This window comes from Megascapheus bottae, chromosome 4 (genome assembly GCF_031878675.1).
Source record: "Megascapheus bottae isolate mThoBot1 chromosome 4, mThoBot2.hap1, whole genome shotgun sequence".
In the NCBI taxonomy this organism is placed as follows: domain Eukaryota; kingdom Metazoa; phylum Chordata; class Mammalia; order Rodentia; family Geomyidae; genus Megascapheus; species Megascapheus bottae.
Window position 1 is genome coordinate 76,365,383 of NC_143512.1, and position 288,358 is coordinate 76,653,740.

At 42.8% G+C, this 288,358-nt stretch overlaps 3 protein-coding genes across 6 annotated transcripts in view; all 3 read left to right on the plus strand.

Moving 5' to 3' along the window:
* The window catches only part of Myo10 (myosin X), an 87,994-nt gene extending 32,137 nt beyond the window's left edge, over window positions 1-55,857 (plus strand). The window contains exons 13-34 of the mRNA XM_090332105.1: window positions 26,510-26,634; window positions 26,729-26,843; window positions 29,107-29,213; window positions 30,049-30,282; window positions 31,657-31,696; window positions 32,262-33,125; window positions 34,363-34,486; window positions 35,467-35,710; window positions 35,982-36,077; window positions 39,766-39,859; window positions 40,606-40,661; window positions 42,145-42,287; window positions 43,176-43,370; window positions 44,285-44,442; window positions 45,754-45,877; window positions 46,915-47,212; window positions 48,235-48,442; window positions 48,791-48,927; window positions 49,914-50,034; window positions 50,439-50,891; window positions 53,372-53,563; window positions 54,443-55,857. Of these exons, the coding sequence (XP_090188231.1) occupies window positions 26,510-26,634; window positions 26,729-26,843; window positions 29,107-29,213; window positions 30,049-30,282; window positions 31,657-31,696; window positions 32,262-33,125; window positions 34,363-34,486; window positions 35,467-35,710; window positions 35,982-36,077; window positions 39,766-39,859; window positions 40,606-40,661; window positions 42,145-42,287; window positions 43,176-43,370; window positions 44,285-44,442; window positions 45,754-45,877; window positions 46,915-47,212; window positions 48,235-48,442; window positions 48,791-48,927; window positions 49,914-50,034; window positions 50,439-50,891; window positions 53,372-53,563; window positions 54,443-54,544 (4,230 nt within the window). The 3' untranslated portion in view covers window positions 54,545-55,857. The remainder of the gene's footprint in view (window positions 1-26,509; window positions 26,635-26,728; window positions 26,844-29,106; window positions 29,214-30,048; window positions 30,283-31,656; window positions 31,697-32,261; window positions 33,126-34,362; window positions 34,487-35,466; window positions 35,711-35,981; window positions 36,078-39,765; window positions 39,860-40,605; window positions 40,662-42,144; window positions 42,288-43,175; window positions 43,371-44,284; window positions 44,443-45,753; window positions 45,878-46,914; window positions 47,213-48,234; window positions 48,443-48,790; window positions 48,928-49,913; window positions 50,035-50,438; window positions 50,892-53,371; window positions 53,564-54,442) is intronic.
* Window positions 55,858-69,104: 13,247 nt separating this feature from the next.
* On the plus strand, window positions 69,105-169,273 carry Retreg1 (reticulophagy regulator 1). Of its 3 annotated transcripts, XM_090332107.1 has the most exons (9): window positions 69,105-69,385; window positions 103,628-103,734; window positions 106,362-106,392; window positions 159,958-160,084; window positions 162,505-162,589; window positions 165,218-165,355; window positions 166,283-166,347; window positions 166,572-166,698; window positions 167,709-169,273. In XM_090332107.1, the coding sequence occupies exons 1-9, from the start codon at window positions 69,132-69,134 to the stop codon at window positions 168,200-168,202; spliced, it is 1,428 nt and encodes a 475-aa protein (XP_090188233.1). In that variant the 5' UTR covers window positions 69,105-69,131; the 3' UTR covers window positions 168,203-169,273. The 3 variants fall into 3 exon arrangements, with proteins under 3 accessions (XP_090188233.1, XP_090188235.1, XP_090188234.1); XM_090332109.1 differs by lacking the exons at window positions 69,105-69,385; window positions 103,628-103,734; window positions 106,362-106,392 and adding an exon at window positions 139,181-139,584; XM_090332108.1 differs by lacking the exons at window positions 69,105-69,385; window positions 103,628-103,734; window positions 106,362-106,392 and adding an exon at window positions 153,439-153,536.
* A 6,220-nt stretch (window positions 169,274-175,493) lies between these two features.
* Window positions 175,494-191,300, plus strand: Znf622 (zinc finger protein 622). 2 transcript variants are annotated; one of them, XM_090332111.1, is made up of 7 exons: window positions 175,494-176,208; window positions 176,242-176,287; window positions 178,055-178,315; window positions 178,951-179,113; window positions 182,480-182,592; window positions 189,781-189,924; window positions 191,044-191,300. In XM_090332111.1, exons 1-7 carry the CDS (start codon window positions 175,630-175,632, stop codon window positions 191,169-191,171), a joined length of 1,434 nt encoding a protein of 477 aa, XP_090188237.1. In that variant the 5' UTR covers window positions 175,494-175,629; the 3' UTR covers window positions 191,172-191,300. The 2 variants fall into 2 exon arrangements, with proteins under 2 accessions (XP_090188237.1, XP_090188236.1); XM_090332110.1 differs by having other exon boundaries at window positions 175,494-176,287.
* Window positions 191,301-288,358: the final 97,058 nt, after the last annotated feature.

The following is a 288,358-nucleotide window of genomic DNA, read 5'->3' on the forward strand; positions in this document are numbered from 1 at the left end:
TTTCAACAAATGCATACTGTTCTCAAAATACCAGATGTTCATAATCTGTTGATAATGTGATGAACATTTTCTCAAGTAATGTTTCACTTATTTCCGGACCCAAGGAGAAGCCTTGGGAATGAAGTTCCTGTTGTATTGATAAAAACATGCATAATATAGTTTGTAGGCGGAACTAAATGAAAAATAGGGTGGGTAGGGCAGGAACTTGATCGTTCCCTTAGCTTTGCTTGCTTACTAAGAAGTGAAGTGTTTGTAACTTCCAGTAATTCCTCCTGTTTTTTTCTGATTGCCTCCAGTGGTTAGCTTTGACCATCTCTTACAACTAGAGTATCCGTTGCTAAAGACTTCTTTTGACATTTAAAAAAAAATTTTTTTTAGAAGATCCTTAAAAAGGCAGCTTTACCTTTTCAGAAACTCTTGGTAAAGGCAGCACTGAAGCAACCATTCTTCTCCCCCCAAACAAAACAATCCCAGTAAACCCCTCTGTTGGCCCTTCAGTCCTGCTTGCCCAGTTGTCATGGTAACCAGCAGCACTCTGTAAAGACCAGAATAAATAGCCATAAATGAAGCTCAGCTCAAGTGAAAAGGGTTGGGTTCTCAGGATAGATTTTTCCCCAGTCAATGTTGAATTTTCTTGATTTTATCCTGAAACATTAAAAAAAAAAAACAACCCACCTAGAACATCTTTCAAAAATCAGGTATCTTTGAGCCCTTCTATGTATTTGCGTATTTGTTGCTTTGTGTTCAGGTGATTGGCTGCTTTTGTCACTATTGTCTCAACGATTACTCGCAGGCCAGCTCCTCCGGGCTGGACTTCCTCTGAGTAGAATCAGGAATGAATTAAGCAAGCACAGCCCTAGTCGCCACATAAAAGGCTGGGAACACAAGCTAGCGGAAGACAGCCGGGGGTTGTGTCTGTCAGTTTAGATGCTCTAGTCCAGACTGCCAAAGATGTAGCCGTTTCCAGTGGATAAAAGCTGAAGGGAAAAAAGAAAATCCAAGGTAGGGTGGGGATTTCCCCCCTCTTGTGTTGCTTAAAAGTTTCATGTACTTTGCTGGTGGTTGAGGTAGGGTAAAAAATCTCTAAGCACTGAAATGTTTAATAATGAGTAAGTGCCTCTTTTACTTGTCTACCCAAAGTTTGAATTGACTAATCCTTTGGTTTTGTTTTGTTTTGCTTTGTTTTTTAAAGGAAGGCATAACCTATTTATCAGATCAAGCGTTGATAACTGATTGTTTTTTTTTATGTCATCTATTGTAGGAAAAATCATTTTGAGTAGGTTGAAGAGAGGAAATTACTGGTGGTAATTTCTTTTGTTCCAGGTTACTTGAAAGCATTTGTCTCAAAATCATTTTTTAATAGCTTTCCTTAGAGCCTTGTTGCTTTTCCTAACCTTATGTTTTGTAGAAATGTTTGAAAACATCCTCATATGAGGGTCATGGTCTCTTTTTTAACTTTCATTCATAACACGCTTTATACATGTGGAAATGTGAAAATTTCCAAGCATTGAACACCCATTTGTTGAATGTTAGTGTGTTTGATAGTTTGGTACGGGAACACACCGGTGAGAATTGTGCAATATACTGGAGAAACAGAGAAGGCTAGTTTTTCTTGGCTGTGGCTTTTATTCTTCAAGCAACACCACATCCCCAGCGTCTGAAAGGCTGATTTTTGCCTGCTTGGGAGACTGCTTGGGTGGACATCCATTCAGTTGCTAAATAGGCTGAGAGGGAGGAAATGTTTGCGAATGTGAGGGCAGTTTTTAGGCTTGAAAAGGGGCTGGGGGGGGGGGGAGACTAGAATAGCAATGCTTCTGACTACTACTGGGCTGTAAACCTACTTTAGTGTAGATAAGATATACAGAAATGGAAGAAGATCTGGTGGAATGGAATTGCTAGCCTGTGAACTTAATTATACTCCTAAGGGAAAGGTGGCATGTAAGTCCTTTAGGGAAAAGTTCTACTCTGTTGTGTCTCACAGCACTGAAGTCTGCTTCTCCTGCCCCCACTTCCTGTGTAGTGTAAATACCTGCAGGCCTAGTTCACTTTCTGGTGAATGCCTGGCAGCTAGAAGGAGACACACAGGAAGATGGTGGACATTAGAACTCCACCTCCGACTAGGGAATTGCCAGCTGCCAACATGGGGCATATCAGGGTAGCCACAGCCCTCCAGCCCTTGACTTTGGACTCATCCCAGTGAACTTCCGGAATACTGTCCAGTGGGGATGGGAAATGCACCGGTACCTTCTGGTCACCTCCCACCCTATCCATTCCTCCAACTGAGGCAGATATTTTTTATTGTTCCCTGGGATCAGAAGCCTGGCCAGGAGTATTTTCCTGGGCAATTACCCTTGCACGGCCCAGGCCCACCCCAGACCCACCCCCACCACATTGTATGTCTTCTCCTAGTGACCTTGTTCAGGAATTCCCACTGTTCATCTAGCAGCTCTTCAAGGGACTGCGGTATCCAAATCCCCCACAGCCAAACTACCAGCACCCTGTGACTTTGGAGCAAGCACAGGCTGGATTTGAAGCGAGACTGAAAGGATGTGGGTATGGAGTCCCAGGACACGGACCCAGGCTCTAAAGTTCCCAGGTTTAGTCTGGCCATGTGCTTCTCTGTGTTTCCACTCTCTTACTAATGTTCCTCTTGCTGGTCTTCCATCCAGGGTGTGTGTGTATGGGGTGGGCTCCTTTTTCCCCTCCACAAGCCACCACCTCCCTGACACTCAGAAATATATAGGCCAAGTGCTGGCGTATGCCTATAATTTTAACTACTCAGGAGGCTGAGATCTGAGGATCACACTTCTAAACCAGACTGGGCAGGGAAGTCCATAAGAATCCAGTTAACCATCAAAAAGCCAGAAGTGGAGCTGTGGTTCACATGGCAGAGTTTTGGCCTAAAGTGGAAAAAGCTAAGAGAGACTTCATAGGATCTGAGTTGACGCCCCAGTATTGTCACAAAAAGAGAGGGGGGTGCGGGGGAGAAGGAAAAGATAGGAAGGGAAGAAGAAGGGAGGGGGAAAAAAGAAAGAAATATACTAGAAAGAATAGAAATAAAGATAAAAAATATCACAGAGCAGTAGTTTCTGGCTTTCATTTCTACTTATTCCCGTATGAAGGCAATTCTTACTGACTTAAAATATTTGGAAAAATGTATTTAAATTGGGGCCGAGAGTTTGGCCTAGTGGTTAAAGTGCTTGCCTAGCATGCATGAAGACCCGGGTTCGATTCCTCGGTACCACATACATAGAAAAAAGCCGGAAGTGGTGCTGAGGCTCAAGTGGTAGAGCTCTAGCCTTGAGAAAGTCCAAGGACAGTGCTCAAGCCCAGGACTGGCAAAAAAAAAAAATGTATTTAAATTACAATTGTAATGCTTTTTCTCATAACTGTAGATTCTATTGGAGGCTAAACTTTAAGGTCAAATGCTATGAATAGATTATTTCCTTTATTTGTTACGATAAACAATGCTTCTACAGTATCCATATGCACAAATACTATTTCCCTAAATTCATGGAAGTCTGTTTGCTTAATCAGAGAATGTGTGTTGGTTATGACATTGATGTATGCCTAATAGCCAAGTTGCCTTCATGAAAACCAATAACAAGATTTTTTACACTGGATGTGAAGAGACTTTAAGAAGGCTCTGGTGATTCATGCCCATAATTTTAGCTACCCAGGAGGCTGGGACTTGTAGGATTTAAAAGTCTGAGAGGTTCCTCTTTAATTAACCAGCAGAAAAGCCAAACTGGAGGCTTAGCTTAAGTGGTAGAACAACAGCCGTCAGCAGAAAAAGTCAAAAGCTAAGGGAATATGTGAGATACTGAATTCAAGTCTTGGTTTCAATGTGTGTACCTGCATGCTCACATGGGCACCCAATAAGAAAATAATAGATCTTTTAGTAGAAAAACACACACACACACACAAAAAAAAGAAATTACTGCAAAGGGGACTGCAAATGTAAAATATTCTTAGAAGTATAATTAAAGAAACACAAGTTAAAATCATGAGATGGAGCGGGGAACGTGGCCTAGTGGTAGAGTGCTTGTCTAGCATGCACTAAGTCCTGGGTTCAATTCCTCAGTACCACATACACAGAAAAAGCTGGAAGTGGTGCTGTGGCTCAAGTGGTAGAGTGCTAGCCTTGAGCCAAAGTGCCCAAAGTCAGTGCCTAGGCCCTGAGTTCAAGCCCCAGGACCAACAGAGAGACAGAGACAGAGAGAGAGGGGGGGGGGGGGGAGAGAGAGAGAGAGAGAGAGAGAGAGAGTCAGAGAGACAGAGAGAGAGAGAGAGACAGAGAGACAGAGAGAGAGAGAGAGACAGAGAGAGAGAGAGACAGAGAGAGAGAGAGAGAAATTTTGCCATCATGGGGACTAAACTGTCCAAACAGGAGACAAGCTCCTGTTATATAAGGCCGGGCTTGCCTTAATTCCATGCTGGCCCCAAACTGCTGGTCCTCCTGACGCATAAGAGTTCACCACCACACCCAGCTTGGGCTGTTCTGTAAGAACACAGGCCAGGGGCTCTGATGATTGGAGAAACTGCCAGTAATGTGTGCTCTGCGATCTCACGTTGCAGCCATTTCTCAGGATAGGATATTCACTCTGTGGGGTTGTTTTGTTTGTTTGTTTTGGTAGTGGGGCTTGAACTAGACACTGTCCCTGAGCTTTTCCATTTGAGGCTAGTTCTCTACCTCTTTGAGCCACAGCACCACTTCTGGTTTTCTGATGATTTATCTGAGATAAGAGTCCTAGCCTGGGTTGACTTCTAAGAATGATCCTCAGATCTCAGCTTCTGGGTAGCTAGGATTATAGGCATGAGCCACCAGTACTTGTCTCCTGTGGGTTTTTACACACACACACACACACACACACACACACACACACACACACACACACACACGTATCAAGATTCTCTTCACTGTTTGGTAGTTTCTGAAAACAATCCAGGTCTATGGGATCAAGGCTTCCATAAGTATTTTTCTGGAAGCTACATGTTGCAGTTTTTCTCTAGCCTTCCCCTTCTAATCTTAACTCCACCCGGAGGCCCTGGCACCGCTAAGCGCCCCTCCTTCCTGGCACCTCTGACCAACCCTGCCTCCCCACCCCCACGCCATGCTTCTGACTGGTTCCCCTCAGTGGAGGCCTGGCCTCAGGCTCTGCCCAGCCTGCTCCCCTGCCAGTCCTGAGAGACGCCCCTTGGCTTCTTCAGCTCTGGCTGGGTGAGTACCTGCCCTTCCCGCCCGGAACTCTCCTCCAAGCTCTGGCCTCAAGGTCCCTCTTGATTCTCTAACCTACTTTTGCTGCTTCCGTTCCCTGGGTTTCTCCTGTGCTGGACTGTGGAGCGCTTTGAATTGAGACGTGTCTATAATAGTCAGATCCCGCTCCCATCCTCTGAGGTGACCCTTGCTGAGAGCTTATCAGCCTTGGTGCTCCTGGCACTGTGGGCTGACATTTTCATTGCTGGGGAGTCTAGTCTATGCTAGCCACAGGCCAGGAGCTTGTGCTAGCCTCTCTTTGGAGTGTTTCCAGACAAAATCCAGGGTCTGGGAAAATACTTATTTGAGTACCAGTGACACTCACTTCTTATATTGTCATTCTTTATGTTGATTTGTCCTTTGGAATGTATACACAAGTGAAGAATTTATTACAACATTTGCTATTGCCTTTAACCTTGATTTTTTTTTTATTTTTACTATATTTCTGGTGCGAATATTTTCCACATTTTCTAGATCAATTTGAGTCATTACATTGGACATATATTGTTTTCTTTCCTAATAAGTCTTGATAGAAATTCAGAAACACAAGGAACAGAAGGCGTGAGGGCAAAGGGAAGGGCATTTACGCCTGCTGTGGCCCCATGCTCCCCTTTGTCAGATGAATGTCTGCCCCAGTTTCAGCTCATCTGAAAGAATGAAGCAGTTCATTAAAGCACGCCAGATGCTTCATGTGTCAGTACTGTACTTCAAAAGTACAGTGACAATGTGTAAGGTCTGCTGTTAGAAATGGAAGCAAAGCAACCCTGTGGAAGATGTTAGGAGGATGAGAAATTTACCTGAAAACATGTTTTTTAGGGCTTCTTTCCTGAGTGTTTTTTTATGTTTTTTATTTTATTATTATATTTTTTAATGTGCCAAACTGGAGCTTGAACTCAGGGACTGGGTACTGCCCTTAGATTTTTTTTCCACCCAGGGCTCTATCACTTGAACTATATTTTGACTTCTGGATTTTATTGTATTTTATTTTTGGTGGTTAAGAGACTTTGTATCCTAGCTAGTTTATAACTATCCTCGTCAGATCTCAGCCTCCTGAGTAATTAAGATTACAGGCATGAGCTACCTTCCCCTGGCTTCTAGGGTCTCCAAGTAAGAGCTCTTAGATGAACAAGAAAATATATGTGAATGTATACAAGTAGCTTTGGATAACTGAGATTTCACCTCTCAATTGAATATTCAAAGGACCAGGATTTGAACATGAAATCTTTTAGGCATGTGTTGATCTTCTAAGTGAACAGAAGTTTACATTGGGTTCTTTAGTGTGTAAGTAGAAGACTTAGATTTTGCTGAGCCTCAAAGGATGTCTATGGGATTATTGAAGCTAAGTATAAAGCATCACCAGTACGGTGTTCATTGTGGTCTGGGGAACTGAAGAAGGGAAGTTGAGCCTTTAATGCTGGCCTGGGCTGGAGCCTGGGCCAGTTTCCAATGGAGTGCAGGTGCTCCTAGCCTCCCAAGGCTTTTTCAGAGAGACACCTTGCAAATTAGGGAAATGAGGTCCTCTGTAAGTGGAAGGACTGGTTGGACCTGGTGGTGACATCATTCGACTCCAATGTTCAGGGTTCTAACGCAGCCCATCAGAGCTAAGGGCCAGGCAAGAATCAAACATAGACAAAGAATACAAAAGCTGCACAGTTTTTTGGGCCAGCCTTGTGGCAGGAGCAGGTGGCCCACTTTGGTTCAGTCCCTCCTGCTATGTAGGCCAGGCCAGCCGGCACATTCCCTGGTGGACACAACCACAGCTTTCCACCATGGGCCACGGGGTGAAAGTCTTTCCCTTCCCATGCCCAATTAAAAAAATTAACGACCACACAATTGCTATTTGTTCTCCATTACTCACCTAGCCTGCTAGAGCAAATCCACTCTACTTGTTACAGCATGTTGCGATAAAGTGTGTAAATGATTGAGAAGGCGGTCGGGGAATATTTAAAGAGCCTTTAGCAGCTCTCCTGGCTGCACAGTCTTTTTTGTGTCTGTTTGTTCAGTTCATTTTGTAGCCTTATCCTTACAACTCGGCTTTCTCTGAAGGCTTCTCACTGTCTGAGCTCACAGGCCCTGAGGAGTGGCCATCCCATCTCCAGGGTAGACGCAGGGAGACAGGCTACCTGCGTAGCCCAGAAGAATTTTGTTCCATCCCCCAGAGCTTGGTGGCAGAGGCCTTCACAGTTTTCCAAGAACAAATTGGTTTTGTTGCGATGTATGCAGTGAATCAAGCCATCGAATCTGCATTTAGACGAAATAGTTATCTTGGTGAACACACAGGCTACTCAAAATGTTTCTAAGGTCACGTGCTTGGATCCCAGTGAACAGTGAGAGATCTACAGGAGGCGGTGGCCTGGCTTTCATTAGTCATGTCATTGAGTGAGTGTGTTACCATCACACTCAGCTTAGGTGGATGATATGAAGACAAAATTCACATGTTTTAGGGAGGATGTAGGGATTTACTATGAATGTCTGCAAAGAGCCTCCGTTCTGACTCGGTGCCGTCACAGGGATGGTCCCAGCGGCTGATAAGCAACCTTCCTTATGATAGAAGGAAGCATTACTGGTGTCTAGAACTCTGATATTAATTGTGGGCCAACCCAGCTCAAGAGGGGTTCCTTTTTTTTGTTTCCAAAATTGGTAATTTGAATGTATTCACCAATGAATTCAGCAGCACACTTGCAATTAGAATTTGCAAAGAACATACATTCATTGTAGGCTAGACACTTGGAAGGACCAATCCTGGAAAAACTATTATGGTACTGCCAGCTCTTTTTTTTTTTTTCCCAGTCCTGGGCTTGAGCTCAGGGTCTGAGCACTGTCCTTGGACTTTCTCAAGGCATAGCACTCTACCACTTGAGCCTCAGCACCACTTCTGGGTTTCTTTTTATGTATGTGGTACCAAGGAATCGAACCCAGGTCCTTGTGCATGCGAGGCAAGCACTCTACTACTAAGCCAAACTCCCGGCCTTGCCAGCTCTTTAAATCTGAGCTGGGGATTGGCCAATGGTTACATCAAGTCAGTAGGGCTGTTAACAGAAGTGGGTGGAAGGTGGCATTCCAAGGACAGGTGAGGGAAAGAATGTAATTTGTACAAGCTTCCTTTTCTGTGCACTTTTTTAGAAAACCTTTATCCTGTTATTTATTGATTTTATAGTGATGAAGATCAAGCCCAGCACCCAGTCCCTGACACACAGGACTCTCTACCACTGATCCTACCTTCCCAATCCTCCTTTAGTTTAGTGCAGTTTTCACTTTTTTGCAGAGACTGTCAGTTGTAGATGAGGCCAGTGTGGTACTGCCTACGTGGGACACTTTCCTAAAGTCGGGCTCTAGAAGGGGGCGCTCAGATTTAAGCAGTTTCAATTGCACAACTCAAGGCAAGATGGGCTGACTGGATTCTTTGAGGCCGTCCTTTCCAGACCCCTGAATGGAGTCCTGGGGCGTGCCCCAGGACACAAATAGCCTGGCCTTTGAGTGTTGCCTGACCTCTTGTTTCCTAGCAACTCCTAGCTGCTCCTCTTAATATTTTGTGGTATTTCTAATTTATACTTAGCAAATATTGGCTGTGATGGCAGGCTGGCTGACTTCCCATTATAACTAGCAAACAACCACTTTAATACATGAATTAAGCCAGGGAAAGGACTCCTAGGACCTGAGCTCACCAGTGTCCTCTCCCTAGATCTTCCTGTATTCTGGCAGCAGAATTCACAAAGGATTTGTCAGGGAAAAGTGCTAAGCTTGGCACAATGCATGGAGCAGTTACCAAGTAAAAGTCTCATGATTTTCTTTTTCTTAGTATGGCTTCATGAAGTTATCTATATTCATTATTGAAAACTTTTTTTTTCTGTAACATATATATGGTGCCTGTCCTGAGACTTGAACTCAGAGCTTGAGCACAGTCCCTAAACTTTTGTGTTCTTTGTGCCACTTGAGTCATAGCTCCACTCTCACTTTATGGTGGTTAACTGTAGGTAAGAGTCTCACAGATTTTCCTGCCGAGGCTATTTTTGAAATACAGTCTTTAGATTTTAGCCACCCAAGTGCGTGCGTGCGTGTGTGCGTGTGTGTGTGTGTGTGTGTGTGTGTGTGTGTGTGTGTGTGTGTGTGTGTGTGTGTGTGTGTGTTTGTGTGTGTATTTTTTCCCCCCAGTCTTGGGCTTGAGCTCAGGGCCTGAGCACTGTCCTTGGACTTTCTCAAGACTAGAGCTCTACCACTTGAGCCACAGCACCACTTCCAGCTTTTTTCTACTTACGTGGTACCGAGGAGTTGAACCTAAGTCTTTGTGTATGCTTAGGCAAGCACTCAACCACGAGGCCAAACTTCCGGCCCCTACACTATATATTTTTAGGCAGATGAAGTCCCTTTACTCCAGGTTCTTTACAAATGGGGTGAAATCTCACAATCCTTCCAGTTCTGAAGTGAATCTGTCCACTCCATACCCTTTCATATACATACCTCTCTGTTTTGTGGCTGAGTTTTATCTCTGTTGTTGTCTTTATCCTTCCTTATGACAAGTTTGACTCCTCAGTCCTAGTTTTCACTTTTTGCTTCTTTTATCCTTGCCTCTGAGAGTCATTGTTTTCCTCTGTGTACTAACTTTTAAGATTTCTTTTTAAAAGTAAGGATGATCTTTATCTTGCTTTCCCTGTTGGCCGCTTTGCCTGTCCTTTGAAAGTTCAGATATGTGGATGTCAGCACCCACATGTGTGTCTTCTCCTGATGGCTGCTAGTTGATGTGTACACTCATGTGGTAGCCTGTTTCATAATGCTGTACCTGTAGCACTATAGAAACAGTCGCCCTGGTGAAGCATTCCAGCTCTGTTTGACATTATTCCTGGCTTTGGACATTGAAGACTGATTTTTGCTTACAGGTCCACAGACCCCCTCATTTGAACTTCTGTCCTTTTCTAGCTCGAGTCTTGATTATGTGGTCATCACCTGGGGCCTTGACAAGTGACTCAGTGAGCCGTGCTGCCTTTTCAGCATTTTAATGACTGATGTGAGCCTGCTTGCCAGCACACACAAAGAGACAGCTGCCCTCCTAATTTGTATTTCTCAGCATGATTTTTTTTCAGAGCAAGTCTGAATACAGGATCTGACCTGTTCAGTATGGAGGACGAAGTGTGGGACAATGAAGAGAGAGAGATGGAGGCTTTAGTTTCCCAAGATGAAAAGACTGCTTTGGGTTCATTAGATAAGACAGCAACAGATTATACTCAGGACAGAAGGCCCAACCTTCTGTTGTTTTACCAGGGCTTTTGCTCTGGTATGGAATAAATCTTCTCTCTTCGTTTCTCTGGGTTTTTCTGTAAGTCTCTGGCAGCATTTTGTGTTAGGATTCCCTCTCCCTCCCACCCCCTTAGGCACTAGAGAAGAAACAGAAGGTCTTGAGCATGCTAAGCACACATGTTCCCACTGAACTACCCTGCAACATTTTGTCTATTGCCCAGAACCCTTTTTGCTGGTCTCTGGGTTTGAATGCAGTTTTCACTCTTGTTTGGCTAGCTTCCTTTGCTAGTCACACCTAGTTCAGCTTTTTGCTAGTTATTTTGGAGATGGAGTCTAGTGAAATATTCTGCCCATCTTGGCTTCAAATTAGGATCCTCCACATCTCAGCCTCTCGAGTGACTATGATTATTGGTGTGAAGCGCTGGTGCCTAATTCTCTGACTTTCAATTTGTATGACCCACTCACAACTTCAAATTTGCCCCTTTGTCCTGTTCTTTCCTTCTTACAGGATGAGAAGGAGCTTGCTCTTTTTGTTACACAGACCTCTCAGAACCTGGCTCTGCTTGTTTGTTTCTTTGTGTGGGTACTGGGGCTTAAACTCAGAGCCTGGGCACTGTCCCTTTTTTTTTTTTCACAGTGTTACCACTTGAGCCATAGCTCTGCTTCTGGCTTTTGTGTGTGTGTGGTTATTGAAGTTAACCATCTTACAGACTTCCCTTTGGGAGGCTAGCTTCGAATCACAATCCTCAGGTAATTCCTGAGTCATGAAGATTAGCAGCGCCCAGTTCATAGGATATCATTGTCTCCTTCCTTTGTCAGTTTATTAATCATTTTTAATATTTTTTTCACCCAATGCTAGTGAAGGACATCCGTAATCCAAGCATCTTGGGAAGCGAGATTGTTGGACTCAGGGTTCAAGGCCAGTCTGGGCAGGAAAAAAAAAAGAGAAACCCCTTCACAACCAAATGTTAGATACAGTGGCAGGTTCCCATTCCCTCTCCTCCTACCCCCCACTCTCTGGTGGCACTAGTCTTTTTTTTTATTTTATTTTTTTATTTTTTATTTTTTATTTTTTTGTTGTTTTTATTTTTTTATTGTAATTAGTAAAAGGGTTACATGATATTTGCCAGATAGAAGGTGCATTAATTCACATACATTGATACCCTTTCACATGTCTTGGTACCCATTTCCCTCCCCCCCCCCCCACACCCCTCAGGTACTAGTCTTTACTAGTCTTTGAGCTCAGGGCCTTGTACTTGCTAAAAATATTCCTAACTACAGCATAGCATATGTATAAAAGAGTGAGCATTCCAAGCTAAGTGTTCAGTCCTGGCTACCCTGGAAGAGGACAGTGGGAAAGCTCATGAACTTGCCCACAATCCCTAGCCTCTCCTCTCCTCTGTGTTGTTGCCTCAGCTTGTCCTCAGATTCCCCCACCAGCTCTGGAACATACTCAAGCACTTCTCACTTCTCAGTAACCATAGCCTGAGCCTGCTGTCTGCCACCACCAGCAACTCACCAGCACCTGAGCACCTGCCCTCAGCCCTTGCCCAGCTTCTTCCCTCCATCAAACCCTCCCTGGATTTTGAGTATTTTGTTTGTAAAACTCTCTTGTTCCAGGTTGCCTGGGCATTTGGCCACTTCAAATAAAGCCAGCCACTGGTGGTTCTCAACACTACTAGGGAACCAAGGTCCCTGTGTTCTGATTCTGACCTCTCTGACCTGAATTTGAACTTGACTCCTGCCTGGTCCATCTGGCTTTGCATCACTTAACTCTCTCTTGCCACTACTCACCCTGTTCCTGACCTGTGGGATATTTTCAAGATTCATAGTGCCAGTCACCATAATTATAAATTGTGCATCAGCCTTGCCACCTGTTTGTGTGTGTGTGTGTGTGTGTGTGTGTGTGTGTGTGTGTGTGTGTGTGAGAGAGAGAGAGAGAGAGAGAGAGAGAGAGAGAGAGAGAGAGAGAGAGAGAGAGAGAGAGAGAGAGAGAGAGAGAGAGAGAGGGCACTGAGTCTTGAACTCAGAGCCTAGTCACTGCCCCTGAGTTACCACTTCAAGCCACAGCTCTACTTCCAGTTTTCTAGTGATTGGTTTGGAGATAATAATCTCATGAACTTTCCTGCCTGGGTTAGCTTCAAACTATGATTTTCAGATCTCAGCAGCCTGAGTAGCTAAGATAACTGCTATGAACCACCAGTGCTAGGCTCATGTAGCTTTTTCACTCAAAGTTGGCAGTCTGTCACTTGAGTCATACCTCCATTTCTTGCTTTCTGTTAATTACTTGGCCAGAAGTCTCATGGACTTTTCTGAGTAGCTGGTTTTAAGCACCAATCTTCAGATCTCATCTTCTTGAGAAGCTAGGATTACAGGCATGAGCCGTAGGCTAACTGACTTCCTTGCATCTTTGTATTACCAGATTAATCCCCATCCCTGTGTAGTTCCTTCCTTCCTGGTGTGATCTTTCCTACAGGAGTTCTTCCTACCATCAAACTATAAAAGAATGTCAGGCTCCTACTGAGCAGACTCCGACCTTCAGGTGTATGACAGAATAACTTGGACAGCAGTGACCTGTGTGATTAACAGGTATAAGTGGCACAAGTAACGAGCAGCATTTGTTGAGAGACTCCATGGTATCGGAGCTTTGCATCAGTGCATCCATAATTCGCTTGGTCTGTCCTCACATTTGCAAAATGGTTGCCAAAACTGAACTAGCATGTCTCAGAGATCATCCTCATTCAGTTTTGCATATTTATAAAACTTAGAGATATGTTCTTGCTAAACTAAGGCTGACTTCGAACTTGGAATCCATAAGTGCTATACTTCACACTTCTGAGCTTTCTAGGTGTTGGGATTAGAGGTATGTGCCACCATATACACCTATTTCAAGGTACACTTTTTTGCAGTATTTATTACCCTATTAGGATACAACCTCAAGTAAAGCAAACAAAGATCTTGCCTCTCAGCACAAGTAATCCTGGAAAGAAAAGCCAACTTTTCTGGAAAGAAAGCTCTTTCCAGGCCTTCTTTTGAAAGGAAGCAACCTCTCAGCATGTCCCCCCAGGTTTGCTCACGTCTAGGCCTGGCTCCTCTGCTGGCTTCCAGGGCCAGGGCTGGCATGGCAGCCAGGCCTCTCGCCACAGGAAGCTGGGAAATGAATATCTGGCTAAGGTGAATCACTTTGAGTGGTTGGCATAGAATGATCTCATGGTTAGGACAATAGGCCTGGATATGGGGTAGAGGGTGTCCCCTTAGCAGAAATGGCCTGATTGGCTCCCTAGGAAGTCAGAGTATAGGTGGAGAGTAGACTTCTAGAGTTACAGGTCTTGAACTCCCAGCCTAGAAGCTGTCCCTGAACTCTTCTGCTCAAGGCTAGTACTCTTCCACTTTACACCATAGCACTACTTCAGTTTTCAGTAGTTAATTGAAAATAAAAGTCTCAAGGAGGCGTGGAGTATGGCCTAGTGGTAGAGTACTTGCCTAGCATACACAAAGCCCTGGGTTCGATTCCTCAGTACCTTATAAATAGAAAAGACCGGAAGTGTTGCTATGATTCAACTCTAACCTTGAGAAAGCTGAAGCCTTGAGAAAACTCTAGCCTTGAGAAAGCTGAAGAACAGTGCTCAGGCCCTGAGTTCAGCCCCAAGACTGTCAAAAATAAAAGTCTCAAGGATTTTTCTACCTGGGCTGTCTTCAAACTGTGATCCTCAGATCTCAGCCTCCTGAGTAGCTAGGATTACAGGTGTGAGCCACCAGTACCCAGCTAGGTCAGCTTCTAGAGCAGCTGAAAATTTTGCATTGCCACTTTGTCCATGGATTAATGTGTTTGTCAAACAAAGTAAAACTGAGACAGCAGTGTCAGCGCAGTGCAGGTTCATAACTGCTTCTTCCATGGACCTGCGTCACATGGCACTAGTGCCATGTGGAGTTTTCCTCCAGAGAGAAGCACAGGCCCAAGAGCTCATCTGGCACAGGACTCCGCTTCTCCATGCTTCCATGGGCGCAGTGAGGGAAGCATTCTGTCCTGCCCACTGGATTTCATAGAGTTCTTTGAGCTTCAAATTGAGATAATGAAAATTCCTGGTCCATTGCCATCCACTCTTGAATGTTAGTACCATTATTTACTGTTGTCCTTTAGTTCAGGAAGGAAAGAGTAGCTTTCAATGTTAAAGCTTTACTCCTGCATTGAAGCGAAAACTTATATTGGAAGGAGATGGTTTGAACTCACGACTTTGTGCCTTCTAGATATAAACTCAACCTCTTGGGTCATACATAGTTATATTCTTTGAATAGTATCTCACATTTATGCCTTGACCAGCCTAGAGTGCAATCCTACTTAACAATTCCCTTCAAGCTGGGATGACAGGAGCATACCACCACCAGCTTGGATTGGCAGAGACTGGAATCTTGCAAACTCTTTTCCCTGGGCTAGCCTTGAACCCTGATCCTCCTAATCTCAGCAAGCATTACAGGAATGGGCCGCTGTGTTCATTTTAGGGGTCCCTTGTTCTGGTCTTCCTATGGAGGTGTCAACATATCCCATAGCACATCCCACAGATGTGAAGATAGATTCCCCTGGGGATATAGCATCCACAGCTGGGTGTGGTCTACATACAAGGTGGGAGTGGGAGAGCCAGGATCTCTGCACCTGCTGTCCTCTGTATGCACGGGTCTGGCGTAGGGGAGAAAGAAAACTGAGTAGATGTAGACTGTTGCCAGCTTCCTGTAATAGAGGATTGAGAATAGAGGAAAGGTGGGAGGGTGGCAGGCCTGTATTCTTACACCTTAGCAAAGCATTAAACCATATGCTCCGTACGTGCGATTTTTAGGCTTTTTGTGGGTTTCAGAAACAAACACAGCCAGGGCACAATTGAAGTAAGGATTCAAGTGAGTGAATATCCACACACAATGGAAGGAAAAGTGCTTGTTCAGGACTAGGGGTCACTGTAAAGCATTCACTTGTCAGTTTGGGGGAGCAGAAGGACCAGAGTGTGCATGCCCCTCATTTTGTCTTGTTGAGGCTTTCTTTTAAATCATGCCTCCTGTGTGGCTTCCATTCTGCCTTAGGTTCTGCCAAGGGACGTGATCAAGTGGCCTGGTTCTTGCCTAGCAGGTGCAAAACCCAATTCAGTCCTCAATACGCAAATCAAAACAAAAACAGTTAATGTCTAGGAATTCCTAGGGATCCAAGTATAGATGACTAAAATTAACATACATTGTTTAAGATTGGTTTCCTATCTTGAAAAATATTTTACATACATAATCTGGAGTTAATGGAAATTTGCTAGCTCTATTTATAAAGTGTCTTCTCTTTCTCACTTTTCCCCCCTCTGAGGAATAAAAGTTGTTGATCATAAGTGATATGTTTTAGTCTCTAAAAATGTCAGCCTTGTATTAAACTTTTTTGAAAGTTCATATATAGTTCATGCTCCAGGGAGCAGCAAATGCAAATAGATATATAATTTGGCCAGGTGCCAGTGGCTCTCATCTATAATCCTAGTTCCTAGGAAGGTTGAGATATAGAGACTCATAGTACAAGGCCAACCTCAGGCAGAAAAGTGCAGTGGTTTCCATATCCAGAACTAACTAGCAAAAAGCAAGATTGAAGGCTTGGCTCAAAAAGTAGAGAGCCAGCCTAGCAAATGGTGAAGCCATGAGTTCAACCCCTAGATTTATAATTTGGAGCCTTGTTCTTGAATTCTCCAACTCTTTATGGCTCTTAATATCTTAGAACACCACTTTTCACCAGGACTGTTATGAGTTAGATCAGTAATTTAGGCACTTCTGGTTCATGACTACAATCCAAGCTATCTTAATCCAGTCAGGAGGCTGAGATCTAAGAATTGCTCTTCAAATCTAGGCCATTCCGACGACTTTTATCTTTAAATAACCAGCAAAAAGCTGGTACTAGAGATGTGGTTCAAGTGATAGAGTGCCAGCCTTAGGTGAAAAAAAAACAAGCTGTAGCATGAAGCCCTGTGTTCATGCCGCAAAACTAGTGAGTGCGGGCCGGGAGTTTGGCCTAGTGGTTAAGGTGCTTGCCTAGCATGCATGAAGACCTGGATTCGATTCCTCGGTACCACAGACATAGAAAAAAGATGGAAGTGGTGCTCAAGTGGTAGAGCTCTAGCCTTGAGAAAGTCCAAGGACAGTGCTCAGGCCCTGAGCTCAAGCCCAGGACTGGCAAAAACAAAAAACAAAAAAAAACTAGTGAGTGCGGCATAGGCGTGCACATGTGCACACACACACACACACACACACACACACACACACACACACACACACACACACACACACACACACACACACACACACCCTCAAATCCCATAGCTATACTTGAAAGTATAAAAACAACTTTTCGGATGGGAGTTTGGCCTAGTGGTAGAGTGCTTGCCTAGCATGCATGAAGACCCGGGTTCAATTCCTCAGTACTATATACATAGGGGGAAAAAAAAAAAGCTAGAAGTGATGCTGAGGCTCAAGTGGTGGAGCGCTAGCTTTGAAGAAGTCCAAGGACAGTGCTCAGGCCCTGAGCTCAAGCCCAGGACAGGCAATCAATCAATCAATAAATAACTTTTTTTTAAAGAAAAAGAGTGATTAAATAATTTATATGGCTTCATATATCCTGAGTATGATCTTTTCACTGAGCTACACCCCCATGGTGACGTTTGTTCTTTGACCCCGGAGATCAGCATATTTTTCTCTGATGGCAAGATGATAAATATGTAAGGCTTTGTCCATGCGTCCATGAAAGCAACCGTACCCAGGCCTGGCTATGAGCCAGTAAAAGTTTATTTACAAAAACACTTGGCAAGCTGGATGTGGCTCCCAGACTATTCTTTGCCAACGCCCCATGCTTAATTCAATGCATCCTCTCCTTAGGGTTTTAACCCTCAGAAGCTGGTTTCTATTTTTGGTCTGTCATGAAGATAGCTATTGTGATAGGTTTCATTCAGGAATATTCAGGAAATGCGCACCAGGAAATAAGCCCCATTGTTAACCAGTGAATACTTTGGCGCTGCAGGAACTACCCCCACTCCTGACCATGCACCTTTGAGGAAGAGCAATGTAGCCAGGACGATGATGGTAATGCACGTGTCATAGACCTGCTTCATCAAAAGCTAGCGTGGTGCCTGGCAAGGCATCTAGTATATGTCATGGGAGCCTTTATTATCACTACTGTGGCTAATGCTGGTAGTATACTGCTTGTACACTTACTACTAGAAGTATCCGGCGTGCTGTTGCTACCATGGCCACTAAGGTACACAAGTAGAGTCCAACCCATCTACCAGAGCAAAGCAGGTCAACTTGGTGGTCAGGCAATCAAGGCAGACACTCACCTGCTATCACTGTGTACTTATATTTGTCCGTTGAACTCCGACAAAGCTTTGGCATGAAAGAATTTGTAGTATTAGAAAGACTAAGGAACCTGGTACTGGTGGCAGATGCTTATAATCCTGGCCACTCAGGAGGCTGAGTCCTAAAAGAACTTTAGGGCTAGCCTAGGCAGAAAAGGTTACAAAACTCCATCTCCAGTTAACCAACAAAAAGCAATGTTGGAGACTTGACTCAGATGGTAAAGCATCTAAAAATCCCTGTGCTTTAATTACTCATCCCTCTCCTGAGCTTCTCTTTTATATTTACCTTTTGTTGGTGATGATGGGGTTGTGGGACTTGAACTCAGGGCCAGAGTTCCTGAGCTTTTTCACTCAAGACTATATTGCTCTATCACTTTGAGCCACACAGCGCCACTTCCTTTTTTCTGGTGTTTACTTGGAGATAAGAGTCTCACAGGCTTTGAACTTTGATCCTCAGATCTCAACCTCCTGCGGAGCTAGGATTATAGGTATGAACCACCAGCACCCAGCTTCTTCTACAGTTCCCACAGTTTGGTATTTTATGTTGTCTGATCCATTCGGAGTTAAATTTTATCCAAATTATATTTGCTTCTAGAATTGTTTTTGCATGTTGATACCCAGCACCATTTACTGTAAAACCCATCTTTTATTCAAAAAATATTTTGTAGACTAATAAGCTTCCAAAGTTCTTTGCAGAACCTTTCATTTCTCTTCTCCCTCCTTTTAGTATCAGTCCTGGGGCCTGAACTTGGGCCTTAGACTCTGTTCTTGACCTTCCTTTGTTCTACCACTTAAACCGCAGCTCTACTTTCAGCTTTTCTTTTTTCTTTCTTTTGTTAGTTTTGTAGAGATAAGATTCTAAGACTCTCTTGCCCAGGCTGGCTTTAAATTACAATCCTCAGATTGTAGCCTCCTGAGTAGCTAGGATTTTAAGCGTGAGATACCAGCTACCACTTTCATTTTCTTGAAATACGGTTTCTGGTCCCCTGGCTAAGGTGCTAACTGTCCCCTGGCTCTGGAAGGGTGTGGCTCCTGACTGTCCTCTGTGAGAAATTTCCATACTCTGTAATCTGACCTCTGGAGCTCACTCACAGCTCTACTTTTGCAAGTCATGTAAGCTCTTAGCTTCCTACTCTGTCTGGTCTCACCTGACTGGGTCCCAGGATAGAAGGGGTATGGGTTGGGGGTACACCTTTTCTATAGGGACAATTCTTTCCTGCCTTCTTTTTTTTTTCTTCAAAATGTGAAGATTAAACCAGTGGCAACAATTTGTGTAAAATGTTTAACAATCCAGGAGTGAAATGGCTGAAGTAAGTACAAAGAATCTTTGTCTACTGTTTAATTGACTTTTGCTTGCTGCTTGGTCAAGGTCAAGAAAATGATATTTCTGCTTTAGCACCCATGCTTTTGATAAACTTCTTTTTTGATAATATTTATTCATTCACTGCTCCTGACTTGTTGATGTAGCAAAGAAAGACTGAAGGGTGGCAGAGGAGTGTTTGGCAAAACGCCTCAATGGGGGACAGGAAGCTTGTTTGTGTTTAAATAGACTAGAGATAGATCTCATGTTGGCAAGTGTAATACAGATATATGTAGTATGTATAGGTGTTCTTTGATTTTTTTAAAATCTAAACAGAGAATCATGGTTCTTTCTGTTATTTTGAATTTGCCTATAAAGTTTCTGGTTCAGTAATTATTCCTCCATGCTGATATTTGTAAACATACTATGTGGCAGATCAGTTTCTTATATTTCTAGAGCATTTAAAGTTATGGATTAGGTTGTTTAGAGATGGATTCCTGACAAGTTTGCTACATAATCGTCATGTGAGGGAATCCTTGGGATATTGGATGCCAATCTACAGTCATCAGTTTGCAGCCCCGATGTTCACCAAAATAAAATGGAAAGCATTTCCCATCAGGATTTGTTCTGAAGTAGAATGAAAAAGAGTAGAGCTGCTCTTTTGAGGATGCTGTGCCATTCACTTGGAAAAAATCAGTGCTGCTGTTAGCGGGGTTAAATCTTGCAAGACAGAAGGTTAAAGACAACTGTGGATGTAATGTGGGCTCCTGTCTCCCCACTCCCTCCCAGCCTCTGCTGAGGGGGCCCTGGCTCACCATCCTAGGCTAAGCTGCTGTCTTGCATACTAAGCAGATTGGCTCCCAGAAGCCTGTATCTGTCAGGTCAGGCCTGGGCACAGTAGGGTTGGATTTGTTCTAGTCCATCCCATCAGTCTATGCAATACTATATGTAGTGAATACCTCTAATTGGCTAAGTAACTGGTGCTTAACTCCATGTCCAAGATGCGGTGATCACATCTACTTTCTAGACATAGAATGTATTATCTCCAGGGAAAGGAGGCAAAGATGCCTTCTAGAAATCTGACCTGTTAGAAGCACTCTTGACAGTCTGTCAGCTGGTATTTAAAGCAGACTAGTTATTAAATACTTTCTCACCGACGAGAGCTTTCTGTGGGATGTAGTTTGACACCATTCAAGTTTACAGCTCAGTCCACTCGGTGAACCTGATCCACCTGGATGCCTGATCTTCCTGTCTGTGGACGAGGGAGGGGGGATGAGGGGCATGAGGAGCTTCAGCAGTTGTCCAAAGTTGAGGTGAGAAGTGATACTGTTGGGCTTTGCCCTGGTTTACAAACCTACTGGAGTTGGATGTGTTCGGAGTTGACTGTTTGGATCAGTGGTTGTTCCTCTGTACTGATCGTGGTGAACACTCGCTGCAGAATCACTTTCTTATTCTCCTTGCCAGGGCTCTTAAAGTTGTAGATGGGTTGTATGTTTGGTGAATCCCTGACATGTTTTGCATATTGACCCCCCAGCTCCTGCCTCAGTCTCCCAAGCAGCAGGACTATGGGCCCCTGTCCCTGTGCTGAGCTAAAACTGGGATTTTTAAAATCAGTTGGGTTGGACCAGCCCCTGACAGATGGGTCCCTAAGACCCGCCCTCCTCTCAGTGCTGAGCACCGCACAAAGCCTGTGCTCCCAGTGCAGATCCGTCCTCTTCCCTCCTCTGCTAGAGAGCTTTGTGCTGGCAGCTTACCCGGCTTCTATAACATGAGTAGGAAAATGTGGTTTCATGTGGTTGACTCGAGTACTAGACTGATTTTCAGGAATGCGCGATTCCTTGAGGTTTATTTTCCTGTAAGCACACACTGAGCTACACCTCCTTCTAATGGTTCGATTTGAACAACCCCTCCTCTTTCTCTTCAGTGTGAAATCAGGGCCTGACACTTGCTCATGGGTGCTTTACCACTTGAGCAGTGCCTCCATTCTGGTCTTTTGCTGTTTTCTTTTTTCTTTCTTCTTTGTGGAGGTAAAGTTGTCAGGCCTTTTCTGTCTAGGCTGCCAGTGTCTCCCATCAATGGCAGTCCTGTGTGTGTCTTTTCTTGGTCAGGACTTGAACTCTGGGCCTGGATGCTGTCCATAAGCTCTTCCGCTCAAGGCTCCTCCTCCTCTACCACTTGAGCCACAGCGCCACTTCTGGTTTTCTGGTGGTTAATTGGAGATAAGAGTCTCACAGAGTTTAGTGTCCAGGCTGGCTTTGAACCACAGTCCTCAGATCTCAGCCTCCCGAATAACTAGGATTACAGGTGTGAGCCACCAGCACCCAGCTGCCTTTATTTGTTTGTTTGTTTGTTTGTTTGTGGTACTGGTGTATGAAATCAGTGCCTTACATTTGTCCAGCTGGCCCTCTACCGCTCAGAGAGGGAGTTTCCTGGCCTCGTCTGTCTATGCTGGCTTAGTGTTGTCATTGGATGGAGGCTTAGTGAAGTTTAGTGAAGCTTCCCTTTAAATGTAGGAACTCCTCACTTAGAGTCCTTGACTTTGATCACAGAATAAGAATTTCTGGACAAGTCTTGATAGAAAGAAAACTTGGTAGAGCTTTATTGAGTCAATAAACAAGCAGGTAATCAGACAAATAGACAAAAAGCAGACAAACAGAAGGGCAGGAGCACACTCTTACAATGTGTGGGTGTTTTTCATAGGGATAGAGAGAGAAGCCTGCAGTTCCTTAGGCTAGTGGATATTTATAAGGTGAAGTAAGGGGGTCTGGCTTCAATGTTATGCAAAAACAGGTGCTTTGTCTTTGCTCTAATTACACCTGGTGTTACATTCAATTTCCAAGTAAGAATGCATAAAACAGAAGCTTGAGACTAGGAGGTGCTCTGTTATCTGTATTTTGAGAGGTAGGTTGAATTTTCTTAGGAAGCCATGCATTCTGTCAGCTAGCTGTTAAGTTGGGTGAGATGCATTCCTCAGAAAGAAATGCATACTGTTGTCTGTCCATGAAGCAAAGATAGCACTTCTAAATACTGTGTTTGTTTGTTTGTTTGCTTGTTTATTTATTTATTTTTTGCCAGTCCTGGGCTTGAGCTCAGGGCCTGAGCACTGTCCTTGGATTTTCTCAAGGCTAGAGCTCTACCACTTGAGCCTCAGCACCACTTCCAGCTTTTTTCTGTGTCTGTGGTACTGAGGAATCGAACCCAGGTCTTCATGCATGCTAGGCAAGCACTTTAACCACTAGGCCAAACTCCTGGCCCTGTATTTATTTTTTTAAATACTGTATTTTTGAGTTGCCTTCACAGGCCTCAGTTTCCTTAAGTTATCCTGCTTCCGGACTACTATCCCACAGATCTCAATCTCCTGAGTAGCTGGGATTATATGTTATGAGTCACTGGTGCCCAGCTGTTTCCATGGTTAAATGCCTTCCACATCCTCTGGCTTCCCTGCTTCTCTGACCTTCGGTCACCCTTTTCCATGTAGGACCTCCACAATGCAGTCTATTTTGAAATGTCTTCCATGATACACAGTCTTGAAAGTTTTCATCGTGTCTGTGGGTATTTCCTTGTGTTGGTCTACCTTCTGTCTTCCTTTGAGCCTTCCCTTTCTTTACCCACCACCATAGCAGTGGCATCCCCTCCCCAGTTAGCAATCACATACTTCTTCCAATGCTGTGCCCCCTACTGTCCGTGCGCTCGTGTTCATGCACATTAGTGGTAGAGCAGGGTTGGGGGCACGTGGTCCCTTGTGGAGGAAGACCGCAACACCTGCTTTTCTGTGGCTTCCTTGCCTCAGTAAGACCAGCCAACTGTTGGTACTTCCTGATGTGGCTTGAAAAGGTGCCAGAAAAGACCCTGATGGCCTTGCTTCTAGGATTATCCCTGTCTGTGAGTGGGTCCTCACACAGCAGGTAGGGCTCTGTCCACATCCAGTGGCTCTTGTCCAGCTTGAACCCAAGTCCCTCTTTCTCCCCACCTCTCATTCTTTGCCTGTGCCAGACTAGAGAGGCCTGCACAGCAGGCTCGTTCTCCACCTCCTCTCTTTTCTTCATGGTTTTTCTGTGCACAGTAGCCCCATCCCCAGCAGTATTATGAAAACCTAAGCTGTGGTGTGAATCCTGACCCGGGCCCACCCTTCACAGCATTTTCTGTCCTGTGTTCCCAAGGAACTTAACATCCTTAGCTTGGTGCATTATTAGACATCCCCATTAGAAAAGTGGCAATGCTTGGCATAACTGGCACTCTCCATAACGTCAGGGTCTTTGGAAACGAAATGCACACACCCCTCTCCACACTGCATGTGCTCCCCAGGCCTGAATCACCAAAACTTGAACATGGTAGGTGTTTAATAACTATTCACTAGACTGACTGGTCAAGCTGCGGCTCCTGAGACTCTAATTGCCTAGAGTTAGAGCTATTCCTTCCAACATGAAACCTATTTGTTCTGCCAGAACATAGCTGTTAGTACCCCGCGGACCTTCTTTGTTGGGGTGAACTCCAGTTCTGCAAACCTAGTTGCCAGTCAAGTTCTGAGTGCTCTGGGGAAGTTTTGAAAGGCAAAATGCCTTTAAGTTGCTCCTCAGCCAGCCTCCAGCTGTGACAGCTTTGAAAGTTAAATGCATCAGGACAGGAAGTTGCCAGGGGGAGAGAGAACCACCAATGGAAAGCCAGGATCACCACCCTCGTGACCACCCAATGGGTTGCCCAGGGCGACCCCAGGCCTATAGACACCCCGCCTCCCTGTTAAATTACTGAGATGGGGCTGCTAGACAATGGGAGTAGGAGTTTGGAAACAGCTGTTCCCAGCCGTGCCATTCCTCCCTCCGCAGCTAGCCAGGCTGTATCAAATCCTACAGCCACACCACCCTAATTAGCCCAAGAGTGGAAGGGGTTGCCATGGAGACAGGGCACTTTTTTAAAGCCCAGGAATGGTGTTCATTATTGTTCCCAGTCCTGAGTTAGCTGTGGGGGAAAGGTCAGTGTGGCCGCTGGTTTCCATATGAAGTTTGGTCGGAGAGCCTAGGAAGTTCGGTGGCATGTGGCTCAGGGGGACGAGACCATGGTGAGTAGTATGGAGGGAACTGGGGCGAGGGGCGATCCTCTGACTGTCACATCTTTCAGAATGTTTTAATAACTGCAGGGTCAGACTGAGGGATTGTACAGATGCTATTCATTGGATGAAGGGGAAAACTGACAAACCAGAATATGGGTCAGAGGAGCAGCAAATGTGGGAGAGATGTAGCCAACAGTACCATCTCGGCTCCTCAGAGTTTACCACGGAGAAGGGTTCTCGGGTTTTAGGATATGGTGGTCATATACATCTTGTATGTGCGCTGTACATTGCTCCAGGTTAGATTCCATTTCCAGATCACTATGACAGAAACCCGGGAGCCAAGCGCTGCCCAAACAGTTCCTCGTGTCTGAAAGCAGAGATTCTGCCAAGGGCAGTTTGGATCCTGATCATTTAATGCTTTTTTTTTTTTTTTTTAACTTTTCAAAGGTGAGTGTAAATACTTCAGACTGAAAAATGGGAGCCACAGGCATCAGACAATGTTGGCTCCCATCTGCTGGCAACCCTCCCTTGGATTGAGTACTGTACAGTTTTGTACAGAAGAACAGTGATGTACTCTTGAGAGCCATTGCTCAGCTAGAGATGAGGGAACTCTTGCTTCCAAGGCTGTTCTGAACATTTGCAGAGCATTTTTTTTAAGAATTTCAGTTATTTATGTATTTATTTGCAAGTTTAGAAAAACACCACTTTAAACCTAATTTTGTATTTTTGACTTTTTGTTAAAGGTCACTGACTAAGCCACTTTGCATTTTTGTACTTTTTAACAGTTACAGTTTGTGGCTCAATTTTTCAGTCTTTTTATTCATGGTTGTGTAGAAAAACAAAAGACAAGTTAATTAAAGGGGATGAGTGTGTTTGGATTATAAAACCAGTCACCAGCCAAAGAGCTTGTGAGTGGGAAATGACCCACTTTTTTGCTTTACCTCAGTAAACTGTTGTCCTAGCCAGAATTCTAACTTGTTTGCCAATTAAGCAGATAACGACCCCATTTTTGAGGCTGAAATCTAGTTTGATTTTCTTTCTTTCATCCTTTTGTCCTTAGGCTTATTAGCGAATGGAATTCTCAGTGAGGGAAGTATTTGACTAAAAGTTGACAAATTTCAATTCCCCTTTTTTGGTTGCTTTTATCTAGTGACTACATTTTTGTGCCTTTCTCCACCTGCAAGCTTGTGTGTGTGTGTGTGTGTGTGTGTGTGTGTGTGTGTGTGTGTGTGTGTTTCCTGCTGGATACTGCTTTCTTCAGAGAAGAAAAATGCTTTTCAGTGCCTTAAATTTGATGTGTAAAAAGCAAAGCGATATTTGTTTGACAATACTTCAGAATCTTTTGAGAAAGATGAATTTTAAAGTGGTGGTACATTTATATTTGTAAAATAGGCAACTTTCCACCTTTATTTTTTTTTTTTTTAAGGAAGGTACGATATACAACTTTTGACTTTGTTTTATAATAAGGAAGATCCGGGGGCTGCAAGTGTGGCTTAGTGGTTAAGTGCTTGCCTGGCATGCACAAAACCTTGGGTTTGATTTATTGGTACCATATACACAGAGAAAGCTGAAAGTGGTGCTGTGGCTCAAGTGGTAGAGTACTAGCCATGATAAAGCAGAAGGACAGGGCCCAGGCAGGCCCTGAGTTCAAGCCCCAGGACTGGCAATAAATAAAAAATAAATAAATAAATAAGATATGATAATGGTATTAGTTATAGTAAACTATGACATATACTAAAATGTTACAAATGAGATGAAGTGGGGCTTTCTTTAAGAAGTATATGGATGGGAAAAAATAACCAGTTCATGGATGAAAGGGGATGGCTGGGGGTGATAGATGGTGAAGCAACGTGACAGACCTATGAGAACCCGTTTTCTAGTATTCATCTTGAGGCAGGTTCAGAATTCTTACTACTTTTTAAAACTTTTATTCCTTACGGGCCAGTACTGGGGCTGGAATTCAGTGCCTTGGCACTGTCCTGGAGCTTTCTCACTCTGCCACTTGAGCTACAGTTCTACTTCTGGCTCTTTTGTGGTTCATTGGAGATGAGTCTCATGGATTTTAACTGTCCATATTGCCTTTGAACCTGGATCCTCAGTTCCTGTATTCTTGAGCAGCTATTACAGTCATGAGCCACCAGTAGACTCCCATCTCATCTTTTTGTGCTGTTCCTGAGCCTGAACTCAGGAGTTCATACTTGGGTGCTAAATTCTTGTGCTTGTATGTGTACGTGCTCACGAAAGCACTATTGAGGGTGATCTTACTCACGCCATCCTGTGTCTAACTTCATCCCACTTTCCAAATGTTCTAGATGCCAGACCAGTTTGACCAGGCTGTTGTGCTAAACCAGCTGAGGTACTCGGGGATGCTGGAGACAGTGAGGATCCGCAAAGCCGGCTATGCAGTGCGAAGGCCCTTTCAGGATTTTTACAAAAGGCAAGCAGAGCTGGATGGCTCCCCTTTCCTGTCGGAGCAGTGGAAGCAGGCGGAGCCGTGGCAGAGCGTGGTGCCATGTGCCTCTGTGTTGCAGGTATAAAGTACTCATGAGGAACGTAGCCCTGCCCGAGGATGTCCGGGGAAAGTGCACCGCACTCCTGCAGCTCTATGACGCCTCCAGCAGCGAGTGGCAGCTGGGGAAGACCAAGGTACCTTTGTGAGACCCCGTCCCTCTAAGCCTCCTGAGGTCGTAGGAGCCCCCCCACCCTGGGCCTGGTATGCCAACACACTGAGAAACATTGTTTGGTTTGGGGGCCTGGGGCTTGAACTCAGGGCCTTGTTCTCATTGCTTGCCTTTTTCAAGGCTGGTACTCTACCGCTTGATCCACAGCTCCACTTCTGGCTTTTGCTAGGTGACTGGAGATAAAGAGTCTCACATATGGAAGCAGCTCATCAGAATTGTGCCTACCTGGTACCCGTGGTTGTAGCTATGACATCTTAGAAATGAGGCCACCATAAGAAGCTGGCAGTCTGAAATCCTGTAGGGGCCAAAAACTTAGTCCAGAAATGGGAGGGGAGAAACAAAAGGCATTGTGTGCTTTCAAATGTGCCACTGTGGTCCTCACCCCTCACTCCAGACAGGTGCTCAGGACACAAGAGTCCAGCATAGCTCCCTACATCAGACAGACAAGGTCCAGGCTGACCTCTTCCTCCTGTGTGAGCAAACCACCAAAAATCTCAGTTGGCCTTGTAGTCTTCTCCCTCATCCAATGCTACTTCAGGGGAAGACACCAATGGGATTCTCAACTCAAACACCAGCATCCGGGTGGTTTGGGGATGTGGTGTCTTTCCTGCCCCTTTCCTTGGCACTGAACTGTCAGAGGAGCATTTCTATGTTTCAAGCCAGTACCATGTGCTTAGGGTTGTTTTACGCTGGTCTCAAACTCAATTGATAGTCCCACTTCAGCCTTCTAAGAAGCTAGGATTATAAAAGGTTTATTTAAGGAGGAAAATAAAGCAGTGTTTAATTAACGAATGGGAAATCTGTGGCAAAACTGGAGCAGGAATTCATGGCCACTCAGCACAGGAAAGTCAGATGGACAGACATTGGGGTTAGCTGAGGAAGATTTCAGATTTGAGCATTCCAAGAGCTGTTGCAATGGCCAGATGTGGCTTGAACAGCAGACATGGTCAGAGGTGAAGCCTGCCCTCTGACTCTGTCTCAGGTTGCTCTAATGTACTTACATGACTTTTGACAGCATTCCATTCCTGCCTTTAGTAGGACTGAGGGCCCCACTTTCTCTCTGGCTCTCCACCAGAGCCCTCTGGGAAGCTCCTAAAGGTTCCTGAATTGGTTTGCTAGGTAGCCTGAGGCAGCACACTGCGAGGTCTATGAACTGATGTCAGGGCCCAAGATGAGATCAACTTTAGAAATTAAGATAGTCATTTAAGCCAGGTACCAGTGGCTCCTGCCTGTAATCCTAGCTTCTTAGGAGGCTGAGATCTGAGGATCATGGTTCACAGCCAGCCAAAGCCGGAATGTCTGTGAGATTCTTACCTCAAATTTACCACCAGGAGGCTCAGAAGTGGTAAAGTACTAGCCTTGAGTGAAAACAGCTCTGGGACAGTGCCAAGGACCTCAGTTCAAGCACCAGGGCTGAGTGGGCGGGGGGGGGGGGGGGGAGTTATTTAAGAACCAGGTCTATACATATGGTGGGTTCAAGGGAGAAGAATGTAACTGCAAATGCTAAATTAAAATTCAACAAAATAAACACCAGGAAACAGATACTTCAAAAAGGTGGGGTGGGTCTGGGGGAAAGAAATAGACTATGAAGAGGAGAAGAATGGGGGAATGTAGTCAAGAATTCAATCTAACAAAATTAAGGAAGAAGTTGAGTGAAGGAGAGAAGGGGCCTGGGTTGGAGAGGGATAGGTAAGAATTTTGAAAGGGGTAGCATTGATCAAGACAATAAAAAATAAATTTAAAAAATTTTAAGCAAAATCAATCATGCTTATAGAATGTAGTAATTAATAATAACTAGAGCATGAGTCGCGTTCTTTTGATTTTATTTTCCTAACTTTTTTGTTGTTGTTATTAGTCCTGGGACTTAGAACTCAGGGCCTGGGCAGTGTCCCTGAGCTTCTTTGTGTTGAAGGCTCGCACTCTACCACTTAAGCGATGGCAACTTCTTCCAGCTTCGTCTGAGTAGTTTATGGGGCGTATGAGTTGTACTGACTTTCCTGTCTGAACTGGCTTTGAACCACTATCCCCTGATCTCAGCCTCCTGAGTAAGTAGGATTACAGGCGTGAGATACCAGCTCTGGGCTCATTGAAACATTTAACAGGATTTGTTCTAAGCATGGCTGTGTGAGTTTCAACCCTAAGAGAATGGGAAACGGGTTACGCTTAAGTTCACCCCGAGAGAGACCTTCGCTGTGCTTCTTGGCTGAGACCCGTGGCTCTCCTGGCAGGTCTTCCTTCGGGAATCCTTGGAGCAAAAGCTGGAGAAACGGCGGGAAGAGGAAGTATATCGGGCAGCCATGGTGATCCAGGCGCACATGTTGGGTTACTTGGCACGGTAGGAACCCCACCTTGGTGAAGCCACACAACGGGCTTCGTGTGTCCCCGGTGGGGTGGCCTGAGAGCTTGGGGGCCAGGCCAGTTGGCCTGACCAGGGTAGCAAGCTGACTGAAGCTATTCCTAGCTTTTACTGTCTCAGTTATAATCACATTGGGGGATGTACTGAGCTATTTAAATTGTCTACCATCTATTCTTGGGCATCCTGCTCTGAAGACTACTGCTTTTGTGGTCACAAACTGCATGTCCTTTATCCAAATGCTGAAGGGGTACTAAGAGGTATTAGGCCAACCTACAAGCAGGAGGCTTTCAGTTCAAATCCCAGTGCTGTCAACAAAAAAGAACCAACTTGGGATTTTCAGATGAGCAGGGCTCAATGCATATCTTCTTATTATAAGTAGGAAATGAGACAGCTTCTTGCCTGGCATTTCAGTTGTGTCTACTACATGGCTAACATGGCACCAGAGAGCCCAGGCATTGTATTTTCTACAATAGAAGGCCACCCTGTGGTGGCTGATCGGCTCTTTCCATATGAACAGAAGGCCATATGGAATCTCCCCTTGGTCCTACAGGCTATTCAAGGTTGACATTAGGCCTTACATGTCTCCTAAGCCAATGTAGCCAAAGCATTCTTGTTTATGTGTGCGTGCATGTGTGTGTTGTGGGGGTGGGGAGAGTGTTTTTTTAGCCAAAGGGCCTCTTTGTCCTTTCCAGTCCTCACAGTGAGAGAATCTTTCCAAAACTAGGTCCCTTTTGTCCTGTGGCCAGAATGTAAGCTCATTTGAATAACTCACCATCTCATTACCTCAATGGCTATTCTCCTGTTTCCCTTTTAGAAAGCAATACAGAAGGGTCCTTTATTGTGTGGTGACCATCCAGAAGAATTATAGAGCCTTCCTTATGAGGAAGAGATTTTTACACCTGAAAAAAGCAGCCATCGTGTTCCAGAAGCAACTCCGAGGCCAGCTTGCGCGTAGAATTTACAGACAACTCCTGGCAGAGAAACTGGAGCAAGAGGAAAGGAAGAAGCAGGAGGAAGAAGAGAAGAGAAAGCGGGAGCAAGAAGAGAGGTATAGTTTTCTTTTTCAACTAGATGAAACTAAACTTTTATGCTCATGATCAGAACCTGCCACTTGAAACAAACAGTAAATCTTCATAGAGGGGTAGCACTGAAACCCAATTCTATGCATTTTTCTGATTCTCGCTCAGAATGAGGCTATGTCCTCCCAGTCTTTCCATTGGTGTTTAGCAATGCTCAGGTGTCACCGCTCAGGCCTGTCATCCTAGCTATTCTGCAGATAGTGATGGTGGGAAAGACTAAGGTGTGAGGCTGACCAGAGACAGAAAGTTAGCCAGTTACCACTCATCTCAATAAAAATAGCTGGGTTTGGTAGTTATTATCAGTCATCTCTTCTATAAAAGAAGCATAAGTAGGAAGATCAAGGTCCCACAAAAAAAAGAAAAAGAAAAAACTGGGGCCAGGAGTTTGGCCTAGTGGTAGAGTGCTTGCCTAGCATGCACGAAGACCCGGGTTCAATTCCTTGGTGCCACATACACAGAAAAAAGCCAGAAGTAGTGCTGAGGCTCAAGTAGTAGAGCTCTAGCCTTGAGAAAGTCCAAGGACAGTGCTCAGGCCCTGAGATCAAGCCCAGGATTGGCAAAAAAATAAAAATAAAAAAACATCCTTATCTGCACAGTAATTCAAGAAAGTGTGTGCTGGTGCTCATGTCTATTATCCTAGCTTCTAAGGAGTCTGAGATCTGAGGATTGAGTTTTGAAGCCAGCCCAGGCAGGAAAAAGCATGACATTTATACATTGATATCTTCAATAAAACTTTATCTTCAATAAAACTACCAAAAGGCTGGAAGTAGAGTTGTGGCTCAGGTGGTAGAGTACTGACCCTGAGCTCAGTGACAGTGCCCAGGCACTGAGTTCAAGCCCTAGAACCAGCACAATACAAAACTCAAGAAGACTGGGGTGAGGGAGCTTGCTTGGCTCAAGTGAAAGAGCACCTGCATAGCAAGTAGGGGAGGCCCTGAGTTCCAAACTTCAGTATAACTAAAAATAATGGGATAATAATAATTAATAATAATGGGAGCAGAGTTCCAGTAGCTTTTGCCTGTAATCCTAGCTACCCAGGAAGCTGAAATCTGAGAATCTTTGAAACCAGCCTGGGCAGAAAAGTCTATTAGACTCTTCTCTCCAATGAACCAACAAAATGCCCAAAGTGGGAGTGTGGCTCAAGTGGTAGAGCACCAGACTTGAGTGAAAAAGCTAAGAGACAGTGAGGGCCCCAGGCTGGGTGTTCAAGACCCAGTACCAGCACAAAAATAGATCAAATTTATATCTTGTGTGGGTAATGATGGAGCACTTGCTCGTGGGTTAGATCTAGCTGACATTATTTACAAGATGATTGCTGATTTCGTTTTATTTTTTTTCTTTAGAGAAAGAGCACAAAGAGAAGCAGAGCTTCTGGCACAACAGGTAGTGAATACTGGGACAAACTAGCCACCCCCTTACTTCCCTTTGACTTTAGGATTCACACACACACACACACACACACACACACACACACGGATACAAGGCAGTTTGGTTTTGAACCTCTACCATTTGGGCAACAGTTAATGAATGTCTTCAGATTTAAATGCAAATGCGGGTTATTTGGGCCCCCAGACCAAGTGGATTATAAAACAATAGAAATTGAATTTCTCACCCATCCAGGAGACGGTGGGTTTGGGTCTCCAGACGCCTCCAAAGACCCCCTCCTTTAGCCTCCCACCCCACCCCCAAGCACACATTCTCATTCTTCCTACCAGGATGCCCTGGCAGATTGCATCTGGACCCAACTTAATCACCTCTTTAAAAGTAAAAGCCCTGTCTGCAAACACATTTGCATTGTGAGGCTTTGGGGATTAAGCGCTTTAACATAAGAATGCCCTGGAGACTCAGTTCTGCCCCCTCCCCCCCATCCTCCTGGTGATTGTCCCGGGATGGGGATGGCTCCGGAGTTTTCCATTCTAACGCCCACCTCCTCCTCGGCTGCGCGCAGGAGGCGGAGGCCCGGAAGCAGCGCGAGGAGCGGGAGGCCCTGCGGAAGAGCGAGCGGGAGCTGGAGAGGCAGCAGGAGAACCGGCAGGTGGAGGAGATCCTGCGCCTGGAGAAGGAGATCGAGGACCTGCAGCGCATGAAGGAGCGGCAGGAGCTGTCGCTGACCCAGGCCTCGCTGCAGAAACTGCAGCGGCTGCGGGACGAGGAGCTGCGGCGACTGGAGGACGAGGCGTGCCGGGCGGCGCAGGAGTTCCTGGAGTCCCTGAACTTCCACGAGATCGACGAGTGCGTGCGGCACATCGAGCGCTCGCTGTCCGAGGGCGGCGGCGGCGAGGCGGGCGAGGCCGGCGGCCGCGGCTCCCCCGGGAAGCCACGCTTCAACTTCAGCCAGCCCTACCCGGAGGAAGGCCCGGGCCCGGACGAGGAGGTGGACGAGGGCTTCGAGGCGGACGACGACGCCTTCAAGGACTCGCCCAACCCCAGCGAGCACGGCCACTCGGACCAGCGCACCAGCGGCATCCGCACGAGCGATGACTCCTCGGAGGAGGACCCCTACATGAACGAGCCGCGCGCCGCCGCCGCGCCCTGCGCCCCCGGCCCGCCAACCGAGCCCGGGCCCGCGCCCCCTGCCAGCCCGCAAGGCTCCTCCGGCGGGGAGTCCGCCTACTGCCTGCCCCAGAGTCCCGGGGACGCGCCCTCCCCGGACGACGAGGACGACTACGAGGACGGGGCCGCCACCTCCGCCAGCAGCGTCACCTTCTCCCACTCCTACGGCAGCCAGTGGTCCCCGGACTACCGGGGTTCCGTGGGCACCTACAACAGCTCCGGGGCCTACCGGTTCAGCTCGGAAGGGGCGCAGTCGTCGGTGAGTGCTAGCCCGGGCTTGCCCCCGGCCCCAGAGGCTGGAGGGAGTGCCTGGAGCCTCAATCCTAGCCACCCCGAGGGGTGGGTGGGGTGGGATCAGAGGGCAGCCTGGGGCGAAGGTTCTGGAGGTCCTTTGCTTACCCAGTACACAGCTGGGCACCTTGGTGTGGGCCCGGCATCCCAGTGGAAAAAGGAGGATTGCAGTCCACACTGGTCCTGGTTTAAATGCAAGATCTTGTTCAGAAACCAGCCATGCCGGACCCGCTGCAGGTGGCTCACGCCTGTAATGCTAGCAGGAAAGTCCACGAGACTCTCCTCTCCAATTAATCACTGAAAAAGCAGGAAGTGGCATTGTGGCCGAAGGGATAGAGCCCTAGCCTTGAGCGGAAGGAGTCTAGGGCACTGGGTCCTGGCCTAGATTTCAAGGGGCCAAAACAACAACAACAACAAAAAACCCAGCTAAAGTGAAAATGACTAGGGGTGTGTGGCTCAAGTGGTGGAATCCCGGCCCCTAAAATAGCCCTGGAACCAAGGATTTCAGAGTAGAGTTCTTAAACATCATCTTTCATCCCTTTCACTTACGTTGTCAGTGGAACTTGGGGATGACTCTCGCAGGTGGGGCACAAAGCCCAGGCCTGAGTGTTGCCCAAGGCCTTTTCAGTGGAGCCTTGGATCTACCCTGCGGCACCCAGACTCCCTGCCCTGGAATTGCATACGTCTGCAAGGGCTTCTAGAGAAATTGCCCTGCAGAACCTTCACACCCCTATTCTGCCCGGTGATTTCCTGTGCTGGTTTTAGGAAAGACTCCCTAGGGTTTAAATACATTCCCAGTTTCTGGATTTCTTTTCAAAGTTTTCTTTTTCCCTTTGGTCATGCTACTAAAGGCTGTCTTTACTTTCTAAGACTTGGTAATATTTTTAGCCTAGCCATTTAAAGGAGATTAACTGTGGTGTGGTTTGGTTCAAAATTATACCTTTAAACAGCATGGTTATTTTTAGACTAGAACCTTTGGATTTAAAGCACATCTTGTCTTTTAGCTATCCAGCCAAGTGACCATTTGACCCTAACCCTGAGTATGTGGTAATGCAGGGTTCCTTTCATTTCTCTGCTCATTGGAGCACATGCATTGAGGGCCGTGAATGACTGCCTTGTTGGTTTTGCTGCTAATATGAACTGCGAATCTCCTTGGCCTACACAGCATCATGTCTGTCTGTCCCTCCATCCTTCTCCTTGAGCAGTTTGAAGACAGCGAAGAGGACCTGGACTCCAGGTTTGACACGGATGATGAGCTGTGTTACAGGCGAGACTCTGTGTACAGCTGCGTCACTCTGCCATACTTCCACAGCTTCCTGTACATGAAAGGTAGGACTTGCACACCGAGCCCTGGCCACCACACTGCAAAACCTGGTTCTCCTTTTCCCGTGCTACTATTGGTCCACAACCTGAGGAATTCAGTCTTATCTCCCCTTCCCACACATCACACAGTGCTGTGCCAGCTGTGTGTGACTGTTGGTGCCAAGCCAGTGTCATGGGGCAATGTGGCTCTATTGTGATGAACGTCAACTTCATTCCCCCACATTGGTGTACGATCATTGTCATTCTCCTTTCTGTAGACTTTCTTACTCTCTCTGACACACACACACTTAGGCATGTACACACAGAGATGGGAGATTAGACAAGGAAGAGAAAGAAAATAAAAGCCCAAAAGACTGGACACATGGTTCAAGTGGTACAGCGCCTGATAAGCAAGTACAACTATAAGCCTCATTGCGTGTGTGTGTGTGTGTGTGTGTGTGTGTGTGTGTGTGTGTGTGGCAGTTTAAGTGATAGAATGCCAGTCTTGAGTGGAAAAAGCATAAGAAACAGTGCCCAGGTCCTGCGTTCAAGCCCTAATACCAGCATACAAAAGATTTCGAACCAGGCACTGGTGTCTAGTTCCTAGCTCCATGGAAGGCTGAGATCTGAGAAATAGAGTTAGAAACCAGCTGGGCAGGAAAGTCTATGAGACTCTATCTCCAGCAAATTATCAAAAAGACAAAATCAAGAAGTAGAGCATGGATGGCTCTACTCATGGTGGACTCGAATTTTGAGCAAAAGAAGCTCAAGGACAGTGCCCAGGTTGTGAGTTGAAGCCCCAGAACTGGCCAAAAAGAAAAAGATAGAAGTCTCAGTTGAGTGAGTTGTTATGCATGAGGAAGAGCAACACTGATGTGTCCAGCTCCCTCCGCTTCCTTCTCCCCCACGGTTTCCCAGTGTGTGTCACCTGGGGCAGTATCTTCCACACTTGCAGACTGTTGATGGGCTGTTCTCTCCTCTTTCTCTGCCCCATCTTGGGGGAACAGGTGGCTTAATGAACTCGTGGAAACGCCGCTGGTGCGTCCTCAAGGACGAGACCTTTCTGTGGTTCCGCTCCAAGCAGGAGGCCCTCAAGCAAGGCTGGCTGCACAAGAAAGGAGGCGGCTCCTCCACCCTGTCCAGGAGAAACTGGAAGAGGCGCTGGTTTGTCCTCCGCCAGTCCAAGCTGATGTACTTTGAAAACGACAGCGAGGAGAAGCTTAAGGGCACTCTAGAAGTCCGAACAGCCAAGTAGGTTGAGCCATAGCTGGGGTGCTCTGGGTAGAGGGCTGGTTGGTGTCTGGGGATGGAGCTGCGCGGAGCTCTAGACATTGGGCTGAGGAAGTGCTCACTGAGTCTTCAGGGATTGAACTATCTGGACACTGGAAGTGAGACTTCATCTGTGGGTCCATTGGTATTCGTGGTTATACTTGGATGAATGGCTTCCATTTAGAACTCCAGCACATTTCCAGGTCAGTCAGTCCAGCGTTCTCACTGCCCCTGGTGGCTTTGCTTTCTGCAGGGAGATCATTGACAACACCAGCAAGGAGAACGGAATTGATATCATCATGGCCGACAGGACTTTCCACCTGATCGCCGAGTCCCCGGAGGATGCCAGGTAAGGTGTGCCAGGTTGGCATGGGTCACTCACCTCAGCTACACCCAGCTGGTCCTGGGTGAACACTGTGACCCAGAACTCAGCTCATCTTGATGCCTGGTGAAGGGTGTGAGTTGATTTTGTGGTGGGGTTTCTCTGTCCAGAGGGTTAACAAATGGGAGCCCTGGAGAGGCTTGTACTGTCTCCTGTCCCCTGGGAGTCTTCTCAAAGCAGATGAGGTCGAGTGCTGCTCAGGCTTTGCAGCCTCAAATGCTGCTGCTGGATGCACAGAGCCCTGTGTATCTCGCTGTGGTACATAGGTGTGGTCCTAGGCCTTGAACTCAGGGCCTTGGCAATGTACCTGAGCTTTTTTATGCTCAAAGGTAGTGCTCTACCACTTGAGTCATAGTGTGTTGAGTCATAGTGTGTGTGTGTGTGTGTGTGATTAATTGGAGATAAGGGTCTCCTAGGCTTTCCTGTCTTGACTGGCTTTGAACCACAGTCCTCAGGTCTTAGCCTCGTGAGTAGCTAGGATTATAGGCATGAGCCACTGGCACTCAACTCCACTCCTACTGTCTCTAGACATGTGGACAAGTGAAGCTAAAAGCCCAGCTTCAGAAAGTTTATGAGCTTTAGAAGTGAGCAGCTGGTGTTTGTATCAGGATATAGAAACAAGGAGCTTTGTAAGCCCTGTCTGTGAGAACCATGCATTGGTATGCACGTTGACACATTCGGTAGGTGATATTACTATAGCAGGCTGTATTCTGTGAGGGTTGCGGGGGGGGGGGGGGGGGGCAGGGGGAGTTGTTGTTTTTTCTTTCCTTTTCTTTTCTTTTTTTTTTGAACTCAGTCTGTGAGCTGTCCCTGAGCTCTTCAGCAACTCAAGGCTACCACCCTATCCTTAAGCCAAACCCCACTTCCTATTTTCTAGAGATTAATTGGAAATAAAGAGTCCCAGGTCCTTTTGTGCTCAAGCTGGCTTTGAACCTTGATTCTCACATCTCAGCCCCTTGAGTAGCTAAGATTACAGGTATGAGCCATGCACCCTGCTGTATTCTGTGAGTTTTACTATTTGTCAGCTCCTTCAGTCTTTATGCCAGTTCTGTGGGGGTAGATGTTATTAGTATGATCCTGGGCCCTTGGCAGAGGAAAAGGAAGATGGGAGCACAGAGAGTGGACTGCATGGATTGTAAGTTCAATTCTGACAATGCATTCAGCTTTCCTTCCCTCCCTCCCTCCCTCTTTCCTTCCTTTCTTTCTTTCTCTTTCTTTCTTTCTTTCTTTCTTTCTTTCTTTCTTTCTTTCTTTCTTTCTTTCTTTCCCCTTAATTATCTTGTGCTAGTCCTAGGGATTGCTTGAAGTCAGTGCCGGGGTGCTGTGCTTAGCTTTTTGGTGGTGAACTGGAGATAAAAGTCTCGTAGACTTTTGTGGCTGGGATTAATTTTGAGTCCTGACCCTCAGCCTCCTGAGTAGCTAGGATTCTGAGTGTGAGCTACCCGTGTTTAATAGCGTCCTATGTTTCTGTCTGGTGTCCCGAGCTGGTTCCGGCATATTCTCTGACTTTCTGGACCTCAGGCTTCCATGTTGGAGTGTTGGTTACGTTTAAGGTGAACTGGTGCTTGCTTTTCAATGAGCTACACCACAGGACGATCTGGGACACAGCGGGCATCTGTCTCTCCTCTTCCTGCAGACCCATGGGGGCTGGCTGCAGGATCTGGTGGAGGTAACTATTCTGTGTTCTGAGCCTTACTAGGGTGTGATTTAGGAAAGTAACATCCAGTGAGTGACCCGTGTTCTTCAGGTCTCAGCTCAGAAGTCATTAGACCCTTCTGGAGGGATATCAGGACCTCTCACTTATCCTCGCCTTTTGAATGTTTTGAAGTTGATACAACACCCTGGTAGTAGCCCAGAGGTAGCCCAGCGCCTGAAGACAGCAGACAGTAATTCTTCCCATGGGAAAAACTGAGACCTTGGTTGGACTTATAAATTATAACACAAACTGGAAAAATAAGCAAGCCTGAAATGACAGCCCCAGCGGTCTGTCTGGGACTCACAGCAGCCACGTGTTGGGTTCTGTGGTCTAGGGCATGGCCACAGCTCTCCAGCTGAATTACAGTCCTGGCATCTGGCAGCTGCTTCTGTCTGTTTTGTGCCATAATGAACCTGCTAAATTTAACCTTCGGAATAGTTGAGCGAAGGACTTTTTCCCCTGACTAGTCAAAGGCATTTCTTTAAAAATTCCTCTTCAGATTTCAAGTTATGCTTGGTTAGAAGTAGCTAGCTAGTTAGCTAGATAGATAGATTCACTTTAGGTTTTATTTATTGTTTGTTTGTTTGTTTGTGTAGTACCAAAAAATCAAACCTAGAGCATCATGCATGCTAGGCAAGTACTATACCAGTAAGCCATATTCCCAGCCTAAAGATTATAAATTTAAGCATATTTGCGGATATTGAAGGCATAGCAAATTGTGTGTGTGTGTGTGTGTGTGTGTGTGTGTGTGTGTGTGTGTGTGTTGCCTTATGTGTTCAGTGCTCTTTGATTGGGAAGATATTTGAGCTTAATAATGACCTCCAGCTTGCATTCTAGTGGGCAAATTCATATGAAAGTATTTCCCTTGATTACTCTTAAAAGTCAGAAGTGGTGCTGAGGCTCAAGTGGCAGAGCTCTATCCTTGAGAAAGTTCAAGGACCGTGCTCAGGCCCTGAGCTCAAGCCCAAGACTGGCTAAATAAATAAATAAGAAAAGTTCTCTGGTTCAAACAACTTTTTTTTTTTCCGGTTGGTCATGGGGCTTCAACTCTGTGAACTCTTCAGCTCACCCCACCTCTTGAGCCACAGCACTACTTCCTGTTTTCTAGTGGTTAATTGGAGATGCTGGGGCAGGCTTTGAACCGAGATCCTCAGATCTCAGCCTCCTGAGTAGCTAGGATTATAGGCATCAGCCACCACACCCGTCTTTCAAAAATTTTCTAACTCAATTGCTTTTGATAGCTTATCTCTCCCATGGCTTTATTCTTTCTCTCAAGTCAATTCTGTCATTGTAAAAGAAAGACAAAAATGAACATTAGGTGGCTGTTCCTGGGGCAGGAGATGTGGCTCAAATGGTAGAGCACCTGCAGACCAAGTGCAAAACCCTGAGCTCAAACCTCAGTGTGTCTCTCCTCCCCAAAATGTGACTATTCTGAGAGCTTTATGTGACTGATTTTCTTGCCTTGAAATTTCAGAGAGAGTGAGGGATGGAGTGATAATTGTCCAAAAAAAAATACACTCTTTACCAGACTTCTATAATTTACCCCTCTCTATCACCTTTATAGTAACAATACAGAAATAAAAATAAGAAAAATGTGTTTCAAACAAGAAAGGGCATCTGTACGTCCTATAGGGCATCAAGTAAAATAGTCCAAGAAGATATTTCACATAAATATTTTGTTTAAAAGTAAGGACATCATAACTGTCACATATTAGTCAAGGAACTCATCTGATGCTTTTTAGGTCTATGGGGATGGAAAGAGGGACTTCTAAATCCATGGTTCTTAGGCTCCATTTTTAACCAGGTTCCTTGCTGTGCATTGCACCATAAGAAGTATGCCAAGTCAGATGGCAAAGGCTCTTCAATATCTTGCTGGGGCTAGATATGGCAGAAGGCGCTATTGCTTAGCCAGGGTAGGGCCTGGCAACTCTTGACGGTGGTTGCCCTCTCTTTCTACAGCCAGTGGTTCAGCGTTCTGAGTCAGGTCCACGCATCCACCGACCAGGAGATCCGAGAGATGCACGATGAGCAGGCAAACCCACAAAACGCCGTGGTGTGTAACTGGTGGCAGAGAGTTGATGGGAGTGGGGAAGAAAATTGGGATGGGAAATGGGGCAGCACTGGGCAATAATAGATTGATTATCTTTTGCTTTGTAGTAAAGTATAAAAATCAAAGAGAAAAAGACCAGGGCTATTTGGGATTAAAAGTTTAATTACAAATAAATTATAGAAAAGAAGAAATTATATTTCGCTTTTAACCAGAAGAACAAAAAAAATCACAATTTTCCTGCCATTCTAGAAGCAGGTGATAGGTGTTCTTCAAAAGACTGTGTGGATTCTAACTTGTTCTATGATTTATCTCCAGACATACAGCAAAATGTATAAAATTCCATGTTAAGTAATTTCAATGACGTATAATAGGTTAGACCAGAAAATGGTATACTATTGCAAAAGCTCATGGATACTTGTTGAACCATGCTATCAGCCCAGCTTTTGCTAGTTATTTTGAGGATGGAGTCTGATAGACTTTTCTTCAAATGCTGGCTTAGAACCAAGATCCTTAGATCTCGGCCTCCTGAGTAACTAGGATTACAAGCGTGAGCAGCTCCCTAATGTTAACAGAATGGCCTGCCAGTCTGCCCTGTCTTGAGGCTGAATATATTTACTGAAGGAATGGGAGTATTCCGGAAATGTTATTTGATAGCTCAATAGTGCCTCTTGGGTTGTGTAGTTGTAGTCCAGGTGCTGCAGTGTCCCTCTGCTAGCTTCTCTCACTGTCCATTTTTTGCTCCTTTCCAGGGCACACTGGATGTGGGACTGATCGATTCCGTGTGTGCCTCTGACAGCCCTGACAGGTAAGTTCCAAGGTGTCTCCTAGCACAGGGCCCGAGCCCCTTCCTGTGCCCAGAGGCCACTCTGTGCGGGGCTCTGGCCTGCTTTACCGGCTGTGTGAAGTGTTCACTGAATATAGGAATAAACTTGGGAAATACACAGAAAGAAAACTTGACTGTTTAGAAAAATAGTATTCTGGCCCAAGGAGAATTTGAAGTTCCTTTCTCCAGACTTCATAATGAACTGGAATGGCTTGGAGGTGTGACACAAGAGATAGATGCCTGCTACCATGCAACAGGTCTGAGTTTAACCACAACAAAGTGATGGTGATGATGATGATGATGATGATGATGATGATGATGATGATGATGATGAAGAAAAAGAAGAAGAGGAGGAAGAAGCCGGAAAGATGGAAGTGGTGCTATGGCTCAAGTGGTAAAGAGCTAGCCGTGAGCTCAAGGACAGTGCTCAGACCCAGAGTGCAAGCCCTACGACTGACAAAAACAAACAAAAAACCTAGAAAGGGTTTTGATGATATATATTCGGAGTAGTAAGCCATCAAATTACTAACATTTCTCTAGTGTGTGGTGTTGGTAATGAGAGCCCAGATTATTTTTATTCTGATGCTTAAGTTCCAGGTTCTTGCCATTTTCCCAAAGCATCACTGCAATGGCCAGGCATGTCAGTGATCCTTGCTCAGAATTTACCTGGATTATTAGACTTTCAGTACCCTCCTTTCTTCCCAAGTGTAGAAAACTAAGCTTCCACAGTCGTTTCCTCCCTGACTAAGAAATGTGTCCTTGTCAAAGTGCGTTTGTTTAAATGCTGGTACTGGAATTTGAACTCAAGGCCCAGGTGTTGTATCTTTATTTTTTTACTCAAGGCTAGTGCTCTACTAGTAGATCCGCAGCTCTCCTTGCAGCACGTTGCTGGTCAGTTGGAGAGAAGTCTCTCATGGACCTCCCTATTCTGGCTTTTAGTTGTGATCCTCAGATCTAAGCCTCCTGAGTAGCTAGGATTATAAGTGTGCGCCACAGGTGTCCCGCAAGTATGTAAGACATCTCACGTGAAGACCTGTTTCCCCATCCTCTTCTGTTCCTGGTGTCTGATGGTTCATTCTCTGTGGATGGGAATATTATCCATGGCGTGTCCAGAAATAAGGAGAAATTGACTTTGGAGGAACTTCAAAAAAAAATTTTCCCTCAGGTCACCTTATTTAGCCTTCCCGGAACTGAGTTTCTTCTGGAAAGTTTTTGCATGAAGAAATGTTTTCCCTCCCAGGACCTTCCAAATGAATGTGTTGCTCCAAGTTTAAAGGTTAATGATGCATAAAATAAATCCTGCAGAAATGAGTAAGGCTTCCCTTGATATAAAGTACAAATCGAAGAGTTGTGAGTCTCCTGTGACCCAAAAGCCAAGACGAGGGGCAGCATCTGGCCTGGGTGCAGACAGGACTATGGGTCATGGTGCTGAGAGGCCTTGATCTCTTCTGTCTCTGCCCCGCAGACCCAATTCATTTGTGATCATCACGGCCAACCGGGTTCTGCACTGCAACGCCGACACCCCGGAGGAGATGCACCACTGGATCACGCTGCTGCAGAGATGCAAGGGCGACACCAGGGTGGAGGGCCAGGAGTTCATCGTGAGAGGTGAGGTGACCCCCATCTGCCTCAGCCCGTGCACACCTCTCTACTGCAGCTCTGTGCCACAAGGCTCCTGAAGAGTCCCTCTCACTCGGGCCGGGAGTTTGGCCTAGTGGTAGAGTGCTTGCCTAGCATGCATGAAGATGTGGGTTTGATTCCTCGGTTCCACATACATAGAAAAAAGCCAGAAGTGGTGCTGTGGCTCGTGGTAGAGCTCTAGCCTTGAGAAAGCTCAAGGACACTGCTCAGTCCCTGAGTTCAAGCCCGGGACTGGCAAACAAAAGAAGTCCCTCTCTTAAAAGGGTTGCTGGGGGATTTCTGTTGTTTTGTTGTTGGCTCAAGGCTAGTATAGCCTTGAACTCTTGATCTACCAGCCTCTGCCTCCCCGGGGCTGAGATTCAGGCAGGTTGTCACTCTACCTGGCATGACTCTTAGAAAGTTATTTTTTGAAAGATGAAAGCAGTGATTAAAATTATTATTAAAATAGTGCCCTTTCCTAATACAAAGGTAGAAATGCAGCCCCTGTGGTTGTAAATGCAAATGGTGTCATGACAGTACTAGGGGTTTCTCTTCATAGGGCTTTTTTCCCCCCTTGGGTACGAGGGTTTGATTTCATGGCCTTGAGCTTGCCTGGCTGGTGCTTTACCACTTGAGTCACATCTCCAGCTGGTTTCAAAACACGGCCCTCCCGATTTCAGTCTCTGGAATAACTGAAGTGACAGGTAGTGCAACTGGTGCCATGGCTTGTTCTTTACATTTGCCGTTGTTGTTGTTGGGTGTTGATCAGAGCTAGAGCTGGAGCACTGGGTGCTGTGCATTGTCCGCCAGCACTCAGTCCACCGCTGAGCTACACGTCCCCCAAACTCTCTCATTTTTTTGCCTGTTTCCTTCCAGGATGGTTACACAAAGAAGCAAAGAACAGTTCAAAGATGTCTTCACTGAAACTGAAGAAGCGGTGGTTTGTCCTGACGCACAACTCTCTGGATTACTACAAGAGCTCGGAGAAGAACGCGCTGAAGTTGGGGACCCTGGTCCTGAACAGCCTGTGCTCGGTCGTGCCTCCAGACGAGAAGATATTCAAGGAGACAGGTACCAGCCCGGCTGGGGGCTCTGGCTGCTCTTGCTGTGCGCAAAGCAATGAAGCCTTACTAGTATGTGTACTTTATCTCTCCCCTTCACCTCCTGGGCGTCTGTGTTTGCTGAAGGGACAGTTGGCATTTAAGCCACAGTAAAGAGGGTTGATGTCAGGAGGCACAGAAGGATGCTAATAAGGAGAAGAAAATATAGACATGGCGCGTCCTCCTGGGGGCTTCACGTTGTAGGGCCTTGGGCTGTGTCTTTCACCTCACTCCCTGAAGGAAGTATGGATGGCTTAGCATGAGTGAGTCCTGACTGTTGTGAACTTGACTGAGAACAGGAGAAAGAAGAGGAGGACTGCGTAGCAGTGTTGGCTCCCTCGTGATACTGGGTTTCTGGGAGAGAGCTTTCTTTGGTTTTCATTTCTGGTTGTAATTTTGTGCATTTTTGAAAATAGCCACTCCGTTTGTGTTTGGTTTGGTGACGTCCCCATGTACTGCCTGTGATTACGCAGGCTGTTGTCAGCATTACAAGGAAGGGAAGTCAGACTGTCAGGAGGCTTTCAACCTTATGCCGAAGCCTAGAAAGAGACATTACCCTGTACCTGCTGTTTCTTGGAGTGACAGTATTACAGTTTATGTATTTAGTAATTCTGAGTGTCTTGTCTGGATATTTATTCTTTTTCTTTCCAGTGCAGGGATCAGACCCCAGCACCCTACCACTTAGCTACATTTTCAATGCATGGCTCTTTAAGATGGGGTCTTGCTCTATAACCCAGGCTGACCTTGAACTGTAGCCCATGTTGCTCTCTGGATTCTCTTACTTCTGTCTCCCCGGTGCTGGGATCACAGGCCGGTCCTGCCCTGTGTTTCTCGTTAGTGACTGGATACCTATTAAGTGGTTGTACCCTTTCCCTGCCGGCACAGGCTACTGGAACATCACTGTGTATGGGCGCAAGCACTGCTACCGGCTCTACACCAAGCTGCTTAATGAAGCCACCAGGTGGTCCAGTGCCATTCAGAACGTGACCGACACCAAGGCCCCCATTGACACCCCTACCCAGCAGCTGATCCAGGATATCAAGGTAGGACAGAGTCTTCCCGGGGCCACCAGGACCCTCAGCTCTCGGCGGCCTTGACTTTTACTCTATAGTCAGAATCCTCACATGATAAACCTTGAGTTCTGAATCTAAAGCCAGAGCCAGGCTGTGTGCCCAGTGGGAGTTAGAGATTGTTCTAGAATACTTGGAATCCCTGTTCTGTGAAGAAGTCCCAAGTCTGTGGATTAACAAATGATTTCCTCTTTAAAAGTTGAGCTGCTTGTCCATGCATGCACCTTAAAGGAGCAGCATGCTCTCTCCGGGAGCAGAAAAGGGGACCACAATCCTGTGGTTGGGTCACTCACAGATCTGCCAGTCCCTGGGGCCATGGCCAGCAGAAAGGATTGTAAGCCTTGTCTCCCTCCACACAGAGAGAAGAGCTGGGGCGTGTCTTACTGATACGTCCAATGGGAAGGAGGGGCAAACCCTGCTGGGGCGGAGGTGGGGCATGCTACTCCATGCTGGTAGTGTGGAACCTCCCTCCACTTCCAAGTCCCCTCCTCACTCCACAGTGTTTCCTGGGAATTTGGAGCCAAATTGTAGCCACTCACACATTCTAGCCTTCTAAAAGCTTCCTGGGGAGCCCAGTGTACTAAGTTCAGATCCTCTCATTTCTAGCTTTAAATAGATCTAGATAGCTAGACCTAGTCACTTAGGAGGCTGAAATCTGAGGAACTTAGTTCAAAGCCAGCCTGGACAAAAGTCTGAGAGATACTCTCATCTTCAGTTAACTATCAAAAACACCAGAAGTAGAGATGTGACCCAAGCAATGAGCAAAAAAAGCTTAGGGAGGGCCTGGAGCGTGGTCTAGTGGTAGAGTGCTTGATGAGCATGCAAGAAGCTCTGGGTTTAATTCCTCAGTACCACATACACAGAAAAAGCCGGAAGTGGCTCTGTGGCTCAGGGCACTAGCCCTGAGAAAGCCCAAGGACAGTGTCTAGGCCCTGCGTTCAAGCCCCAGGACTGGCAAGGGACAGTGCCGTAAGTTCAAGGCCTTGGACCAGCACTAAATACATTTTTTTTTAATAGACCTGTAAGTGGTAGTCATGTGATTTGGTTGTATGATTGATGGCAAAGTCACTAGGATAGGCCTTGTTTTAGTAACACAGGAAAAAAATATATATGCACACGGAACAAAGAGAAGGATCGTGTATTTGTGATGTCTTCAAATGGGGATTGTGGTTCCCTCTTTCACTGCATTGCCCCATTAGACTGAAGATTACCGTTTGTGTTAAGATGTTCACATGTCGGGAGGGATGGTTGGTTTTTGTCTTCTGATGCGGCTTTGCTTTCAAGGAGAACTGCCTGAACTCGGACGTGGTTGAGCAGATCTACAAGCGGAACCCCATCCTCCGATACACACACCACCCCCTGCACTCCCCGCTCCTGCCCCTGCCCTACGGAGACATCAATCTCAACCGTAAGCTTGCCATTGCGCCAGGCTCCTCGAGCTGCTTTTGTTTTTCTTTATGAACTCGTGAGCACCAGCTTCCTAGGATTGGTTTAATTACTGGGTAGAAGGCAGAGGTAACATTATACTCAGATTCATACCTGAAGTACGGATTTGGGCTTGGTTTTAGTGGTGTTTTTGTTTAGAACAAACCAGCTTTTAAAGAGAAGGAGGACGCCAACAGTTCTCATAAACTGGACTCCCCTTGAATGTGATCTAACAGTGTCTGAACCAGGGTGGTGGGACAGGGGACATGCGCTTTGTGATGTTACCGTTTTCCATGTTCACTACAGCATTCAAGAAATCAGTCAGACCCAGTGGCTCGTGCCTGTAATCCTAGCTACTCAGGAGGCTGAGATCTGAGACTCTTTATCTCCAATTAACCTCTAGAAAATGGGAAGTGGAGCTTGCCTCAAGGGTAGGGTGGCAGCCTTAAGCTGAAGAGCTCGGGGACAGCGCCCAGCTCAAGTTCAAGCCCCATGACTTTAAAAAAAAAGAAAAGAAGGAAAGAAAGGAAAAAGAAATCACGAGCTCTTGACTGCTTCATTATAGAGCAGGCTTTGTGCTGGATGACCTTGCCTGCGCTGGGGTCATGTGAGTTTCAGAGCGCTCGGCCTGGCTTTGTACAGTGTTCGATCATTAGGTATCTGAACACATTTGCCTTCAGTATTTTCTAGTTGTGATGGCTGTGAACCTCGTCTTAGAGCAAGGCCCATCCGTCTACCACACGGATGGGTCCTTGCATTCCAGGTGCAGGAGCTGTTCGCCCTCAGAGCAGCTTTCCAGTGAAGCCTTGATTTGTACTAAAAAGCGAGCAGTGTGATAACAGTGCAGCTCATCCCTGGATGTGCTCGTGCCCCTGAACTTAGCAGACTCACATCCAGGGTGTAGCATGGGCGCTACAGGAAATGACTGTTGGTCACCACACCGTCTCTCCTCTTGCCTCCTGCGTGGACAGTGCTGCCCTGAGAGCCCCTTGTGTGACGTCTCTTGGTTTCTCTCCCTAGTGCTCAAAGACAAAGGCTACACCACCCTGCAGGATGAAGCCATCAAGATATTCAATTCCCTGCAGCAGCTGGAGTCCATGTCAGACCCCATCCCCATCATCCAGGGCATCCTGCAGACGGGACATGACCTCCGGCCTCTGCGGGACGAGCTCTACTGCCAGCTCATTAAGCAGACCAACAAGGTGCCTCATCCTGGCAGCGTGGGCAACCTATACAGCTGGCAGATCCTGACGTGCCTGAGCTGCACCTTCCTGCCCAGCCGAGGGATCCTCAAGTACCTCAAGTTCCACCTGAAGAGGTAAAGTGCACTGGGGTCAGGAACTGGATAGAGGGGCAGTGGGCCGCCTGGTCTCTGGCTAGCTTGCAGGACACAGGCTACCCTCTGCCCCTGCGGCTGAACAAAGCTGTATCGGGAGCATGGGACTTTTGGTGCAGTGTCCTAATAGGATGTTAAATGTGTTGATCGGTGGATTGATTGATTGACCAAAATTAATTGATTGTTCCAGTAGTAGAGCTTGAGCTCAGGGCCTGGGCAACTTCCTTTAGCTTTTTTACTCAAGGCTGGTGCTCTACCATTTGAGCTACAGGCTTCATTTCTGGCATTTTGATGCTTAGTTGGAGATAGGTCTTCCGAGTTTGCCTGTTTCTGCAGTCTTTAAACTGTGCTCCTCAGATCTCAGCCTCTTGAGAAGCTAGGATTACAGACATGAGCCACCAGCACCCTGCAAATGTTGGATATATTTTAATTGCCACTATCCTATATAAATAGAGGAAGGCTTCACTTCCTAGTTCTGAGGTTTGAACCCAAGGCCTCACAAATTGTATTACTTACTTGTGCCACACCTCTAGCTCAGCATTCTGCTGATTATCTTGAACATGCAGTCTCAAGGTCTTTTCTCCAGCTGCAGCCCTCAGCCTCCTGAAGAGCCTCCAGGCCTGGGCTGTCAGCAACCAGCCTAACTTAGATATTTCCTGCAGATCAAAGAGATGGGGCCCGGTGCGGTGGCTTACACCAGTAAACCTAGCTACTTCAGGAGACTGAGATGGGAATATTTCTGATTAAGATTTGAGTTTAATTTAAATTTATTTACTTTTAATAAATTACATTGTGTGTCTGAGGTACACAATGAGATGTGATAAGATGCAGGTACAGTGTCATCTCACAGAGGTTTGTGTGTGTGTGCATTTTAAAGGATGATCCCTGGACAGGAAGCTGCTGCTGTTTGCCTCTTTCACCCCTAGGGGGTATTCTCCACATTGGGCAGAGCCCTGTGGCCGGCTGGCTTCCATCCGATTTGACAGCTCAACTTTGTCTCCTAGGATTCGGGAACAGTTTCCAGGAACCGAGATGGAAAAATACGCCCTGTTCATCTACGAGTCTCTTAAGAAAACCAAATGCAGAGAGTTTGTGCCTTCTCGGGATGAGATTGAAGCCCTGATCCACAGGCAGGAAATGACATCCATGGTGTATTGCCACGGCGGGGGCTCCTGCAAAATCACCATCAACTCCCACACCACTGCCGGAGAGGTGAGAGAGAGGCCGCCCCTCTGATAACGTTTGCTGCACACATTCCCACACAGCTAAGTCAAGGTCATGTATGATTAGATAGCTCGTATGCAGGGTGTAGCTGCTCAATGACCAACCAAGGGAAGTTGTGTGGCAACAGCCCACGGCCTTGTGTGGATACAGCATGCTTGAGATTTAGTGTGCCCACCCTTGTGACAGTCCCAGGAGACCACTTGGACCCATTCTCACATCCACAGAAATGTTTGGGTCCAGATGAAGGCTCATTCTAGGACATTGTGCAGTCACATTCTACAATTGCGGGGGCCACAGCCTCCGAGATGAATGATGGCTTGCCAATGTGTCTTCCAGGTTGTGGAGAAGCTGATCCGGGGCCTCGCCATGGAAGACAGCAGGAACATGTTTGCCTTGTTTGAGTACAACGGCCACGTGGACAAGGCCATCGAAAGCCGAACCATTGTAGCTGATGTTTTAGCAAAGTTTGAAAAGTAAGTTCCTCTTTCCTGCACGGCAGGAAGAGCAAATTTTTTTTTAAAAAAGAGCCAAGTGTAGGCATTTGAATTTCCACTCCCTATTTGGCGTCACTATGAGTGAGTTACTTTTATTGCCCGTGTAGAAGTCTGTTTAACTTTCTATCACTGCTTGCTGTGTTTCCTGGTTGATAAAAGCCATGGTCTTAGGTGGTTTACCTCATCGATGATCCTTTTCCCACTTTGTGCTTTTGGCTTGTTGCTACATTTGCTGTCTTGGAATTTCCTTATAGTTAAGGTTTTTGCTTATCGTGAGCTTTGAGATGCTAGATTTGAACTAACCAGAAATTTCTTCACTGCCCTCTGCAATGCAGTAGGCGCTCCTCTTCTTGCAACCCCCATAAGAATAAAGGAATGTTCGGGGGCCACTAGGAGTTTGGCCTAGTGGTTAAAGTGCTTGCCTAGCATGCACAAAGACCCGGGTTCGATTCCTCGGTACCACATACATACAAAAAATAGCCGGAAGTGGTGCTGAGGCTCAAGTGGTAGAGCTCTAGCCTTGAGAAAGTCCAAGGACAGTGCTCAGGCCCTGAGCTCAAGCCCAGGACTGGCAAAAAAAAAAAAAAAAAAAAAGAATAAAGGAATGTTCTTACTAGTTTTTAATCAGTTGTTTAACAATTTATTTTAATCAATGTTGCTATCATTTATTTAAAGGCTGATAAAGGAAATAAGTTGTGTGTTCAGTTTAAAACTTATCTCATACCGGTTAGACTGGCTGGTGTCATAGGGAAATTTCTGATGGATATTTTAGTGGGACCGGGTTGCCTCAGCTCTCATTAGAGGATCTCTCAGCCTCCTCTTGCTCTTCTGTTTGCTCCCTCATCTTCGTTGGCCCGCCTCGTGCTGTGTCACCTCCTGAAAGACAGAGTGAGCTCCCCCTGCTCCCCTGTGACCCAGGCCCACCACTCCCCTTTGCTCTGAGTCTCTCACGCCTTTGTGTCTAGGTTGGCTGCCACATCAGAAGCAGGAGACTTGCCGTGGAAATTCTTCTTCAAACTCTACTGTTTCCTGGACACCGACAATGTGCCGAAAGACAGCGTGGAGTTTGCGTTCATGTTTGAGCAGGTGAAAGGCTCTCTTCCATTGTTGGCTAGTGAGCAGCCATGACCCTGTGGCTGCGCCTGAGCTGACTGCTGGTCCTTAGAAATCATGCACGGGGGTCTGTCGATTGCCCGAGAAAGGCCCACGGCTTTTTCAGTCAGTGTGGCATTTGCCTATGCTCCCTTGCCTAGAATGTTCCAGCTGGGGGGAGAGGGACCGTAGGAATGAGAGATCCAATGTTTGCTAGATGATTGTTGGAAGGCGAGGGCACAGGGTATGTGGCTGGTGAGGACTAGGGTGTAAACCAGGGTGGCCAGGGAAGTGACATTGCAGGGCATTGGTGACAGAGCTGAAAAGGGGGAGCGAGCCAGGAGGCAGCGTGGAAACCCCAATACCGCGAGCACAGACCTGTCACTGTCTCCTTCCAGGCCCACGAAGCTGTCGTCCACGGTCACCATCCAGCCCCCGAAGAAAACCTCCAGGTCCTCGCCGCCTTGAGGCTCCAGTACTTGCAGGGCGATTACACGCCACAGGCTGCCATCCCACCTCTCGAAGAGATTTATTCCCTGCAGAGGATCAAGTCCCGGATCAGCCAGTCCACCAAAAGCTGCACCCCAAGTGAGCGGCTGGAGAAGAGGCGCACGAGCTTCCTGGAGGGGACGCTGAGGCGGAGCTTCCGCACCGGCACTGTGCTAAGGCAGAAGATGGAGGAGGAGCAGATGCTGGACATGTGGATTAAGGAAGAGGTCTGCTCGGCCCGAGCCAGTATCATTGACAAGTGGAAGAAGTTTCAGGGAATGAACCAGGAGCAGGCCATGGCTAAGTACATGGCCTTGATCAAAGAGTGGCCTGGCTACGGGTCCGCGCTCTTTGACGTAGAGGTGAGAACCAGCTGCTGTGGGGCGAGGGTCTGGCAGCTGCAGCTGCGTCTGAACCCAAGCCAGCTTTGGGGGGAGGAAGCAAACCCTTTGCTTCTTTACCACCTACATGAGAGCCCCTCAGGTGTCACCACGGACACTCACGTCCTGAGAAAGTTTCTCTCCCTAGCAAAGTTTTTAGACAATTAGGAATTAGTGCACAGGTAAGATGGCCTCTGTTCTTAAACAACTTACATACTGTTCTGTGGAAGCTATAGGTCTAGTTTTTTAAATGTAGGTTTAAAAAAAAAATCTACACTTCTATTTTATTTTTTAGAATTACATACATGCTTTTTAGAATTACACACCAATTAGAAACCTGGATATACAGGTTGAATATTTGCCATCCCCAAAACACTGAGATCAGAAGTGTTTCAGATCTTGGAGATTACCCAGATTGCAGGGTGCTTGTATGGTCTTTACCAATTTAGCAGCCCTGATTAGAAAATTGAAAATTGAATTGCACCAAAATCCATGTCTTTATGGGCTTTATTCATGTTGATTATCAAATGGTTTCAGATTTCAGATTATGTTGATTTAAGATTTTTGGATTGGGGTTGCTAAATCTGTCTGTCTCTCCCTCCCTCCACCGCCCCCCTTTCTGCTTTGGACTAATGATTTGCGAGAAGGGAATAGTATCTAACGATATCGAATTTTATTTCACAATTGGAATCTGGCTACCAGCATCAGTCTGGTACTGATTGAGATCTTTTCCTTGGTGACCATTGATTGAAAGGAAATCTTAGGTCTGCACATCAAGTGATGCCTAGGTGGCATATACATCCAATTGTTTTTTTGTTTGTGTTGTGCTGATGTTGGAGCTTGGACCCAGAGCCTTTGATCTGCTCAGGTTTTTATTCCAAGCTGGTAATCTATCACTTGAGCTACAACCCCAGTTGCAGCTTTTTGGTAGTTACAGAGTCTTGTTGGTATTCCTGGGCTGGCTTTGACCTGCAATCTGCAGACTCAACCTCCTGGGTAGCTAGGATTACAGGAATGAGCCACCAGTGCCTGGCTTCACCTCCTTTGTATAAATAGTTTTCTTGGAATGGTCACTTTCCTTCCTTGTATGTATTCTTCCTTTTTTTATGCAGAACCAACAGGGATAAGTCATTTGCATGCCTACAAAGCCTAAAACATTCCTTGAACGGGCAAATTTACCAGTCCTAGGTCAAGATAAGCTAGTTTTCTCATGTTCATAGTCATTCAGTGTGTTGTCTAAGACTTATGAATTGAGACTCTTTAGAAATTCAAACATCAGGGCCGGGAGTTTGGCCTAGTGGTAGAGTGCTTGCCTAGCATGCACGAAGATCCGGGTTCGATTCCTTGGTACCACATACATAGAAAAAAAGCTGGAAGTGGTGCTGTGGCTCAAGTGGTAGAGCTCTAGCCTTGAGAAATGTCCAAGGACAGTGCTCAGGCCCTGAGTTCAAGCCCCATAACTGGCCAAAAAAAAAAGAAATTCAAACATCAATGATGTGCTCCTTTTTTTGGGGGTGGGGAGGGAGAGTCCTATAGGGCTTGAACTCAGGGCCTGGGTCCTGTCCTTGGACACGTTTGCTTGAGGCTAGTGCTCTGCCATTTGAGCCACAGCACACTTCTGGCTTTTTCTGTATATGTTGTACCAGGGAATTGAACCCAGGGCTCTGTGTGTAGTAGGCCAGCACTCTACCATTAGGCTATGCTCTTGGCTCAATAACATGTTCTTAATATCTTTTAATTGCTTGTTTGGGGTCTGGTTGGTTGGCTTATTGCTTATATTTTTCTAGAAATGTAAATTGGACTCTTCTATCTTATCTCCTCTTTAACTCACACCCTTGTGTGTGTTCTGATTCTGATGAGCTCTGTGTTTCAGCCCTACATGTAGGCCCCTATTTTTTTGTTCTTTGGGTTTTTTTTGGGGCCAGTCCTAGCTTGAGCTCAGGGCCTGAGCACTGTCCTTGGGCTTTCTCAAGGCTAGAGCTCTACCACTTGAGCCATAGCACCACTTTTGTCTTTTTTCTATGCATGTGGTACTAAGGAATTGAACCCGGGTCTTCGTGCATGCTAGGCAAGCACTCTTCTATTAGGCCAAACTCCTGGATCGGGCTCCTATTTTTTCCATCAGTCTGGTGGCACCAGAGCATTCACTGCCCCGTACAGGAACACACTAGGCCTCGTCTGCTCCTTGTGAGCTGAAGTCTCCATAGGCCAGCACAGTGTGGCTGGGAGGCCCATCCTGTGTGGCCAAGCATTACCAGTTACATTTCCTCAAGTAAGTGAGGCTGGTTACACAAGCAGACATCCATCCAGGGGCCAGAGCAGCAGCGTTTGCCTCATCTTGGCACCCCAGGCTCTGCACGCAGTAAATGCAGTCAGTCCCTGCCTCAGGGTCTGCCTAATGGCTTCCAAGCCTTTTCACCACTTGACTAATTAAACCTCCCCCTGATTATCTTGCCCACCAGTGCAAAGAAGGCGGCTTTCCCCAGGAGCTCTGGCTGGGCGTCAGCGCAGACGCGGTCTCTGTCTACAAGCGCGGGGAAGGACGGCCCTTGGAAGTCTTCCAGTATGAGCACATCCTCTCCTTCGGGGCACCCCTGGCCAACACGTACAAGATCGTGGTGGATGAGCGGGAGCTGCTGTTTGAAACCAGTGAGGTAAGAGGCAGAACCGGCCAGAGAAGAGTGGGAAGTACCCCACTGCCACGCACCTGACCCAGTCGCCTCAGTTTACAGACCATGGCCTGGGGCGGGATTGGGGGACAGGTGGTCAGAGGATCCCACAGCCCGGGCTGCTGTGGAGAGACTGACCATGGAGGCAGGTAGGGGCAAGTGACCAAGAGGCACTCAAGCAGAGGTCCTAACTCTGGGAGGTGGCACAGAAGTGGGCTGGGCATCCGGGGAGCTGGCCCTATTCCTCCCAGCCCCCGAACCTCAGCTCCATTTCTTCAGCAGTATCCCAGCAGCTGGACCAGAACAAGATGCCCCAGCCCTAGGGGCTGATCTGGACTCAGGCTGCGCTTTCACTTCCAGCGAGGATGGCAAGTCCAGCCATCGGGGGCACGCAGTGACTTGAGTGTGGCAGCAATGCTTCCTCATGTGCCACTGACAGTGTACAGCACGCCCAGGCATCTTTTGTGTGCAAGAATCACCCAGTGGAATCTGGCACTTGCAGCCCACACCTGTCATGCTAACTACGCAGGAGGCTGAGCTCTGAGGATCACGGTCAGACCCAGCCTGGTCAGTTAGGTCTGTGAGACGCTTGTCTCCATTTAGCTAGCAGAAAGCCAGATGTGAAGGCGTGACTCAAGTGGTAGAGCACCAACGCTGAGTAAAAAAGTCAAATGAGGTGAGGGTTCCTGAGTTCAAGCCCCCCTGCCCCCAGAACTGGCACACACACAAAAGTACTACTAGGTAGTGCCTGACTACAGCCTCTGGCTTTGGTATGGAGGGTGGACGAAGGATGTCTGGGTCTTGGTTGGCCTCTGGGGCCCGAGGGACCCAGTCCATATGTTCCTCTGCATCCCCATCCCTTAGGTGGTGGACGTGGCCAAGCTCATGAAAGCCTACATCAGCACGATCGTGAAGAAGCGCTACAGCACCACCCGCTCCGTTAGCAGCCAGGGCAGCTCCAGGTGAACGCTGCCAGCCCGAGTCATTCCCGTCAGACGCTGCCCAGGTGTCCTGAAGCCCTGTGTTGGGGGGAAGGAGCCTCGGGGAGAGGATCCTTCACCCCGTCAACGATGATGTATTAAGCTGTCAACAGTCTGCACAATTTCCAAAGCTTTACTACTCTTAGATGATACATGCCTTAATAAAGAAAGTGGGGGAGAAAACCACGCGGCCACCAAAGCAGCCGCAAGTGCCTTAACCGGTAGAAAAAGCAACCTGCGTGGATGGACCTCACTGTGCTACTGACCCCAGGGGCTTCCCCTTCCGGGGAGATCTGCAGAGCTTGAAAGTGGGCATCTATCCATGGATCATGCACTAGCCTCACCACCTGGCTTCCCCATGGAGGAGGGTGGGGAGAGGGAGAGGGGAGGGCAGACGAGGATGGAGAGGAACAGGTTTAGATGGAGTGCTGCTGGCAGCCTTCCTCGTGAACGCGCATTAACAATTTGCTTAGTTTCATCTTTTAAGTGTCTGCTTGCCCATGCATGCATGCGTTCACCACACTTTAATCATTATTTCACGAGCACTAAACACAAAGGGAAAAGGATGTGCAATGGTGTAAACAGTGCGTGTGTATATTTTCAGAGCTAGAGTCTTTGGTGTTCCCTTTGTTTGCTTCATAAGCCAGGTTTCATTAACAAGCTGAACCCTGGATTTTCCTGTCTTTGCTGTATTGTGGAGCAACATGTTTTGACTCAGTTTTGTTGTCCAAGTAGCAAAGTCTGCAATCTGTATCTGCTGAAACTCCAACAGATGTGCAGCTTCCAAGAAAACTGTATTTATAAACCACTCTTAAACTGCTGGCTCCAGTGCTATTTTTTAGAACAATACAAAGTCATTTTGGAGTCTTTTGTTTGTAAACGTGTTAAGTTAAAAAGTTTTTTTTTTTTTTCTTTTAAAATTAGCTCCTATCAGTCTGGATAGATTTCAGATATAACTATGTTGAATAAAGGGAAGCCGTTGCATTCCTAAAAATGTGACAATTAAGCCCATCTGTCACTACCCTGCCATTGAACGCTGAGGCTTCAGGCAACTACACAGGGCTTTGTCCCAAGTTTATATTATAATGGTGGCTGAAATAAAGCACCAGGGAGTAGTATATCAGCATTTTTCACCAAAAGAAAAATAATCTGGGCTTTTATTTTTATATGGAAAAATTATAAAGACTTAGGCTAAGTCTCCTCATGAAGAAAAATGCAATCTGCCTTATCCCTTGTGGACAACTGCGTCGAAAGTACTGTTGGTTGGCTCACTGAAGGTCAATAAAAGATACTAGCTAATGTGCTGTGTTTCCTTCATCAGGGTATCTGTAAATAACCTGGGGGGGGGGGTGTTGATAGTGTTCATTTAGTTTTAGTGTTAAGCCTGGTTTCCTGAATAGACACCTTGATATCTACAGTCTGCAGGTAGCCAAGTCACACATACATGCAAGATGCACAATTAACTTGGGAGCTTTTAGGTTTTGTGGTATTGAGGTTTGGATAAGGTCTCACTTTTTTTCCCAGGCACTGTGATTTGCCTATTTGAAGCTTCCTATCAGTGCTGAGAATACGGGGCATACCACTGAATCCAGCTTCTTTGCTATGTGGAGACCGAATCCAGCACACACCTTTTGCCTAGGTTGGTCATTCTTCTCAGTCTCGGCCTCTCACAGAGCTCGGAATGACAGGTATACTCCTGCCATTGTTGGGTTGGCTAGGGGATCTCATGGTGTAGGCTGGCCTACACCTGTAATTCTCCTGTGTTCTCAGCTTCTCAAGTAGCTGAGACAGGCATTCAGCAAATGCAGGGTGTTTGTGGGGATGGTGCTGGGAATTGAACTCATGGCCACAGCACTTGCTTGGCTTGGCTTTAGCCATGCCTCAAGCTCCCTTTGCATTTGTAATATTAGATAAGGTCTATTGCACCAATTACTGCGCTTCCTTCAGAGCCCACATAACAGGTCTACCATAGCCTGCCTTTAAAGTTGAGACGGAGTCTCAAACGTAGTTTGCTTATCCTGACCTGGCTCTTCTCCCAAACATCAACTAGCTTGAGGGGCTCTACCCAGAAGATGTATTTCTGTTGATTGGTTAATGGTTAGTATCATGGCTATAAAAATCTTAGGCCGGGAGTTTGGCCTAGTGGTAGAGTCCTTGCCTAGCATGCACAAAGACCTGGGTTCGATTCCTTGGTACCACATGCATTGAAAAAAGCTGGAAGTGGTGCTGAGGCTCAAGTGGTAGAGCTCTAGCCTTGAGAAAGTCCAAAGACAAGCTCAGGCCCTGAGCTCAAGCCCAGGACTGGCACGCACACACACACACACACACACAAATCTCAGGGCTGGGGCGCTTTCCTTAGCTTTTTCACTCAAGGTTGGTGCTCTACTACTATAGCTATACATCCACTCCAGTTTTCTGAGGTTAATTAGAAATAAGTCTCATGGACTCTGCTGGCTGGCTGGCTGGCTGGCTGGCTTTGAACCATGATCTCAGATCTCAGCTTCTTGGGTAGCTAGGGTTACAGGCAAGAGCCACCAGCACCCACATAGTGGCTACTTTGATCGTCCACGCCCTTAGCTTACATTACTCCAGGAAAGCAGAGAAGGTAGAGCATTCATCTGTGAAATGACAAAGCTGAAGGACTGAGATACATTCATACCTGACAGGGTCCTCTTGCTTCTCTACAAAATGGGCCTGACTTGGAAACCCTTGATTCTAGAACCCACCCACAGTTTGCTGTGCACTAAAGAACACAGGTAACAGTTGGTGCCCGAATATCTCAGAAGTTGCCTGAATCCTGGAACTGCTGTTGAGAACGTTGGCCTTCAGGGACAAGGAAGGTATCTTGTTGCTTTTAGTGGTATTGGGTCATGGATTAAGGGCCTTGCACTCCTGCTTTTTCTGCTCACAGCTGGTGCTATACTGCCAAGCCACATTTCACTTGTGGCTTTTTGCTAATTATTTGGAGATAAGACATTCATGAATATGCTTTTCTCAGGCTAGATCAAAACTCTGGTCCTTACATCTCAGTCTCCTGAATAGCTAGAATTATATAGACGTAGGCCATTTGATTTTTGTTTTGTGGCCAGTCCTGGGGCTTGAATTCAAGGCCTGAGCACTGTCCCTGAGCCTCTCTGTGCTCAAGGCTAGTGCTCTACCATTTGTGCCACAGCAACCCTTCTGGCTTTTTCTGTGTGTATGGTACTGAGGAATCAAACCAAGGGCTTCATGCATGCTAGACGAGCACTCTACCACTAGGCCGAAGAGTGTTTCACATACTGTTCCTCTTTAGGATTCCCGCTGGGTGCCAACCTGAATAACTTCTCTTCAGGCTTGGACCATCTAGTTGTGTCGTCCTATGCTGTGTCTGTGTGTGTGTGTCTGTGTGTGTGTGTGTGTGTCTGTCTGTCTGTCTGTCTCTCTGTGTCGATCAGTCGGTTTGAATTCTACTACTTGAGCCACACTTCCATTTCTGGCTGTTTGCTTGGTAATTGGAGGAGTCTCACATGTTCTTTTTATGCCCAGACTGACTTGCAACTACAATCTTCAGATTCAGCCTTTGGGTAGATAGGGGTACAGGCATGAGCCACAGGTGCCCGGCTGCTTTAAGTTTTTATAAAAGCATAAATTCTCTCCCCCGCCACCTTTCTCTTTTTCAATACTGTTTTAGCTTCTCCCTCAGGAACTATTCATTCTAACCACTGTGGAGTTTCCCAGACAGCTTGGTGGGGGAAAAGTTTTTAAGTAGGCCACCTAATTTCCAGACTAAAAATAGTCTATAGATCTAAAAGGGCAAACTGCTTTGGGTTATACTCACCACCCCCACCCACGCCCACTACAAAGGGTGTGTGCTGTAAATGCTGTGCTGCCTGGCACGCTTCGGCAGCTTGACAAAGCCTTAAGTAATGAGTAAGTGGCAGCTCCAACTCTCCAGACAAACGCAGGTAAACTTGTGAAATCACCACCTAGGTAGCAGGAAGCAGGGATGGGCAGTTGGGGGGGTGGGGGACTGGTTGTCGCTGACTGGTCCCGAGGTGGAAAGGAAGGATTTCTTGCTTGGGGGAGTTGGAGGAGGGGTCACGAAGGGGCTCAAGAATCTCAGTGGAATGGAGTTGGGGAGTGGAGCAGGGATGGGGCCGAGAGCAGAGCTGGCTCTGATCCAGTCACACAGTGTGGCCCCTTGGGCCTCCAGCCTTGCCCTGTCCCCACTCTTCTCCAGAGACCAGACCTCAGGGGCCTTCACAAGACACAAAAGTCTCCTCAAAAGTCTCAGAACTTTTTGGTCTGCCAAATAAAATATGCTTGTGTTGAGGCCCTGCCTGCCTTTTCACCCTGTCCCAAACCCTTCCTCACCTACACTTGGCTCAGCAGCACTTAGAGATGTCCCCTAGCTGCCCAGCGGTGATAAAGATGGCGGACATTCCTGTGACAACCAGTGTCCACGTCCCTGAAGAAGACAGGGAGATGCTCAGAGGCTGCCAGCTCTGGCAGCCAGGATTCACATTCACCAGCTCTCCAGGGAAGATGGCCAGCCCTGGCCAGCTCTGCGGCATCCGTCCATTCCCCACTGTGGCTGACCTTGAGGTCCAAGGTGACAGCATGGAACAGAGTTGGAGTGAGAAGCTGACTGAAATGCAAAGAAGCCCAGAAGGGCCACTGAAAAGATGGACAGGAAAGGGGATGTCATTCTTTCCATATTTTTTTTTTTGAACGGCACTTGCTTATTCAGGAGAAAATATCCAAATAGAAAGATGTTTACAAAGCTTTCTGTGCTTCACATGGGTGGGGATTCATGGGAACATCAAAGATGTCTTCAAAGTCTACAATCTGTTCCTGCCTTTCATTTTCTCAGAGACTTCTCTTTCAAGTAATAACAGCCTGCGGTTGATAAGCAGTTTAGACATAAACAGGATCTCTTCCACCAGAGGCCCCCAGAGAGTTGTGTTGGTGGGAACCGTTTGCTAGAGGAGAGTCCTAATTCTCTCCTGATACACTACGAAAGAAAACCAATCATATCTATAGATCTGATCTCTTGGGGCATGCTTCTCTTTATGTTCACTGACTTGCAAGGGCCTCTTGATTAGGGAGAAGAGAACCCCCAGGGCCAACACCACACACAGTATAATTAACTTTAATAAGTGCTTGGTAATATGTTGCTGTCTGGATTTAAGGGAACAGCAATACTAGAGTTGGAATCATTACTAGAAAAGGAATCGTATTAGGGTGTTTGGAGCCTAATTAGAAGGATACCTGAGTTCAAGCCTCAGTACTAGCCAAAAATAATAATAATAAATAACAAAAAGGACAACTGCACAGGAGTACCAACTATCAAACTATTACTTAAAAAATTGGATCTATAACAGAAAAATCTAAAAGAAGTATTTTGGGTGTTCCCTGTTTATCAAAGCCTAGGACTTCTTTTTGCTACATCTGAAACAAGATGTAACTTGATCCACCATGACATATTAAACTAGAGGGGAAATACTATGATTCTAATGTTAGCTAATCAGAACAGCAAATATATGTCTCAGATGAGAGGAAATTGGTGCACAAACCCAATTTATCTCCATGCAGATGGCATGCTGAAGGCTTATGTCTTCTACTCTGTTGGCATTTTAATTATGGTGCTTGGAAAACAATAGAATTTAACTTCTGAAATCAAACGAACTGCAAGCCTCAGTGATGCCAAAGAACATTCTCATTGATTGGTTAAGTAGAGAGCTCTGCCTTGAAATGTTTATTTGACACTTTAAACCAGCTGGACTTCTGTCCCACTGGCAGAACCATGACTTTTTAAAAAGTAAATTTCAGCTACTATTTAACTTGGGCCTAGAACTAGTCAGGTTGATTGCAAATCGGTACCTGCCACTAAGTGGACCCCTCCTTAAATGGCTCTTTGTCTTCTGGGCAGCAGCTTCAATGTCTTCTCCACAGGGTCCTTGCCCACCACAGAATACAGACTAGTTCCACCTTCAGTGCATCGCTGTGTTTGGTGTAGCACTGGGCACTGTGTGATGGGTTGGGTTGGTTTTTTTTTTCCTTTTTTCTTGTTTATTGTATGTCTTCCCCAAGAGGACTGTTGGTTCTGTGAGCACAAACCTTCCTCTTATCATCGCTGCTTCTGTGTTATCTAGAACTGTGTGTGAAGTCGTTCCCAGCAGGATTTCTTAATAAATGAAGGAACTGGTTGTGGCTTTCTCTTTGAAGTCATGCCAGCTAAGATGCCCCAGAGAACAAAATACCAGGCAGAGATGAACAGCTCATGCACCCAGAAATCCAGTTCAAGGGCAGCAGGGACCAGAGTGAAGCGGAGAAGGAGGGACACCATGGGACAGAGGCCCTGCCGACTATGCCAGCCCTTCTTCACAGTGGGTCTACTTGGGCAATCACGACCATATATGTGGTGTGCCTCTGCCCTGGCTGTCTTGGGAGAATTCCAGCTTAGAGCAGACAGCCAGAGGAAGGTAAGAAAAGAAGGGTCTCTTCCTGACTAGTCCCAGTATCTTATTTCCTTGACTACAGACTACACGTTGCCACAGTGGCAGTGAGCTCCCACACCTTTCCATAGCATCTGGTGTCTTTAAAAGCTACTTACGATTCCAAAACCCACACTGTGGGGAGCTAAAATGCCCCCCACCCATGATGCCCATATCCAAGTCCTTAGAACCTGTGTGTTACTTTATGGCAAGAGAGAATTTGCAGGTGTGACAAAGAGACTCAGTGATTGAGATCTCCTGCCTACCAAGTGCAGAGCCCTGAGTTCAAACCTTAGTATCACCATCTTAAAAAAAGAAAAAGAAATTTACTTGAGTGACTGAACTTTGAGAGATACCTCCCCCCACCCAATGTTTTGAACTATTGGACAGTGCCTGGCGGATGGAATACATAGAAAGACCCATCATTGTCCTGATTCCTGTTGGAGTGGGGAAATGTTGGGAGGCTGGATAAAAGCCAGACCAGCTTAAATGCAGCTTACAGTTGGTTCACTGTGCCCGCGGCCATTTGTGCCTGTTTACTGGACACACACGAAGAACTGTGTCATCGCACAACTCCACCTTGACTCCTTGGCTGAGGAGAAGACAGTGATGGGGCCGGAAGAGATTATGGTGAGGGAGACAACATGGCACCACTAGAGGGTGCTGGCCGATGTACCCCATCCTGTCACCATTGAATTCACATGTCTGGGTCCTGCACACATTAGAAGGATGATGGCAAACTCCACTGCCTTTCCAATGGCACGTGCTGTGGTGGATGTGGAATCACTGCTAGCAGAGACTGAGGGCATGGTTGAATGGCGTCACTTGCTTTCTTCCCCCCAGTCATGTGTTGCAAATTCATTTCAAGTTAACTTATATCAACATATATATAGGATAGATAGATAGGTGGGATGTAGGATTATTTCTTCAAACAGACATATTAAAGCTTAATAAATGTCATTATCCATTAAAATAAATTACTTGGCAAACTCAATAATGCAGAACATGGCCAAGAATCTGAAGGAGGAGGCAAAGCTTGACACCTTATGAAAACCCAAATGGTCTATGTGAGATTTGCTGAATCTCTTTCAGCCTCTATAAAGTCAAAATATCTTCTCTTTCATAACACAAAGCAAATGTCCTCTCTTTCCATAAAGTAATAACAGTACAAGTTATTTAAGTTCCTTCCCCTCCAAGCTCTCACTGAAAGCTGGGGTGCTCCTCTAAATCTTCTTAAGGGGGAGCTCATGGGGCCAGCCCCGTTTCCTGGGGCTTAGAAGGGGATATGATCTTCCCTTGTGGACAATTTTCCTTTTTCATTGACAGTCATCAAGATCATTGGGGCAATGTGATTAGACTGTACCACCCTAATTCATATCTCAGTAACAACACCAAAAATGTAACCACTGTTACACAAGTTTATATATATCAACTTGAATGTGGCGCTTCCTTGTTTGGTCAAAGATTGGGCAGGAAACAAGATTGTATCTCAAAATATAACCAGAACAAAGCCAGATGCCAGTGGCTCATGCCTGTTATTCTAGCTACTCGGGAGACTGAGTTGAAATCAATTTGGGTGGAAAAGGACAGAGAATTACAGCCCCACATAATCAGTGAAAAGCTGAGCTGGAGGCGTGCATCAGGTGATAGAGCACCAGCTGTGAGCAAAGAACTCAGGGCAAGGCCCTGAGTTCAAGCTCTGATGCCATACAGACAGACAGATAGACAGATACTGCTATTCATACTGCTAGGTCCATTTTTCTTGGCTAGAATTTACACTGGTTGATGGCAGAGAGCATATTGATATCTTTGTCTTTATATCCTCCTCTCCCAGGATTTTATGCATAGTTCAAGCATAATGTAACAAGTATGAATTGAAGAGAGGTTTCTGTTCCTAGAGAAAATAGAAATCTCTCATTCTTGTCATTAGCAGGTGGTCAGCCATCGTTCCTAGCTCAGGGGCCAGATGTCCACTCAGGCAGGAGATATGACAAACTTCTGTCCCTGGCAGGGCTTAGGGAAGAGGAAATAGAAGGAAATGGTCTTTAAAAATGTTATAAAGAGGGCCAGGAGTCTGGCCTAGTGTTAAGGGTGCTTGCCTAGCATGCAGGAAGACGTGGGTTCAATTCCTTGGTACACAGAAAAAGCCAGAAGTGGTGCTGTGTCTCAAGCAGTAGAGTACTAGGCCTTGAGAAAGCCCAAGGACAGTGCTCAGGCCCTGAGTTCAAGCCCTAGGACTGGCAATGGTTTCCTCTTCGCTCAGTCTTCTGAAAAACATTTTTTGTTGTTTGGAAAAAGTTTCAAACCCACAGAAAAGTAAAAAGACTATTACTATGAAAACCCAGATACTCTTCAAATAGATTCAACAACATTGTGCCACACCTATTTCCTCTCTCTCTCTCTCTTACACACACACACACACACACACACACACACACACACACACATTTCCTGTGCATCTTGCCTTATTCAAAACAAGGACATAATATGGTTGACCACACCTAAGAAAAAAAAACTAAAATTATCAACATCGTAAGTCTGGACTCAAATTTCCCTATTACCCTCCTAACACTCTTGATAGCAGAGCTTTTCCTGAGAGAAGCTCTACCACTTTAGCCACAGTACCACATCTAATTATCTTTGTCCTTTTTTTTTTTTTTGGTGGGGGGGGGAAAGGGGTCATGGGGCTTGAACTCTGGGCCTGGGCTCTGTTGCCGAGCTCTTCAGCTCACATCTACTGCCTTACCCCTGGAGCAACAGCTCTACTTCTCCTTTTCTAGAAGTTAATTGGAGATAAGAGTCTCAGGGTCTTTAGTTACTGGGCTGACTTTGAACTGCAATCCTCACGCATGAACCACCACACCTGGACACATCTGATTTTCTGGTGGTTAATTGGAAATAAGGATTTCACAGACTTTTTGTGTATGGGTTGGCTTTGAACTCCTGAGTAGCTGCGATTATAGGCGTGAGCCACTGGCACCTGGTTAAATGGTATTTAAAAAATCTAAAGTTTACACATTAATTAACCTATAATTTCATTAAAATTTCTCTCTCAGGGCCGGGAACGTGACCTAGTGGTAGAGTGCTTGCCTAGCATGCACAAAGACCTGGGTTTGATTCCTTGGTACCACATGCATAGAAAAAAGCTGGAAGTGGTGCTGAGGCTCAAGTGGTAGAGCTCTATCCTTGAGAAAGCCCAAGGACTCAGACCCTGAGTTCAAGCCCCAGGATTTGCTAAAAAAATAAATCTCTCAGTGCTGTGGCTCAAGTGATAGAGTGTTAGCCTTGAGCTGAAGAGCTCAGGAAAAGCACCCAGGCCCAGAGTTCAAACCCCATGACCTACCAAAAAATAAATAAATAAATAAAAATAAAAATAAAAACATTACCTTTGAGCTGGGAATAGACTGGCAAAAAAAAAATCTCTCTTTCTTGCTTTCTGATTCTGATCCTTATGGAGGCATGAACTTGAACTCAGTCCTGGAGCTTGCACTCAGGGCCTAAACACTGTCCTTGGCCTTTTTCCTCAAAGCTAGCATTCTGCCATTTGAGCCATAGCACCACTTCTGGCTTTTTCTATGTATGTGGTACTGAGGAATCGAACCCAGATCTCTACTACTAGGCCAAACTCATGGCCCGATATTTTTTTTAAACCAGTGTTTTCTAGTAAGTAATCAGGTCCTCCAATTTCCTCTGCTAGGTCAGCAGGAGCCTTTCAACTTGGGTTTTTCATCCTCTCCACACGCAGCCTGAACATGCCTTAGCAAAGGCACACCAAGCTATTTCTAATTCAGACCTGGCACCAGCAATTTCTCTACGTAGCCCTGGTTCTTCCTGGCAGACAGAAATAGTCCCAAGTCAGCCCTGGCTCCTAAGCAAGCTTACTGTACAAGTTCATTGCTCATGGTGGGCTTTTCCCTGTGTCCAGAGCTGCAGTCTTACAGCATAGAGATCGTACATTCAAATCCCAGATTGCTCTGCCGCCCTCCTCCCATGCTTCCTGAAACCCTTCATTAGCTGCGACCACAAGAGGTAAACAAGCCTCTGGGACCTGAGTCTGGGGCTTCTTTATGGAAGCCCAGCTTCTCAGCAGACACAGTAGCAGACAACAGACAGCGAGACTACACCTAAGGCCTTCTTCAGAGCATTCATGGCATGCATGGGTCATGTGAGGAGAAGACCCCACGTGGTGGGGGGAAACTGTCCAGTGATCAAACCATACACCTGAGATCAGATTTGGAAGAAACCTAAATTCCATGCTTAGACAAGCTTTTCGATACCTGTTGTAGAATTTTTTTCCATACAGTATCCGTTTCCACCGTGGAAGCCATTGTGACATGACCAGGCATAGAATTCAGATTCATACGGCATTATTCCATCCCGGAATCTTCAACGTGATGTCTCAGTCATTCCCACAGAAGTCTCCTGTTACAAAGACAAAACCAAAAACAGAGACTCCAAGAGTCTTGGTGAAATGCTAAGTAACAGAACAACCATTCTCCATTAATCTCTAAGATGCTTAAGTTTTTAAGCTATATTTTGTTTCCAGGTATGTTCAAAAGAAAAACATATTTCTTGAGCACCAAAGGAATGCAGTAATTAGTGAGGGGTTTACAATCATATCCTCATCTCCCTAAGAGATTGGGGCTCCAAAGAGTTCTGAAAGAAGTGTGAGTTGCACCTCAAGCTAGGATGCAAGGGTGTGAGGAGGCAGAGAAAAGGGAGTTTTTATATCAGCAGCAACAGCATGGGTAAGAGGATGGGTTTAGCGTGTGGGCTTGAAGACCAAATCTGCAGATTATAATCTTCATCAATTTAGATTGAGAATGTGGCTTTAAGAAAGATGCTGGGTGCCTTTGGTTCACGCTAGTAATTTAACTACTCAGGACACTGAGATCTGAGGATCATGCTTCCAAAACAGCTCAGGCAGGAAAGTCCATGAGACTTTTTTTTGGGGGGGCCAGTCCTGTGCTTGAGCTCAGGGCCTGAGCACTGTCCTTGGATTTTCTCAAGGCTAGAACTCTACCACTTGAGCCTCAGCACCACTTCCAGCTTTTTTCTATGTATGTGGTATGTGGTACTGAGGAATCGAACCTGGGTCTCCGTGCATGCTAGGCAAGCACTCTACCACTAGGCCAAACTCCTGGCCGCCATGAGACTCATCTCATGAGCTACTTAGAGTCTCTTGTTCAGTGACATAAAAATGAGGGACAACTCACACTAAAGAGTCTAGCCTATAATCTGGGTTATTCTGGAGACAGAAATCAGAGAACTATGGTTCAAGACCACCCCTGAAATGAGATGGAGACTTCTTTTCAACCAATAGGTAGGCACAGTGGCATGCACCTATGAAGCCAGCTACAGAGGAAGCCAGCTGGCACAATGGTGTGTACCTGTCACCCTCATGCACACAAGGAAGCACAAAGAGGAGGATCACAGTCCATGCCTGCCTGAGGTAGTGTGGTGGTGGAATGAGACCTACGTAAAACCAAAAAAATAGAAGAAAGGGCTGGGGAGTCCTTAAGTACAATCCCAGCTATAAAAATTAATTAATTAATTAATTATAACCATGGGCTATATATGCATAGACTTGCTGCAATACAATTAAGAACACACAAAACTTCCATAAGCATGGTGCTGAAAAACGAATGACACACATAACCTCTACTCAATTCTTTGGGTTCAAGGAATGTGAATGTGGTGGGATTTTTACATCACATGAAATATTATTGAAGACAAACAGTACTACTGGAACAGTTTTTTTCTTCCCTCTGAAGCTGGGCTTGACTTTTTCCTGTGATGCCTTCTACGGTGAGAATTAATGATTCATTATTTCCCTCTCTGGTTACCAGCTTCCTGTCTACTTTTCTTTTTTAAGAGAAGAGTGGCTTCTTCTGTGGTGTTACTCCCCTATGAGGACTTCTGTTGCTGAAGCTGTTTCCTTGAGTCACTGGCTAGAATTATTTTTCTGTCTTATTTTGTTTTCCTTAGGTATATTCCTAACTTTCTTGCTTTTTTTCCCATCCCCCCCAAATATGCAGAAAAGGTTCAATAGCAATGTTTTACATGTTTGTTTGTTTGTTTTGTCAGTCCTGGGCTTGAGCTCAGGGCCTGAGCACTGTCCTTGGGCTTTCTCAAGGCTAGAGCTCTACCACTTGAGCCTCAGCACCACTTCTGCCTTTTTTCTGTGTATGTGGTACCAAGGAATCGAATCTGGGTCTTTGTGCATGCTAGGCAAGCACTCTACCACTAGGCTAAACTCATAGATTTTCTTTTTCTTTCTGGTGCCAGTACTGGGGCTTGGACTCATGGCTTAGGCCCTGTCCCTTAGCCTTTTGCTCTATCACTTGAGTCCTATCTCCACTACCAACTTTTTGCTGGTTAATTGCTGGTAAGAGTCTCATGGATTTTTCTGCCTGGGCTAACTTTGAACTCCCGTCTTACAGATTTCAGTCTTCTAAGTAATTTATATTACAGGTGTGTGAATCACTGGAGCCCAATTATACTGCCGTTTCCCAAAATTAGGGTACAAGATTTATTGCGGCCACCAATAGCCTTCGGTTGTCTTTACATTGAATAAACTACTCAAGCACTCCGCAGATAGATTAAACAACAAGCTCAGTAAGCTCCATTTATGTATCTATGCCTGTGTTTCCTCCGTCACATCAGTTGTTAGTAATTATTAGCGATGAGAGGTGACAAAGACAGATTAGTGCAATGAACCCAGCCTTTGCAGCATGGCATTTCCTCCCCAGTAATTTGATGAGAAAGAAAACACTTGACAATGCAGGACTGTTTACAGGGACATTTATCATCGCAGGGTGATACTAACTGTTGCAATGCACGCATAGCAACTGAAGCTTAGATCCTCATCTCAGTTGCCAATGGCTTTTTACCATGTCAACAGATCCGACGGCAATAAATTAGAATTCAGGGAGGGCAGGAGGAGGGTGGAGAACCTTGCCACCGTTTCCGGCGCTCACCGAGGCTGGGTGGGCAGGGTGGTGGGCTGTCTGGTTCTCCGTCCCCTCCGCCCTGTGTATTCCGCACAGGCACCAGCCTGGTGTGCGCAGGGCTAACTAACCCTCCATGGCTTGAGCCACACATCTGGGTTTCTGGGGGTTTCTTGGAGTTGGAGGTCTGGGTGGGCTTTTCTACCCCGGCTTGCTTCTTCTATTCGTGATCCTCAGACGTGGGCCTGGGGGGAATCTAGGACTCCAGTGGTGCTGGGCTGTCCTTTCTGGACTCTCGGTCTGGCCATGGTGGGGGCGCTCAACCTTTCCCGTATTCTGGGAATGTTCTTCTAGTACGAGGGACCGCAGGTGCAGGACGCACTTCATTCTAGAACACGCACTTACACGCCCACGCGGGGAGAACCTCAACCATGCGAACCGTGAACACCCAGCCTTAAAACCACGATCCTAACACAGGCAGCCGCGTCCTCTTCCCGAGCCCCGAGGCCGACGTCCCCGGAGCTTCCACGATCGCCTACCGCGGCTCGGGGGCCCACTTGGGATCTGGAGACCAGAGCTTGATGGGTGCCAAGGGCCCGGGGCCAGGCGTCGGGGACCCGGCGTCCGCTGGGCAGGGCCCAGGGCTCACCTGCGCTACCCAGGGCCACCCGCCGAGTCCGGGGCGCTGGAGGAGCCGCAGGCCCCAGGAGGGCCCCAAAGGGCCCGGCGACCCGGCTGCGCAGGACCCTCCCTCACGGACCTCCACCAGCATTTGTATCATATCTGGACACGCATGGCCACGCTAAGGCGCTGGGTGAGGGGGGGGCGCACCGAGGGCTGCCGGGGTGGGGCACCCCGGGGCTCTCCCTCCCGGCATTGGAAATGGAGGGGTGCGTTGCCTCTAGCCCTGGGGGAGTTACCGGTGTGTGCGTGGGGCGGCGCGGGGTGGTGGTGGGGGACCCGGGCGCCCCACCCCGCCGGCCCCGCCCCGCCCGCCGGCCCCGCCCACTTCCCGCGGGCGGCGCCCCGCGGCGGGCCGGTGACGTCACAAGGCTCCCGGTCACCCGCGCCCCGCCGTGCGCACCCCGCGCCGGGACCCGTCGCGCCCGCCGCGCGTCCCCGTCCCCGCCTGCGAGCCGCGCGCAAGATGGCGAGCCCGGCGCCCGGGGAGCGCGCCCGGGAAGGATGCCCGGCTCCGGGGCCCGGGGCGGAGGCGCAGGCGGAGGAGGGGGCGCGCGGGGCGCCGCAGGTGGACGAGGCCGCGGGCCGCGCGGCCGCCGCACTGACCTGGCTGCTCGGGGAGCCGGTGCTGTGGCTGGGCGGCCGCGCCGAGGAGCTCCTGAGCTGGAAGAGGCCGCTGCGCAGCCTGCTCGCCTTCCTCGGGGCCAACTTGCTGTTCTGGTGAGAGCTGGGGCGGGGCGCGGGGGTCCCGGGCGCCCGGGCCGCGGTGGCGGGAGGGCGCAGAGCGGGCCCCGGCGCGGCTCTGGAAGGGCCAGCTCCGTCCTGCTTTTCCAGGCCACCTGTCTCACACGGCTGGAGACCCCGGGCCAACTTTCCCGTCCGCGCACTTCCCTGCGGCCGCGGGGTCGCCCCCCCGCGCGCCCCTGTGCGCCCGCGGACACCGGCGCCCCAGAGCGCGCGCCAGCTGCGGCGCTGGGGTTCCCGGCCGTGGCCCTGCCCACCCACACGGGCCGCGCCACGGTGCCCCCACTGGTGTCCCCTCCGGCACCCCGCCACCCGCGCGCCCCGAGCCAGCTCCTCGCCCCGGCATCCTAGCCGCGCCCGGAGGCTGAGCTGGGAGGACGGCGGTTCAAAGGCAGCCCGGGCAGGAAAGTCCTCGAGACTCTTACGTCCAACGAACCGCCAGGAAAGCGGTGGTAGCGCTGTAGCTCCAAGTGATAGAGCCCTGCCCTTGAGCGAGAAGGGCCCCGGGAAGGGAAGGGAAGGAGGGCATGCCAGGCGAGGCCGCGAGGCCAGCCCGGGGGAGTCGGTTTACTGCCTCCGTCCCCGGAGAGAAAACGGGAGGTAAACAGGTGGATCCGGCACACGGCTCTGCCTCCTGGGTGTGCGCGCGTGTGTGCGTAAAACGGGCTTATTTCCCCGCAGAGACCACGGAGAATACCCCGGGATGGTCTCTTAACTCCTGTCCCACAGGTTCGGCTCCCCAAACAGATGCCCTTCCCGGGTGCGGACGGGGAAGTGCTCGCTGCTCGCTGGAGGAGGCGGTGCCCGAGTGATTTAGGGCCCAGAGCCCCATCCCAGCTCCTCATTACCGCAGGGTCTCCCCGGGCAGAACAAGCCCTTTCCCTAACAGGCGCCTTGTCACTGGACACACGTGCCTTCCCCTTAAACTTGGGAAACACATTCCCCCCCCCCCCCCGAACCCTGTCATTTTTCTAGATTAACTTTGGTCAGCGTGAAGGTTTCCTGCCCATTCGTACTAGTTTGGGCTTTCAAACAAGTGGTGTCTTGTTGGATTCCCGTGCTGTCGGTTTAACTTCGCATGGCAGAGCTATTCCGTGTCTCTAGAATTTATTCTGCAGGTCTCTTTCTCTTCCCGGTTGTGAAGTCACTGGAGTTCTCTCAAGAAATATGTGTTGTGTTTGTGTAATGTTAGACCAGAAGGCTAACTTCTCAACCACTTTAGAGTGTCTCATTGCCAACGTGCAGCAGGCTTTATTTTTTTCTTTTAACATTTTATTTATTTAGAAAAAGTAGCTAATACATTCCCATAGTTCAGAAGTTTGGAGGCTCAAAAAATGTGAATGTTTTGCTTTGAAAGATCTCTTTACCATACCAGTTTCAGGCCTATACCTTTCCTCCCACAGTCTGCCAATGTAACTAGTTTCCTGTGTATTTTTCCACATAGGTGTTTCACCAAATGCAAAATACTTTATGCAACTGGTAGAGTATTGACTGTATCAGCTATTTTTATTTTAAGTATACCAGGGTAGTCATTTGTTTTTTTTCTCCTGATGTGTAGAATTCCTTTGTAAGACTATCTCAGGTTATTTAAAGCTGAAATCTCTGGAGATCTTAAGTGGTTTCCAAGCTTGAATAATTTCAATGTTATAGCAATGTACATGTCTCATTTTATATATAGTCAAGGTTCCCTTCCACCCCCACCCTCAACTCAGGGCCAGGATGCCATCCTTGAGCTTTTGTACTCAAGGCTAACACTCTGCCATTTGAGCCCTACTTCCACTTCTGGCTTTTTGGTGGTTAATTGAAGATGAGTCTTACAGGTTTTCTTGCTTGGGCTGGCTTTGAACTCTGCTCCTCAGATCTCAGCTTCTTGAGTAGCTAGAATGACAGGTATGAGTCACTGATGTTTGGCGAGGCAAGCGTTTCTGCAGGATTTAATTCCTAGAAGTGAAATTGCTAGATCACAGGGCATGTGTACTTATCATCTTAATGGCTAGCACCAGATTACAGTTCGTTTGAGGTTCTACCAGTTTACACTGGCATCAGTAATGTATGTGACTGCCTGTGTCTCTTTGTGCTCGCAAGAGTATTTTGTGAAACTTTCCGCTCTTACAAATCCAGTAGCAGAAAATAAAGTGAGATCTTAATATGGGGTTTAACTTGGATTTCTCCAAGATTTGAACATTGTTCTTAATGTTCAAAAGCCATGGGGTTGGGGAGTTAGCTCAGTAGGAAAGTGCTTGCCTAGCAAGTGCAAATCTTTGAATTTAGTACTCAACAATGCACACAAAAAGTTAAAAAGACCCAAAGCCACTGTAATTCACTTTTATCTTTTCTTGTCTGTTGCTAAATAACATTTGCCTATTTTTTATGAGGTCATTGATTTTTTTAACTCATTGTTGATCTTTTCCTATTAAGAACTTTAGCTTAATCTTTGTAATACAAGTTGCAGACTTTTTCTGAGTTGTATTTTTAAAAACTTTTTTTCATATATTTTTTATTGTAATTAATAGAAGGGTTACATTGTATTCACCAGATAGAACATACATTGCTTCACAAACATTGATACCCTTTCTCATGTCTTGGTCCCCATTTCCCTTCCCTCACCCCCTTTCCTATCCTATTTCAAATAACCAAATAAGCATATATACAATATATCAGATAACAAGGTAAAATACTGTAACAATATGAGATAACCAAGGGACAGCAAAAGAGATGAGAAATAACATAGTACATTAAGACAACAATCACTCATTATATGGCTTTTGTTTCTATATCCTGGAAGTCCTTTCATTTAGCGTCATTCTTATGGCCTTATGTCTCTAGGTTTTGTTCTATTGTAAATCTCTGCTAGGAGAGCCCAAGATTTCTACTGATTATGACAAATGAGGGAAACCATTGAGCCTATGTTCCTTTGAGTCTGGCTTACTTCACTTAATATGATTTTTTTTCTAAATCTTTCCATTTCCTTACAAATGGGGTGACGTCATTCTTTCTGACAGCAGCATAGAATTCCATTATATATAAATACCACAACTTGTGATCCACTCATCAACTGAGGGTCATCTGGGTTGGTTCCATTTCTTTGCTATGGTAAACAGTGCTGCAATGAAAATCATTGTGCTAGTGGATTTAGTATGTCCTTATAAAAACAACTTTTATTGAAACTTTTCACATAAAATGAAAAGGAATATCTTCTGTTACTCAGGGCATTGTCACCCCAACTTCATGTATGCTTGTAAAGAAGAGGTAAACTGATGGGGCTATAATTGTGTTAGGGTTTTATTTGCTATTTTCTCTGCTTGCATATCTGCCTTCCATGCATGCATTTGCTTTTGCAGAAAGATAACAGTTCTGCACTTTAAATTCTGAAATTCTTGTTTTTGTATTGTAATGCATGGGAATTTATGAATCATTTATTACTGTCATAAAATTTGGAAATTTTCCCCCCTTCAGTTGTCTTTATGGTGTTAAAATGATTTTTCAGGGTTTTTGAGGTATGTTTTGTTTTGTTTGCACGCAGAGTGTATTTGTTTTCAATGAATCATCAGTGATATGACACTTTAATTTTCTATTTGCCAAGAACTCTAAAGCTGGTATTTTCTTTGAGGAGAAACCAAAAGATTTATGTTAGAAATATAAGATATCTCAATCTTAAGCAATAATGATGCTTCTACTTTAACTGTTATTTCTTCTTTGTGGAAATTAACTTCTTTTTTGGTGGGACTGAGTTTGACCTTAGGGCCAAAAATTTACTAGGCAGGTGCTCTACCCCTTGAACTATCATGCACCCACCCCCCTCCTTTTTTGCTTTTTTTTTTTTTTTTTTGCTTAGTTTCAAGATAGGGTTTCTTGTTTTTGTCTGGAGTTATGACTATGATCTTCTACTAACACCTTCTATGTAGCTGGAATTACAGATATGTACTACCACACCTCGCCTGAAATTAGCATTTTAAACCTATAATTTGTGAATTTAATGCCTGGTACTAACAATCTCTTGCAGGATTTTGACCTCTCAAATATTTGGACATGTATCACCTGCTTGTAATTTGTAACATTTTAGTGCTGTGTGCTAGGATAACAAAAATTGAGGCATACTCATAACAAAAGGCTGCAACTCTAGTCAGCATTCAGCAAGGGTGGTGGAAGATTCTGGAAAGGAGAGTTTATTTTGGTGTGTTAAGGAGGGGACAGTGGCTTGTGGGTCCTGGTAAGGATCTAGACCTTGATGGACAGGAATGCTTTGGGTAGCTCTCTGGCATATGATCAACTTCTGTCCAGCTATAGTAATGAACTAAACAAATAAATTGTGTTTAGAAGGCACACTTAGTATATAACCACAACATAAGTAAACAACCTGTTTGGTGACAAAATGGAAATGGAGGTTGGCTGTGGGGTGTGAGGACACATTTTGGGGTCAGTGTTTGTCCAAAATGCTCTGCTTACTCAGTTTATGGGAACAGTTCAAGGGACCTGTAAAAATGTGCATCTGTTCTTTACTAGGTAAGTATACAGTGGAATACTACAAGAGCTTCAGACAGGTCCTCATGTTGCGTAATGGCTCATTTAAACCCAAGTTTTAAATATTTATAAGTAATCAGAATTGGTTAGAGATATACACATAAAGAGGTAAAATTGGCAGGAAAATATCACAGTCTTGAATCAGATGCACATATACAGATATATTCCCATCCTGTGATTGATAAATACAAAACTGTGAAAAATGGCCGGGAGTTTGGCCTAGTGGTAGAATGCTTGTCTACCATGCACAAAGACCTGGGTTCGATTCCTCGGTACCACATACATAGAAAAAAGCCGGAAGTGGTGCTGAGGCTCAAGTGGTAGAGCTTTAGCTTTGAGAAAGTTCAAGGACAGTGCTCAGCCCTGAGCTCAAGTCCAAGACTGGCCCAAAAAATGTGAAAAATGCAAAAACAAGAAAAAAGCCAAGTGATAAGCATTCAGAGCTTGTCATATAGACTGTATGTAGTTCTGGTCTCAGAAATCAGATTTTCCACATGAGAGATCAGTTCAAGGCTGGGCAGGGCATCACCTCATACTGTTTCATTGAGTAATCTCAGTTTACCCAAGCAAACTCTGCCTGCCTGCCTGCCTGCCTGCTCCCTCCCTCCTTTCCTCCTTTCCCCCCTTCCTTGTCTCCTCCTTTCTTTCAGCATTACTAGAAGTTTGAACTCAGGACCTTCCTTGCATTTGCTAGCCTGATGCTCTCCTACTTGAGCTATACTTCCAGCCTTGTTTTGCTTTTGGTATATTTTGAATACTCTGGTTTTTTTGCCCCACATTAGTTTCCAACTATGATCCCCTTAACCTCTGCTTCCCATGTGGCTGGGATTGCAGAAGTGAACCCCTGTGCCTGGCCAGTTTTCATTTATTAAAAAAAGAAAAATTAACATGGTCTCAGAGTTCAAATATTTAAACATTTTTAAAGGGTAAATATTTTGAAAAAGTATGCGTGTTCCTGGCCACCTAGTTTCCTTCCATGAACAACCAGTGTTACAATTTCAAGCCCAACATGAAAGGAACTCAATGAAATAGAAAAATAATAGTTTTTTTTCATTTTCTTTCTTTCTTTTTTTTTTTTTTTACAGAATAAGCCTTTTGTGGTTTATTCTCACTGAAATATGTACATTCTTTGTGGAGCCAAGTGTGCACATGAATATAATCACAAGGGCAAGCAAGGTCTGAAGAATTCCAGTATGATCCCAGAAGGGAGTTTTGGATCCATTTCTTTTCTCTTTCTCTTTTTTTTTTTTTTGCCAGCCCTGGGTGTGGGCTCAGGGCCTGAGCACTGTCCTTGGACTTTCTCAAGGCTAGAGCTCTACCACTTGAGCCTCAGCACCACTTCTGGCTTTTTTCTATGTATGTGGTACCAAGGAATCGAACCCGGGTCTTCGTGCATGCTAGGCAAGCACTCTACCACTAGGCCAAACTCCCAGCCCTTGGATCCATTTCTTATCAATGTCCACTCCTGGAGTCTGGTCTGTACTGTGTCTCTATGGATTCCATTTGCCTTTTTCAATTTTGCATAAATGATATCATAAGATCGAATGCCTTTTGTATCTGGCTTTATTTACCAGCTCCATGTTTAGAGACTCTTCCCTGCCAGTTGTTGCTTTTCGTTGTTGAGTGGTATGTCACTTGGTAGTATGTGGCCTGACCCACTTGCAAGCTAAGGTTTATTTGAATAGTTTCCATGCTTGCCTGTTATTACCACTTATGATTATTAAGGCTAATGGAAACAACCTGGACACATGTCTTGGCATGAAGTGTTGCCTGGGGTGACTGCAGGGCATGCCTGGTGGGAAGTGCCCGGTCTTCTCATCCTCCAGGGACCCCAGGCTGGACCCAGCAGTCAGATGTCAGCATGACCCACTGGGAATCCTTGCAATACTGCCTGTACCTGTACCTGTACCTGTGCCTTGCCTGTGCCTGTGCCTGTACCTGTACCTGTACTCCATCGCAAGCCACTCTTCTTTTCCCCAGCCAAACCCAGGCAGCCTCCTGCAGCCCTGTCCCCAAGACAGGATTTCTCCAGATGACAGCTCCTTCTGCCAGCCTGCTGTCACTGCTTGACCAAACTCACCACACTGTGGCCCCATGTAGGAAACCAAATCTTTAGTAGTCAAACAGTACTTATGATAGTCACTATAAGAGATGTTCTAATGTTTAGAACTTCATTCAAACCGGATAGCAACTCTGTAATGCAGTATCCTTGTCTTATACAAAGAGAAACTGAGGCCCGTAGAAGTTAACTATGAAGGGTGACTCCGACCTGTATCGTTCAACAGAACATCTGTCATGGTGGAACACTTCCTACATTTTCCCTATTTATTGAGTAAGCAGTGGGTTCTTGTGGTGAACATGTAACATGTGGCAGACCAGGCTCACGAGTGTGTTTTGATTTTTATTTAATTGAAATATAAATTTCAGTATCAGTCAGTGTGAATTTCATGTGGTCAGTGGCCACTGTCGTAGACAGCCTGGTCCTAGCTAATAGGCATGGGTTAAGACATGAATTCATATCATTCCCCTAAAGAGTACCAGGAGACAGTTCAACGCTTCTCTTTTTCACCCTTAGAGAATTATACTTAATGATTGCAGCATCGAATGAAAAGAATGGTGTGGGGAGAGGGCGGCTTCTGCATCTAGTCTGTTAGTCTGAGTCCTTAGTCTTCTCTCTGGTCCATCTGGGTAGTCACCGACTGGGCGGCACTGTGTCTGGTAAGTGTGATGCATGCGGGAGCAGGGAGCAGCAGAAGTCCCAGGTGCAAGCTCGCTCTGGAGCGCTCACCCACTCTGGGCGGCCTCGTGGCTGACTCAGTGAATGATGGGATGCTGCATCTCTTACTTGCATGCCATAATCTCTCAGGACAAAGCTGAGGGTGGGCTGCTGCTTTTACATCAATGAAAGCTTCGGGCTTTGGAAGGGACATTTTTTGTAAATGTGAGTTAATAGGCTTTTGGACAAGTTCAAGAACAAATGGAGGATACGATCTCAATGACTACCTAGCTCACAAAGAGGATCGATTTGGGAAATAGAGAATTACTCTGGGGTTCCTGGAGTGGCAGAGATCTGAAAGGATGTTATTGAGAAAGATCAGATGAACTGAGGGGAAGGAGACAGTATTCCTCTAGCGCAGTCAGGGTGGGGCTGGCTTGAAGGGTTTGCAAAGTAGAGAGGACTCAGTGCATTGAATAGAGCCTGGACCGTTTTGTATGCGGCTCTCAGCAAGCTCGTCTGCAGCAGTGACCTCACGGTGGCTGTCTGTGTAGTAGCTTTGTGAGCCTTCATGTGAGGCTTGCTGTCAGATCCTGGTTTTCCTCTTAAGATCTGGATTGTCAGCACCAGCGAATGCTGGTTGGCCACGTCAGGAGCAAGGTTCTCTTGCCCAGAGTGATGCTCAAGGTTGAAGCCCCCAGGGTTGTCCCGTGCTGTGGTAGCTGCGAACCACAGAGCCAGCGCACACAACACGATTGGTTATGCCATGTGATGGTTGTGCTGTTGGAGTAAAAACTACCTCATCTTTTATTGCCATTCTGCTCTTTACATTTTGTCCTGTCACTGTGTATGAATGTTCTGAAGCTGTCTGATTAATCCAAATAAGTGTAAATAAATGAAGTATGTTGAAATTCCTAGCTGTTGGGAAAATAATGATAACTAAGACACAGTCTGATCCCTGCAGAGACAAGTTTATAAGTGAGTAATTTTAGTATAGGTTATTGTTGGAGTGCCAAATTTTCACACAGAGGACACAGAGAGCCAGTGGGATTTCCTTAGTCAGTGAGTGAGGGGGTACAGTGGTTTGAAAAATTCATCCTCACATTCAAGCTAATGGGATTTGGAAGTAGGGCCTGTGGAAGGTATAATTAAGATAAGCCAAAGTCATTAAGTGCTTCACTAAGAGAAAGAGACCAGCACCTGTACACTTGCTCCGTCTCATTGTGAGATGCCGTGTGCCATGTGTGACAGAGTGGAAGCCTTGTCAGACGCTGGCATGATTGTGGATTTCCAGCCTTCAGAGCTATATGCTAAAACACCTTCATTCTTCGTAAATCAACAAATCTGTGGAATTCAGTTATAGCAACAGGAAATGGGCCAAAATGAGGGAGAAGAATAAGAGTATTGAGGAGGAGACAAGATGGTCAGTACATAAAAAGAAGAGACTGTATACCCAGAGAAGCCACTAGTATATCCTAGACACTCGATTCATTTATGGAAACATGGATTGGGTACATTTTATCATTTACCAATTTCTTTATATGGAGAGAGAGAGATAAAGACAGAGACAGAGACAGGAAGAGGAGAAGGAAGGTGGTTTATGAGCTAGGAGAATATTCCAGAGGTGAGATTAGAAAGGAACAGGTTGAGACTGGTTTATGAAGATGTTTCAAATATTGGACCATGCTAAGGAATTTGGGAGCAGTAGCTTCAGAAAAGCAACCTAGGGACCCTGATGACCCTGGTCTAGAAGGCGGAGATGTGACGGGAAGGAGCCTGCTCTCCAGTGAACCAGGAAACCAGTGCACTCCAGGCACTAGATCTGCAGCTCTTGGATTTCCAAGCTCTTAGAATGGCAAACAATTAGCTTCTGCTATTGATAAGCTACTCAGTTTATGTTTTTCTTCTCCTTTTGTAGTGCCAGAGATGGAACCCAGGTCTTGTGTATGCTGGGCAAGCATTTCACACTGAGCTACACGCCAGCCCGGTATTTTTTGTTATATACAATCCATTCTCGATGATGGAATACCCTCGTTTGGATGTTAGGAGCTGCATGTGGGCTGCAGAGGGGATAAGTCAAGGTGCCTGCAGAGATTAGAGATGATTTTTTTTGGCAAGACCCATCAGCAAAGCATAAATAACTTGGGGGAAGTAGAGGACACTCTTTTCTTGGCTCTATTTATACTTGCCCCCCTTTTTTTGGTGCCAGTACTGGGGTTTGAACTCAAGGTTTGGTCTTAGCTTTTTTACACACTCAAAGTTAGCACTTTACCATTTGAGCAACAGCTCTACTTCTGGCTTTTGGGTGGTTATTTGGAGATGAGAGTCTTTTGAACTTTCCTGCCTAGGCTGTCTGGATTCTGATCCCCAAATCTCAGACTCCTGAGTAACTAGGATTGCTAGTGGTGTGCCTGTCTTGGCATTTTTTTTTAATGGGTCCATGGGGCTTGAACTCGGCCTGGGCGCTGTCCCTGAGCGCTTCAGCTCAAGGCTACCACCCTACCCTTGAGCCAAGCCCCATTTTTTTCTAGAGGTTAATTGGAGATAAGAGTCTCAGGTCCTTTTGTGCCTGGGCTGGCTTTGAACCTTCATCCTCAGATGTCAGCCTGCTGACTAGCTAGGATTACAGATGTGAGCCATCACGCCCGGCTTTGGCATTTTTTTTTTATCAGTGAATATATTTTGGATCAGATTCCTGTGTCTTCCTTTTGTCCTTAGAAACATTTTTCAAGAATTCTTCTTCCTTCCTTCCTTCCTTCCTTCTTTGCTCCCTCCCTCCCTCCTTTTCTCTCTCTTTCTTTCTCTCTTTCTTCCTTTCCCATGGCCTTCAGCTTGCTAAGTAGCCATTCTACTGCAGTCACATCTGCAGCCTTTCTCGTGCTCTGCACCCAGATCAGTACCTGGATTACACTTCTTTTTTGTGCTCCTCACTGTAGCTGGGAGGATGGTTGTGTGCCACAATGCCCAGCTTTTGCCATGAAGTTCATGAGCTTTTCTGCCCCTGCTGGCCTTAGATTGTGATACTCTCAATTGCAGCCTCCCAAATAGAAGTGTGGATCTGAGCCCACCATCTCCTGATTCAAGATATATATATATATATATATATATATATATATATATATATATATATATATACCATGCTAGGCAAGCACTCTACCACTAGGCCAAACTCTTGGCCCTTAAGGTATATTTTTTTAGTGGAATAGTGCTAAATTTAGTCTTTTGACTAAATTTCTCATTGCTGAAATTAAAATGAGCCCATGAAAGCCATTTGTTGTTCCAGGTTTGCTTGTAAAAGCTTGTGGTTTCTAGGATTTGCAAGCATTCTGCCAGATCATGTGATGCAGCGCTCCTTATCCTGTGGCGCTCAAGGTTGCTCACAGAGGTTTTTCTCCCTGGGTTTCCTTAGCCATGCCTAAGTGGAAACATTCTGGGTCAGGTGGGGCTACTTCTAAGCCCTTTGTGGTAGCCTTAGAATGGGGGAGAGAGAGCTTGAGTGTGCTACAGCCTCTTCTCAGAAGAGCCTTTCGTGTGGAAGATGAACTCAGAAAAGGCACAGGGCTGGTGTTCTGTGCTCTTGCAGTTCTCTTTCCTGATTCCTCTTGCGGCCATTGGCAGCTGCTAGAAGAAGCATTTATGGAGCTCCTCTTAGCGGACACAGGGTATGTCTCAGCAGCATGGTGTCTGTGCTGCTTGAGAAAAGGTATTTTGAGGCCTAGGCTTAAGTAACTTGCTACCCAAATAACAGTAAGAAGCCAGGCCTGGTAGCTCATGCCTATAACACTAGTTTACTTGGGAAGCCGTAGGTAGGAGAATTAAAAATTAATATTTGAAATAATTTCAAATAATATTTGAAGAATAACGAAAGCAAAAAGGGCTAGAGGTGGGGCTTAAAGGATAGAGGCACCCGCCTAATTGGTGTACAAGCCAGAGTTCAAATCCCTGCTGAGAAGGTTGGGGGGCAAGAAAGGAGGATAAAGAAGAGGAGGAGGAAGAAAAGAAGGAGAGGGAGGAGGAGAAAAAGGAGAAAGGAAGAAGGGAGGGAATGGAGGGAGGGAGGTCCAGTAACTGTAAAGGGTGGTCGCAGTATACAGTTAGAGCTCAGTTCTCTGACTTTTCCCCCTCGGTCTCTCAGAGGACAGAGTTCACTTTTCACATGAAAACATCTGCCATCTCCCACGTACAGTAGTTTTCTTTCTCCATCTGCCTGTAGAGAAGGAAGTTCATAGGTTTTTCTGAGTAAAATTTCCACAGCAATCCCAGCAGCTTCATCCCTACCTCAGCTTAGGCCTGGCAACCTTTGTTTTCCATTTTAAGCATTAATTATCCAGACTGGGCGTGCATTTTCCTACGTTGTCAAGTGACCCGGTTTCATCATATTTCACTTCCTTTTTACATTTGTCCTTTTGACCCAGGGCTGGCCTTTTCAGACCAGGTAAGATGCCACAGCAACCACTCTCCGAGTCTCCATGGCAGGTGGTGTGGAGCAGGCGTGAAGGAGGGAGGTACTGTGGATGAATCTTGTATTTGGGGATGTGATATGTTGTCCTCAAGGGTGGCATTTGCCACGCTGTGGGCGGGGCAGGGCTGCTTGCTGGCAGGCAGTGGGTTTTTACTGGAGAAACACCAAGCACCAGCAGGAAGAGGAGTCACTTGCTTGCCTCTTCTTTGCTCATGCAGCTAGGGCAGCTATTTTCAGCTGCGATGCCTCCTGAACCCCCTCCCTCTGGCTTCCTGGGCCCTGCCATCTTCCCGACCTTGTCTCTCAACAGGCTCACCATCAGCCCCTCGGCCAGGTGGGTCTTGACCACCCTGTGTAGGTCTTACCTGTTCTCTTAGTCCCCTTGATGCTGCTATAACAAACTACTTGAGTCTAGGTCTATGGACAGAGATGTATTGGCTTGTGATCTGGAGGCCGAGAAGTCTGTGGACATTGTGTTCTATCTAACAGCAGCCTTTCTGCTCTGTCAGAACATGGTCAGAAGGTACATGGGCAAGAGAGGGATGAGAATGAGCCAGAGAGGAGAGACCCACTCAGTGACACATCCAGTCTCCTGGTAACTAATTCAACTTTCCAGAAAACATCACTTTCTGCTGCCTGAAAATTTTAATCACAGTTTGGTTAAATCATCATGGCTGTACACATCTGAACTGAGTAGAATACCATGCTTACATTTCCCTTCTTGTACCATTTTATTTTGCTGTGACTTTCAGCAGTTTTTTTTCTTCTTCCTAGGTGATCTTTTTGACTCTCCAGGATGCCTTGACATGCTGTAACAAATGTCTGTCAGACACATCAGTCCAATTTCTAGGACTTCTCAGTGTCCCCCCCAGAGTCAGTTCTGCAGGCCCTCATGCTCCTATTTGAGTCATGTGTGATGGTTCCTGGACTTAACATCCATTTCGTTATGCTTGCTTCTTTCCCGAATCCAGGATGAAATGTGGGTCAGGAGAAAGTCAGTTTTATGATGGGGAGGGGTGTGTTTGGTCAGATTGAGTGAAAGGTGTATGATCTCTGTGTGGTAGTCCCCCCCCCCCCCCCCGCCAAGGGTGACATGGCATGGGCCCACCATCTTGTATACAGTAGGTGCTCAGCAGCTAAATGGTTGGAACTGAAGGGACATTTCTCAGCCTTTGAGTCTGTTTCCTCTCGAGTTCCATGCATGTGGGGAGGAAGGCATGTCTCCCTCTGTTCCCCTTCCTAGACATGGTAATTTCTACAACCTTCCATCTTCTTTCCCAGGTGCTGGCTTGACTATTCTGAGAAATCTTGTCCAATCCTAGAATAAGGCTTTGCAGATTTTAACTTTTAAAAAACAAAAATTGGTCTGCCAGATGGCAGTGGCTCATGCCATAATCCTAGCTACTCAGGAGGCCAAGATCTGAGAATCACAATTCAAAGCCATTGTAGACAGGAAAGTTTTCTTTATTGTAATTAATAGAAGGGTTACATTATAGAAGGCTCATTACTTCACAAATATTGGTACCCCTTCTCATGTTTTTGTCCCCATTTCCCTCCCCCCACTCCCTCCCCTTATCTTCTTTTCCCTGCTTCCCTATCCTATTTCAAATAAACAAATAAAGATATATACAATATACCATATACCATATAACAAAGTCAGATACAGTAACAGTATGAGATTAACCACAAGAAGCCCTAGGACTTAATTTTTTTTTTTTTAAAGTACATTTCTGGGCCGGGAGTTTGGCTTAGTGGTTAAAGTGCTTGCCTAGCATGCATGAAGACCTGGGTTCGATTCCTCGGTACCACATACATAGAAAAAAGCCGGAAGTGGTGCTGAGGCTCAAGTGGTAGAGCTCTAGCCTTGAGAAAGTCCAAGGACAGTGCTCAGGCCCTGAGCTCAAGCCCAGGACTGGCAAAAAAAAAAAAAGTACATTTCTGCTTGGTGCCTGTGGCTCCAGCCTGTAATCCTGGCTACTCTGGAAGGAGGCTGAGATCTGAGGTTCACTATTTGAAGCCAGTCTGGGTAGAAAAGTCTATAAGACTATCTCCCATTAATCACAGAGAAAGCTAGAAGTAGCCATGAACAAAAAGAAGCTCAGGGACAGCACCCACGCCCAGAGCTCAAGCCCTAAGTCCAGCCAAAAAGAAAAAGAAATAGGAAATGAGTACATTTATTTTTGGACAGTGTCACCATTTCCCTCGCTCTCTCCCAGTTTTTCCCCTCTGTCTACAAGTTGTACAGTTCATCTTCCATATAGTGTCTAGTGAGTCACTGCTGCACGATGCTGGATGTTTTAAATGGCCCTGTATATAGTATAACTGCTGGATGAGGAGGCAGGCCTCAATAATCACATTGCCATTTTACAGAGGACAGTAGGCCCAGAGCAGTTCAGTGACTCCTGACAATAGATGACTCTTGTGGCCAGGCTGGTTAGGTGGTCCCTGCTTGCTCTTGACTGGCTGATTCACTAATTGAACTTTGTACCCAACTACTTGTTCAGTGTTCTTTGCATGTTGCTCAGTGCAGATGTATTTCCCTGTAGCTGATCTCTCTTTCTCTCTCTCTTTTTTTAAAGTTATTATAAAAGTTAGATTCTACTCAATTCCTCACCCCCATTACTTGGTGGTCTGTTTACTTATGGTCTCTAGTATGGAGGTAAGCAGAGGATCACAGTAACTCTTGTGTTATTTCTCATGCTAAACATCTCTTTTTGCCTTTGAGATTCCAAAGACCCCACATAAAAGCAATATAATTTTATTTTGTTATTAGGATGTTATTAGGCTAGGATTTCATAAGTCAGGTAACGAGTACATTTCTTTTTTGAACACTATCAAGCCTTCCTTTGCTTTCCCATCTCCCCCTCCTATTCCTGCCCACAGATTTCATAGTTCATTTTCCACATAGTGTCTACTAAACAGCTTGATTGTGTTTGTTTACATTTCCTTCCCTCCTTTATGCATTGACCCTCTGCCTTCCAAAAAAGAAAAAACAAAACAAAACAACAGCAAAGCTAAAGCAAACACAAACACGACTACTACTACCATCAAAATCTATATTTCCATTTTTTGGATTTTTTTTTTCCAGTCCTGGAGCTTGAACTCAGGGCCTCTGCATTGTTCCTGAGCTGCTTTTGTTCAAGGCTAGCACACTACCACTTGAGCCACAGTGCCACTTCTTGCTTTTTCTGCTTATGTGGTACTGAGGAATCGAACCCAGGGCTTCATATATGCTAGGCAAGAACTCTACCACTAAGTCACATTTCTAGACCCTTTTTTCTTTTTTTTAAAAAAAAGATTGTAAAGATTACAGTTACATAAGATAATGAGTACATTTCTTTTTCAACACTGTTACCCCCCTCCCTCATTTTCTCCTCTTTCCAGTCCCTCCTCCACAACTTTCCCAAGTTGTAAAGTTCATTCCCAGCATACTGTCTAGTGTGTATCTGGAATTCATTTTAGTAAATAGTATTTTCAGTGTTCAGAAGAGTTACGTTTTGGGCTCCTCCCTTGAAGGTATCCTCCTTTAGTCTGACGGTGTGAGGTTGCCTGGAGTCCTGTATCACATCCACTGGTATTTCAGATGTAGCTTCTACATCCAGGAGAAAATGTGCACCATTGTCTTTCTGAGCTTGGCCTTCCTCATATAGCGTGTTTGTTCTAGGGAAGACCCCACTCTTCTTTTCAGTATGCTTCCTGTGTGGCTTTTGTGGTCTCTTCTCTAAGTGGATCTCAGGATTTTTGTGTGCACGCTTCCATGGAACACTGACAGAAAACAGCCTGAGCACTGACTCCTGGAGGAGGCAGGAAGGTCCTGTCACTGGGGTTTATAGGCTTTGTTTCATTGTACCCTGAGGAGTCAGCATTGAGCTGGACGACTGACCTACCTGTCCCGGGACAGTGTGTGGCTCTAGAATGAACTACACCTAAATGAACTGAAAGGTGGAAAGTCACATGGGTTCTCAGTGGCTCAAACAGCCTAACCTGACATTGTCTGGGATGCACCCAGTTGGGGGAGTGTCACTGCTGCTTGCATTTTAGCCTTGGTTTGGAATTGGAACTTAATACTGTAGAGATGCCAGTTTTCCCTAGTCAGCTTCCAGCAACCACTCTGGCAGTTTTGGTTATGTCTTATCAAATTGTGTAACATTGAAAGAAGCGTGGCTGAAATAGGCAGATTTCCACCAGAATGGCAGAACAAATCTGTTAAAATCACCTGACCAGAGCTGCTCAGCTGTCTGAAGGCACAGGCCTGTGCCTGGTGTTTTAGACATGCACTGGGGTATGCTGGTTCAAATTCCCATCAGGTCTTCCAGCTCTGACCTGGTAAACCAGGTTGTTGGTTTGGCTGGCAGTTAAGGCCTTTGAAAGGCAGTCATCTTGTGATGAAATAAAAGGAGAGGAATTTCTGTTCCAGTTTAACCAACTCATTTTTTAGATGAAGAAACTATACCCCATAGCCCCCTGGGAAGCTAAAGGCAGTGTAACCAAATCAGAGTCCCTTGATCTCTTTTTTAAACTGCGCCTCTCAGTGTCAAAACAGAAGATGTGACGAGATGAGAAAGTTAAGCACAGGTGCCATGGTTCTCTGCCCTGTTTAAAAGGTGGGGAGGGGGTGTGACTGCTGGTCAGCTGTGTCTTTTTGGCTTTCTGTAGGGTACACAGATGCCTAGTGCTCTGCCAGAACCTCTAGCTGTGGCATCGAGCCTTTGCCTTAGATGTCACTTTCCTGCTTCCTGTGACAAATGAGTGAGTTTGTCTATCGTCACTTTGATAAAAGCAGACAACCTAGGACTTTCTCTCAAAGTGGTGATGACTGGTGTCTGACCCCAGCTACTTGAAGCATGTATTCAGTGAATGGTAATATAACGTTGAAGGTGACTCCATCCTGGAGAACCTTCTGTACAGACAAAGTATGTTCCCTGTTCAAGGGAAGTATTTTTATATTGTCCCAACTAGACATTGACTTCGGTGTTTACCAAAACAACACCAAGGCCTGTTAAAAGGCCTGTGACCATTTTAATGGCTATATTTGCTGCCACACCACAATTTAATGAAATCATTTATATTATATTGGTCTCTTTTCATTCATTTTTTTTTTTTTTTGCTAGTCCTGGCACTTAAACTCAGAGCCTGGCCACTGTTCCTGAACACTTTAGTTCAAGGTGCTAGCACTCTACCACTTGAGCCACAGCACCACTTCTGGCTTTTTCTGTGTATGTGGGACTGAGGAATGGAACCCAGGGCTTCATGAATGCTAGGCAAGCACTCTACCCCTAGGCTACGCTCTCCACCCTTGGCCTCTTTTCATTAAGGTCTTCTCTAGCTGTTGCACATAATACAGGGTGTCTGCAAACCAAAAATAAATGCCTTTGTGTTCAAAAATACAACTCTGTGTGTGTGTGTGTGTGTGTGTGTGTGTGTGTATGCATATGCGTATGCGCAGTAAAGTCAGAATATAGAGATAAAAACCAAGAGTGAGTCCATTGAGATAGTAACTGACCAGGGATGGGGCACATCTAGGCTTGAGGCCATATAAGGCCCAAGAAATAATTTGGTATGTGACAGAACAGACACGAATGCTTCTTTTATACTCCTCATCTGCTGTCTGTGGCCATCTGCCTGCATCGATAATTTCTATAGCCTGAGAATGATGTTATAAATATTCAAATGGTCCATGGCAAAATAAAGACACCCCGGCCCAGGCTCTGAGGCTGGTGTATAAGATGGAACTCTCTCATCCTGCACCTGGCCAGGCTCCTGTCAGGGAATTTCACCATGAGTCACAGATGGCTTCATGTAGGGCTTAGCTGCTCATAAGTTGCATAAAAATGCAGATCTTTCTAGTGGTTAATTGGAAATAAGAATCTCATGGACTTTAATGCCTGGGCTTGCTTTGAACCATAATCCTCAGATCTCAGCCTCCTGAGTAGCTAGGATTACAGGTGTGAGCCATCACACCCCCATCTTGGCTCCTGAGTTCTCATGATTCATGAGGCCATCTCTGGAATATTGGCTATAGTATGAAAATCTTAACTCATTCAATTCTTCTTAAGAACAAACCTGTATCTTCTTAGCATATTGCTGAGTTTAAGTTCTCAGTACCTTCTGGTTAAATTAAAACTAGCTTGTATTATATCAGCAAGTGTAACAGGAGATTTTAGTAAGATATTATATGTGTGTGTGTGTGTGTGTGTGTGTCTGTGTGTGTGTGCGTGTGTGCATGTGTGCATGCGTCCATGTAAGGTGTCCGTCTTGACCAAGTATCACTCTTGGCCATAATCTTCAGAAGGCCAATGACCATAATTAGACTTTCACTTAGAAAAATTTTCAGATCTTTATAAAGTAAAAGTTTCTATTCTGTATTGTATAACCTTTAGGGTAAACTCAAATCTAAAGCTTAGGCTGGGTGCTGAGAGCTCATGCCTGTAATTCTAGCTACTCAGAAAGCTGAGATCTGAGGGTCAAGACTCAAAGCCAGTCCAGGCAGGAAGGTCCATGAGACTCCTATCTCCAGTTCATCACCAGAAAACCAGGAGTGGTACTGTGGCTCAAAGTGGTAGAGCACTAGTCCTGAACACAAAAGGTCAGGGACAGTGCCCAGGCTCAGAGTTCAAGCCCTATGACCACCACCACCAACAACAACAACAGCACAACAAATTAAAAATGAAATCTAAAACTTAGATTTGAGTGAGGTATGTCAGCTAAGCCTCCCCTGGTGATGGGGATGCTTGGTGGGTGAGGTACCACCTGCTTTGATCTAGATTAGGAAAATGACTGACTTCTATTGCTGCTGTGATTTCAGTATAGCTTGTCTCCTCTGAAACTCATGTTGACATTTGATCTCCTTTCTAATGTATTAAGAGGTGGAACCTTTAATATTAGGGCTTTATGCTTATGACTAGATTAGTCTGCTTATGCAATTAGTGGATTAATGGATTAATGGGTTAATGAACTATCTGGAGATCTACTATAAAAGCCAATTTGGCCACAGGGGGACAAGCTCACATTCCCTGCTCTGTCATGTGATACCTGCCCTCCAAGGAATGCCAGCAAGAGGGCCATCGCCAGAGGTGGCCCCTTGACCTTGTGTTTTAACGATGAGCAAAAGAAACTTCTATTTTTTAAGAAAAAAATAACTGAGTCATTAGTGGCAAAAATGAGCTAAGATGGAGGGATTATCAGAAACCAGGTCTCCTCCCTGGTAAAGAAATAGTCTGCTGGTGGCTCAAGCCTGTAATCCTAGGTACTCAGTAGGCTGAGATCAGAGGATCATGGTTTTAAGCCAATCTGGGGAGGAAAGTCCATGAAATTCTTATTTCCAATTAACCACTAGAAATCCCAAAGTGGCTCAGTTGGCAGAGCACCAGCCCTGAGAGAAAAGGCTAAAGAATAGCACCCAGGCACCTAAGAATTCTTCCCCTGTCATTTTACCATTTTCTCACTGGTCTGACTCAAGATCCTAGCCTGTTATCTGTCAATGCCTATGCAAAATGCCTTCAAACACGTACAGCTTCAGTGATATCTGTATGTATTTATCGTTCCCAACCTTTCAAGCTATTCTCATTCAGCACTGTGTATGTTGGAATTCATAAGTACCAATTATGTTGATCACATGATTACTGAGTTACCTCAATTAAATCGCTTGTTCCAGGAATATCACACAGCACCAGGAAGCCAGGACTTACTGATCACTGCTGTAGATCAGGGAGGATGGAGTGCTGGGCAGGGCCTGGGCTTCTACTGTGGGAGATGAAGAGATGGAGTGCAGATGAACAGGCAGTAGGAACCAAAAGGAGTGCAGGAGAGGAGCCGACATGGCTCTGGGGAGCCATGGGACTGAATTGGACTACACGCTGCCAAGAGACCTGGGATAGAGGTTCCTTGCAGTGTTAGTGCTGTGCATGGGGCCGTGAATCACAAGCTCATGCTGGTGTCTCTGCCAAGCTTTGAAACACAGATGCCTTTTGCTAGAGAAACCAGGTTTTCATTTAGGTGATCAGTTCTTCCTGGAAATAGGGAGTTAATGTTCCAGTAAAACAAAGTGACTGGGATTATTGTTAAGAGAAAGTATGCTGAATAAGGGGTGCTTCTCTGCCATTATTTGTAAGCACAGCTCTGCCTCCCCCTTACATCTGCTTGAAATGTCAGCAGGCCACTGGCACGGACACCCTTCCAGACAGGTTCATGGTGCTCCGTGTCAACGAGAGAGCTTTGTGCTGGAACTAAAGTGTTTTCTTTTATTGTTCAGGCCTCACATCAAATGCTACAAACAGAAGCTGGAGAGCTTAGTGAGGAACTGTCATCATTCCTCATTATCTATTCTTTTATTCCCACTCCCTGCATTGTTAGCCTCGGGCTTTGTCTTGTTTGGACAGTGAATGTGGCACTGGCAGTCACAGGTGGAATTATCAAGAGAGACATATGTTTTCCCTTGGAGCTTGGCGAGCGCTAAGGGAGGGCTTTGTCTCTCTTGTTTAATTAGAGAAAATTGTTAGGGTTGTTTGTGGCTCTGTGCAGTACACATATGTACACACAGGGAGTGGGGAGCAGTCCCATGTGAATGCTCAGCAGTGGGTAAGAAGGGGCCACCTTGTTCCCTGCCTAGTACTTTTAATCACCCTTCCTAGTTTGCTGTTCCTTCTCTTCCTCTTCCTCCTCTTCTTCCCCCTCTTCTTCCCCTCCCCCTCCCTCTGCCCCCTCTTCCTCCTGCAATGAAAGCATCAATAAACAAATATCCTCGGGGATCCACTTTTACCAAGTCAGGACAGTGGTGCTGGTGTTTATGACGTTTATTATTGTGTTTCTTGGGTCCCTCGGGTCCTGACATCACAGGCCTGCTGCTTTGTTGATAGTTTCTCTCTATACTAAGAAAGCTAGAGAATTACTTCCCAGTGTTAGTTTATCTTCTTCTTTCCATTAAGTTGCAAAACTAAAGATGAGCAAGCCAGTCACCAGTGGCCAAGCTACACAGGATGCTGAGATCAGAGGATCAAGGTTCAAAGACAGCCTAGGCTGGAAAGTTCCTGAGGCTCTTATCTCCAATTAGCTAACCCCTCCCAAATGCTTGAAGTAAAGGTGTAGACCAAGTCACAGAGTGCCAGCCTTGAGGGGGGAAAAGGGACATTGTCTAGGCTTTTGGTTTAAGTCCCCAAAACAAAAGGCACAAAACAAAACAACAACAATTAAAAATACCTAAAGATGAAGACTCAAATTCCTAGCTTGAAGGATCATCTCAGAATCAACTTGTGGCTGTATGTTTGCATCTCAGCTTGAGGCTTGAAATTTTGTGGCCTGTACTTCAGTTTGACTCATCTTCCTTTCCTTGGTTTATTTTTTTTATATTTCTATTGTGACATGGCACATATTTATGCTCTCTGGGTTGTTATAGCTGAAGTAAATGCTCACATGTGCTTCTGTGCCTGGGAGAAGGGGCTGGCAGGGAGGGATTTTTGAAAAGAAGTGAATTCTAGCTAGATGAATTCAACCTTTGAACTGTGGGATTCTCATTTGTAAACAGTGGAGAGCCATCACCATGCAGGAAAGCCACTAGGTCCTGCGGCACTGTCCTGTTCAAATCTGGGGCTTACTTCAAGGGTATGGCCTGGCTGAGTGTGCCATGTGCAGGCCGCAGGCTTTTCAGGCTGGCATCCTCACTTTGCCATGCTTTTCCATACTCATTGTTTCCTTCTTCCAGGTGTGTCATTAAATTTTCTCGTCTAGTGTGTTTAAAGTACTTGCAGAACTTTGTTTTCTGTGTCACTCAGTATGAGATGGCACCTTGGATTATGACTTCAAACAAAACTGCCTTACACTTGAAGGAAGGCTGGCCTGCACTTGTACTTAGACACTGGCGTTCAATGTGGGGTGTGCACTTTGTGGTTAGAAGACGTTTTTGTTAGAGTGAAGGCTCGTTCTTACGCAGCCTTATACGGTCTCCATCAGAGTGACTGGCATGACTGCACTTGTATGGGGCTGAGGATGGGGTGAGTCTGAAGAATTAACACTCACCAAAGACACTCATTCTCATCCCTAGTTCACATCCAGTTTGGAATGTTCTGGAAATTTGTTTCTAGATTCCTAGGGAAGCTGAAGAAATGTGATCCAGGTCTCTTCTTTGTTCCTCGCTCTTCTCTTTTCTTTGTTGGTCTTCTCTTTTTATTTGACTCACAGGAAGGAATCAGAGATGTTTCTTAGCAATTTCTGGCCTTGTGACAGTCTTGCCAAAGTCCAAATGGAGTGTGGTCATGGGCATCACGCCTAGAGGGGTCCTTCCTCCTACATAGTGGGTGACCAGACACTTGCCACCCCTTTGTCCTGTTTTGTCCTATCCTGCTCTCAGAATATGAGGGGGTCATAGCTCCTGTGCACTGGGCTTGAGGGTTGTGGATGTCCCCTGCCCTGCCAGCAGCTACAGAGATGTCCACTGGACACACCTCAGCTCATTGTTTAGACGTGCACCCTGGCTTGATTGGACAGCTGATGACAAATGACTTATCTGCTGGCTCTCGGGGTCTCTTGTGAACATTTTGGCATGGAACAAGAAATAATAACGGATGATGTTTTCAGGAAATGACTACTGGATATGATTCTAGGGGTGTGCCATTTGTGGTGTGTGTGTGTGTGTGTGTGTGCCACACTTGAACTCAAGGACTCATAATTTTGCTTAGCTTTTTCACTTAAGGCTAATGCTCTACCATTTGAACCATACCTTCACTTCTGCCTTTTTGCTAGTTCATTGGAGGTAAGAATTCATAGACTTTTGTTCCTTGGATAGCTTTAAACTACCATGCTCAGATTTCAGTCCCTGAGAAGTTAGGATACAGGTGTGAGCCACCAGTGCCAAGTGGTTCTAGGTTTTATAGGAATGTGAAGCCTGCTTAGACAGAGGCGTCACACACAGTGGGGCCATGCCAGCTCTGCTAGGGGAGGCCTGATCTCCGCCTTCAGATGAATGACCTGCCTGGGATGACACACTTCACTGGCTGGCTTATTTTATGTTTAATTTTTAAAAATAATTAAACAGTTGTTCATTTGGAACTTAAACAAGACGACCATAAAATTTATTATCCAAATCTAAGGAGGTCAGGATACCATTTAAACAAGAATATTATGGCTTGTCCAAATCTGAGCTAAATAAGTTATAATCTTAAAAGTTTACACATATATGTATATATTAAACACATATATGTGTACACATGTATATACATACATACAAAAATACATACCTACACACATACACACAGAGGAAAGGCAATGTGGGGACACAGCAAGACAGCAGCCACCTGCAAGCCAACAGAGAGCCAGTCTTGTCACTGACATCTTGGTCTTGAACGTCTAGCCTCCAAATCTGGGAGAGAGCACCATTGAAGCCATCCAGTAGAGGTATTTTGTTATCAGAAAACCAATTCCCCTGCCTGAAGTGCTGTAAACCCCTAATTTTGGAAGTGTGTACAGTGGTCCTAGACTGGGAGAAGGGAGAGTTTGTCAATGTGTCCTGTTGAGTCCAGGAACTTGACAAGGACTGGTAATTAAGAGTTGCTAATAGAGGGTATAAAAAACTTTGAAGCCAGGCGCCGTGGCTCACGCCTGTAATCCCAGGTACTCAGGAGGCTGAGATCTGAGGATCAAGATTCAAAGCCAGCCGGGGCAAAAAAAGGACCTGGGACTCTTATCTCCAATGAACCTCTAAAAAAATGGGAAGTGGGGCTTGGCTCAAAGGTAAGGTGGTAGCTGAGTTTAAGCCCTATGATACACACACACACACACACACACAATTTGAGCCATGCTGGCCTCTGTATGAATGGGAGTTGAGCCTCCATTCTCATCTCCTTGTCATCTGCATACAAACCCCAAGAGACTACCTATGCTCCCCACAGTATCCTGGCTATCCCACGTTATCCCTGCACCTTGCATTCCCTCTTACTCCCTGGCCTTCTCAACCATTGCAGTGCGTGACTTGCTGCTTTTTCTTGGCCTTTTTACTCCTTCGTATGACGGTGCTGGGAGTTTAACTTTCTTGTAACCTGGCAAGTTGCAGGGGATGCATCCTGGCCACTTGCTGGCCACAGCAGGTCAGGAGTTAGGGGTAAGGCAGTGAGTATACACCTGCATTCAACTTCCGCTTTGGTGGACTGGACTACAGACTCCATGTTGACCCCTGCATGGCTTTTCTCCTCATTCCAGTGCTTGGTGGCAGAGCAGTGCCTTGATCACAGAGATGGCCTTGGTTCCGAAGCTCCAGCTGTGCCCTTGGCTTCTCCCCTTCACGGGCTGAAGCATGCTAACAGAACACAGACTCCCTTTGGCGCCTCCCCGCTGTCTTGTCTGTTTCTCCACAGCACTTGCTGACTTGAGCACATTCCCCACATTCACTGGATTAGCACAACCTGTTTCTGCTAGAATTAGGCCCTGCCCTCCTCCCTGGAGCCCAGGAGCCCAGGGTGACTGCCCAACAGTTCCTGACCATTGGGGCCAGAGGGGATCGATTTCCCTATGGAAAGAAGCCCCAGCCCCCTTCCCATTTTCTCCTCTCCTGCCATTTTTCTCCTTTACTTTGTTTTGGAGTGGGGGGCACATCATAATGAAAATATTACTTTTCTTAGAAAACAAAAGTTATGTAAGATTCAGGAAGTCTCTAGTCTATATAATTGATCATACTCCATTTTATGATGAACTTTTTTCCAAATTATTTAAAATTCTATATGATGTTGATGCTTTTTACAAAATACATTCCCTCCTTGATCAGTGAACACAAATTTTAAAATTATTATAATTTTTTGCCAGTCCTGGGACTTAAACTCAGGGCCTGAGCACTGTCCCTGGGGATTTCATTTCTCCAGGCTAGAGCTCTACAACTTGTGCCACAGCACCACTTCTGGCCTTTTCTTTCTTTATTTTTTTGCATTTTGTGCACTTTTTTTTTTTCTTTTCCAGCCCTGGGCTTGAGCTCAGGGTCTGAGCACTGTCCTTGGAGTTTCTCAAGGCTAGAGCTCTACCACTTGAGCCTCAGCACCACTTCCTGCTTTTTATCTATGTATGTGGTACCCAGGAATCAAACCCGGGTCTTTGTGCATGCTATGCTGGGCAAGCACTGTACCACTAGGTCAAACTCCCGGCCCAAATTATTTTTGTATATGTATATGCTGGTATTAGGGTTTGAACTCAGGGCCTGAGTGCTATCCCTGAGGCTAACCACTCTAACTTGAGCTACAGCTCCTCTTCCAGCTTTTTGGTAGTTAATTGGAATGTGGCCTAGTGGTAGAGTGCTTGCCTAGCATGCATGCAGCACTGGATTTGATTCCTCAGTACCACATATACAGAAAAAAACCAGAAGTGGTGCTATGGCTCAAGTGGTAGAGCGCTAGCCTTGAGAAAGCTCAAAGACAGTGCCCAGGTCCCGAATTCAAGCACCAGGACTTTAAAAAAAAAATAGAGTTTCATAGTCTTTCGTGGCCAGGCTGGCTACAAACCATGATCCTCAAATCTCAGCTTCTGAATAGCTAGAAGTTACAGATGTTAGCCACTGGCACCTGGCAATTTAAAAATGTTACATATGGGATACAGATTACAATTTGGAGGATTGTAATTGATTTGATACCTTTCCACCTTTAATTTGGTTGATTAGCATACTCTTAAAATTCACACTGAACTTTCAGTCTCAAATTATGCAGGATCTGTGAAGGAGTCAAGAATTTCTGCTATTAAGGTCAAGAAGCTGCTAGTATAGCTAATGCTGGATCAAATGTTTTTTCCCCTTTGGATCGGAACGTTTGTGAATCATTACATCTCAGGAGACCCCTTCTTTCTCCTGTGATTAGATCTATGAGGGCAATAGATAAAACTAGGGCACATTAAGGACTCTGGCCCCAGTTTGACCCCAATCTATAGTTACATGGATTTCAGTGAAGACAAATAAAGCCTCATGTTTACATATGTAGCTTGAAAGAGTTCTAAAGCAAAGAGTGTAGTTTCAGCAGAAGCATGATAGTTCCAATGCTTTATAAACTTTGACAACAGAAAGATGCGCACTTGAGCTTTTGAATCATTTCATAGAGCAGAGTAACTTCTTTATTAAGAAGCAATACATTTTATACCTGAGCCAGTTCTTGTGCTTGGCACTCACTATTAGTGAGTGGTATCTCCTTTTTTTCTAAAAATAATTTTTATAGTGTATTGACTTTTTCTTTGCCCTATAAGAAATCAGTCCTAAGGAACTTTGTAATTTGGACTTGTAAAACTCATCCTGGAGTAATAGAAAAACATGTACTTTTTTTTTTGTTTGTCAAAATCATGTACGATTAGTCAAAGAAACACTTGTAGTTAGCACTTAGTGGGCCACAGAAGTGCATATTAACGCATATTAATGTTTACCTCCTGTTTTCATCATACAAATTGCTCAGAGACTTGGGCCTGCCTCTACTCTCGGGGCAACCTGGTCATTTCATTGTGACTTGGTTCATTCCTATGCCTGAGCAGCCACACCCAGGATGCTGTGTATATGAAATGCTGGAGCTTCACTCCGTGTGGCCTGCGAGAGGAGAGGTCAGGGTGATGGTTGGATAGAAAGGTGAGGTGGTGCCTTACTTGAAGAGTCCTGGCCTGGCGTTTCTCATCTCTCTTGTGCCTGTGAGCGCAGATGTAGGCTGATCATGGTATTGGTCAAAGCCTGAAATTCGATAGGAACGTTTTCTCCTTTAAAGCATAGTGTATTCTAAAATGGAAATACGTCTGAGGCTTAACCCAGGATCCTTTCTTAACCAGAGGCAAAGCCTGGAAAGACTTTGGGGTTTTCTCTGGATCTTTACGTTTTCCTTATATTCTTCTTGATCCCTCAGAGTGTGTGTGGAGTGACATTTCTCAGTGGGCCCAGCTCAATGAGTAGAGACTGTGCTCCCAGCAGGGGCGGGGGTGGTGTGGGGAAGGCAGTTGGGTGCTTGACTAGCACCTGACTAGACTAGAGGAAGGGGTGAGAGGAACAGAAGAAAAGCCACACAGAAGAAAGCTACAGACAATTATATACAGTATGAAAATGAGTCAGAGATGCTGTTGCCTGAGCAAGGCTGGAAATTGTCAGTGGGTCTGTGCTGATCACAGGCTGAGCATGGCTCAGTGCGTGTGGAGAGGCGGGGCGGTGTGGGTCTAAGGCGGCCGTCACCCTGAGACAGAGAAGTAGGCTTCTTCTCACCAACAGCAAGTGTGCATCATCATTGACAGAACTGTACTTTTCCAGCCGGCACCAACCACACTGCATGCCTCTGTAAGACCCGCAGGGTGTTATTACTCATCACACAGATCATTTGGTATTTTTACACAGCATATAATTGCTTATCTAATACTTACCTCTCCCGACCTGCATCTATTTATTATAATTGCCATATATAAGGTTTGTCTTGATTTCAAAACCCCAGAACAACCTTTGTCAGGTTGCAAATATGACAGCTTTGCTTTTGAAAACGTACCTCTTAAAGACCAGCAAGCAATTTTTTTTTAAATCCAACACTTTTTTTCCTTTTCTGTTTATTGTTAGAAAGCTGGTGGTTTATAGCAAGATATCTTGAATAGCTGTTAACTTGGTGGAAATGATCCATTTCAGTTTTCTTTGTTCTTTCTAGCATAGTGTGGTCACAGGCCCCTGGCCTTACCTGGAGAATGACCAGGGACAGTGGCCTTTCTAATGGAATTAAAAATCATTTTTGGGAGACTAAAAACCTGATCACAGTGATGGCAGGGCGGGATACCCTTCCACTTAGTACCCAGGCCTTCCGGGCCTGCCCCTCCTAGCTCCACCCTTGGTGACCTTCCAGGACTGCAGGAATGTGTGGCTGTCACTCCTGAAGTGGGCCTGAGCACAAGAGGCTGTGGGCTGTAGCTGTCACTCAGGTCAGGGCCAGCCTCTCCCTGGCTGGCAGTGATGTGGGTAATTCAGAGCCATGAAGTAAGGGCTCTGTAGTCTGCCATCCTGGATCCAGGTCCCTGAAGTGCCCTGCAGCATGGTAGGGTTCACCCATTTGTCTGGATTGGAGCGATGCTAGGCTGTGAGGGGCACTGACTTCTTCCTCAGCCCCAGTGAGGCAGCTGCATTTCCACCTTGTCTTGGAACACGACAAAGCCCCAGGAATAAGGATGATGTATAACCGCAGACCCTGGCACTATGCTCAGTGCCCGATCTCTGCCCTCTCTCCTGATCTCTTGAGCTTCCTGCCCCTCAGTGCTAACTGCTCTGTGGCATCCATGAACCTCTGACAGCATGTGTGAGGCAATATGCACCGCAGCTTCTCTGTCTTGTTGGCCAGGTGGCCACTACAGGCACACATGAGCCCCTAAGCCGGTCAGCAGGGTCACCGTAGGCATTGTCTTGGGAAGTGCCCTGTGGCAGCCATGGGATACTCAGTGCTGCCAGTTCTGCAGAGATGATCTCTACCTCAGGAATGCAGTCAAATCTTATCAAGGTGCTTAGGTGGTATGAGAGGGACAAGAACACAGTGACACCTGGATGGTCTGTTGCCTTCTTGAAGTGCAGGTTAACAAAAGGAGGTCATGCTGCTAATAGGCCCCATTCCAGCCACGATGGGTGTTCCTGATCCAGGGTGTCTGAGTGCTTGTGAAGATACGCTAATGACCAGTGTGTGGGTGCTTAAGATAACAGGAACATGTGTGACTGATGTCACCAGGGGAGGTCGTTGAGTTGGAGAATGAGCTGTGTCAGGAAAGAACAAATTTAATAGGACATACTTAGATTCAAAATAGATCAGAAATCCAATGCACGTCAGCATTCTGACTGAACTGTAAAAAAAAGAGATTGTGTTGAAATTAGTTGAAAACATGTTTCCACAGAATCCTACATATGAATGTTGCTAACAGCTTTATTCATATTTATCCCAAATTGTTCTTTAGATGATCAGTGAGCCAATCGTAGTGTATTACACAATGGAATATTATGCCGTGGTCAAAAGATTGTGCCACTTAGCCACAGAAACCCACAGATGATTCATCAGTGCATATTGCTAAGTGGACTTAGATTAGAAATTATATTGGCAGTGCTTGGTTGTAACAATGTACTGCATCAGTAATGCAAGGTATTAATGGCAGGTCCCACTGTACAGGGTAAGGGAGTATGTGGAACTCTCTGTACTGTCTGTTTTACTTTTTTGTAAGCTCAAATTGAGCTTAAAAAAAAAGTAGCCTAAGCAGGGCACTGGTGACTCATATCTGTAATACTAAGCTATTCAGAAGGCTGATATCTGGGTTCAAAGCTACCTGTTAGCTCTCCCGCACAACTAGAGGTTGAGATGGGATCTCAAAAACATTTTGCCTGCCAGGCGTGGCGGCTCACACCTGTAATCCTAGCTACTTAGGAGGTCGAGATCTGAGGATCTGAGGTTCAAAGCCAGCCTGGGCACTAAAGTCTGTTAGACCCTTATCACCAATTAGCCACTAGAAAACTGGAAGTGGCACTGTGGTTCAAGGAGTAGGGTGGTAACCTTGAGCTGAATTGCTCAGGGACAGTGCCAAGGCCCAGAGTTTAAGCCCTACAATAGCCAAAAAACAAGAATGTTTTGCCTGAGTTGTCCTTGAACCATAATCCTCTTAACCTTGGCTTTTCAGGTAGCTAGAAGTACAGGCATGGACTACAGTGACCAACTTAAAATTTTCTATTTTCAATGTCCATTTGAGCCAGTGGCTGAGGGAGGACAGCGTGAGGATCAGCAAGGACAATAGTGCAGTGTACAGAAACATCATAGATGTGCAGATTCTTGAGTTCTGAGCAATAACAGGGAAAAGTGGAATGAAGAAACTAGTTTTGTGACCTTTGAGGACACTGGGGAACTGCCTCATTGCCCCAAAAAACACTGGTAAATAAAGGGGATGAGTCCATTGATTGTTTTACCTTTCTGGTGACCTCTACCTTCCAGGAAATCAGAGTTGTGATCCAGTGATTTAGTACTTGTGCTCTCATGAAGGGCTGTTGCCTTAGCAGAGTCCCCGAGGAACGTCTGTGTAGGCAGTGGTAGTTAATGGCTACTGATTTCAGGGAAACATAGATGGCTGATATCAGACAGTACACGTCCTCTGTGCAGTGCCTAATATGGGGTCTACAGAAAAGAGAAAGAGGATCTGATGAGGTTGTAGATGCATGTCCCAACTTCCATGCTAGAAAATACAGAAAATGTGATACAGAACCACAAGAATGCCATGACTAGTTCCAGGATCTGGGAGACTTCATTAAGAAATCATACACACATACACACACATACATATATGAACAGGCATTTTCTCACACAACTTCAAGGATTAAAATAAAAGATGGAAGAAGATAAAGAAGACATAAAAATCATAAAATCCAAATCAATATACACACTCTCTGTCTTTTACATAGAAAAAAGCTGGAAGTGGTGCTTGAGGCTCAAGTGGTAGAGCTCTAGCCTTGAGAAAGTCCAAGGACAGTGCTCAGGCCCTGAGCTCAAGCCCAGGACTGGCAAAAAAAATGATTGGGGAAATATGAGCACTGACAGCACATCTGGTGACATTAAAAATTATAACAAGTTTTTGGCAGGGCGTGATAGTACAAGTCTGTAATCTAGCTTTATTGGGAGATAGAGACTTGGGAGTTCAAGGCCAACCCAGGCAAAATCAGCCCCTGTCTCAAGAACAAATCACAAACAAAAGGACTTGGGAACTTGGCTCAGGTAGTCTAGTTCTTGCCTTGCAAATGCCAGGCCTGGGTCCTTAAAGAAAATAAAATTTAAGTATGATAGTAGTATTGTTGTTTGGTTAAAAAGACTTTGTTTTTTGAGTACCAGTGGCAGGTTGAATATAATTTGTGGACTGTATGATGTTTAGGATTTGCTTTTGCTAATGAAGTCGGAGGGGGAGGGAGCCCAGTGGATGGGGCTATGGGGGAAACCTGATTGGCTAGGAGTGGAGCATTGCTGGGTCTGGGGTCTATACTCTGGCCTCTCTTCTTGTATCTTTGAAATGAACCAAAATGATAATTGTTGTAGTTGTTTATTCTCTTTGTCTTTGTGCTGGTGCTGGGAATTAAACTCAGTGCCTGGGTGTTGGCATTTTGCTGGTTAACTGGAGATGAGTCTCATAGATTTTTCTGCCCTGGCTAGCTTTGAATCTCAGTCTCCTGAGTAGCTATGATTATAGACATGAGCCACCAGTGGATAATTCATGAGCTGAATTATCTTAAACATCATGTATTATTCAAATACTAAAATGTATAGATTTCTCAGAAGGGCAGTTGTTCATTTTAAATATTTGGTTTTCTAGCCCTGTTTACTTCATACTTTGGGCTCCATGATCCTAAACTAGTGAGGAAACAGCTAAGCCGTCCATACTATTTGGGCATCATTTTCCCAGGCAATTTCTAGGGTTCCCTTCTCGCTGACCGAGGAGTTTTCATGGTTGCAGCTAGGCCTTTGGCTGTGATGCCAGCTGGACCTTGCCCAGGACACAGGAGACTGTAAGGTTGCTCTCTGGCGTTGCTATGGCAGTGACTTCCAGTGAGGTCTGGAAACCATGGGTCAATGTCCTGTCATTACTTCATTTTTCAAATTTCTGGGACTTAGAAATTTCCATGGAAGAAATAAGTAATGGTGTTTACAGGTCAGATGGTTTTTCATTTCTTTGTTATAGGGTCACTTAAATGGCTTTCTGGCTAGCTTTAAGGACATTTAAATGTGAGGGAGCTTTCTGTCTCTCCTAGGGCATTGCCTTATACTACAAAGGAGGCATTTCTAAGAAACACACTAGCCTAACACTCGAAGCTTCTGTCTAATTCAGTGTGAGAAAACTGGAGCTACAATACGTAGTGAGCCCCTGGAAGCTGAGTGAGACAAAGCCACTCTTCATAAGCAGAAGAATTCTACCCAAAAAGAATGAAGATACAGAAAAGAATTACAGCTTATAGGAATAAATACTGGGTTTGGAAACTTCATCTTCATTTATATCAAAATAAATTTCTTATGGTGTAAGTACATTTCTTATGGTAAAAGAAATAAATTTCTTATGATGAATCCGTATCCAAAAATTGCTCCTTCAAACTGGGCACTCGTAGCTCATGCCTATGATACCGGCTACTTAGGAGACTGAGATATGAGGATCATAGTTCAAAATCAGCTCAGGAGGAAAGTTCATGAGATTCTTATCTCTGTAAGACAATTAACCACCAAATATCTGAAAGTGGAGCTGGGTCTCAAATGGTAGAGAGCTAGCCTTGAGCAAAAAATATCAGGGACAATACCCAGGCCCTGAGTTCACGCTCTAGGAGAACACACACACTTGTGCCCCTTCAAGCCGGATGCTTTTGATTCACACTTGTAATCCTAATTACTTGGGAGATTAAGTTCTGAGGATCCTGGTTCAAAGTCAGTCCAGGCAGAAAAGTCTTATCTCCAATTAACCAGCAAAAAGCTAGATGTGGAGATGTAGCTCAAGTGGTAGAACACCAGCCTTGAGGGGAAAAAAGCCAAGTGAGAATGTTCAAGCCCCAATACCAACACACACACCACACAAAATTGCCACTTCAATATGATGTATGCGAGTTGGATGGGTTTCTAGCACAGGGACAATTGCAAGAATTCAGCATGAGCTGATAAGTTAGGAGGTCACCCAAAAGCAAACCAGCAAGTGCCTGAACCTTAGTGCAAGACCAAGTCACGGTTGCTAAAGACCTGGGTGTTGGCATTATGGGTTAACTTTTATGCTTGCTCCTACTTTTTGTGATCCTTGTTTACCACATAGGATACTGTCTGTCCCAGCATAAGGCAAGCCACAAATAAATATTTATTAGATGCAAATACCGCTCATTACACCACCTGTTTCCTGGGAGCCAGTCTCACTGCATTTTACTGGCCCCACTGACAGAGGCAATTAGCATTATAGCCAGGTTGGAAGTTGCCTTGTCTTTCTTTTGGTAGAGGGTCTTACTCAGCTTCTCTCAGCACCTCATACTGAGTCATTACTCACCAATCACAGTGCCTTCTTTTACCTGGCCTAGACTCCATACTTCCTCCTTACCCCACCACCTTTCCATAAATCATCCATTCTTTCATTTTCCTGCTTTATACCTTGGGCTTTTCCCTCTATGGCTTGCATTATGAAACCTACATACCCTAGCATATCTCAGATCTGTCACCCACCTGGCTCCTCAGTCTGTCTTCTCTTGCTAGTCTCCCAACTCTCCTTTGACCTACTCTTATTGCTGAGGCCACCCTGGGTGGCTTGGAAAGCTCCAGTTCACACTTCATCTTTGGTTTTCCATCCCTGATTTATCTAGCAGTTGGAGCCACCTGTTTTTTTCTGAAGTTCATGCACCCTAGGCCAACTTCAAGTGCCACTTTTGTCAGATCCTCCAAGCATTTCTTCCTGCAGCCTCTTGTTCCTTGCACATATTCTGTCAGAATACCTAAGGCTGGCCTTGTACTTTGTTCGCTCAACATGTATATCTGATGAGAAAATAGGTTTATAGAAGGCAATGGTAAATGTTCTTTACTTCTCCAGTATTTTGCCTCCAATACTAAAACATTTGTTAATTTTTTTTTTTTTTGCCAGTCCTGGGCTTAAGCTCAGGGCCTGAGCCCTGTCCTTGGATTTTTCTCAAGGCTAGAGCTCTACCACTTGAGCCTCAGCACCACTTCTGGCTTTTTCTAAGTATGTGGTACCAAGGAATCGAACCCAGGTCTTCGTGCATGCTAGGCAAGCACTCTACCACCAGGCCAAACTCCCGGCCCTGTTAATTTTTTTTTATGTGCTCTGACTTCAGAAAGCTAATATTGTTGAAAGTTTGGCCAAGTCTTTAGTCTCCTGTGAAGATTGAGAGTTCCCTGTGGCTTCTTTATCATTCTTTTCCTTTGTAAGCCAGGTCAACAGGTAGACCAGAGCTGAATCTTTAATAATTTGTGTGTGTGTGTGTGTGTGTGTGTGTGTGTGTGTGTGTGTGTGTGTGTGCATGTGCATACACATGTTTGTCCGTGTCCTGGGGCTTGGACTTTTATGATCTGGCAGCTGTCCCAGAGCTTTTATGCTCAAGGCTAGCATTCTACCACTTCAGCCACAGCCCTACTTCCAGCTTTTTGGTGGTTAATTAGAGATGAGTCTTACAGACATTTTTTTGTCTGGGCCAGCTTTGAACTGCAATCCTCAGATCTCAGCCTCCTGAGTAGCTAGTATTATAGGCATGAGCCACCAATAGCCACCTTTAACACCTTTTAAGAGATAGAGGTGAGGGTCATCAGAGAAGGAAATGCGGCCTATTTGGGTTTAGCCTCAAGAGAGCAAGTCTTCTACCCCAATTAGAGGCTGGGCAGAAAGCTCAGCACTCACTTACACCTGGTTCAAAGGCTGTTATTTTACTGATTTCAAGGGGTTACAGTGGGCTGAATTTTGAAAAGTTGAATTATAAATGAATTCATTCAAAGGTTTTTCTAGGTTGAGTTCAGAGAGGAAACCTATTGCTTTTAAAAGATGCAGGTTTTCATACTGTAATAATTTGTCTGCTTATCTGGTCTAGGTTCCTTGCACTGACTCCATGGAGAGTGTATCATCTGATTTCCGTCATGATACTTGGACGAGTTATTATGCAAATAATAAAGGATATGGTGCTGTCTAGAACGAGAGGTAAGTAGACTCATATTTCATTTTTCTGTGTCACATTGAATTTATGAGTTTTGTATAGGTACATTAACCAATGGATTCTTTGAACAAGAGCAGAGAAATAGACATCATTGATTTTTCTGTTTTCAACATGATAATTTCTTTAATCGATATCATCTCTGGTTATAGCTACAGCTGCTGGGCCAAAGGTTTGTGTGTGCTGGTTTATATCTTGACTTTAAGTGCTATTTCAAACACCATTTTGATATTTATATAGGCTACACTGAGAATAGCAGCTAAACATTTATTGCTCCCCAAGTGAAACTAGGTCACTGGAAAATGGATTAGTTTATATAAAATTGTCTCTGCCTCAATGAAGAAAAAAACCTATTTGAAAACACAAGACAGTTATATCAATTAAAAATGAATGTCAACTAACTAATTAATTATAAGCATTAAGTTTGGAAGTGAGAACTTGAGTTATCTAAAAATTTCAGCCAGTGGTGTTGGCTTATGCCTAGAAACTAGCTACTCAAGAGGCTGGGGATTATGTGCTTCAAAGTCAGATCAGGCAGGAAATTCCATGAGACTTTTTTTTTTTTTTTTTTTTTTTTTTTGCCAGTCCTGGGGCTTGAATTCAGGGTCTGGGCATTGTCCTTGGACATTTTTTGCTCGAGGCCAGCGCTCTGCCACTTGAAATCACAGCACCATTTCTGGCTTTTTCTGTATACATGATACCATAGAATGTAACCTATGGCTTCTTGTGTGTTAGATGAGTACTCTACATTAGGCCACACTCACAGCCCCCATGAGACTGTTATCGCCAGTTAACCCACCAAAAGAACAAAGTGGAACTATGGCTCAAGTGGTAGATAGCCGGCCTTGAGTGAAAAAAGCTTAGGAACAGCACCCAGGCCCTAAGTTCAAACTGTAGTATTGACAAACATAAAAAATATTATTTAAGCCAGGCACAGTGGCTCACACCTGTAATCTTAGCTACTCAGGAGGCTGAGATCTAAGGATCATGGTTCAAAGCCAGCCTGGATACTAAAGTTGGTAAGACTCTTATCTCCAATTAACCACCAGAAAACTAGAAGTGGTGCTGTGGCTCAAAGGGTAGAGCAGTATCCGTAAGCTGAAGAACTCAGGGACACCCAGGCCCAAAGTTCAAGCCCCACAACTAACAAAAAAAAGTATTATTTAGAACTTTACTTATTTTTATTTTTTCCTTTATTTTATTGTCTTTATTTTTTTAGAATTAAATTTTGGAAATTAAACTCTATTATAAATCAGAGAATACTTTTCTAAATCTGAAAGGTCTTCTTTTATTTGTTTTTGGGGTAGTTTTTTTTTTTTGTTACAGGCAAAGCCTGTAAACCTTTATGATGTACTATGATAGATATGCTGAAAAGAAGTCAAAAGGAGGTTTCAATGGGGTTCTTATTTTCACAAGTGTCCCCAAGTGGAAGGATAGTGTTTGGGGGGCCCATAGGCTGACGTGTAGAAGAACGGCCCAGGTTTCTCCTGGTTGAGGAGAGAGGGCCCTCTTTGTGGGAGGCACCTTCTCCCTAGAACCAACTGGAGAAGGAGAGAAGCTGACACCATAGGAGTGTCAGCTGGATGTTTTGAGTCTTTCTACTTCTGCTAAGCCATCAGGTTAGTATTTAGAAGGGCTGGTTAGTGACTTTCCAAGTTTGCAGATGTTTCTTCCATGCTAACCTCCTAGGATAATGGATGACCAAATCTGTTTTTGTCCAGTTACACATTTCATAAATCTGGAGATTTAGATTACATTCTGGCACACACACTTTTTCTTCCTCGCCTTTTCTGTATTTTTCCATCCCATACTCCATTTGAATGTCAGTGAACAGTCGCTCACTCACCCTCAACCTTATGAAGCAATGCTTTGACGCATTCTGTTTACTCCAGTGCATGATGCCACCTTCAGGTGGAGCTTCGCTGAGCCTCAGGATTCTGTGAATGGGTGGTCCATAGTGAGTCTTGTCTCTGCCTTGACTCATACCCCTCGGAGGAGGGCCCAGTAGACTGGGACGTGTTCCCTGTAGAGCTCCAGTTGGGACTCCTAGAAGACACAGGCACTTGCAGGACTCTTCAGCAGCCCTCCTGGTCAGGAACAGAAAGCTGAATGCCTCATTTTTTTTTCACTTGTATATCAAATCTGGGCACAGAAGAATAAGAACAAAGCTGGAAGACTCCAAAGAATCCAGGGAATGCTAAACAATAGCAAGCTCTCAATATGAGTTGGAAACTTGGATAGGCTAAATCCTACAGACATCAGCCTGAGGGAAAGGACATTTGGGGGTGCTATTTATTGAGTTCAGAGGTTCAGTCATCAAAGATGAATGCATTTGAAATTTACTGTGTCGCACTGTGACTATCAGCCATAATGCTATACTCTAAAAATTTGTTGAGTATAAAATAATAATTTATGTGTATTTTGCCTGCCCCATTGGACATACAGCCGGTGAGGCAGAGATTATGCATGACAGAGTGTCTCATTGGTTACAGTACCTATTCAGTGACAAAGTAGGAGCTCAGTAATATCTGTGCCTTAGTCAGGGAACTAGCAGTATCCACCTCAGGTGAGCAGTACTTGGGCTGCGTCTCACTTTCCCTTCTTCCTGTTGCAGGTGCACAGTTGTGGAGAAGCCTCGGTGAAAGGTAGGGGACGTTCTTTCAGTTGCGTGCTGATGGAATGGAAAGGTGGGTGGGATGGGTCCCTGGCATTATTTTATTTTGTTTTGTTTGCCAGTCCTGAGGCTTGAACTCAGGGCCAGGGCACTTTCCTTGGACGCTTTTTGCTCAAGGCTAGTGCTCTGTCATTTGAGTCACAGCTCCACTTCCAGCTTTTTGTGTGTATGTATGTGGTTCTGAGGAACTGAACCCAGGACTTTATGCATGGTTGGGGAGCACTCTATCACCAGGCTGAGTTCCTGGCTCCCTGCTATCAATTTTAGTGATGAGTCAGCAGTCATTTTTAAGAGTAGGAAAAAAACTCCAGTAAAACAGAGGATAAGGACAAAATTGGAACTCATTCTAGGAATGAGTTTTTCTGTAATGTTGGGCAATGTGGATTACGTGTGAGGATTGTGAAGTGAAGAGGGAAGCCTTTGCCATTGCGGATTTCCTTTCAGACATAATGGTTGGGGTATAAACAATGCTGCTGTTATGGGAGAAGCAGGCCACGTCCAGTTGGAGAATTCTTTTGGAATGTTTTTGAAGCATTATCCGTGGTATCAGTTCAGAGGACTCTGGGGTGACAGAGAAGGAGGGTAGGAGTAAGGTAAGAGTACGGGAGGGGAGGTGTGAGGATACTGGGACACTGACAGCCACCTGACCCCTTGACCTTCTGGGGACAATATCAACATCTCTTTACTTACAATGGCCCCTGTAGTGAGATGTGTTTTCCAAGTGGAGAGAAAAGTAGGCAGATGACAGGGGGAACCATGCACATGACCACTGGGCCTATGAACACTAGAAAGAGGAAGAGGAAGGATGGCTCCCAGAACAAGACTACCTGGGTTAAGGTTCCATTTTTGTCACCTACAACACAGGGCAACAGACAGGGTCCCCACCGTGTTGTCCTGTCTCTCCAGGTCTGTTCCTTTAAACAGGGATCCCCGCCATGTATTCTCACCTCTCTAGGTTGGTTCCTTTCAGCAGTTTCACTGGGGAAATTGAGTTAAGGTCCTAAAGCCACGAGAGGGATCAGGGTACAAAAGATGGTGCCTCTGAGACAGGCAAGTGGACCTAGGTACATGGCCAAGTCCTGCCTGGCCCTTGAGGTCCCAGGTTCCAGTCTTGCCTAGAGCAGACAGGCTGACCCTCCCTGGGTAGTAGTCTTATGAGTGTGTGTTACTCATTGGGCAGTAAAAAAAATCCCAGCTTTCTCTCCAGTTGTAAATTAGCCTGATTTCAAAGGACTTAAAACACAAAGTTAGGCTGTCTGATGTCGAACTCTTTCAGATTTATGGACAGAGTTTGATCAAATCCATGGATGACATACTTTTAATACCAAAGGAAGTGGGAGGTGGGGCCTAATGGGAGGTGTCTAGGAACTTAGACAAAGGATGTAAATCTGAGCTCTTGGTCTGTCCAGCCCAATCAGCTCTTCTCCCATGTTCCGGAGCAGAGAGAAGCCCCTCACAGTACTGGGATTTGAACTCAGGGCTTTGCAGTCTCCAGCCAGGCGATCTTCCTTGCAAGCCATGACCCTAGCTCTTTGTGCTTTCTTCTAATAGGATCTTGCTTTTTACCTGTGCTGGTCTGGGCTGTGATTCTGCTTTCCTCTTGACTGGAATGACAATGTACTCCACCGTGCTCAGCTTTTTATTGTTGATAGAGAGCCTTGTAGGCTTTTTCACTGGGTTGCTCTCAAACTGTGACCCTCTTGATCTTTTAATATCTGGGATTACAGATGTGAACCTCTGTGTCCAGCTCATGTCTGCTTTTAAAAATTTACGAAGTATCTTTTAGTGAATCTTATTTTCCTTAGTAAGTATAGATTAGAAAGAAACAGCTACTCCTTTCATTTTCTTTTCCAGCCCCTAGTGGTTGGTTTATAATATAAACACAGATTAAGGAGTGAGTTATTCTGATTATAAAGCGTTTTGGTTGGTTTTGTTTTTGTCTTGTTGTGTACTCAGGTCTTGAGCCCCCAGCTCTCCTTTGTCACTTCCCTGGTGCTGAGATTAGAGGCAGTTATACCAAACCTGGGTATATGAACCTGGGTTCATGAACCTTTTCTTACTCTTCAGTGATAAATAAATCTTTTCCAGAACATTTAAAGTTGGAGTGTAAGGTGCATGTGTGAGCATTCTGAGATTTTTGACAGGAGCTCTGGAGGCCAGTGGCTTCCCTTATGTGTTTATTTGCAGGAATTGGGAAGATTTCACAGGAACGGAGCTGGAGTGCACATCTGCCCTGTGTCTGGAGTGAAGTCTTGAGAACCAGACACAGGAGCAGCAGGCTGCTCTTTGTGGGGTCAGCAGGGGTTGGTCAGGGTTGAGCAGGAGAGCAACGAGCCTCCTGCCTCAGCATAGTCGTATGACAAGGGCCCCTTACAGCCCACTACCCTTGCACTCATCTTCTTTCTATAATTCCCTCTCAGAAAAAAAAGCTTTTTTTTTGTTCTGTGGGTTGTCTATGATTCCCATCTCTTTAGAAACAGAGCTTTCTAGCTTCCTCTGTGTTGTGAGTGAGTGGACGGAGAAAAAAAACTAGGATCTTTGATTGTTTAATCTTTGAGTCCTGGTATTAACTTTAGGCCCAGAACCAACTGGAGAGTTTAAATGAGATGCTAGTGAATCCCGACAACATTATTTCACTATTAAAACTGAGAAAGTGGCTGGGGGCTCATACCTCTAATCCTCTCCTCGGGCTGCGAGCTGAAGAATGCAGTTCTTCAGTGATGCACCAGAAAGCCAGAAGTGGCTTAAGTAGTAGAGCACCAACTTTTAGGGAAAAACCTATGGACAGCACCCAGACCTGAGTACCAGTATGTGTGTACACACACACACACACACACACACACACACACACACACACACGCACACGCACATTAAAATGACAAAAAGACAAGTAGACTAGCGTCACTAAACTTGCTGCTTTTTGAGCTGAAACTTGGTGAGAAAGCTTCTATTTATGACTCAGTGAAATCACACAGGCAGAGAGGGGTCGCTGAATTCCCAAGGAGAGAGCTGACCAGACAGCTTCCACATCTCCCCAGAGCACTTGTTCTTACTCTCGTGTGTTGAAATGATGACCTCACAGTTTTGTGCCCGTAACCTCGTACCACTCACCTCGCTCCTGAAGGCACACTGTTTGAAAGCTGGATCACTTGTTTTCGGGACAATGAACCACAGCCCCAGGAGTTTTAAAAGAAATGCTTGGTGTGAAGGAGAAATTGGATTGGATTAAATAAAGAAAAGACTTTCCTCCGGAAGAAACCATCCCTGAACTTCAGAGTATGTTGGACACCCCAGAAAGTGGATCTGGGCTCCAGCCAGTCTTTGTCTAAAGAAGCCCTGAGGCGGGAGCCACCCCAAAAGTCTGTCTTTTGCCAAAATAAAACCCAATAGGCCTTTTATTCCCTTTTCAAAAATAATAAGTGAGCACAATTCTGTAGTCATGTACTACACAATGGTGGGTCAAAGCGCCTTTCTTCCTCCCTTGACAAGAGAAGGCAGCCATTCATGGCTGCTGCAACCCTGCGCCGGCCGGCTCTGGGCAGGGCCTCTGGGTTGCCCCTCCTCATTCTCATCAGCAGTGATGGATCCTTCCCAGTTCTGCTTGGAAATGGACACCTGTTCAAGACAGATTTGAAGGGAAGTCATAGAGAGGATTAGGTCTCGTGCCTCCCGTCGGCAACAGTGCACTGATGTAAACATAACAATTTCTGAGCCTTTCTGTCGGGATGCTGGGTGCCTGTCAGCTGGAGTTGTGCACAGCTAGAATGGACAATCTGGAGTGGGGGAACCCCAAGTCATTGATGAGGGCCTTTGTGGCAGTGATCAGTGTTTTTATTTCTCAAGGAAATGAAAAGAAAGTGAAGCTGGCCCACCAGCTGCGTAGGTACAGGAGACAGGTTTTCAGTTCTGTGCCTGGTCGTGGGTTCCTTTCAGGTGTACATATCCCCCTTAAATTCAGATAATTCCAGGAAGTCCAAGCCAAAGTGAGGTTGAGGATCTTTCCTGAGTGGAGTGGCAGATACAAAGGACCTGTGGCAGGAGCTGGTTTGTTTTGTTTTATTGTTGCTGTGATGCAGCTCTAATGACTGGAATGAATGGAATATTAGCCAGTAAGTAACATTTTGTGGAAGAATATTTAGGGATATAAAAGGTCATTTTTTTGCCAGTCCTGGGCTTGAGCTCAGGGTCTGAACCCTGACCTTGGACTTTCTCAAGGCTAGAACTCTACCACTTGAGCCTCAACTCCACTTCTGGCTTTTTTCTTTGTATGTGGTTCTGAGGAATTGAACCCGGGCCCTAAAAGATCATTTTAAAAAATGTTTGGCAGTACGGAGATTTGAACTCAGGGCCTTGTGCTTGTCTGTCATATGGTCTATCAGATGAGCCATTCCCCCAGCACTTTCCCTCCCCTTATTGGTTTATTTTTCAGCGAGGGTCTAAAGACTTTTTTGCTTGTGTCTGACCTCAGACCATACTACTCCCTTCTAGGGCTCCGGTAACAGGGATGGAGGACAGGAGCCAGTATGTGTGCTTGACACATTGCTTGAGATCTTGGGGTCTTCCCAGCCGTGTTTCCATCTCTACCACTGAGTATGGGAGTATTATAGACGGAATTTTTGAAATCTTGTTTCGTCTGCATTTTTTTCTTTTTAATGGGTGTGTGGGCAAAGGAGCTCTTCAGTGGGAAGGGAGAATATCTCACAGGGGACACGGTGCCCAGGGCACTGGCTGCGGAACTGCTGTCCAGAGATGACTGCTGGCGTAGCAGGAGGAGTCATCTCAGACACTGGAACGAAGTTGGAGTCTGGGATGGGGGCAAGGCAAGGATAGGCACCATGCCCAAGCTCTAGAAGGAACCCACAGCCCAGTGTCACTTAACACGAAGCTGAAGCAACAGTGCCAGACTGCCAGATAATGGTGTCCCGAGGAGGGGGATCAAAGTTCTTCACTTCTTGTTTCCTGAGGCTCTGAGCTGGGCTTCCTGGTGACAGGTGGTGACCTAAAAGTCAGCTTCTCAGAACCGGTGTCTGCCAGGAGTGGAAAAGGTTTGTAAAGTCCTTGTATCCCTAGAATGGGATGTGAATCTCTTCCCTCATGATCCAAACCACAGACAACATCAACAGAAACATACCTCCGAGGACACCATGTCCTCACCTCCCGTCCCAGGCTGCTGTCTACCTTCATGTATCCTTACTGTGTGTATGTGTGTGTGTGTGTGTGTGTGTGTGTGTGTGTGTGTGTGTGCGCGTGTGCATGGGCATGCGTGTACTGCTGCTAGGGCTTGATCTCAGGATCTGAGTGCTGTCTCTCAGCTTTTCTGCTCCAGGCCACAGCTCCATTTCTGGCTTTTTGGTGATTGAATGGAGGTAAGAGTTTCATGAACTTTTTGGCTCAAGCTGGCTTCAAAGCAGGATCCTCAAATCTCAGCCTCCCCAGGATCTAGGAAAACAGATGTGAGCCATCATGCCTGGCTATCCCTTAGCTTTTCAGTGCTACCTCTTTACCTCTTAAGCCACAGTTCTACATCTGACCTTTTTTGGTGGTTAACTAGAAAGGAGTCTAATCGACTTTTCTGCCTCGTCTGACTTTTTTGAACCGTGATCCTCAGTAGCTAGGACTTTATATATATATATATTTTATATTATATATATTATATATATCTAATATTGATACTAAATATAATCCTGGATTTATGATCTTTTTTCATTTGCTTTGAAAACTATCATAAGTTTATGTATATTTAAGTTACATATACATATGCCCCTGATAAAGCTTTTGAGATTTATAAAAATGGTACCATAGTGTTATTTTCTAGTATTGTTTTACACTAAACTTTTAAAGATTATAATTATGTTGTTCATTTATATATTTGTGGTTCCCTTAGTTTTCATTGCTATATAATATTTCACCATTTGAATTTAGTATGGTATATTTATCCATCTATTTTCCATTGGACTTGGATGTTTTATTTTTTAAATCAAGTCTGCCCACTATTTCTGAGTTTGTATAATGTAGTAAAATGTTGAATAAACAAGGAAGGGTTAATATCAAAAGCATAAAGAAAGCAGTTTTTGAAGCATACAAAATTGTATTTAAAAGGTTTTGCAAACTCTCAATTTGAAAAACTATGTAAAATCTACTCCAGTCCTTCTTCCCTGACATGTATTTTGGAAATATTTCAGGCATTCTTCTGAGTTTTCTTTGAGATTTTAGGTTGTTTCGTGCTTTTCTGTCCTGGGGCTAGTCACCCCTAGAGGGCATGAGGGAGCTGGAAATGTTGACAAAAATTAATAGGGAGCTGGTACCCTCATGGTCCCAGTCTTGTGTTAGTACAAGAAATGTAGTGTGCATTTTGGTAGGGTAAAAGAACTAATACTGTTCCAGTTACAGGGAAAATTAAAACAACAGGTCACATCTATCAGTTCTTGTGACGTGGATGCATATCCAATTGGTTAAAGGGTGTGTGAAAAAATAAATTGAGACTTAAGAGAAGGGAAGCATCACTGGAGTAAAAAAAAACTGGATGAGGAGGAAGTTCACACATGAATGGTACAAATCAGTGGCAAAAGTCATTTTTTTAGAAATGAACTCATGGTTTGCACAACTCAATGGCACTTGGAATTCACAGCCTTTTATTGCTTGTGCCTACCTGAGGTCTTATAAAACCTTTGAAGTGTTGCTTACTGTGTGCTCTCAACAGTCTTTACCCCTCCCTGGTGCTTAAGTTAATATTTATTCTCTCTTGGAAATGAATAGAAGTACAGAGTACCAGCCTTGAGGGAAAAATCCAAACAAATAAAAAACCAGATGGACAGAGCCCAAGTCCTGAGTTCAAGTCCCAGTGTCAGCACATGCAGACACCAACACAACTGGTGTGTGAAATGTTGAGAGAGAGGTCCCTGTTAATTAGGACGGTTTTCAGGCTGGATTTCTGTGAGGACCCGGGGCACTTGGGGCGAGTTAACGGTCTATGCCGTCTTTGTCTCCGGGTCCCCACGTTCTCCTCCCTGGCCCTGTGACGGGTCCTCACTTGGCCAGAAGGCTTCTCAGATGTGGTGAGGATGGGGAAGGGAGGTGATTCTGGCTTACCAGAGAATCTGGGTCATCTCTGAGATTTTGAAGAGGGAGAGGATACTACAGGAGGAGCTCATGGTGTGGAAGGTCACAACCCTGCGTGGTGATGGTGACAGCAAGGCAGGTTCACCGAGGGAGACGACAGGCTCTGAGGGAAGGCCTGAGAGGATGGTGCCCAGGGTGGGGTCAGGAGGGACCAAGAAAGGACCTAAGGTGTCAGGCAGAGCTGGAGAGCCATGAAGATGCCAGGCCTGGGTGCCAGGAACAGTGTGAGGAGGCGGCTTTACTTGTGTCCTGAGTGTAGAAGAGTAGATTGGGAAAAGGTTGGAGACCTTTGTGTTCATGTTTGTGGGAGAGGAGAGGGGAGAGGCTTTTAAGAGAGAAAATTCTGCTGGGTGCTGGCGGCCACCCCTGAAATCCTAGCTACTCCGAGGATTGCGGTTCAAAGTCAGCCTTGGCAAGAAAGTCTATGACATGTTCAGCTCTGTGATTAATCTTCACCTCCCCCCCCCCCGAAAAAGCCGAAAGTGGAGCTGTGGCTCAAGTAGAGTGCTAGCCTATGTGAAAAAGTTCAGTTCAGGCCCCACTACCAGCACACAGACAGAGCACATTTCAGTGTATGGATGAGTTTGAGCGTACGGATGAGGAGGAAGGTGAGCGGCTGGAGATGGGTAATGCGGGCTGCATGCCCCTGGGCAGCAGTGGCCTGGACCAGCAGCAGTGCAGACTTTGTTATTGATCATCTATGCTTTTGCTCTGATGAAACACACCAAAACTTTACCTGGACTGATGCTGAGTGCACTTCAGTGTTGTGTCGCTGCTTCCAGAATGCTCTCACACCCTCTCCTCTCGCCAGCGCCTTAAGTCAAGACACCAAGGCTGTGCCCTTCTGCTAGGTCAGGCTCTGTCTTCAGTGCCTGCCATTTACAAGAGGAGGGAGTGTGTGTGGGAAAGGCGGTGTTGGGGCTCAGGGTTCTTAGAGGATGTTTATCCAGCAGGGGCAGATATGCTGTGTCCCTTGACTGGCAGGCATTGCTTTATTACTCATGTGCTGTTTATTGGTTCTTTTGAAGCTATTCTTACTTGTGCCTGTTTTTTAATACCTGAACAACTGGGAGAGAGAACTTATAATCCTGCAGTCATTTGGCTTATATTCTTAGAGAGTATTTTTAAACTATAACACTCAGAGCCATCTCGTGTCATTTAGAGCCTGAGAGGTGCTTTCAATGTTTATTTCTTCTGAACAAGAAGCTTTCCATGGTCAAAGGCATTTTTACCTGAACAGAAAACACATAGGACACAGTTTCCTGCATATTTTAGGTTTATGTTTTAGTCAGTTATTATTGTCTCCCCTTACAGTGAGTAAGGACGTTTTTAATCATGACCATTGCAGAGTCAGCTGCAATGGAAAGAAAATTGTATTCCAAAAACCCCCCACCAATCTAAACATCTCCTGACTTAGAAATGGATGTTTATTTTGACTCAATTGCACATTTAAATCTCTCCCCCCACCCTCCGCGGGGCTCAGTTGGGATGAGATCATCTTGCTATCAAGAGATTTCACTGTGCTCACATGGTGTCCACGAGAGCCAGTGATTGGCAGAATTTTCAAATGGACACAAAACTTAGCTTTCTAAATGGAGAAATGGTCTGAAGCTGATTTGGAATTGAAAACAGGACTATGGCTAGAAGAAAAAAGAATGCCCTTCTCCTGCTTGTGGTTGTTAGCCACTTTTGTGGTTGGAACAAATAGCTAAGAAAGCACTGTAGGAAGGAAGGCCTGGTTCTGGGGATAGCTTTGTCTGCTAGTTTCTTAGGTTTCTGACAACAGTCTAGTGGCTCTGTGGCTTCTCGCTCACTTTTGGTGACGGAGAGGATCATGGCAGACACATGTTCTGAAGTGTCTCACCTTGTGGTAGACAGGAAATGAGAGCGAGAGAGAGAGAGAGAGAGAGAGAGAGAGAGAGAGAGAGAGAGAGAGAGAGAGGGAGGGAGGGAGGGAGGGAGGGAGGGAGGGAGGGAGGGAGGGAGGGAGGGAGCAGAAGGGAAAAGGGAGAGGGAGTGGGAAGGAGGAAGGGAGAGGCACAAGCAGGAAGCAACTGTGGACAAAAACTCTTTAAAGAAATGGCCCTTTTCTCCTAGTCCATTGGAGGTACAATTTGTTGACTGATTAATCATTGATGTGATCTACTCACCTCTCAATTGTCCAGCCAGCAGGGGACCAAGCACTCAACTTGTGAGACTTTGGGGACATATTCTATCCAAGCCATAAAGTTTGTCTAATGGATGGGAGAAAGGTATCCTGGTTTAAGAAACTGGTTTGTGGTTTCTGGATAGGGCATCTGGTAATTAGAAGGCATTTGTAAGTTCATCTGTGTTCATTAGTCAAGACACGAAGGTCCTCCAGTCATGAGAGAGAAGTCATTTACAAAAACCGAGTCATTGCTAGATTAAAATGTAGGATTGATCAATAGCAGAGAGCCAAGTTGAAGAGACTCTTTCACTAAATGCTGCTAATGAATTCTGGGAGGGAAGAAAGCTGTTGTCTGGGAAACAAATGATTTGGAGAAGTGGGGAGAGCAGCATGAGGTGGAGAGGCCTCTGTGGCGGGGCTCAGCTCAGAAGCCCAGTCAGTAGTGTGGCTTGCTTCGGATGTGCCATTGCTCCATCTATTTGCTCTGAATAAAGACAGCCGGAGCCACTGGAATCAAAACACCTGGGAGCGTTACATCAGCATCAGGAATTCTCCCTGGTACTGCAGGCTTGGAGGGGAGCAAGTTCATGGATATAATTAGAGAACTCAGTCTTGCTCATTGAAATGACACTTATAAGACTAAGGGAAAGGTACACAGGAGAGGGATGGGAGAAGAAAAGCCAGTGAATTTTCTTTGCACACACTGATGAATATTTCACACTGGAGTCTGACAGTTGTTTGGTACTGAATCATTCTCACTGTTTTCCTCCTGGTTCCCTTTTCATGCTGCCTTTTATTAACTACAAAAGTTTTGGGTGCAATATATTGCTTCTAACAATTTACCTCTTTTCAGTCATTGAATTTATCTCAAGAATGTGACACTTGAACAGTTCTACAGTGACAAAACATATAGACCAAAGGAAATAGTATTCTTCTTAGTGATCTTATTTCTTCTTTGGTATTTCTGTCGTCGCATATCACTGCTTTGCTTTTGATGAGCCATGTGGGATGGTCTTGTTTCCATTCTCCCACGAAAGGAAAAGGGTTAGCTAGTGCCTGCCACATGACATGTCGCATCTAGCACAAGCCTCTTCCTGTCTGCCTACAGTGCTGAATTAATTTACTTGTCTTTTTTGTTTGTTTGTTTTTGGTTTTTTGCCAGTTGTGGGGATTGAACTCAGGGCCTGAACACTGTCCTTGGATACATTTTGCTCAAGGCTAGTATTCTGCCACTTGAGCCACAGCACCACTACCGGCTTTTTCTGTGTGTGTGGCTCTGGGGAATTGAACCCGGGTCTTTGTGCATGCTAGGCAAGCACTGTATCACTAGGCCATGTTCCCGGCCTTACTCGTCTTTTAGAGTAACCTCCTCAGTCTAACCTAAGTACAGAGACATTGTTACCTGGACTCAGAGAGAAGAAGCAGAGAGAAAGAAATACAAGAAACTGGAACCAAGAAGTTACTGGGGACAGAGGTAGATTAGTTAATGCCTCCCCAGGAGTCAGAAGAAGACAGGAAGGACATAGAGGGAAAGGGGTAAGGGCTGTGGGTGGGGGTCATGGATGATGAGGATGATGATGGAGATGAAGAGCTATGGCTATGAGCAGCTGTCCTTATTAATGTCCAATTAATAATATTTGCCAATCACCAGGCCAAGTTCTGTGTGTGATTTCTTATCCTCAAGACTATTCCGCAAGGCTGGATTTATTAGCCTGACTTAAAGGACAAAAACAGAAGATGTGGTTAAGAGACATGACAAGGGTGGTAGAGGAAACTGAGAAGCAAGGAGAGACAAGTCCCTGATATATCTTCTTAAGAACTCGCCTCCAGTGATCTAACTTCCTATCAGCAGGCCTTGCCTCCTCCAGGTTCCACTGGGCAATCACACCAAGGTTGGGCATCCAGCCTTTAACACACTGGCCTTCAGGAGTGAAAGAAGAGCTATACCTGCTTTTTTGTTTTGTTATAGAAACAAAAAAAATCAGAGGAGGTAGTTGTCTGGAGGAAAGCAGGCTGTGATGCTTTCATCTGTTTTGCAAAGCCCTGTCCCCTTTTCCCTGGTGTGTAGGTGGACAAAATGTGTATCCACATGCTGGACTGACTCCCTCCAGAGAATGCCACCAAGGAGAAGAGGATGGTGGCGTTGTGTAGTCCTTTGATTTCCCTGGAGTGGTTTCTGGAGGCCAGATTGCCTCACTCCCAGAGGCAGAGGCAGGAGGAGGAGGGGTCTGAATGAATATTTGTGTGGTAGGTGTTGGTGGCATTGTAGAGTTTTACTTGTAATGGTGGTGTCACTAGTGGAAATGGATTGATGTTTAAGCCTTAAACAGCTCTAGTTTATGCTCTATAAACTCTGCCTTATTAAAAATTGGTACTGTAAAAGCTCCACACCTTTCCAGTTTCACCGTTAGAACGCAGTGGTCCCTGAACACAGGGAGTAGTAAAATGTATCATTGCCTCTGTGACTAGTTTTTCTTATAATATACGTTTTAATTGTTCTTTCAAACACAGGTACTGCTATGCTATGAATATGATTTCTTTTCTAAACAGGCTTGAATGGAGATTTGTCCTTGGCATGGAGGTGGGACCTATAATAGGTGGAGCCTAAGGGGTCTCTAGGGGTGCTTCCCTGGGAAAGTTTTAAAGCAGTTCTCAGAGACCCTTTGGTTGGTCCCCCTTGGAGAAGGGCCTGCCCTTTCCCAGGCTCCTGACCTTCCCTTGCTCTGGCTTCCTCTCTGGTGGTGTGATCTCTAGTTCGCACATGTGTGGTTAGACTTCACTAGAGGCTGGACCAGTAGGCCCCCAATATTATACTCTTAGCTCCAACCCTGTGAGCCATATGAACCTTAACAACAACAACAACAAAAAAGATGAGACTTGGGAAAAATCATATTAAGTGAAGTAAGCCAGATTCAAAGGAACGTAGGCTCAGTGGTTTCCCTCATTTGTCATAATTAGTATAAACCTTGGATTCTCCTAGCGGAGATTTACAATAGGGTAAAACCTAGATACATAAGGCCATATAGGATGAGGCTAAATGAAAGGACCTCCAAGATATGGAAACAAGAGCCATATAATATGAGATTGTTGTTCTTAATGTACTATATTATTTCTCATCTCTTTTGTTGTCCCTTGGTTATTCTCATATTGTTACAATATCTTACCTTGTTATCTGGTATATTGTATAAATGTTTGTTTATTTGAAGTAGGATAGGGAAGGGGGAAAAACAAGATGAGGGGAGAAGGTGAGGGGAGGGAAATGGGGACAAAAACATGAGAAGGGATATCAGTGTTTGTGAAGCAACGCACCTTCTATCTGGCGAATATAATGTAAACCAATTAATTACAATAAAAATTTTTAAAAAAGATGTTACCTACCTGCAGTTATTTTAGTAATAATAACAAAATGGACAAATATAAGCATGCAGGTTCATTTTTACTTTTAACCTTGAACACTATTTTCCCTTTGTTTCTAAGAGCAAAGGCAAGTTCGGAACTGAAGCAGTTTGTTTCTGATCATTGAATACATTTGGGTTGCAAAATACCTTAGACTTGGTAATTTATAAATGATAGAAATTTTTGCTCACTGTTAATGGAGCTGGGAAACCTGTGAAGGTGCAGACAGAGTAGGTGTGTGATGGTGCCTGTGTCCTGGCATGGTAGAAGAGGCCAGCATTGCTCTCCAGTGTCTTTTTCAGGACACTAATCTTATCACAAGGGAGGAACCCTTCAGATTTAATCATGTCAACAAAGCCTTTACTACTTAATAATACCAGGGTTATTAGGCTGCCATATACAAATCTTGGAGAACACAAACATTCACTCTATTTCAGCACTTGAATATTAAGACAGCATCACTAGTCATGTCTAGTAGGTTCATAGTAAACACTTCTTAACTTGACCGTTGACTGAACCCATATGTTTTTCCTCTTCAGGTCATTGGAGTAGCCCACTCAACAGCTGCTCTTCTCGCCAGTCCCTCTTAGTTTACATGGACACATGGTACAAGTTAGCCAACCAGTAGCCATGTGTCCATTGCACATCCATCTTGTTACTTGCTGAGCTCAGAGCCCTAGAAGTCCTGTTAGTGGGAGAGGGGCCTGTGGGCCAGGGGTAGTGGTACACTCATGTAATCCTTGTTCTCAGGAGCCTGAGGCACAAGGATCACAAGTTCAAGGCTAGTCTGAGGTCTACAGTGAGACATGTTGAGAAAGAAAAGGGACAGACAGACAGACAGACGAGAGAGAGAGAGAGAGAGAGAGAGAGAGAGAGAGAGAGAGAGAGAGAGAGAGAGAGAGAGACACACAGAGACAGACAGAGAGAGAGACAGAGACAGAGAGACAGAGAGAGACAGAGAAAGGAGAAAACTGTAATTTCCTGTTCAGATCTTTGGCAGGAGGCTACCATGAGGAAATAGTCCAATGGCATGTCCCCAGCAAGTATAGTACGGAATATACACAATGTTATTGCCCTCGTTCTGTTCATATTCCTTTTATGGAACCATCCGTTAGTTCCAAATTACCCATTAACAAATAGGCATCTTTCCCAGATTTGTTTTTCTCAGTCACAAAGTGAATCATTCACTGGAGGTGTGTGAATTTTCTGAAAGGGAACAGATCAAAAGGTTTTGAGGGTCTCAGTCTTTCAGATTCCTTTTGTGGGAGGTAAATTGGTGATTCAGATAAGTCCACTCTTTAAGTCACAGTCTGAGCCTGCAGGTATGCTGTGGGACAGTGGAACAAGCCCCTTCTACGTTCCGGAGGTCTGTGAGTCAGTGGGGTGAGCCCCCTCTTCTCTCCCCAGGCCTGTGGGACAGTGGAGTGAGCCCACTCATTCCTGAGGCCAGGCAAGCCTCTGCAGCTCCTGTGAGATCGCATTCATTCTTCCCAATTGTATCAGCCATGGGCTTCACTGATGACTGCTAAGGGAACAGGAGCATTTGTTTGCCTGCCCTTAAGGGCATAGAAAAGAAAACTACAGTGGAAATCCCAGGAAATGGACTAAGGCTTAATTAAGGAAATTCATTTGGGATTCCTAGATTTAACAAAAAGTTTCAGAAGGGCGGAGGTGTTGCTTAGTAGCATAATGTGTGCTTAGTGGGTGCCAGGTTTGGTGTTTGATCCCCAGCACTGAAAACAAAACCCAACAAACCAAAATCAAGTTTCTGAGGAATTATGTGATCAGTCTTCTGAACGTGTGCTTTCTCTCATCAGCCAATGATTTGTCCCATACAGAAAACGCTCAGAAATATAGTCATAAGCTTTATATTTAAGAAACTATTTAAACATGCACTTTCTTCAACTCTTACTTGTTCATATTCTATACGGAGGCCACATTGCTTTAAAATGATGTTATTGTAAAGCATGTCATTCCATTTGACTATTGTTAAGTGGAGAAGCAAGTAGCAGTAATTATGCAGTAATTGCTTGATATTAAATGTGTGGTGAAGAAACTGTTCCTTCAGTTCTGGTGTTACTCAGAGCACAGGACATAATGAATGCCTTTGCTTGCTGATACCTGTGTGGATCTGCCTTCAGATGGAGAAATGATGGCAGGAACCGACCTCCTCCCCCTCCAGCCCAGAAGGGACACGGAGGCTCAGAATGTCATGCAAGCAGAGGAGGAAGAGAGCTGTTTCCTTGAAGAGCAAGATGTGCAGACCGTGCTGAGAGCAGGCAGAGGCTGAGCCCAGCAGATCACTGCTGTGCTTTGACCTTTCCTTGTCTCTTGGCTCACTCAGTACCAACCCTAGATTATGAAACATGTTCTGGAAGTTATTTCTAGAGGACACACATCTCTTTGGTGACAGCTTATTTCTGGATTCCTGGTGCAAATGCCTGGACTCTGATGACATTCAGGGGTGTGTGGCCAGCCTGTCACCTGATTAGTCACTAAAGTGTAAGGACTCCTCACTGGTTTCTGGGCGGAGGAGGGGGGGCAAGCACAGGAGGGAAGAGGCAAAATAACTTGTTTGTTTCTTCCAGGCTTATCTTTATAGGCCACCAACCAGGGACCTTCCTTCCCTGGTGCCTCTCTTTGTAGATACCCCCCGCCATTTCAAAGGGAGCTAGTGTGGCCCCTTGTAGGGAGTGATCTCTAGGCTGTGATCCCTAAGATCCTGTGAAACTCTTGTAGTTTTGGGAGAGCTTATATCTACAAAGGTGACTTCAATCCCCTGGAGAAATCTTGAGATTATAGCACATTCTTTTTTTAAACAGGAGTGAACTATTTATTGAGGAGCAACAAAGACCTTCCCGTGGGATGGGAGGTTGTTCGTCTGAGCTGGGACTGGACCTGGGGTTTTATGGGATCTAAGCAAGTGGGGCAGAAGTTAATGCAAAAGCCACTGGGGTCAAGGGCGATGGGGCTTCCCAGTTGGGCCCACAAGGGGGTGTTTACAGCTAGGCTTACATAGATTGCCCTTATAGCAGATTTTTGAGAGCTTGTTTGGAGGTTCTAGCAGGGGAGTGCAGCTACTCGTATACCCTTGACTGAAGACTGGTCCTCCTCTGTTGGGGATGGTGGTCCTTTTTGGCTGATTGCGCAGCTTCGGGAGGGATGCACATGGAGTGGTGAGGGAGGGGGAATGGGACACCCACCTAGCCAGCTGGATCGACCCAGGCGATCAATGGGGTGACAAATGTCACAGCCAGATCACTCTCATATTCGATAGCGATTCCTGTAGCCCATCCTTAGTGTCTCTGTGATGAGCACTTCTCTTCTCTGTTCTGAGGTTCTGGGTGGAGGCTCACTGTGTCTCAGGAGGTCTGTAGTTGGGACACAGACGTAAGGATGAGGAGATTAAAACAGACTGTGCCCTACTGTGCTTGTCTTTCAAATGAGTATAGAAAGCAGAAAGTCCCCCCAGAGCTTTGGGGAAAGTGGAATGAGGCCTTGCATGGGTAGCGTTCAATGCAGTATGCAGTACAAGGTGTGTATTCAGTTCATTGTAGCAATCACCATCATTTGTCTCTGCTCTTATCTGTATCTTGTAGGAAAAGTGGAGCCTGTGGCCAAAGTTTGTTTCTAAGCTAAGCCCTAGCAGCTTGGTCCTCACAGCGGGAGCCAGGTACCATCTGCTCCCCATTTTAGTGGTGGCATGGACGGGCTGAGTTCTGAGTCTTCTCCAGGGTTCAGGGCTGCCCCGCAACACTGGGTTCAGATCTAGGGCCCTGGGAGACTTCACTGTCTGACCTTGTAGGAGGGACAGGCTGTGCCAGTAAGATCCCATGATTCTCTGATTATACCCAAGGCCCAGGGGTCTGAAAGTTCCTATACCATATGGGGTTTGCCTGCCAGGAGTTTATGTCTATTGCTGGGGACTCTGTGTGGGTGGGGGAGAGACACTATGCTTGGATCCCTGGACAGGGACCTTGCTTGCCACAGGCTGTGGACATAAGGCACTCTGTATGGAACTGTCTGTGTAGTTAAATCCATGTACCACACGCCATCCATTCTCATCTGCTGCTGTGTAGATGCAAGGCTGTCCGCAGCTGCCTTTGCTTGGGTCCTGAGTCCCTGGTGAGGAATCAGTAACAGGATTGGCTCTGAGGCTCTCCCTCTAAACAGGTACTGGCCGCTGGGCATGGCCCGATTTCTTTTAAATGTCTTTAATATGTGGGAAATGGAGTTTACTTCAGGAGGTCATGATTTGGATTACTGCCCACAGGAACTTTTAATGTACTTGTCCCCATGCCTGCCCTCTGTATGGGCTCTGTGAGCAGAGCAGTTCCTTGATGTGTGCAAGCATGACAAGAAGCAGATTGGAGTGACGTGGACACTGGGCTGGTGGAGAGAAGCCTGGGGATGGAAGCTGAGTTCACATCAGACCTTTTGCCTGACCCTTGCGGGGGTGGCTGCTGTGGTTTGAATGTGTTCTGCAAGCTTACATGTTGCTTATTTAATCTCCAAATTCATATGTTAATGATACTTAGACGGGGCTTTGAGAAGATAATTAGAATGAGATGTGGTCACGAGTGAGGGGTCTTCCTGAGGGCCTTGGGGAAGTTTCTAAGAAGAGAGACCCTTCTTGGTGGCTAGTCACTCACACTTGTAATCCTAGCTACTCAGGTGGCTGAGGTCTGAGGGTTGTGCTTTGATGCCAACCAGGGCAGGAAAGTCTGGGAGAGACTCTTATCTCGGGGTAACCACCAGGAAACTGGCAGTGGAACTGTGGCTCAAGGTGGCAGAGCCTTGAGTAAAAGAGCTCAGGCACAGCACACAGGCCCTGAGTTCAAGCTCCACAACAAAAGAAGGAGGAGGAGGAAAAGGAGGAAGAGGAGGAGGAGGAGGAAGAGGAGGAGATCCATGCTAGCAGTAGCTCTGTCTTGCCATAGAATACCCTCTGGTACATTGTGATGTTGCCAGGAGGCCTCCCTCAGGTGCCAGTGCCCTGCTCTTGAGCTTTTAGTCTCCAGAATTGTGAACCAAACCACTTATTCTCATCTCATGTATTTTTGTTATAGTAGCAGAATGTGGTCACAGAGTGGTTCCTGCCATCTAGGACTACTGTTGTGTGAAGCCCAAGGTGAACCCGTCCTCGCCCTCAAGAATCCTTATCCCCACCCAGAGAGTTTATTGCCAATGAAATTTTGTTGGAAAAACATTATTTCAGTTTGCCAGGATGTTCCACATGCTGACAGTGTGAGATGAACTCTAAGTCCATTAGTTTATGAGACCTTGCTGCCCTGATTTCAATTTGGTCTCAGGCATTCATTTGTGTGGATGGCACCCATACCTTGCACTGGTTTCTGGTCTCTTTTTCACAGCTATGCCACCCTTCCAGGATTCAGAATTTTTCCAGCTGTTGCAATCTGCCAATCTGAGGAGTTAGAATTTCCTGTTGGCAGCCTGCTGAGAAAATGAAAGTGGAATTTGAGGTTTGTTGTGCATCTCTTTGTCTCTGGAGAGAAGGCAGAATGTGTTGACTTGTGCGCACATCTGGTCCGTGCCCAGGGGATGTCCCAGGCTTGTAATTCACGTTTTCTGACGTGGTCACTCTGATGACCATCATGAGGATCACATTTTTCATGATTAGGTTTGGGAGTCCTGATCCCCACTGTCCAGCCTGAGAGCATGAGTGAGAACTGTCGGGGAATGGATCAGAGGAGCTCACTGGCCAGCACTGGATGAAGGCAGGTTCCTGTCCCTGGGTAAGCTGGCTGGGAAATTCCTACCAGCCCTGTGGACCTGAACAGTCTCTTCTACGTGAAATGGGTAGAGTGGATTGTGAACCACCCCTTTTGGTGAGACAGGCTGGAAAGGAGATAAAGGGGGCGGAGGGCTTCTCATCGGAATCTTGCTTTATGTGTCCTTGTGTGGCATTAGATCCACCCATGATCTATACATTAGGTCTGTACATGTGGCAGATGGCTCTTGTGTGAGCCCAAGGCAATGTGTGCCCAGCAGCCACAGTTGCCACCCTGGAAGGATGAGGTCAAGTAGGGAGGGATTACTGATCTTTCAGGACTCACTCTGCTGAACAGTTCAGGCATGGGCCGACGGAAGACACTGGTGTGTGTCTGTGAAATATACAGCGAAGAACTTGTGCATATTTGGGAGAGCACAAGAAAGGACAGTGATGTGGCTCACTTGTTAGAATTCCAACTTCACATGTGTATATATCTATCTATCTTATCTATGTGTTCAGTCAGTCACCACTTGGTGATATGGTCCACCCTGGGAGCTCTGTTAGGCAGGAAGATGTCTGTTATAACAATCCTTGACTCTCTAGTGCCTGCTATAGCCAGTGATAGTCTTGGTACTTAATTCACACTCAATAAAAATAAACCATGATTGACTGACTTGGTTTCTGTAAGAGAAACCATCATTTGCTGTGCACTAGTGGCTTATAACTGAAATCCTAGTTACTAAATTGGCTGAAAAGAGTATGGTTTGAAACCAGCCCGAGTAGAAAAATGTATAAAACTCCATCTCCAATTACTAGCAAAATGTGGGACTGGAGGCATGACTCAAGTGGTAGAGTGTCAACTGAGAGCCAGCAAGTCAAGTGAGAGTACCAGGCCCTGAGTTCAAGCCCTAGCACACACACACACACACACACACACACGCACGCACGCACGCACGCACGCACGCACGCACGCACACACAGAAGAGGACCATGGGCACAGAAGGTACTTTGGACTGGGGTTTGGCAGGAGTTTGTTACCCAGCCAGCAGTCTGTGGTAGACTGTAGTTTTGAGGGGCCTTCCATTTTGGGCACACATTTAAGTAGCAGTTAAGAGTGTCATGCAGAATGTGGCTGTGACAGCTAGAGCAGAAGGTGGCAGCGGGCTGAGGTGAATGTTAATGTTGATATGGAGACAGAAGTACCCGGGCTTCCCCTTCTAACCAGTTCTCACATTATTGCATGGTGGCCTTGACCTTGAGAAGGTTGGTTGGAATAAATATGTAATGTCTCCGCTGCACTATATGCCCCCATTCTACAGTAAGACAGGACCCGTGGAGAACCTCGGGAGCCCCCTTCGGGGCTCTTTAGACCTCACAAGTTGGTAGTCGCTGCTATCTCAGCCCTCAGAGTGTGTGTAGACAGGCAGCCCTCACACCTCGTAGTAATGCGCCAGTGATCCACTGCAAATGCTGCCGTGCTCGGTGGCTCTGTCAGTGGGATACTTGTCCTGAGTTGGTGGTGGTCATTTCTCGTGGCTGTGCAGGTCTTAAAGGGACTTTCCAGTGCAGGGAAATCTTCTGTCTTTCAGTCCATGACTTTTCAAAAGAGAGGCCGAGCTCACTTTCCCAGCCTCTCTCAAGCTAGGGTGTGATGGCATAAATGCTGGGCTCCACCAGCCAGATACATCTGGCCAGACTTGGCATTGGAAGCTGGAAATGAGAGAAGTGGGCTTAAAGGAAGCCATTCTGATGAGGAGGGTGGCGACACATCATTTCCCCAGCCCTGGGCTGCCTGGTGCTATGAACACAGGCACTTCCAATGCCGATGTGCCAGAGTCCCATGTTCGGAGTTGGGTGACACTTGGGGCCTACATCTCCAGCCTTCTAGACATGCTCAGGAATCCTTTGGTGAGTTCCTTTCTGCTTATGGCAACCAGGGTTTTTCGCCTTACCATCAGAACTTAGGCCTTTCAAGTTCTAGAACCCACAGGAGTGTGAATTATCACTGTAACCACCTTGAGTCTGTGGGTGCTCTGCTGTTTACCACAGGGCTTTGTTTGGGGATGAGCCTGGAGTGGAAGCACGCCTGCCTGGCTAGCATGAGGATCTGAGCTCAGTTCCGAGCACTGGGCAGGAGGAGGAGGAGTCTGAGAGATGTGGGTGTTTATCTTCTCAACGGTGAAAGGATCTACTTCTGTCTTTTGCAAATTCCCTTCACCAATGAAGTGTAGAATCCAGGATGAGATTCTCTCTAAAATAGTTGCTTTGGGTCTTTACAGAGTGTCCTGGACAATGAATTAAGATCAGCCTCTGCCTCTGTACTGGGTTTTCATTTTGTGGGATGAAATAATTTGTCTGTGTGTTACCGGTTGTCCCCATCTTGTCCATGTGCTCGTCGTCTGGGAGCTTAGCTTGTAAAGCAGAGCTGCTGGTGGGGCTGTTTCCTCCACCGTGGGTTCTCAGACTGCCATGTGCTATGGAGAATCCGCATATCACCCACAGAGATGAGCGAGTTGCTTCCCAAACCAGCTGATATTAAGGGCAACTTTACAAACAAATATTAAAGAAATAGCACCTAAGATATTGCTCCACTGATCAGTTGACCCCTGGTGACAGACAATAATAATAACAGCAGCTAAGTTGTTCTTACTAAGTGCCAAGCTCTTTTAGTTGTTTCACAGAATCCTTATAATGTCACGAGGAAGGCATTCTTACCCACTTCACAGGACTGAAGGTTCATGGGGGCCAAATACCAGTATGCCAGTCACAGATCACCATTCTTTGCTTAAGTTTCCATCTCACCCAGTCCGTGTCCTTCAACCAATGCAGTCATATACTTACTCCACACATATTCGCATATGCATCGAGTCTTCACATCAACTGTAGAAAATACTTTTATTATCTTCACTGGTGCAGAAACAGACACAGAGAGGGTAAGTAACTGGTCTAAGATAGCCCATAAGTCCACATAGCTCATAAGGAATGGAGCTAGCCCCACCTCCCAGGCAGGTTAGCTCCAGGGCTCATTTGGCAGAAAGGCTCCTGGGAACACATGGAGTATCCCCAGTGCAGTGACAAGACTGGACAGCAGAGACACTGTCCATTAGCAGTGGCCCTATTGTGGGAGGTGCCTGTTGGTCACACAGAGGAGTAGATGCAGTTTGGAATGGAAGCAGAGAAGGACTGCAGCCAAGGTTTCTCAGCAGTCAGCTGGAGGTGGAGATGAGTGGGCAAAGGTGTGAGGGTCCAGTCCTGGAAGTGAACAGAGCCAGGGCCTGGGAGCTGGATGGTCTCTGACCTCCTGGGCAGGGAGGACACAGGGAAGGTTGGGTAGATCAAAGGGCACACACTGGGGATTCAGGTCAAGCTGTATCAGGCTTTATTTAGACTTGACTTGCTCTTTGAAACAGATGGAAAATTCATCCAGTGGCCATTCAGATACACCAGGCTGGGAGGAGCCTGTGGCTGGCATGGAGTGGAGGGTCTAAGACCCCTGACTGATAGGACTCATGCTGTGCTCTCACAAATATGGAAACCTTTGCCAGCAGAGCTAAGAACTCTATCTCCAAATCCTGGCCCACTCTAGCTTCAGCTTGCTGTCAAGTAGTAATTGGAAATCTCTGAGTCTCCATGTGGGACAGAGAGACTCGAAGGCCACATGCTGATATTTGCAAACAGTGTTTCTGATTTGTTCAATTACCACATTACCAGCAAGGGCTGTTAGCTTGATCTTCACCTGATATGATAAGAAGCTAATTATATGACAGGTTGATCCACGTGGCAGGGCCGTGTCAGTCATAGCAACACAATATTTATCTGGACAGCAGAGTCGAGCTGCTAATTCAATGCAGTCTTTTCCAGAGACTCAGCCAATGCAGTAAAAAACAACTCCCCACCCTGGACAGACAGACACCCTCTAGGCCCTGGAGACACAACTCCAAGGCATTCTCTTGTCAGCCACCGACTTCGAACCTGCTTGCTGTTGGTCTTTCTTGTTTCCTATTGAATAGTCTCCATAAGGAGGGCAGTAGATAACAGGACATCCAGAGTCCCAGTCTGTGTTTCTGTTAGTTGATAGCTAGAGATAGAATTACAAGCTTTGTGTTTCATATGTAGATTTTTACCAGATATGAAAAGAAGACACGACTGAAGAAACTTTTGAAAATGTTTAATGCACATATAAGTTAGCAATCATGATTATGGCCCTCTAGAGGCTCTTCCCATACAACCAGGGTGATCAGATGTAATCAGGGAAGCTCCTTTATCTAGATGCATGTGTACTGAGTCCAACCAACACCTGTAGGAAGCACTGTTGTTATCTCCATTTCATTTTATTATTTTTGTTGGTCATGGGGCTTGAACTCAGTGCCTGGGTGCTGTCCCTGAGTATTATTGCTCGAGGGTAGTGTTCTACTTTGAGCCACAGCATTACTTTTGGTTTTCTGAGGATTAACATGAGATGAGAATCTCACAGACTTTCCTGCCCTGGCTGGCTTTGAGCTACAATTCTCAGGTCTTAGTCTCTTGAGTAACTAGGATTACTGGCATGAGCCACCAGTGCCCAGCTCATCTCCATTTTAATGATAATAGTAAAATGCATGGAGAGGTGAAGGGAGACAGCTCAGTAAGGCAACTTGAATGCCTGTCTACACAAAGTGACCTTGAATGGAAGTGATTGCCCCCATTCTACTGCCAAGATCCAGGAGAATTGTGGCCACCTTGTATAATAGGCTTCCAGGAGCCACACTCTGTGCTATATGAATTTTAACCTCTTTAAAACATCTACTTTACATCATATGTTAGTTTTATAGTTCAGTTTTTCTTGTTTTCCTTGTGTGCTAGTGACTGGGACTGGATTAAAAGTCCTCATTGGAACCTTTCTTTGAGTCTTAGGTTCTCCTGAATTAATTGTCTTCCCTGGTTTTTTTTTTTTAATTTGTTTTAAATTTATTTTTGTGCTGGTACTGGAGCTTGAACTCAAGATTTACACTCTTGCTTGGCTTTTTTTGTTGTTGTTGTTGTTCAAGTCTGGTGGCTATTGTTAAGCTGTGGTAGAGCACTTTAAAAAATGACTCATCGTAAAACATGCTATATACTTTTTGAACCCCTTTTTGTAGAAAAATAGGAAGAGTTTATTTTCAATGACTCTTAGCCTTTAATTGTGAAGACCCACTTCCCACAATAATAAATCTATTGAAGGCAGCTACCCCAGAAAACTGTGTGGGCACAGTCACGTACCAGAGGAGATTTACAAGGGGTTTACTGGGCGGGGGGGATGGCCATCTTGCTCATGGGAATGGGAGCAAAATGGCTCCTGTTCCTATCCAGGGGACATCCTTGTACCACAGGGACCGGAGGTGGGAAGTATCTGCATGGACGCTAGGTTTGGGCGGAGAGTGGGCATGTCCACCTGTCCTGGAGAAACTGGCTGCAGAGTGCTTTGTGAAGGGCTGCGTGGAGCTCAGGTCTGGGCAGAGGGCGATGGGCTGATGCAGCTGGGGAAGATTCAAGCTGCTCCTGGAAGTGAAGTGAAGAGAGGCTGAGCACCCGAGGCGGAGGGAATGCTAGCATCTAATAGAATTTTTCCCCTCAAATTTTGATTATTAATATTATTTTTGCCAGTTTACTCAGGTGATCACTATGACAACAGTTGTGTTGTATTCAAAACAAATTGAATCATGGCTGACTTCGTAAGATCATGAAGGACGTGCAGCCACATCTTCTTTGTGAGGGATGGGTTTGGACAGAGCAGAGTGAAGATGCATCGGTGGACTCTGAAGTCCGCAGAGCTGTTGAACCCTGCTCACGTGGCCCTTCTACTAGAAGAGCAGCCTTAAACTCTACCCTGAAGGCAGCTGGTCTGGGATTCAAGGTCTTTGACCTTGAGCATTGGGCAGGTGACTTCCGTGCCTTGCCCCTATCTCTGAGGTCTCCCAGAAGAACCCTCTTGAGTTGGAAGGGGAGGGACAGATGCAAGACTGTCTAGCAGGGAAAGCTGAGCTGTTCTTCTGTCTCTCTGGAGTTTCCAGTCCTGAAGACTTCTCCCACACCAGGACGAGGAAACATGATTTCCACACTCTGAGCTGGTCAGTCCCTGGCTGATGTGACATGGCAGCTGTGAGGTGTCCTCTGCACATGGAAGGGCAAGTCCTTCCCACTGCAGGCCCTGACTATGTGTCACAGTCCCCACTGGGTGACGATGACACCTTAAGAGATCCAGCAGCAGAACAGGCCTGACCTGGGAACTGACCTGGGTGCTTTGCGAGTGAATTAAAATGAAAATCTCAAGGCTTGTCTTAAGACCAGGCAAGACCTGTCATGTTCTTCCTGCCTGTGCTGTTCTGGACCCTGCCGGTGCTTAGAACATGTCAATTTCACTCCTAACTTGGCCTTTTATACTTATTCTCAGGACTTTTCTTCAGGTGTTTGTTTTCCCCAGGATAATGTTGAAGCTCCTCAGAAATGGGGTCTGGGAGCTTCCTTCCTGCGTTAGCTCCTCTGCCCAACAAGTCACTGATACTCCTGGCTTATGGTTTATCTCATATCCCATGGGATCTGCATTGACTACCCGCTCATTAAATACGTGGGAACAGATAGAAGGCTGAGGATTTTCTCATCTGCTCCATGATATTCTTGTAAGTCAAGAGTCTTTGATTCTAATGGGAAACAGTTTCTACAGCCTCTCTTCCATCTACTTGACTCTCACAGCCATGGCCCTCCATAGACATGGGGATTTCCCATGGTGACGGTCAAGTTTATGTGTCAGTTCAGCTATCCTGGGCTATCCCGTTATCAGGTCCACGCTCATCAAGATGCCACTGAGGAGGCAGTATTAGGATGTGTGTTACATATCAGCAGACTTAGAGCAAGGAGAGTGGATGACCCCTCTGTCATGTGGGTAGATTTTGTCCACTCATGTGAAGGCAAAGAACGAGGATGGAGTGAATGCCCCTGAAGAAGGAATTCTGCCTCAGAAGTGTAGGGGTACCAGTTTTCCCACCTGCTGGCTTGTCCTGTGGATTTGCCTGGCCTAGCATGCTCCAGTTCTTTAGAACAAGTCTGTTGCTCTCTCATCAGTGTTGTCTAAGTTTCCATCCCCAAGTTGTTTCCAAAGTGATGCTATACCCACCTGTTGCGACTGCTCCTCAGCCGCCTGGCTGAGCCTTGCTTTTGCCATAGGCTGGTAGTTCTGTGTCACCATGAAGTGTCTAGGACAGCTATTTCTCTCTGTGGACCTTGTCTGTCTCCTCACATGAGGCCAGATGCCTCCTCATGGAGAGAGAGGGGACATGGATCAACCTGGAAGCCACGGGTAAACACAGTGTTCTCACTTGCACATTTATCGCCCATGGTGTGGAGAAGCAGGTTGCTTAGTGGCCTCTCTTAAAGTTTTTGACACATCCTGTTCCTTTCCCTTCACTTATATTTAGGACTGAGGTGATGTTTACATTTTAACTACTTGCAATGGTCATATATGCTCGGTCTGGAGTACTTACATGGGCCATTGCTCTCTGCAGTTTTACAGGACTGTATTGTCTCATTAAAAATAGTAGAGTAGACTGGAACAAAAAAAATTCACATGGAGTAAAAATAAGCAGGTAGGTGGAAAGCCACACTTGGTAGTGTGAGTCCATGAAAACTCCTGAGGAACTATGTGTACGGCGTTGCCATGGTTTGGTGCTAAAAGTAGGTACACATAAAGAAGCCAAGTTTCATGCTATTTTTAAAGTATGGACTTCCTCTAATAGTAAAAACAGAAAAGAAACATGAAAGGTAAGGACTAGTGGACTGCATACAAAGGGAATCCAAAGTAAGATAATGTGTTTTAGAGAGTTTACCAAGGTTTATCAACTGGCTTTCATAAGAACATGCTAGAAATAGCTCATCCCACTCCATTCTGTGGCTGTCGCTCCTAGCATTGAGAGAGGATCCATGTGTTCCTCTGTGCTGTGAATATTCATGGAGATAGGTGTGTCTGTGGGATGCAGACATCCATTGTGCCCTGTTGTATCACCTCACACAAATTTTTGGTTCCTTCTGGTATTGGTTCCTCCTGATGCTGCCCCATGGCTAGCATTGATGCTGACAGGAAGGGACTGGGTACTATGTGCTTAGTGAACTCAGCTAGAGGATGGGACAAAGAAGGATGAGTCTCAGGGACCAATGCTAAGTGGGCAGACAGTGAGCTAGAGGTATCCCCTAGCTCATGGAAGTGAAATTGTGAGGAACAGGAAGAAAAAACAAATTTGTGACTGGATTAGTTGGAGCAATGAAATAAATAACATGGTGCTTAACCCACCATGTAAAATGAGTATCACGAGTCCTTCCTAACTTACTGAAGAAATGAAGAGTAAATCTTTCACATAGAAGATTCCCAAATATCACATGTTCTCCCTTATCTCTGATAGCCTCTACTGCTCTTCTGTAAATTGGAAGTTATTCCAGAAGAAAGTGTTGCTTACAATACAAGTTTATGTGTGCCCAGAAGAGAAGCGCATGGACAGATGCTAGTGATTCTGCAGGAAGATGCCAGGCAGAGCCTCACATCTGCTTTCTCTTCTAAGAAACTCTTTGAATTATGGATTCATTTTAAACCTCATTCTGATTTTAAACCTCATCACTTTTCTTTTAACTTTTTAATATAAAGGTGATGTACAGAAGGGTTACGGTTACATAAGTCAAGTAATGAGTACATTTTTTTGAACAGTGTCACTCCTTCCCTCATTTTCTCCATTTTTTTTCCTTCTGGGCCCCTCTCCTCTACAAGTTGTATACTTTATTTCCACCATAGTGTCTAGTTAAGTATCACTGCTGAATTAGTTTATACTTTGTCCCACCAGACTATCACCCAAACGTGCCTGATCACATCTCATTACCTTTCATAGTCACTTAAGAGTAATAGGATTTGAATTTGTCCCCGAAGTTCATGTGTTGGAAACTTATTCCACAAAGTAACTATATGGTAAAGCAGGACCTCTAAGACTCCACCCTCATGAGTGGATTAATGCTGGTCCAGTGACAGGGGTTCGTTACTTTCAGAATGGGTCCTTGGTCAAAGGTGAGGTGGGCTCTTTCCTTTGTTTTCTTGGGCCTGCTTTGTGGGATGATGCGGCAAGAAGGCCCTATCAAATGTGGGTCCCTTGACCTTAGGCTTCTAAGCCCCCATTAGTGTAAGGAAGAAGTGCTTATTGGTTAAAAATTGCCCTTCTTTGGATATTCTGGTTTTAAGAATGTTTTAAGCCAGTCCTAGGGCTTGTCCTGAGCACTGTCCTTGAGCTTTCTCAAGACTAGTGCTCTACCACTTGAGCCAAAGCACCACTTCTGGCTTTTTCTATGTATGTGATACCAGGGAATTGAACCTTGGGCTTCAGGCATGGTAGGCAAGCACTGTACCACTAAGCCATGGGGGGTGGGGAAGCATCATGGGGCTTGAACTCAGCCTGGGCGCTGTCCCTGAGCTCTTCAGCTCAAGGCTACTGCCTACCCCTGGTCCTGGACATTGTCCCTGAGCTCTTCAGCTAGAGGATACCACCCTACCCTTGAACCAAGCCCCACTTCCTGTTTTCTATAGGTTAATTGGAGATAAGAGTCTCAGGTCCTTTTGTGTTTGGGCTGGCTTTGAACCTTGATCCTCAGATCTTAGCCTCCTGAGTAGCTAGGATTACAGATGTGAGCTACCATGCCCAGCCTGGCTTCCAGGATTCTATTTTTATAGCTCAGATGAACTAAGTCAGGTTTTGCTCATAGCATGATAGAAATGAACCCATTTATGGGACACTTTCAAGTTACTGTGTTGTTTGGAGCCCTGAAGTAGCCTCAAGGTGATGAATCATATTTCTAAGAGGCAAGGTTTATCGCCACACAGCAGTGCAGGCAATAAGGAATGAAGAGCCTGTTGGGTGGAGGACTCAGATCTTCGTGAGAAATAGTTGGGTGGTCTGTTAAGTTAAAGACTTTGCTGGGAATTGGTAGCTTATGCCTGGAATCCAAGCTACTCTGTAGGCTGGTACCTGAGGATTAAGGTTCAAAGCCAGATGAGAAAGGAAAGTTTGTGAAACCCTTTATCTCCAGTTAACCATTGAAAAGCCAGAAGTAGAGATGTGGCTCAAGTGACAGAGTGCTAGCCTTGAGTGAAAACCCTGAGAGACAGCACCCAGTCCCTGAGTTCAAGCTCTATTATTATCACTTGCACAGGCGTGCATGTGCGCGCGCGCGTGTGTGTGTGTGTGTGTGTGTGTGTGTGTGTGTGAGCGCGTGCGCATGTACACACACACACACACACACACACACACACACACACACACACACCACACATATGCACAGGAAAAGTCTTCTTTTCTCCACTTACCCGGGTCAGCTGGCACCCGGCAGATGAAGGGCTTCTTCTTCTCTGAACTTGCCTAAACTTGAGAACATTGGCTGGGTGCACAGTTAACAAGCAGGGCCTGGAAGAAAATTTTTCTCCGTGTCTGAAGCCATGTCTCTTACCATGCCAAGGCTGGGTCAGCAGATGGAGCTCATCCAGCCTAGGCCACCATGTTGCCAAGTAGCCGGTGACAAAAGAGGGACTTGGTGGCTGAGGCTTTCTGTCATCTGATGGAGAGCCTCCAAACCAATTCAGAATTAATAGCAAATTGTTTGAGTTGTTGAGCTAGATGGCCTCTATTTGAGCCTGACTTTGCCCCAAAGCACAGGGCTAGTATAGAAACAAGAAACCTCTTGCACACCATTCAAGGATGAAAGCATCTTAGCACTAACATAAGCAAAAGGTAATAAGGAAGATCAGCAAGTAAGCAAAGAATTACACAGCCCGTCGTCCAAGAGTGGTTAGATGTAATTGCTCCTGTGTTACATTATGTTTTGAAACTCCAGAGATAAGACTTGTTTATACCAACCTTGAGACACTCCCGTCTTCACTGTCTACAAAGACCTCTCTCTGTCTTACCACTTGCAGGCTTGGAACATTTCCATTTCCTTGTACTTGCTAAGACACGGAGATTTGCCCAAGTCTTTCTCATTGCTGTAGCTGTTTGTTCTCAAGTTCTTGGAACCAGAAATTCTCTGTGAACTGCACCCCTCAAACATGGAAAGTCTTAGAAAAGAGCTTTCAGCAAGCAAATATGCAGGGACAGTTTTCAGGAACAAGTGGCCCTGCCGGTTAAATTGACCCCCTAAGGAACCAAACCCTGCATGTGTGGATATCTCTGTGGGGAATGCTATAGTGTTGGCTGGTTTTCTTTGGTGGGAGGATTGAGGGTTTATAGTTAGGGGAAGGATGAGGATGTTAAAGACAGAAGGAACAAGAATAGAGTAGGAAAGAAATCAGTCTCAGTGACCAGCAGTCTCTCTGAGCGGGAACCTCAGCTGGATTTCTAGAGCTCACTTGGTACCATGAAATAGGTCTGGTAATGACAGCAGCACAGCAGAAAGCAGGTTGGTGCCATAGGGTGTGATATGCTACGCCAGGCCTGAGCACCTGCACGCTCTCTCTCACTTCCCAGAGCTATTGCCAGGCTGCTTCCTCTTTCTCACCATGTTTCCTGGGTCTACTCCTGTCCTTGGAATTTCTGACCGCTTCCTGCCCTTCTTGTCTGCCACCCTTTCTAGAGCAGGCCACTGCACGAGGGACGAATGGTGGATGTCAGTCCTTGAATCAGCTTCACCTGTTCACCCAGTCATCAACACTTAAAGATGCCACAACACAAAATCTAGCAAATGTCATGGGCAGTTTTTGAGAAACACATTCGATCAGAAGGTCAGGTTGAGATGAGAATGGCAAACTGGATGGGATGGGATGTAATCTTGGCAGGCTGTGAGCCTCTTGAGGCTCCTGTAGCCCCTCTACCACCCTTCTTCTCCTCACTTATTTCTGACTTCTGCTGTCTTCCTGTCCTTCACACCCTCATCCCTCCTCATCTTCCTCCACGACTGGCCTTTTCTTCCCAACCAGGCTGGTTGGCTCCTCCAGCATCCCTTATGTGTCCACTGTACTCTGTCTAGAATATGGCCTCCACCTAACTTTACTTCAGCTGATCTTTGGGATATTGGTGAGATATAGGTGTGGTTAGAACTGGACAGAAATGGTACAAGAACCACTGACTGGCCACACAGAGTGCTCTTTTGTAGCAAACATGGTTCCATGGTTGTTCCCAGCAGGGCCGGGTAACTTACCAAGGGCAGAAGTGAAGGCTGGGAGGCGTAAGGGGGGGAATGTCTGGTGAGCGCCTTCTCGCTGTCATAATATGGCATGTGTTTGCAAAAGAGAAGACCAAAGGGGCCACGAACTTACATTCCCTAACCCATTCCCTCTCCCAAGAATAATGCTCTCCGTGTAAGAGATTAATCCATTTATGAGGGCTCCCCCCCTCCTGACCCAGTCATCCACCCGAAGGACCTGCCCTGCCCATCACTCTCAGCATTTTAAGATTCTAACACAAGATCTTAGAAGACCCATCCAAACCAAAGCGTAGGCATTTCTGGAAAAAAATAGAGAAGGCTGGCAGAACTCAGAGGAGGGGAAGCCTCAGAAGCTCAGCATGTTGCTTTTGGAGATGTAGCTATTGAAGATGAGAAGAACTTTGGAGAAAACACTCCATGTGCTACAATTTAAAAGGAAAAAAAAGGACAAAGATACAGTGTCTTCACTGGGTCAATCTAGTTGTGATGAGAAGAGAGGAGGAAAAGCTTTCCTACTTTTTCCTGTTGCTTGGCTATGCAGGTAATCTAGCCACTGTTGCCCCTCTGTCTTATAAGTGGTTTTCCAAAGACCCATGTCAGTTACTCTTGGGGATCCAGGCCATATTTCAGCTCCCTGCCCCCATCTCAGAACAGTGAGCCCTTCTTAGTTTGACCATTGTTTTTATCTTCTGTGTATTAAAGTCTGATATTACTGTTGCATTGAGAACGGGGAAAACCCTCTGTATTGCTTTAAAAGTCACAATCTGGGGCATGTCTCAGAGGAACCATCTCTCCTGAAGCAGCATGGCTTATAAATAATCATTATTCAACAAATCAGCAGTATTAAATACTGACATTTATACCATATAAGAATGCAAATTGGAGTATGCAAAAATCTGCAAATCTTTGCATTCTTTGATATGGAGTTTGTTATTAGCACCGTACCCTCCACTGTTGTGAAGAACATAACATGTACTTTGAACTGTCCTAGGACACAGAGTCTCTGTCAGCAATATTAGAAGGCTTGGGTGAAACATGGGCAGGTGGGGAGGAGGGATTCATAGACTCATGAATGAAGATTTTGAAGCAGTAACTTTCTCAAAGATTATTTCTCTATCCTATCCTGCTGATGCCTTTTATATACTCTTTCCCTGTTTTATGCTTCAAAACTGTTCTGGAAATGTTCTGAAACAATTAAGATTGTATCCACCAGTTAGCACTCACTGAAATTTCTATCTCACCTCTAAGTCAGACAGTTTGGGCAGAGAATTAAAGCTCTTTAGCTGAGCTGTCTGATAGAAATTCATAATTAATATATATAATATAGATAATATTGCTAGTGGCCATGTTATAGAAATAGCCAGGTGCCAGTGGCCTGTAAACCTGGCTTTTATGGTTTGAGGCAAGCCTAGAAAGAAAATTTGTGACACTTATCAAAAAGCCAGAAGTAGAACTGTGGCTCAAGTGGTAGAATGATAGCCTTGAACACAAAAGTCTCAGGCCTTACGTTCAAGCCCCAGCACTGGCTCAAAACAAAATAAGGAGTGCCATGCCCTGAGTTCAAATCCTAGTGTGTGCAACACACACACACACACACACACACACGTCATTCAGTGCAGGAGAGAATCAGCTTTGGAAAACTATACAGCAAAGAACCAAGGTATAAAAACGCCCAGCCCCATGCTAGCCTTGAGATAAAGAGCTCAGGGACAGGGCCCAGGCTGAGTTTAAGCCCCATAACCCACCAAAAGAACAATGACAACAACAACAACGAAACAACCACCCAGCCCCAGAGCGCTGCCATGTGCCAGAGTCCAGTCCACAGAGGACACTTGGGGAGAAGGCCCTTTCCTCACAAGGGCATCCACTCTGATATATGTGCAGGTATGGACATATATATTTCTCTGTGTTGAGAAATCTAGATGACTCGGAGGGTTTTTTTTTTTTTTATTTAACAGAGATCTCTCAGAACTTGATTGCTCTGCAGACTGTTGTGTTTTAGCTCTTTGAGTGAGGGATCTTTTACCTGAATGGCCAGGTGTTCTGCAAACAAGCCTCCTTGAAGGGACAGCCTGTCTTGCTCTCTGCTCTCCAACTCTCTCTCCTGTGACTGGAGATCTGATAGCCTGGGGTGAGGTTTCAACCTGCTTGCAGTCACTCCACCTTTCAGTGGGTGCCCGATCATGCCAGGAAAAAAAAAAGGAAGGAGAGGGCAGGCCTGCATGGTGAAGTCATTCCACGAGGGTGGTGACACAGCTCACACGACTTTGGGAAAACACTGGCTCCCAGCTGCTGGCACGTTGCTGGGAGTAAGAGGTGACCTCTTTATTTTTAGAAGGGGGCTGTCATAATAACCCAGCCCTTCGCTTCATTCAAGGCAGGTGGCAGGCACTTTGGAAGTTTGTAAATATCAACTTTCTGAGTAAGGGAAGAGCACTTTTCTCCCAAAAGGACAGAATTTGACTCCAGGGCTTTTTCCTCATTGTATTCTGTGTTATTGTGGAAAAGAACTATTCCACCTTAGCTGTGTGGCCAGATTTTTAAAGGGCAGAAATGCCTGAAGGGGAGGACTTCGGACCAGGCAGAAGGTAATTATAATACATATTATGAAGTATACTTTGTTTAGAGTCAGTGTAACTTGCTAATTGTCTTCTTTAAAATGCTATGATTAATTTGAAGTACAGATTAAATGAAAAGTTTTTTTTTAAAAGAGGAATGTTATTCTCGCAAACTCCTAGAAACATATGCAAACATATGTTTTATTTTCTTGAATAAGGAAATGATAGCTTAAAGTTTTTTTTAAGTTATTTTCTATACAGAACATGAAATATGCTTTAGTTTGGGGATGTTTTTCTTTTAACTTGAGATACTAAAATCTTGTTAAAATCTAAGCTTATGAACTTCTTTATTTGCATTCTAAAGACCTGCTAAGCCAGCAGTTCCAAAGTTTATATATCGGGCCACCACACCAATTTGGATGTTGTGGTTTTACCATGGTTCTTGTCTTTGAAAGTATGATCAGTTGCGCACCTTGTCCCCCTCCCCCGCTTTGTAGCAGCCTACTTGACTCAATGTTTTTATTTTTATCTAATTCTAAGGAGGGGAGAAGCGTTATGCAGAGACAGCCACAGACAATTAACTCTTGCTAATCTGAGCACAACTGTACCTATATTGAAAGCCCCCTCTGGCTTCTTTGCTGTTAAGACTCGTATTGAATCACTAGAATCAGGGTCACTGAAATTTGGATATGAAAATGTAGAACAAAAAATACTAAAGAAAGACACTGACATTTCATTACCAAAGAACATGGAAGTGTAACTTTTCAGGACAAGAGCTCCAAAATATATTTCTCAAAGCTGTGGTTATATGAGGCAACCTGTGGGCCATGATTATAATTATTAGTAAGCGCCTCAAAGGCCACCTTTCTCTGCACTGTTCTACTCTTCATTTCCTTCCAAATTCCTTTCTAGTAAATGAAGAGGCTTTAAGTTGACATTTAACTGAACAAGGAAACAACTTTATATATAAAATAAGATGTTAAACCAGGTACTTGAAGACCTTTATAGAAGTGCCTGGAGAGGTATAAGGATTAATGAACTAATGAAGGAAGCATTTTCAGAGAAATTTAAATGTCAGTGTTGGTTTTGAGAAGACAGGTTGATACATGGGTCTTGTCTGAATTCTCTGAACATCCGACGTCCCTTTCCAAAAGCAAGACTTTCATGGAGGCAAAGTTGACAGAAATGTAATAAGAGTTGCTTTAATAAAAGGCAGTGCTATCAAAATCAAATTAAATAGTAATGGGTTGTTGAGAACATATTTTGAAGTAACAGTCTGTGATGCAAACTAACCATAGTTTGTTTTTTGTGGATATTTTATTAGTAAAAAGGGATAATCAGATGAAAAGGAGAATGGATGGGTACATACACACAAATGTGTTATACACATGGTAATACTAATAACCAACCATAATATATTTGGTGTTAGGTGAGAAAATCCTCACTTTTTTGAGGTGATACTCCTGCTTCCCATTTTAATTATTTTGTTTATCTGTTCACCATTATTAGTTTGTGTATTTAGCAGTACTAAACTTGGGGCCTCATACTTAAGTGTTTCTCTTGTTTTTAATTTTGATAAGATAACTTTTAGCTAATAGTTAGGAGTTTTATATTCTGTCTTTTGTATTTTTTTTCTCCTATCTGTGCAGAAACAAAGGGCATCATAGACTATGTCAGGGAGTCGGGGAGGGAAGATCATTTAGAGCAAGACTAGAAATAAAATATTTACAATGGAGAGAATAGTTAACTCTTGCTAAGTTGGAGACTAGATGCCTTTGAACAAAAGTTCTTCAGTGCCCTGAGTAAAAGAGCAATCACTATAAGTCCTGAATCTGCTGACAAAACACGTCCTGAGGACTGGATGGCAGCAAGTCCTGATTGAATCCCACACTAAGGCTTATTATGTTACTTGAGTCCCTGTTTGGAATTTGGGCTGCTCTGTAATTTCTGGGCAGCTAAATCTGAGTTGGTCCTTTTTACAAAAAAATCAGTGGGACCAACAGGACAGGGGGCTTTATCCCATACAGGAGTGTGTGCCTGGTACCATTGCCCTCTGTTCTGCTTTGCTCACTCAGGAGCCAGCAGCTCCCCAGCTCTGTTTTATTATTCACCAAAGGGGGATGGACTGCTTGTGACTTAAAGGCCAGTGGCAAAGACGCCCTCCTCATTGGTGTTGGCCTTTGCCCAGTCATGAACCTCTGACAATTCCATGCCATTTCCAAGGTCAAGATTTTGGAAGAGACAACAAGGAAGCCATTCTGAAACAGGCTCAGGATAGCAGAGACCCAAGCAGGAAGCAGTGGGTGCCAAAGGTGGGAGGTAGGGTAGATAACCACACCCCAGCCAGGAGAAAGAGAGATCAGGAACATTGGGAGGTTAGACCCCACCCAGTAGCGGACCCTGACTCTTTCCCTACCTCATCTTAGGTTCCATCTTGGAGTATCAGCTCTGCCAGCCTTCTGAGGAGCCTGGTAGCCAGATGGCTGGCTGGCTGGGTGGGACATGACCTATCTCACTGTTAGGAAGGGAGACAGACCCTGAGCACTGGATAATTAGCAAATACTGGCCCTGAAAGCACTTTGATGGGATAATTATGCTCTGAACCTCAGCTAGTTGCTGTGATGGGGTGGTGGGGTAGGCCCCTTCTGTTAAGGGCTGTGTCCAGCCTCGGGACAGAGACGATAGGGAAAAGCAATAAGCAAATGAGAGCCGTCTGGCCATCAGGGCTACACTTTAAACTGGTAATGCAGGAGAGTGTCTGGTGTGTAAGAGGGCTCCGGTAGCAGCAGTGATACAAAGGGCAGCTGCGGGGTCTGGGCTCTGTGACCCATTGTTAGATTACTTATCAGCAAGTACTGGGACTTACAAGTTTTCTAGAAAAGGCCACTGAGCCTCTGGAGCTTTGTAATACTGGTGTCTGCTACTCTCAGACCTCTTTGTTACTGCTCTGGAGAGGCAAGAAGTCCTTATCCAAATGCCTAGGTTCCGATCGTCTTCCTTACTTACCCAGAGAGGTTTTTGCATTTCAGATTTCTTTCAAGATTTTTGGCCTATATACACACATATGATGGTAGATCTTGGGACTAGATCCCAAGTCCAAACATGAAATTTAGTTATGTTTCCTTTATACTGTAGCCACATAGCCTGAAATGAATTTCACTGAAGTGTTCTATATCTGCATTTTAACTGTGACTTGTCACATGTGAAGGCTCACATGTGACATCAGGTTGTCCCTCAAGACACTTATAGATATGGAACATTCTAGATACTGAATTTTCAGGTTGAAGCCCATGGTTTGTCTTTGTTTCTGGCTGTGTGAAAGGAAATAGTTAAGAAAGCCCATGTTCTTAGAATGCAATGGACTATTTATTTAGTATCTGGAAATGTCCTTAACATCGCATTGAATTTGCTTAAAAGGCTTGGAAGAAATCAATTTAAACACAGTGTTTAATCCAGCTGTTTAAATAATTCAGATTGGCTGGATTATAGGTGTAATTTTACACTGTTGCTATTCATTAATGATACCTATTACCTTAAAATCTAAGAAAGGCTAAGGAATGCCTAACACCAAAATCCAGTTTTGTGCATCTCTCCTTCCAGTATTTCAGCTTTTGAATGTTTCAAAAAGGTCTTTGTGCTGCAGAGGGTGAAATAAGTCATGAAATGAGGGAGTTGTGACTTGGCTGGGGGATAAATAGGGGAAGCTGGGAGGAACCCCTCTCCCTCCTGTGGGTTCCATAGGAGCCTTGGCCGGCAGGTGTTCCACAGGCAGTGCTGTGGGAACAGGAAGCCCGCCCAGCCCTGCAGAAGAAATCCCTGCCCTGAGTTCAGGGCACCCACACAAAGTTGCTGCAGACGGCATGGGGAAGCTGCAAGTGCTGGGGAGACCCAGTGTACATCTGATGGCGAGGGGAGATAAGAGGCAGCACTGAACTGATCTTCCTCCAAACCATCGTGGATGGCCAGCAATGGTTTGTTGAAAGAATTAATGATTTCCTTCCTCACCCCACTCCCACACAGTTATAGAACATGTCAAAAGGGCCTGGAAAATACTTATCACTTTTGAAATCCTACTTTGACCCAGCTGGGCTAATATTTGAACCCGATAAAGAACACGTAGAACAATGTCATCTGTCCTTGTCACAGGAGAGTTTGTTCTGCAGGAGGTATATCGTAATCAACCCCCCCCCCACTGTGAAGCAGGTTTCTGTTTTCTAGGCCTGGGTTGGCGGATCCTCCCCTGGGATCCTCCCCTGCAGTGTCTGGAATGGGCATGAAGGCCTTTTTGGTTTGTATGACCAAAACAGGCCTGCAGAGGCTCTGCGGTGAGTCACAGGGCTCTCAGGTGAGGCCAGGGTCTGACTGTGTTGTGAACCATGCCTTACTGGTGTTTAAATCTACTGGAGTATGTGGCTTCTTTTCCAGGTGTGCTCAGTGGGATGCCACTGAGCCTCTGCAGGCCCAAAGCTTGCTCCTCAGGCAAGTCCCTGCACTTATTCATACATTAAAAAATCATCTATATAATAGATTTTTTGGTTTGATACTTGGCTTGAACTCAGTGTCTGGGTGTTGTTCCTTGGCTTTTTCTGCTCAGGACTCTACTTTTAAGCCTTTTGGGGGTGGTTAGTTAGGACTTTCCTACTGAGGCTGGCATTGAACCAAGATCTTCAGATTTCTGCCTTCTGAGTAGATAGAATTAGAGGAATCAGCCACAGGTGCATGTCTGACTTGCACATTTTAAAAGAAACAACCTACTAAAAATTTCCAACTTGGTATATTGTAGATAATCATTTGAGTAGATAAAAGCAGCATCAGTAAAACAGAGTAAAACAAAAAATCTGTGGTCTTTTTATTTCTGGTTCTACTGGGCTTTTGAACTCAAAGCTTCACATTTTCAAGCCAAGTGCTTTACCACTTGAACGAACCCCCTCTCCAGCCCTCTTTGCTCTGGTTAATTTTTCAAATGCCATCATCTGAATTTTTGCTCTGGTCAGTCTTGACTCTGATCTCATCTTTATATTTCTGATATAGCTGGGATGACAGCTATAATGAAATGGTGAATACTACCATGTTAACCTTTCCTATCGAGATGGGGTCTTGAGAATATTTTTTTTTTTTTTGCCTAGGTTGTCATGAAACCACAACTCTTCCAATCTCAACCTCCTCAGTAGTTAGGACTACAAGGATAAGCCACAGTCACCCAGTTGTAATCTTAATACCTAAAACAAAATCAGAATCATCTTTCACTTTCTCTTAGATCTAGTAAGCATATGGTATACATAGATTTCTTTTTCCCTAAGAATTTCTCAATGGGGTGTAAATGCCTGCCCAATATTCTGTCCTTGAGCTGTCCATTCCTTGTGGTAATGAAAATAATCATGCCATTTATAAATGAGATTGGGTACGACCCAGCAGCGTGTTTGTTTTTTTTTTTACTTAAAAGGAACGAAGGATAAAGGAGGTGATGATGATCCTACCCGTACTTTTGGCCTGGGCCAGGGGCCTCCCAGGGCCCCTCTATTGCTCTGGTGGCAGCCCACCTTTCCTTGGGAAGATTATCAAAATCTGGAGACTTTATTTGCATTGTTATAAAAATATGTCAATGACCAGTGGAAAAAATAACTGTGGTGACACTTACCATCTCGCTGCCTCTCTTGCTCTGAGAGGTCACAGGCCGTGGACAGGACAGTGACTCAAACTCATTCACACCGAGTAATGCTCCAGTTCCTTGGCATTCACATATTCAAATAGGGGCACTTAAGAAAGTTAGTATGTACAATTTTTAAAAGTATCTCTTCATAGTTATACAAAGGAGTTACTGTTCAGCAGATCAGCTTGTGAACACAATGTGTCAAGCACTTTCAACCATTCTGCCGACGGCCACTCTCTCCAGCTTTGGAGTAAAACAAATCCAAAGCCGTTTGTGATCCTGGCTATAAATCCTCGCCTCACTGTATGTAGATGTTTGCTGGGTTGCCTTGGGCAAGATACTTCTCTGAATTTCATTTTGTTATCAGTTAAATAAGGAAGTGAGTACCTGTCTTACAGGTTTGTTTCATAGATTAAAAATGATAGACTACACTATTCTTTTAGACTGCACTATTTAGTGAATGTCTCATTGTTAAGTTCTCAGAAGTAGAAAATGATACATAAGTGACATATTTTCCTGCCACTTTTGAATGAAAACATCTCAGATATTCCAGGAGGTATAATTCTGGTATATAGCTGGACTGCGGGAGAATTCTCAGTGTCCGTACCCCTCTGCGCTGGACTGTGTTTAGGGCAAAGAGGGATGCATGTTCAATGGACCTTGTTTTGACCTTCCCAGTGACTGCTTCAAGTCAGGTGTACATTGATGTTATGCCACAGGTTGTGTTAGTGAATGAAAACACAGCTGTCCTTCAGCCCAGGCAATGGCAGAGTGCACAGAGCCCTGCCAGCCCCCTCTGAGGCTTTCTATCACCTCTAGATCACTAGCGCTCCCTCCTGCAATGCAAATACTATCTAAATAGTTGTCCTTCTGCACTGTTTTAGGGAATAATGGCAAGAAGCCCGTCGCATTCCGTATAGACCTAGCTTGTTTCTTCCCAGGCTGGTTGAACTGGTGGCTGTGGAACTGGATGGGCAGTGGCCTTCCAGTGGCTTCCCAGTGTATCATGCAGGGAGATGAGAACTCACGTGAGGGCTTTCAGGCTTATACCACACCTGTGTCTCTTGTGTCATTGCTTTGCTTTTATTTTGGGGGCACTTTGAATCTTCTCAGTGGCGCGTGTGTGTGTGTGTGTGTGTGTGTGTGTGTATGTGTGTGTGTGTGTGTGTGTGTGTGCGTGTGTGTTTGAACTCTGGGCCTGGGCATTATCCCTGAGCTCTTCAGCTCAAGGCTACCATCCTACCCCTGGAGCCCTACTTCCCATTTTCTAGTGATTAACTGGAGATAAGAGTCTCACATTCTTCACATTTTTTAGTGCCTGGGGTGGCTTTGAACTGTGATTCTCAGGTCTCAGCCTCCTGAGTAGCTAGGATTACAGGCATGAGCTACCACATCTGGCCCCCCTGCCCCGCAGAACTTCCATTTCCATCCAGCATGGATAGGGCTATATGTAGCCGCCTGTGCTGAGCGCTGTGCTTCTGTGTGGCTTTGTTACACTCATTCCCTTTGGGTCTTTTACTCCACTCTCTTACAGGACCACCCTCCTCCCATAGTTTATTTCAGCAGCTCGGGCCCTGGTTCTGGGTTCCATACTGATGAGGGAACGTGATCTTGTATGTCACACATACACACCTGTAGCCAGAGAGGCTGGTTGGGTACTACAAGTTAACATACGCACACGGACACGGACACAGACACACGGACACGGACACACGGACACAGAGAACAAGAAGAGTCCCGTTCACCTCACTTTTAGACTAAGGGACCAAAAGGGACTCTGGTCCAGAGGTCAGGGAAGGGAGAGAATGCCGCCCTTCTACTGTGTGCTGCTTGAAAAAGAGGACATGGCATGCAAGCCTTCGAGGCTGCTTGAGAAAAGAATTATTCCCTTCACCCATCAAACTTGTCTAACTGAAATCTAGGGGGTTTATTTTAGTTGGTTTCTAGCCCAGCTTTAGTTCTGACTATGTAAAAAAAAGAGTCAGACAAAATGCAGAGGAAGGATCTTCATGCATCAGCAATTATAAAATTTGACTTATGTTTTCTCAGCTGTTCTTGGAAGCCTCCAGGAAGCAGTGGATAGGGAAAGAACAGTGGCCTTGTGAGGGAGCCTTGGCTTCCAGTTCTCTGGTCTGATCCAGGGACGTGTGTGCGGGATGTGAAATCAGGCAGGACAGATCTGGTGCTGTAGGTCTTAAGCTGCATTTTTCCTTCTCTGTCATCTTCCTGCTCACCCTTCGAGTATGTACCCGCTCGCTCTCTTCTCTCTTTACCATTATTTCTTCCCACCAGGGAGATTTCTTCTCAGACCACGGCAGCTGCCATTTCTGAATTCCAGCATGACAAGGCAAAGGCCAGCCCTGAATGTGGAAAGGCCTTGTAAACCATCTGGGTCACATGGTGTCCTAATGGCCCAGCTGGGAAACCAGGGGACAGGAGATGTCCTGGCTGCCCCTGGGGACACACAGAACCTGAGGGTAAAGAGGACAGAGGCGGTGTTGCTCCTTATGAATACAGATGAAAAGAAGCCCTGAAAGGAGGCTTCCAAGCCCAGCCACACCCTTTCTCACTTTAGCTTCATTTTTGAAGAGTTGGCCTGCCCTGGTAGTAATTGCCACAGAGTGGGGAAATACCAGCCAGGGCTATTAAAGATTTGGCACTGCAGCCTTTAGTGGTGCTTCCTGGGAGTGTGTGAGGGGATGGGGGTGGGGGTGGGAACTGTACCACACTGCAGTCTTTGCCTTGGAAGGGAGGACTCCAGTGGTGAGCGCCAGATATAGAAAGCATCAAAGCCCAGAATGTTCTCTCTGCCTGGCAACAGTGTGGTACAGAGTTGCTGCATCTTTGTCCCCAACTTGCAACTGCTTTGGGGGTGGAGACTGGTCCTCCCAGAGGTGGGCCTACACCCACACCCAGTGAGGCTAATGAGTATGAGTATCACACAGTAATTGTTCTCCAGAACAAGCTGCAGAAGCAGCTGTGTGCAATGATTAGACCAGGAAGAGACATTTCATGCCTGCATTTTAGTTGAGCTTAGAAGCTTTATAAACATGTGCCTTCTTTTGAAAGTACAACAAACCCATCCATACTGAGACATCTTAAAATTATACTTAAAAATTGCAAGCTTCATGCAAGGAGCAGAAGACCTAGGTGTTACAGCAAAACCAGATGATTGAAGACAACTTTTTTCATTGTAGTTATTTATAGTTCAAGGTGGTATCAAGCTTTGATTTTTTTGATCTTCTGTAAATTGATTTATAAATCAGTTTTCTATTAAAAATGTTTAAGTGGCATTTTTACCACACAAGCAAAAAAAATTGCAAACTTCATCTTAAGATGAGAGGATTACATATGGAAGAAGATTTCTTGGAAATGACTTGTTTCTCTCGCTTTGATTATTCTGTGTAGGAACCAAATCTTACCTAGGCACTGCTGTCTCCCACTTTTCATTGTAGCTACTCAGGAGACTAACATTTGAAGACTGTAGTTCAAAGTGAACCAAGTCAGGAAAGTCCATGGAACTCATTGTCTACCAACCACCCATAAGCCAGAAGTAGAGCTGTAGCTCAAGTGGTACAGCATTGGCCTTGAGCAAAAAAGCCAAAGGACAGGCCTAGTATTGAAACACACACACACACACACACACACACACACACACACACACACACACACACACACACACACACTGTGGCATATGAACAGCATTTCTGAAGCAGCTTGGATGGTCCAGGTTCAATCACTATGGTAAACAGAGCACAGATTCTTCAGTTTTAGTTTCTCTATGCTGAGATGTTGTCAGACTTGCTTTGAGGAGCATATTTGCACTATGAGAGACTTTGAGATATATATTTTGAGAATATATTTTGTTGCAAAATAAATGTATTCATAGAGAAATTATAAACCTAGAATTAATTGACTTGCTTGCTGACACAAGAAGAACTTTGCCTGGTAAATCTAAGAGGCAACAAACACTGGCAGCAGTGATGAGGGAAGTGACTGGTAATCCCTTGTTTGGGCACAGTGGAGGGGAAAGCGGGAAGCTGTTGTGTCCCATGAGGCAAGTGTTGAGGGCTTGATGGCACCGGATTCTGTTCCCTCATGCCAACTTCTATAAACTGGAAATAGTGCCTGGAGCTCTGATAAGAATCGTAAGGCCTTGTGAGGAAGTTTCTGGAAAGAGTGTTAGGACACATTCGCATACTCTCCCATGGATGGGGAGCATGCAGTGGTAAGTTAGCAGGAGTGAAGACAAGGCTTGGGGCCATCATCTTTTTTTCCTTGTGTTTAGATAGACCATGTGTTCCATGTTCCTGATGGCACCGTGCCTTTTCTTCCCCTCATTAGCAACTTGTGTTCTTTCTTTTTTTTAATTTAGGGAATACTTTGTTAGTTTCTGTAATCAAATCCACATAGATAAGACCTTACATATTTAATACAGAGGTATTGACCCCTGTCCAAATGGAAAAATTAAGTTTAACATTTCTAGACCAATATGGCTATTAATTTTTGTGTAATGCCACTCACCATGGTAAACTGGAGTACTTTTTCCAAAGTTGACAGCGCAGCTAACGTTTCAAAAAATTCAGATTAAATATGTATTTATACTTATATAAAATGATCAATAATAGCGGTATGTTATACATCGATAGCAACAGCTTTTCCAGATTCTGCTAGTGACTGCTACTGTGTTCTGATTGTTAGGACTTGAAAACATTTCCCAGGAGCATCCAAGAGCTGTCTGCTTCCTTGCAAAAGTCAAGACACTTCTAACACAGTGTCTATTTTAAGATCAAAGGGAAGACAACAGTTTACAAGTCTATTCGGGTGGATTTGCCAACACTAGGATGAGAACCTGTGTACATATATTTCACTTATTGTTAATTGAAGGATGATTTTTTTTTGTGTGTTGTGGGGTTTGAACTCCAGGCTTGGGCACTGTCGTGGAATAGCTCTTTGGTTCAAGGCTAGCACTCTACCACTTGGAGCCATGAGACCACTTCTGGTTTTCTGTTGGTTGATTGGAGATAAGGGTCTCATGGACTTTCCTGGGCTGGCTTCTAACTGTGATCCTCAGATGTCAGCCTCCTCAGTAGCTAGGATTACAGGCACGAGTCACCAGAACCCAGCTTGAAGGATGATTTTTTTTTTTACCTGACTTCTGAAGAAGAACATGATTTCTTCTGGAAGAGACCAGACCTGGGGCTGCCTCCTCTTGACTGTGTGTGCTGGTCATCTAGAAAACAGAGGCATTTTCTTCACTTTGACAGACCGTCGCGAGAGCAAAATGATATAAATAAAACTACTAATATAATTCCTAGAACTTGGTGCCTGCTCGTATGGTATTTAGGAGGCCTCGTCTCAGTAGCGGCTCTAGAGTGGTCCGTAGTTGGCTTTCTGGATGGCTCAGTGATCTTCATCACCTCTGCAAGCCACAAGTCTGAAGCCTAGAATGCTCTGAGCTAGGAGACCACTGTGGCTTGAGGGCCAAACCTATCTTGCAACCTGATTTGTAAATCAAGTTTTACTGGGCCCCAAGAAAGCTCTTTCATTTTTATGTTGCAATGGCTGCTTTCTTGTTGAAAACAGAGACCTTATATCTGGCCAGTAAAGCTAGCCCTGTACAAAAAATGTTGCTCACTGCTTGTCTAGTATGTATCTACTTCCCCCATTGGAATTGTGTGCTTATGATCCTCACATACCTTTGTGCCAGTTGCCCATGAACAGTGATTCCTTTTGACCAACTGGCCTTCTGGTTGCCTTTAGGCTGTGTTCAGAGCCCTGAAGACTCATGGCCTCAGTGACTTTCACCTAGGACTGTGGGATGCCAGCTATAATCTGTGTAGCACCATGTGATCATTCTGCTTGCTAGGTAGAGACTAGTCTTGCCTTGAATGTCAAGGCTGAGTTAAGGGCCATTCTCTAGTAGTTTTCTTCCTGTGCTTCTAGGTGCTTCTCACTCAGGAAAAGTATAAAATGGAAGTTGACCAGTTAGACTTGACTTTACTAGAGTATCTTTAAAAAATTTTTATAAAAATTATCTAAGTAGTTATACTAAGTGGGTTCAATTCAACATAGCAGTTTGTGAGTACAGTGCATCTTGATCGTCACCCCTCTCTTCCTTCCTTCTTTCCATATCTTCCAACTGCACCATTCCCTAATTGCATGCTTCCATTTTCCCTTATGTGCCTTGACTAACAGAACAATATGTGCCACCATTCCAATCTGCACTCATCTCTTCCCTCTCCCCTTAATTTCAAAACATGTCTGACAAAATATTTTTTCAGCTTCCTGGTACTCATTTTGTGAAACTGTAGATTAGTTGTTTCCAGGAGCTACACCATTGGAATCCTCTTCTGTGTATGACATACTGTAGTCAGGTTTGTTTTTTTTTGCAGCCCTGGGCTTGGGCTCAGGGCCTGAGCACTGTCCTTGGTCTTTCTCAAGGCTAGAACTCTACTGCTTGAGCCACAACACCACTCCTGGCTTTTTTCTGTGTGTATGGTACCGAGGAATTGAACCTGGGTATTCATGCATGCTAGGCAAGCACTTTACCACTAGGCCAAATTCCTGGCCCCTATAGTCAGTTTTTTTTATATATATATATATGCACATGGCCTTGTATATGTTTTCATATATCTTTATAATTTGGACCTAACTTCGACATATGAGAGTATGTACTTTTTGGCTTGTTTTATTAAAGAATTTATTAACATTGATTTTTACATCATATTTCAAATGATATATGGAACCAATAAGTATTCTAGAAGGGAATCTCCATATATAATCACTGGCACTTAGATTTTAGAGCATAATTAAAATTAGGCTGAGGATTTGTATATCATAGATACATATTAATCTATGTAATAAAACATTATGTCTGTAGAATCATAAATTTTTATGTCTATGTAGTTGTGTTCATATTTCCAGTACCATGTCCATAACTTTGGGTACACAAATATTGAGTCCTTGCTCTTGTACTATTTGGATCTAATAGTGCTTTTTGGTTTTTGAGCCTGAATTGTATCCCCTTAACATATTTTTCCAAGTCCATCTGAATATATATTATTACTCTTCTTTCTTATGAATTAGTAAAATTCCATTGTGTGTGCATGTATGTATGTGTATCATATTTTGCTTGATCCATTTATCCCTTGAAGTAAATCTGGGCTGTTTCCCTAACTTGACTGTGGTGAATAGCACATCAGTGCACATAAGTGTTCAGGTGCCTTCACTGTATCCTGACTTGTAATCTTTTGTATAAATGCCACAGAGTGGCATTTCTGGATGGTAGGGTAGTTCTGTTTATAGAGTTTTAGAGAAATCACCAGACTGCCTTCCATAGTGGTTGTACTCTAGTTTACATTCCCACCACATCCCTGTCAACATTTGTTTATAACCTTATCTAGTTTAAATAACCAAAGTACAGAATATAAGCAGGAAGTGAAATAATGATTATTGATTGTCTCTCTGTGGTTATTATTTCTTATCTGTATGTGTGCTTTTGAGTTGCTGATGTAGCAAACAAAGAGGCATCAAAAAGTGAGTTTGGTAAGCAGTACTCCTTGCAGGGGAGAAGGGAGGAGAAGGTCTCCCCAGCACCTCACCGTCCTGTGCTGTCTGATTTCCCTGCTGTGGCTCAGCAGTTTATTGACACGTAGAGCGGGAGTGGCAGTCACTAAGTTCTGCTGCACCCCTAACAGAAATGAGCCATCTGAGAACACTGGTGGCAGGGAGTCCAGATGACTCTGGTCCTAGAGGAGCATGAGGGACAGGTGGAGATGGAGGATCAAGGAGATGTGCAGGTGGATCTCTCAATAGCATGATTCACTTCTGTCAGGATCTTTCCTATCTAGTTTACTTGTCCTGAATTTCATTTTACCTGGGAATGCTCATCTTTAAATTTAAAATGTCCATGGAAATGAAGCATTGCTGTTTCTAAGAACTCCTTAGATCATACATAAAACACCATGATTGTTTTCATGGTAACTGGAAATATATGGAATAGCAAACCCTTTTGATTGTTTACCAGGCAATTTCTTGTTAGTCTTCATGTTTGTCAGGAAATACAGGAAATGTTCCCTAACTCACAAGGCAGTGTTAAGTTTTATCATTTTGTTTTTCTATAGATGTCATCACTGGGAGAAATGGCTTCTTTTGGAATTTTCCCCAACTCTTATAGAGTCAGCCCAGGCTCGTGCTCCCAGAGTAAAGATCTACAGGTTCCTGACAGAACTTGGGGAATGTACACTTCTGCCTTCCTCCCCTTACAATTTGTCTCCCCCTGTAACCCCCCAAGGAAATCCCAGCTCGACTTCCTGCATGCTGCTGTTGGGTAATACACTGTGTGATGCTACATTAATCCAGACACTGTTCCTAGGTAGCGGGTTTCCAGATCTGCTTTTGGTAGGGGCCCATGGCAGATGCAGCCAGCACCAGGACATCCCAAGGAGACTTGCTTTGCTCTGTGGCTGGTCAGGGTGCAGTCCCTTGGTCCCTTTCCTGTGATTCTCTTCCTTCAAACACCTCTGCCGATGGCTCGTAGCCACTGATGAACATGAAGAGAAAGCACAGACTTCCTCTTCAAGATTAAACAGCTCAGCATCCTGCTGTCTCCTTGGGTGATGGCCAACCCAGTTTAGTCCTACTTATATTTAACCCCTTCTTTTTGATCTCAAACACTGACAACAAATTCTCCAAACAGACAAAATTTCAACTGGTCTTCTTAAAAAAGAACTTTAGAAACACTAAGTAATTCAGTCTCTTAGATTGTATATAATTGGGCCCAGTGAAATGGATGTAATCTCCAAAGAACAAAATTAGTAACTATATTGTTAATTACTTTTTTTCCCCCTGGTGCTAGTATTGTGGCTTGAACATAAGGTTTGGGTGCTGTTTCTTAGCTTTTTTTGTTCATGGGTGAGTCACACCTTCACATTTGGCTTTTTGCTTGTTAATTGGTGGCAAGAGACTTATGAACTTTACTGCTCAGACTAGCTTCAAAATACAATCCTCAGTCTCCAGATCTCAGCCTCATGAGTAGTAAATTCGATTCTTTTGTACTCTAAGAAACCCCCCCCCTTTTTTTTTCTTTTCATGTTGTCACAGCTTTCATTTAGCCAGGCCAAAGACAAAGCAGAGAATTGGGAAAGAACATGTGCTTCAGAGTCTAGTTGCCATAAATCCTGAATTATAACGAATTGTAAATTGCAGATCCTAAATAAGCTAGCATTTTCCCTCAAAGTAACTTACTCTTTGTCTTGAGGAATGTTTCTGTGTGTCCCTGATAGCATCAGTCCTTCAGGGGTAGGGAAGAAATATGCCTAGCCTCTCCCACGTGTTTAAGTGCATCCTTGTCCTGTGTTAGTGGTGGTATCCACCCTGTTTGTGCCCAGGTGGAAGTCCAGTTCTTACAAGTTAACGCAGTGAAAATGCTGAAAACGACTTTCACTAGGGTCTAGCTCTCAGGAAGTCAAAACAAGAATACTAGTCAGGCATTGGTAGCTCATACCTGTCACTCAGGCTACTTAGGGGGCTCAAGTCTGAGCATCACGGCTCGGAGCCAGCCAGGGAACTCACATCTCCAATTAACTACCAAAGACACTAGAGCTGTGGCTCAAGTGGTAGAGTGTCAGCCTGAGTGAGAAAGCTGAGGTATAGTGCCAGGCCATGAGTTCAAGCCCCAATTCGTTCACAAAAAGTAAACAAAACTAATACTACATGTAATGTGGTGGGCCACAGGGCATCCCTCTGTATTTAGGAATGACACCGGTGGATTGAAGAGTTGGTGACATTCCCCTGGTGAGTGTTTAGTTTGAGACAAAAATGGGAAAAGAGACAATCTCACAAAGCAAGCGTCAGACCTGGTATGAAAAAGAGTACCAAACAGGACTTAAGGGTTGCCTAGGAAAGGTGAGGCCCCACTTCTCCAGGCAGACACTGCAGACACTGGCGCCTGCCTGGCCCTGGTCTTGAGGGGAGGGTAGTGCTGGGTTTCTAATTGGTCTGAGAAAATGAAAACTTCAAGTTGAGTGCTATATAATGTTTTAATCTTGTGTTTGCTTACCTAATCCTCCAGTTGACACATCTTATTTGCTTGGTCATAGCTCAAATTCTGTGAAGGTTTGTGGAAAGAAAAGATAGCCCTGTTCTCCTATCGTTTCTCTGTCTCTGTGTATTCACTCACAGAGGAACAGATTTAGTATCTACAGATTTAAAAAAGTTTAACACGTTACACTAAGAAATGTTAAGAGCTGGAATCAGATATTGTCTGACCTTTCTAAGAAAAATTCGACAGGTCTTAGCATGAAGAGATGCTTCCATCTGTGGACAGCATGCGACCCTTAGTCACTCGCTGAGAATGGAAGGGCTCCATGCCAAAGCGTATTTATAGTCGTGATGGCAGCGCCAGCTGTTGGTCATGGTTGCTAGGTGACAAGTTAGAACAATTTTTATTTTTTTGGTACGGGTCCTAGAACTTCAGCTCAGGGCTTCCCATTCTTGCCAAGGCTGGAACTCTACTCCTGTTTTTTGCTGGTAATTGTAGCTAAGAGCTTCATGGACTTTTCTCCAGTAGATCTAATTAAATTCTGTTTTTTTCCAAAAAAATTATTTATTTATTTATTTATTTATTTATTTATTTATTTATGTGTACGTGGTACTGAGGAATTGAACCTGGGTCTTCATGCATGCTAGGCAAGCACTCTACCACTGGACTAAACTCCTGGCCCTTTAAATGCTGTTTTGTGTGTATGTGTGTGTGCACGTGGGCATTTGTGTGAGGGAGGGCTGTGGGGGGGGTGTCAGATCATTGAGGGTCATGTGTAAAATCACTTGCTGGTTGGTAGTCATGCTTTAGTTATCACTAAGTCTTTAGAGCCAGTAATGATCACAGATAACTTGCTATTGGTGCCGATTTATTGAAATGTACAGAGGCAAAATGACAGACACAAAGGACACTGCTGTTCCTATACCAAGATCCATTTGAGCATCGCTTTTCCTAGTGCTCAACCACTGTGAGTGAAGGAGCGCTCCCAGGCCAATCACATGTCCTCTCTGAATGGCATCTATTTTTAATGTGCTGCATTTCCTAGTCTCACACTACCCCCTACTGGACACTGCATGCCAAAACGACGTTCTGTCTGCATGGACAATATTTAGATACAGCTTTTGCTAACTCTAGTTTTAAAGGGGAAAAAAGATACATGACAACTCATGTATCATTCATATCTAAGTTTGATTGAGTTATTTGAGATCCTAACAAAGCCTGCCTCTGTTTCCCTGATTTGATTAAATTCAAATCACTTGGGCCTATTGGAAGCCTACTTTTGAAGACTTGTGATCCAAGACCAGAGCATATTTTGTTTGCTCTTAATATCTGATGTTTAACACAAATCTGTTTGAGAACTCTACCAGTGTCTGTGGATTTTGAGTCTTGTCCAGTCTAGTGAAGCAGGAACAGGAATTGTCAGTGGCACACAACACAGCTTCCTCTCATCCTTTCTAACGGCTTTTTTTTTTCTTTTTTTTTTTGCCAGTCCTGAGCTTGAGCTCAGGGCCTGAGCACTTCCTTGGACTTTCTCAAGGCTAGAGCTCTACCACTTGAGCCTTTTTTCTATGTATATGATACCGAAAAATTGAACCCAGGTCTTGGTGCACGCTAGGCAAGCACTCTACCACTAGGCCAAACTCCCGGCCCCTCCAATGACTCGTTTATGGCCTCAGTTCCTTATACACATTTGCTCTAGTCTTTAATTTAGGACTCCAAGCACACCCCACAAATGCGTAATGTTTTCTCCCCCCTCCCTCTCTTGCCAATCCTGGGGCTTGAACTTGGAGCCTGGATGCTGTCCCTGAGTCTCCTTGTACTCAAGGCTAGTGCTCTATCACTCGAGCCACAGCACCATTTTGGATTTTTCTGGGTAGTTGAATGGAGATGAAAGTCTCAGACTTTTCTGCTTGGACTAGCTTCACACAGTGACCCTCAGCTCTCATTATCTTAAGTAGATAAGATTACAAGCGTTGAGTACCAGTGCCGGCTAGTACTCTCTCTCCTACCCTCCATGCACTCTCTCTAAGGTAGCACTCTATTTCCCCACACTCTAGTATGCAGCACAGGCAGTTTATATCCTCAACTCAGGAGCCAGCATGGTAGCTCTGAGGCCTGAAAACACTCCAAGAAAGGAAGCAGGGCAATCCTGACTCCCTCCTTGAATTCCTATTGGTTGTGGCACCATTCACCCTTGCTTAAAGATCAAGGTTTTAAAAATCATGATCATAGTTTTCACATATTTTGTTTTTTTATGGTTTGGTTATTTCAGATGGAAAGGTAAATCAGGCCCCTGCCATACTCTCTTGCCAAGAAGCAGAAATCTCCCTCTTCTTTACTCATGAAATAGGAATCCTGTGATAGCCTTCTCTCAGATTTCTTTCTTCCTTTTTTTCCCCTTGTGCCAGTCCTAGGGTTTGAACTCAGGGCTTAACAGTTTCACTTGGCTTTTTTGCTCAAGGCTTGTGCTCTATCACTTCAGTCACACCTCCATTTAGGGCTTTTGGTGGTAGATTTGTCTTCCTGAGCTGACTTTGAACTGGGATCCTCTCATCTCAGCCTCCTGAGCAGCTAGAATTACAGGCATAAGCAATTGGCACCTGACTCCCTCGTGTGCCTGATAGTGGCTTGAGCTAAGCACGGATGCCTCAGTCGTCAAGGTCTCTTGTGAGCCAGGAGACTTCTGAACTTCTCCCTGGCATGTCCATTAGAGTCTCATTGCATCCCCAGCTTTCAAGACTCCACTGAAGGCTCACTTTTGAGTCCCGCCTCAGGTGCTTACGTAGCTGTATTCTAACGTGGACATGGAGGCAGAGGGAAGAGAACTGATTGGAAGTTCTCCCTGAGAGCCAGTGCTGCTTCCTGTAGATGGTGGGGCCTTTCTCACTGCTTCATATTCCCCTCCAGCTGTCCAGAAGGGACTGTCTCTTGGCATACAGTTCTTTGGTAAATAATTACCTATCTTGACTACAGAATGTCCTTTCTCAAAAGCACCTGACTGTTTTTAGGAGGGAAAGTAACCAAGTGGCACTGGAGCTTGTTTGGGAAGCATTTGTACCTGTGGATTCCAGGTCAGAGGCCATGTGGAAGCTGCCTGGCTTTGCAGGGCTCTGAGACTCAGTGACTTCTCCCTGGGGGCTGTTTGCGCTGAATGCACAGAGATTATGGCAGCTGTGGAAAGGTGGATGTGTGGGTCACCAGCACTGCCTGGAGAGCCCAGCAGGGTCACTAGCTAGCAACGATGGTAGAGAGAATGCAGGATGAACTGAGGGGCCTTATTTCCCTCTGAATTCTGAAACTGTACATTCTTTCTGGAAGTAGGAAGGAAATCTCAGGAATAAAGCCATTGATAACATTTTTCCCCCTTATAGATGATCTTTAGTCATAGATTCTTTTGATTAAGAACTGATTAAAATGCCAGGCACTGGTGGCTCACACCTAGCTACTCAAGAGGCTGAGATCTGAGGATCTCAGTTCAGAGCCAGCCCAGGCAAGAAAATCTGTGAGACTCTTACCTCCATTGAACCACCAGAAAATTGGAAGTGGAGCTATAGCTCAAAGTGGTAGAGCGCTATCCTTGAGCAAAAGCGTTCAGGGGCAATGTCCAGGTCCTGAGTTCAAGCTAAAAAGACAAAAGAGTTCAAGCAAAAAGACAAAAGAACTGGTTAAAACTGTTTTGACAGCCAAGGTGTGTACCCCTTGTGAAAGAAGACATTCTTTGTATGTTCATTGGGCCTTATGTTCTATACAACTCTTTGTGCCAAGGATGTTGGGAAGACAGCCACACACCATGGAAAAGATCTGTTTCCCAAACCTTGTCCAGTATTCACAGATTATCTTTTCTCTGGTTCTATGTTTCCTAAACAAGGCTGTCTAGGAAAACCTAGAGTTTCATTATGGAGCAACTTTGTGCACACGTCACCTGTATTAAACATCCACCAAACACCAACAGGGGTCTGAGTTTCCGCTGAGTTTTTAGATTCTGCACATGACATGTTCTGTGTTCCTGGTTCCTGGAAAGGGCTGGTCTCACATGATACCACGATGGCACTCATTAATCACAGCTCATCCTTCCCCATTCCATCAAGGGGCAGGAAGGACACAAAGTGTTCCTTGTTCTAAATGACAATATGGTCTTTTTTTTTTTTTTTTTTGCCAGTCCTGGGGCTTGAACTCAGGGTCTGGGCACTGTCCTTGGACATTTTTTGCTCAAGGCTAGTGCTCTGCCACATAAGCCACAGTGCCATTTCTGGCTTTTTCTGCATATGTCATACCGAGGAATCAAACCCAGGGCTTTGTGCATGCCAGGCGAGCACTCTAACACGAGGCCACACTCCTGGCCCAATTTGGTGTCTATAAAGAGTACCACTGAATATATTCATCTGATGAAGAAAAGGCTCATGGTTGAAAGTGAATAGAACTGTACTGGAAATTGGGAATGATGGTCCTGAGTACTGAATCTGTCCCAAACTACCTGACAAAACTAGGATGGGTTTCATGATCCTGACCTATATAAAAACAGACAGTGAAAAGTAAGCACTAATGATGATACAGAAGACAGGTGTCAGAGATTCTTGAGTCAGGTATCTTACTGGTTCAACTCTGAATCCACAGAGCTTTTATATAGTAAGCCCAACAGTATAGGATGAAATTTGAATGATTTTTCTAAGGTTCAATTACATACTTTTCTTTCTTTTTCTCTCTTTAGCTGGGAAGTTATCAATTCCAAACCAGATGAAAGACCCAGACTCAGCCACTGTATTGCAGAATCATGGATGAATTTCAGCCTATTTCTTCAAGAAATGTCTGTTTTTAAACAGCAGAGCCCTGGCAAGGTATGTTTTCTAGTGAAGGAATGTGTGTTCAACTGCAGAGTGTACTTGAGAACAAATGAACTAACCTTGTTTGGCTTGGAAAGGTTCCCCAATTCTGAATGTACTTAGACATATATGCAATGAAAATTGCTACCAACAAGGACCATAACAAGTGAGTAGTTTTTGGCCTCATGTTTGGGGATTATATTTGGTTTTAGATTTTATACACACTCAGCTCATTAATTAGAATGAATGATGGTTAGTCTTATCAGCCAGACTAAAGAGGAAGAAAAATGTTTGATAAAAATGTGAGTTATTGTATATAGTTAGTTCTGAAGTTAGAGGGAGGTGAAATAAGTCTGTAGTCCTCTGAGGCTGCTTTCAGAGGTGACAGTCTCATTTTTTGGTCTAAAAAATGGAGATTCTGGCATGGTTTATTTTAGAAAATTCACCATGTATAGTGGCATACACATTTAGTTCCAGCTCTCAGAAAGCCGAGGCAGGAGCATTGTGAATTTGAGACTAGCCAGGACCACATGTGCAAGACTGTGTCCCCAAACAAAAACAATTCAATTGTTGGCAAAACATTGACATCAATTCTACATTGCAGAGCCCCTCCCTACTCTCCTTTCCAAATAGCTAAGCCCACCACTCAAGGTCACTTGATAGCTTTCAAGTCCCTGTGGTGGTAGAGGGAGGGGGAGAGAGATTTTCAGTGCCTCTGCCTCTTTTTACTTGTGATTAAATGTATTTTGAGAAGAGTTTAAACTTGACATTTCTTCATTGATTAATGTGTTCCAGATACATTAGCTGAAGATGAAACTAGCGAATCTAGATGGTCATAAAAAATCCTTTGCAAAATGAAATTCTGGTTATAGTCCTGCTTTTATGAACTACTCATTCAAACTATTCTTTTGATTTCTATGGCTTTTTCCTCTGTTTTCATTTTAGTGCTGAGATTCCAAATGCCTTATTATTTCTGTAAGCTCATTTATTTGCCTTTAAAGAATTAATGTATTACCACCATGCCAAAATCTGAAAGCCAGCCTGAAACATAGCCTCCTGGCTCTTCCTCTGAATCAGTTATGGATCAGAGATATGAACTCTTTCCTCTCTGCCTTTGTGAAGTCTCCATTTAAAGGTGAAGAAAGAACAGGAGGGCGAGACTAGGATGTGAGATCACGTGAAGACTCCTCTGGGAGGCTCTTCTGTGTTGATCTTTCACATGGAAACCAAGACACTTATTTTTGTAGGCTGTCTAAAATTTCATTGTTTTGCCAGGTGTGGGACTTGACTCAGGACACAAGCAGTGTCCTTGGACACACTTTGCTTGAGGCTCGTGCTCTCTTCAGGCTTCTTTCTGTATATGTGGTACTGAGGAATCGAACCCAGTGCTTTGTGCATGCTGTGAGCACTCCACCATTAGGCTATGCTCCCAGCCCTGTTTTACCCTGAGCTCTTCAGCTCAAGGCTATTGTCCTACCTCTTGGGCCACAGTGCCATTTCTGCTTTTCTTGAAGTTAGAGATGAGAGTCTCTTGGTCTTCAGTGCCCAGGCTAACTTTGAACCATAATCCTTAGATGTCAGCCTCCTGAGTAGCTAGGACTACAGGCATGAGCCATGGCGCCAGGCTTTAAAATCCCCCCCCCCTTTATTTTTTTGCCAGTTGTGGTGCTTGAACTCAGGGCCTGAGCACTGTCCTTGGGCTTTCTCAAGGCTAGAGCTCTAACACTTGAGCCATAATACCACTTCTAGCCTTTTCTATGGATGTGGTACTGAGGAATTGAACCCGGGTCTTCGTGCATGCTAGGCAAGTACTCTACCACTAGGCCAAGCTCCTGGCCCTGTTTTAAATTTAAAACAACCAAGGGATTAAAAAAAAAACTAGACAGAAGAAAAATAATCACACATCACTAGAGTTTTATTTCTTTTGCCTTGATTTCTGGGTGACCCAGAAGTGGCTAGACATAGTGAGAAAGGAGGATGATAGTGTCCCCAGACTTATGCAAGCACCATACCAGCTGTGCACATTATGTGTATAGAGGCATTGCGGCTTCTAACTGTAACATGCTTTGCCATGCTTATGAATTTTAGTGGGCTTACCTGGGTGGTTCAGAATTTCAGATTAAATGATCAGCTGCATTGCAATGATGAGAGCAGAAGTGTCTTGTCTTCTGCCTGACAATAAAAGTCACAGGCATGCATACTGGAAGTCATTATTCTCAGTGCCAGAAATGAGCTTTCCTGCCCTGTAAATGATTATTACTAAGTGTTCATGTGAATTAACACATTAGAACACATTAAGAAATATCTTGAGTGCAAAGAGTGCTGCCTGAAAGAATGATCACAGGTAACAAAGTAATCCAGTCTGAGTAAATGTGCTGTCTCAGCTGTTCTCATGTGCATAATTAACTGTTCCATGTCATTTCTGTTACTCGCAGTTTTGTCTCCTGGTCTGCAGTGTGTGCACATTTTTTACCATCTTGGGAAGTTACATTCCTGGAGTTATACTCAGCTATCTATTGTGTAAGTATCAAAGGGCATTTTTTGCTCACTTGGATGATGCACGTAGGATCATAAGACCTTCCTTAGTGTGGAGAGACGTGAGTTTCTATGTTATAAAATAATTTTGTCATTCTTTAACATCTGGATGCACAAAATTTCTTTCCTAGAGACACCTTTATATTTTGAAATTATAAAAATGGTTGCAAAAAGAAGGATAAGTAAATTCATTGTGTTAAATTATGCGAATAAAAATTTAAATAGCTGGGCCCTGGTGACTCATGCCTCTAATCCCACCTACTCAGGAGGCTGAGATCTGATGATCGCAGTTCAAAGCCAGCCCCGACAAAAAAGTCCTTGAGAACTTCAATTAACCACTCAAGAAATGGTAGTGTAAAGTGATTGTCTTGAGCTCCCAGGCCCCAAGTTCAAGCCCCACAACTGGCAAACAAAGCAAAGCAAAACAAAACAAAAATATAATCAAACTACATGTTTCACTGTCCACAAATACACCAGTACTTTTTTTCTTTTAGACATGTTCTGTGTTTCTAAGAGAAGAAAACCACAATAGTATATCACCTCACTCCTACCATTATGGCTAAAATTACAAATAATGATCCTACTGAGCACTAGGAAGAATATGGAGCCAGTGAAATTCTTTCCTAATGTTGATGCGTAAGGTACCAAATGAATGTCATCTAGGATCACAGAATGGCGGGTTTTAGTTTTACTTTTGTAGGTTGTAGGGCTTGAACTCAGGGCCTTGGTGCTGTCCTTGAACTCTTTTGCTCAGGGCTAGTGCTCTGCCACTTTGAGCCATAATTCCACTTCTGGTTTTCTGGAAGTTAATTGGAATAAAGAATCTCATGAACTTTCCTGCCTGAGGTGGCTTTGAACTGTGAAGATCTCAGCCTCCTGCGTAGCTAGGATTATGGCTAGTGAGTTACTGGCACCTGACTCAGAATGACAGTTTTTATTATATGTCTAGCCATCCCACAGCTGAATATTTTTTTTTTGCCAGTCCTGGGCTTGGGCTCAGGGCCTGAGCACTGTCCTTGGACTTTCTCAAGGTTAGAGCTCTACCACTTGAGCCTCAGCACCACTTCCAGCTTTTTTTTTTCTATGTATGTGGTACCGAGGAATCGAACCCGGGTCTTCGTGCATGCTAGGCAAGCACTCTACCATTAGGCCAAACTCCCGGCCCCCCACAGCTAAATATTTATATAAGACAAATGGAAGCAGACTTTCGCATCAAATTCTTTAGCTATAAATGTTTCCAGCAGATTTTCCCATGGCCCAAAGTAAAATGCAACCCACATGATTTTAACTAATGAATAAATTAACTGTGATGTATCTGTATAATGGTTACTACAAAAATTGATAATGCAACATTATGGATAACTGTTAAAATAACTAGTCTGTGGGAGAGAAGCTAGATAAAAGAATCTATGCTCTAGCAGTCTATATCTATATCTATCTATATTACTATTATTATATATCTATATTACTAGAAAAGTCAAAGTAATCTCTAATGACAAAGCTTGTCAGTTATTGGCTGGGGATGAATTTGGTGGAGGCAGTGAGAGTCAAGTTTAATAATGTGAGGGCACTTTTGGAGATATGAAATTTGTTTGCTATCTCAAATGTAGTGGTAGTTTCTCGTAGTATACATAAGTCAAGATATAGCAAGATGTGCACTTTATGTGTTACCTGACATTTATAGCTCAGAAATTCTACCAAGATGTATAGATTTTCTCATATTCCTGAAAAACTGTGATGATCTAGCATTATAAACTTGATGGGGCAGATAAGTTCTCCTTAGCTAACCTTCATGTTTTCCTATTTTTTTCCACACTGGCTTTTCAGATTCACATTTTGCCTCAAACTTGAATTTGCAACTCCAATATTAAAAGATAATAGGACACACTTCTAACAATAATAAAGGAACAAATACTAGAGAATACAATATAGCTGGGAGGCATTCTTCATTTTTTTTTTGTTCTTCTAATGTGTAACATAAATGCTTGGAGCTCAAATCAAGCTTCCTGATAGAGCTCGTGTACAGTATTGGCTTGTGAGGGAGGGGATCAAGCTCAGTAGTAGAAGACTTGCTCAGCATGTACAGGGCCCTGGGTACTAGACCCAGAATTGCTAAGGAGAAACACAAGGTATAGCTTCCAGATCTGTACTGTCTAAAAGACGGGGAAGAGGAAAGTGCTGAGAAAGGAAAATTATGAGCAGAAATTTTCAGGTGGTTTGCATTTACTCCAAGCAATAATATTATTCCAGTATTAGTGATGAGAGGCTGATAGTTATTCCCCACAGTAAAATGACATTGAATAAACAGACTTGAGATTTTAATTCAGGACAGCTACCTAGACACAGTATGCAGTATCACCTTTCCATAAGCCGTAGGATAGAAGTACAGAAGGAAAAGTTGAGCTAATCATAAGCCTGAAAACAGTGTGTGTGTATGGTAAAGCATGCTTTGATTACAAAGGAAGAGTACAAATTAAGGACTTCTTTCACAGAGGCATCACCCTAAGAAAAACCTATCTTTCCATGATTTGGGAATTGTATTTTGTGAACTATTAGGATGTAAGCATTTGGAAATGAAGGATATTTCACCTATACTCTCTTCTTTTATTCCAGTACTCTTTGCATTTTTGTGTCCACTGTTTAAATGTAATGATATTGGACAAAAAATATACAGCAAAATCAAGTCAGTTCTGTTGAAACTAGACTTTGGAATTGGAGAATATATTAATCAGAAGAAACGTGAGAGATCTGGTATGTAACGTGCAAATTTCAGGTTCTGTGCATGAGACATTGGCAGGTTGTTTTTTCTTTTGTGAGATCACTGTTTAAAGTACTGCAGGGTGGATTTTGTCTTTTGTAAAATACTTCAAAGGATAATCACACACCAAATCAACTTTATCTAGCTTTTCCTGCTTAGAATTATGCTTTTTTCTCAAAAACACAAATAAATTGACTTTTTAATTGTCAAGGGATGGAGGTAGAAAAGGTTTTGACAACTCTATATTTTCCCATTTATGACTTTTTTTTTGCCAGTCCTGCGGCTTGAACTCAGGGCTTGGGCACTGTTCTTGGGCTTTCTCAAGGCTAGCGCTTTACCACTTGAGCCACAGAACCACTTCTAGCTTTTTCTGTGTATGTGGTACTGAAGAATTGAACCTGCATCTTCGTGCATACTAGGCAAGCACTCTACCACTAGGCCACACTCCCAGCTGTCATGGCTTATTTTATTTTGGGTTGGACAGCTAAAGATAACCCTGTAAGTAGGGATTGAATAACAGGGGAAGGAAAGGGAAACAGGTAGAAAATGTAGAGTGATCTTTTTTTTTTTTTTAAACTTGGTAACGGGACCTGGGACCCTGTAGATTACTAATCTATAGCATGCATCAGAATTCCCTGGAGGGCTTATGGAAGTGTAGAATGAGGTCAGATAGGACTTGTGGCTTAGTGGGACCTGAGACTGCACTGCTAACAAGTTCCCAAGAATGATGCTTCATCCTGAGAACAAATAACATGGACCATCTCCTATTTTGCAAAAATGTGGAGCTTCTTGAATGTAAATATTTAATTGTAGGGAGGCATTGAAGAGTATATAGAATATTGATTAAGAATTTATAGTAAAATAAGTATACTATGTTCAAGCTGCTGGGAAACTGAAAGCTTCCATTTTTTCTTCAACAGAAGCAGATAAAGACAAAAGTCACAAAGACGATAGTGAACTTGATTTTTCAGCTCTTTGTCCAAAGGTATGCTTTGTTGGTTTGTTTAGTTGCTGCATGGTTTGACTGTACATTTATTTGCAACAAGCAAAATGCAATTTTTTTCTAATAAACCCCTATTTTATAAGATGACTGGATAACCTCAAAGGAAAACTCTGTTTGTGTCATAGGGATGTTTTAGCAGATAGTGGGCCTTTTTCACAATAGTTGTTTCTGTTTATAATGTGGCACCTGGATTTATGTTAACACAGATTAGCCTCACAGTTGCTGCCAAAGAGTTATCTGTGTCTGACACAGACGTCTCAGAAGTGTCCTGGACTGAAAATGGGACCTTCAACCTCTCTGGGGGATACACTCCGCAGACAGACACGTCTGATGGTATGTCATCACTTCTGTATACCTCTTTTTATTATTTATAAGTACATGCATATTAAGTGAAGTAAGCCAGACTCAAAGGAACTTAGGCTCAATGATTTCCCTTATTCATCATAATCAGTAGAAACCTTGGGCTCTACTAGCAGAGATTTGCAATAGAGCAAAACCTTGATACATAAGGCCATATAGTATGAAGCTAATTGAAAGGACCTCTAGGATATTGAAACAAAAGCCATATAATGAATGATTGTTGTCCTTAATGTACTATGTTATCTCTCATCTCTTTTGCTGTCCCTTGGTTATCTCATATTGTTACAGTATCTCACTTTGTTATCTGATATATTGGATATATTTGTATTTGGTTACTTGAAATTGGACAGGGAAGGGGGGAAACCGAGATGGGGGGCAAGGTAATGGGGACCAAGACATGTGAAAAGGTATCAATGTATGTGAATTAATGCACCTTCTATCTGGCAAATATCATGTAATCTTTTTATTAATTACAATACAAAATATTAAAAAAATAAGTACATGCAACATATTCACTATCAATAAATGAGTGGCTGAAAGGTGGCTATGTCTCCGAAATGTATTATTACTTAGCTATAAAAATGAATGTGGTATTCTTACTTGCCTACAGCATGGGTGCACTTTGAAAACTTTATGTTAAGGGAAAAATGTCCATTTCTGTGAACTCTCAAGAATAGCGAATCCACAAAGGAGATTAGAAAGCAGAAATGGCAATTGTTCATTGGCCCAATTTTTTTCTTGAGTTTCTTGAAAATGTTGTAGAATGTGTGATAATGCTTGTACAGATTTACACATATCCTAAAATCCATTGAATTGTACACGTGGAGGGGTCCAATAAATGGTTAAATAGAAACAAGTTGATTTGGGAGGAGATGCATACCATAGTTGCACGGATAGTTCAGCTCAAAGTCAGATTTTTCTGTCACTCTTATTTCTGGTTAGTTATGATGCTTACCCGTGAGCTTCTGTTATATGTTCCACAGATCTCGATCGGCCTGGTGAAGAAGTTTTCTCCCGAGATCTTGCTGATTTTCCGTCCCTAGAAAATGGCATGGGAACAAATGATGAAGATGAGTTAAGCCTTGGCTTGCCTGCTGAACTCCAGCGAACAAAGGAAAAATTGGATGGTGGTCACAGAGCAAGTCAAGAGAGGCAATCAGCAGCTGGCCTCACCCTTCCTCTGAACAGTGACCAAGCCTCTCGCTTGATGAGTCACCTGGCTGGGGATGTCATCACAGCTGCAGTGTCTGCTGCTATCAAAGACCAATTAGAAGGCACCCAGCAGGCACTGGCACAGGCTGCCTTCAGCCCAGGAGAGGACACAGACACTGAAGAAGGTGATGACTTTGAACTGCTTGACCAGGCAGAGTTGGATCAAATTGAGAGTGAACTGGGACTTGCACGAGAGCAGGAGGCAGAGGCACAACAGAGTAAGAAGTCTTCAGGCTTCCTTTCAAATCTGCTGGGAGGCCATTAAACTGGAGATTAGCATGCAAAGAATACAGATAAATCACCAAACATCTCAGATGAGCAAAAAAGAAAAAGGAAAATTAAAAAAAGGGAAAAAAAGGAAAAAATACAAACTGTAAGCTTTTAATGGTTAGATTTTTTTTTGTTTCATTTTCCGTTCTGCAGTGAATTGGATATATATCAACTGATACTGGTAGACTGGTTGTTTCTGATAGTTATTTTATGTAATAAGCATGGAAATGAACTTTATATATGCATATATACATACTGTGGTGTCAGAAATGAATACATGGGGTTGTTTTGTAAAGAAAAAATGAAACCAACAAAAACCCACCAATTACTAGGATCCTTCCATAGACATTATCTTTCTTTATAATTAACATTTAAGCATGTAAAATTATTGTAACTAATTTAAAATATTAATTGTGAAGACATGCTCTATCAATGGCCCTTCTTCTGAAAACTTGGCAAGTTTTAAGATTTTGATGTGAAAAAAAAAGATCAATTATCAGAGTGTCTTTGTTGAAGGTGTTGGGAAATACTGTCAAAATTAATTTCCTAGGAAAAAATTTTTTAAATGTAAGTACTCTGGGTAGGCAGAAACATTTCCATGCTATTTCTGTGGTTATAGACAGGCACACTTATTAAGTGATGCTCCATTCACTGCCACCTCTAGTCCTGCAGTGGGTGGTGTTAAGTAGTATCACATACAGGGTGGTAATGATGTAACAGATTCGGTTGTTCTGTAGCTCATTTCTGTCATATGTTTGCAACAGGGGTGTTGCAGGTACAGATCCCTTGTGTCCACTAAGACCTAAGTTATACTTTCATTTTTTACATTGTGTCACGGAAAAAGTCTCCTAAAATTGTGTAGTTATTGATATGTCTCCTGTGAGCAATAAAGAAATAAGAATTCTGTTCTTTTAGTATGTATAGATAAAAGAGAGGAACTTGCCTGGCTTTAGGATGTATTTATTTGCCATTTAAATCAGAATATATAGTTTCTTATTGGGAAGGTACAATGTATTTTTTTCCTTTAAACATTTTTTAGATCATATTTAAATAAAGCAGATATCAAGATAGTTTTGTTCTGTCTTTATAATTCAAATTTTTAGTGTTGAGGGACCATGTCAGCAACTATCCCAGATCTCTTAAATCTTCATTTATAGCTGGCATTTGTCAGATAAACATAGACATGAAACTATCAGAAAGGCATGTAAGCCAGGCGTGGTGGCTCACACCTGTAATCGTAGCTACTCCCAAGGTTGAGATCTGAGGATCTTGGTTCAAAGCCAGCCCAGGCACTAAAAAATGGGAGACTCTTATATCCAATTAATCATTAGAAAACAGGAAGTGGGGCTGTGGCTCAAGGGGAAAGGTGGTAGTCTTGAGCTGAAGAGCTCAGGGACAGCACCCAGGCCCAGAGTTCAAGCCCCATGACCACCCCCCCCCCCACATACAAAAAGGCATGCAAGAAATCAGTTCACATCTTTTACTTTATCCCTTTCTATGTCTAAAGACTAATTATAGGTAATGTGACATTTTATGTAGCATCTCTTACTTACTTTTTCTTTCTGAGGTATTAAAATATCTAGACTGAATTTTGCCATCTAGACTGAATTTTGCCAAATGTTAATGGGAAGAAAATTACTGGAGCCTGGCCACTTAGGTGTTGTGATGGACAGAATGTGTCATTAGGGCCTTATGACTGTGTAGTGTCCTTCATTGACACAAAGTGAACCTGTGCCTTCGTTTTCTTGCTCATTTTGGTACAAATGTTGTGTTAGAAAATCTTGGAACTTGTGTGGGACTTGGAAGAACATATCTGAATTCTACCCAGTAAGTTTCTGGACATGAAGAAAAACACAGTCACCTATTTACAAAATGGCTATTATCAGTATTCTTTTATTATATATATGCTTTTTCATTTATAAAATATTCCTGGACATGAAGTAAAGGTCATTCAGTTTCCTCATTGAGAAGATAATAAAAATTTAAACAAATAATTAAGGGAAATGTTATAAGTTGTTAGGCAAACTCTAGTTGTAAGATAAACTCTAGGGTTGGCAATATTTGATGGTATGAACAAGACTACAAATTAAACAGGGCTTGCAGATGGATGATGGGTAGGATTAAAAAAATGAGTCATTGGTATAGAAAAGACATACCAGCTGTTCATGAAAGGTAACATTATAACTATATATGCTTTTGATAGTACTTGTATAAGAATATGGTTATTATTCCATAAGGGTACTCATTTCAAAACTTTTCATTGAAACCTCTGGATGTGGAGGGGCGTGTGTGTGTGTGTGTGTGTGTGTGTGTGTGTGTTTGGAAAGGGGCATTATTTTCAGTTTTAAAATACAGTAGCCAATAAACCATATGTGTAGGGGACTATACAGCTTTACTACCTTGTGAAGCCCTTGAAAAACAATGTCTTATAATCTAGGTATAGCACACACCCATAATCCTTGTTACTCAGGAAGGGGAAATAGTAAGACCATGGTATATGTTTGGCTTGGGAAAAAGGCATCAAATCCTGTCTTAAAAAAAAAAAACAGGGCCCGGATTTTGGCCTAGTGGTGGAGTGCTTGCCTAGCAGGCACAAAGACCCAGGTTCGATTCCTCAGTACCACATACATAGAAAAAAGCTGGAAGTGGTGCTGTGGCTCAGGTGGTAGAGTGCTAGCCTTGAGAAAAGTCCAAGGACAGTGCTCAGGCCCTGAGCTTAAGACCAGGACTGGCAAAGAAAAAAAACAACTAAAAAAAAAAAGCAAAAGGACTAGGGCTAGAGGTATGGCTCAACTGATAGAATACTTGCTGAATTTAATTCCCAGTATAACACACAAACACACACAGACACACATGAGCACTTGCTTGCTTGTGCATGCTTTGTAAAGACCTAAGTGGAAGGTAGTCATTAAAATGTAAATCATGTTTTTCTTTTAAAATTGTATAGGAGCTTTGGAAACATTTTGCTCATTTCCTTTACAGAGTGCTGAGAAAAATGATAACGGGAATAGCATAAATGTATTATGTATTTTGATATAATAAAGCAGTGCTCAAGAAGTTGAAGTTTGCTTTAGAAGTTTACTCAGGTGTGGGTATTTTCATGGTGAAACAACTATGCACCTTTCTTATTCTAATAATCAACCAAGTGATGTAAAACAAAATAAAACAAACCCATGCTCCATTTCTAGTTTCATAGAATTCTGGGAAAACAATGATAATATTTTGCATTTAGAAATGTTAAATGTGTTGAGGAACATATTAAGGCATTCCACACATATTAAGTAAGTATAACTTTCTTAGTTCTTAAAAAGTGGCAGCTGTCATCAGATATGTATTTTAGGCCTAAGCAAATCTACCCAAGTTTTAAGAAAAAACATTTAATGTATTTATTTTGTTTAAACAGATTAGCATTTTACATTGTTCTAGCTATATTAGTTGCTAGCAACTTTTTGTAAAAACTCTTCATGAGGTACTGTTGTCAAAGATCATTTGCATTTTGATGGTTAGAATGCCTCAAATATCTTATTGTATATTATTTCTCATTTTTACTATAGCATTTAGGTTAGAACACAATTAGAAATATAGATTCTAGTTCTGATGTTAATATCATAGCCCTTGATACCCAGTGTCAAAAGTCATGTACAATCTACAGTCTATTTCACCAAATCAGCTTATAGGAACACTAAAATTCTTTTACTGGCTCGAGCACTGTATTGGCCTCATAGTCCAATAAATGCCTGTGGAATAACAGGATGGAAAGTACTGCAAGAATAGCTACTATTTCAGTTGCACTTGGGACCATGTGAAAGGATCTAGACTACAATTTTTATTTGTTTGCATCACTAGGAGTTTGAACCTAGTGTTTTCATGCGTGTTAGGCAGTTGTCTTACCCCTTGAGTCATGCCTCTAGTCCTATACTATTCTTATCTATTTTTTGCCAGTCCTGCGGCTTGAACTCAGGGCCTGGGCACTGTCCTTGGGCTTTCTCAAGGCTAGCGCTCTACCACTTGAGCCACAGCACCACTTCTAGCTTTTTCTGTGTATGTGGTAATGAAAAATTGAACCCGTGTCTTCGTGCATGCTAGGCAAGCACTTTACCACTAGGCCAAATTCCCAGCTCCCTATACTATTCACTTTTAATGCTTCTAGCACTACTAACTATGGCGCTCTGGGAGAGTAGCTTAATAACTTGTTTGATCTACAAAATGAAGACCTAATAGCTCCTATCTCACAGAATATTACAAAGACTCATGTCTCTCTTGACTTTACAATTTGTGGTAACAGTGTATTTCCTATTGCTATAATAGCATTCTTGAGGGCAAGCAATTTACAAGTAAGAGGTTTATTTGGCTCCTGGTTCTCCAGTCTGTGTGTGGTACCAGCATCTGCCCAGATCCTGGTGAAGCCACATCCCCCGTGTGTGGAAGACAGAAGTGGAAGTTGGTAGGTGTGGAAGAGAGGGGACAAATAAAGAACACAGGAGACAGAACAAAGCTCTTGTGGTAGCCAATCATGTGTCCCAGTTTCTTGATCTGGTTACCTCTTAAAGGTCCCACAACTCTCAACACAGCTACATTGGTTCCTAAGCTTTTAACACATGAAACCTGAAGGGTGGATCATGTCCAAAAAATATCAAGTGGGAATTAAAAGCAGCTGGATAGAGAATGGTCCTCATTGCTAATAAGGAGAAAAACTATCCTGACCCCAACACTTATTCTCTTCCTAGTTTCTTGGAAAGTTACTGTAGTCGTGGACATGAATATCCTCCTTGAAGAACAAAAGTAGAGAATCTATGGAGTATCCAAAGATGGTGAAGCAGGAGGATCATGGGAATAGACTGGAGGAGGCAGGGGATAAATAATGGCCTTGAACAGCAGACGCTACAAAAACCATATAAGAACAGTAAAGTAGTAGGAAAATTTCTCTATATAGCAATCTTCTGTTTTAATTTTGTTTTATTCCAGGTGATGTATTCATCATATAACCTATAGGTTATATTATTATAACCCACGTTTCTGAAAATGGATATCTCTTTAGAAAGCTATTTTTTCATAATCTGAAAAATTCCAGGTGATGTATTCATCATATAACCTGTAGGTTTTATAACCTACATTTCTGAAAATGGGTATTTGTTCAGAAAGCTCAGTTTTTTTATAATCTGAAAATCATTCTTTTGGAATAAAAATCATCAGATTTAAATTTTACACTGCATTATTTTGTCCATTTTGCAAATATTGCACAATTTATATGCTGGCACTGAACTAGCACTGGAGTAAACAGAACAAAAGGAATGCCTAATGTAATATTGGAGTTCATATTCTAGATGCTCATGAATGACCAAAATGTTGTGATAGTCATTGGATTAGCCCAAGATGGCAGTGTTTTCTGGGATGCATGACTTCCAGTGCTGACACTGGGAAATCAGTAAATGCTAGTGGTAGCCAGATTCTCAAAATGGTGACCAGATACGACATGGCCTCATTCCCTTCATGCCCTGCATGTAGTTCCCTAACACTAAATAAGATTGGCGTGCATAAGAAAACACTGTGTGGAGCTACCTATTTTCCAAGGCTTATAAGAAGACATCATAGCTCTGTTCCAAGATGATGCTAACTGCCATGCTGACACTGGAGCAACTGCAGGGAGAGATACATTTGAAGGGAGATAACTTCTTGAGGTTTGAACTCGAGGCCTCAAGTTTTCTAGGCAGGAGCAAACAGACATCAGACAGGATCTTGTTTTTGCCTAGGAGTTTTCTAGGATTATCATACTTTTATCTACAGCCTCCTCTGGGATTACAGAAATGCCTTAACATACCCATTTTGTTGAGATAGGATCTTACTTTTCCCCTGAGATTGGGCTTTAATCTCAATCTTTAACTCCAGCATGTGTAGTACAGCTTACAGGTGTAAACCACAGTGACAGTCTTTAAATGAGGCATTTTTTTTTTAGGCCCCTCATCATGGTCAAATACTCAAAGCTTCATATGATTTCTGTCCTGGCCACAGGTTTGCCACAACCTCATGAGACTGAAGCAGAACTACCGAGCTAAGCCAATTAAATGCCTGACTTATAGAAACTAAAAGTCTGCTGCTAAATTCAGTACAGAAAAATAGGTAACAGTGTTAATACAGAGAAAAGTTATGCCATGTAGGGACTTGTAAATCGGAAGTAAGCACTATTTTTGAAACCTCTCTTGTAAATGACCTTTGAGCAGAAACCTAAAATGACAGGCCAGCAAAACAATATTCAGATTATAAAAAGATGTGTACACAGCCCTATTCCTGTAAGGCATCCTTAGACTACAAAAGTCAGATGATTAAATTTTATTCAATGTCAAGAAAAGCCACTGGATTTTCTTTTAAACAAAAAAGCAGTATGACCTGATCTGTATTTCTAAAAATCTCTCTATTGGCAGCTTACATTCAGAAAATGCAGTGTTCAAGGCTGCAACAAATGCCTGTAATCCCACCTTACTAGGGAGGCAGAGATCAGGCTCCTGGTTCAGCCTAGTAAAAAAGAGAGGCATGGCTAAAGCAGATTTGCTCGTGTGCAAGTTCCCTGTGTTCAAATTTCAAAAAAAAAAAAAAGTGTCCTATACTCAACATTTAGCACCAATAAAAGAACGCAATGGCCTAGCATGTGCAAGGCGCTGGGTTTGATTCCTCAGTATCCCATACACAGGAAAAGCCAGAAGTGGTGCTGTGGCTCAAGACTTGAGAAAACCCAAGGACAGTGCTCAGGCCCTGAGTTCCAGCCCCAGGACTGGCAAACCATGTAAAATACCTTGTGCATTTTTTTTTTTTAGATTATAGGTTTAAATAACATTTTAGAATTACTGAATTAAGTAAAGCCTATGAAGAGTAATTTAGAACGTGGATATCCTATGAAAAATAGGTGTGGAAGTTAGAATTAAATTATAAACATATTATGAACACACACACACAAAGAGACTTAACATTGCTTATATGGCTTATTTAAATAACTTTGCATGCAGGAGTTCTTGGCGCCCCGGTTTCCTAGTGGAACGGGCCTGCCTGCAGGATGCTGCCTTTGGTGGCCTTCGTCCGCTGGGTTCCGGGGATCACACGGGGTACCAAGCAGGAGCATCCTTGCTCGCCTCGCCTCTCCGCTTCCCTCACCAGGGCTGCGGGGAGGAGGGCGTGACAGGGCGCTAAATAGTTCCCACCTCGGCGATTCCCTGGCCTTCCGGGGCGTGGCCAGCTCGGCGAGGCGGGATTTCCGGCAGGGCTAGCATTATCTTCCGACGCGTACCGGAAGTTCCCTCAGGGAGAGTCCGGAAGTCTCGGCGTACTGGCGTCTTCGTGGCTGCTGAGGCGACCGGAGCCGTCGGGGTTCCGTGGGGTCAGAACCCCCCAGATTCTTGACTCATTTGCCTTCTTTTTTCCTCTCGCCGGGCGATGATGGCGACGTACACTTGTATCACCTGCCGGGTGGCGTTCCGCGACGCGGAGCTGCAGCGGGCGCACTACAAGACGGATTGGCACCGCTACAACCTGCGGCGCAAGGTGGCGGGCATGGCGCCGGTGACGGCCGAGGGCTTCCAGGAGCGCGTGCAGGCGCAGCGCGCCGGGGCGGCGGCCGAGGCCCGGGGCTCGGCCACCTACTGCACGGTCTGCAGCAAGAGGTTCGCCTCCTTCAACGCCTACGAGAACCACCTCCGCTCCCGGCGGCACGTGGAGCTGGAGAAGCGGGCGGTGCAGGCCGTGAGCCGCAGAGTGGAGATGATGAACGAGAAGAACCTGGAGAAGGGCCTGGGCGTGGACAGCGTGGACAAGGACGCCCTGAACGCCGCCATCCAGCAGGCCATCAAGGCCCAGCCGTCCACGTCCCCCAAGAAAGCGCCCCCGGCCTCCCCGGAGTCCACCAAGGCCGTGGCCGCCGGTGCCCGCGGGACCCACGACCGAGACCCGGCCGAGAAACCGCCCCGGCTCCAATGGTTTGAGCAGCAGGCGAAAAAGCTGGCCAGGCAACAGGGCGAGGAGAACGAGGAGGAGGAGGAGGAGGAGGAGGAGGAGGAGGAGGAGGAGGTGGTGGAGGAGGACCTGGACGCAGCCGGTGAGGGGCCTGTGTGGGGGAAGAAGGGGGACTGGGAGCTGCCTCCCAAATTACTGCAGGCTTAAGCTTCCACTTCTGTACCTGAGTATATTGTTATGTAAATTATTATTCATACTACTACTGTTATTGTTGTTGGTAGGGAAGGAACCCAGGGAAACATGCATGCTAGGCAAAGCATCCTACCCCTAGCTGCCTACGTCGCCAGACCTTTCAATTTTATTTTTCTCTTGGAGACAGGTCTGAGTTGCACACATCAGTTGATGAGATCTTGGAGAATCTTATTAACTATCTGAGATAGGGCCCTACTTCCTGCCCAGAGCTCTGTCTTGAGTGTCCTCTGATGCCTGGCCTGGACCACTACTCCCTCTGATAGGGTCTTTTTTAAAAATTTGTTTTAAGTTTTCACTTGTTTTTTTTGGGGGGGGGGTGATCCTGGGACTGAACGCAGTATTTTGGGCGTGCTAGGCTGGTAACTGCTGCTTGTGGGATGGCTCCAGACCCTGGTATGAGTGTGGTTTAGATGCTTTCCGAAGTGCCTTCTTTGGTTAGCATCTCCACAGGTGAATCGTATTTTTACCTGTTTGGTTCGGTGTTGTAGGTTCAGGGTCTAAAACCTTATCTGGAAAAACAGTAGGTACTGAGTAAATATGATCAAGATAAATTGTGCCTTTTGACCTGTGCTAGGATGACATTTGTGCTGTTGGCCTACATATGGTATAGAGTGTGCTTCTAGAGGGCTTTCTGTTGTTTTAGCATTTAAATCAGCTTGAGCTAGCAACCTGCCCTCATTGGCTTTGGGATGTGTCTATCGCCCCCTCCATCACCCCATGTCCTCTTAGCACTAATAATATTAGCACATGCTCATATCTGCAGATTTATTTTCCCAAAGTTTTTGGAGGGTGGGAAGTAAACAGTCAGGGTACTGGCATAGTCTGTATCTGGCCATGGCCTAATCCATAGTGAAGTTTTTATCATTATGGGAAAGGCAGAAAAATGACAAGAGGTTGTCATCACATGCAGAAAGGAGCAATCAGTAAAAATGGAGCTAGTTAGTTCTTGCAATCTCTTTCATAAGAGCTTTAATCCATTCATGAGGACAGAACCATCATGACTTCCCAGATACTTTGCCAGTCTCAGTAGAGGTTTCAACCTGGAAAGGAACACGCGTTTAACGCGTTTAAATTTTTTTTTTTGGCCAGTCCTGGGGCTCAGACTCAGGGCCTGGGCACTGTCCTTGGATTTTCTCAGGGCTAGGGCTCTACCACTTGAGCCACAACACCACTTCCAGCCTTTTCTGTGTATGTGGTACCATGGAATGGAACCCAGGGCTTTGTGCATGCTAGGCAAGCACTCTACCAGTAGGCCACACCCCTGGCCCATGTTTAAACCTTTAAAGGTATGTTACATGAACACCACCACCATGTACACGCATAGAAATATTCCTGTGAAATGTTAGACATTGTTTATAAAAATAGATATGAGATCACTTGTGTCCCATACTAGATGAGGTACAAAAATACTGTTTAAAAGTTTGCTGTGTACTTGAAAATGAAGATTAAGGAGTTTCTTAGCTGTACAGCGTTTCTGTGGTTAAAGAACAGATGCATTTGAGATCTTGAAAAGGTTTATTTTCAGGGGGATGTCATTGGTACCATGTCTCCTTTTGTATTGTACCATACCGCTTCATAGGAATTACTTTGGTGTCATAGCTGTGGTTACCACTTGCCATAAATTTAACTCTGGTTTTTTTTGAACTTTGGCTTGAAGACTGGGAAGACATTGATTCTGATGAGGACATGGAATGCGAGGATACTGAAGTGATGGATGATGTGGAGGAGCAGGATGCAGAGGAGGAGGAGGCTGAGGAAGGCCCACTCCTTGGTGCCATCCCAATTACGGACTGCTTGTTTTGTTCCCATCATTCAAGCTCCCTCATGAAGAATGTGGCTCATATGACTAAAACCCACAGCTTCTTTATTCCTGATATAGAATATCTTTCAGACCTTAAGGGACTGATTAAATATTTGGGTAAGTATAATGGTGATAGTGATGTCTTCCTCACATTCCCCCCACTCCCCCTAATGCTGGAGTTTGAACTCAGGCCTTGTGCATTTTAAGTAGGTGCTCACTTCTGAGCCATGCCTCCAGATCTTTGATGCACTAGTTATTTTTGAGATAGGATCTTACTTTCTGCCTGGGCAACAGTCTACCTATTTTATGTTTTCCATTTGTAGCTGTGGTAACATGAATGTGCATCACAGCCACTGTACATGCCCATGCAGACTTTCCTTCCTAGAATAGCCTGAACCTCTGGTGCTCCCAAGCTCAGCCCCTGTGTCATTTGGATGGCAGTCTTATCACTACACGCAGTTATTGTTTGTAAAGGGCTGGCCCTGAACCATGATTCTCCCATCTCAGCTTTTCACTGGGGCCTAGCTGATTTTCATTTATGAGGAAATATTATGTTACTGGGGCTTGGGGGCAATTAAATTAGTCTTAAGGAAATATAAGTTTTGTTTTTCTCTTCAATTTTTTATATAATTTGTTTACTTTATAAAAACAAACTTTTTAAGTTGGAGAGATAGTTGATGAGATTCAGAATAGTTGCAAAAAAACCCTTCATACTTCTTTTTTTCTTTCTTTTCCTCAAATGATTTGACCAGGAGAGAAAGTTGGTGTTGGCAAGATTTGCTTGTGGTGCAATGAGAAAGGTAAATCCTTCTACTCCACCGAAGCAGTCCAGGCACATATGAATGACAAAAGCCACTGTAAGCTTTTCACGGATGGTGACGCTGCTTTGGAATTTGCAGACTTTTATGATTTTAGGTAAATTTGGGGCTTGGGGAAATGATACCTTATTTGCATTGAAGGGATATCGTACACTAAATTCTTAAAAACCTGTATAACAGCTCGCTATGAGCCAAGAATTTCATTTAACATATCTAGGAAAGAGAAGCTCTTGGGTTCAGATTGAAGTCTTAACTAGTAGTCAGAAGGTATCAGTGTTGCCAGTTACCTATTTTATGTTTGGGTTTCCTGAGACTTTGAGTCACAAGCTGTCTCCTAAAGAAATTGAGATGGTTGCTACGGTTGGCCTGATCCTGGCATTTGGAAGGAGATTATTCCATAGATGATTTTGCTAGAATCTTGAACATACATTAGGCAACAAGTATGTTAGTGCTCATGAACAATTAATTCCTATTGTCAGTGATGTAAAAATGAGGAAGTGTGTGTAAGTACTGGCCAAGTATGTATGGCCCAAGTGATACAGATGTTTAGAAACGTTTTAACCTTTCGAGCTTCTTTTTGCATTTTCACATGAATTCCTCACTTTTTCATTGGAGATGTCGGTTCTGTCCTATTTAGATGGTTGGAGGCACTGGCAGTGGAGAAGATGAATTAGTGTCTTTCGGAGGTGGGAAAGCATCCTCCTTCTGGCTATAACTTGTGTTTATCTTAAGTTTCATCAGCAGTGGTTTTTTGTTTTTGTTTTTGTTTTTTTTAAATCGGCCTTGGGGCTTTAACTCTGGGCCTGAGTGTTGTCCTTGAGCTCTTCGCTCAAGGCTAGTGCTTTACCACTTACTTGAGCCACAGTGCCGTTTCCAAGCAGTATTTTTGCATACAGCTTATTAGCATACATTTCCATATATACATACAGTATATCTCAACTGGACTCAGCTTTTTATCACTCTTCCTTACCCATCTTGCTTTTCTAAAACAAGTTTCAAGTGAACACGACAGTTTGTGAGCAGACTACTTCTTGATCAGTGTCCCCCATCTATGGGTCTCCCCATCTCTCCCAACTCCACCTATCCTCTCAAGTTATTTGGTTTCAGTGTTAATGATGTTTTGACTGATGTTCTGTTCAGGAGTGGCCACAACAAACACCACAGGCTATGTCCTCACTGGCTTGGCATAGTGTCACTATTTAGTGTGATCCCTCATCTATATCTGCTCCCTATGCATTCAGGTTTCTATCTATTCTCATAATTGTCATGATTTGTGTAGATAGATGATTCCCAAGTCAGTATCCCTTGTGTAGTTTTCCTCGTTAACTCCAGACTTACATATCAAGTTCTCCTTGCCATTTTGATACTTTGTCTTCTGCTATTCATCCTACTCTCTTTCTCCCTAAGTAAACTGTTCAAATACTTCAAAAATTTTAAAGCTAGACAAATGGATCCTAACGTTAAGTCAGGTCAGACTCTGCTTAGTCTTCTAAGGGCTTCCTCTCTTTCAGTAAAAGCCCTATGAATTCTGGCCTGACATGGACCTGGTGTTTTCTGTTGTTTGTTCCTCGTGATTCTAATACCCCAGGACCTTTGTACTTCCTGTTGTCTTTGTATATAACCTTTAATCAGATTACACATATGACATTTGTCCCCTCCTTTCCTCAGGGTTTGGCATAAATGTTAACCACTGTTGCCTTCAAATTTTTATAAAATTGCAACAATTTTATCCCTAATCTTGTTTATTCTTTCATTTGTCCTAATAACTCTTACTGCCATTTCACGTTTTATGTATTACTTATTGTCTCTTAATCTCTATGGCTTGGGTCTTTTTGTTAGTTATTGTTGTTTACTGTGTTGTTCAGATTGAGCCAGGAAATGAATTTCCCGTTATCTGAATGAAGATTTGTTATTTAGACACCTAGAAATGAGAAATGGAATGACCTTTTATAAAAGTGAATATTAAATTATTTAATTGCTTTGAAAGCAAAATTTGCTAATGCTCAATGAATAAAACTTGGAAAATAGAAAACCTTATTGAGTGCTTACTATCTGCAGCTGTTCTAATAAGCACTTTATGTGGATTATTTTTAATTCCACCCTTACTCCCAAGATAACTAGGGATAGTTTATTTGGACTTGAAATAATAAAATTAGTTTTAGACAAATATCCAGATAAGAAACAAGATTAATGATACCTTGACATTTCCCATGTATATGTTTTTCTAAATTATCCCTTTTATCTCCAAGAATAACTAGATCAATTTTAAGGTCTTGTATAAAAACATACACTCTTGAGTCTGATTTTGATTAACTTTATATTTGTGAGACTTACCCATACTGCTTAATACAGTTTTAGAACATCAATCTATTCTCATTGTGAAAGTATTTTAGTGGTGTCTAGTTGTGAACTGTTGGAAATAATATTGCTCTGTCATTCTGGGGTCTTCTGGCAAACATCCTCATTCTATTGTGTAAGTATGTCTATTTATGATCTAGGCTAGAGGATATACATTTATTCAAATTACTCCAGAGTGGTTCTCTGTAATCCTACTTTAAGGGAGAATTTTTCATTTTAGCTCCTTCGGTGTGTCTGTCTTACAATGATTAATGTAATTAATAACCTTTTCATATCTTAATTGGTCACTTGGAGGTCTTTCAGTGAAGTTTCTAATCTAGTATTTTATCTACTTTTTTTCTACTGAGTTATGTGGCTGTTAATATTGGCCACCAGTATGTGTAAGTATGAATTTATGAACATTTTTAGTCACATAGAAATTCTTTCTAGAACTACATGGTCCAATATTGTGATTTCTTGGTAGCTATTTTAATGAGCTGAAAGAGAAATTAAAATTTTAGATTTTCAATCATGCTACCCTGATTTTAGGAGTTCAGTGCTAGAAGTTCCTATGTCTATGTGAGACATATAGAACATTGCTGTCATTATAGAGTTCTGTTGAGAGCACTATTGTATAATTTGTTTTTGTTATATCCCAGCCATTTTGAGCACTTAGTGAATAGAGGTAGGAATCAGTTTAATAGCAGTGCAGTGGCTACTTTCCACCTTCAGGCTGATAGATAGCAGCCCCAGCTTTCCGTGGGGCTGAGCTTTTAAAGAACACCTGTTTACCAGGAATATACCACACACAGGTGGCCATGAAATTTAAATATTTTCACAAAAACAGATAATCCTGACAGGTTACCACAGTTTCTCTACTACAGTGGTTCTTTTGACCACATGTGTGTGCCCAGATCTGTGTGCTCTTCCTCTGCATTTGGTGACCTTAGAAACAAGAAAAGCAAATTGTTAGTGTCATGTACTTTTATTACAGAGAATTGCTGGCAGATTGCTTTCCTCCACCAAACCTTTCAGCTGGCATTTCTGCAGCTGATTTTCAGGTAGCTAGTGGGTATGCTATACGTGTAAATGCAATTTGTATAAATGCCTCTACTTACTGTTACAGGAGTAGCTACCCAGATCACAAGCAAGGGGAGGGCGTTGATGAGGCTGAGGAACTGCCTTCAGATAAGAACTTAGAATATGATGATGAAACTATGGAACTGATCCTGCCTTCTGGTAAGTGCATCTGTTTAATGTTAATGGACTGTGAAGAGACAGGATGGCCTCAGCTACCTGCCATGCTGAAGGAAGTAGAGTAGAATGTTTGTGTTAAGATAACAGCTTTGTTTAAATTGGCGGTTTTGTTTAAATTGGATCAACAGATTTCTTGTATGAGTCAGAATGTTTTGATTAGGCATTCTTTTGTCTTTTTTTTTTCTTGATCTTTCCTAGTTTTTTTCTTGTTAATTTTGACTTTACTCTTATTCTTTGAACTGATACCTATATCCTGTGTTGCTCAGGTTTCCAAATAGTAGGATAGTAGTTTGGTATGTGCATATTCCTGCATTTGTGTCTGCGTTCTAGGTATAAGGGAGGCCTGAAATTTTAATTCTTCCTCTTGTGAGTATGGGAAATAGCCACTGTATATTGTTTAGAAGAAAGAACTGTATCTAGCTGGTAATGGAGAATCTACAGAGTATGAAGATAAAGGGAATGGTAACAAATTCTAATGATATCTAGATTTTACTCAGCCGTTTTTTTTGTTTGTTTTTTTTTTTTTTTTTTTCGGTGGGTCATGGGGCTTGAACTAGGCCTGGGCGCTGTCCTTGAGCTCTTCAGCTCAATGGCTACTACCCTACCCTTGAGCCAAGCCCCACTTTCTGTTTCCTAGAGGTTAATTGGAGATAAGAGTCTTGAGTCCTTTTGTGCCAGGCTGGCTTTGAACCTTGATTCTCTGATCTCAGCCTCGGAAGTAGCTAGGATTATAGGTGTGAGCTACCTCGCCTGGCTCTCAACAGGTTTTATAGCAAGTCTGTGAGTCAGAGTCTGTCATCCTCATAAGAACACAGGAAGTGAGCTTTGAGAAATTGAGTAACTTACCCAAGACTGCATACCAAGCCTATTTTCCAGTTCTCTGTGCTGCTGTTACAATGGGGAAGGAGCAGAACATGCCAGGGAAGTTGTGTGTGGTTAAGAAGCAAGCTTGTAGTATTGTTTTGTACATTAGATATCACTGCTTAGGTAGTCAGCCATCTTTAATAACCATTTCAGGCTCAAGGCACTTTGAGAGTATGGCTGTAAGAAGGAAATGGCAGGCAGAATCTATCTTGAAGATAGTCTTCTTACAGTGATACTTCATTACAGTCTAGCATTGGGGTATACAGAATAGATAATAGTAAGAACCTGAATGTAATCGTAGAAAGTCTCCTCTAGTTTAACTGTGGTGTGGTGTAAGTACATAATAGGAAAAAAAAAACATCCACTGGAATCTGCATCAGCACTCAGCTTTATTAAGAACAGAAGATAGGGCCAGGTGTGTGGCCTAGTGGTAAGAGTGCTTGCCTAACATGCACAAAGCCCTGGGTTCGATTCCTTGGTAACACATAGGAAAAGCTGGAAGTGATGCTGTTGTTCAAGTGGTAGAGTGCTAGCTTTGAGAAAGCCCAAGGACAGTGCTTAGGCCCTGAGTTCAAGCCCCAGGACTGGTAAAAAAGAAAAACAAAACAAAACAAGATATAGCTGGTTCAAAGCAAGCCCAGGCTCTGTCAGTCCCTGAGACTCTTATCTCCAATTAATCACCAGAAAATCCAAAGTGGTGCTGTGGCTCAATGGGTAAGTCAGTAGCCTTGAGCTGAGAGACAACGCCAAGAGACAACACCAAGGAGTAGGGCAGTAACCTTGAGCTGAAGAGCTAGGGCAGTGTCCAGGACCAGAGTTCCAAGTCTCATGAACAACAACAACAAAAACTCAGAAGATATTCAGCGGAAGAATTGCATTTGTACTAAACAGACTTTTTCTTGGCATTTCTAAAATAAGAGTATAGTATTTATGTTGCACTAAATTTGTGATAAAAGCAATCTACAGGTGATTGCTACTAGAGGATATGTATAGGTTATATGCAAATATTATACGATATTATATTGGGTACCAATTTGGGTTTCTCCAGCTTTAGGCTCATCCAGTGCCTTATGCTAGTCCTTTCTTCACTGTCTTGTAGTCCAGTAAATCTTTCCTGTGTGATGCCTGCAACTCTGTAAGGCTCACTTTAATTTCTCTCCTCAGGGGAGTCTTTAACTTCTCTCCACTGAGTTGTGGAGGTGCTGTCTCCTTCCAGGACACTTGCATGTCTGCCATAGCATTCACCTCACTCTGTAATTGTTGGCTTGCTTGTCTGTCTTCCCCCATTACTTAAAAAAATTGGAATATGTAAGTATAAATTAATACACAGCCATTGTACATTTTTGTGAGATTTATTATGGCATACAGTACGTAATGATATAAAGTGATAGGCAGTCACCCTGATGACACTTCTTTGTGTTGGAGCACAAATGAGTATATATCCCTGTTAGCTGTTTTGAAATAATCATTGGCAACTATAGTTACCCTGTTATGTATAGAACATTAAAAGTTACTTGTCATATCCAACCTTCCATTACTTTCACGTTTCTTCTGAGTCTCAGATACATAAGAACCAGATAAATGTTATTTACTGAGAGAGCAGGGGACAGTTTTGAAAAGGCGAAGTTGATTCCCCTGGACCTGTAGTAATAAAGGAAAAGGCAAGTACTGGGTAATGCTAACAGTTTAGAATCATATTTATATTAACCTCTTGATCTATGAAGAAGATTGCTTTGCCTCTATGACAAAGTAGCTGAGCTGAGCTGGAAGGCTATTTATTTATATAGACTTTTTTTTTGGTAGGTCATGTGGCTTAAATTCGGCCTGGGTGCTGTCCCTTGTCCCCGAGCTTTTCAGCTCAAGGCTACCACCCTATCCTTGAGCCAAGCCTCACTTCCCGTTTTCTGGAGGTTAATTGGAGATAAGAGTCTCAGGTTCTTTTGTGCCCAGGTTGGCTTTGAACCTTCATCCTCAGATTTCAGCCTCCTGAGTAGCTGGGATTACAGGCATGGGCTTATTTATATATTTTTAAAAGCCTGGGTTTCTTTATTCATCATTGTAGGTCTAGTTACAGAGTCATGGATTTAAAGTACAGAATAACTGCAGACTATTCTGACAATGACTCGGAAGTGGCAATCATTGTTTGATATTAAGGATACTATAGCTGTTGTATTTTTTTATGCCAACTAACTTGAGAAAGAAATTTAACTAACAGAAACTCTGAAACCCCAAACTTCTTACTAGGCTGTGTGCATCTTTTTTTTTTTTTCCTTTGAAAGCTTATTTTTCTCGAGAGCGGCCATAGCTTGTTGAAGATGGAGAGCCACTGGCAAGACTATCTAAATACAAATCACAGTTGTAATATGAGTATTTCAGTAGGAACAAAACAAAAATTACCAGTGTCCTGAAATTTCTTTCATCTAGATTGATTTTTCTTGTACTTCTATCTCAGATTTTAATAACCATGCATGCTTTCATCTTATGAGATTTGACACTTGATTGGTTTGCTTCTGTGCCTCACTACTGTTTTCATAGTTTTTGTAGCACCCCTAAGAAAAAATAGAGGATCTTTTCAGATACAAAAATGAATCAACTGTGTTTCATCAGCTGTTTATCTCTGAACAAATTTACCATTCAGAAATCTCCTTGAACATGCTTGAAGCCAATGTGGAAAGGATTTTATATAGAGCTTAGTGATATTTAGTCATTTCTGTTGTCTTATTTGATCTGGTTTCAAAGGAAATAGACTATCTTAAATCTAGTTCCACAGATTACTCTTCAGTAAAATTAGCAATCAGTAAAATTAGCTATCAAAGGCTTCACCAAAACGAGTAACAAAATGTATCCAGCAGAGGGCACCATGAGCATTTGTTTTGAAGATCATGGTTTGGCTCAGTTCCTTGCATTTCTCATCATCATATGGAGGGGCCTGGTATGAAAGATACATTCACTAAGCTTCTGGCTAGCTAGAGGAAACTGCTGCTGGATCTACAAGAAATACATAGGTAATCTTCTTAGGAAAATCACCTTTGGAGATTTTCTTTTCTAGTATCCAGGGTAATGAGTTGCATACTTGTTTGTTCAGCAAAAATGGGCATTTTTAGAAGCAGTTATTATGTGGCAAGAGCTAGATCGGTAGTGTGCTTTACAATAACTCAGATGTAACAAGTATGTTACTTACTCAACAATCATACTGTGTTCTAAAATAGCCCTTCTTGATGAGGGCCTTCAGGAGAAGCTGTGCTGAGAACCTAAAGCTGTCATTGACACAGGGCAAGAACAACTCTAAATTGTGTTTTACACTTCTTTCCTGCCAGCTATTTGAAACTGTATTTCCAAATGTCGTTTAAAAATACTCATTGCTTTATTTTGTGTGTATGTGTGTGTATGTGTATGTGTGGATGTATGTTTATGATTTGGGAATAATTATTGTAAACCTAGAACATCTTGATCTAACATTATAAATAGATAAATAATTAATAAATAATTGTTCGACTTTCCTGTAATGTCTGAGGTGTTTCCCATTAGCTTATCTCACTTATTTTTTGTGATCTTGGAAATCACAAAACTTCCAGAGCAGTGAAACTCAGGGCAACTAATTTTCTTTTTTTTTTTTAAATATATTTTTTATTGTAATTAATAGAAGGGTTACATTATATTTGCCAGATTGAAGGTGCATTACTTAACAAACATTGCTACCCCTTCTCATCTTTTTGTCACCACTTCCCTCTCCCCCACCTCATCCCCTCATCTTGTTTTCCCCTTCCCTATCCTATTTCAAATAAACAAATAAACATATATACAATATATCAGATAACAAGGTAAGATATTGTAACAATATGGGATAACCAAGGGACAACAAAAGAAATGAGAAGTAACATAACACATTAAGAAAAATAATCACACATTATATTGGTCTTGTTTCTCTATCCTGGAGGTCTTTCCATTTAGCTTTATCCTATATGGCCTTATGTATCTAGGTTTTAGGGCAACTAATTTTCATCTGTACTAACTTTTTTTTGTCATCTATTTGGTGTGATCACAGACTATCAAGTATCTGCCTTCCTTTGTCTATAGATAATAAATTATTTTCAGGTGTTTTGTCTCATAGATATTTTGTTGTTGTCTGTGGGCCTTGAACTCAGGGCCTGGACGGAGTCCCTGAGCATCTTTATGTTCAAGGCATTTATCAGATATAGTAAAGGCACTTAAAATAACCTGATCATGCTGGGTCCGGTGGCTCATGCCTATAATCCTAGCTACTCTGGAGGCTAGGATCTCAGGATCACCATTCAAAGCCAGCCTGGGCACTAAATAATTTGAGGCTCTTATCTCCAATTAAACTAGAAAATGGGAAGTGGGATTGTGGCTCAGGGGTAGGGTGGTAGCCTTGAACTGAAGAGCTCAGGGATAGCTCCCAGCCCCAGAGTTCAAGCCCTATGACCCACAAAAAACAACAAACAAAAAAACCTGACCACATCACTTTTAAAGGTCTTGAGCCTAAAAGCAAATACAGCCTTTCATTATTGATAGTGTTTACTATTCATTGTTTGGGTTTAGATTGAAGATTTGCAAATATAAAAAATTTTTCTTAGGAATGACCTATTTTCATTACTCACTTTTATGGGAATAACTGTCTTTTAGTGCCCTGCATATATTCTGTTAGATATCAACATATTTATGTCTATCTGGGAAGATTTAATTGCTGTGTTCTAGTTAATCTTGTGAACACATTGTTCATACTTAGCTCCTGAGGTGATGTTAAGGGCTACTTTTTAAGAACTGCTGGTGTGATGTGCCCTGGAGTTAGCCATCCCTTTTTAGCTTTATCTGCTAAAAGCAATGGCATGGGAATTAGAGCATTTTCCTGTAAAGGGAAATGTACCATTTTGTCTCTGAAGCAGCAGTTCTGCCTTGTAGCATTAAAGCATCTGAGATAATATTTGCATGTGCAAGTGTGGATGTAGTCCAATAAAACTTACAATCTGGTTGGTTGGACCTGGTCCTCTGTCTGAAGTTTGCCATCCCATTTATTATTGTATCAGATGTGGCTTGCCTTTAAGTGGGAACCTTTAGTTATTCTTCCAGCAGGTATCTATTTCCATTAAGTTTCACTTAGCCCAGTTGCTACATTCTAAAGCATTTGATGGCTAGTACTTTTGCCCATTGAAATGTACGGAGTCCTTTCCTTTTTCCTATTATGATTGATAATGGCACCTGAGAATTACATGTGTAATCATACATTGTAATGACATCAAAACATGTTGGGAGTTTAAATTAAAAATACAGAACTAGGTTTGGTAGCTCATACCACCTAGAGCTCTGAGACAGGAAGATCTACAGTTTGAAGTCAACCTGGTATGAAAGCCTGATTGTGTTGCAAGATTTTTCCAAAAAGCAAAGACTACAGAGTTCACCTTAATCATCTTTTAAAAGTTCACCAGGTGATTAATGTCATTTGGAAGCAATGGAGGGCATTATTCAACTTTGTACCTTTTACAATTTGGACCAAATAATACTTTGTTGGAGGTCTTTCAATGTTTAGTTGCATTTCTGACCTCCAGCCACTAGAGGCTAGTATTGCTGTAGTTGTAACAACCTAAAATGCCTCCATTGAGCTCCAAGTATCTCCTATGGGGTAAAATCACTCTTTTAGAGAATATTGCAATAGAGAATTTAAGCAAAGTAAAAGTAGGTTAATTTCTGATCTAGACCCTGACTGTGACATGTAGGCTTAAAATCAGGACTATTCTCAATCTTCTATTAAAATAAATGTAATTACAAGAGCGATGACTCAATATTTGAGTACCCAAGGTCATTGATATGGCCTTAGAGATATAAATATAACTACATAGACATAAAAATCTGTGATGGGATATATACTCTATAGACATAATGTTATATAGATCAATGTGTATTTATGACATACAAATTCTCAGCTTACTTTTAATTATGTTCTAAAATTTATGTGCCAGTGATAGCATATAGAGATTCCCTTCTTGAATACTTGTTTGTTAAACATGACATTTGAAATGTGATGCAAAAATTCAGTGTTAGTAAACTCTTTTAAAAGAAAAACATTAAATATAAAAAATTCTTATTTATATGGGATGCTTAGTTTCTATTAACAGCAGCCTGCCATTTTCCTTTCTAAAAATATGCTGGGTCATCTTTCTTTAGTAATAAAACACTTGTTTCTTCTGATGTCTCCATTTTCCTGATGTGATTTGGAAAGCCTTGCTTTGTAATTCTGCATGGAAAGAACTATTCACCTCAGTGTTTAAATACTGCTCTTTTGAAAAACAGGTGCCAGAGTGGGCCATCGTTCTTTGATGAGATACTACAAACAGCGATTTGGCTTGTCAAGAGCTGTAACAGTTGCCAAAAATCAGAAGGCTGTGGGCAGGGTACTCCAGCAGTACAGAGCCCTAGGGTGGACTGGAAGCACAGGTATATTGATGCTTACACCTAGGGATGCCAGCCCAAAGATGGGGTGCTTCTAGAGGGGCATGGGTGGTGTCTGCATTTATCTTGTCCTTATGGATCCTCTCTGGGAAGATTGACACCTTAGCTCTGGTGTTTCCATTACCACTGGATAGGTTTATGGAGTAACACCGCATGACTTAAAACCTTCATATTCCTGGCATAATAACTTAATCTATACTGTGAACTTGTTGAGAAGATCATAGTCACAAAAAGAATTGCTGGCCATCACAGGCAGAAATCCTGAAGGCTATCCAGAGGAATTTATAGTATACCTCACATCTAATAATTTGAGCTATGGAGTCTAGCACAACTTGCAAGCATACTTATAAGTTCTTAGCGGTGAACATGAGTGATTTAATTAAGCCTCTCTGTTTCCTCATTCCTACAATGGAAATGATAATGGCAATTGAGAATGCTGAATATAATGCTTATGTGCTCAAGGTTCTGCTCCCAGTAAAGGTTAGCTGTTAGTTCCTTATTGCAAAATTTCTGTAGAAACTTTTGTAAGATTCTTGTGTATAAAGCTTTCAAACAGGGTGGTTGCCTTCGATCTACTGGGATGTGTGTGCTTTATGAAGCCAGTTTTCCTCGGATCTCCAAGGAGAGTGTTAGTCTGGCTAGAGCACAGTGGGGAGGATAAGAGGAGCACCCAGTGAGCTGCAGGGTCCCTAAATCCATCTTGAGCACCTCTGTTTGTGTACATGTTGCTTCTTCACTGTGGACACACCTTGTAAACTGTGAGCCCACTTGAGCTTTGTAGAGACTGACTTCATCTTAACTCTTGTCAGAAATTATTATCTGCCTTTCTCCTCTTAAGATCACTGAGTCCTGGAGTCCCTTTAAGATGAGAATTAAAGATGCCCATAGGAGAAATCTGTATTTTTTGTGTTCTACTGGGCAATTCTCAGCTTCACAATAGACCCCTGAGGTCCGCTGCTTGGAAACCTCAAGTTAACATTTCTTCTTTAAGTATAAGAATCTCCTTTACCCAAACCAACTTTAGAATTCTTTGCAAAAACTGGATTTTCTCTGACTGTAAATAACAGAGGTTCATCTCATTTCTTAACCTCCTTCCAACCACAGGAGCAGCTCTTGTGCGAGAGCGGGACATGCAGTATGTCCAGCGGATGAAGTCAAAATGGATGCTGAAGACGGGAATGAAGAACAATGCCACTAAGCAGATGCACTTTAGGGCCCAAGTGAGATTCTGAGAGGCTACGGGATCAAGTGAAGCATCTCTTCCATTTCCTCCTCACCTGAGGGTGGAAGTTGAGTTGTAGGATAAACTGTTGCTGCTTCTTCGTTTGTCCTGACCTAATAAAAAGAACATCAGAATCAGACTGACTTGCTCAAGTGTAAATTTTTAACAGTGTTTAGCATTTACTTGTAGGTGGTGCAGATTTGCTTGGCTGTGTGACCTTTCCCGCTTGCCAGCTACCTTACCATGTCTGCTCTCAAAGGCTTTCTCTGATGTTGTATCATGTGGGAAGTATGAGAAGTTTGTCTACTCCAATGTTAGTTTAGCTTTCAGAATACATTACCACATTATGACACTGCGACTATGTTATAAGGGCTTTGAGGCTTATGTAGGAGCAAAACCTGAATGTCCTTTGTTAAATGTGCCATGACTCAGTAACTGGTATATGTGTCTGGCACTTTGATTAAATGTAGGCAGAGGTAAAGAAAATGGCTTCCTGCAGTGGTTTTTCTAACAATACACACAAAAAAATGACAATGCCAGATACTCAGAAGACCTGTTTTTAGTGTTATTCCTTGGACAGCTTAGGGGAGAAAATAAACATAAAATGTTTGGATATTATTTTAGAAGGATTGCCTTACCAGAATGCATTTTCTTCTTTGGAGTTGAGTTCACTATATATACTTCAGTACTCAGGCCCACAAATCCAATCATAGAAGGCACGTCTTCAATCTTGTTCCTTCACCTCATAGAAATACCCTGTCTCAGCACATCTTTTAAATCTCTGTCTTGAAAAACAGCATAAAGCTTTGCATATATATCTTTAAAATTCATGCCTAACCAAATGTGTATGATATTGTGTTAGCTTTTCTTCTCAGTTTTTATTCCATTATCTTTTCATTTACCATGTGGCAGTCTCTCCTTTGTGACAGTGCTGTCTGATGTGATTGTGCTAGAAACATAGAGCTAATGACTTGGTTGTTCCAATTCCACATCACGTGAAGCTGGTTTCTATGCTTCCTCGTCTTCTGTCTTCTCCGTTTTTCTTTGGAGTGGGGGATAGCATTGTGGACTGACTTCCGAAATACCAGTATGACTGTCATTTGTTTTCTTAGTTACTTCTTCCAGCCTTCAGGAGACACCTTTGGTTTTTGGGTTGATGAGGAGCAATCTTATTTACTTGCCACTGTCCTAATCATTTTTTTTTTTCTGAAATTGAGTTTGTGTTTCTGGTTTATGTACAGTCTTTCCTCTTGAGAGTCATCCCAGGCCCGCATGGCCTAGGAAGTTGATTTGTCTGGCTTTAGCATCAGATATGAAGCCTGGGGTGGCAAGTGAGGACATGACCTTTCCCCTCTGTGTGCATGTGCCAGAAGCCTCAGGTGGCCTGCTGATTATACTTCCCATCTCCACACTAGATGCTGCATTACTGTACTCTTTACTATGTGTGTTATAAGTTTGTGTTTTACTGAGCATAAACACATGGTTCTCCATTGTGAAGTGTAAGTAGTGTATTTTGCAGACCAGGAAGTGGATTGAGGAAAGTTCACAGACTTTTAAAGGAGGACAACAGAGGAGGCTCAAGATGGTTTCTGATACTACTGCAGGCATGTGCAGGTCCTTAGTATTGTGCCTAACAGAGAGAAGATGAGGCTGTAAAATAAGTCCATTATATTGGCAGCAGCTGTGAAAAAAGCTTGCTCTAAGCCCATAAATAAATTCATTGTTTGCTTTGTTATGTGAAGGAACATGTCACCTTTGCCTTGCCTAGAATGTGAACAAAATGGTTCCTATCCAGTTTTGGCTACTTGTGGATTCCTAATTGGTAAGCTATATGCCTCCATCAACTTTATCAGGTACAAGTGAGATAAGTCATAACTCATCCTGAGGCAACAGTCTTCACTAGCTGAGCCTGAGAGATCATTAATGTGCTTCAAACATGCAGCACTGGATATGAATGCACATTTTCACCCCCAAAGGAGAGCTGGGGATTGAAATAATCATAGGTTCCAAGCAAGTCGAAAACAATGGAGAAGGTAACAGTAAGTGACAAAGCTGGAGGATAATTCCCTTTGACTCCATATTTCATAAACTCCCCCTCTCCCCCAGGTTTCCAAATAGCCTTGTTCAGCTTTGTGGGTTCAGCTCACCAGCATGGCTGGCCTCATGCCTGCTGCTTACCCAGGCTCTCATTGTATGGTAGTGACCTTCCAAGTTGTGTAATCTTGGAGGCTGCTGCCCTCCTGTGGCTCCACAAGGCATTCACCCATGGGGACTTGCACCCATAGCCCCACAGGACATTGTTCTAGGGAGGACTCCCTGCGGTGATTTTTCCTTGTGCCAGTCCCCACCCACTTGTCTGTAATGTTCTTCAAAATGAAGGTGGAAGCTGCCATGGCTCCTCAGCTTTTGGATTTCTCGTGCTTACAAGAATTTGTATCATGGGGTGGCTGCTGAGATTGACAGCTTGTACCTTCCAGAGTATAGGCATTGAGCTAGAGAGGCACTGAGCTAGAAATCTTCAGAGGGTGCCAGGCAGCAAATGCTGATTTCCCACGGGCTTTTGTCTGGAAATCTTGACATCAAGATCTACCCTGCCTCAAAGGACTCTTGACAGATGCCTCCAGGTGCCCACCCCTTTTATTTGGGTTGTTGTTGACTAGAACTTAGGTTTCTTTCCTGCTCATCTCTATCAAACAAATTAATGTGCCTACAAACTTTGTTCATCTGTATGTGGCCAAAGCTGAGAGTTGTGTACATCTTTTCATTTTGCTTCCTTTTAATTATCATTTCCATCTTTAAATCATTTCTGTCTCACTTAATTGTAAGCATCCAAGAAAAGCCATGCAGCGCTCTGGATGCTCTGGTACTTAAATATTTCTCCTGTCAGATACGCTAATTCATCACTCTGAAATTCCATCTTCCATAAAGCCTTAGGGTATAGACACAATTCATTCAAATTCTGTGGTACTTTATAACAAGGATGGATTTGCGTAATCCCTAAGAAGACTTAAACTCTGCCCACAGCTCTTGTCTTCTGAGCTTTTACCAGAATTGCCCTTGATGCTTCAATTACAGCAGTACAGGACTATTTTTTTTTTAAACTTGTTCCTTCAAATTGTTCCAGCCTCATCCAATTCCAAAGATTTCTCCCATATTTTCAGATACTTGTTAAAGAAGTGGTCCCTCTTCTTAGGACCAATTTACTGTCTTATGTCTTAGTTTTTTTTGTTGATATAATTATGTTCTTATACTGGGTAATGTATAGAGAAATTGATTTCTAACACTTCTGGAGGCTTGGAAGTCCCAATAAGGTGCCAGCACCCAGCAACACATTTGTTTCTGTGTTGTTCCATGCTGGAAGACAGAAGGTCAGGAGTATGAGAAAGGGCTGAGCTCATTTTATAACAAACTCACTCTGTGATAACGAACACAGCAACTTCATCCCTTCATGAGGACTATGCCTTTGTGATCTGCTGATGGTCCTATTTCACAGCATCGGGCTTCAAGTTTTCATGAACATTAAACATTCTCTTAGTCTGGGCACTAGTGGGGCATACCTATAATCTTAGTGACTCAGAAGGCTGGGATCTGAGGGTCATGGTTCAAAGCCAATTCATGAAATTCTTATTTCCAATTAACTACCAAAAAATAAAGCCAGAAATGATTGTGGCTCAAGTAATAGCCTTTAGCAGATACCTTAGATACAGAACCCATGCCCTGAGTTCAACTCCTGGGATGGACAGACAGACAGACATACATACAAAATCTCTTAGCATACAGCTTAACAGAACACAATTGGATTGCTATATCTGCTTTTGCATTGTATTTGTTACATAAGAAGAGTACCTTAGAAATTCTTTTCTCTAGTGGGTGTGAGGTCAGATAATATTTAAAAAAATAGGTGGCTTTGCAAATCCTCTGCAAAGATCTCAGGACCTAGATATCCCTACAACTCAGAGAACTGCCCTACCCTTTACTACCTTACAGAAATTTCCTGGTGGAAAACTCAGTGTTCCCTAAGGAACTTCACCCCCTGTGGAGGATAAAGGGCAGTGACTTTCAGCCAGAGACTGGGGTGCCACCCTTGCTTCTGCATTTACAAGTTCTCTGTTTCAGATTCTGAATATTTAAAATAGTTACTATTGCCATGTAGGAACATCATACACATGCCCCAAGCTCTGTGGTAAAGTGCCCAACACAATATGCCTGATCAAGGCTGGTTTTTATATCCATTTCAGACCAACTAATGGTATCAGGGGAATCAAAAAGAGAAGCCAGAGGGGAAGGAAAGCAAGACGGCAAGGACAGATTCCCAAACTTTAAAAGCTTTTCAAGTCAACTTGAGTGTCTAGAAATTTAATGTGAAGCTTAATGGTATTCAGCCTTCTTAGAACTTGGAGGCTCAGTTGATAATTGCCTGCATTGGTTTTTCTAGAGAAGAACATATTTTCCACCAAAGTCTTGTAATAGCCTCCTGTCTGTCCAAAAGAGATTGTTGCTGAAGGGTGTACAGAAACAAACGTGGCAGACCTAATGCTCTTATACTAGCACCAAGGTAGGGCTTGTGACCTCACTAGTTTATGTCATTCAATGCTATGAGCACAAAGCAGACAGATCTAAGGTGGCAAAACAATCCTTGCCTAGTTTTTGTCATTTCAGTTGGTTTTACCAGGCCCTAGTGTTGGAGTTATGGCCTCTGGCAATTTTTTTTGGGGGGGGGTAGATTAGTTTTTTTTCCCCCAGTCTTAGGGCTTGAACTCAGGCCCTGGGCACTGTCCTTGAGCTTTCTGAAGGCTAGCACTTTACCACTAGAGCCACAGCATCACTTCTTGCTTTTTCTGAGTAGTTTATTAGAAATAAGAATCTCATGGATTTTGTTGCTTGGGCTGGCTTTGAACAGTGGTCCTCAGATCTCAGCCTCTTGAGTAGCTAGGATTACAGGTATGAGCTGCTGGCACCCAGCACATGTGTGTTCTTTGTGGCTCAAAATGAACCTAATAACATCAACGAACGTTCTTATAAAAGCAAAATATGCCTATCCCTCTAACCCAGCCCTTTATTATATTTAGCTGGTCACCTAGCAAGAAGCACATATTGTGAACAAATAAACATAAGCTATGAAGATATAATTTGGACACCAATAAGACTCATTACTCACTGCAATTTTAGGGATAGAAATTGAGCAGATGGCAACATTTCAAAATCTGTAATCGAGTGCCCATGTTCATTATTTCATATTCATAATCTCCAATGTACAGAATTTCTTAGAGAAACAAAGCCTGAAGTTGTCTGAAGACAAAAAAGGGTCTTGGATACAAATGAATTTTCAGCAAGATAAAAGAAATATAGGATTTGGAATTAAACTATTGAAGAATTCATGCGAATTAGAAATTACTCAAGTACTATGACAATGTCCGAGGTTCTTGAGAAGTGATTTCAACTCCTGGTTTCTGTAGGAATTTTTTAAGAACCTCCTTTATCTTCAAAGATAATATAATTTTACATGATTTCTTTTAACTGTACTTATTTTTCTGACTTTAGGAAGAAATAAGTTACATTTATTTTGGCATCACATACTACACATATTTTTTGATACTTTGCCAATTCCAACTTACTGTATTCTTAAGTTCACAGCTGTATTTCTTAAGTTCACAACTGTCTTTCATTCAGTATCATGATACATCCAGTGGACCCCTCCCCACACAGAAAATGTTTGGTAGAAGACAGGGAAATAGCTTATAATATGGATGTTTGATTCAGTACGTAGGCTGTGATAGTTTGGAGGAATTATTTTTTTTTCCCTCTTTGTCCCTTCCTCACACCCTCTTTGCTTCCTCTGCCACCCATTGTTATTTTCCCCTTAGGCTAGGGCAGCCTGTATCTCTTGTTTGGATCCTTGCCTAGACCACAATAAATCTGGCAGTAATCCACAAGATTGCTTTCCTCGGTGGAATTCTGTTTTACTTCATTCCTTATAAACATTGATCCTGAGAGTGCTCCTCAGTGAAAGTCCTGCATGAAAATGTTGATTTCAGTGTTTGTTCTCACATAAAACCACTGAAGCAAGGGATAATTCCAGGAAGGTGTTCTAAAATGGTATCTAGAATCAAGTCACCAGTTGGCTGGCTGTCAAGGAAGATACCACCAGTGGGTGGGTGAAGTATGACGGCTGTGTCCTCTGTAGTCCTAAGATGCTTGTAGCCTTCCCTATGGTGACACTGGAAGGGAATGCACTGGTGGATCTAAAACCAGTAGCATTTGAGTGTCTAAGACATGTGATTGTTACTGCAGTGAGATTGGATAGCTCGTGCTCAGTGCTATAAAGTGAATGAGAGAAGGCAATGAAAAGCTGTAATGATTAACCACCAATTTAGGGCAGTATGTGAAAGCCAGGGGGCCTGTGGTAGTTGATAAAGAAACGCCAGGATATGATGGGTGCTGGTGGCTCAAATCTGTAACCATAGCTACTCAGGAGGCTGAGATCTGAGGATCACGGTTCAAAGCCAGCCCGGACAGGAAAGTCTGTGAGACTCCACTTAATCACCAGAGAGCAGAAAGTGGCACTGTGGTTCAAGTTGAGAACGCTAGCCTTGAGCTGAAGAGCTCAGGGACAGAGCCTAGGGTCAGAGTTCAAGCCCCACAACCGGGGGAAAAAAAGCCAGGATTTTAATTATAAACCAGAGTTTAATTATGAGCCAGGGTTCCAGGGAGAGTTGATTTCCCAACCCTAGCAAGCCTGTTATGCCCAGACCAGCACCTAGTTGGCAAAGAGTAAGATTCTGAGATTTGGATTCAGTGCATTGATGCACCAAAAATCTAGTATTCCCAGATTATCCCCACCCCCTGAGCTCATTCTTCCCTATTGCAAGCTACTTACATTTTATAGAAAGCTTCTCATGCATAACAGAAGCCTCGGACACTAGGCCAGTAACTAGAATGAGGATCAGCAACTAAACCTAGCCTGAAGTTTGTTTGGGGGACTGAAATTTTTAAATTTATTTTCACACTGAATTCATTTCAGATCAGGAACTGGCAATACTTTGCCTTGAATGAAATAGATACTTCATAAATAGCTTTGCCTTTGCTGTTCATAAGGATTCATGTAGTATCTCCATCCTGGGAGCCTGTGTAATCAGATCATGGAGTCTGCTGCTCTTGCCACTTGTACACTCTTCAGAAGCTGTCTGCTAACTAAATCTTGACAACCCAGCTAAGGTGCCAGCCTAGATAGAGAGGGCACCTAGTGAGAATGGGATGACATTAAACCAAGGGCTTTTATAGGATATCATTTCCCTAATAGATGTCATCGGTAGCCCCATAAAACAGGGACTAGAAGTAGGTTTGCCCCCAATAATCTGCTTGGAGAATTTATGTCTCTGTGTCTTTACTTGGTTTGGCTCTTGTATCCAGGTACCTGAGCAAAAATACTCTCATTAAGAATCCTGTTAAACTTTCAACTACAGCTGCCATTGAGTTGCAGATACAATCTCACCTGCATTGTTTTCTTGGTAACCCTATGGCATGAACTTGGCCATTTACCTCTACAACTGTGCCCTTACTGGGACCCATAGCTCAGATCCCTCAGGGATGAGAATCTGGGTAACTGTACCCAAGAAGCCACCCAAAATAGCGACCCTCGTGTTTAAATATGTGAGGACTTGACCAGGGATAGCGGCAGGGACTGGGATTCTTTGGTTTCCACAGGAAGAAACTTTTGAGAATCCTGTAAGAGCTGTTTTTAGATACGCTTGCTGTTTGAAGGCAATGGATTGGGAAGGCTCAGGGACTAGACTGTAAAGGAAGTTGGTGTTTACTCCTTCCATCTCCCTTTCAGGACAGAGCAATCATTTTTCAAGCAGTGAGAAGGGCTGGCTTCTGATTTCTGTTTTCACTGAGACTACATAGGAGTTGAGAAAGGAAGCTAGCCTACCCTCATGAGCCATCTCATGAGGTTATAACTTTGGTCTATACACCATTTCCGGTGGCATACACAAGTGTATTTATGCGAGGATATGAAGGCCCAACTCTTTGCCCAAGGTAGAAACACATGGAAGGGTCATTTCCAGCTATCTCCCCTACCTTGCAGATGCTTCTGGTCATAGCATCACAGTTGGACATCTCTTGTACACAAGTGAAGCTTCTAAGAGCCTTCACATGTTGCCCTTACATCTCAGAGACTGTTCCTAGGCACCCAACCTATGAATGTGCTCTGGCTTAAACATCTTATGAATGCTTTCATTTCTCTTTTCCCTCCCAAATTGTTGTAACTGTGGGGTTAAAACCAAACCAATTCAAGAATAAATTTTCCTGATAAGCTTCAAGTTAAAATACTTAGTCATTTAACTTAGCAGAAAATATTTTGCTAAGCACAAAAGGCTTTGTCTTCTCTACTTGGCATTTCCTTCAGCGTGCGTTAGGTGGTTAAACAACCTGGTTTTTAATCAAATTTGAATCTATTGTTTAGATAGGCGTTTCTGAAATATTTTTTTATAGTGTAGTATGTTTTAAAAATTAGATTTCCATCTGTCATCATGTGGAATGTATGTGGACATATGGTGAATGAACTTATTTTTAACCCCTGAAAGCTATCAGCTTACTTAACTCTATCCTGTTATTACAACTATTTATTTTCTTCTCTTCTCTTCTCTCACAATTAATTTTTTCCCCACTCGTAGACCCACAGCATCAGGTTTTTGAAAAAAATCAGATTACCATTTTAACTTCCATAAAAAGGATTACAGAAAAATTGATCTGCAGGATTTATAGCTTCTTTCCTTCCCCAAATCATTTATTTGCAACAGGAACGACATGTTCACCGAGCATATCATAGCACTTGTAATTCTCTTGACTTCTTACCTAGGTTGAGAGTTTTGATATTCCTACTAAATTGGCGGTAGTGTTAGCTGCCAAACAAATGTAGAAGGTGATCAATCATCAATTTCAAAGCTGATCAGTTAGTACTTGGAGAGTAGTTTCATGTTAAATCTAGATAAAGAATCAGCTCATAGCTTATGGAATAGGCATTTCTAATAGACATTTTTAGAGTTATTTATACTGTTTCTGAATATTTTAATATTTATAATCTTAGTGTCGTTTTTTATTTTGAAATTTTCTAGACATATACAAAGATCGAATGATACAATGAAACCTCATAACCATTGTTCAAGTTGAACAATTATCAACACTTTACAACTCTTATTTCATCGCTCTGTCTCTTTTATCTCTCTTATCTCTCTCCTCTCTCAATACTCATACAGTTTTCTCCTGGAGTATTTGAAATAACAGATGTCATTTCTTTTCCTCATAAATATTGGATATGAATTTAAGCAACAAGACATGAAAACATAACCACCTAGGCAATATAGTAACCAACAAAGAACAATAGTTTCTAAAATATTCTAATCCCCAAACCATGTTCAAATCTTTCCAGTTGTCGCTAAATTTATCTCCTACAGCTTATCTAGTCAACAATTGAAATCTATAAAACTCGTAAACTGCATGATTGTAATTTCTCTTAACTATTTTAGTGCACATCATTCCTCCTCCCTTCTCCTCAATTCTTTTCATGACATTGAATTTACTGGCAAAATAAGGATATATATATGTATATATATACATATATATATTTAGATCTTACATTCTAGATTGGCATGATTATTACACTGTAAAGTTTTAAATTTGTCTTTCTGTTTTATTGCACTTCCTACAAAATAGTAATTTAATCTGAGCCTTTATGGAAATTTAAATGATATTTTTAGGCTCTATTCCTATGTTGTGTACCTCCTGTGGAATTATACCAAGAGCCTATGACATGTGTTTGCCCCGCTTTGAGTAACGAATCCCATGAGGTCAGAGCATTCCGTTCTCTGTGAGGCTCTTGTGAACAACTCATTGGGACTTCGTGTTCATGACAGCCTGGAGCCTGTGTTTTATTTGGGACTGGAATGGCAGTTTTCTCAGTGTGTCCTTTTTTCTTTTTTTTGTATCTTGATTCCCCTGCAGAGGTTTTACTCTCATCCATTATTTGGTTGTCTTGAAATATAGTTTGTACAAAAGATTCAGGACAAATTTTTGAATCTATATTTATCAATGTTCAGTAGAATAATGGTGCGCTTGTCAGTAAGTCTTTTTTAACAAAAGTATAAATTGTGAGTACACTGATTTTTATATTTAATAGTGTAATTGATTGCAGTTATCCTTTTTGAAAGTCACACTGTGGGCCGGGAGTTTGGCCTAGTGGTTAAAGTGCTTGCCTAGCATGCACGAAGACCCGGGTTCGATTCCTTGGTACCACATACATAGAAAAAAAAAAGCCGAAAGTGGTGCTGAGCCTCAAGTGGTAGAGCTCTAGCCTTGAGAAAGTCCAAGGACAGTGCTCAGGCCCTGAGCTCAAGCCCAGGACTGGCAAAAAAAAAAAGAAAAAGAAAGTCACACTGTGCCATTTTGGCCAGTGAGATTTCTTTCAAGTCATTTGGTTTTTTCTGACATTACCTATTTAGTCATGTCAACATATTTCTGGATCATTGTGTATGTTTGAGATTCTATATAAGTTTCCAAAAGATGTGGTTTATTGGGTGAGAGGAAATAATTATCATTGTCGTTTGGTAGCACTAGAGTTTTGAATTCAGAGCGCTGAGCTTGCCAGACCCCACCCTTTGAGCCATACCCCAAACACTGGAATAACTTTATCCCCTGTGGTGCTGCTGGTATGAGGACATGAACTCAAGGCCTAGATGCTATCCTTAGCTTTTTTGTTCACGGTTAGTGTTCTACCACCTGAGCTATACCTCCACTCTCAGTATTATGCTAGTTAATTGGAAATAGAAGTCTTGTGGACTTAATTGCCTGGGTTAGCTTTAAACTGCAATCCTCAGATCTCAGCCTCCTGAGTAGCTAGGATTACAGGCATGAGCCACTGGCACCAGCTGGGAATAGCTATTTTAAAGGCCACTGAGCATAATGAGAAGACTTTGGTGGTATCAGATTGCAATGCCAATACCACTGCTTACTAGCTCTGGGGTCTTACAGAAGTCTTACCCACCCCAGATGAGTTCAATAATAGTCTATAAAAGTTGTAGAAGAAAGAAGTTATAACAACATAGGAAATTATTTCATGTTGGTGTTAAGTGAAAACAAAAGGCAGAATTCACAACTCTATAAAATACATAGAGAAACTGTTATGATTAAATGTGTTGAAATGTTAATAGTGGCATGCATTGTTGGTGAGACTACAGGCTATATTTCTCTTCCAGATGCTTCATGCTGTGCATTAATGCATAATCTAGACTGGAGAGATGTAGAGTAATATCATAAGCAAAATAATCTCTGATTCAAATCCTCTAGTGTTGCTTAAAATTCATGTGAAGTATGGTTCACCACATTCTCTTTTTGTGTGTCTCATGGTCAATTTAATCTACTTGTCCTTTAACAGAATTTAATGCAAATTATAGAAAAAGAAAAATATTGATGTAACTATACACTGCCATCTGCTTCCTTTCTCTGGGTCATGTTGTATTGATTTCAGTAGACCAGGTCAAAGCTGAGTGTTTCCTGCTTTCAAGGATAACCCCGAAAGCCCCGTACTATCTGCCTCCAGCTCCCAGGGGAGGGTATCTAAGTTCTTGGTTGACAACTGAAGGCAAAGCTGTAAAGACAGGAAGTAAAATATAATCTCCATTTGACATGCAGATAAATCAGTTTTCTCATGGGATGGAATTGTTGGTGGTGGGCACTTATTGAAAATAGTCTTATTGATCAGAAAACTAAAGCAATTGGTCCTTGATTCATCTAAAGATTCAAAGGATTTAGAATTACTAGTTAAAGACAAATTCACCTAGTATCCTTTAAAAAATGTGGAAAATGAAAAAAATCTTTGTGGAACTTGCCCACAGACTTCTAATCTAGGGTTCAACCTGATTTTCAAAGGAGGTATTTTGGGACTTAAATTCAGGGAGTGAGTACCTAATTAGCTTTTTTGCTCAAGGTTTATGCTCATCCACTTGAACCACAGTGGTGGTTTTGGTGGTTAACTGGAGATGAGAGTTTTATCAATTTTCTGCATAGTCTGGCTTCTAACTGTGATTTTTAGATCTCAACTTCTTGAATATCTAGAATTATAGGCTCCTGGATATACATTGTTATTTTGACAGTCACCATTTCATTTTTCAAATGGACAATAAAACCCAACAGACATACAGAGTCTAAATGAGGGTGATAAACGTAAATAATTATGTATAATTTTTTTCAGTTTGAATGCATGGTATTTCCAAAGATAGCTCTTGATTTTTAGGCTTGAAACAGGTTAGGTGAAGTCCTACACTGTAGCAACCTGATTATGGTGATTTACTTGGTAATTCTGTGATAGTTCTCTGTGTAGCTATAAGAAACACTCACAACAACGTCTTCTGGTAATGCAAACAACTGGGTAAGAGTTGTTGCTGTTGTTTCCTGTAGTTTTCTCTTTCTTCCTAACCGATGAGTGGATTTGGATGCTAAGCTATAGAAAAAGCAACCCAAGCTCTCATCTTGAAGACAGTTGTCACCAAGTGTACAGCTTCATTCAGCAGCACCTCTTTATTGAATTCTGTTTCTGGTGCAGTTTCTCTGCTGAATGTTGGAAATATATGGATGTTAGGGACAGTGCCAGCTCACGAAGTCCTTCCAGCCTAGCTGGCAGAGCTGGGTGTATGCACGCCAGCAAACAGCACGGCAGAGCCCTAGGAAGGTGATGTGTGTGGTAGGGGACCATTCCGAAGGGCAGTCTAGAGAAACAGAGCAGAATTAATAACGTCCCACCTGGCCCCCTCTCTCCCATACACATTTACTTTAAGGAATTGGTGCATGCAGCTGTGCCTGACAAGTCTGAAATTTGCAGGCAGGCCAGCAGGCCAAAGAGCTAAGGAAGGGCTAATTTAAAATTTTCTGTCTGAAGGCAGTCCAGAAGAAGAAATTCTCCTGGGATCTTTTTCCCTTACAGCCTTCAATTGATTGAATGAAGCCACCCATCAGCTTTACTTGAAGTCTGCTGAATTCAATGTTAATTTGACCTGAACACTGCCTTCACAGAACCATCTAGACTGGTGTTGTGCCACACACACCTAGATGCTGAAGCTTAGACAAGCTGACACATAAACTCAGCCTTCACAGTTGAGACAGTTCACAGGGGAAGGCTGATTAGGAGGCATACCAATATCCAGAGAACCCCTGAATTGAGGTTTATGGCTGCTCCAGGAGTAACTGAATTGGTAGCATGTTAGCCAGGAAGATGCCATCCAATAGGAACATTCTTTTCTCAGAAACAAATGTGTAAGTATTTGATACAGGTTGAGCAATGAGCAGAACTTCCACCAGGAGATGACCTCATGATCTCCATTACAAATGCAAGTTTCTCTCCATCAGTCTCTCTCTGTGTGTCTATCTGTCTCTTTGTCTCTATCTCTCTGTCTCCGTCTCTGCTCTGTCTCTCTCTGTATATGTGTCTGTGTGTGCATGTGTATGTGTGAAAGTGCTGATACTAGGGCTTGAACTCAGGGCCTCATGTTTGCTCAGCTTGCTTGCTTGGCTGTTGCTTTGTGACTGAGACATTCCTTCTAGCCTGGCTTTCTCTGTTTTGGAGATGGAGTTTTATAGACTTTTCTGCTCAGGTCTGCTTTGAATTATGATTCAATGGTTTCTACTTTCTGAATAACTAGGATTGTGGGCCTGAGCCCTTGCTAGCTGCACTTTCTCAGTGTACTTGCATAATTATTTTTCATTGTCCTTTGCAGATGCAAATAGTCAACCAGTTCTTTTTCTTTCATTCCATTTGGGGAAATCATGAACATTTTTATTATCTAAGCATTGGTAGTTTTAAACTTTTATTATCTCCTTCTTTCATATGTATCTTATTCTTGTGACATAAATTCAAATGATTTTAAAATGTACATAGTGGAAAGTCAGCATCCATCTCACCCCCCAACTTTGGGCCCCCTTTCCTGTCTCCCTAGAGATGGTAGCTGTTGCTTTGGTTTTGGAGATAGTCTGCAATGATAGGTCAAATGAGTTCAGATAGTTTCAAAAGTTAACAAGGATAATTCCTTACTTTTTAACAAAGTATGATTGTTTGTTTCTAAGGCTATAAAATCTCCATCTTACAAATACACCATATTTTACTATACCATATTTTATATTTTATTAGAAGTTACCAAATTCTATATGAATTTTTTAGCTTGTCTTCGTAAGACAATAAAGATACAAATACCTTTGTGCATTATTTTCTCCCTGTTTTTTTTTTTTTTTGTCAGTCATGGGGCTTGAACTCAAGGCTGAGCTGTTTCTGCTCAAGGCTAGTGCTCTGCCACCTTGAGCCACAGCTTCAATTCTGGTTAACTGGAGATAAGAGTCTTATGGACTTTCTTGCCTGGGCTGGCTTTGAATTGTGATCCTCAGATCTCAGCCTCCTTTACAGCTAGGATTACAGGCGTGAGCCACCAGCACCCATATTTTTCTCCCATTCTCTAGGATAAATTCCTAGAAAAGGAACTGGTAGGTTGAAATACATATCCATTTGACATTTTGGCATGTTAGCCATATGTCTGCCACACAGGCTGTGCCTACACTTGGTCATTCCTCTTTCCCGCCTAGAGATGTACAAACATGGCTTCATATGGAGTTGATTTCAAGGATGGTGACCCATTCTGGCTGGTCCACTCTTTCTTTTCTCTACATCCTCCTGGAGCTCAATCACTGGCCTTTGAAGTTTGCTGCCTGGGTAGGTTGTGAAGAAAAGTGGGCAAAATGAAGGGAATTTTTCTATGGCCGTATTGACTCCAGACATTTACCTCATTACTACTTGGATCAAGTTCAAGTATAAAAAGCTAAGTGTCCTTGTGATGTGTCCAAGTGCTAGGAATAGAACTTAAATTTTGCTTAGTAAGTTCTTGTGACCCTGGCTGGGCAGGGCCCGGCACAGGGATGAGAGAGAATCAATTTGTTTTATCATACTGAAATAATCTGAATGTATACACCATTTAGGATACTGCTTGATACCTGAGAGCACCCAGCAAAGTCAGTGATTGTCTTCCTTCATCCAGAGGAGGTTGTAGGATGAGTGGGTGAAAGGGGCTGGGGTGGAGGGGAGGGGAGTCTGTGTACCACAGCGGCAGGCTAAAGCTGACCTCCCAGTCCTTCCATCTATGCATTTCAAATGGCTCTAGTTTGGCAGAGCATTTGAGCTATGAGAGAGATGAGCATTATTCTTAATTGAGCAGCAGCTAATGAGAGCTGTATTTCTTTGAATCTGCCCATTGGATGAGAGCAAACATTAATGACTGCTGGGCTGGAAAGGCCAGATACAATTTACCAAATGAGAGGGCTTCTTCCCCCACCAGTAATAAAACAGTGTGCAGGAGACCAGGGGCCATGATTTCCAGCAGCGAAAGTCCATCAGCAGCTGTGGTGTTAAACACAGAGTGAAGGCTCCATAAACTGGCATTGGCGTGTGAAACAATTAAATGTGGCATCACCCTGTAGCAATGTTTCATGTCTGCTGCTGGAATTCTCAGGTGGGGACTGAGATGATGATGGAGGAATAAGAATGCACAGTGCTTCTTTGCAGACATAAAGAAGCTGCAGAGCGGGAGCCAGATTCAGAAGGCCACTTCCTCCCTGCTTCACCCACACCCTGGCAGCTCCCTCTGCCAAAAGAGACACTGTGGTCTGCCCATGGCTCAAATGGGAGCCACTTACTACATTTGATGAGAAACCCAGACTTGGGGGTGCAATCATGCTTTGCTTTCTTCTCCTCTTTCTCTTCTTCAACCTGAATAGAGCATGCAAGCTACCATTCCATATTTTACATGGATTTCATCTGATGCCTGCTTTTGTACCTTTAGTTTTTGATAGCCAGTGCCAGTGAGGGTAATCGTTATTCATACAGGTTTCTGAGATGGTGGGGTTACTGGGTTTGTGTGGCAAGGTGGTCACCCATGCAGTGCTGCTAATTTGAGGACATGGACATTAACCCAGAAGAGCACCGTACTGGGAAAGTCTTGCCACTGAAGAAGGGGAAAGGCAGAGCACCATACAGCTTCTCTTTCTTCTTTTCTATTCTTCTAGATCTTGGGTACAGTGCCCACTGACACCAATACCTGTGGCCAGGACACAGCCAGGCAGCTGTTTGCCTCTGGGGCCTGGAATGGCTGAGTGAGGGTCATTTCCTTGTCAGGAGCATGTGTGCGTGTCCCATCTGCTGGTGATCCTGGGCCAGGAACCACTGTAGGCCCCATGACAGTGAGATCTCACACAGCCCAAAATGTCTATCTTTTAGATCCAAAGAATATGAAGCAGCCACCTATGTTTCTGAGAAGAGTGCTTCTACATCATGTAGCTGATAAAGTGTTGCATAGAGGTTAAAGTTGACCACCTCTCCATCACTCACTGGGCTTCTTTGGGCAAGCTGCTTATTTTCTCTGTGCCCTGTTTTCCAGATCTGTAATATATAGATGGTCACAATGCCTGCTTCATAGTATCATTGTGAAAGTAAATTATCTTGCATGTAATCAGAATGCTGCCTTCTGGATAGGGAAACCCTCAGTCCCTCACACATGGACTAAGACCTCTTCCCAGGGCTCAGGTCAGATTGGGGCTCCAATTCAAAGTGGAAATTAATCCACAAGCAACAAAGGCAAGTGGCTTATTTACATATAAATAGAATGCTAATCAGGAGATGTCCATAAAGCTCTTCGGAATCAAGACTGTGTCAGGTCACCCTTCCTGTCTGGAGGTGTTCAGACAGAGTGAACTCAGGCAAGATAAATTAGATTTCACAGGAATGATAGAGTGCTATCAGTTATCAACCACCCCAGGCACAAGGCAAGGCATCTGGGCTTCTGCAGGCTGAGCAGGGGAGCCCTTATCTCTGCAGCCCTGGAATTTGGGACCATTATCTGCTAAAGCAGAGGGATTAAAAATAATGTGATGGTCTTATAGACAGTGGCAAATAGTCAAGTACATGGTGACATTTGTTGCTTGTGAGGAAGGAGTCTGGTCATCGGAAGTCAGGAGATCAAGGGAGATGGATTCTGGACTACTGCAGATTACCAGAGTCAGCTTGGGAAAGAAAACTTTCCTGTAGCTGAGATTTAGTCTTTATTGCTATCATTAAATTCTAGTTATAGGTTGCAATGGCCTGTTGCAACCAATCCACATAGAGTACAATCCATATAAAGAATTGAATTTCAGCTGGGCACAGTGGCTCACACCTATAATCCTAGGCTGAGATCTGAGGATCAAGGTTCAAAGCCAGCCCGGGCATAAAAACGTCTGTGAGACTCTTTATCTCCAGTCAATCACCAGAAAGTGGTGCTGGAAGTGCTGGAAGTGGTGCTGTGGGTCAAGGGGTAGGGCGGTAGCCTTAAGCTGAAGAGCTCAGGGACAGTGCCCAGGGCCAGAGTTCATGTCCCATGAACAACAACAACAACAAAAGAATTGAATTTCAGGTAACTAGTTACTTGTCATTTAATATATGCAAAATAGCATCTGCCAGGCATTTGGCCTAGTGGTAGAGTGCTTGCCGAGTGCTTGCCTAGTGCTTGCCTAGCAAGCACAAAGACCAGGGTTTGGTTCCTCGGTACCACATACATAGGAAAAAGCTGGAAGTGGTGCTGAAGCTCAAATGGTAGAGCTCTAGCCTTGAGCTTCCAGTCATTCCAGACCCTGGAATCTTCAATTAATGCCCTTCAATTAGGTCCCTGCAGTGCATCTCATGTGGAAATAAATGCAATAATTTATTTAATGTACATCATAGTTTGTCATGCTATAATCTTTATACTTATTAGTCAATAACTAATAATCATATTCAAGTCTTTAAAAGAAATCCCTAGGAAAATAATTGAAGGTAAATGCCATTACATAGAAAGGAATGACTGTAATATATTTAATTGGTGGCTTGACATTCAGTTTCCCCCCAATATAAATCTTAAAATGAATATTTTTGCCTGTTAAGTTATATCATTTTTCTAAAATAGAATTATTGTCCAAAAATATGTGGCTCCTATTATATATTCTTAAACGTTTTTGTGTGCCAGTTCTGGGATTTTTGCTCAAGGCTGATGCTCTGCCCCTGTAGGCTTTTTGGGTACTTAATTGGAGATAAGAATCTTAAGGGGTTTCCTGACTTAACTGGCTTTGAGCTTCAATCATCAGATCTCAGCCTTCTGAGAATTAAGATTACAGGCATGAGCCACTTGCCTTGGCCTCTATTAAAAATATTTTATTTTTATTTGTTTTTCGTTGTCTTTAAGTAGTTGTACGGTGGAGTTGCCATTTAACAAAACAGTTTAAAAAAATATACTTTGATCAATGTCACACTCTTTTCAACATGTTTATCTTTTTTTTTTTTTGCCAGTCCTGAGCTTGAACTCAGGGCCTGACCACAGTTCTTGGGCTTTTCCTCAAGGCCACAGCAAGGCTCTTGAGCCACAGCACCACTTTCAGCTCTTTCTCTGTATGTGGAACCCAGGAATCAAACCCGGGCCTTTGTGCATGCTAGGCAAGCACTAGGCAAGCCCTCTACCACTAGGCCGAACTCCTGGCCCCACATGTTTATCTTTTCTTACACACATCATGGTTAAATTTATACAAAATTCTAGATGGATGTAGAACTAATCAACACTAAAAGTCTTTTGGGTTTGAGGGTATGGTTTAGTGGTAGTATACTTACTTAATGTGTGCAGTGTCCAGGTTTGATCTATAGCACCATAAAAAAACAAATCATGACAGAAGATAGGTTTACCATAAAACAGTGTCTGTGCTTGTGGCTGCCACATTTAGCTCATGATTACAGCCTTGTGGCATCAAAAGGTCATGTCGAGTGATTGACCCATTCCATCAAGGCATAAGTAAGTATATACCATGCTGTTCTGTTGCCATTCCTATTTGTGCAGGTCCCAGAACATGTCCCTATTGTTCGGTGACACATTATAATGCTTCTCGTGGAGCTCAACATATAAATCTCATGTCAGATATCACCCAACTATGTAAGAGGTGCCTATTTCTGATGAGGAGGTGTGGGTTACCTAATCATTACTCAATTGAGCTAGAAATGACTTAACAAGTATCTTTAAGTAACTGTCCAAAAGGGTTTCAATTCAACATATTAGTTGTGAGTACGATGTGTCTTGATCAGCCTCACCCTTTTCATCATTCGTCCCCATCTCTCTCAATCCTGTCCTCTCTAGTTACTTGGCTTCATTTTTACGTGTGTTCATTATTATGACTGCATGCTCTCATTCCTCTTGCAACTTGTTAGACCACACCCCTGACAAAACATGTTTCAGCTTCCTGGTATTCATTTGTTAAACTCTAAGTTAGTTATTCAATGGAGTTACACCACTGTAATTTTCCTTTGTATGTACTTCAGTCAATTTGTTGATGTGTATATGCATATGATCTTGTATATGTTCTCATGCTTATAATTTAGATCTTTATAACTTCACAAGTGAGAGAAAACATGTGTCCTTTGTCTCTCTGAGCCTGACTTACTTAACATATTTTTCCACATCCATTTATTTCCCTGAAAATGATATACTATTATTCTTCCTGATGAATGAATAAAGTTCCCCCCTCTTTATATACCTGTATAAATTATACATATGTAATGTATATGCATATATTATACATATATATATTTGTACATAGAGATATGAGGCATCTTTTTGATCCATTCATCCACTGAAAGACATCTGGGCTGTGTCCATAACTTTGGTGAGTAGTGCAGCAGTGAATGTCATTGTACAAATGTCTTTACTGTATTGTGACTTGTAATCTTTTGGATAGATGTCCAAGGGTGGTATTGTTGGATCACAGGGTAGTTCTATGTTTTATTTTTGAGGCTTATCCAAACTGACTTCCATAGTGGTTACACTAGTTTACATTCCTACCACCGGTGTAATAGGGTTCATTTTTCCCAGCATCTCCAACATTTGTTGTTGCTTGTATTCTGGTTGATCGTCATCCTTACTGAGGTGACATAGAATTTCAGTGTTGTTTTAATTTGCATTTTCTTTGTGGCAAGAGATGGTGAGCATTCTTTATGAAGATATTGGCCAATTTTACTTTTATGAAGTCTGTGTAGTCCTTCAGTCCATTTATTAATAGGGTTACTGCTTTTTTGTGGGTTTAATTTCTTGAGCTTCTAGTATACTCTAGGTATTCAGCTTTGCCACACCTAAGTAAGCTGTCTTTTTAGCTTTAGTTGGATGTAATTCCACCTGTCAGTTCTCTCTGCTATTCGCTGGAATTCTACTCAGAAAGTTCCTGTCAGACAATAACATTTCTCTTACTCTTGCCTGTAGTAGTTTCAATGTTTCAGATCTTACTTTGACGTATTTATCCATTTTGATTATATTAATTGGTTAGTTAATATTAATACAAGGTGGCCAGAATCTGGTTTCAGTCTTCTGCATAAGGATGTCCAGTTTTCTCAGCACTATTTGTTGTAGCTTGTCTTTTTCCAACATATATATTTTGGCTCATTTTCAAATGTCAGATGATTATAGGTAGGTAGTTTATTTCTGGGTCTTCTACGCTGCTCTGTTTGTCTTTAGGTCTGGTTTGTACTATAGCACAGTAATGAAGTTAGAAGTCAGGTGAGCTTCTTTTCCAGTTCTTCCTTCAGAGGCAGTGATTTCTCCTAGTCATTTCTTGGGCTGGAATGTGGAGGTTTCCCTTCTTCAGCCAGTATTCTTTGCTCTGTACCAGTCTCATTCCTTATTTTGAGATAAAAACATGCTCTTGCTAGGGTTGGGAAATGCCTATACTAGGAACTTGCATATGTCCAGCTAATCTTTGAGTAAGGAAATCACACATTTTATACACAAATACACAAATATAAGAATATATGTCCTACAGATTTATGCAGATACACATACACGCATATATACACACATGAGCATATACATACATATATAGATACAGTAAATAATGTATATTTGTTTATGTATAGGGAATGACTTAATTGATATTCACTCCCTATAAAAACTTATATACTGGGGCCTGGAGTTTGGCCTAGTGGTAGAGTGCTTACCTAGCATGCATGAAGACCCGGGTTCGATTCCTTGGTACCACATACATAGAAAAAGCCAGAAGTGGTGCTGAGGCTCAAGTGGTAGAGCTCTACCCTTGAGAAGAATCCAAGGACAGTGCCCAGGCCCTGAGCTTAAGCCCAGGACTGGCAAAAAAAAACCCCAAACAACTTATATACTAAATGCTTAGGAGCAGCTGAGTTTCTCATTCCTTCTCTATTTCAGCTTCCAAACAATAAGTTATCTATTGGACATTTTCATTTCAGTTCCACTTTGCTGCAAGGGGTCATACATACCCTTCAAATTATTTCTTTATTAAAGAATCCATCTTGATGCTAATATATCTGTGGGTTTGCCCCAGCTGATGAAAAATTAGACAATATTCATGCTAGATAGGTACTGGTGCAATGAACAACATTTATGAAAAATTCCATGTATCTTTTTGTCCCATTTTTATCCTTTTCCCATTTGGTTCTTTGTTCATTAGTTAGCAACTCTCAGGATTTCCTAAGGATATGAGTATAAAGAAGATGAATCTTCAAATAAACTTCAGTTATCTCTGGGTGTGGGTGAGATGGAGTGGGAAAGAAAAAGGATAAATACTTGGAGAAGAGGACATTTTGAAGATGATTTTTCACAAAAATATTTCCCAGTAATATTAAAGTACTGAATGTTATATGAATAAAATGTCATGTGGAAGAATGAAATCAGTAACTTTATTGTGAGACTCTTAGTTATGGAGGTAATGATTTCATTTTCTGTTTCTAAGAGAATTAAAACACATGTTTTGTTAAAGAGGAAAAAACAAAATAAAGAATAGAAAAGCAGTTGCTGACATCTTGGAACTGGCCTGACTCTCCCAGCTGGACTTCAGTGCTGTTGAGAGCTGGTCTGATTCTCATCGCTGGACTTGTTCTCCTGTTCATATAAACCTTAGTGAACAGCCAACATCCAACGAGTTCACTCTGAGCCCATGGTGAAGTGAGACAAAACCAGGCCACTGTGCATCCCATAAAATACCCACAGCCATGCCAGCAGTCAAGTGACTGCTGTTTCCTTGCAGCTGTAGTTTTATACTCACTTCAATCTGCCCTTGACACAGATAAGGTGTACCAGTATGTCCAGTTGTAGAGCATCACTTCCTTTCCTAGACAAAACCTTGTTTCTTTTTTTCATATAATTTTTATTGTAATTAATAGAAGGGTGACATTATATTCACCAGATAGAAGGTGCATTACTTCACAAATATTGATAACCCTTTCTCATGTCTTGGTCGCCATTTCCCTCCCCCCATCCCCTCATCTTGTTTTCCCCCCTTCCCTATCATATTTCAAATAACCAGATAAACATATATACATATACAATACATATATCAGATAACAAGGTAAAATGCTGTAACAATATAAGATAACCAAGGGACAGAGATGAGAAATAACAAAGTACATTAAGGACAACAATCACTCATTATATGGCTTTTGTTTCTATATCCTGGAGGTCCTTTCATTTAACGTCATCCTATGTGGCCTTATGTATCTACAAACCTTGTTTCTTTAACACCTGCCCTCACTAATGACCTACCCAGAGTTCAAATCTTACTCTGGTTCCCACCAACACCCTTTCACTGAGGTGCCGGTGTTCTGCCTAGGTACACAGAATGATAGCTGGTTCATTGTCACTCTGGAGGCCACTGGCAGGGGGTAAACTTACGGAGTACTTCACTTGTTTTTCATGGAACCATTGACTAGTGACAACTAAAGAGAAGTTTAAAACTACCCATTCCATCTTTTGTGTGTGTGTGTTCTGGTCCTGGAGTTTGAACTCAGGGTCTTGGTGCTGTCCTTGAGTTTTCTTGCCAAAGGGTAGCACTCTACCAGTTGAGGTACACCTCCACATCTGGCTTTTTCATGCTTAATTGGAGATAAGAGTCTCACAGACTTAGCTGCTCTGGCTGGCTTTGAACCATGGTCCTCAGATCTCAGCCTCCTGAGTAGCTAGGATTACAGATGTTAATCTGTGATGCATGATATTCAATCATTTATTTATTTTTATTTGGCTTTGTTTATTACTAACAGCAACATGTATTTTCTGGAAAAAATTTGCACACCTCAATATGATAACCTATGAGCTGCAGTTTGAAGTTATAGATCCTTAGTGGCCTTATACATCTCATGATTCTATTTCTATATTGCTTTGAAAGGTCATGTTACATGACTGACTTGTTGCAACATGAAGTTTCTTGAGCCTCACTGGCTTGGTTCTCCCATGCTTGTTTCCACAGTAATCATAAGACAATTCTATTTGTTAGAGGAAAACTACTTGTCTAGTTAAAAATCCCTCATATTATTTGTTAGACATTTCCCCCCAGATACTCTGAGTTCTTTAAGGAACATGTCTCAGATGAAGACCCCGATTTCTTGGCTCCAAGTATGAACTTAGAATTTCTTGATTTATTTTGTCCTTCATGGGAGTTTAGTGCAGGCTTACCTGCTCTAGTAACCTGCTCTGAGTGGCTAATAGGGCCACAATAGCCTTATTCTTTCCCCAGTTGTGCCACTGCATTGAGCATTTGGCTTGACAAATGGCCAGTATCTCTGCCTTTTTTCCCCTACTTTCTTGGCCACTAGCTATAGTGATGACCATGGAGATACCAGCATGGTTGAAATGGCATAGGAATAGGATGTGAGTCCCACTTCAGAATATTTGGTTCTTTTGCTGAGCATGGATCTGAGGTCTTCATATTGAAGATGCCATAAGGACAGGGAGATGGCCTTGGGAGATTACTGAAAAGAAGCTAAAGAACCATGGCCTCATGGGTTGTTTGGTCTGCTTCTGTACGAAGCGATGAGATGAGCTAGAGTTTGCTTTATCCACACCTATGGAGTACGAGAGACAGTGTGTCTTCTGGCTGGTGTCTGGGAATGTTATAGAGTGAGCACTCTGGAAGAAAGAGACTGCACAAACGTGGAGGGGAATGGAGAAATACCTGCTGTGGATGGTAAGATTGATAGAAACTAAGAAAATTTTCTCAGCCAGAGCAAGGTTCAGTCCTGGTGAGGCGGGTGGACTCAGAGGAAAAAGAAGATTGTTTTGACTTGCAATTCTTTGTGGCCAGAGATTGTGAACATCTCTTCATATATCTATTGGCCATTCTTATTTCTTCTTTGGAGAAGTCTCTCTTTAATTCTCTAGCCCACTTATTAATGGGGTTGTTATTTCTTTGAGGATTTGTTTTGGGGGCAGTTAATTTTTCATGCTCTAAGTAAAATTTAAATATGTGGCCCTTGTCTGATGCATAGCTAGTAAAGATTTTCTTCCATTTTATGGGTGTTCTTGCTGTCCATGTCCTTTGCCATTCAGAAACTCTTCAGTTTGATTCAATGCCATTTATCCAGCCTTTCTTTGTTATGTTTCTGGATCTCTACTTAAGAAGTTTTGACTTCCCTGTCCTCCTCCTCACCCACCACTACCTCCTCCCCTTCCACCTCCTTCTCCTCCTCCTCCTGACCCATCTCCTCTTCCTCCAATTCCTACTCCATCCCTAGAACAAACCGAAAATCAGGATACACAACCATACACACACAGACACATACACACACACAGAGTCCACACACACGCCCATCCCAGCCAATATATATAAATATATATAAAACCCAAGAAAAATAAAGTAACCGCAAACCATCAACAACTCACTGACACCATCTAACACCACGGCTACCCCCGAAAGGACCGCAATGCCAACAGTCACACATGATGAGATTGCGGGCAGAGAACAGAAAAGAAGTGACCATTGTATACTTTCTAGGACAAGCACGGCTTCTCCTTTTGGTTCCCACGGACCCGGCACCCCACCTGCATGATGGTTTATTTGTATCTGGGAAAATATTCTCTCTAGTTTAAAATGATTTAAAGAGTCGACTATACAAAAAAAAAAAAAAAAAAAAACCATAGCTGCGATGACAAGATGACGAAGCAAAACAGACAAAAAAAAAAAAATCAGCTGTCTCCGTTCGGAATTTGTTTAAAAAAAAAAAAAAAGAATGAAAGAAAAAAAAAGGACTCCTGGAGAGAAATAGCAAATGTTTCTCGCCTTTTGTTGCCCTCTCTCTCTCTCTCTCTCTCTCTCTCGCTTTCTCTCGCTTTTTCTTTCTCTTTCTTCCCTGTTTTTAAGTCCAAGTATTGGTCAAACAAGATGCAATCTTCTGTTTTTTTGTTCAGCAGACAATCACTTTCTTCGTAAGCACCTTTTTCTCTCCACTCTGTCACTGCCTGTGTGGTTACTGGTTATAAATGTGGGAAAAAAAGAATAGTTATGACTGTAACAGATTTTTATTTCAAAATTTTATATGAATTATGTATATCTTAATGATCAGTCATTTTCCCAGTTTGTAATATATGTGTAGAAATTGCCTGTATATGATACTGCTTTTTCTCCTCTCCCTTTCTCTTTCTTTCTCTCTCCTCCTCCCTTCTCCCCCTCCCCCTTCCCCCGCTTACCTGACTCTTTCCTTTTTGGGGGTCCCACCTCCAGCTCCGCGGCATTGCTGGCTTTGGCTGCAGTCAAAGTGTGGTGTGACGGCCTGAGTTAGGCAGAGGGACCCCCATCGCTAGCAAAAGTGGAGAGTGAGGCGGTAGTCTTCTTATGCACAAGCTATTTCAAGTATTTCTTAGCCGCTTTGAAGGTATCTCTCACTCCCCATAGGGCGCTTTTACTGTTATCTTAACTGCATGTTTATCTATATGTAAAAACTTTCTAAAGCAAATACAGTATTCTCCATTTTCTTATAAAAAAAGTTTTGACTTGTGCCAAGAAGCCCTAATGTTTTCCTTATCCCTTCCTGTAATATTTTCAGGGGATATGGTCTTACATTTGACATCTTAGATCCATTTGGAATTGATTCTAGTACAGGATGGTATATAAGGATCTAATCTCACTCAAGTCAGAATAGCCATTATCAAGAAAACTAATAAAAACAGAAACTGTCAGGGATTTGGCCAAAAGGGAACACTACTACACTGTTGGTGGGAATGTAAATTTGTTCAACCACTCTGGAAAGTAGTATGGAGGTTCCTCAAAAGACCAAGCCTAGAGATTCACTGTGACCTAGCAATCCTACTCCTGGGCATTTATACAGATAACCACAAACCAGCCTGTACTGATGCCACTAGCACAACCATTTCATTGCAGCATTATTTACCATAGCTAAGGTATGGAATCAACCCAGATCCCCTTAGTGGAGGAATGGATCAAGAAAATGTGATATATATACACAATGGAATTCTGTGCTTCCATCAGAATGAATAACATTGGTTCATTGGTAAGGAAATGAAAAGACTTGGAAAAAATTATATTAAGTGAAGTAACCCAGACCCAAAGAAAATAGACTGCATGGTTTCCCTCATTTGTAATAACAAGAATGTATCTATAAATCTACGAGTTAATCTAATGGATAATAAAAGACAAATAAATACACTTGCACATGATTAATTAAACAGTTCTCTAAGCATTGCACAGCAAGAACGCAGGACCATGTTCTTAGCAGAGAATCACAGTGGCTCAGTGGCTATGACCATATAAATGATTGTAGAAATAAACGCCAAGAAATGGAAACAAGAGGGTTTTTAAAAATTGTTTTCAGTTATTTATTTTCTCTTTCTTTTTTTTCCCTTTGGCTTAATTTCTCATGTCACTGTTTTTGATTTCTGTACCTTCTGTTTTGTAGGTAAGTTTATCTGATTTGGGGAGGGGCAGGGGAATCACAGAAATGGTGAGACAAAGGATGGACCAATATATAGAGATATTCACTAGATACTATGTTGGAAATGAACTTTAGGACTTGGGAGGTTGGGAGGGGGAAAATGAAGGTAGGAGTAACACTGTTTGTAAAGAAATGTACTCATTACCTTACTTATGTAACTGTAACTCCTCTGTACATCACTTTTACAAAATTTAAACAAAAAAGAAGACTGTAAGGAACTTGTTTTGTGTCTAAGAGAAAGGTCTAAGTGGAAGCTGATGGCTTGGCCAAGCCTTTTCCATTGAATATAGGCTTTGGACTTTCTGTGGATCATGCGTCTTTCGGGGTCAGGCTGTAGCATCAGTTCTGCGGTTTTCATATCAGAGACCAATCATTCATAAATCAAAATGTTAGTGATAGCCTAGAAACACAGGAAAATGGACCTGTAAACAGATTCCTTTACCATAACTATTAGAGACAAACACCAATACAATTCTTCATAAACATTTTCACTGGTGAATACATTTTTATTAAGCTACTCTATAAGGAACAACTGCCATTGAGCACCTATGAGATGTCAGAGAATAGTAACCCAAGTCAGGCATTAAGAAACTCAGTAATTAAGATAAATAGTTTTTTGTTAACTTACTTTATTGTTAGTATACAGATGCTATGCAGAGGGGTTACATTTACATACATCAGTCAATAGGTACATCTCTTTTCATACAGTGTCATCTGTTCCTCATTCTTTCCTATTCCCTCCCTCTCACCTCTACTCATGAGTTGTATAGTTTACTTTCATCAATGGCCAGTGTATTCTACTACTACTGCATTTTTTTTACCCTTTTTACTTAGATTCTGTGCCCTCCCCTACTCTCCTACAGATATGAGTGTGAATATACTTTGTTTATGCTAAAGAATACAGAATCATCAGCAAAAGAAAAAACAAATTAAAGCAGTCCTTTGTTTCCATACCTTTGGAGTTTGTTTCAGTATGTATATTATTTTATATACATATGAGGTGGTACTTGGGTATCGCATCTCAGTAATGTTTAGATGCAATGGTATGTAGGGGAAGAATCTGAAAGAAGTGCAAATATTACATCTAGGAACTAATGGCTCTGCCTGTAACCATAGCGAATCAGGAGTCTGATGATACTTGTAGCTTGAAGCCAGCTCAGAAGGAAAGGTCTATGAGATTTCATCATTTCATCACCACAGTAACTGGTAATAAACAGATGGAGGTATGGCTCAACTAGTAGAGCACCAACAAAGCAAGTACTGAAGTTGGCACTTGAGTTTACCTGAAGTTGGACAATGAGTTAGCTACAAACACCCTGTCTTTTTTGTTCCCCTTGGGCATGTTCTGTTCTTGAAGCAAGCTAAGAAAGTTGTAAAGCTCTCCCTCAATTCAAACCCAGGTACTGTGACAAAAAGAAAGAAAAAATTACAGAAGTGGCAGGATATAGAAAATAATCTCAAAAAGGTGACGTACTTCAAGAGTTGAGAGCTTCTGACTCCATAAAAGCGGAAACACCTAAGCAGAAGCAGGGCAAAACAAAGCTAGAGGATACAGAAAAGAGATAGTGTCATGGAAGTTTGTAGCATTTCTCAATTCTGGGGTGTCTTGTCCAATTTTCAGGAATGTCAATAAGCATTCCAGTTTTACCTTGGGAGCAGTCTGTATTTGCCACGTCCCTGTGTTTGTGAATAATCTTCCTTCTTCTTGGCTGCAGGCTCAGAACATGCTCTGAATAATTCACACAATGTCCTGATGGTCCCTTGCTATCCAAATGGCCTTGTTCAAGGTTATACCATGATCTATGGCTGGGATTTGGAATCAGTCCCAGAGTCTGACTTCTAAGCCCTGCTCTAACCATTATTTCCTGATGTTCCTTGTTCATTCTCCTCATCTACAAATTTGCAGGCTTCACAAGCTCAGGAGGGATTAATTTCTCTAGTTGGTGCCTTGATTCAGTATGTTTTGGTTCAACTACCCCCTGTGGCGGGCCAGGTGAGCCTCAGACATTGCTCAGTGCCTGGTACACTGCCTCAGCATTAATCTGAATTTGGATCATGAGATAGACATAACCATCCTTTCTTCTGTTTTCATCCTGACTTTGCTGTGGAATAAATGTGTGTGACTAGCAAACTCACCTGTTGAAACCCCAAATCCCATTTAATAGAATTAGGAAGAGGGGTCAGTGTACATGTATTATGACAATTCTCATGAAAGGGAGCTAGTGCCTTTGTCAGAAAAGGCCCTAGAGCTAGCTAGTTTTCTTTCTACTTTGTGCATCATGTGCAGCAAAGGGGGGGGGTCTATCTGTAAAGCAAAAAGAGGGCCTCATCTGAACTGTCATATTGGCATTCTGATCTCAGATTTCCAGCTATCAGAATGGTATAAAGTACGTCTAAACCACTCAATCTTGGTGTTTTTGTTGTGTCTGAGATAAGACAGGCCATTGTAGAGTGTGTGTCCCTCCAGTATATCAATTTTTAAAATTTTATTGTTGGGATAATGTACAGAGGGGTTACAGTTACATTCGTCAGGTAGTAGGTGCATTACTTCTCGCACATTGATACCCCTGCTCATGGTTTTGTCCCCGTTTCCCTCTCCATACCCCTTCCTGATCCTTGGTATATCAATTTAAGAATACAATGCTTGCTCATATCTCCTGGTATCTAGAAAGATGAAAGGTGGACTCAGCATCCTTAAGTAGTGAACAAGTGTGATGTGTAAGTATCTAGCCCTTCACTTCTAAAGTAGGCATGAAGGGGACAGCCATTGACAGTTTCCCAAATACTATTAAGAGAAAATCACCCAAGATTCACATGTGAAAAATGTTTTCATCTTCTCATTCAGCCATTATTTAATATTTACTCAACATCCTTTCTACCACTGCCCCATCCCATGGCTTTCTATGTCCATTCAGGTACAAATCCCAAGATGGCTCTGGTGACATGGTATTCACATTCCCAGAGTCTCTGGCAGCTGAGATGTAGGCTTGCCATCCAGGCCTGGTAAAAAGAGGCGCTGTTTGTGTCTGCACACCTGTGGTGGAAAAGAATGAATGTTTTTCACTGGATGCAGCTATGACATCTCTGCACATTTAGGGGAGATGCAACAGCACTACAAAGCAGCAGAGTTAAGATATGGAAAGAACTTGGATGTCATCATGGAACTTCGGCATCAGTTGGGGAATCACCCTTCCCACAATCTCCTGGATTTAGCTCTCATGGTTTAAGTGGTTTATGATTGATTACTTTCTAATCTTAGGCTGAAAGTATCCTGATACACTTGCCCCAACTTCCCTTGCACACTCATTCTCTTTAGAACCCAAGTGGCTCTCTTCTTACAAACACAGGCATTCTTCTAGGCACATCTAATTTGCTTCCTCTTAGTTCAGTGTGTGTGTGTGTGTGTGTGTGTGTGTGTGTGTGTGTGTGTGAGAGAGAGAGAGAGAGAGAGAGAGAGAGAGAGAGAGAGAGAGAGAGAGAGAGAGAGAGAGAGATTTTTTTTTTGCCAGTCCTGGGGCTTGTACTCAGGGCCTGAGCATTGTCCTTGGGCTTTCTCAAGGTGAGAGCTCTACCACTTAAGTCACAACACCTCTTCTGGCTTTTTCTATGTATGTGGTACTGAGGAATTGAACCCAGGTCTTTGTGCATGCTAGGCAAGCACTCTACCACTAGGCCAAACTCCTGGGCCCCCTGAGTGATATTTTTAAACGCCCAGGGAATATCGAAAATATCAAAAATTTTAAGTGGCAGTGGCACTGTTGGGCTGTAGGTCATGGAGGAGTCTGGTCATGGATAAGGTACTCACATCTGTGTGGACGGAGCCTAGTGTCTCTTCTGAGGGGTTATGGTGCTTTTCCTGAGGAACTTGAAAAAGATATATTTGCATTCTGTGGACTCAGCAATAACATTTAAAACAAATTGCATTTGTTTTTCATGGGTTCCTGCTAAGGAATGGAAAGTTTTGATAATGGACCTGGAGGGGAACGGCTACTTGGAGTTTGTACCATTAATTACAAGCATAGGTCAGTGCAGTGCTCAGGATAGAGGCCTTTGGGACAAAGTAATCATATGATCTTGGACTAAGAATTAAACAGAGACAAGTAGACACAGAGCTATCCATGAGACCTTAAGAGAGCTATGCATAAGACCTAAAGACAGGCTATACAAGAAGCTGAGGTTGTTTGGGCTTATTGAAAAGCTGGGCTTGGGAGAGTTAAGTTTAAAGGATTTGGCAGTCCGAGAAAGGCCATGCTGGCCAGGCAGGTATGGGCTGAGAGCAGTGTGGAGGAGGAGCTCAGCTAACGCTGGCCATTGTACCTGGCAGTTATTGATTTGGACCAGTTTTCCACCAGGAAAACAAAATTTGAAATGGAGTCCTAGACTGATGACAAATTAGAATTAGTATACTGAGAACATTTGTAAAAATTATAAACACGTACCTTGAATTCCACCTGTGAATTCTCATGATGTTGGCGACTGACTGTGGGGTCAGTGACTGTGACTGTGGGGTCAGTGACCTTGGACCTGCACAACTGAGTACACAAGGAAGTAAGCTCTTATCATGATTTTGGGCTGTGTCAATAGCTTCTCATTTAACCTGTTTGGGACTTGATCGCTTCTCATTCAACCTATTTGAGACTTGATACTGTTTGTACGAATGTAGCCCCTGGCAGTTCCCTAGTTTAAAGAAGTGTACTTAAGGTCAGAACTGGAAATAAACTGGGCTGCAATCTTGGGCTACAGGCTTCTTAAGCTGTGGCTCCTGATTTGGACTGTAGCCCTCCCGAACCCCATATGTTTGTCTCTCTTCTATTTTTTCCCTGCCCCCTATTTCAGGAATCCCAATTTGCGAACCCTGGTTCACTGCCGGCTGGCCCCAGCATCATTTTGCTGTTTGACTTGAGAATCTAACCTAGGATATCCCTGGAGCTTATATTTTTAGAAAAGATTCCTATGATTCTGATGATCAGACAGGTTTAGGAACTTCAGACATAAGCATTGTTAATGCTGACAGGCAGGTTTAGGGCAGGTGGTGGATATGCTGAGATTGATAGGCAGTCACCTCTTATGGTTTGGGGATCATGCTTATAAACTCCATATCCTGGAAGAATAATTTCCCTACAAGTCACAAAATTGCACAGTGAGCTTGACATCAGCAACCCCGGGCCATTGTTATATGGACTCAGTACCTCAATACCTAAAGTATGCATGAGTGTCTGTGTTTTACTACACATGATGCAGTACAGTTGGAGAGGGCAAAAAGATGGGCCCCATTGAGGGTCTTATAAGTGGTGGAAGTAGGAAGTGGACCCAGTGACTGAGAGAGTGATCTTGAAGGTCAGTAATGGGGTTATGACCACATGTACCCAACAGACACAGAGACTGGTAAGAGAAAAGAAAGAAAAGTATTCTCAGTTTCAATGAGGGCATGGCAGCATGTCACAGACTGTTTTTGTTTTTGTTTTGTTTTGTTTTGTTTTTTGCCAGTCCTGGGGCCTGAACTCAGGGCTTGAGCACTGTCCCTGGGCTTTCTTAAGGCTAGAGCTCTACCACTTAAGCCACAGCACCACTTCCAGCCTTTTCTATGTATGTGGTACTGAGGAATTGAACCTGGATCTTTGTATATGCTAGGCAAGCACTCTACCACTAGGCCAAATTCCGGCTCTGTGTCTCAGACTTTTGTGCTGCTGTAACAAAATGCCCCAGATTGAGTAATTTACAAACAATAGAAATTTATTTTCTCTCAGTTCTGGAGACTGTGAAATCCAAGATCACAGCATTGGTGGATGTGTCTGTTGAGGACCTACTTGCTGCATCCTCCTTTGGCATAAGAGTGGAAGAGCAATATTACAGTTTACCCCTTCAAAGGCTCATGAACTGACAGTTTGGTTCTTAAGGGAGCAGTGTTGGGTGGTAGAGTTTGGGGAAAGTGATTATTATGAGGGTTCCGCCTTCAGCAATGGGTTATTTTTTGGAGTAATTAACAGAGTCAAATTTTAAACAGACAGGGGAATAGCTATGGAAGGTGAAGCTGGTTGAGGAAAATGGGTCACTGGGGAAAATGGGTCCTGGAAAGATGTATCTTATGAAGTTGCTGGAGCTAACTGGCCACAGGTATTTGTCACAGCGATGAAGGAAAAAACAGACAAGTCTGTCTCCTCTAGTCCTCTTATAAGGCATCAATTCCCTCATGAGGATGAAGCCATCTTGCATTTTATTCTTCCAAAGCCCTTACATCTTAATGCAGTCACAATAGGGATTAAGTGTCAACAGAAATGTTAAAGGGAATATATTAAACCATAACATGGGAGAAGGAAAGAGAAAGATATTGAAAACCAGAGAAAAGTCTCTTATTTTCATCATTCATTTATCATTTATTCACAGTTAGCTCATCATTATTGCTTATGTCTTTTACTCGCTTCTTTTTCTTTTTTTTTTTTCTAGTACTGGATCTTGAACTCAGAGCCTGGGCACTGCTCTTGGATACTTTTTGCTCCAGGCTAATGCTCTGCCACAGCACCACTTCTGACTTTTTTGGTGTATGTGATATCGAGGAATTGAACCCAGGGCTTTGTGCATGCTAGGCAAGCACTCTACCACTAGGCCACACTCTTGGCCCTCTTACCCATTCTTTATCTGATACCTTGCTTCCCAAATGTTACTTCTCCCCTTCTTCCCTAAGCCCCGGAGACCCCTCCCGCTCACTGCCACCATCTTCTTGTTACTTGGTTGGTGTAAAAGGACAGCTTCTCAGCATCCTTTTTTTTTGGTCAGTCGTGTGGCTTGAACTCTGGGCCTGGGTGCTGTCCTTGAGCTCTCCAACTCAAGGCTAGCACTCTACCACTTGAGCTACAGCGAGACTTCCTCAGCATCTTTTAACGTAGACATGTTTCCTACCTGATTCCTTAGGAACACTGGGATTGCAGAGTGGACTGGTAGGAATGTTGAGAGTGTGGAGTGAACTTCTAGCTCCTAAGCTAGGATCATATTGTGGAATCTTGGCTTCTTTCATTTTGCGAACAATAACTCATCAGCTGCCAAATATAGGAGCAGCACATTTTGTGTAAGATTAGGGGTGCTAGTAGACTTTTATTGCTGGGACCCAGTCCCTAAGAAAACAACTTAAGAGAGGAAGGACTTATTTTGGCTTGGAATTTTAGAGGTTTCATTGCCAAGTTGGTTAGATTCTTTGCTCTGGGTAAGGCAGACTGTCATGGTTTGGGGAGTGTATAGCGAAAGTTCTCATAGCAGCCAGGAAGTAGATAGACACTACAGAGGAAGGGTCCATGGATATGTTATAACCTTCAACTCCTACCCCTCTCCCTCAGCCACCACAGTGTTCACTTCTTCCAGAAAGGCCCTGTCTCATAAAAGTTTTTACTATCTCCTGAAACAGTACCACCTGCTGGGGACCAGGCCTTTAAATGTGTGGGACATCATATTCAAGCTATAATACTAGACAAATAAATCCATAATGTAGTAGTTTTTGTTATCCCATTGCGTGGATCTCCCAACTTGGCTCAGTGAACTTCCAAAGGAAAGAGGAAATGCCAATTTCAGTGGATAGTCAGAGTGAACATTTTGATCTGTGTTCAGTTAGAAGATTAGGAAAGATATGTTCTGTGCCCATTCTTCTTTCTAGAGTTGGCCACTCAACAGCAAGAACTCTGCATGTGTGTGTGTGTGTGTTTGTGTGCGTGTGTGTACATGCGTGTGTGTGTATGTGTATATGTGTGTGTGTTTTAAAATTTCTGCAATTGACATTTGGGCAACAATGCATTAGGTCTTAAATTAAAATAGCAATTAAAATATTATGCTAAGCATTCTCTTATTTATAACATACTAATTTATTGTAAAGCAGTTTGCCTTTTTCTATGGTTGAGTTTAATGAGTTTCTTTCAGAAGGACCATAAAAAGCATGCTCAGAGAAAAGAGACTGTGTTGTTTTTTTAATAAGCAATGTAGCTGTCACCAGATGTTATAAAGATTGATTACTAATGCATTTTTAATGAACATAATTTATTAGATAATAATTTTCCCTCTGTAAATTTCCAGTAGGAGGAAGTCATTGAGTTTTTTTTTCCATTTTAAATTAAAGATTTTCTGCAGTTGGTTTTTCACAAAGTCTTAAAATGGATGATCAAATTCAATTATGTAACAAATATCCTTGGAATGAAGCTAATGTGCTCCAATCCCTCCAAACCTCCGGAGAGCAAGAGCCAAACAAGACAACATAGCTCAACAACTGTGCCTAGACAAGTGCCCCTAATACATAGTACATGTTTGTTGGATAGTGAAAGTCTTTTTTTTTTATATTATTGAAAACACTAATTCAAAGATTCTGTTGAGTACACTTGTCATAAACCTATTTATCAGTGATGAATTGTTATGTTAGATGTATACTTTCTTGGCTTCTATTACTCAGGAAAGGGGATGTGGTTGGAAAGCTAAGAATGAATTAATATGATTATGGATTATTTGCCTCATTGAAGGAGTGGAAGCTGTTCTCTTCCAGAAATATCAAATGTCCAGATTATGAGACAGGGGAAGATATCCTTTTCATGTGGCTGAGAGCTCTCACCGTACCAGGGTAAAACCATTACACAGGTCTCCTTAGAATTTAGTGCCTAATGGAGAGTAAGTATAAGTTTAAGAGACTAGGAAGGAAAGCTGGAAAGGGATTGTGGAAAACAATGTTCCTTAAACTCATTTTACCTTAAATATGTGTACAACTTTATGTTGGAAGTCACTATATAACTTTCTTTTTAATATGTTAAAATAAACAGGACAGGCGCTGGGAGTTTGGCCTAGTGGTTAAAGTGCTTGCCTAGCATGCATGAAGACCTGGTTCGATTCCTTGGTATCTCATACATAGAAAAAAGCTGGAAGTGGTGCTGAGGCTCAAGTGGCAGAGTACTAGCCTTGAGAAATGACCAAGGACAGTGCTCAGGCCCTGAGCTCAAGCCCAGGACTGGCAAAAAAAAAATTAAAATAAAAAAAAACAACAGGATAGCAGTTTCCTACTTTCCTTTAGTCAATTCTGGGCTAAGTGAGTCAAGTATAATAACAGAAGAGTAGACTGAGTTGAAAAGAGTTGACACTGAATATTCCATTCAGTCTCAATTTGATGTCCTATTCAGACACTAAGTATAAGCAAAACAGTTCTGGGCTCCCTGTATTTAAGAAAGGTAGACTTGTGTAAATGTGCTGATGGCGTCTTCCATGCTTGCTGAGCCATGCTGGGCTAATCACAGGGAACGGGGGCTCAAATGTAACCCTGAACTTATTCTATGCTGCCTATTCAGCCATAGTTCATGAAGCCTTTGGGTAAGTACCTTTTGTTGAGAGGTTAAACACTTGGACCTTGGGATAGTTAATTCAGTGAGATGGGCAGGGTGCTTAAACAGTTGCTCAAACATTATTCGAGATATTTCTGTGAAGATTTTTTTTTACAATGAGATTAACATTTCAGTCAGAAGACTCTGAAGAAAGTTGATTGCTTGCCATGGATGGTAGGGTCTCTGCCAATCAGTTGGTGGCCTACTAGAGAAAAGACTGATCTTCCTGAGGCAGGAAGCAATTCTGTCAGCAAACAGCTCCAGGTCCAAGCTGAAATTAGCTCGGCAGCCTGACAGTCTACCATGCAGACTTGGGACTTGCCAGCTTGTACCATCTCGTGAGCCAGTTCGTAAAAATAACTCATTCTTTCTCTAGATATAGCCTATTGGTTCCGTTTCTCTGGAGAACTCTTACTTACACAGGTGATGTGCTGGACTGGAAGAGAAATTCATGAGGTAGTAGGTCTTAGTTGAAGTAGGTCACTAGCATATTTTATTCAGGGATGGATTTTGTCCTTAGTTCCTTCCTTTTCTCTCTGCCTCTCTCACTGTGACTTTTGTCATAGTAATAGAACACATTTCAATTATGGAAAATATGGCACTATCTTGTTGGTTGTTTTCTTTTTTTGTGGGTCATGGGGCTTCAACTTGGCCTGGGCACTGTCCCTGAGTTCTTCAGCTCAAGGCTACCACCCCTACCCCTGGACCTGGTGGCCGTCTCTGAGCTCTTCAGTTCAAGGATACCACCCTACCCTTGAACCAAGCCCCACTTCCTATTTTCTTGAGGTTAATTGGAGATAAGAGTCTAAGGTCCTTTTGTGCCCAGACTGGCTTTGAGCCTTGATCCTTAGATCTCAGCCTCCTGAGTAGCTAGGATTACAGGCGTGAGCCACCAGCTTTGGCAATATTTTTGAGGGCTAGAATTTCAAAGTTTTCCCTTTATGTAGATGGTAAAATTAGTGTCCATAGGGAAGAGTGATGTGCTTAAAGAGGCCATGGGAAAATACCTGGGTGGGCTCTCAAGGACAACAGTCCTTGATGTCTGTGTATTCTGTCTCCTCAGATATAGTGATGGGAAGAAACAAGACATGTTTTGAACTAGAATACAAAAACCAAGTAACTCCATGGCTAAGATTTATGAATTAGTATGTGTGGTCTGCTGGTAGGTTTTGTTAAAGAGTCACAGGCAAGAGAGATAGTACTAAATTTACAACTCTAGCCATTCATCTCTGTAAATATAAGGAACATGTTGGGTTGTCATGAGTCCAACCAATGGAGCTAATTAACTGAGAGATCTCTAGACTACCAAATTCTTGTTTACTCATCTTCATATCCCCCTTAACAACTCATCCAGTGCCTTCTATCAGGGAGATAGTCGATAACAGTGGTGACATTTTACCAGCAGCTCTAATTTATACAAATCAACGAAAGACAGTATAAACTGTTTCACCATGCTTCTTGTGTGTGCTGGATTTATTTGTAAGAATGACACTGGTAAGATGCTTCAACAAACACAAACATTTCCTCATTGCCCAGACTGTTGCCTTCCTTATATCATACCATACGGAAAGTTAATTTAATTGAGTAAATGGGATTTAAAAGGCCAGACAGTGCGCTGGAACCATGCAGTAATCTTGGAGAGATCATGAAAGATAGAAACAGAACACCGTGAGAATCTGTTGGAGACAAGGACACATTTCTACCAAGACAAGATTGAGGAGCCAGTTGGATTTTGGAGGGGGAGATGGCAGGAAAGTTTAAGCAATGCCTAACTGTCTTAAAGTTGAGTTTTTTTTTTTGTTTCTGAAGAAGATGAGAGTTTACATTTTAGGTATGTTTAGTTTGAGGACTTAGTTGGTATTCTTAAGTGGGCAATGAGTGTTACTTGATGAAAGTATTTGGGGAAGGGTGGAAGATGGTTAGATTCCATAAAGACAATACTGCTCAGGTTTTCTGTGAGTCAGTCACACTTAGATCTTTGCCTTAATCTTAAATGATGCTAAAAGGGGTTCAGTTAGCTGTAATGAAAAGTCACTGAAATCAGGAACGAAACAAGGATGCTGTATCACCATTTTCATACCCACTGTCAAAGATTAAGGAGAAATAATAGCTATAGGGATTAAGAACAAAAATGTTATAAAAATTAGTAAGGAAGGAGCAACTTGTTGTTAAATACAGATGGTGACTTAAAAATAAGAGGCAAAAGCTATTGAAAAGAGATTAATAAAATAATTTTTTGAGAATAATATGGAGCAAAAAAGCAGCATAATAATAAGTCACAAAAGTAAGTAACAAAATAGTTGGAAATATTAATGAATTAATTATTTAAAGATATTAAAAGTGAAATATTGAGAAATATAATTTTCATGGCTGCTACTTATTGGAAAATTAATCTATCCATTTAATGCCATCAATATCTGATCAAAATCACAATAGTATTTGACAGAACTTGATAAATCAGAGAACTTCCAGGAAAATTCCAAGGAGTATGAATATCTAAACACTTCTAAAGAATAGACATGAGAGATTTTTTTTCTTCTGGATGTCAAGACTGAGCAAGAAATGTAGTTATTTACAAGTCAATGATCAGTAAAGTAGGGTTAAGAACATAGAGACAAGCCTATAATCCTAGCTTTTCAGGGGTTAAGATTGTGTTTTGAAGCTAGCCTGGATAGACAAATCTGATAACTTTATCTCAAAATAATCAGCAAAAACCCATAACTAGAGGCATGGCTCAAGTAGTAGAGCTCCAGCTATGAAGGAAAAAGTTAGGTGGTAGAGTGAGATCCTGAATTCAAACCTTAGATACTTACATGGAAACAATGTATTAAAGAGTAAGACTGTACATTAGAATATAAGGTAGAACAATATGATAAATGGCCCTAAGACAATTTGTCAGCTGCATGAGCACAGGCAGGAAGCATAGATTTATTTATTTGTTTATTTATTTTTGTACTGAAGATTGATGTAGGATTTCAAGCTTTCTAGGCAAGTGCTCTACCATTTGAGCCATATTCCTGACTCATATTCAGTATAACTCTGGGACTTGATAAAGGCCTGTATCAGTTTAAAGTTAAAGCCATCAGCTGCACTAGCCCCACAAAAGAGAGTCAGTGTGTTCTTTGAAGTTTTGAAGGCTGACACTACAGTTTTACTAGCTGTAAGATCTCTCAATGACATCTTCAAATATAAGGTTGTATTATTCATGGATACTTAGATCTTCCACAGTCTTTGCTAGGTCTTAGCTTGCTGTATATCTCCATCAGTGCTTGCAGGTTCACTTTGCCCTTGTGGGTTATCGGCACAATTTCTCCTCAAACCTCATGAAGCTAGCTTCATTTTTTTCCCCTCTGGCTTCCTTGCTTTTCAGCCTTCAGAGAACAGAAGAGAGTTACAGCCTTGCTCTGAGTGCTAGATTTGACTTAAGGAAATATTGGTTTCGTTTATTCTGACCACTTGGGCTTTTTCATATCAACAGTCAGGCCGGTTTTCTTTCTTAACATTAATGTGCTCACTGGAGTAGCACTTTTAATTTCCTTCAAGAATGTTTCCTTTGTCCTCACAACTTGGTGAACTTGGTACAGAGGTTTAGATTTCAGCGTATCTTGGCTTTTCACAACCTTCTACACTAAGCTGAACTATTTTCTTTATTTTTAAACTCAGGTAAAAACCTTTTCCTTGAGCTGGAGCACTTAGAAGTCATTGTAGGCTTAGTAATTAGCCTGATTTCAATATTGTTTCCATATTCAGGATTCCATATTCCCTGAGATGCAGAATGATCAGTTGGTGAAATAGTGAGAGCATACGCACCATTTATTAAGTTCATTGGCATATACGAATGTGGGCCGTGGAATCAACAATGAGCTGGGCATGGTAGCTCATGCCTGGAATCCTAGCTGGTCAGGAGGCTGAGTTCTGAGGATCATAGTTCAAAGCCAGCCTGGGAACTAAAAAGTCCATGAAACTCTTATCTCCAATTAACCAACAGAAGACTGGAAGTGGCACTGTGGCTCAAGGGGGTAGGTAGCCTTGAGCTGAAGAGCTCAGGGACAATGCCCAGGCCCAGAGTTCAAGTCCCATGACCAAAAAAAAAAAAAAAGATTGCTGATTTAAGCCAGGCACGGATGCACCATGTGTATACTCCTAGTTATTGGAGATGTGGAGGTTATGAGGCATGAACAAAAAATTCATGAAATCCCTGTCTCAACAGTAAAAAGTGATTATGTTAGCACACTTTCTTTCTAGCTACAGCAGGAAGTGTAAATAGGAAGACTGTATTCAGTCAAGCCTGGACGAAAAGTGAGACCTTATCTTAAAAAAATAGCCAGCGCCCAAAGGGCTGGAGGTGTGGCACAAGGGTTAGCATGCCTACCTAGAAAATGGAAAGCTCTGGGGACAAACAACCCAGAAACAAATACAATCACTGATATCAGATCACCACAACAGATATAATAAGGAGGAAAGAGTTTGAAATACTGTGTAAATTACCAAAATGTGAGTCAGGCATGGGCAATGAATATTGCTATTGGAAAAATAACACCCAAACACGTGGCTCTATGCAGGCTTTCTTGGAGAAATAACACTCATAAACTTGCTCTATGTAGCATTGCCAGACATCTTCCATTTATAAGACAGCAAAAGCAAGAAAAAAAACCAAAAACAATACCTGCAAAGTATAATCAGAGGAGACATATCTGTATGCATCAACACAGATGAATTCATAGCCACAATGGTGAAAAATACACTGTCAGAGATATTGAAATGTATATGTACACTCATGCTGAATAATGTAGACTAAATCATGTGGTGCTCAGGGATATGTAGATGTGATTGATTCATGGTTTTTTTTGGAGATAGTTTTACTCTACGGAGTCAATTTAGGAACATTAAATTGGTGGCTATGGAAACAGTGCTCTCGGGTAAATGAAAAGTTTGATTCCTATGGGCTTCTGGTCATTTTTTTTTAAATCAAGCAATCTGTATGTGTGTGATACGTGTTTATATTTCAAGCACTGTATTTAACATATAGTGTGGACTCATTCACGTTGCACTCACTGGCAGCAGCACTGTCACTTCACCCGAAGCTTATCTATATACAAGTATTTTTTTTTCTATAAGGTACAGTTGCCCTAAGAAGTGGCAGTAATGAGAGCTGTGATAAGGAGAGCTGTGAGAAGATGGCAGTGTCAATGCACGCAACCTGAGCTGAGGTCATGGGCCTTGCGGTTGCTCAGTCTCATTTTTCACACCTGGCGCATATTGGCAAATGATGGACAAAGTGCCAGGAGGGCTGATTTGGAGGTTATAAATACATTTTAGCCAGCAGACAGATTTGCAAATACTGAGTCCATAAATAAGAATGAGGTAAAACAATAAAGGCATCACTAAATCCATAATACAAATGATTACAGTGCAGAGTGAGAATTGGGAAGCAACTTGAGATGTGCAGATGAGTGACTTCAAACACTTGCAAATGTTCTATTTCTTTTTTTAAATTGTAATGTATAGAGGGGTTACAGTCATATTCACCAGATAGTAGGTGCATTACTTCTCACCCATTGATACCCCTTCTCATGTTTTTGTCCCCATTTCCTTCTATTTCTTTTTTTTTTAAATTTTATATCTAGCAAGTTTTTTTAATTGTTGGGGTAATGTATAGAGGGTTACAGTTACATTTACCAGGTAGTAGGTGCATCACTTCTCACACATTGATTCCCCTTCTCATGATTTTGTCCCTATTTCCCTCCCTCACCCCCTCCCAATCATCTTCAAATGTTCTATTTCTTTAGCTGAATCTTGACTGTTTATTAGAGTATTTCTTAAAATAATAAACATAACATATAAATATAAACTTCTTAAAGCATTTGTTATAATTATACCGATAGACTGATTTTGTAAGAAGGAGGTAGTTTTAAATGGTACATCAGAAATGCTTATTCAGACATCATCAATCAATTTAATTGTTATAAGCCTCAATCATATCAAAGATACTGAGTTTTGTATATGGAGAATCATCATGTCTTCTAGAAGCTCAAAACTTAGTGGCAGAATTCTTGCCACTAAGGATTCTTTGTTGTTATTGTTATTGGTCATGGGGCTTTAACTCAGGGCCGGGGTGCTATCCCTGAGCTCCTTTGTGTCCTAATTTGAGCTACAGCTCCACTTCTGGTTTTCTGGTGGTTAATTGGAGATAAGAGTCTCACAGGAACTTTTTTGCCCAGGGATGGCTTTGAACCATGATCCTCAGATCTCAGCCTCCTGAGTAGCTAGGATTACAGGTGCAAGCCACCAGGTCATCCAAATATGTGCACTGTATCATTATTGGAATAGAACTTGGGCACAAAACAAATTTTCCATGTGTTTATTGCAGTCACCCACAGTGCCCAGCATTTTCTCACAGACAGTGTATGATTGATGTTTGTTGAAAGGAGGAAGGGAATGGGGAAAGCGTGCCAGCACCTCATGTGATGGTCCTGTACTCATCCTCCAACGGATGAAGCAATTTCCTCTGTCTTTGTGCTCTCTTCTTGTTTCTCCCCCCTTAGTACTGTCAGTACAACCCTCTTTCTCCCCTGCAGTTCTCTGGGGCTTACTGCACCAGTGGGAAGGGCAGTGCCCTTTGAGATTGCAATCTCTTCTTAGCTCATTCCCTCGCCTCTGTGTTCTCAGGCAGTGCTTTCTTTACAAAATCCTCTCCTCTCCACATTCTAGTACACTTACGTAGGCATAGATCCGCTGTTCTTTCTGAGGATGTCACAGCTAATGAACAAATTTAGAAGTGAGCCAGATAGTATAAATATTTGATAAATACAGACATGAGTTTCATTTTAGCACTTTCCTGATACCAAATATGAATTTGACATTCTAGGTTCCTATTTGAATTCATTTAATTCCAATAGGGCCACAGATGGAAGAGGCCATGTTGCTGAACTAGAAAAGAGACCTTTGTACTTTGTGCACAGGTGACCCATTGACTAACCTGGCTGTAGAGATTCGATCACATCACAGGCACGTGAGGTGTCATTTTGGCGGGGATGACAGTGTGATGGGAGAACAGGATAAGACATATTAAGCATTTTCTTCTCCTTTAGAAAATAGGTTTATGTCTCACATGGCTCTAGAACTTTGTGTCATCTATAGTTAATGAAAGGGTGTTGAAGCAAGACGTGTAGAGGGCATGATTTAATTCTTAAAGAGATTCTTTGCCTCTGAAAGGCAGGAGTTGTAAATAACTTAAATTCACCTACCTCAGACATAGGTGGTTTCCCTTACCCAAGCATTCAGCTTATTTGATGGTCACTCTAGCAGAACACATTTGTTTGCATAAGCCCAGTTGCTTTCCTGGTGGGAGATACTGCCTCAGTGTCAGTGTCCATGTGAAAATGTTTCTAGGAATATTAAGGCAGATGTTTTGCCACAAAAATTTATGAAGTTGTCAATTTCTCCTGCATTTTGGGGAGAGGAGTCATTCTGATACCAAAGTGCAGTTCCATTTGGCTGGAATAACAGCCCTTCCCTCCCAAACCATCAAACTGGGGTTGTATATTTCAGACTCTGGCAGATATCTTGAAATGACAACCCATTGTTGTTCTGGAATATTCATTTCTTCCTGACCACTTTCAGTTAATAGAGTGAAAGTTAAAAGCCTCCAACTCAGGCAAAAGCTTTTATGAAAATAAGTGTCTGAAACAAATGAGCCTTTAAAAGAAATTCATGAGTTATGCATGCTAATAATATTAGCTACAATTATATTTAGCCCTTCTCAAATAAAACCTTGCAATACATGAGAGGACTGCTTCCATTTCCGCCTCCCCCTTTTACCCTCCCTCAAGATGAATGACTCATAGATCACTTTTGAGCCCAAATAGTCATCAAAGCAATCAAGAAAATCATAGACAGAAGATGATGCCTTCTCTTTCTTCTTCCTCCCAGGCGCTGATACAACATCTCCCCAGAGATGCTGAAATTGGTCAGGATGTCGAATTCTCTCTTATGCTGGTAAATTTCATCCTTTTATATTTATTATCTCCCTCTCTCAGTTGTCATTCTCTACGATTAAGTAAAAATAAACGTCAGCACCATTAGGAATCTGAGATAACTCCACAGTGCATACTAATTTGCCCCAGTGTGTCTGCAGTGTGTTTTCAAACCTCAAGTCTCATGCACTCTGTTTCTGGATCTTTACAAAACACTATTTATAACATGAGTTGTCACCCTTGTCACCTACACTTCCTAGAAGTGATAATGAACCTCGAATGTTTGTAAAAGACAGTGAGTCTCAGTAGATCACAGCATTCCTTTTGCACATGCTTTGTGTTGATATTATCAAATCAGCCTGGGATACCTGCTGACTGGGAAAGGAAGTTTGTAGATGTCCGAGTTCAAACTGCAGAAGCTTCATGTTGCTTTCTTAGAAAGAATCACTAGTCAGAGGAATGCTGCTGCAAACTTTCTTGCAGTTGCATTGATAACCAAATATCCATCTGGGTAATAACAGTTTCCATCTGAGCAGAGATGGAAACTAACACCTTTCTTTTTGTTCATTTTCCATTCTTGTCCTGAGACTGTTGCTATGGTGTCTCATGGTAGGTCATGACATTCTGACACGTGGCAATGTAATGATTCTTTATGGATTATATGTGGTTTATGTGGGTGAGAATGCAAATAGAAATTGTAACTGCTAATGGATGGTAGGCCTGTAGCTAACTGTCTTGGAAGGCAATGACAATGTAAGGCAGCGTTTGAGTTTCACTTACAGAGATAACTTACTAAAAATTTAACTTCTAAGATGAATTAGCAGTCAATTCAGTAAAACAACTGGTTTGATGAATTTTAAAGTTCCCACCAGCTAATCTAATCAAGTGAGTCTGCAAACGATCAAACTTGTTTTTTATGTAACCATAAGCCAAAGAATAGTTTTCCAGTGATGTCTTTATCATTTTAATTTTATGTACAAATCAAATTGACAGCTACTTTGACAGCCGTAAACTCGATTACCATCTAATCAAAGAAGTCCGGTTATTTTAGTCATTCTTTCCATAAATTTGCAATCCACTCTCACTTAGTACCTGTATTTATATAAAACCAGACCACGCTTTCCAGTCATCTTTGTTAGGTAGGTTAGACTCCACATCCCTGAACTCTAGCATCCTGCCATGTAGGATCAAGGCTGGGCTAGCAGGCTGTGAGGTTAGCTCAATGGTAGATCATTTATCTAGAATACACAGGACTTTTGCTTCCACACTTGAAAAAAAAAGGCAAGACTATCAAAAAATTTTAAGTTGTTCAACATACTTGAAATGTTTCATAACAGTAAATGTGATTTGGGATAATTCATATCACATATCTCTTAGAAGAAACATTTTAATTTTCATGTTTTGTGGAGTTTGAGTTTTAATGGGATAAACATCACAATCGGGCTGATAATTACTGAACTAGCATATTCACTTAAACGAAGGTATACAGTAACACACACAGCAAAGAAAATGCACACACCAAATAATTCACAACCCAACAAATTAGTCTATATTCCAATAGTCTATGTTAGTCAATATATGTTATAATTTTATCACACAGTCCTTTTAGGTTAGGGGTCAGGATCAAGAACAGCAGTATGCAAAGGACATTCAGGTATTTAATGATCTAATTCAATACATGTGGAATTTTGGATAATTCATTCTAGAGGTGAGATTGCAGTTTATTATCATACATCTGTTATAGAGTGCTTCACTCGGGAACCAATATGAGAACTATTGTTAAGATAGTCTTCAGTGAGGACACACACTTGGTATGTCTAAGTTATATGTGACTTTTTTGGGGTAGTACTTTGCTAAGCAGGTGCTCTACCATTTGAATCATACCTCCAGACCTCACATGTGACTCTTAGTTATTTTTTTGAGACTTTTATTTTTTATTGTAATTAATAGAAGGATTACAGTTATATTCACCAGATAGAAGGTGCATTGCTTCACAAACATTTATACCCCTTCTCATGCTTTTGTCCTCACTTCACTCCCCCATCCCTTCCCCTCATCTTGTTTTCCCTCCTTCCCTTTCCTATTTCAAATAAATAAGTAAACGTATATACAATATACCACATAACAAGGTAAGATACTGTAACAATATGAATGACTCTTAGTTCTTAAGCAAAGCCAACTAGACGTCTACAATCCTCTATTTTGATATTGTTATCAAAATGGAGAAACTAGTATTCAATGTCTTCTGAAATCAAATTTGCCTTTCCACCTATTAAACTTTTATCATGGAAAGTCTGTATCAGGATTGGAAAGAGCAATTCTCAGAACGTCTGTTTAAGTTGACTTCCAGGAAACTCTGGATTCAAGTCTACATGATCTGTCTACTGAAGAATCATTGTGAATGTCCATACGATGTTAACTTGCCAGCTGAACCCTTCACTGTCCCTGCAGGAATTCTCCAAGTTTTCTACGATCACCTTAAAGCTTGTTTACCTCTTAGGTCTTACATATTTGTGATACAACATTCCACTGAGATACTCATTTATCATCATATCATAATTCTTTATTAGGTTTCTCAAGCTAGCAACAAGTGCCTCGATATATCCATATTCTTGTCTTTACTCCTGAGCGATCCAAGTATATTTACTAGTTGTTCTCCTCTCTTCCTTCCTCCTCCTTCCCTTCCTCCTTTCCTTTGACCTCTCTCCCTCTCATTTTCTCTCCCCCTTCTTCCCTCCCTTCCCTCTTTCCTTCCCTCCTTCCTCCTTCCTTTCTTCACTTCCTCCTTTCGTTTTGCTTCTTTCTAAGTCATGCTTTTATTTCAGGTGAGAATGGCCTACCATTAAAATGGGATGTCTCTTCTGACAGCACTTGAAAATTTACATCTACTTCCCTTCTACTTCAAGTAAAGACAGAGTTAGGTTAGGAACTTGAAGAGGCAGAGGGTAGGTCAAGACCGATAATCTTATTTCAGGCAATAACTTATTGCCTGACACACAAAAGAACATAAATTTCCTGCTGTCAAGTGATATAATGAACTAGATGAGGTTGAATGAATTATTGTCATTCTTCAAACTATGCCATCCAATGTGTGGATAAAACACTACATGTGGCTGTCATTTATCACTGAGGCTGATTCTCTTCCCAAGTTAGGAAGGAAGATGAACAATAGGTAATATTTAAAACCAAATTCAAAATTATGGTTAAATATCACTGTTACACCAAGCAAATCCTTATTTGAAAACTAATGAAAGTATACAGTACATGGCACCATGTACCAGGCTTAGTAGGTGGTTAGTTAATGTTAGCTAAAATGATTATTCTCTTGTAAGTAATTTATTCTTGCAACTCTAAGATGTGGAATAGAATCCCATTAGCAGGTGTATTATTTTGCTCAGTTTGACATTTCAAAAGAGCATACACTGGGTGCTTTGTACACTCTAGATTGATCCTTTCCCATTTCTAGAGGCCAAATCCAGCTGTCCAACACAGTTGGTTTCTTCTGAGGCCTCTTCCTGTGTCTTGCAGATGGTCAGTTTCTGGCCACATCTTCACACAGCCTTCCATCTGTTTGTGTCTGTGTCTTAATCTCTTCCTAGGAGAAAAGCAGTCAAATCAGATTAGGGTCCACTCCTGTTTTTTTTTTCTTGTCAGTCGTTGGGCATGAACTCTGGGCCTGGGCGTTCTGTCCCGGAGTTCCTCAGTTCAAGGTTACTGCCCTATCCCTGGAGCCATAGTGTCACTTCCTATTTGCTAGTGGTTAATTGGAGATAAGAGTCTCACGGACTTTAGTGCCTGGGATGACTTTGAACCATGGTCTCAGATTTCAGCCTCCTGAGTAGCTAGGATTACAGGCGTGAAACACTGTGCCCGGACAGAGCCCACTCTTATAAATCATTTAACTTGAATTGTCTTCAATTATTCCAAGGCAGGGAAAGTTTAGGACACCAGAATGTGCATGTTGAAGAGATGCTGCTTAGCCCATAATAGCAGATGAGGCAGCCCAGGCATTTACAATGCCAAAGCATGGTTTCCACCTGAAGATTTAAGAGCCAGGCTGCGAATTACTACTCATAAATATGTGTGTGTGTGTGTGTGTGTGTGTGTGTGTGTGTGTGTGTGTGTGTATCTTGGGGCTTGAACTCAGGGCCTGGGTACTGTTCCTGAGTTTCTTTTGCTCAAGACTAGTACTATACCATTTGAACCACAGTTTTACTTCCCGTCTTTTGATGGTTTTATTTTGGAGATAAGACTTTCCTGTGTGGGTTTACTTTGAATCAAGACCCTCAGATCTCAGACTTGTGAATGGCTAAGATTGCTACAGTCATGAACCACTGGTACTGGCTCATCAGTGTATTTTGAGCAAAATATAGTTCTAGGGTAGGTGTTTCAATATCTCTAGGTAGGGTTTTCTCAATTGTAATTGCAGTGTAATACTTGTTAATGAAAATCCATAGAAAATGAAATAATCTTAGTTTTTTCTTCTAATTCATTAAGTATGAAGTATATTTTTATGTCATGCTTAATTTAAGAATCTTCGTTGCCTATCATGTCTCCTCCTTTGATACAAAGGCTGTTACAATGATTTAATCTCATTTTGTGATTGAGGGCTATGTTTTATGATTCATACTCTAAATTTGAAATATACAATGACATTGCAGGTGTGAAATCTACCAAGGTCAGACTCTTTTTGTCACAGCCTCTTTTTCATGTACATGCACACATGAGGTTAATTGAGGCTCTAGTGGTTAATGTTTTTTGAAACTTTTTTCCATATATTTTTATTGTAATTAATAGAAGGGTTACATTATATTCACCAGACAGAAGGTGTATTACTTCACATATGTTGATATCCTTTCTCATGTCTTGGTCCTCATTTCCCTCCCCCTACCCCCGCCCCTCATCTTGTTTTCCTCCCTTCCCTATCCGACTGTAAAAAACCAAATACACATGTATACAATATATCAGATAACCAGATGAAATACTGTAACAATATGAGATAACCAAGGGACAGCAAAAGAGATGAGAAATAACATAGTATATTAAGGACAACAATCACTCGTTATATGGCTTTTGTTTCTATATCCTGGAGGTCCTTTCATTTAGCATCATTCTATGTGGCCTTATGAATCTAGGTTTTGTTCTATTGTACATCTATACTAGGAGAGCCCAAGATTTCTACTGATTGTGACAAATTAATCTTATCTAAAAAAAATACAGAGGGCCGGGAGTTTGGCCTAGTGGTTAAAGTGCTTGCCTAGCATACACCAAGACCCGGGTTCGATTCCTTGGTACCACATACATATTTAAAAAAAAAAGCCGGAAGTGGTGCTGAGGCTCAAGTGGTAGAGCTCTAGCCTTGAGAAAGTCCAAGGACAGTGCTCAGGCCCTGAGCTCAAGCCCAGGACTGGCAAAAAAAAAAAAGTACAGAAATTTTTTTTGCAATTTAGTTCTACAAATTTTTGCACATTTTTCTTGCGGACATTTGCTTTTGCCAGTGGAAAAAAATGTTTCCACACTCATAGGAAAAGACTTATCACTACAATAACAAGTAGACACCAAAGTATATTTTTTTCCAAAGTGGATTTTAAACTTCCATATTTCTCCTTAAAGACAATTTTATAGTGGAAAAGTCATCAGATTGGTTTTAGACTGTTTTAGGCTTATTTGGTATATCAATAGCTTTCTTCATTTACTATGTTCTGCATAAATGAGCACCATCCCCACTTTGCAAAGTCAGGCAACAGGGAGAAGACGCCCTCAATATTCCAACCTTCTGATCTCTAGTTCATAATTTACCCAATGAACACTTTCTCAGCATCCAGACCTTCAGTTCTGCTTTGGGAAGGAGCAGTACCCTGTGTGAGATTCTACATGTAAAATGTTGGAGGTTAGTGAATTGGAGAACAAAAATTACTCTCTTTTGTTTCAAACTTTGAGTCTGTAAACCTAAGGTTTAGGGACTACTATTACTCTGCCTGCTTGGTTATAGAAAATTTGGAGTAGTCTTGAATTGGCAATTTCTGGGGGAAGGATGGCAGAAGCAAATGCAATTAGTCTGTAGAGGTAAGCAATTTAAACTACGATCTCAAAGAACTCCTGTAGATAAAGTTCCAGAAGAAAATGAGTTCTTGATTTAAAACAAGCCAAAAGAAGCCATCACAAAGTCAACGGGAAAAAACCCAAAGCACAAAAGAAGCAATGACATTAAATATTAAAATGATCATAAACAGAATGTGAAATATTCTGTGGTATGTTTTAATATGAAATATTAAAGATATGAAGAGATCAACATTTATTAAGTATATACATACATGGGGCCAGGAGTCTGGCCTAGTGGTAGCGTGCTTGCCTTGCATGCACAAAGACCCGGGTTCGATTCCTTGGTACCACATACATAGAAGAAAGCCGGAAATGGTGCTGAGGCTCAAGTGGTAGAGCTCTAGCCTTGAGAAAGTCCAGGGACAGTGCTCAGGCCCTGAGCTCAAGCCCAAGACTGGCAAAAAAAAAAGTATATACATACATATATGTATACACACGTGTGAGAGTGTGTGTGTGTGTGTGTGTGTGTGTGTGTGTGTGTCTATCTCTGATGTGAATAATACATTATCTGGAAGACAGGGATGGCAGGCTTAGAAGCATTAAATCTATCTCCATATGGGAAAGAATGACAAATCTCCTGGCATATATTTATGTGGCTCACTTCCTTCCAGGAAATCAGAGAAGCTGATGTGAAAGGAAAAATCTTCCTTCTTGAGTTACTCTAGGAGTTAGAAATCAATGGTCATTGGCTGGGAGTTTGGCCTAGTGGTTAAAGTGCTTGCCTAGCATGCATGAAGACCCAGGTTTGATTCCTTGGTACCACATACATAGAAAAAAGCCGGAAGTGGTGCTGAGGCTCAAGCAGAAGAGCTCTAGCCTTGAGAAAGTCCAAGGACAGTGCTCAGGCCCTGAGCTCAAGCCCAGAACTGGCAAAAAAAAAAAAAAAAGAAAGAAATCAGTGGTCACTTACAGATGTTCCAAGGATTTTTTTTTTTTTAGCTGCTGGTCTTAGGGCTTAAATTTAGGGCCTGAGTGCTATCTCAGAATTGTTTTGCTCAAGGATAGCGCCCTACTACTTGAGCCACAACTCCACTTTCAGTTTTTTTTTTAAGTAGTTTATTGGAGATAAGAGTTTTACAGACTTTCCTCCCCAGGCTGGCTTTTATGATCCTTATATCTCAGCCTCCTGAGTAGCTAGGATTGCAAGCATAAGCCACTGGCTCCCTGGCTTCGTGGATTGATTTTTATCCCAGGTAGTTTCTCTTTCCTCCTATTATCATTGCCTGTCCCCTTCATGAGTTGACAGGGTCCAAGTGGCTCAGTCCTCTAAGATATCTGGGATGCTCTGTAGAGAACAACTTCTGAGACGTCAGAGGGTCAGAATCACTTTCATACTTTGCTCACTGAACTTTCCCTTATTGCTGGATGTATGACTATTGGCTTTTGCTGGATGTCATTTTGCAATGGAAATGGCAGGGTGTGTGACTTCCAAGGCCAAGGTCCCAGAAGACATTGTGGTCCTTTGCCTTACCTTTGGATCACTCTTGGGGAAGCCAACTGGTAGGTAGGTCATGAACCCTAATGTGAAAGACTCTTCTCTATGGACAAATCTTGCTCAGCTACACCTGCTTAGAAAGGTGACCTCTATACTGTGTAGGCTCATTCTGAAGCACCTGGACTCCAAGTCCAGGTTCACTGATAATGGCCCACAAATTTATTGAGGCTTTGAGGCCAGTGCTGGCTTGCCAGGCTCCTGGAGGCATTATCCCCGAGCTTGCCAGTTTGAACTCCAGCAGAGAGCATCTGCCTTGGTGGCTCTGTTGTCCCCTTGGCCTTTGTTAATCCCTGAACTGCCTGACTCTTTTTCCAAGGCCTGTGCATTTTATCAGCCTTTTTTTCTCACTGTGTAATCAACCTTGCCTCTCTGTAGATAGTCAATGGTCCATGGACAAATCTCACAAAAGCAGAAGTCATTTACCAGGGTCAAAATACTATGTAGCCAGTGGCTTAAAGCTTCTGCCCAAGCTGCAGCTAAAAACCCATTGCACAGTTGTATTAACATTATATACAAGCCTCGAGCATTTCTAAGGTTAAAGCCCTTGCTCATGAACTAAGATTCAAGGATCAACTCTATTTTTCTGGCTCAATCAGTCAACAGATAATTTTATTTTTGTTTATTCCCTAAGCTGTCTGGTAGATGGTTCCAGTTACTGTAGCATTAGGGCTGATATTCCCAAAACTACAGCCCCCCCCCATGTCTTTGGCTATTGGAATTGAAGCTACTTTCTAAAGAGTTATGGTGACTAGGATTAGAGAACTTAGGTTCTGTGCACAAGAGAAATGGGAGAGAAAAAAATAGAAAAGTATAATTAAATCAGATTCTTCTTCCAACCTAAGCAATCACTCCCAGTCTCAGTGAGAAGCCAGGAAGCAGAGGAGCCTAGATTGTTAGGAGACAGAACAGATTTTCTCTGAAGGAAAATTCCTGAAAAAGGGTAGATGTATTGCTTGATTTGTCTTCTTACTTTTTATATATTACTTTAATCTTTATCAGTTACTTTTTTGTCATTATAATGGAAATAGAAATGTCTACATGGAAGGACCCATTCTATGGAGTAGAGAATACTACTAGCACAAACTAGGCTCTTAATACCATCAAGGGAGAGGAGCATACAGAAGCAGGTAGATAACACAGTGGAGTGTGCATTTGAAATGAGGCAAAGAAGGAAGAAGCCAAGTGCTGTAAAAGCTCAGAATAAGGAGAACTTGATTCTCATGCGGGCTGGAGTGGACAGAAGGCAGTTGCAGGATATTTCATAGAGTACCATCTCTTGAGTGGCATTTAAGATTTCATGAGGTGCTGTCCCTTCTCTGCACCCCTCAGGTCACTGATGAGCACACTGTTTTGATCATCTGCTGTCTGAAGCCCTAGGCAAGAAAATACATAAAAAATAAATAATAGAATCCTTGCATCTGAAGATATAGTTTGAGAAACACCTCCCTATCCTCTTTCTCTGTCTTCCTGCCTGCTTGCCTGTCTGTCTGTCTGTCTGTCTGTCTGTCTGTCTCTCTCTCTCTCTCTCTCTCTCTCTCTCTCTCTCTCTCTCTCTCTCTCTCTCTCTCTCTTTCTCTCCCTCTCATACACACACACACACACACACACACACACACACTACAAGATAATTCAGAGTTCTGTATGTGCTATGTGCATGTACAGTGGTGTAAAGCATATCACTGGGCTTGGGTAAAGTATACAGTATACTTGGTAAAGTGTACTTGGTTAAGTATACAGGAGAGACAAGAATGGAAGGCTCATCTGAAATGGTCTCCTAGAAGCCATAAGCCTTCATGACAAGACTACATAAGAAAAGGAGAGGAAAAGTAAGGTTAAGGACCATGGGCAAGAAGGTAAAAGAGTGAATGTGATCAGAACACAGAAGACTAGGTTTGTTCTTACAAAGAGTCCATTTCTAGCTCAGTGTAACCATTTCCTTCTCATTAGGATCTTCCCTTTTATGTTTAATATCTTTAAGCTCCTAGGCTACAAGAACAGGTTAAGTGCAGTTAAGATGACTGACAATGATCCAGGACTCATTTCCCTTAAATGAGGAAGTAGGGGAGGAAAAAGAGAGAGAGAGGTAGACAGAGAAAGACAGACACAAGAGAGAGAGAAAACAAGAAACAATGTTTTGAGACTATATCACTGATGCTTAAATGTGCGCATGTTTAAAATACTGAAGCTGAAAAAAATCAATGCTATTTCATAATCTATACTCTGCCTACTTTGCATTTCAATTCAGAAGTCCAGTGAAAGGAATAGATGATTTCCTGGCCTATTTAGTGGGTGGTAATGTATTTAATGGCTTACAAATATCATAGCTTTAGGCAAATTTCTCAGAAATTGGAAGGAAAACCAACGGTGTGATCTTAGCCCAGCAAACTGCAGACAGTGATGTGTGCCATCCACAATTAAGCTTGTTCCAGGGATTGGTCTATGGAATGGAGAATTCCAGTGCGTGCGAGAAAAGCCCTTTCACCCCCACTTGGCGACTCCGTAGCAAAGGGCATGCATCATTTAACAGTAATGTCTGTTTATTGACCATCATAAACTTAAGTCTCACAAAAGCTTGAATAAATAAATTAGTATCTTGAAAGCACATAACAGGAAAGGAAGTAGAGAATAGCTACAGGATCAAAAGAGTGCTCTAAAGTGGTGGAATGGATAATGCAAAGGGTTGAATTGGATCTTCTCCTGTCCAGGTGTGCCTAAAAACAATGCTCTAGGGTAGTATTTTAGCCACTTTTTGTAAGCATTTTAGGAGTAATTTCCTGAGAATTGACTGGTAAGCTTCGTAGGCTTCTGGGTGTGACCATATGTTGGCTCAGCCAGCTTCACTGCTTTTCTTCCCTTCTATAGACAGGCATGCCTTGCGTGAACCCAGGACTCAGCTGTCTTCCACTCCCAACACCTCCAAGGTGGCGCTGTGTGTATTTTGGTGGGAGTGACACTGAAGCTCTTTGACTCTTTCCCCTCACAAGGTGGGCATGATAACGTTGTGTTCGGTGACTTGAATGTTATCTGGTTTACTTAGTAGGGTTGTGGTAACCTGGTATGGAGGTTTTATTTAGATCTAAACTATCTGCAGCAACATAAATGTCTCTCATTTGTTATTAAATAGTACATAGGGACAAGCTTATCATTGATCTGTTTAATGAACTGTCTTCTCTATGTCCCCATTTGCTCTTCTGTCTCCTGTATCTTCAACCACAAGCAGATGACAAATGTTCTGCTCTAAGATTGAAGGAAACGTAGTTGATGGGAAAAGTTCTCAGTGTCTGGGGTAAGCATCATTTCCACACACTGATTTTCCCTCAACTGTGGCTACTATGACATGAAGCAAATTGGCTGTTGAAGTAGCCACAGAGTGACTATGTGTTCTAGTTAGTTTCAAGTACTGATGGAGATAATCACGTCAGTTTGGTTCAAGTCTTCCTTTATTGACAATTTTTTCCTAAGTGATTTTGTATAATAGAATAGCAGGGCTGAACTATACCCTTGTGTGTTCAACTACACAGCCAACAAGTGTAGCTTAGTGGCAGATCATGAGTCTAACAAGCCTAAGGTATGCCACAAACAACTTTCATGATGCATTCTGTTCAGGAGGAACTGTAGAGGCTGCCATTAGGGCCTCTGGGTTCTGTACCAACTCACCCTTGTTGCCAGGTATGCCTTTCTATACTATGAGTGCATGGATTTCCCACAAGTGTAGTAGTTAAGAAGTGTGCTCATGAAAAGCTTCCACGTAGAGGCATGGTATGTGAAAGTGCAATGCCACTGATCTAACAAATGCCAGGCTTCCCAGCCTCGTGGCTGCATGCAATAAGCCATGGGCTCATTTTCACAGGTGGGCAGAGGGCCAGCTTGACAGATGGTGAGGTGGACCGCCAGTCATCCAGAAATGAAGACTGTAGCTGGAGAGTTTACCCAGAAGAGCAGGCTGCCCAGAATCAATGGACAGAAGTGTTTTTAGCCTCAGTTCTTCTGCAAAGATTAGCTGGGGCATCCTGGAAGAGTGCTGCTAACCAAACATGTTAACTGAAGCCAGATGTGTTCTGATTTGACCTTGCTTAGTTCCATTGCATTGCAGCAATGTAATTCTGATCTATTACCTTCAGTGGGATGGGTATGAAACAGGGGGCTGGTCACAGATGAATGAGAATGGGAATTAAAGCCTGTTTTCTTTTTTTTCTTAATTTAATTTAATTTAATTGTAAAGGTGATGTACAGAGGGGTTACAGTTACATAAGTAATGTAAGGAGTACATTTTTTTTGTATAACATTGTTACCCCTTCCTTACTTTTCTCTCACTTTCCCTTTCCCTGCCCCCTCCTCCACACCCAAGTTGTAGAGTTTATTTCCAGCCTTCTGGGTATTGTCAGTGCATTAGTTCACCCTTTGTCCTTCATTTCAGCTTTTTGTTATTCCCCTCCCCCTACCCAAATTAGGTAAATGTATATATAAGACATAGGGGACCAGAATCAAAGACAGTGAGTGACAACAGGGGAAAAACCAAAGGGAAAAAAATGAAATAAACAAGGAATAACTTCATACAATACATGAACAACCAAAAAACCTCTTGTTTGCATATCCTGGAGTTTATATCAATTAGCCTTATTTTGAATGGTCATATATACATAGCTATTGTGATACTCTGCTAGGACTATCCTAGACATATACTAGTTATTATAAATGAGGGAAACCATGAAATCTATGTTTCTTTGGGTCTTTCTTACTTCACTTCATATTATTTTTTTCAAGTCTTTCCATTTCCTTATGAATGGTGTGATATCATTCTTGCTGATGGCAGCATGAAATTCCATTGTGTATATACACCACATATTCTTGATCCATGCATCAACTGAGAGATGTCTGGATTGGTTCCATATCTTAGCTGTGTTAAACAATGCTACACTGACCAGTTGTGGTGGTAGCTACAGCCTATTTCAAAGCAGATTGTATGTCTTTGTGGATGAAAGCAAGTGGAACATCAGAATCATTCCATATCAGTTGTCCTAGAAATGAGAATTTCTGAGATCAAGGGGTTATAGTCAATCCAAATGGTTTTCAACTAGAGTAGAGAAAAGGGTATTTGTAGGACAGAGTAAGGTGTGTGTGTGTGTGTGTGTGTGAGATGCAAATTGGAAATATTCCCATTCTGCCCATTTCTGAGACTTGCACACTGACCTTAAGCACTGTGGAGAGCCCCTGCCTCTATGGAGACACAGCTGTGCTCAGGTCTGGTTTGTGGAGCCAAGAGGGCTCTACATGACTGCAGAGCAGAACCTTCTCTCTCACTGTGAGCATCCCATGCTCATCTGGTTTTGAAAAAGTCTCAGGCCTTTTCCCTGCATCACTGGCCAAGCGCTCTGTTTGGCAGTGATGAATTGTTGGCACTTAACTGGTTGTTCTTTGCCAAAAGTCAGAGAAAAAGAGTTCCTTGGTAATATTTGCTTATGTGCTTTTTCCTGGCACAGACAGTTGGGTTACATGTTCAGGGAAAGGTAGTTGAAGGATATTTACTAGGCATCTAGGTATGCAGGCATATACCAGCTGTTGAAGAGGATGAGAGAGAACTAGCTAACTAATTACACTAACATGCCAGGCATCCATTATGGACCAGGCAGAATAGGTGAGCACTAAAGTTATAGCAATAAAAATAATCCTGGCTGTGTGGAATTTATAGAGGAAGATCAAAATACACTCAATAAATAGGTTAAACAATGGAAGCTTGGTGCACTATGGACTCTCGAGCTGAAGTGCCTAGATTTTAAGTGCAGTATTCAGTCACTCTATAACTCTGAGCTTCTTAATTTCTCAATGGTTTACTTTCCTCCTCTGTGAAATGAGATCAATGGAGGATCCAATTTCTGTGTTGCTATGAGGATTAAATGACATAGAGCCTGTGAAATGCTGTTAGAATAACCATGTGGAGGGCTTAGGTTCTGTTGTCCCAATGCCAGCTAGCAATGAGTACTCTATGAAGAAAAGCAAAAGAGGGAGCAAGGAGGGATGGGTGCAAGTTTCAAACAGGGTCAATGGAATGAGCTCACTGAGGACACACTGGAGAAAAGACTAAATGTGAAAAGAGAGGCTGCTTGAGGGATGTGTTGGTGCAGTAGAGGCAGCTTCTAGGACACAGCATAGTCCTCATTTTGAGAGGGTAGACATATTTGAAAAACCAGCTAGAGGTCAAAATGGTGGTAGCGGACAAAGGGAGGGGTGAAAACGGAAGTGGTAGGGATGAATCATGGAGGAGCGTGTAGGCCACTGAAAGGCAAACATATGGGAAGATACTGTGACCTCAATACACTGATTGCTTTCTTGGCAAAGGTGACAGCCTGGAAACGATTGCTGACAATAATCCCTGGGGTTTTACATTCAGAATCCTGGGGATATAATTAAAAATGTCTCTGCATTTACCATTTGGTCTACTTTTTGTTCCATCTAATAGATGGGCCAAGACCTTGGGTTTCCTATGTGTTTACTTTGTTTCTCTAAAGAAGCAGTTATTTAACAGCAATAACAGTGAAAAAATAACCCACAAGTCTATCACAGCAGCAGAAACAACCAGTGCCATGTTCATAAAAGGCATGGAAGAAGGAGAGTTTTCCCAAAGTGGATTTTACTCACAGTTGACAACAGTTGATCCTACCTTTTATTTAAAAAAGTATCTATCTATCTATACTCACATATATATGTATGCAGTATCTGTATGCATTTTTATTTTGATTGTATTTCAGCATAGACATTTCTAAATAAAATGAAAGTAATATTACCTCCTTGAAAGGTTGCTTGGGTAATAAATGTTGTTTGATTCAGAATGAAGCAATGGGTCTTGGCAGTAAATGCCTTACAAATTTCCATATGCCCAGACTGGGGCTAGATACTTCAAAAGACTGAGAATATCTACCCTGGGTAGATATTGCTGGTAGAGGAAATGATGACTACAAGGCCAGCAATGAAGGTGGAACGTGGGGGCCTAAAGCTTTGTGATTTGGCAGATATTTGCCTAAGATTATGTAGGAGAAGAAGCCAGAGGGATTATGGGTGATTAGGAGATATTGGATTTAAACAGAAACAGGACAACTGGGGGTGGGGGAAAGCAACCTCTAAATTGTAGGGAAAAACAGTGACTACTATTTTGGGGCATGAAGAATTGGAGAAACTAGAACAGTATGTCTCAACTGAGGAGATATTTTGAAAGTTGCAATGCCTAGGCCCCAACAGCTTCTTCTGCATCAGAATTCTGGGAGTGGAGACAGGGACTTGTATTTTAGAAAAGCTACAGGTGATTGCAATGTGGGGTGAGGGATGCCTTCCTCTGCACTGGAGGGAAATTCAGGTGTCAATGGCTCTAAGACATGAAGAGCTAGAGAGAGGAGTTTGAAGTAGTTTGGAGTAGAAGTCATTGGGTTAAAAAATGTTTAGGGAGATAAGAGAGGGCACTCATTATCTCAAAAAAATTCGGTGCAGTGCATAAATACATCCACCCAAATCCTTCAGTACGTGTGGGAAATTTGTGCAGAATCTATGTTATGTTCTCCAAAGGTACAGAGGAAGAAGTACGGGACTGAGAGGAGGGAAATTTGAGTTAGTGTTTTTCAGTACTATGATTTGAACTCAGGGTCTTATACTTAGCTAGGCAGGGGTTCTGCCGCATGAACCATGTCCCCAGTGGGAAATTAGAATTTTGCTCATAGTATTAAGTAGTGGTATGATCGTTTCCATATTATTATTAGTATTACTATTATTATTATTGTGGGCCATGGGGCTTGAACTCTGGGCCTGGGCACTGTCCCTAGGCTCTTCAGCTCAAGGCTACCACCCTACATGGACCTGGGTGTTGTCCATGAGCTCTTCAGCTCAAGGCTGAGCCACAGCTCCACTTCCTGTTTTCTAGTGATTACTTGGAGATAAGAGTCTCTGGTTCTTTACTGCCCAGGCTGGCTTTGAACTGTGATCCTCAGATCTCAGCTAGGATTACAGGTGTGAGACACTGCTCCCAGCTCCATCATATTATTGATGAGGACATGCTATGTGCTAGGTACTATTCCAGGGGAACAGAGATAGACTGATGAGCAAAACCAGATAAAGCTTCTGTGATGAGTAAGCTTATACTTTAACGGCTTGGACAGGATTGATGCTCAGGTTGCATTTTGCCTATGAAGAATGAGTGAGCTCAGTGCTCCAGTATGCCCAGAAACAGTGACGATAGTGGTGGGGAAGAGCAGTGTGCATCTTCTCCCTGTCCTTCAGGACTACTCCATGCCACTCCATATCCTGGAACACAATCAGTGGTGACATCGGTGCAGGTCCTGACTTTGACCAAGAATGGAGGCAGAGGTATTGCTAGAAGATGGGCTGAAAGGAGAGAAGGGGGGAGAGAGAGAGAGAGAGAGAGAGAGAGAGAGAGAGAGAGAGAGAGAGAGAGAGAGAGAGAGAGAGAGAGAGAGAGAGAGAGAGAGAGGGGAGGAGAGGGAGAATACCCACAAAGATGGTGATAGAGGGACAAAATGAGCTAAGGGAGTCATAGGGAGAACGCCCACCCCCCACTAGTAAAAGAAAAAGAAAGGGACCACAGATCCCGGCTCTGCATCTCAGCTGCTCTGGGCATTGGCTTCAGCCAATTCCTGACCATATTCCCTGAACAATGTTTCCAGAGAAACCTCTGTGCTAGCAACAGTAAGCACATGCGGTCCCCAAACTAAGGATCTCATTCCTTGTCTTTGTGTCTCATGTTGCTTCTGTCTGTTTTCTGACTTCTTTTGCCAATGGCCTCTCCTTTGCCATTATGTACTTTATATCAAAGGACATGATATTATAAGGGTATATTTATGCTTATTTATATTCTTCTTTGGGAAAAAGGATTATTAGCATTTGTTATTTGTACAAGGGGTTTCTTTGTGACCTTTTCATACAACATATCCCATCAAACTCACCTCTTTATCTTCTCCTTCATCCTCTTTTAACATTTTTTTTTTGCTAGTCCTAGGACTTGAATTCTGGGCCTAAGCCCTGTCCTTGGGCTTTCTCAAGGCTAGCGCTCTACCACTTGAGCCACAGCACCACTTCCGGCTTTTTCTATGTATATGGTACCTGGGTCTTCATGCATGCTTGGCAAGCACTCTTACCACTAGGCCACACTCCCAGCTTGTAACAATTTTTATACATGCACAAAAAGTACTTCTCTTGGAACCCAAATGAGCAAAAGTTAGTGAAAATCTCAGAACCTTCTAAGAAATCTTTTGTGAGTACTTGAATACATGAGATGTAGTGTTTTTTCAATGGTGTAGATTCCACAACATGCAATTCTTCCATTCATTAATTGAAATGTCAACATGAGTCTTATAGCTGTAGACATCTTTTGAAAGGTATTGCAGAAAAAGTTCTTTGAAAAAATGATCCTTGTCATCTACTTTTAAACCAAGCCTAATATTCTGGGGTGAGATAATCTGAGATGCAAATATTCTCAGAGCTAATGCTCATATTTTCTCTCTTCTTTGCGTCTTTCTCTTATTTTCTCCTTTTCCCACACTCCACCATGGGAAGCTTTGATGGGAAGCTTTCTTCACAAAAGCTGCTGTGGAGCCCACAATTCCTGGCTCCCCAAAGCACCAGGCTCTGTAAATGACAGACTTCTGGGCAGAATGCATTGAGATTAGATTTCACCGAGGATACAGGGGTTCCTTGCATGCCCACAAGACCCACAAACCACTTTATCTCAGTGAAAAGCTACTGGACCAGAAATAAGGAGAAGCAGGAAAAGCTAACAGGTGGCAATCACTTTCTACCAGTCTATTTCTTTGCCATCTCCTGCTCCTTTTGTCCTCTTACATCCCTGTATTCATTTGTATTTCCAATAGGAAAACAGAGATTATTTGGTAGCACTAAAGGGAACGGAGGGTGGGTGAGAGAGGGGTGGGTAGAAAGGAAAGCGATGTAGATAAGTAAAAGAAAGGGCTGGAGTCTTCCAGAAGCTCAAAAAGGAAAGGAAAGCTTGGTGCTTTATAATACTAGCTACTCAGTAGGTTGAGATCTGAGGATCATGGTTCAAAGCCAGCCCAGACAGAAAAGTCTGTGAGACTCTCATCTCCAATTACCTGCTCAAAATCTGGAAGTGGTGTGGTGCGCAAAAAGGTAGAGTGTTAGCTTTAAGCACAATAGCTCAGGGATAGTGCCCAGGCCCTGAGTGCAAGCCCCATAGTCCCCTCCCCACCCCCTAAAGAAAAAAATACAGGAAGCAATAAAAAGAATCTTCTTTCAGAGGATTCATTGAGGCACAAATACAATTTCAATATTCTATTTGATTTTTTCTTCTTATCCTCCAACTTTGTAGGAGTGCTAATAATGACTTGGACACATTATTATGTTTTCACCCATGGAAAACTTACATTCTTATTATAAAGATTGATCTCTATCTAGGGCTGAATGGAGAGTTCCTTAAGTCCTCATCCAGAATAGCAGCTGGATTGAACTGGGGAAAAAAAACATTATTTCTAAGTTTTATAAAAATTGCCCGTGCTGGGCTGGGAATGTGGCTTCGTGATAGAGTGCTTGCCTAGCACCCATGAAACCCTGAGTTCAATTCTTGAGTACCACATAAACAGAAAAAAAAGAACGTGGCACCATGTTTCCAGTGCTAGCCTTGAGCAAAAGACGCTCAGGGAAGGTGCCTAGGCCTGAGTTCAAGCCCCAACACTAGCAAAAAAAAAATTCCAGCTGCAGTTGATTCATGCCTTTAATCCTACTTATTCAGGAGGCTGAAATCTGAGGACTAGGGTTCAAAGCCAACCTGGATCTTCAGTTAACCGCCAGAAAGCCTAAGTGGAGCTGTGGCTCAAGTGGTAGAGTACTAGCCTTAAGCAAAATGTCTCAGGGACATCTGAGTTCAAGCACCAGGAGCAGGAGGATAAAGTCAGGAAAGAAGAGACTGATTACATTGGAGAAGTTTATGTTAATAATTCATTATGTATTTGTGTTGTTCAGAATTTGACAATGCTTTTTGATTAATTATTTATAGTGGAAGGTAAAGAAAACATCAGATGCCCTGGTACTCCGATCTGATCCCTCTTTTTTTTTGTCAGTTGTGTGGCTTGAACGCTAGGCCTGGGTGTTGTCCCTGAGCTCTTCAGCTCAAGGTACCACCTTTCCCCTTCAGCCACAGTGCCACCTGACTCTTCTTTTTGAGAAGAACCATTTCCTAGGTCCAGTTTGGTGCCATGAAATCAACCCATTAAAGGTCTTTAGATGTATTCAGTGAGTACCTTACATAAGTACACTGAAATGTCCTAGAGAGTCAAGCCAACCTCCTCCTCCATGGGTTATGATACATCCACCTTCATGATAAGCCAGAAGAAAGGTCTGATTGTGGAAGTTAGCTGATGACCCCCCTCTGTGACCAGGAGGATAAAAGACACTGGGTTTCCATAAACCTCAAGGGTGAGAGGCTGTGTCTCCCAAGAATCAGGGACATCCATGAACGGAGGGAGGGAGTTCTTCCTCATTCCCACACTGCTTCACCACCAAGATATTACCAGTACTTACAAAAAGGCTTGATAAGCAAAGGGTGGAATGCTGTCCACTTTTGGAATATAGAAGGTAAAATTTCCAGTATATAAAGCAAGATTACCTGAAATGCTAAACAGGTTTGCTTTTTGGGGGGGTGCAAGGCTTTTATTCTTGGAAAATCATGAACTGAATTTGAGATTAAAAAATAATAAACAAGTGAGCCTTAAGTTGTGTAAGGTTGAAATTGTGATGGGACTCTTCTTGTAACTGGGTAAAGTGGGAGTCCCTCAGCACTCCACATTTCTGCACACCAAGAATGTGAACTACAATCCTGACAATGAATAGTAAGGCTTTTTAAGACATAGTTTTTTTTTTTTTTTGTATGTGGGTCATGGGGCTTAAACGAGCCTGGGCACTGTCCTTGAACTCTTCAGCTCAAGGCTACTGCCTTACCCCTGGGCCTGGGCCTTGTCCCTTAGCTCTTCAGCTCAAGGTTACCTCCCTACACTTGAGCCAATCCCCATTTCCCATTTTCTAGAGGTTAATTAGAGATAAGAGTCTCAGGTCTTTTTGAGCGGGGGTTGGCTTTGAACCTTGATCCTCAGATCTCAGCCTCCTGAGTAGCTAGGATCATAGGCATGAGCCACCGTACCCAGCTCTTTTGTTTTGTAAGTGAAAAAATACAAATAGTTACGTTTGTCAGGTAGTAGGTGCATTACTTCTTGAACATTGATACCCCTTCTCATGTTTTCCCCCTCTTTTCCTCCCCCCAATCATCTTGTTTTCCCTACTTCCCTTCCTTATTTCATATAAACAAATAAATGTATATATATACATTACACCAGGTAAGAAAGTCAGATACAGTAACCACATGAGATTAACCATAAGAGGAAAAAAGAGAAAAGAAATAATTGCACATAGTACATTGAGAACAACAATAACAAAGATAAATCTCATGTTTCCATATCCTAAAGCTCATTTTGTTTGGTCCTGTATGACCATATGTACATAGCTTTTGAGCTACTGTGATCCTCTACTAGGAGAGTCCTAGATATGTACTAATTACAAATGTGGGAAACCATGGAGTCTATGTTCCTTTGAGTCTGGCTTATTTCACTTAATATGATTTTTTTCCAACTCTTTCCATTTCTTTACAAGTGAGGCAATGTTATTCTTTCTGACGGCAACATAGAATTCCATTGTGTATAAATACCACCACATCTTCTTGATCCATTCATCTACTGAGGGGCATCTTTGTTGGTTCCATATCTTCCCTATGGTAAACAATGCTTCAATGAACATCATTGTACTAGTAGCTTTCGTATGCCCTTGTTTCTGGACATTTGGGTAAATGCCAAGGAGTGGGATTGCTGGGTCATAGGGGAGCTCTATGTTTAGTCTTTTGAGGAATCACCATACTGCTTTCCAGAGTGGTTGAATGAGTTTACACTCCCACCAACAGTGTAGCAGCATTCCCTCCTGGCCACGTCCCCTCCAGCATCTGTTGTTATTAGTTTTCTTCATCCCGGCCTTTCTAACTGGAGTGAAGTGGAATCTTAGAGTTGTTTTGATTTGCATTTCTTTTATAGCCAGAGATATCGAGCATTTCTTCATGTGTCTATAGGCCCTTCTTATTCTTCAGAGAAGTCTCTCTTGAAGTCTTTGGCCCATCTTTTAATGGGATGGTTGTTTCTTTGAAGATTTGTTTTGGAGTGTTTCCATTTTTGAGCTATAGATATATTTTAGATATGAGGGTTTTGTCTATTGTATGGTTAGTGAAGATCTTCTCCCACTCTGTGGACTTTCTATTTAACTTGCTAGCGATGTCCTTTGCCATACAGAAGCTCTGAAGTTTAATATATTCCCATTTGTCCAAACTTTCTTTAATTTGCTGTATTTCTGGGTCTTTATTAAGAAAGTTTTGACCTGGGCCAAGGAGACCTAGTGTGTCTCCTATTCCTTCTTGTAAAGTTTTTAGTGTGTATGCTTTTACCTTGAGGTCTTTGATTCATTTGGAGTTAATCCTGGTGTAGGGTGACAAAGAAGGATCCAACTTTAGTTGTCTGCAGGTGCTCAACCAGTTCTGCCAGCACCACTTGTTGAAGAGGCTGTCTTTCTTCCATTCTATTATTTTTAGCTCCCTTATTAAATCTTAGGTAGCCATTGGTCTGTGGGTTGATTTCTGGGTCTTCAGTTCTATTTCATTGGTCCTCAGGCTTTTTCTTGTGCCAGTACCAAGCTGTTTTGGTTACTATAGCTCTGTAATAGAGTCTAAAGTTTGGTATTGAAATTCCTCCTGCGCTGTTCTTTCTGCTAAAATTTGTTTTTGCTATACAGAATCTTTTATTATTCCATATGAATTTTTGCATTGCTTCTTCTATTCCTTAAAGAATGGCATTGGTATATTGATGGGTATTGCATTGAATTTGTAGATAGCCCTTGGCAGGATTGCCATTTTCACGATGTTAATTCTTCCAATCCAGGAGCATGGGAGGTTTTTCTACTTCCTCAGTTTTGCTTTAATTTCCTTTTTCAGGTTTTTAAAGTTTTCATCATAAATGTCTTTTATATCCTTAGTTAATTCCTAACTATTTTATTTTCTTTGAGGCTATTGCAAAAGGAGTTGCTTTCCTGATTTCTGCCTTGCTCTTCTCATTTTTGGCCTATAGGAAAGCCATTGGGTTTGAAGGTTAATTTTATACCTGCTACTTTGCCAAAGTTTCAAATCAGCTTAAGTAACTTGGGAGTGGAGTCTACAGGGTTCTTTAAATACAGAAGGCTATTATCTGCAAAGAGGGAGAGTTTCACTTCTTCTTTCCCTATTTGGATCCCCTTTGTGTTTGCTTCTTATTGGGCATGGTTTCTTGAACAGGTATATTTTTCCTTCTCATTTTTATGAAATTTACCTTTCGTGGCACCCAAATTAAAGAAAAAGATTTCCAGAAGAGCATTTGTAGATTTTTGCCTGTAGATGCACAAGGATCTGGAATAAAAATAAGTGGAACCAAATCTTAGGGAAAAGTGAATCATAGCATATGAATTTAGAAATGACTAGGCCCACAAATGCCTGTACATACCATCACAAAACTAGCAGAGTTTTTTTCTTTTAAATGGGAAAATGGGAAATAAGAAATAGGGAGGTAGTGGCATTTCTGAACGGGAGGTTTAGTTCTATTTCCTTGGAGATCTTCCATTCAGAGTGAATGGAAGTAGCTCCTTCTCTTTGTGCTCATGATTCATCCTCCCTCTAACCCCCTCATTCTCTTTCCACATTCCCTAAACTAAATCAATGAATTGGAAGTCAGCCAGGAATATCTGAAAATGCTGTCTCATGTTGCCTGAATCTATAAGGAGGAAATTATTCAGACGATTGATGTTTCTGGGGACAGAGTATTAAATTGATCCTTTGGCAAGAAATGACTTATGGAAGTTAACACAGTAATTCCCATAAATATTACTGTAATTATCAACCAGAAGTAGGACTTATCTATTTCTCAAAACTAGACAAAAAAAGTTCTTCCTACATTTTTGTGTAATTGTTATGTTTACTATGTGTGTATCTGAGCTTGTTCAAACCCACCATTACATAAATCATACTAATGAAAGAGCTTTGTCAAGCATACACAGTGTGCTGGATGGAGTAGTTCTGTAACAGGACATTGTTTTTTAGTACTTACTTTTCCAGTAAAATTATCCCCTGGACTGACATTTCATCTTTGCTTTTTCCTACTTATGTGAAATTTTCTTTTCAACAGAATGGTCGACAGTCCCTTCAGTGACATTACTATATTTCAACAATTTAAGCTTGCAGAAAATGTTTTTTTTAAACAGTTGCCTCCTTATTATGAAATGAAAAATCTTCCTAAAAATATTCTGTGCTCAGGCTAGCATTTCTTGTATACATCTTTTCTTTTCACTTATATCTTCATTCAGTACACACTTGCTCCTGCTTTGTGGATGATGGGTTGTTCTAGGCAATGGGTGCTTCTCGTGACCAAAATGAACACAGTCATATGTAATGGTAAGGAAAAACAAAATAGAGAAGATGAATAGGTCACATCCTCAGTTCTTCAGGCAGGTGGAATGACAGAGTGTGATTATTTCTATAGGGTGTATTGCTTTGTGTTACTTCTGAGAATGTCTTCAAAAATAACTGAGATTTTGGCCATGTGGTCATTTACTTTCTGGTTTTGAATAGCTGTCTTGCTCATTAATTTTCATCAACACGGCTGTTCTAAGGCTTGAGAAATGGATTGGCTAGGAAAGCAGTAAAGAAGAATGTTGGCTTCTCTGGCAATGCTTGTAACTGAAGTAAAGACTTGAATAATTACAGGCTCGATGACAATAATTATATGAGGAGATTTGGACCATGTTTGACAGGAACATAGTTTGAGGAACACTTTCTTCCAGTCATCATGTAACACTGAAAGACCAGGCCTGTGAAATGCTTTGCGGGGTTTGAGGGAAAATGACGTTTTTTCCCCTTAATAACAAAAAGCGTGTTGTTTGTTCTGCTCTAGACTAGGGCATTTGAAACAATATCAAGGTGTGATTTTTGTAAAAAGAAAGATCCAGTCTTCAGGCTGCTCTCTATGTAAATATGCTGTGTAAAAGAAATGCTTGATGAATTCGAATTATCTCAACCCGTGGACAAAGGTCTTACAGAGGGGACAGGTAGCTGCAGTCCCATTCCTTCTAAATCAGGCTGAAATGAACAGAAGCAGGCTCTGTCCCATCAGTTGCCTTTCTCTAACATCACCACTCATGTTCTTTTATCTTCTTTACAATTTTGCCCTTTGGAACCAAAATTATCAGATGGAAGGAAGATAGACAACAAATGGTGCTGGCATAATTGGCCATACACATGTGGGAAACTAAAGTTAGCCCCCTATATATCACTTTGCACCAGAGTCAACTCCAAATAGATCAAAGATCTTGAGTAAAAGCTGATACTCTGAAAATATTACAGGAAGGGATAGAGGATAAGCATGGGCTCCTTGACAAAAGTCGAACTTCCTAAATAAAAATCCAGAAACACGACAAATCAAGGAAAGGCTGGATAAATGGGATTGCATTAAATTGCAGAGCTTCTGCATGGCAAAGGATATAGAAAGCCCACAGATTGGGAGAAGAGCCTCACTGTCTACAGAGCAGACAAGAGTCTCATATGTAAAAAATATACATAAAGCTCAAAAATTAAATCCCCCAATAAGAAAATCCTCAAAGAAATAAGCACCCCATTAATAAGTGGGCTAAAGAATTAAAAGGGGATTTCTCTGGAGAAGAAACAAGAGCAGCCAATAGGCACATGAGAAAATGTCCAACATCTCTGGCCAGAAAAGAAATGAAGATCAAAACCACCTCATTCCAGTTAGAATGGCCATAATCAAGAAAATGAACAATAGTAGGTACTGGCAGGAATGTGGCCAAAAAGAAATGCTACTATATTGTTGGTGGGAATGTAAGCTGGTTCAACCACTCTGAAAGCAATAAGGACTAAGCATTGAACTTCCCTTTGATCCATAAATCCCACTCTTGGGTATTTACCTGAATGATCGCAAACACAGCCACACTAAAGCTACCAGGACTACGATGTTCATTGCAGTATTATTTACCACATCCAAGATATTGAACCAACCCAGATACCCCTCAGTAAAGGAATGGATCAAGAAAATGTATATATACACAAATGGAATTCTATGTTTCCATCAGAAAGAATGATATCGCCCTACTTGTAAGAAAATAGAAAGATTGGGGAAAATAGTCATATAAAGTGAAGTAAACCAGAGTCAAAAAGACACAGGCTCCATGGTTTCCCTCATTTGTACCCATTAGTATGTTTAGAATAGCTGTAGTAGAGGATCACAACAGCTCAATAGGTTTATTCATGTGACCATATAAAATGATGTGAATCAGAGTGTACTCCAAGATATGGAACAAGAAGTTTTTATTGCTATTGTTGTTGTTTTTAATATACTGTATGAAATTCTTTCTTTTTTTCTCTTTCCCTTTGGTTTATCCCCTGTTGTCACTCACTGTCTTTGATTCTGGTCCTCTGTGTCTTATATATACATTTACCTAAGTTGGGTATGGGAAGGGGAATAACCAAACTGAAACAAAGGACAAGGGGTGAACTAATGCACCCATGATACCCAGAAGACTCTAGGCTGGAAATAAAACTCTACAACTTGGGTGGGGAGGAGGGGGCAGGAGAAGGGAAAGTGAGAAAAGTGAGGGAGGAGTAACAATGTTCGGCAAGAAATGTACTCGTTACCTTACTTATGTAACTGTAGCCCTCTGTACATCACCTTTACAACAAAATAACTAAATTAAAAAAAATATTTTAGCCTTTGGGTTCCTCTCTCCAGCTGAGTTCTATCTTAGTTCTTGGGCTTCAATTATCCATACATACTCATGGTTCCATGACTTGCTTACTAATGATTTTTGTCCCCTTCCATCCCAGCTTCTTACCCTTGTCTTGCTATGCACAGCCCCTAAGGTCCCACCACATTTTCTCTGCCTTTCACTTCCTATACGTCTTTACTTTTCCCCTTAACTTCCAAGGTCAATTATGAACATCACTCTCTCTCTCTTTTTTTTTTGCCAGTCCTCATGCATGCTAGGCAAGCACTCTAGGCTACCCTCCTGGCCCCTGAACATCACTCTCTTGTCCTTGGCCTCAACTCTCTTGCTCCTGTCTTGATTAGTGACCTCACCCTGACTACATGGCTGAAAGCAATTGGTGCTGTGACTTTGTCTTCTGGTATTCAGCAGCTCCCATGGTGACATTTGGAAATCATACTTCTTTCTTTTTTTATTGTTGGGATAATGTATAGACAGGTTATGGTTACATTTGTCAGGTAGTAAGCATATTATTTGTCACACATCAATACCTTTTCTCATGTTTTTGTCTCCATCTCCCTCCCCCCACCCCCTCCCAATCATCTTGTTTTTCCCCCTTCCCTTCCCTATTTCAAACAAACAAATAAACATATATACAATAGACCAAGTAACAAAGTCAGATGCAGTAACAGTATGAGATTAACCATAAGGGCAAAAAAAAAAAAGAGAAGAGAAATAACATAGTGCATTAAGAACAACAATCACACAAGATAAAGCTCTTGTTTCCATATCCTGGAGATCCTTTCATTTAGTTTCATCCTATATGACTTTATATACCCAGGTTTTGAGCTATTGCAATCCTCTGCTAGGAGAGTCCTAGATATGTACTAATTATTACAAATGAGGGAAACCATTGAGCCTATGTTCCTTTGGGTCTGGCTTACTTCATTTAATATGATTTTTTTCCCAAGTCTTTCCATTTCCTTACAAATGGGACAATGTCATTCTTTCTGATGGCAAAACTTCTTGAAGATGTTTTTGCTCCATCTCCCAGTTTCCCGCTCTTCATCCCATATGGTGCCTTTTGGAAGTCCCCAATGTGTCCTCCGAGCATGCATGATATCAACACTGGTCCCTCTCCTTATCTGATCAGCCATTCTTTTTTTTCCCCATTCAGTTCAATATGAAAAAAATTACATGAGATACCCAATACTCCATTATGAAGCAGGCTTTGTGTGAGTTTTGTTCAGCTGTTGGTCAATGTGAGTGTTCTGAGCACATTTAGGGTAGGCAAGGCTAAGCTGGGATGATCCATATATTAGGTATATTAATTGCATTTTTGACTAATATTTTCCAATTATCCAGTGCTACCTCATTCTTTGTGAGGTTAGGAGTCTTTTTACTTACATTGAGGAAGGTTATGCTAAATTTCTGGTTGAATTTAATAAAAATAAAGATGTCATATATTTTGTCATTTGAATTCTCACATCATCTGAATGCTTGTAGGCTCTTAGATTTGCCTCATGTTAAGTTATCACATCTATGGAAATGCAAATTTCCCAAACATTTGTATCTGCGTTGGGCTTCATGCTTGCTGGGTGGGCACTCTGCTGCTAAAGAACCTCTTCACTCTTGCCCATTTGAAAGAGGCTGTTCTCACTAAGGCAGCTGACAGGATTCAGCTAAGAGGTGGCTCATATCACATCACAGTGGAGGGATACTGAGGCCGCCATATACCTGCTTCTCCAGAAGGTCTCCACCGAGGCCGCCCAGAAGGCAGGCACTCTTCTGCTGCAGCGCCTTTGCCTGCATTCTTCTCAGTTCCTTGCATGCACTTTTCTTTAGGGATTCGTATGGCCTGCTCCTTCAGATCTGTTAGGTTTTTTTTTTTAATACCATTTTTTCACCATGGACTGTTTTTAAGTCTCACCACTAACTGTTCTCTTTACTTACTTTTTTCTAACTTTACCTATGACAATAATAATAATAATTGTTAATATCTCTCAGACTATTTATTTCACTCACTTGCTGCATTTTGACTCCAATACTAAAATGCAAGCTCCTTGACAGGAGGCATTTTTCCTATCCATTATTGGTATGTCAGTTACCTAGAAGGCCCTTGGTAAATGTTGACTGAATGCATGGATCACAGTCCTAGATGTAGGACATAACATGTTTCCTTTATATTGCTGAACCCATATTAAAAATTAAGAAAACCCACAAGATTAATTTTAAGAATGCAGCCTACTAAGACAACCCAGCCATGCAACTTCTCTGTGACCAACTGGATTTGACACTTGCAGTTCATTTCAGTTCATAGCAGTGCTTTGCAGCTACTTAGTTTATGGTTACTGTGTTTGGACAGCACAAATCCATTGGGGTCATTTATGTAATTGGTATTAGGGAGGCTGGGTGAAACTGGCTGGATGTGAATTTAGATAATTACACACACACACACACACACACACACGCACACACACACACCATGCACAGCATATTGTTTTACTTTCCAAGTCAGTTGGAAGCAATACTAGTTACTATGCAGGGATATTTTTAGTATTACATGTGAAGCCACAAAGACAAGGCTAGGAGCCTAAGCAGGACATGGCCTTCATAGATGGGGTGACATTATGAAGGTCTTAGAGTAATCAAAGCCTTTAGAAAGCCAAGGATGACAGGATTGGATGTGAATGGACTAAGCTCCTGCCTTCTGGAGATGCCAGGTCCCTGAACTGCCTGGGACAGGACTGTCATGGCAGGAACAGCATCCCTACACAGAAAGAACCTGTGGGATGGAGGAAACAGTGTCACAGAGATCAGCTAAAGAGGGCCTCTTGTGCATCCCAGGGTTACTTCCTTGTTCACAGTGAGCTAAGACGCCTGAGCTTGAAAGCCTACAGCACCAAACCCAAATAGACATCCAAGTATTTTAAACAGGGTCCCAAAGAAGCAGATATTCAGTCACTGAGGACACATCCATGTTTTCAAACCTCCAGAAACTCTTCCTAACGTCTAGCTGTAAATAAAATCAACCTTGAAGTATAAAGACCCTAAACACCGGCTGCTCTCAGGGGCATTCTCCCTGTTGGATAGTTCACTGGCATCACCTCGATATGTAATCCCTTCTCCAGTGGAGTGCCTTTGTCTGACTCCCCCTTCTGGGTAATGATATTTGCCCCCTAGCAGTTCCTAGACTGTCCCGTTCTAACAGGTCTTGCCCTGTCTGCACACCCATCCAAGCAGCATCCTACTAAAGCTTGCATATACTACTGCCACCTCGTGGGCATCTACTTTTCCCTTCATCAGTCCCAAGTCTGTCCTACTCACTACAAATGGGAAATCCATTCAGGACCTGTTCAGGCGTAGAGGGGATGCTGCAGAGCTGTGCATACAGAAAATTAAGGCAGGCACAGTCATTTTGGACTAGAGAAACAAAGGGACACATTACTATTCATCACTAGAGAATATTTGCTTTTGAAAAACATTTTTGACTCGCTGGATAAACTTGTCAGTTATGTAGAAATCTTCAATCCAGGCATATTTGAAAATGGATTTTTTTAATTTATTTGTTTTACTGTTATTAGAAAGGTGATGTACAGAGGAGTTACAGTTGCATAAGACGGGTGGATTGTGTGTGTGTGGGGGGGTGGCGTTCCTGGGGCTTGAACTCAGGGCCTAGGAACTGCCTCTGGGCTAGTGCTCAATTGGTAGAACACTTGAGCCACAGCTCCACTTCTGAGTTATTTTGGGGGTGTTCAATTAGAAATGAGAAATAAGAGTCTTAATGACTTGAAGCCTGCCTGGGCTGGCTTCAAATCACAGTCCTCAGATTTCAGCCTCTTGAGTAGCGACAATTACAGGCCAGAGATACTGGCATCTGGCTGAAAATGGATTTTAATCTTCTCAACCTCGTGTGATAAGCCTTTGAAATATAACCGAGTGCTTTAGTGTTAGCGTATTTCTGAAGATGGCCAATCTTCCTCCTTCCTGTCTTAAATAAGCCCAAGTTAGATACAAGAACACAATTGCACTACACTGTTCATTTATTGTAGACTTTGGGTCATTCTTGGGTAATGCATGATACAAACAATCTCCTCTTCTATTTAATGGTGTGAAACTAGTTAACTATCCTGGGACAGGAGGTAACCTGTCTGCTGCATTCCAAATATAAATTACTTTCAACAAAATCAATTTTTCTGGCAAGTCTTTAGAAAAGAGTTTGTTATTAAGATTAAACACAACATTCACAGCATGTTACATTATTCAGTAATAATGTAACCCTCATAATAGCCCCCATACAGTTAGACATTTTAAGAGCTTAAGGATTTTTTGGGTTTTTTTTATTTTTTTGAGGATCTCATTCACATGGACTGAGGTGAGAGCTGAGTTAGACAGTGGCTGGGGGAAGAATAGGAATGTGGCTTAGTGGTGGAGTGTTGCCTAGCGTACATGAAGCCTTGGGTTTGATTCCTTAGTACCACATACAGAAAAAGCTGGAAGTGGTGCTGTGGCTCAAGTGGTAGAATGCTAGCTTTGTGCAAAAGAAAGTCAGGGACAGTGTGTAAGGCCTGAGTTCAAACTCTAGGACTGGCAAAAAAAAAAAAAGAATAAGCAGAATGAAAGGCAAGAAGGTCAAGCAGTTTACTACATAGAAATTTTATTGCATTTATTCTGAAATTTCTCTCTTCACCATCTTCAGAGACCATCTTCTCCCAGGCTGCATTTTTTCACTACTGGCTTCTCTCTTTGAAACATTTGACACTAGCCATTACAATGTGATGATTGACACTACAGTGTGCCCTACCAGGAATTACCTATTAAAAATGAGGTGATTTCTGGGCCGGAGTTTGGCCTAGTGGTAGAGTGCTTGCCTAGCAAGCATGAAGACCCGGGTTCAATTCCTCCATACCACATACATAGAAAAAAGCCGGAAGTGGTGCTGAGGCTCAAGTGGTAGAGCTCTAGCCTTGAGAAAGTCCAAGGACAGTGCTCAGGCCCTGAGCTCAAGCCCAGGACTGGCAAAAAAAAAAAAGGTGATTTCTTAAAGATGAGGAGAATTCAGAAGAATGCTGAACCTGGGGCTTGAACTTAAGGCCTAGGTGCCTGCTGTACGTGAGCCTTTTTATTTTGCGGCTAGCACTCTACCACTGGAACCACGCCTTGATATCCAGAGTTTTTGGTCAATCATGGGGCTTGAACTCAGGGCCTAGGCACTATCTACGAGCCTCCTTTCTGGGTCAAGGCTAGTGCTCTATCACTTTGAGTCACAGCTCCACTGAGTTTCAGGTGTTTAGTTGGAGATGAGAGTCTCATGGACTTTCCTCATGGGGCTGGCTTCGATTTGTGATCCTCAGATCTCAACCTTGTGAGTAGCTAGACAGTCCAGCTTAAGCAATCTTAATTCAACCATGGCTGGAACTGTATGGCCATCTTACTCCCTCTAGATGGAATGTGGCCCACATGAGCTGGCACACAAACGTGATCGAAAGGAAAAAATAAAACTGCGTTTCAATACCCACAACATATGTGACTCCAAATTTGTGTATTTTCCCACATGGAGGCCTTTCTGAATTGTTTTGGACACCATCTAGTTGCCCTACAATTTAAATTCAATTCTGATTCAAGTTAGTACAGAGAGCTAAGGGTTGAGATTAGGGGCTCAGTTTTTACAAGATAGCTAGACAGCTAGATAAAGTGATATTTAGGACAAGGCTGGACAGAATCCTAGCAAGAAGTTTCTGTACATATAGCTAATTTATTGTATAGATCTATTTATATGAAATTACATATTATACACATTATATATAATTTCTTCCTGTGTCTCTCTCTCTTTTTCTCTCTCTGTCTCTGTCTCTCTCTCTGTCTCTTTCTCTCTCTCTCTCTGTCTCTGTCTCTCTCTCTGTCTCTCTCTTTCTCTGTCTGTCTCTCTCCTTCCTAAGCACTCCTTTGCACTCCTTGTGCTTGTTGGCCATGCCCTCTGTAGCCACATCTCCAGTCTTATGTACTTTAGTTGATGTTTGAATAAGGATTTGCTTTCATGCCAGGCTGATCTGCACTATGATCCTCCTATTTACTGTTTATACTCCCCATGTAGCTGGGATGATAGGCACATACCACCATTTCCAGATTTTTGTTAGCTGTGATTTAATCTTTTAAACTTCTGGCCCATGCTGGCCTTGAACCACAAACTTCCTGAGTAGCTCTGCCTCCTGACTAGCTATCATTTCTTTTGTTGTACATGATTACATGTGTGTGTTCCAACACATATGTCAGCCTAGACTAATGGAGATGTGCTGCACTGCTCCAGAATACACAGCTTAGCCATACTGAATAGGCTGAAGGGGAGAGGGACAGATAAGGCTCAAGGAGGCTCTGGCTTTAAAAAAAATATTTTTATTTAGTTATTTTTTGTTTATGTACTACTAAGGAATCAGAGCTAGGGCTTTATGCATACTAGGCAAGACTTTACCAATTTTTTGTTTGTTTTAACAAGAGTAGAAGGACATTTTTTTTCTTTCCTAAACATCTATATCTGGTGGTTGGTTCAGCTCCTTAATGTGTTGGCTGATTCGGTTTTTAAAATTCTTTAAAAAATTTAAATTCATGGGCCGGGAGTTTGGCCTAGTGGTAGAGTGCTTGCCTAGCATGCACAAAGATCCGGGTTCGATTCCTTGGTACCACATACGTAGCAAAAAGCCAGAAGTGGTACTGTGGCTCAAGTGGTAGAGCCCTAGCCTTGAGAAAGTCCAGGGACAGGGCTCAGGCCCTGAGCCCAAGCCCAGGACTGGCAAAAAAAAAAAAAATTAAATTCATGCTCTTTTTTTTTTTTGCAAAAAATGAAAACAAAAAAGCAAGCAGAACAAGCTCACTTTATGGATCCTTAATATTAGTATTTTGATATATACTATTATATGATTAGTTATTGATAATAAGATAGATCACTAAGAAATACAACAAAGGTAGGGACTTCCCCCCACCCTACTTTCCACATAAACATAGGAAGGAACAGAAGGAGATTTATTAACAGTGCTGTGAAGAAGAAAAACAGGAAAATCTCCCTTGAGAATTTGCATCACAAGCTGGTATATAAAAGCAGATTTGTTGTCTGAATGTACAACTCCTGTGTGGCCCAAAGATCCCAAAGAAGAGAATTTAATTTAATTACAAACATAGCAACAGCAATTCTTAATCCTCTCTGGAAAAATTCAATTTCTTGACTCCAGATTGTCAGAAACAACATGACACGTTCATGACACAACACGACTGTAGAAAAAAGTGCATGTTAGTAAATGAAGTAGTTGGACCATGTATTTTATTTATTTTCTCTTAGAAATGAGGTTGTATTTTTTTATTATAGGCATGAGTTTTAGAATAAGGCAAGCCACTGGTTAAGCCATAGATTTGTTTGGTACTGGTTCTGTGAGTTTACACAAAGGACTTAAACATTTTGAGACTCAATGTCTTATTGTTAAATTTTGTAATGTTAATGTCTGCACCTCAGAGTTGTGTTACAAGGGTTAACATGAGGTAAACATCTGGCATATGGCATTTTTTTTTGGATTTTTACTTTTTAGAGGATCACAGCATCTTCCCATTACAATAAACATAGTTCTACACTTCCATTGCTGAGAGGTACCTAATTTGCTGAGGAGGAAGTGGGGATTCCTTTTGTTCAACAAACTCTAATTTTTAAAATGTGTAAGCAAAGTAGAAACGGAAACACATTTGTTGCTTTTCTGGAGATTTTAGAATTGTATTACTTATTTAAATTATCTGGATTTTAAATTATTTTGGTTTTCACCTACTTCCCAGCTCTGCATTAAACGTGACCCCTCAATTCTTCTAACATGCCACAGACCCCTCAGCTTACTTCTCCTTGTCTCCTTGATGACATAAAGAATTCTCTCCAACTTTATCCAGACTGTGCTCTTCATCTTCAAACTGTTTTGATGGAACTCTGCTTAATGCTTTGTTTCATTCTTTTTTTTTTTTAACTTTTTATTTAAAGAATTTATTAACATTGATTTTTACATCATATTTCCAATGACCTGTCTGACAAACAAGTGTTTAAGAAGGGAATCTCTATATATAATCACTGGCTCTTAGATTTTAGAACATAATTAAAATTAGGCTGAGGGTTTGTATGTCATAGATACATATTAATGTATCTTAGAAATATAAACACAACTACATAGACATAAAATTTATGACTCTATAGACATATATACTTTTTATTTCATATGTTCCCTTGATTTATCATACTCTAAGTATTTTCCCATGCTTTTCAGCCATCTTTGAGAATGTTGCATGTTCAACAAAATCATGTGCGTGGATGTATTTGGTTTTCATTAAAGTCATCTTTTCATTATCTTTGTTAAACACTTAAGGGCATGGGTTTTATTCTTAATGATTTGCTTATAAGTCTCCGGGTTTTAACTGGCTAGCTCTGCTTCCCTGGCATCCTTACTGACCAGATGTCCTTGTGTCACTTTTGGTCCTATTCACTGGCCATTCTTTTTTTTTTTTTTTTTTTTTTGCCAGTCCTGGGCTTTTATCTCAGGGCTTAAGCACTGTCCTTGGGCTTTCTCAAGGCTAGAGCTCTACAGCACCATTTCTGGCTTTTTTCTGCATATGTGGTACCGAGGAATCAAACCCGGGTCTTTGTGCATGCTAGGCAAGCACTCTACCTCTAGGCTAAACTCTCTGCCCACTGGCCATCCTTTTTGCAGCCAGAGATCCTTTCACTAATTTCCACTTCCAGATTACAAATTATGACTTTAATTGTGTTAGAAGTCCTGGTAATTTCATATTTTACCAAGATTGAGAAGGAAGCCATGTGTTCACGATCTGATTCCAATAATGGTTTGTGAGACTGCCATTTGCCTTATCACTTACTCTTTTTATACGTAACTTTGAAAAAAGTCAAACAATGAAACCCTGTCTCCTTACAACAACCTACCAAATGTCAGACAACAGCTCATTTTATGATTAAAATAATAAATTATATAGAGAATAGGACAAATCCCAGTAGTAGTGTAACTGCTTCCAAATGTCATCCTTTCTTGAAAATGGTAGACTTGTAGAGTCAAGCTAAGGTTGCTTCGAGAATGTTGGGAAGAACCTCATGAAATTCCAAATAAGCTGAGGTAATATGGCTAACACGGCAGCAGGCCTACAGAGCAGGAGGTGACCCTGAGAACTGTCTATCATTAATTAATGGAAGCAGGGCCAGCACAAGGTAAAGACAACACCACTGCAGGAAAGATAAGCGCAGTCCAGTAATAGGAAGAGACAACATTTAAACACTGTCACAAGCAGTTTAGTTCACTGAGTCCAGTAGAAAACAATCCTAGCCACAGAAACTGAAACTGTTGAGAGACTTTGACTGTGGCAAAGTCTAACCATGAGGGTTTTTTTTTATTTTTTGGAATTACTGACTTTTTATTTTTTTTATTACAGTTATATATGTCAGGTAGTAGGTGCATTACTTCTCACAGATTGATACCCTTTCTCATGCCTTTGTCCCCTTTCCCCTCCCAGTCATCTTCTTTCCCCTCTTTCTTTTCCTGTTTCAAATAAACAAACATATATACAATATGCCAGGTAACAAAATCAGATACTGTAACAATATGAGATAAACCATAAGGGCAACAAAAGAGAAGAGAAATAACATAGTACATTAGGAACAACAATCACACAAGATAAAGCTCTTGTTTCCATATCCTGGAGTTCTTTTCATTTAGTCTCACCCTATATGACCTTATGTACCTAGCTTTTGAGATACTGTAATCCTCTGCTGGGAGAGTCCTAGATGTGTACTAATTATTGCAAATGAAGGAAACCATTGAGCCTATGTTCCTTTGGGTCTGGCTTACTTCACTTAACATGATTTTCTCCAAGTCTTTCCATTTCCTAACAAATGGGGCAATGTCATTCTTTCTGATGGCAGCATAGAATTCCATTGTGTGTAAGTACCACATCTTCTTGATCCAATCATCAACTGAGGGACATCTGGGTTGGTTCCATATCTTTGCTATGGTAAATAATGCTGCAGTGAACATCATTGTGCTAGTGGATTTAGTTTGTCCTTGTTTCTGGACATTTGGGTAAATGCCAAGGAGTGGAAATGCTAGGTCATATGGGAGCTCTATGTTTAGTCTTTTGAGGAATCACCATACTGCTTTTCCTAGTTAACCATGAGAATTTTTTTAATGCTGTCCTAAAAAGATGACCTCAAACTTACACACTTAAAGTAATGTCAGTTTGTTAGCTCTCTGGTTGGTAGGTTGGAAATCTGAATTTGCATGCTCCAAAAGTCTTACAAGTTTAGCCAAATAAAGGGCTATATTTTTGTTGTAGAGGTCATGGGAAAAATTCTTTTCCTAGTTCTTTTATATGTTGGCAGGATCAAGTTCCTTCTCATGTGAGATGGGGCCCCTGTGAGGCCTTCTTCATCTTTTTTTTTTTTTTTTGCCAGTCCTGGGCTTGAGCTCAGGGCCTGAGCACTGTCCTTGGACTTTCTCAAGGCTAGAGCTCTACCTCTTGAACCTCAGCACCACTTCTGGCTTTTTTCTATGTATGTGGTACTGAGGCATCGAACCCGGGTCTTTGGAGCATGCTAGACAAGCACTCTACCACTAGGCCAAATTCTTGGCCCAGCCTTCTTCATCTTTAGCCAGCAGTGTGCTGAGTTGGCTTCATGCCTCACTTTGCTCTGACCCCTATGGCTACTCTCAGCCTTCCTCTTATGCCACCAAATGGAGAAATCTCTCTGCTTTTTAAGGCTAATAGGATTAGCTATCCAGTGGACAACCTCCTACTTAAGATTCACTGTGCCATTTACATACTGAAAGCAAAGTAGTGATACTACTTTCACAGATTCTGGGTTTCTTCCTGTGAATTTTGCCTACAAATTCAGTGGGATACTGAAAACATGCAAAAACTTCCTGTCAACAGACACAAAAATCAGAGTTCTCAACATTTTATGGAAATATATGTTTTATGATTTTTTAGCTTGATCAAAAAAGTACAGGTGGTTAGAAGAGACAGGGGAGGACAATGGAGAGGATGACATTGCTAAGATACATTGTAGTTAAATTGATATATTGACTTGAAACTCTTTTCTTCAACTACTTAAAAATAATAAAAATAGAGGCCAGGAGTTTGGCCTAGAGGTAGAGTGCCGTTTGATTCCTCAAAACTTCATACACTGAAGTGTATGAAGCTGGAAGTGGTGCTGTGGCTCAAGTGGTAGAGTGCTGGCTTTGAGGAAAGTCCAAGGATAGTACTTAAGCCCTGAGTTCAAGCACCGGGACTAGCAAAAAAATAATAAAAATAGATTTAAAATCTTGGGGTCTCAGGGCCACGAGTTTGGCCTAGTGGTAGAGTGCTTGCCTAGCTCCAGGTTTGATTCCTCAGTACGACATACATAGAAAAAGCTGGAAGTGGTGCTATGGCTCAATTGGCAGATCATTAGCCTTGAGAAAGTCCAAGGAGAGTGCTCAACCCCTGAGTTCAAGCAAAAATGAAAAGCTGGAGTCTCATAGACGTTCCTGCTTAGAACTGTGATTCTCTCAATCTCTGCCTCTCATGATACTCTCATGACAGGTACCCAGCACTGTTCCTAGAGTGGCTTGGAACCATGATGTAGCTCTTAGAATAACTAAGATTACAGCTTCTGATATTTCTCTGTCTTTTTCTATTTGTATTTTTTGCACTAGCAAGGAATTCTAATTCCGTGCTGAAGGCGCATCCTTGCTTTTGTTGGCCTTCATAGGAAACTCTTGCCTGTTGGATTATATTAGTGGGTAGTTTAATGTTGAACCAGCCTTGCATTCCATAGATGAATTCCCCTTTTGTTAATACTAGACAGCTCTTATAATACAGTTTTAGGTTTAAATTTTAACTATTTTGTTAAGATTTTTGTTCTACACTGAAATATTAGCTTGTGGTTTTCTTTTCTTTTAATAATATTATCAAATTTTGGTATTAAGATAAAGTTGGGCTTATAGGACAGATTAAGATGCATTCTCACCCCTTCTGTGCTTTGAAAGAGATGTTAGAGAATTGAACTTTTTCCTTAGATGTTCAATAAAATTCAGTATTACTCTGTCTTTGCCAGATGTTTTCTATTTTGGATGATTGATTATTTACTTAATTTATTTGATAGATATGTACTTAATTCAGATTTTGTATATTGTAGATTGTTAGGTACAGATTTGTTCATGATATTCTATTATTACTTTTTAAATTAATCAGTTAATTTGTTTGTTTGAAGCAAAGACTTTCTCTGTAGCTCAAACTAATCTGGAACTTGCAGTGTCTCTTTTTCTCCCCAGTGCTGAAATTACAAACATACATCACTATCTCTGGTTCTTTTCATTACTTTTTAGTGCTTATAGGATTGATAATGGTGTTTTCTCTTTCATAATTTATGTTAGTACTTTGGGTCCTTTTTAAAAAAAATCTGGCAAGACTGGTTAATCTCATATTGTTACAGTATCTGACTGTTACCTGGTATATTACATATATGTTTATTTGAAATAGGAAGAGGAAAAAGGATGAAAGGAAGGGGTGGGGACAAAACATGAGATGGGGTATCAATGTGTGAGAAGTAATGCACATTCTATCTGGCAAATATAACTGTAACCCCTCTATACATTAAAATAAAAAATAAAAAAATTTTAAAAAAGGAAAAAAAAATTCTGGCAAGAGTTCGATTGACTATTAATTTTTTTTTCAAAGAGCCAGCTTTTAGCCAGGCACTGTTGGCTCCTGTCTGTAATCCTAACTACTCAGGAGCCTGAGATCTGAGGATCTCGATTCAAAGCCAGCCTAGACACAAAAGTCTGTGAGACCCTCATCTCCAGTTAACAATGGGAAAACTGGAAGTGGCGCTCTCTCTCTCTCTCTCTCTCTCTCTCTCTCTCTCTCTCTATATATATATATATATATATATATATATATATACACATATATGTATGTGTGTGTCTGTGTGTGTGTGTGTGTGTGTGTGTGTGTGTTTGTATTTATTGGGGGATGATAAACAGAGGGTTACAGTTACATTCATCCAGTAGTGGGTACATTACTTCTTGAACATTGATACCCCTTCCCATGTTTTCCTTCCACTTTCCCTCTTCCCACCCCCTCCCAACAATCTTTTTTTTTTTTTTTTTGCCAGTCCTGGGCTTGAGCTCAGGGCCTGAGCACTGTCCTTGGACTTTCTCAAGGCTAGAGCTCTACCACTTGAGCCTCAGCACCACTTATGGCTTTTTTCTATGTATGTGGTACCAAGGAATCGAACCCGGGTCTTCATGCATGCTAGGCAAGCACTTTAACCACTAGGCCAAACTCCCGGCACCCCAATAATCTTATTTTTCCCTTACTTTCCCTTTTTCAAATAAACAAATAAATGTAGATACAGTATATACAGTATACCCTGCACCACATTCAGATACAGTAACAAGAGATTAAGCCATAAGGGTAAAAGAAGAGAAAAGAAGTAGCTTCACATATCATATTAAGAATAACAATCACAAAGATAAACATCTTGTTTCAATAATCTGTAGTTCATTTTGTTTAGCTTCATCCTATATGGCCATATGTACATAGCTTTTGAGCTATTATGATCTTCTGGTAGGAGAACCCTAGATGTATACTAATTGTTACAATTGAGGGAAATCATGGAGCCTATGTTTCTTTGAGTCTGGCTCTTAAGAATTTTTCCAAGTCTTTCAATTCCATTACAAATGGGACAATGTCATTCTTTCTGATGGCAGCATAAAATTCCATTGTGTATAAGTACCACATCTTCTTGATCCAATCATCTACTGGGGGTTATCTGGGTTGGTTCCATGTCTTAGCTATGGTAAAGAATGCTGCAGTGAACATAGCTGTTCTGGTAGGCTTAGCATGGCCTTGTTTCTGGGTATTTGGGAGTTAGATTACTAGGTCATAGGCAAGTCTTATATTAATCTTGAAGAGCCTCCATACTGCTTTCCATAGTGGTTGAATGAGTTTACACTCCCACCAACAGTGCAATAACACTATTGGCCACATCCCCACCAGCATCTGTTGTTATTTGATTTCTTGATAATGGCCGTTCTAACTGGGGTAAAAGCCAGCTTTTGTTTTGTTGATTTTCTCTACTGAGTTCCCATTTTCAATTTAATTAATCTCTGTTCTAGGTTTTCAAATTATTTATTTTCTTTAATATACATCGGATTTAAGGTATTCTTATTTTAGGTTTCTAAAATGGAAGATTTGCTTATTACTTTTAGACCTATCCTTCTGTCTAGATAAATTTTTAACCTAAGAACTTTTTTTTACTGTATCACATACATATTATGAATTATGTTTTTCTTTTGTCCAAAATATTTTAAATTTTCTATTGAAATATGACTCATGGTATTTAAAAGTGTATTATTGTACTGGGGTATAAATCTTGTGAATTTCTGCCTTTTATTTGGTGTGTTTAGGTAATGAATTTCTAAAGTGAAGTTGAACCTCAGCATTGTGTAGTTGGGTTAATTCCTACTACATATTTGTTTTTATTTTCCTTTTGTTGCTCTTGTACTTTCTTTGTGTCTTTATCTTCCACTTTTTCTGCTTTTATTTTGTGTGTTGGTCATGGGGCTTGAACTTAGCAGCTACAATGAGGAAATGATTGTCTCCGTGCTGGCTAGGAATCTGGAGAGAGACCCTGGGTGGAGAACTCTAAAGGGGGAGTTGTCATGGTTGAGAGCCAGGTATCCTTTGTTTTTCAAGATGCCCACTTCTGTTGCAAACCTGATAGAACTTCAAGGAATTGCTCCATTAAGGCTGTTGGCAGACCCCAAGATGAGGATGCTTTCCAGAAAGGCCAGAACAAATTAAATGTCTAGTGGAGAAGAATGTGTGTTGACAAAAATGGTTTGAGCCCATTTTTCAAAGTAGAAATTGAAGTTGTGCTTTTGGAAGATATAGACACGGATCACTGAGAAAAAGTTTAATTTAAAAGGAAAAAAAAGTAATAAAAGGACACATGCATTTCTTGCTTCAGCAAACCTATTTCAGAAAAGACTAAAACAATAACAAAGTCTTAAGATATGGTTTTGTTTCCACCTTTTCCTAAGTGCTTAAATCATGCAACAAGGAGATTTAGATCTATGGGAAAAAGCCTATTATTTCTTTATTTAAAATATATTTCTATTAAAATATTAAAAGGAAAAAGAATTTCAGAGATTTCATAATGAGTATATTAATTATGATCATTTAGCTCTTTGCTTTCATTTACCAATCAATAGTTATTCCTCTAGTGTTTCGTGGTAAACAGAGACAAGGGTGAATCAAGCTGAATTTTCCCCAAATCTAGTCAATTCTCATTCTATGACACAAATAATGCTCTGCAAATGAATCACTAAGTGTTAAAGAGGACGAAGAGAAAGACTGAGGAACTGATTCATGTATGACTAAAGCAACATTGCTACCAGGCACTGAAAACCAGACAGTTATTATAAACATAGAATAATACTTTGAATCCTAATTTGCCACTTCAAAAATAATGTTTACTGGCTATGAGTTCTTCTGACTTGCACAAGTTTTGGTTGCCAGCTCGAAAAACAGGCCTTATGATGTTATTTAAAATTAGTTATTTGCTGGAGGACATTGATTTTAGAACGTTTGGAAGAATAGGAAGATTATCTGCACTGCAGAGGGTAAAATATGCCACAAATCTGGCAGATTAGTTACAAAGGATTGCCAGAATAAGGAAAGAATATTTCCTACACTATGGATATCACACCTACACTTGCACTTGATTTAATCAGCTTCTGTATCTGATGTCATATTCAGCAAGGCTGCTATATACATGGAAAAAAAAGACATTCTTATCTTGTCCAAACTATAATTGGCATGGAACTTTTCCTTGGTTATAAACATAATAGATTACATTGCCAAAGAATTGATGGCAAAAAGTAGTCCCCAATCCTCTAGAATATCAATTCTTTCACCAACAAATGGAAAAATAAGATTTTCTCATACTTGAACCAAAGGGTAATTATATTCTATAAGAAAATATACAAGTCTAAGTAATAAACATTTTGGATGAAAGGCCACCAAGAATACCACATTTCAAGTATACATTCTACCTGGCTCTGCAGCTCCTACTTTCTACTTAAGTCTATGGACCTGAGTATCCACTAAAGATGGGTATTTATCTGTATGCTGGGCCACAATAATTGCAGAAGCTTCAGTGCTTTGGAGGATGCTCTTGTGTATGTGGGGGGGGGGGGGGCTATGATGGAAGGGATAAGGTGATAGCTGTGAGAGATGAAGAGTAATTATTTAGCAACTTGTTTGGATTCATTCAGGGCCTCTTAATTTTCTCAAATGCTTCCTTCTGGATTTGCTGTTATTTATTTTAAGTACCTGTCGTGGAGCTTGAACTCCGAGCTTACGTGCTGTCCCTGAGTTTTTTGCTCAAGGCTAACACTCTACCACTTGAGCCTCAGCTCCATGTCTGGCTTTTGAGTTTGGCTAATTGGAGATAAGAGTCTTACAACTTTCCTTCCCTGGGCTGGATTTGAAATGTGGTCCTCAGATCTCAACTTCCTTAGTGGCTAGGATTACAGGCATGAGTCACTGGCATCTGGCCACATATTTTTTCTAAGGCCTTGATTTTTGGTATAAAGCCATAGTAAAGGGATAGTACTCTGGTGAGTAAAGACACCCATAATCACATTCCTGACATACACACATCCCTCAAAACGAATCATCTTCTGGGTGTGCTCATGTAACCTTAAGCAGGTCTTCTCTACCTCCTCATATTTGTCATGCCCTCATGGTTCCTAGGACCAGAGACCCAAGACTATAGAGAAATCATCACAAATCTGCATATTCTGCCCAACAAGGTGGTCCAGAGCACCACGCCACTTTGAATCGCTGTATGTCACTAGTATGGGGTATGGATGCCTCATTTGGTCCATGAGCCTTATTTAAATAGATGTAATAGAGAAATACAAGATCTTTTATTTGATATAGTGAATGTCTTATTTTATTGCTGAGACGGTTACTTTAATTTCCAAACAAAAATGCATAAGTTGTCTCTTTTAAGTGCCATCTCAATTATAACACTTTTTAAGAAGAATCAAGTGAGACAATAGAAAGGGAAGGTCAATTACTATTTAAACCTTATATAAACTATGCAGTAAATGTTATAAATACAATATTGTATTTATAACAGCTACAATATATTTTAAATAAAATCTCTAGATTATTTTATATTATTTGCTATATAATCTTCCTGTTAAGGTTCAGTTATATAGAGAGATCTTTCTTTTTATCCACTGTCATAAGGAAGCTTCCCAAACTCTAGCCTTCCCAACCCCTCTTGAACAAAGAGTTGCACCATCAGGGCTGTTTTTGCTGTAGAGTATCTGCTGGGGCCAGCCGGCAGCAAACCAGGGTTCGCAGATTGGGGTTCCTGAAATAGGGGGCAAGGACTAGGAAAAAATAGAAGAGAGACAGACACACCGGGTCCGGGATGTCTGCAGCCCAAGTAAAGACTGCCTCGTTTATTGTCAACTCCAGCTTATATCCCTTCTTGAAACCAGGGAACTTCCAACTGTTACATTCATATGGTAAATCTCAGGTAATTTAAACAGAATAAGGCCATAAAACAATAAGACAATAAAGCCATGGTCTGATGCAAATCAAGGTACAATTTGATTCTACTCTGGCTCCCAACAAGTATCATTGACTTTTTTTAATAAATAATTTTTATTGTGATTAATAGAAGGGTTACATTATATTCACCAGATAGAAAGTGCATAACTTCACAAAGTATCACTGACTTTTAATTGGTCCTTATTAGCTCAAGTTTAGCCACATAACCTTGGGTGGGCAAGTTAATCAATCTAGACCTTACTCTCCTTATTAGCTGAATTGGCATCATCTATTCTTTGTCTGCATAATAATATGCTTCTTTTACTAGTAACAAGTACTTCAATAACAAGTTTTTAAAAATTGTGTTACAAGACCTTCATGACTGCTTCTATTTGAATTCCTCCAACATTATTTTCAACCCTCATGGTTTACTAGTGGGTTACATAGTCTGCATTGGGGCATCAGGAGTTTCGTTTTTACACCATGGGTGTAGGCCTTGGTTGTCTATATACAGCATAAGCTATTTGAATGAAGGATCCATATCTTACAATCTTTTGAAAGTTCTCAGACCTTGAATTTTACTCACAGTAAAAGTTCAGTCTTCACTGATTATTTGTTGCTCATTCTCAGGCTTAGGTTAAAAAAAGAATGTGCTAATGTCGAAATGGCAGGGAATTTTCTTAGCAGCATTTAAAGAACAGAATAGGTAACTTTACATATAGTCATAAGGTAAATGAAACAAAACCAAAAACACCTCAAAGAAACAAAGGAGGAAAATCATGATAGTCTCTATCATATACAGCTTGTATATGTGACAAAAATAAATGATTTCAAAAAATCAGGCATATAATTGTTTGGTCTCTCCATAACCAAATAAGTCATCTGATTTTTCTTTCTTTACAAAATTGACTAAATTTCCCAATTGTTTTGTCTTTGTGTAGACACAGCCTGGACTTCTATTGATGAAATTATATTTCATGCTTGGGCTCTGAAACAGCTGTAGTTCAGCAATTTGAAACAACTTAATGAGATATTGATTGTGTCTGTTCAGCATGCTCTGAAACAACCACCAAATTTGTGGAAGGCAGCATTGCAAGAGAGGGGGAGAGAGAAAGGTGAATTTCTAATGAATACAGTAGATGAGTTCCTGTCAATGTATTTGAATTGGATGCTTTGGAATTAGAGAAATGAATTATTTAATGTAGATGAAACATAGCAGTGCATTTTGCTCCTTTGGATTTCTGGAACTGGAAAAGAATCAGGTTTACCTCAGGGAAAACATAAAAGTGAAAGTGAAAACCATTTTGCGTGGAGATGAACCTGTAGTGGCAAGTTATTCTTCAAGCCAATTTTTAGTTGTTCAAACTAGAAGAAATGGAGAAAACCTTGGAGTGGATGTAAGGCTCAAGGGAAAGGAAATAAAGGGACTGTTCATTTTTCGTGTTTCATAAATACTCCCTGGTGCCTCTGACTGAGCTGCCTTATTGCATCTTGGCTGTGGAGCTGCGTGGAGTTCTGCCATAAATTAGCAAGATGGAGGGATTCGAATGAGGATCCTCTAGAGGTAGGCACACGGAAAACCAATTCCCGGTACTGCATTTGGCCAGATTCTCATTCCATGGATGAACAGTTGGCATCCGGAGGGCTATCTCTGAGTTACTCAACTTGGAAAAGAACTTTCTAGAAGCACTAGTACTAAGCAAGTAAATTGATGTTCGACTAGCATATTTACTTAAGCTACTCCCTTTCCCGGTCACCTCAATTTCCTTTCATTAAGAAAACGCAGTCATTGATTATGTGTCTACATGTAATAAATTTGGTATTCCTTGTGAACAGACACTACTATTACAAAACAGATTAGCGCTTGGAAAGATGGCATGCTCCTAAAACAATCAGCAGAGGTTGGAGGGTCATTAGGAAGAATTTCCAGCCAATGCATATTGAGAGTCCTCTTGGGTCAAGGAAATCCAGAGGAGAAAGCAGGCAGCCATTTATTCTGGGTGCTTTTGATAGCTCTTACCCTGAGGAAGAAATCCTATTAGTGTCTTTCAATTCTCTAGTATGCTTCTTCCGTTAAAATTTAATTTGGTCTCTTGATGTCTGGAAATTCTATCAGGTTTTTAACTTAACCAAAGGCTGGTTTTGTTTTCTTCTTTTTGGTTTCCTGGCTGAACACATTTAGTTATCACAAACAGAAGGAAGGAGGGGCGAGTGGCATTTAATGAGTGGGGTCCATAAATACAGTGAAACAGGCCAAAATATACAGGACAACCCTACAACAAACACTTATCTGCTTCTAAATGTCAAGAAAACAAAACTGAGAAACCCTGTAAGGACAAGACCAACTTGGTGTTCATAGAACAACCGGTAGGAAGCCTGGAATAGTTGAATTGCTTTCACAAAAGGGAAGTGAACAAGAAGAAGAAAAACATGACAAGACAATTCCATGTTCTTCTCAGGTGCCTGGAGTTAGTTAAACACTCATGTCTGAACTGGGTGGCTTCACAGCACTTTGACCACCAGCCCAGAGTCTTGAGATCTTAATGAAATGTGTGCATAAAACTTATAGTTATAAGAAACACAAATAATCTTGGTTTTTAAAATACATTTTTTCTTCTATTACCAAATAATTATAATTTCTTCAGTACTCACTGATCCCTGCTAGTATTTGTGAGCATGAGTGTGTGTGTGTGTGTGTGTGTGTGTGTGTGTGTGTGTGTGTGTGTGCCAGTACTGGGACTTGAAGGCAGGTCCTGGATATTGTACCTTAGCTTTTTTACTCAAGGATGGTGCTCTATCATTTGAGCCATAGCTCCACTTTGAACTTCTGGTTCTTAATTAGAGATAAGAGTCTCATAGACTTTCTTGCTCAATATGGCTTTGAACCATAAGTCTCAGAGCTCAGCTTCCTGCATTGCTAGGATTACAGGTATGAGCCTCTGGTTCCTGGCTTAAATATCTTTTTTTTTTTTTTTTGCCAGTCCTGGGCTTGAGCTCAGCATCTGAGCACTGTCCTTGGACTTTCTCAAGTCTAGAGCTCTACCACTTGAGCCTCAGCACCACTTCTGGCTTTTTTTCTATGTATATGGTACCAAGGAATCCAACCTGGGTCTTTGTGCATGCTAGGCAAGCACTCTACCACTAGGCCAAACTCCTGACCTTAAATATCTTTTTTTTCATATATTTTTTATTGTAATTAATAGAAGGGTTACATTATATTCACCAGATAGAAGGTACATTACTTCACAAATATTGATACCCTTTCTCATGTCTTTGTCCCCATTTCCCTCCCCCCCTGCACAACTTGATTTCCCCCCTACCCTCTCTTTTTTTTAATATTTTTATTGTAATTAATAAAAGGGTTACATGATATTTGCCAGATAGAAGGTGCATTAATTCACATACATTGATACCCTTTCACATGTCTTGGTACCCATTACCCTCCCCTCCACCCCCCCACCCGTCTTGGCACCCGTCTTGGTTTTCCCCCCTTCCCTATCAAATTTCAAATAACCAAATACAAATAAATTCAGTATATCAGATAACAAGGTGAAGTATTGTAACAATATGAGATAACCAAGGGACAGTAAAAGAAATGAGATATAACAGTACATTAAGGACAACAATCATTCGTTATATGGCTTTTGTTTCTTTATCCTGGAGGTCCTTACATTTAGCGTCATACTATATGGCCTTATTTATCTAGATTTTGTTCTATTGTGAATCTCTGCTAGGAGAGCCCAAGGTTTCTACTGATTATGTCAGATGAGGGAAACCATTGAGCCTATGTTCCTTTGAGTCTGGCTTACTTCACTTAATATGATTTTTTCTAAGTCTTTCCATTTCCTTACAAATGGCGCAATATTGTTTTCATCTGACAGCTGCATAGTATTCCATTGTGTATAGATACCACATCTTGTTGTCCCGCTCATCAACTGAGGGACATCTGGGTTGGTTCCATATCTTTGCTATGGTAAATAGTGCTGCAATGAATATCGTTGTGCTAGTGGATTTAGTATGTCCTTGTTTCTGGACGATTGGGTAAATGCCAAGTAGTGGAATTGCTGGGTCATAGAGGAGTTCTATATTTAGTCTTTTGAGGAACTGCCACACTGCTTTTCACAGTAGTTGGATGAGTTTGCACTCCCACCAACAGTGTAGTAATGATCCCTCCTGGCTGCATCCCCTCCAGCATCTGTTGTTATTAGATTTCTTGATCCTGGCTATTCTAACTGGAGTGAGGTGGAATCTTTAAATATCTTTTTTTTTAAAAGTAATTCATATTTGGCTTCTTTTTGTTTTAAAACAGCATCCAATATCCATTATCCTTATATGGCTAATACAATGGTTCCAGAAGTAGTAGTATTAATATATTATAATCATAAGGATGTAAAAGAGATTTGCATATAACAATCTTAAATGACATTGTTCTAGGTCTGTTTCTCCAGTGAACTGGGGATGTTTGTAGCTTAGGGATAGTGCACTTGCTCAGCATGTGCAAGCATGGGTTCCATCCCAAATCTGATAAAATATATAAACAACCAAGCAAATAAATAAAGTGAGCTATAATGAGCTCTGCATTCTCTTCCTGTATGGGAGTACAGGAGCCTCCTGGTCTCTGCAGCCAGTTGGAGGTGAGACAACTGGGTTTTACACTGATTTGAGAAAGCTGCATGAGTTGTTAGCGATCATTTCAACAATTTCAGGGAACTGGAAAAGTTAGCTGTCAAACTTCTTGAACACATGCCTAGGCAGATCCTCCGGATGAATTTCATATCTACCTAACAATCTAAAACGTCTACAGATTTAAAAAGGCTATACACTGCTGCAGTAGGGTGTGACACAAATCCAGGATGAAAAGCTACCACTATGGCTATTAAGGTTACTATTTAGTTGTTGTTTTTTTTTAGTGCTGAGATTGAAAACCCAGGGCCTTCCACATGCTAGGCAGGGCTCTAGCAGTGAGCTTCATCACTAGCTCTCTGTGGCTATGCACTTTAGATAGAAATTCTGGGAGCTGCATGCAAGTATGTGCTATTAGTCACAGAAGACAAAGGGAAACTGTGTAGATGGGTCCGGATCTGTCACTTCTGCTCAGTGCAGTGGTCACAGATGAAGAGGAAGTGCTCTGAGGCTTCATCTATTACAGATGCATATGGAATGCCGGGACTGATGCTCGTCTTTTTCCAGATTTTGGAGCCAGTGGAGAGACAGACGGATGGGGAATAAAAAGGAAAGTTGGCTTTCATATTGATGGAGTAGATGAGAAGCATAGCTCTAAATGTGGCCAAATAGATTTCTTCTCCTTCAGAAAGACTGGTTCCTGCTGTTTTGGGTCCAGCTGGACAGCGACAGGTGGCTTACTGTTTTAAATTACGTTTTTATTGTCTTTAAGTAGTTGTACCATCCAACAGATCTGTTTATAAGTACAGTGCATTTCCATTGATGTCGCTCCTTTCATCATTCTCTCCTCCCAACCCATCAGTTTCTTACTCTCATCAGAATAAATATGGCGACTGCATTCTCCCCTTCCCTCTCTACAACTTCAGGTAGCTTCATCTTCTTCTTTTAAAAATGTTTTATTATAATGTATGGAGGGGTTACAGTTACATTTACCAGACGCTTCTTTTTTTTTAATTTTAGTTTTTGGCTAATCACTGATCTGCTGAAGATCATAGAGCGTTTTTTTTTTTGTTTGTTTGTTTGTTTTTGCCAGTCCTGGGGCTTGAACTCAGGGCCTGGGCCCTGTCTCTGAGCTTCTTTTGGTCAAGGTTTAACTCTATCACTTGAGCCACAGTGCCACTTCTGGCTTTTTCTGTTTTTTCTTTCTGAGGAATCGAACCCAGGACTTCATGCATGCTAGATAAGCTCTCTACCACTACGTCACATTCCCAACCCATCACACAGTTCTGAGGACTTGAACCTGATGTTGTAACCTTCTGTCTCTTGACCTAACCAATTAGACATTCCAGTGTAGGCAAAGTGATTATTTTTCCTTTGGGGACTAATTATGATTAAACAATAATGACAAGTCCATTTGTCTTTTTTTTTTTGCCAGTCCTGGGCTTGAGCTCAGGGCCTGAGTACTGTCCTTGGGTTCCTTTTCTCAAGGCTAGAGCCCCACCACTTGAGCCTCAGCACCATTTCTGGCTTTTTTTCCCCTATGTATGTGGTACTGAAGAATCGAACCCAGGTCTTCGTGCATGCTAGGCAAGCACTCTACCACTAGGCCAAACTCCCAGTCCCCCATTTGTCTTTTGAAAAAAGGATGAACCAACATTACAGTTAAAAGCAGGTGTGACTTTATGATGTTTTAGATAAATGGCATAATTGTTATGTGTATGATTGCAGTCGGACTTATAAAAGACTGTTGCATGATAATTTCCTTCAAGAAGAACCAGTTGATTTCAATAACAAGCTAGTACCTGGCATCTTGCAGATTTCCACAAGCACATGCAATGGAATAAGTAGCATTGTTGAATGCAGTTTGAATAGATAGAAGAATGGGCAGAACTTGATAAAAACTCTTATTTTTCTGGTGACTATTAAAGCTTTACTGTGCAAAGTGTGAAAAACTGGTAAATAGGTGAACATGATTTGTGTCAAAACTGACTCCTGTTGTGCAATTGCTTCCCAGTTTCTTTGAGTACAGTGCAGTCCTGGAAGCATCTCTCTGTATGTGACCCTGCAGTTAGATCTTCCCTATCTTATCATCAGACCGAGTCTTCTTGGTGTATGTGTGCTGTGGTCCCCAGTGTTACTGAACAATGTAGCCAGATTAAAAGGTGGGTATTTCCAAGATGAGGGGGGCAACACATGGTCCACTCATATGGTAACATTGCTGGTTAAAATAGAAAACTGTTTTAGAGTCAGATAGGAGTAGCCACTTTTCCATGTCCCCAAAGTCATCCTGTAACCCATTTCCTTGACTGCCTCTCAAGCACTCCAGTCAACAACTGGCCTATCAAGAGGCTGCTATGACCTTGCTCAGCCTATTCTGATCAACTGTGGCTCTTGCCATATTGGTGGTTGACCACTACTCTTATTTCCCTATTACAGTTATTTGTTTGTTTGGGGCTTGAACTCAGGGCTTGGGGAACTGTCCACAAGCATTTTTCCACCAAGGACAGGGCTCTACTATTTTGAGACACAGTTTACGTCCCGTTTTCTGGTGGCTGATTGGAGATAGGGGTCTCATGGGCTTAGGAGGCTGGCTTTGAACCACGTTTCTCAGATTTCAGCCTCCCAAGTAGGGCTAGGATTAAAGGTATGAGCTACCTAGCCTCATTATAATTGTTTAAAAGTGTAATATAGTGCTTTGGAATTGAGCTCGTTTCCTTTGGGGTTGTGTGTGTATCAATGTGCACATGCACAGTATGCATATATATATATATATAAAACAACAATCCTGATTTATTATCTAGCCTTTTGAATATCTCCAAGTAAATTCACTACTCAACAAGTTGGTCAACGGTTTAGTTCTCACATCAAGAACCCTTTAGACATACCCTGCTCAAACAAACTAAGAGCTACAGATGGTCATCTAGTTTTTGCTAACTTTGGTGAAGTTGTGTTCATTACCCTTAGAGCCTTACATTCATTTCTCAGACATGCTTCTCATCAAAAGCAGCCATATGATATTCTGCAGCAGAATTTATCTATCTCTGCTTTGGAAAAACGTTCCTCTGATGGTCTTCTCTTAACCATTTGCTCTGCATTCACAACATTTGAGAAATGTCAGAAACCTAAAGAGACCACATGGTTCTGATCTCTGCCTTTAGACCGAGAAGTATGCTGTGTACCTATTTAAGAAGCCAATTGTTTGCTAGTCAGGTATTATTCCTATCAAAAGGAAAAAAGAAAGAAGGAAGGAAGGAAGGTAGGAAGGAACCAAGAAAAGAAAGAAAGAAGGAAGTAAAGGAGCCAATGGAATAAAGGACCTCAAATAAAATTGTTTTTTAACCTTTATAGAAAACTCCTCAAGGATGCACACTTCACTACCTTTAATTTTCCTATCTTGACATTTTATATTAAATCAAGAATTCTTGTTTATATCCAAAGAAATATATCTGGCTAATTTAAGCCAACCTTCTCTCCCCCTGCTCTTTTTCCTCCTCTTCCTCCTTCACTACTCTCTCCTCCTAGTCTGTAAGCTACATAGGTCACCTTTACTCTGGCTCCACTCTTAAATTAACCTTTGTGTTGACAGGTCAGAAGTAGAAAGAAGAAAGGACAAATATGAATTATAGAAAACTAGTGTTAAAGAGAACTTTATTACTTAATTTTCTTTAGCATTCCAGATATCTAACTGTATTCCAATTTAATAAAAATTATAGATTATTTTCCTATAGCAAGGGGCTACCAAGCTGTACTTCAGTTTTGGCTATTTAGAGAGAAAGCCAACGTTGTCATTGTAAACATGGAAGGGAAAGTGCTCTTGCTTTATTTTTCATCTATTTTAGAAAACCTGCATCTTACTAACCTACTGATGCTGAATTGTAAAAAATAAGAGTAATCTATTTTTGTTTTTTTTGCCAGTCCTGGGGCTTGAACTCAGGCTTGAACATTGTCCTCGGGCTTTCTCAAGGCTAGTGGCTCAGAGCCACAGCACCACTTCTAGCTATTTTCTATGTATGTGGTACTGAGGAATTGAACCCTGGTCTTCGTGTATGCTAGGCAAGCACTTTACCACTAGGCCAAACTCCTGGCCCAAGAGTAATGTGGTTTTGTTCCTATGACTAAACCTTTGAGTTCTGTGCTTTGAATTCAGAGTCTTGTTAGGCAGGTGCTCTACCAATCCTCTGCAAAACACACAATTAAGGTCTTCTGGTTTGTTTCATAATATCTTATTGTTAGCTTGCTTGGATGAGGGTCAATAACAAAACCCCTGTTATACAAGCAATGTATTGCCTTGCAGAGCAGGGCCAATAATATCTGACACAGGTTAGCAGTTTCATACTTTCATAGTTCCTCCGATGCTTCCTTTTTTGAGTACTGGACACTGCAAACCTCTTAGGCCAGCCTAACTAAAATACTCACTGTAACCTTCCTAAAGTATAATCAGGCATAGAAAGAAGTTCTCTTTTTCTTTTCCTGAGACTAGTATTGCAGGATCTTTAGATGTCGTGCAGAAAAATAAATCCATGGATTGTTTAGTGTCAAAGCGTGATTTAACTTTTATACCTTTTGGAAGAAAGTAGGCTTAGTGAAAAGAGACTTTAGAGGCTTGAAGCCTGACTTCTTACCTTGCAGAGGGAGGATCTATAGTTCCTCAATTTCCCATACACCAATTGTTCTTCTTCCTAGGACTGAGCATTGAGCGGCAGTGTGAAACAGCACAGCACAGTACAAGCTTCTTTCTCCATTGTATCTCGAGCAGGGCCATCTTCCGTGATCTCTGGGTGTGGAATGTGTAAAACATAGGATTAGGATTCATCTGATGACTCTGACTTAGTGGAAGTTTCCCTTAAAAGCACTAATCGTTTAAGATTTTTTAATGTGAAGTATGAATATTTATTTCAGGCTTTAGATCCCAGTCAGTTTCAAGAAACAAAACCTGATTCCTCTCCTCAGAGTAAATGAGGTCACCATGTTAGAGTGAGTTCATGGAGGCAGAAGAAGCATCTTCCATCAGGCTTAGCACAAAGCAAGTTTCCATAGCTAGCCCTAGAAAGGGAAAAATACAAAATTTAATACCATGGGTCACAACAAATGTGCATGTACACAGAAGCTACATCTGGGCAAAAAAAGTTTTTCAACTTGTTTTTGTTTTGTTTTGTTTTTCCCATTTTCTTTTCAATCATTTTAAATTTAATTCTAAGTTTGCAAAATAACTCCTCAGTCTTTCAGGCTTACTTATTCAGAGAGAGTGCCCTGAGCAAATAAGAGATATGAATCTTGATACTGTTGTAAAATAACAAGTAAAGCATCACCATTCTGATGTTTAAATGTGCCTATGAGTTGGATTGT

What these genes read in the sequence shown, in the direction of transcription:
- Retreg1 (XM_090332107.1), top strand. Translation starts at nt 69,132, where the DNA reads ATGGCGAGCCCGGCGCCCGGGGAGCGCGCCCGGGAAGGATGCCCGGCT. An exon ending in GGTGCTGTCTAGAACGAGAG is followed by an intron (nt 103,735 to 106,361) that starts GTAAGTAGACTC and finishes TTCCTGTTGCAG; the next exon opens with GTGCACAGTTGTGGAGAAGC. An exon ending in TTTCAGCTCTTTGTCCAAAG is followed by an intron (nt 166,348 to 166,571) that starts GTATGCTTTGTT and finishes ATGTTAACACAG; the next exon opens with ATTAGCCTCACAGTTGCTGC.
- Znf622 (XM_090332110.1), top strand. Translation starts at nt 175,630, where the DNA reads ATGATGGCGACGTACACTTGTATCACCTGCCGGGTGGCGTTCCGCGAC. An exon ending in GGGACTGATTAAATATTTGG is followed by an intron (nt 178,316 to 178,950) that starts GTAAGTATAATG and finishes TGATTTGACCAG; the next exon opens with GAGAGAAAGTTGGTGTTGGC. An exon ending in AGGGTGGACTGGAAGCACAG is followed by an intron (nt 189,925 to 191,043) that starts GTATATTGATGC and finishes TTCCAACCACAG; the next exon opens with GAGCAGCTCTTGTGCGAGAG.